Here is a 248,931-nt window from a genome sequence, read left to right as displayed (position 1 = left end):
TCATTGTTTGGAGTGTTTTGAAATGAAATGAAATGAAATCTGAGTTTTACGTCCCGCGGTTATGCCGGCTAGGCTAAAGGAGACGGTGATGATGAGTAATGAATGAAATGGTGGAATGAAGAAAGTGGGACGAAACGGGAGAACCCCGAGAAAACCCACGCACACGGTATTTATCCACCATAAAGTTCACTTGGCGGGGGCTGGGATCGAACACAGGACCCCAAGCACCGGAGGTGAACGCTCTGCCACTGAGCCACCGCGGCGTGAGGAGTATCTGAAAAGAGGAGTTCTGATAAAAAGATAAAAGAGGAGTTTCTGAAACCGGTAGCATTGGCGTCTGCTTACTTTCAATGACAAGTTTATATTCCGATTTTTATCTTTTCTAACTTGAGATGCTCGTACGACACTCTATCTTTGGAATTTTAATCAAAATGGAGTGACTACTAAAACGTAGTTCCAGCTAGGTATTAACTGTATTGAAAATTTTATTTCAGATGGTTTAGCCGTTTTCCTGCCATGCAGCCAGAAACAAAAACACTCTCATTTTTATTTGTAAAACTAGTAATAATAGAAAAAAAATCATTCACGAATGACATACTCTATATACACTGTAATTGGCAGTTTACAGAACAACTCTGCCAATAATGTTGCCAACTTTCAGAAATTAAATCAGCAGCACCTCCTGACATATTTCGTCTTCAATTTAGACCCATAGATACAGAATATTTGAAATATTAAAACAAAAAGCATTGTAAAGTCACTAATAAGGATAAGTACAGAGCAAGAATTAGAAACTGTACTTCTTATTCAAGATGTTAACACGTTGGCTGCCGTATTGGGCCGATGGGCCCAACAGTGAACTTTCCTACTGCGCTGCGTTGGGACCAACATTATAATATTGAGTTTATGACTCTATTCCCAGCTGTTGGCTCACAACTAAAGCTACTTATTCGTGCTGTTGGACCAATACGGCGCACAAAAGTATACCGGAACTAATGTCCTGTGAAAAAGTTTTTTGCTTACTAACTTTATGGGAGGAGGATTATAGCAACCAGTGGGTATTTCAGTGAGAGTTACATAATACTGCATCAATGGCGCCTGGGGCCCAACCAGCTAATTTTTGGCCGGCGGTTAACGTGTTAATAAACTGCTAGATCTCAGGAATGGCAGGTGTTAAAGAAAATATGTATTGCAATGAAATCTTTTAGTTCAACACCCAACAATTATGCCTGTTAGACTAAGTAAAACGGACGAATAAGGCAAATGGATCATGGAAAAACTGGTAGAATGAAAATGGGGAAGGAAGCTGGAGTACCCCGAGAAAGCACAATGTTGTCCATCACAAACTTATTTGGTCAGGTGTCGAACCAGGTACCCCACGCACCAGAGGTAAGTGTTGAGCCACAGTGCCCCACAGAAAATCACATAGTATCAAATAAAAATTAAAATACTGGTCATATGACAGGTAAAAAATCTGTTCCGGCCACCTCTCAAATTCAGAAAAGTAACATTATTTCCTGCTCTATTGGTAAAATATTCGTCACTGGCAATCATAGCTATCACTGGGAGACAGTATACTGGGGTACGATAGTAAAATTAAAACTTTGAAGGAGATACATACTTTTGCTTGTAACTGTACCTGAAACTTTGTCCTTCATTTTTATTAATTTTAGATATTTTTGCACATGTCACAAACACTGTTTCTTCTCACATTGAATTTGTAAGGCTATTTTTCTTTTAGTTCCTTGTTTGTGTTATGTGTACTTTTTAACGCTTAGGATATAGAAGCACGTACATTATTCGATTGCGCAGCATAAAAAGTTACGTATTATACAAGATATTTATACACTTAGGTTCGAAACGTTTCCATTCTGCGTTACGTGCTTTGGGATTTACGGAAGGAGTTTGTTATGTTAGCCTTCGCCAAGGCCGCATCTGTTACCTGAAAGAAGTGAAACAAAACGTAATGGATTGAATACTTAAGCATTCCTCACTGCTTTGTAACATTGACACACACTCGATTTCATTGCCACATTCACACCTTGGCGTCTGCTTTTGTTTTTCAATTTCATGTTTTACAAACAGATGAATGCAGTTCCGACTCTAATTCTTTGACGTCACGCCTCAAACTTTTTTTTTTTTTAAATACAGATCTCTAAATATCTGGAAAACGATCAAACAGTCGGAATGAATACTCTTTTCTGTGTTTAACTGCGTTTATTAACTTCTCTCTCCATGATAAGGGAAAAGCTAAGGTGAGATGCAAATATTTGTGTTTTGTTAAATACATGTATAAGTTTACCAGTAAACAGTCACAGTGGGCCTTATTCAGGGTCGTTTTCACGTATGATTAGTGCAGGAAACATATGTTAGTCAAATTCTTTAGTATGGCACTAATCATGAGTCAGAACGACTCTGCATAAGGCCCATTATCTTTATTTCTTAGCCGATGGTTTATATGGAGAACTGCTCTTCTGTTTAGTTTTGCATTAACTAAAGTTTCATTCGTTTAATTCTACTGATTTCTGCTTCAAAATACGTTTAATATGTCTTCTAATCTTCAAAATTTAATTTTCTTTTACATCCTGTAATTTTCACATTTGATGATAAAATTCAATTGAAGTGATATTAAATTTATGTAATTGATATTGATTGCAATGCAACACGAGACATTGAACTCGAGTCAAACAACAAATAATTAAAATTTCATCTGAAAGTCCTCTTCATTTCAAACAAAATAAAAATACGGGTATTTCTCCATTTAAATCATCCATGTGCAAGTTGGAACAGGGGTTGGGCCAATCACAGAAGAGTTAATTGCGTCAAGGGCTGTACGTATTCAAAATCGAGAAACTCATTCATTGTACACTAATATCACAGGAACACAAAATCTGTTATAACAGTAACCAAAATATTTAGTTGGTAAAAAAAGCAGAAAAATCTATTTATGGGAATTTTAATGGGAAACATGACCCTTTATGTTCTGAACTATTCTCTCAATGTTCAATGATACATCGGATGTTCGAGTGAGGAGAATATTTTCAAGGTGACGCAGGATTGCAGGTTTCCTGCAATAGTTATGCAGGAAAATATTCAGTTCATTTTAAGAGATTACATAACAAATACCCATTCAATCACTGGTCAGGCGGGCCGGTTGAAAGGGTTAAATGGGCCAACTTTTACGCTTCTTTTACATTGAGGCGGCGATTTGCCGCGTGAGAAGTGTACCCTTTTATATTACGCGGCGTTTTGCCGCGAATGAAAAATATGCGAGCAGGGTTGCTGTGCAACTGAAGAAACAAAACTTTGTGACTCTTGTCGTGTTGTGGTGGTTGCAATGGAGAGACGCAAAAAGTGCCTTCTACTCGCCTTGTTAAGACAGAAAGAAAGAAAGAAAGAAAAAAAAACACGTTTACCCTTTTTCAGAGAAGTGGTATCTTGAAGGAGATTTTTCTATACTGTTTTCACAATTGATAAACTTGAGCAAAATAGCGGCCAGGTCTGGATATTTAAAATATTCAACTATTGTGACTGGGAAAACCAGGATAAAGTCTAAGAACAGTCGGTGATTTAGATCTATCCCAGAATCCCAAGTCAACACTCAACCACTGAACCCAAGGCTGGTCTGTAGGTATTATTATTATTATTATTATTATTATTATTATTATTATTATTATTATTATTATTATTATTATTAAGTTATAGTATTTCGGGTTTATTCGTTTGTTTTAAGCGTTCCGATTATTGACTCGAGTCTCTTTAAAGCACTGCTCTAGTCGAATTCAAGGGACTATTCAAGGAATTACATTCATAGAAGTGCTAAAGAGTTATAAAATATATAAAATACGGTATATTTATCAAATATCACAAAATCAAGGTGATGCTAAGGTACAGTATTATTACTAAAATCCGGATTACGAATTTTTATGTAACAAAATATATATAGCAAAATAGTACATAAATATATAGCAAAATACTGTAAAATATGCAATATTGTTGAAATATTTGATAATATATATTTCAATTTTGGAGCACAAGAAATTTATAGAATTACAAGCTCATTTGCCCAGCGCTGCCCGCACATATGTCCCAATCTTCTATTAAATAAAAAATAATAATTTGTATTGATTTGGACTCTCTTTAATCAACGACCAATGGATTCGACACTTCGGTAATATCGGTCGTTTTCGATAATTTTTATATGTGATCTTTTCCCATATATTGTATGTAACAAGTTTGGTTAAAAGCACTTCAGGTGTTCTAAGCTAGAACATAACCACATACACAAACACACTCCACACACACACACACACACACACACACATATATATATATATATATATATATATATATATATATATATATATATATATATATATATATATATATACGTAAAACACACACATCCATATTATCGCAACCACCCTCTACTCTCTCCTGGCAACACTTGCTACCTCCCCCAACACCAAAGCGGCAGATCGCCGCCTATATGTAAAGAGCTCCATTGCTTGCAATGTCTCGCTTCGCTATACGCGGCAATCTGCCGCGCCTCTTTCTAGCAGGGAGAGGCGGCTGTTTTATCGCGCCGCGAAAATTTGCGGCGACCGCCGCGCATATACATATGAAAAGCTCTTGCAATGTCTTTCTACCCTGCGCGGCAACTCGCCGCCGCCGCTCGCGTCAGTTCGCCACCAACTGAGAAAGGGCTGTTACATATGGCTGATTTAAATCGACCGGCTAAGAAATAAAAGTGGCATAGGTACTCAATTTATTTATTTATACATATTTCTCTGGCATTGTTGGCATCCATGAGGGATGACTTCCCTCGGAGAGCACTTTATCGGAGGAAGGAAGGATCTGGCCTGAGATCAACATGTTGAGTACCATTCCAGAATTTAAAAAGCTGTTACATCTTTTCGACTGAGTGTGTAGGCATAAAATTATTTTTAATAGAATTACAGTTGTTCCATGAATATACCAATATTGTTCCGTGGTATATTTCACGCTTTTTTAAGGCACAAGCCTGAAATGATACCTCGCATGGCGTTATTTCGAACACGAGGAACCGAAGAGCTAGCGCTTCCTAACACTTCTCAGATTTCATTTGATGCGTTCCGCATTCACGGTTCTCAAGGCTTACTTACTACTCACTTGGGAACCCCAATTAAGTGAGAGCATATCGGAGAATTTTATTGGGAGCATGTCTGGGAATTATGCCCTGGGAAGAATCACTTGCACACAAATTGAACATTGCTGAAATATGCATTTTTAGATAGCATAAGTGTGACTGCCTTTACACTCATATGGACCACCACTCCACATTTTCTCGTGTTCAAAATAATGTTTCAGGAGGGGACACACTGAGTAGTCGGAGGGGCATTTCTGGTGGGACCTGGCCCCCAAAAACATGTCTGGAAGAAACACTGGTTGTAATATTGATTTTCCACTCCTTTGGGCAGCCCTAGTTCTGAAATGAAACACTTTTCCCCATAGGTCCGTATGAACTTATTTATTTACCTTGTCTTGATGTCAGGAATCACTTATCAAACTCTATTTGTATTGTTTGAAACACCCTGTATATACGATTAAATCAACCAGGGTATTTAGCGTTAGATCAACATACAATAGAAGAAAAGCATACTTTTTTTTTCAAAGTACGTCAGTGTAGATCTACTCATGGATATTAAAAATTATTAACAGAAATGATAGAATTAAAATTAAAATTACGTGATAACACATTGAATAGAGAAGATGGTTTGAAATTATGTATTCTGCCATTATTGGTAGAAATTTCCCGCATCGAATACAAAATAATAAGAGTTAAAACATAAAATTATAACAATGTAAAACTAAAATTATACCACAATAATTGTGCACTAAAGACAAACGCAGTTATACAATTCCAATAAAATAAAATAAACACAAGTAGAGTACGAAAAGTCTTATTATTTGAAAAAATCACAATGGTAAATCCTTTTAAAATGTTTCAGGTATCACTCATAGCGTTCTCATTTGAAAATTTAGACCCGGGTTTGATTCCCGGCGGCTCATGTGGTTCGGATTCCACGTTAATCATTAGGTCCACGTCCCATATAACCTCGCTGCCGAAAGGGACGTTAAACTCAAAATCATCTCAACTCAACTCATTGGAAATTTTGATTTCAGGTGGGTCAATGAGCCACCATACGCTGGTCCCTAGTTGTTATTGCTTCTAACATAAGTTTAATCATGTTATGTAACATTCTTTCGCTTTTTAAGTGAAAAAGATCTAGACTGCTAACGGAGGAGGGAGATCTCCCCTTCCGGCCCTTCATCTTGATGTCCTTGGATGAAATCTATAGAAAGTTACCTTTTGGCTTCACCTATGACGTTTCTTGCACTCTGTCCAACTCTTCCAGCTTCTAGTACCGTCCATATTTCCAGAGACTCTCCATTTGATCGACTCGGACTGGTTGAGGTAAAACCGTGGAATGCTGTATCTGATGGTGTTGAGATGCCTCTTTACACGAATGACAGACAGTGAGTTTGTGTTAACACTCCAGTGGTAACATTGGGTATGCCATGGACGCCTTCTCACTGAGGAGTTCCTTCCATCAGCAGATTAGCTGTGGTGATCCAATTACTCTTTTTGGAAGGGCATTAGCAACTCATTTGGTGAGATATTTGCACGAACAACGTCAGTGAGCCACAGAAAAGCATTCGAGCTGGTGATAAACTGGCGGGACAGCACTCCGAACGAGGCATATCCTGTCTCTGCACTTCATTCTCGCTTGGGTAGGTTTCGGAAGGCTCAGAAATTATAATGACCCACAGTCCTGTAGCTTAAGGATGGTCACTACGGGCTCAGCTTTTCCCTTTAATCTTTCTGACCCCCTTGAAACTTTCAGTTGTTTGTAAGTATGTAAGGTAATCTCAAGTAAGCCCTTCTCAAAAAATAATATCTTGGCTTCCGTGTTAGTCTTCTGGCTACAAGTTGGGGGCGCGGTGGTTCAGTGGTAGAGCGTTCACCTCCGGTGCTTGAGGTCCCTGGTTCGATCCGAGCTCACACCGTGTGGACTTTGTGGTGGACAAACACCGTGCTCGTGGGTTTTCTCGGGGTTCTTCCGTTTCCTTCCACTTTCTTTATTCCACAATTTCATTCATTTCTCATAATCATCGTTTTCTTTAGCCTAACTGTCATAACGTGAGACGTAAAACTCAAAGATTTCATTTCATTTTTTCTTCTGGCTACGAGCCTGATATTTATCATAATAAATTTTAGGACCAATCCGAGGAAAGTTTTCTTATTTTTTTTTCAACATATGACACTTGCAATTTATATTTCCACCTCCACTCAGTGATGGTTTCAGGGGTTGAGTCCGGAACTACAAAATCTTCCCCGGAGCCATGTCTCTTATCGTGTTCAGTATTTACACTATGTTACTTTTCATCCCCGGTATGCTGAAATTCCTCCAGGGTGAATCTTCTGAAATCAACACTTCTTGCACTCCTCCAATGTCCCAGATGGGATATAGCCTCCCAAATGAAACGTACACTGCTAAGCAAAATATTAGCAACCATCTCTTTCGAAAGTTGATATAATTTAATAGGCTTTGTTTGCACCTACAAGCCATAAGAAGAATGTGTAAAAGCAAGTATTTTACATTACTGTCTCTGTATTATATTGAATTTCATTGTGGATAAGCGCCTTTGGCATGGGAGACCTCGTTTTTATTCCCAGTGGGAGCTCACGTGATTAGGATCCTACATTAAGTTGTAGATCTACGTCTAATATAGCCTCGCTGCTGAAAGGGACGATAAACTAAAAATAAATTAAATCTAATCTTTATTATATTAACTCTTTTGTCGTGTGTTATACACTTCCATTTATATAGTCTTATCTCCTTCTGTTATGTATGGAAGGACATCTAAGATCTTAAATAAAGTAAATGTTAAATTGCGTGCAGAAATTTGATGGACAATATATTCGATAATAGTTTATCTCCAGAACGTGACAGATATCACATTCGTGGTTGCTTCATACTTTTGTTGATGCATTGGCGAAACACATGTATTCATGCGATAAATAAACCTCTTTTATTATCTGCAGTTAGCGTTGTGCAAGTAAACTATCTATTTGTATAAGCGAACAGATGTGTCTTTTATTCATAAACAGTTGTTACGGTGGTCGTTGCAAAGAACACAATCGGAATGATTATGTATCCAGTGCTCTTCAACAACCGGGCCGTACACTCTCCTTCAAGAGGGTAGGATACTTTTTACTACATACACTTTTTCCATATGTTGTAATTTTAAAGTTAGTACAAAAGAGTTTGAAATGTACTCATTGCATTGGAGTATATTTAATAATCTTTTAATTTACATTTTATTCTTTTTCCTTTTCCAAGCAACGAAAGCATTCTATTTGCTTTAATTACTTCTATTATACATACTCACTACGCCATTTATATTTATTTAAAAAAAAAACTAATTAAACGATAATGGAAAAATAAGTGGATGAATTCAACCAGAGTTCAACGTCATTTGAGATTTTTCTTTCAGAGGGGGAGGGCAAGATTTCTCCACCGCTATACGTGTAATTATAAGAAATGCAGAGATCTTATTAAACGCTTGCAGGGACATGGGTTTAGAAGTAAATGCAGATAAAACTAACTACATGGAAGTGCGTCGGGACCGTAATACGACAAATTATGGATGCGTTAAAATATTAAATAATACTTTTGATAAAGTGGATAGTTTCAAATATCTAGGATCAATATTAACAGAGGAAAATCATATTCGCGGAGAAATTAAATGTCGACTAAAAGCGGGGAATTCGTGTTACTATTCGGTTCAAAATCTCTTGTCGTCGCGAATTCTGTCGAGAAATTTGAAGCTTAAAATATACAAAACGATAATCATGCCTGTTGTTTTGTATGGCTGCGAAACATGGTCACTTACTCTGAGGGAAGAACATAGACTGAAAGTATTTGAGAACAAGATCCTGAGACGAATATTCGGACCCAAGAGGAACGGGAATGGGGAATTGCGGAAACTTCATAACGAGGGACTACATAATTTATATGGTTCTTGACTGGAAGACCAATCGGAAAACGACCATTAGGAAGACCTAGGCGCAGATGGGAGGACAATATTAAGATGGATCTTGCAGAGATAGGAATACAAAGTAGAAACTGGATGCAGTTAGCTAAGGATAGAAGTCAATGGGGAGCTTTTGTGAACGCAGCATTGAACCTCCGGGTTCCATAGGCCATAGAGTTAGTTAGTTAGTTAGTTAGTTAGTTTAGTTATACGTGTAATTATATGTTGTTCATTTATATGTTACTATAATATTAATTTTTTTTTTAAAATATAAATTTCAAACTTAAGGAATGGCAATTAGGAGTGATCAAAAAGTAAGTGAAACGTGTATTTATTATTTCATACAACCAATACAGTCAGGTCCGGAATGGCCCAGGTGGCTAGGCGGCGATCGCTGTCCAGTCAGGGGCCAAATCAAAAGCGGGCCAAATGAACATATTAATAAAGAGAGAAGGTCACATAAATTTGGAATATTATAAAATTACCTAAATCGAAATGAAAATTCATTACACCAATTTCTGGTACCAATATTAAGAATTACTATCGATAATTTCTTTCCTGATCTTTTATCACGTCGCAACCATAGTAGATAATTCCATTACGACTACCTTGTAGGCCTATATGTGCACACGATTTGCATAAATACAATCTAGGTACTTGACAGTTCGAGGACCACATCTGCTTACTGATATTAATGTCCTTACCAGAAGATTTTGTTGTCCTTGTTCCGGAAGGTATATTCCTCCAGGAAAAATATTTCGGGCTACGTGCAGTGGGCGTTCCTTTTCAGCTTACCGTACCCCTTGTTCACGAATACTGAAACCGTCAGTGCTGACTTTACATTAATTTGCCCGTAGTTCTTTGTTAACAAATTATAAATTTCAGCCATCCCAAGGCGAGATGAGAAAGTGTTCTAATGATTACTGCCTGTGTTATTCTTATAGATTTTCTTACATAACATATACCCTAATTTTATATTATGATCTTTATAGTATAATATAGGGTATGGCTACTAAAGAATAGTGTGCTTTATCTAAGGTAACGTCGTGCTTTAATCATGGGAAAACAGTGGGTGATTGTCGTTGGGGGAATTGAGAATTTGGGGCCAACACAATATGAAAGCCGCGGGGACCAATTAGTAGCCAGTTCGGCCCTGAGTACACTCAACAATTAGTGCATGCATTAGGTTATTTTTCGATATATTCTACGTATCGGTTGAACCACTTGTGAGTCTGGGATGTGTTTGAAGATTCCCTCCTGCTCTAAATCCTGTCCTTGGGTGTTCAGCCACGTTGTCACCAAGTGTTTCACTTCCTCATCTGAAGCTAAGCAACGACATTCTAGATGTTCCTTCAAGTGCGGGAACAGATGAAAGTTGCTTGGAACAAGGTCCAGACTGTAGGGAGAAGATCGATGATGTCCCAGCGAAACTACTTCAACAGCATGGTGGTCTTCTGGGCTGTATGTGGGCGCGCGTTGTTGTGAAGGAAGATGACGCCCCCGATGAGAAATCCTAACCGTTTCCTCCTGATTTCTTCCCGCAGACATATCAAAGACTCACTCTTTTGAGGGCTGCTTACCGCTGCGGGTGTAATGATGGATCCATGTTTCGTCATCTGTGACAATGTGATTAAGAAAACAGTTCCCTTCCCTGGAGAATCGATCCAAAAGTAGCAGACTTGATTCCATGCGTTTCTTCCTTGTGTTGGTTGGACAGATTTCGTGGAACAAATTGGAACAAACTTTGCTATACTGGAGAATATCTTGCACAATGTGACGAACGCTTCCGCTCCTGTTACTTTCACCTAGTGGAACTGAGATCCACCGAGAAATGTCAGTAGAAATAGCTGACCCACAGAGATGTCCACACCCCCAGCGTAATATAAACAAATTTACCATCTCATCCTGAAAGTAATAAAGGAATTCGGAGTTGGTTGAGACAAAACCAAGATAGCTTGCTTTGTAAAGTAAATTTTATTGGATTTCGAAACTTTACCATTCATAAAAATCATTATAATATAACTAAAATTCAATTGTGATATTTCAAATGAAAAATTGTCTCCTTCAAATAATGTTTTATGAGTGTAATCTGCCCCATAAAACACGCTTGCAAATGTCCCTGTTAAGCACCTAATTTGGACCCGGAAATTCCCGATTTCGAAGCAAGCTGGTAATCTGGCTGGCAATTCGATAATCTATATCATCCGCTTGATGGTTACGTATTATTTACGAGAACGAGACAAACATTATTTACACTTTACATTCTACAATCTATTTACACAGAGATAAGAGGTTCAACATGTACATCATTATTCTATATATTCATCTCCTTGTCAATGTACTTGGTCCAGTGGTCCGTAAACTTGCGTAAAGCCATTTTTGGACTGCGTCCTACACGTCTAAGTTTTGGGCAGAACCTAATGTTCAGAAAAGACGGTATCTCATGTATAGTAAGTCGCCTATTTTCCAAAAACATGTCTCCTACTTTCTGAACATTCTCGTCTGTGGTGGAAGTTGACGGACGTCCTGCATCTTCTTAGTATACTTCACATTTCGCCGGCGACTTTCAAACTTTTCGATCAATGGAAAAATACGTTTATATGACAAAGTACTCTCTCTATATTATGATAAAAGTCCAAGATAAATTTCAGCGCCTTTCACACTCTCAGGCAAGGGAGATCGGACCACTGTTCGTTATTCCTCCAGGGTCCGAACCCCAGCAGAGAGGATATATTTACATTGTAAATTTAATAGCCGTAAAGCAAATGACGCAACCAGGATCAAATTTCGCACACGTGACTGCAGTCGTACTAACTTTAAGTACATATGTGCAGAAAGCAATATGACATCCTTGACAGAATGCTGTGGTGAGATTGTAGATAATTGTTGACTCACCCTCGTATTTATAACATATTTATTGGATAATATGCAATTACTATGACTGATAGCCAGTGATGTAATTAAAGAGAACGAAACTGAAACGTGTCCACTTAATAACAAACGTTACTACTGCAGTGCTTCCCAGTGAAATAATCATCTGAGGGACGAATTTTTCATGGAAACGTCTTATTCAAACTATTTCGTGAGTGTAATTAACACTTCCAATTTGTAATTGCCATTACTAGCTTAAATACATAAAATGATCTACAATATACCACAGGGCAGTAGAATTGATGCATGGCGTGAACCAATGAGTTCCCGATGCGTTGTTGCCAAACTTTCGGTGACAAATTTCATTTCAGCGAGCGAATATGGTGTTAAGGTTCTCGGCACCTTAAGAACAAACAGCATGTCGGACGAATCCTATTTGTATATGAGAGTGACAACGGCGCAGGAAGAGAGTTGTTCTACGTAAGAGTAGAGTTCAAGGTCAAACGTCATTTCCGCTTCCGTGCACAGAATAGTGATGTAGTGCACAGAGGAAGCGAGACTAATGTGTTCTTTATTTTTTGACCTTCAAATTATGCTACGTATAAAGATGGGAAGGCGTATGGAACGACTGTTCCTCTGTCAACAGGTATCAGAGCAAACTGTCAACAGGTATCAGAGCAAACACCGTAAGAAATGTGAAGAAACCGATTGTTTCATTTCTAGATTCCATGTCATCCATGAACCATCTATTCAAAACCGGAAGTCGTAGAAATTAACTATTCCCGTTTTCAACGTTCATCGCCAAATCCCAAATATCGTTTTGATCACTAAGCATCTTGTGAAGTACCTCCAAGTATCTTCATATATATACTTAGTCTAGTGATTTGCACTTTTTCTGTGCTATCGAATAACCAATTGTCTTTGATTTTTGAGATTTTTCAGAATTTTGTCGTCAGAATGTGCAGCAACTAAATGTTTTTAGGTACATAATAATGAGAAAACTAAGGTACAACTATCAATTAAACTTGAAATACTGTTAAAAGCCCAGAATTTCCCAAGTAAAAATCTTTTTCTTTTCGAGCTTTTGCACCCCTATCCAGCAGAGAAACTGAAATCTTGGTTTCGATGAAATGATAAGACGTGTTCTTGGGCCCTGAATTTATATCAGAAAACCAATTCCCTCTATCTCTGACCGTTTCTGGTCTAATGCTATTGACAGAAGGACAGAGCAGAGTCGCCCTATAAAATGTCTCATACAGTCCCGTAGCCAGCCCAAAAATTTAGGGGGGGCCTGGTAGAAGTTAGGGGGGGCCCGACCCAATCATATTATACTTTATCACCATATTATAGTTCATTTGCAAGCCTACCGTGAAATTTTATGGGAGCCAGCCAAAGTTATGGGGGGGCTGGGCCCCCTTGATCTCCCGTGAATACGGGCCTGCAAAGCAGAGGTTTTGGTCACACGAGATTTTAGCTAGACTACATTTTGGCCCTCAATTTTTTGGCAGCGAGGTTTCGTCTCCGCAAAGTTTCGAAGTCTATGATTTTGGGTGGCGATCTTTGCTCGTTATATTCTATGATTTCTTTCGATGTAAGAGCTTCAGTGTCTAATTCACTTTGGCCATCATTTGATTCATTTACAATTGATTCGATTCTGGTCATGACTGGATTCTGTGAAACGTTACGAAAAATACTTGTATGCCTAAGGTAGCACGTAAGTTAAAAGTACCAACAAAACATATGTGTGAGCTTCTAAAAGTAAAGGGAAATGTAATAATGCACTCCAGTAAATCTGTACACTATCATGTCATACTCGCATGAAAGTAAACAATATTTCAAAGAAAAAAAAAACATATGTCCGTTGTCATTGACACATTAAGATTTTATTTATATCTACACGCCTAGGTTTATTATATTTTATCTTGTATAAAATATGCCTATGGAAAGCGTAAGGTTTCTTAAAAGCAAGACTTGCAAGACTCTTGCAAGGAAAACAAACAGCAACACCAAGACAAAAAGCATCTGGGTCTTGCTATTTCTGTATTACAGTATTATTAGTTATTATTACTCCTGGCTAATGTTATTTATCAGTTAATAGAGTCAGTCGTATCTAGCAACACTTTCCATTGTCATGTGCTGAATCTAAGAACAAGATCATAATAGACGTTGTTCTCAGTTCAAATTAAATCACAGATCAACGTCTGGTATGAAATGATAGCATTTGTTACGAAATTATAATTATCTAATTCCAGTCTACTCAGTTTTACAATTCATCAAAAATAAATAAATAAATAAATAAAAATAAAAGAAATAGGAAACATTTTGTTTTATTTGCGGCTGAAACGGTGGCATGAAAACAGAAAATATGCCTTTTCAGAATTACAATGCTATTTCTATTAAGTGGCTACGGAGACCACCCTCGAGCTTTAGGAATACCCTCGAAAGTTATGAAGCTTGATCCACGTAGAGCTTATTTCTTATTTCTTCGCGGAGGAGATAAAAGAGTAAGGTTGCCTGCAAGTTCTAATGTGATTCCAAGAATTAACCATATTATTAAGAATAAATTTACTAAAATACAAGTTGCAGATCTTAATGTTTAAAAATGGAAGTAATTACTTTAAAATTTGAACTGACTCTTTGGCTTAATGGTTATAGCGGTGTTTACCTGTTTACCTAATTCCTGTTCTGTCTAATGACCCTCCAGCACTTTGAAACATATTTTTTATCTAATCTTATCTTTAGGCAGAACATGAATTCCTGTTCTGCCTAATTCCCATTCTGCATCATTTGTATAAAAAGGGATATTTAGATTTAAGAGAAATTTAATACTGATTATTTTCACGACTATTTCAGTTGCTGTCAGGACCTCTTGACTTTCTTATATCATTTCAGCTTCTCTGAAATTAAATTAGCAAATATAAATCACCATTATTTCACTACGAGTATATCTACTCAATAACTTTTCACAACTTTACCGAGGAAATCTTATCCTGGTTGCGAGCGTCTCTCTAACTGAACACTAACATAGTTAGATATATAACGATCTCTTACGAAAACTTGGATTGATTCTTTCCCATGACATAGAAATTTATTAAAATTAATAAAGGAAAATTTATATATATATATATATATATTTAAAAAAGTGGCTTGATATTAAGGTAATTCAATCAATATTCCCTCATACAGAAGTTGAAATATTAAGAATATTGGTAACATAAATATATAAATTGGAACAATAAGACCTAACATATTAGATTGCAAATTATATAAGCAATTACGGACAACCATTTTTTTACTGTATGGTTAATTTAACGATCTCTCATTACTATAAGCACAGTACGGTGCTGTATACAAAAACTCTTCAGTTGTGTGGAATTTAAGTGTTATAATATATAGTATTTTGCCAATGGTAAAAAGAATTATCTATCTGAAAAATGTAATGAAATGCTTGTTTTTGATTTCTAAAATTGGGAAATGTAAATAAATCCTTATCTCTGATTGGGGGAATGCCTGTTCACGATATTTAAATGGAACTTGTAGAAATATTTATATTTTTTTTTTATTTGATATAGGTTTGTATTCTTAACAGTTTTCCAATAACTGTTTGTGAAATTATTGAGAGTTGAAATATAGCATCTTTCTTTCTTCGTTAGTAACGCATTGAGACATGCCCTCAAAGGATAACTTGTTGGTTACATCTCTGAATGAATACGTTTCTCCATACGTTGTGTATTGTATATCACATTATTAGTCTAGCGATATATGTTGATTTTATTTTATTTTGTTTATATGTTATTATTATTATTATTATTGCTTATACATGTCGATTGTATTACAATAAACTCTAAGTGGCTCTAGGACATTTTGGAGTAGAACGTTTCGGTGTGAGAACGCTTGGTTGCAAGGGATATTTTAGTGTAGACAAAGAAATATTTGAGAGCATTAATTACATACACATAATGAAGAAAAAGGGAGAATTAGTTCACGTAGAAGAAATAAAATAAAACTTTTTATTTTTTTAAAAAAAGAAGGTACTATGAATTTTGTGATCTTACACTCGAAGTGCCGTAGTATAGTTACGGTGCCATAGCGTAAACTGGTTAAAATATTATTGAGACAATTACATAAAGATATTGCAGTGCGTTCATGATACAATGAGATATATTGGTAATAATATATTCAACTCACAACACAATTAACATGAACAATAATACTTCAATTTAGTTCAAATTTATTTCAAATTATTCAGCGTTAACAAAGAAGTCTATTGCATAACCTTCCTGAGGAATCCACTTACTGAACCACACGAGGGAAAGGTCCTCGGTGTGCTCCCTCTCTGAAATCCTGACTTTTGTGTAAATTTAGGCTAATTTTAAGGACGATTTTACACATTTTAATATAATTTTTCCTGATATTGAATTTGGGCCCTTCCAAAATGCATTTCTGCGTATGTGCTTGCCTCTGTTGAAGGAAATTCTGTTGAAGAAAATCTGAACAACTTCAGTTTCCTCAGGATCAGCAAATTTAGAATTTACAATTGTATGCGACTCCCTCTAACAAGTAATTATATCATTGAGTTTGTATTTGTACAAATGTTGCTCAGCTTTGCAACCGGCATATTTTTTCGTTTATTGGTTCTGACTTCATGTCCGCCAGTAATTCGTTTCATTTGAATCGCATGTAGAGAAAAGCATTTAAGAATTTCCATAATGAGGTGTGAGGCATCTACATTCGACTCGAATTCCTGATGGGGTTTCCTCGTCCTTCTCTCCCAAATGTCAACAAAGTCTTGCTTCTTACTTTTGATTTGACACTTCCACTAATACATGCTATAAATAAGGATATTTGTATTAAGTTTCTAGTAAAATATCCAGCTTCCATTGGTATCACCATTAAGAAAGTATTAACCACATGCTTTTAGTTCATATTTGTAAAATGAGTAAAGAAATATTATTATTACTATTATTTCACACAGATTAATAACATTTCATGACAACATTTAATTTTTATTTAAAATCTTTTATTTTTTCATGAATTTAATTTTTCCTAATCAATAACTTGTGTTACGTTTATTTCTTCCAAGGGAGCGTGGTGGCTCATTGGTAGAGCGTTCACCTCCGGTGCTTGGGGTCTCTGGTTCGATCCCAGCACGGTGGTGGACAAACATCGTGCTCGTTGTTTCTCTCGGGTTCTCCCGTTTCCTACCACTTTCTTCATTCCATCATTTCATTCATTTCTCATTATCACCGTCTCCTTTAGCCTAACCGGCATAAACGTTGGACGTAAAACTTAAAGATTTCATTTCATTTTTTAAAACATTTTTTCCTATTGAAAAACTTTCGTTAGAAAACAAGACGTTTCGGTGTAAAGATTGGAGACTTTACACTGAACTAGCCTCACATCTAAACGTCCTTATAGCGAAACGTCCTATATCGTATCCCACTCCAAATTACTGAGTATGATTGACATGACTACGTGATGGATAACATACTTTCTTCAGAATCTATTTCAGTATTAGAGGTCTATGTTCAATGTCTATTTTGACAATCAGTTTCCTTTTTCCGTTTGCCATTTTTTTCTCGTTTACTGCTGACGCGCCTTTCTTAGTGTACGGTTAAGCATAATTTGCGGACATGGAGAAAATCCCTGTTCAAGTGCGTCAGATGCGGCTATTTATGGTTATGTCCAAAAGTTCTTTAGATAGACACGTTATTTGCAACCACGTGGAACTGTTAGGTTTGATTCAATTCCATTCGATTAATTCTCAATTACACAAGTTGAATGTACTTGTTTGTAATAAGGATGGTATGTACATATATACAGATGGTGATCAGAAAAATGGAAACACCTGTAGTTGGCAACATGTAAGATGTATGGGTTGGCAGTGGTGTCGTGGCGCCTGCAGCGCCGGGCCGCTGGTGGTGGTGTGTTAGGTCGGTCCCCATACTACGTCATTCGCAGTGGAACAGCAGTGTCCAGTGGCTACAACAGACGGAGGTAGTGTAAAATGGGAGACCTCTCAGATTTTCAAAGAGGGCAAATTGTTGGTGCGCGGTTATGTGGAGTGAGTGTGACGGCAGTGGCTACTGTGTTAGGTGTGTCGCGTGGGGCAGTGTCGAAGGTGATGACGGCCTACACAGCACACGGAAAAACCACATCGGGGAAGCGGAACAGTGGGCGGAAGAAAATCATGAGTGACAGATCACGCCGGGTATTAAAGCACATTGTCACGCAGAACCGTCGTGCCACTGCGGAGCAAGCGACGGAGGAACTCAATCAGCACCTTCCCCACCCTGTTTCGACAATCACAGGTCGCCGCGAATTACATGACATGAACTTACGGGGTCGTGTTGCACGGGCCAAACTGCTCATTAGGGACCATAACGCTTTCGCACGCCGCAAATGGTGCCGCGACCATGCAACTTGGACCGTTGAGGACTGGAAACGTGTGATATGGTCGGATGAGTCATCCTTCACCCTATTCCCAACCACAGGCCGTGTTTATGTGTGGAGAACGCCCAAAGAAGCTTATGATCTGCAGTGTCTCCGCCCAACTGTGAAACATGGCGGCGGCTTGGTGATGCTGTGGGCCGCCATATCATGGTTTCAATTGGGTCCTGTGGTCACACTTAGCGGACGAATCACTGCCAACGATTATGTCGCAATTTTAGGAGACCACTTGCATCCTATGATCCGGATGTTGTTCCCGGACAATGACGCCATCTTCCAGGATGATAATGCACCCATTCATACAGCTGGCGTTGTTGCAGCGTGGTTTGAGGAACACTCGGTATGAAGTTTAACACTTCCCCTGGCCCGCCCAATCCCCAGATCTCTGTGGTCTGTCTTGGAAACACGACTCCGGCGACGATTTCCACCTCCATCCTCTCTCACAGAACTGGCCAATGCCCTGCACGAGGAATGGTGTAAAATTCCACTTGCTACCATTCACGACCTCTATGCCTCCATCCCACGTCGCATCAAGGCTGTTCTGAAGGCGAAAGGTGGCCCGACACCATATTAATCTGGTAAGTTGCAATTTTGTTCAGGTGTTTCCATTTTTCTGATCACCATCTGTATATATATATATATATATATATATATATATATATATATATATATATATATATATATATATATATATATATATATATATATATATATATATATATATATATATATTTCAGAGAAATTAATTTAAAGGGTTCTAGAATGGCATTCGAAAACCAAGAGAAAATGGGTACTAATAAATCTCCCTCAAATTAACATATTCCCATTTGCGAGAATTAGGTAGAACAGGAAGGAACCGGCATAGCCGCGGAAATGAAGCTTCTTCATTAGCACCAACCTAGTACACTGTCCAAACGGTATTCAGGTTTATTAAAATTTAGATTTAGAAGAAGGTAATTAAACACTATGTTATTACAAATATTGTTTAGGCTAAGGGAGACAGATGATTAAGACAAGTGAATGATGATGCAAGGATCGGTGGACTGAAAATGTGGGAGGAAATGGGAGAATCCCAAGAAAACCTACGGACACGATGTTGTTCACCACAAACTAACTTGGCCAAGGTTCGAAGCCATGCGCCAAAGGAAGCATTCCTCCACTGAGCCACCGTACTCCCCCCCCATGTTATTACGAAACAATAACTGTATCGCATATGTCAGCATTTCTGTTTGACATGAGCGCCTCCATCTTCACTTCATGCAGCAATTTATTGCAACTGGTAATTAACATATCTCGATATCTGGTACTATAAACAATTGGGAATATGTAAGTGTTAAATCAAATATTTATAGCATCTTTGAAATGGGAATACCTATGTTTTTCTATTGAATATAAAATATCTGACACATTGAGAAAAAAATTGTAGGTGACGTACTTAAAATGATAGGTTACATGCGTAATACCTGTAGTTTCTGGACAACGTACAGCAGACGTATAACTGAAAACGCTTGTTTTATAATACTTTCTGTATGAATGTTCCATCTATACGTACTTTCTGTATTAAACAATGTAGGCGGTCAGGATCTCACATATAAATGGACGTATATAACATATAGTCGACGAAGGTAACATAAGTATATGTATGTGATATACGGGAAAACTGTTAGATGTCAGACATCCTGGAACGGCATGATGTAACATCTAAGGGTAGTGCCTATGTAGCATACGGATAACGAATGCTCCGTACTGATTTCTATAGTAAGCAAGGGGATACCGTATATTTATACAAATATATCTCTGTCCGGAGCACGGACTTTTTTCTGTGCAATAGTATCGAAAGCTGACCAGGACTGGATGATTCTTGACCTCCTCCCCTCAGTCAATTAATGTGAGTAGACTTAACCCAGACACGGGTCTGGCTGGGACTACAAATATTTAAGGAAGCAACTGCTTAAAACAACCAAAAGTTCCGACTTCCGACCGTCATTATGGATTCAGTCAATAAACTTATTAACCTCTGTACTCAAGGCCATCTTCTACGCTTAAATTAAAGGCATAGACCCTTCGACACGCTGTCCACGCATAAATGCAGTGCGCGTGAGAAAAATTATATTTGCATTTCGTGAATCATATGCAGGAAGCGTAGGGAATGCATGATATCAGAAGTTAAAAGTGAAAAACACAATTGATGCGACGTCAGCGCCTTCTATGCGTCAAGCCGGTGAACTAACAAATCAATATTATTGGTAGATGGAGAAATGTGAAAATCTCAGTTAGTTTGTAGTTATGTGATATGAACGACGGGTAGAGCGACTTCTAATTATCTCATTACTCCATATAAAGGTAAGCCATTGTCCAACACATCTTAACACTATTTCATTGCAAGGGTTTCAGCGCTACGATCCATATTTGGAACCTTCACACAGTTTGTCTATTCGCACTTTTTAATATTGTACTTTCCGAACAGGATTCTAGGTTTTAGAATTATGGCGTGAAACATTTATTTTAGAAGAAAAGTCGAAAAATGTTGATTGTGAGGTTATTCTCTTAGAATTTGTAGTGTTATTACGTAATGTTGCAACAATTGTGTCAGTGTGTCTTCCCTCGCTCATTGTTATCGATTGTGTCAGCCGGTTTCTGTTGGTCTTATGCTTGGCGCCGAAAGTTATGAGTTGTAGTCACTAACAATATTTGGATTGAGACATAAAGAGAGATAATTCGGTAATGCAACGCAGGTGGTCTCATGATTGAACGCATCTCAAAGTCCGAATTATTGTTTCTGCAAACATTAGTTTGTAGGAGCTTTAAAAATGTAGGTCCTTACTTTTTCATGCACTTCAGAAAGGGAAACTGTTTCCCTAATGCGTTCAATATAATCCTTATAAGAGCAAACCAAGCATTAACAAGTGAGAATTGCACTTCGGTTCTTTGTCCTTTCATAAGGGTTCGACTCATGTTAACCAGGGGTATAAGTGGATCTGAAAAGGTAGCTATACGGGGAAGAATGACGTCACACATACTCCCGTACCTATCTTTGCCTATTCTAATTTCTTAGGAAGTGGGGGGATGCCATAGATATTTTTGGAAGTTGAGGAACGGCGTATAACGCGTACCCCCTCACTTTTATCCCCTGATCTTAACCAAATTTTGCATAATCACCGACACACCGCGCGTAGAGAACAACAGAATTGACCCACTATCCATTGATGATAATTGTTACTAACGTTATTCCAGTGGTTTAGTTGGACTAGAGCGCACCGAAACGCTGTTCCAGAAAATATTGGCTTTACACATTGTAAAAAATTTCATAGATAAATTTACAAAAAACGGTGCCAATTTGTTTGCCAAGTCTCTATGTAAATCAATTTACACCTATAAATTAAAATTACTATGCTGTAAAATTATATTTTTTTAATCAATAAAATCATATAAAATGTTATTTTCTTACAAATTTACTGGAAATTTGTAAAAGAGACAGCAAATTTTGTAATTTAATGTAAATAAATGTATATCAACTTAGAAAATGAAGGGTCAATGATTTTACATTGATATTTGGTAATTTAAACTACAGATTTTTTCCCCAGTGTACAGGGATGAACAGATTCTGACAACCAAAATATAGGACCCAACTGTAACAGTATATGATAGCTTACTGTATCGGCAATACACCTGTCCTTATTTCATTTAACGTTAAGTTAATCATTCATTTTTGTTTTAAGAAAAGTACTCAATGAAAATATTGAAGGGATTCAATACAACTCGAAATACTTTCATTAATGACAAATACAAATTTGATTAAACAGTTTAAAACAAGCCATTTTAATGAAAAAGAAAACTTAAGTATGTTGAAGCATAAAATTTTAAGGAAAGATGAAAATATACTTGGTCATAATGATTATTTATCTATTATCTTGGAAACTTTTCCTAAAAATTTTAACAACTATTTTCATTAATATATGACATCTGTTTACACACTAAACAGAAATACAGTAAATGGTGACATATTTTTCCTTCGAATGTACAGCGCGCAGTAACTTACTGTTTTGCAAAATAATGTCATGGAATTCACTACAGATAAAATTAAAATAATATTTGGGTATTACTAGCTGTTTGAAAATTTCCGGTTTTAGCTGAGATTTCTCATCAGTCCACAAATTATTCATTATAGGTAATACCCTCTCAGTGTGAGCATTTGTGTCAGGCAAGTATATACTGAACTCCACAATATCATACTTGTGAATATGGAGCGAGATCTTCTTGAGAATGTTTGAATAATAATTCACTCCATCTTAAATGTCCCTCATTTAAGAAGTGTTCTATTCTTTACGTCTTCAGAAGTAGCATCCTTGTTTACTTTTGTAATTTCATCAAACAGGTAGGAATTGTTTTGTTTCTTTTCCTGACAATTTAATAATGTACTTGAAGCTGGACACTATGCATTCAATTACTCAATTAAATCTTGTCCAAATCAAAATGTTAATGTTTTACTAAGGCTATGTATTACTGTTTAGTGTACTTAATACAAGTGGAACAAATTGAACATACATATTTCTCAAATTTCGGTATACATACGAACCAAGTTTGTTCATATCTTTTTACTTTTGACTGAACTATACACTGAAAAAGAAAGTAATTAAATTGTCACACATCAATGTAAAATCAGTTACCTTTCATTTTGAAAGTTGATATACATTTCCTTAGATTAAATTACAAAATTTGCTGTTTTTTTTAACAAATTTACAATAAATTTGTAAGAAAGTATGATATCTTTATTGATAAAATGTAATTTTACACCATTTCGTATTAGTAATTTTACTTTATAGGTGTGAATTGATTTACCTTGAGGAGTGGAAAACAGATTGCCACTGTTTTTAAAAATTTACCCATGAAATTGTTTACAGTGTAACAGAAAGAAGAACACAGTTATATCTGTCGATCAATCAATTTTGCTTTGAGTTCAGTGACCTATGCTGAACCTTCAACCATTGAAAAATACTGACTCTCAACAAAATGAACAAGATTACTAAATACTGATGCCCTGTCTGTGCATAAAATCGAGTCATATTTCAGAAAAGGATCCGTGAAAAACATTTCAATAATTGTGGAACATTTATTCTGTGGTAGAAAATGCGAATTTAAGATTGGATAAAGTTTAAGGTCTATAGCTAGCAACCAAGAAAGCCTTCTAGTTTTACTAAAATCAAGGAGTTTCAAGTATTCGACTTTTACGAAGTCACAAAATTCACGCAATGCAGCTTTACGTACGGTGTATATGTAAAAGTATGAATATATTTTCTGAACCGTATGTAAACTAGTAAACATTATATTCAGCATGAGTACAGCAAAATCAACATCCACAATTAGTTTGTTTAACAAATTCTATGAAACATTATGAACATTCTTGTCTTTCCTTGCTACACCTCTAAAGCTGCAATTGGTATTATCAGCACATAAACCTAAAACTTTCCTTTCAATTTTGTACTCTTGTAATGTCCAAAGAATGTCTGACCACCACTTTAACTTGCACTCCACTTGCAGAAACTAGCAAACCAAAAATAAAAACAGCTTCATAGGTTTATGATTTGAAGAATGTGTATATACTGTAAAACAGGGTTTCTCAACCTGGGGGTCACGATCCCTAGGGAGATCGCGAGAGGATTTCATGGGGGTCGCGAAGATAAGCGGCAGAGATAAATATAATTAGGATCTAATGCCATAAGATATTTTTAAATATTATTTTGTATTTTGTTCTGATGGACATATTTTTAATTTTATACACGCTGTTAAGAGCGACACAAAAAGGTATGTAATAAATATTTTCAACAGGTACAAAGTTGTTTAAAAATCAGATAAATGAAAGACGTGCTATATGAAATTAATGAAAACTGTATAATGAAATACCACAATACAAATGCAACAAAACCTGCATATTGAAATACATTTAAAACTAAAAAAAACTAATCTTCAATAGACGTGTTGCGTTTGTTGATAAATCAGCAATGGACAAATTATTCTGTCAGCAATAAAAGGGATTGCGTTTGTTTATGATCCTTTGTTGCTCTTTGCAGAATTATACATGTGTGGGTGTGGAATGGAATATTCTTTTTCCCAGCAAGGTGGCCACAATGACGGTAGATTCTTGGTGTGGGATTTTATGTGTTTACTAAATTTTAAAAGTAAACAAGTTGGTTTTAAGAGTTTTTGGTGATACTGAACACATACACAAGAATGTACAAAATTCACAACAATATGAGTTAACTCAAAGTGGCGGTCTCTCGAAAATTAAAGTACTGAATAGCTTTTTTAACAACCGTTCAAGATTTTAACCAAAACTAGAAATCATTTTTTAAAATAATATGACCCAAAATAAAAGGAGTTATGAAGTTTCAAAAATTTCAAACGGCCTCCATTTTGAAACAGTATGACGAATCGGATTCGACATTTGTAATATGAATGAAGTGACCAAATTTAGTTTTAATCCATTGCTTTTTAGAAAAGTTACTGTATCCACTATATAAAAGAAAGTGGTTCTACTATCATAGAAATAGATGGATATCGTGAGATCTCCGCAATAGATAAATTTATACTAAGAATCCCACACAAGCTAATTACAAACCAGAAATTATAAGGGGGGAGGGGCTGTGGCAAGAAGATGTGATAAAATGTGGGTCGTGATAGAAATTAAGTTGAGAACCACTGCTGTAAAATAATTTACTCGATCCAACTATTTTTCCGTTTCTAAAATCGCGTAAGGGCTAATCACATTCATTATAGCTTCAGATTATATTCTTGCGCACGAATACTGAGGTTCGAAGCATATTTTTGATGAGCTTAGAACCACAGTATGTTGAACGAAATGACTAATTATGCATCGTTGTGTGAAACGCAAAACACGCTTTTGCTTACTGACGACATCTCAAGAAGGCCTTGTTAGTAAAAACAATCCATTCCATGCGATGGTTATTGCTTGTTTTTCTTTGCTAACAATAATCTTTTCAATGAGTGTTTAAAAACAAAGCGGTATATCATTCAGAGAAAGAATGTCTGTGATTCGAAACGTTGTGAATAACGAATAAAACATTAAAGTATTGCAAATAAGTTAAATCAAGATGTTTTCAAAAAGGACATTCGTAATGTTGTAGATGTCTTCGAAACACACAGGACAGCTGTTTGAGAAACAGCACTGCACTGTGAAAATCAGTACGTTTGGTGGCTCTAATCCTACATATTCTGCCGTTCAGTAACAAATGGACTCGTGAGCCGTGTGCATTATAGCTGTTCAGGTAAATATTTTTTCCAACTAAATCACTGCGTTATTCTTATTCACTGTTACCGTATATACATAGACAAAAAATCGTATGTGGCGCACATAAAAACGTAGGTTACATTCGTAAATCCTGTAATTTTTGATTTAACATACAACTATAGCAAACACGTAACTGAAAACGTATGTTTTATAATACTTTCTGTATAAGTGTTCCATCTATACGTACTTTCCGTATGACAGTATACAGGTGGGAAGGATCTCACATACAGATGGGCGTATGTAACATATGACTGACGTATGTAACATACGTATACGTGTGTAATATATGAAACACTGTTAGATATAATCCATCCTGTAGCCAAGGGCGCCCATGTGGTTTCCAGGGGGGCAAGAAAAACCGATATTTCAAATATAGTTTCAAATTTTGCTGTAAGTATTTTAAAAATTCTATTGGGTTTTCGATATTCCGAAGTACATTTTCCTCTAGGGGGGCGAGCGCCCCACCTTGCCCTCCTGATGGTGGCCTTGCCTGTAGCCGTTTGATGTAACATCTAAGCGTTAAAAAAGCAGTATGTATGTAGCATATGGATAACGTGTGCTCCGTACAGATTTCCGTAGTAAACATATGGAAATCGTATATTTGTACAATATACTGCTGTCAGGATAACGGATTTTCTCATTGTCAGTGTGCGAATACATACGCTACGAATTGTTCTTTTGCTTCATCTTTGATTTATTATCATAGTCCTAAATTCATATAATTTTCACTATATATCATCATCTTTCTCTTTACATCTATTTCTTACATCAACCGCTTACCTTACCATATCCCCGCGTATTTACCACATAACGTATGTTTACTATCCTGTAACTGGGGATGTATGAACAAGAAAATTGATAATCTTTCTCTCCTTCATTTCTAATTACAAGGTCATATCTATCCGGCCCTAAGCATTTTGCCGCCCCGTACAATCGTATCATTTACCGCCCTCCTTTTCTCCACAAAGAACAAATCTAATAAGCCTAGGTAGGCGCCCGAAGCGGGGGGCAGGGTGGAGCCCAACCCCCCTCCCCTTCTGGCTTACGAAAATGTATTATATTTCTTAAGATTTTCTTAATACAAATAAAAATATCAAACGTAATATAGCAACCATTGATTTGAGGCCCCCTAGAACATTTTTTTCGGGCGCCCATGATTTTAAGTACACTACCCCATAATTAAGAACAAAGTGGAAAGATCATTCGCACTAAGAAAGTCAGAAAGACCTAAACACTACAAATACAATCTCGTTGTACCTGCTTTTTTTCTTTAAATGATAATCTATTACGTTAGTGAAAGAAAAAAACACAGCTGCAGAGGAAAGATGGTAATCCTTTTTATAAATTCAATACCAAGCTTCAATCTCAATATATCAGTTTGCAATTCCAGTCCAACCAGATTTTTTATCTTTATTTCTTGATTTGCTTTCTAGATCTGTTAAAAAATTCTTTAAAAAACTTTGTTTCTACTTTCAATGATAAGGAACTTGTTTGTGACAAAGACAAGGCTAGTTTTCGTATCAAAACCGTGATAACTAACTAAATGAAACAGGTGTTTATTACTCTTCGTGAATTGAGTTCTTGTCTTTGCCAACAATCAAGCATCTAATGGTTGGATTTGTTTGACCATTTGCTTTAGCGACCTTCAAATAATGTTACCTAAACTTGATTTATGAATATACAACGTTGTAGTATTCAAATAGAAGGTCAGCTTAGTAAATTTAAGTATCCTGAACATGAAGTCTGTTTCCAACCAGAAATATTTATTTTAAATAATATAATTATGACAGATTTTGCCGGGCCTCGAAACTTGTACACCTGTGCAAATGCACTAGAACATATGGCAGAAACTGCTTTGCCTATAAGTACCTAATTGCCAGCCTTGATTTCTGCTTAGTACCCCAACATACAGTGACGACGCCAAGTTTAATTTCTTGCGGAACAAGTGTAGGGACAGCTAGTTTTTTTTTTTTTTTTTTTTTTTTGTATAGTTCTATATTGTAATGTTTTGGTAGAGTCAAATGATAGACCGGGTGTCTTTTCTCCTTCATCAATTTTTATTACAAAATAAATACAAGTGTCTCTAATTCAATGTCTCTTCCTCAATGACCAAGTGAAGGGATACTAAATGTTTTGCCGGGTGCCCCTTCCACTCATGGCAGTTTCCAGAACACATTGGCAGGTTGTATGTTAGACTTGGATTATAAGTTTAAGATGGATCCCTAACCCAGTGCGACATAGGGTAAGGAAGAGGTGCTCCTAGTCCACAGCGACATAGGAAGGTAAAGGTTAGACGATCAGCTGGTCGACTGATGCTGGGTCTCTCGGTGATCCTCCTTTTATTTGTCCTCCTCGGGTCCTTCCGTGAGGTCCGTCTGCTTTTGCTGTTCTTCGGTGTCTTCCGTGTTGGCCTGTTCTCTGCTAGGTTGTTTGTAATCATTAGCACGTGTTGAGCTGACACGTGCGTCTGTTGTGATGTGAGGATCCTTCCACCCCTCACACTAGAAAAAAATAATCTGGAAGATTATTTTGAGAAAATACACAATTGTAATTAGTAAAAGGTAACTACACCAACACTGACACACTTGAGATACTGTTTAGACACAAGAAAACTCTATAAACACTATGATACACCAATATCACTATGAAAAACTTGTGACATATACACATAATGCTAATAACACTGTAGTTCTATCCCAACTAAGCAGGATCAAAAACAGTTTATCATTTCCCTCAAAGTGGGCAGAAGTGTCATCACTGTTATTAATAAATATATCAGTTTATTAAGGATCGGTCACATCCGTTATGGGTAGTCTATATCAGTGGAGTCTGTTTCGTAGTATTAGTAGGCGCCAGTGAATTGAGTGTTCCTAATGGTGAAGGTATGCTTAGCCAATTGGTTAAATTTTGTTTTGTAACGGGGCTCAGGAAAGGCGAGGCACAAATGAATTATTATTAGAACGAATGAAAAGAGAATAATCGGTTTTGGAATTAGTAAACTTTTTATTCAAAAACAATAATAGAGAATGTGAATTTGTGGTCACTCTGTATAATGTTATCAAGAGCCTGATTTTTTGAACATCCTGTATAAGGAGAAGTGACGTAATAAGCATTCATGTACGTCCGTATTGAAGAGACGATGCTAGAAGCAAGAAAGCATTGTATTTCGACCTTACAAGGATTAATGACTTTTGAAACTAAAAAGAAAAAAGAAAAAGAAGAAACAAAAAAATGTTGATCTTGCATTTTGCGAGAACGGAAACACAAATTGTAACGAAGTTGAATAATAGAATGAGATATAGTTTATAGTTGAAATAAAGAAGTGCGAATTCATGTCAGTGCATCTCTCTCTCTCTCTCTCTCTCTTTTTTTTTTTCTGGCCTTAGTTCATCTTCTGTTCCTGGTAAGTACTAGGAATTTTGTTCAATTCTTCTTTTTAGATTTGTGCCTCTTTCTCCTTAATTTTGTCATCCCTCTGTTTGGTCTTCGTAAAATGGTTTTAAGCGGTCAATCGCAATTTCTTGAATTCTGTCCTTGAATTTAGACGGTAATTCTACTCGATATAAATTTGAATTAATCTTCTCCAGGATGCGTGATGGGCCGTCGTAGTGAACTGTGAAATGTTCTGGTAACCCTACTTTCCTTGTGGGATAACATATCAAAACAAGGTCCCCTGGATTATAAGTTGTTTGTTTATGGCGCTTATCGTAAAACTGCTTTTGTCTGTTATGCGCCTGTTCCAGGCTATTTAGTACTTTCCTCTGTACTTTTTCTGCGAGTCCATGCAGTCCCTTTTCATCTACTGGATTCTTACATGCCTGACATTTATGAGGTTCACAAATATTTGCTCTCAAGCGTAACGCAACTGCTATTCGAAAACTCTCATTACTGAGATGAAGGCATAGAGGGAACGAAAGCAAAGCTTTAAGCCAAGGTCTTCTAGGCTGTCCGAAGACTGTAGTAAGAAGGAGAAGTTTGATTCGAAAATAGGTTTTTCCCATGTGGATTGCTTCGCTCTGGTCCTAAATTTGGGTATTTCAGAGCCAACTAACAATGACCAAGTGGGCGAGTAATCTTTAAATTGAGAATCGATGTGGAAGCTTATATCCTGTTGGAGAAGTGATTATGATAGTCATCGAGAACCATAGAATGATGCCAAGAAGGCAGGAATAGCCAAATCTATGACTCGTCGGATGCCTAATCCACAAAACTCACTGGCAGAGAAGCTTGAAGCCATGTATTATATCCTCAAGGAAGCAATTTAGAATAGATTCCAAACGAGATTTTACGATTACTAATAAAACTCCAACTGGCCAAAGCAGTATATATATTTTAAGATTATATATTTGTGTTACACTTTCGGCTATGTAACATAGCCTTCCTCAGACACATTATCATAATGACATTGTCTGAGGAATCTTAAAATATATATACTGCTTTGGTCAGTTGAAGTTTTGGTAGTAATCTTGAATTTTCCAAAGATACAATGAATAATTTACAAATTTTAAGGTGTTATCGAAGCCTTCTACTAAACCTTCTTCCTTCCATGAAGGTGAACTTAGCACAAAATATAGTAATCTTGCAATAGCAAATGACGTTCTTAATACATAAAAGGCAGAATGTGCTGAGATTAGTGAGAGACGTGAGAAATACGTGTTCAGTTTAGCTATCTTCTCAATTAATAACGTTTCCCTTGATTTTGTTGAGAAGGCAGTTCCTAGGAAATAAACGTTTGAAAAAGACATTAATTGAATGCCCAGAGATATCTCATTGTATGATGCGAAGAATATATGTATTTGCTCTTCCGTTGTATGAAGAAAGCTAACAGTTCGAAAAATTAAGATGTAAACCAACTGTAATTGCCTGTGTGTAGATCATTTGTAATGTATTTAATACGGTATCCGGATCTCCAGTTATGGTCCCATCATCTAAGTACCAAACATTCAAATCTGTGTTGAGTTATTGACTATGGGCTATTAAAGTTATTTCGAATATTGCTGGACCTAAAGGACCTCCCTACTGTACTGCTCCATGTGAAAAAAAATATGTGTTTACCATAATATAAGTTGCTGGACTGAACATAACTTTGGTGTACATAAGGATAGATCAAAGGGAAATGTTCTTTTACTTGTGATAGCATTGCGTTTCTGTTTATATCATTAAAAGCATTCCTGAAATCAGTTTTTAAGAAAGCTTTAGGTTTCTGGTGTGTATTTAGTTATTTTCTACTACCGAGATAATCCATGGAAATACTCAAAATACATTTTCAAATCCTTGAAAGCTTAGTTGATGTAGGTGACAAATACTTTGTTCTGTACCTAATGATTTCAAACATAAGAAAAACTTTTTCGAATCGAAATCGATAAACAAACAAATTATTGATTTTAAAAGGTTGACTTGAAGGCAAATTGTAATAAATTTCTTCGATTCCAGCAGAATATAACCTGCTATATGTTATTTAAAGTAAGAAAAACCGAAACAGGTAACATGTAAAATATATTTAAGTGTTGTTTTGTGGCAGAATAGTGATAAATAAACTATGGATTACTAATTTCAGATCTTAGGTCGCGAGAGACTTTCTCTGTCTCTCCCCAAACTATCTTCCACCGTAGAATATGGAATCTCAAAAATAAAATATATGATTAAACTCTTGAAAATTTTTATGTCTATATCAGACTCTAAACTTTTAGACTCCTTAATCTCCTTACCAAACGCTTAGGCCTACGTCACTGGACATCCCACAGAAAGGTTGTTAAAGCTTTCGCAACAATTGAATATAATTAAGGTACAGCACGAACACTTGAAAATTGAATGCATGTCAAACAGTTCGAATTGAAAGTATCGCAGTTCTGTTGACAAATCAATAATCCACATGCAAGCAACTCCTTAAATGGCTGGAGGCGTGGAGCATGCATTCGTGGCTGGAAAGTCATTAAAATCTCATTAGCCGCTTGCACCTACGTACTAACACAGAAGGCACACTAAAATCGTTGATGCTCATAATGATTTCAACTACACCACCACCAAAGTCTCATTATTGGATAAAAGAAACCACTGTTCACACCAAGATTTTAAAAGCAACTTTCGTAAAGTTAAGGTCTGAAAGCTAAGAAATATAACGAGTGAAATACATGTAGTCGTAAAAAAATCGTGCTTCTTTTCGTTTTTGTTCTTTCTTTCTGTTCAAGATAGATTTTTAATTGCAATTTTACTTGAATTAATTTAGAATATAACTCATAACTCAACAAGCAGAACCCTGCAAACCATAATGTTTCAGGATTTTAGTTTTTGTATGAATTTTTGTTTTTGAATACATGATTGGAAATTTCACCGCCCATAACTCACATAAAACCCAAAACAACTTTAGTATTCGAGGTTTCCTTAAGAAAATTTCCCTCGGCTTTCACAAAATTTTCACTTTTCTTATCAAAATTTCCCTAGTTTTTGAGTGTCCAATTTCTATGACAGAAATTATTTGATAAGATTAATTTAGCTATGCTAAAGGAAGTGTAAATCACATTTTTTGCTTCTACTTTTTACTTTTCCTTCACTATTTTTTACAAAAAAAAAGCCTAATACACCCAATTAATAAGGGTGCAAGTTGTGCTACTTTGAACACATACACTATTGCTAAAATATTAGTTTATTTCTGTAAAACAAAGAAAAATTTAAGCATTTATGTTGGTTAATCAGTCACCACGAGAATTTCCCTGGATTTTCACGCTTGACAAAAAATCCCTTTTTTCTTTTTCGCTATACCTACCTGCGAAATTTCTCTCAAACTACGGACACTGCACAACATTTCACACGCATATATGCAAGGTCAACATCTATCACCTTCGGTCTCGATCGGATGACTTCGGTTGAACTCGTAAGATGTGTAACTGTCAATGATTTTTCGTGAAAAATCAAATGGCGAGCGAAAATAGGGGAAAATGTTGAGTAAAATTTTGTATACACACACATACAAAACTTGGTATAGCAGTGTATTACTACTGTATCTTTGGATCGTGCTAAATACAGTGAAACCTGTCTTTAGCGGAATCGAGCGGACTTGCAAAAGTTTCCGTTAAAGTCAGGTTTCCGCTTAGTGGAGGAAGACCTTTCCATTCTTTTTTTTAATACATGCTTATAAAGGGGCATACTGAGGAAATATATTGCTGTACATACATTGTTCGGTTACAGTACTTCTTTCATCTACAAATAAATACACACACACACACACACACACACATACACATACACACAAATGAATACAAAATATGCTATGCACACGTTTTCTCTATTTTTCTAATAGCCAAGCAGGGTTTTTTGTGTACATTGCTGCTTCGCTGCTTGACTTTCCGCATAAACTTTAGCCTGAGAAAGTATACTAAGTGAATGAGAATCATTTTTTTGTAAGGCATATTTTTGCAGTTCTTTTAAACTTCTGAGAGAATCTTGATATGTATTTATTCTACACTCTTCTTGGAACTCGGTATCGTATTCCTCTTCTTCCTCTATCTCGTTTTCTTCTTTCCGACATTCCGTATGATTCTTGATTAAGTTGCGGGGATTAAGGACAATTTGTGGGGGTGAATATGAGTAGTGGTTGGGGAAGGTCAACACTGTCCAGAAATATTTAACAAAAGAACGAACATTTTATCACAGACAGTGTAATGTATATGTCTCACATAATGTCTAAACATCTTCTAAACGCTGTAGTCCGGAACTCACAATTTTCCGTTAAATGTTTATTTTTCTTTCCGTTGTCCGCGTAACACAGTTTCCGCTTAATGAAGGGAGTTTTACACGTTTTTTTCTCCAAAATTCATGGGACCGTGAAATATTATCCTTTAAGACAGTTTTCCGTTTAATAAAGGGTCCGTTGAAGACAGGTTTTACTGTATAATGTTAATACGAAAGCATGCAAAAAATTATAGTGTATGAACTGCTATGGCTGTGATTGAAATAGATGATAGAAGAGGCAAAGCACTAGGTCATAACAGACATTGACTTAAAGTGCTTTCAAAACTAGAAAAAAATTATCAGCTCAAAATCACGTGCAGATTTGTTTTGAAGAAGGGAATCTACGTCACATAGTTATTGCGGTCACTCAGCGAGGATCGAATCACAAACGTCATTTTATAAGCAGTGGGTGGAGGTTTTCCTTGGCAAGATGTTGCATCGTTTGGCCTAATCCTCGTTTCGCCTAACCAATTATCTGATACTTTTATGACAGATAAAAGATAAGATTTATGTCCGCCATTTTAGGCGAAATAATGATACTCGTTTGACCTTATCGTCGTTTTGCCTAAAATGGCGGACTATAAAAAGGTCATGAAGATAAAACTGGAGGGAAATGTTTCGAAAAAAATATCCATTTTGAGAATATGAATGCCCTCACAGAATGTATAGTGGCTATATTTGACATGAAAAAAAAAAGTCACACCTGTTATTAATTTTGTTTAAAGGTGAGTGCTGTTCAAAAGTAACTTTTAGTTTGCAGTTTGTTTCCGAATATCTGATATTGTCAAATGGTACTCCTAATCGGTATGTTTAAGTAAATATAGTTTGTGTTTCTTCTTATGTGGATTCAAAAGTTATTTTATTGTAGGTTTTACTGATCTTTCAGAGGATTTCATTCTAGTTTCAATGCTTTTTTTGCAACTGTTAATGCATTATAAGGGATCGTATTGTGACTCTATTGTAATTATAATTCGTATGAAATTTGTAAATATTTCGAGCTACATCTGACAAAAGATCCCTAAATTTGCTCATAACTTAGCAATGGACAACTGATTGAAATGAGTGATGTGTGACAAATCGCTCCGCTGACAAATTGCTCTTTGAATAATTCTACAATCCAAACATCTCAATGTGTTACTAACGAAGAAAGAAGAAAAATATATTTCGATTCTTATTATTACTTTTGAAATTACAACATTTGAGTTGAATTTCAACTCGTTTCACTTACCACCGGGAATGTCCATAACACAAGTCTGAGATGTACAATGAGATTGAAAATTCGGGCTTCTCGTTGGTTGTTTCAGAAGGAAGAAGTGGAATGCTCCTCCAAACAGATGGTGGCCAACTGGGATCTATTACGAGGGTGGTTGTTTTGCTGGTACACTCCATTTCCACTAAGACAGAAATAAAGATATAGTTGTCTCTGGAGATCTTCGCACTTCGATACAATACGGCTGAATAGTAGGTACCAAAGGTCCAAAACATTGCTCACAGGAAAACACTCTAAAGCAACATGGAGTCTCCATTATGTTGTACGGTTCCAACCTGACATGATTTCGTTGGGCTGGCACCAAATTATAGATCACTATCGGCGTGATGAGATTGAAATCGAGACTCATCGCACCATACTACTCGTTTTTATCGTTCAGTAACGGCATTTTGTTGCAAGTGTAAGACGTTAACCGCAGTGATGTATAATGACAAATGGTAATCTCGTGCGTTATCGGCTTCTGAAGTCCATACAATGAAGCGAATGTTGTCTACTACCTAGGCCTATCCGGCTGAACCCCTTATTCAGTTGGGTGGCCGTCTAGGCTAAAGTTTACTGGTGTTCGGTGCAGTAAGCAAAGTTATGAAAACATTTATACCTTGTTCTCTTATATGGGAGTTTCTTTTCACACTGTTAAATTACTGTAGATTTCCAGATTATGCAGATTCAATACTTGAAATATATCTATAACTTTCGGCAGCAATAGTGATAATGTGAGACATGCAACCTGTTTATCGGAAGCTGAATTCTCATCAAAAACGATTTCTAGTTGTCTCTTACGATTTTTAATATTTAGGAATCAATATCGAAACCGGAAGCTGTACTAATTCTTACCACCTCTGGCTTCAATAGAAGAATGAAGCTGAAATGAAATCTATTCTTAAGGTTTGGAATTCATACCATAAATCGTTTGGATCGATAGAGAACGTGTCGATATATATACATGGTCATAATAAATGCATAAAAGAGTTTTGGTAATCCTAACTCCTCGAAAATAGTTAATATCAATCTATATATATATATTTTGCATTTCTTAATTCTTCACAATAAGGAATTTTCTCTTATAATTTCACTCTGGTTTAATTTCCACGATTTTTTCTTATTGTTCGCCATTTTAGGCGCAACGAGGATCCTTTTTTTGCCTAAAATGGCAGACACAAATCTTATCATTTATCTATCATAAAAGTGTCAGATAATTGGTTAGGCCAAACCAGGATTAGGCCAAACGTGGAGACAAGCCTTGGCAACAGACCTTAATATTTCAATGTTGCCTGTAGCAAATGTGTTTTCAGAAGGAAAGAAGCTTTTGTTTGTTTATGCGTGGAAGTGATTTGAAAAAAACACACACACAGCCTCTCCCCCTTCCCAATATACAGAAACTGGGACGACAAACATATTCCTTCGTCCATCAAACAAATCAATATTTAGAGATTTTTTTTTCTTTACGTTAAGACTCAGTACAGTTTCAGCAGATGACTCACCGGGATGTGCAAGATGTGGCAACAGCGTACCACGTGCTTCTCCAAACGTCAATTTGTTTCAAGTTTTGAAAACACTATAGTAACATTAACCCCATTATTGAATATACCTACAAGATACGTATTATCAGTATGGACTTAGGCAAAAGGAATCAAGTATCGATCAGAGTTTTACCATTCATCAAATACTCGAGAAGAAATGTGAAAAGGACATTCTGACAGTATTCGTAGTTTAAGGAAAATTTCCCTAATCTTGGAAAATTTCGGAAGTAAATGTAGCAAAAACGTAAAAAGGTCTCCTAAAAGAGAAAAAAGGCAATATAATAACAATAGTTCATGTATGTGTGTGTGTATTTGTCTGTTCAAAGTTGTATAATTTTCACTGATTTTTGGTTGGTTTATTTTTTATGTATTTTTCTTAAAAACTGAAGGAAAACGTTGAAATATAACAGCAAAAAGCGAATGAATAAAACAAATGTGGTCTTTACTTCCTTTAATAGAGATAAATTAATTTTTTCATATAAATTCTGTCAAAGGAATTGAATATTCAACGAATTAGGGAAAATTTGATAAGAAATGGGACTTGAACCAATAATGATTTACAAGAAAGAATTGTTGAAATCGATCAAAGTGTTCCGCTCTCGCAACAACTGCCAGTTCTAAGAAATTCAGGCGCTCATTGTAACTCGCGCGGAGCTGAGTCTAGGGATGGTTTTATCAGAACGTCAGCTACGCGTAACTTCGCTCATCAATCAAATTTCAAAGTACCATCAGCTAACAAGGAGTAAACACGGAGATGTTCAATTGTCCAGATTTCGGCAAACTTTAGAGCACATGTGAGACCGGATACCGATTTTGTTTTTTTACATTTTTTTACTCTTTCTTAGTCTCCCCAATTCTCAACATTTTCTCAGTATCATTACTTGAAAATAATGCATTCTTTCGGTCCACCCTATTGTTAATATTTTGTTTCATTTTAGCTTAGTTTATATTTTATTCATTAGTAGTAATTAAGACATAATTGCAAGGAAAAGCAATAATGCGAAGAAAGGAGAGGAAAACTTTACAGAAAGAGTGGAATGAAAACTGAATCAAACCAATTGCAGGCAGAAATAAATAAGAGAAAAACTTGGATATTTTAAAGGCTCATCTACGTATTCAGTGTACAAGAAAATTAAGTCCACTTTTGATCATTTTGGACATTTAACAATTGCCAGATACAGCTCAAAGGCCATTTTGTACTGAATATCTAACAACAACAACAATGGAAAGGATTTGGGAAGGTATTGGTCAGGCCCTGTTTAGTAGGTACCATCCCAGCATTTGCCTGGTAGGACTGAGGAAAACCCTGACCTCCCGATTCCCCTTTAAGATCTGTATTTAAAACTTCTTTCAGAGATTCAAACTCTCTATGTCCAGATATTGTAAATAACTTGATAATATAAAAAATAGTGTTAAATTTTCCATGAACTTAAAGAGTACCGTACAAACTTTTGTATCTTTTTCTCACAAGTTTGGTGATTGGAGTCAATCCTCTTGTTCTCCGAATGCCTCATATATTTCAAATTCTTTACAATTTTGACGAAAAACCATTTACATTGGTTGGGTTATATTTATTACGAACAGGTATAATAGCATATGCTTCCACTCCCTTCATATACTGATCAATAACATTTCACTTAGTTTCAACGACAGGAAATCGATGAAGAAATTGACGCGGAGAGAAAGAACAATTTCTGTGAAGAATGGTAATTACTAGTGGCTGCAGTTATACATGTTTTTCTTCTTTTATATTTGAATTCAGTTGGGAAAACGTTTCATAAGAAATTTTGTTCTGGATACAATGTGTGAAATGTCATTTGTGGTTGGATGTATCATGTATAATAAACAATATGTCTTCTTCTTCTTTTTTTAGCAACAGAAGATGACGAGTCACGTGTTTCATTATCTGTTCTTCTTCATCGTCGTAGAATACGCTTACTGCTATCCTCATCAGAACTTCTATGTGGACCAACACCTTCAGAATCTCGTTAGGATAGGGGACGACGGTGAAGACTGCCATATCATCGCCGGAAGGTTCGTCGTTTCAGCTCTTGAAAATTAATTTGCACTAACTTCTAAACAATTTTATATCTTAACTTGATCGTAAGCGACGTAATTTACTGTTGCATTCCTCTCTGTTTTGGACTATACCCTTCTTGAGGTATTTACTACTTATTTGAGTGTGGTTGCAAATTTGCAAAATGAAAATAGAAGATAGCCTGCACTCCTGAAATTACCTCCATTTAAAGTCAGGGTTTCCTTACATTTAGCTGTTTTACAGTGTTATAAGCAGGGGCGGATCCAGGACCAACTTCTGGAGGGGGGGCGATGGGTTGTCATACTGCTACTTTTTAGGGCTCCAAACTTTAGGATGGGTTTTATTTATATATATAAAATAAGAAAGTTTCCTCTTCTGGGGGTTGGGGCGATAGCCCCGATCGCCCCCCGCCTGGATCCGCCCCTGGTTATAAGATAACCAGACCTTCTTGCAGAAAAGTTTGTTTGGGAAGGGAGGGGGAGGCAAAATGAAAATATGATGGGCAGCAAAGGGACACAATTTTTTTCATATTCCCAACAACTATTTATTTTTTCGTTGGTCCCCGGGTAAGAAGCACGGTTGATGAATTCCTTGAGCAATGTCTACCCGAAACTTTGGAAGAACCTGAAGATAACATACACGACGTGTACACTATTTACACGTTTCGCACCACTTTTTGAAAATGGCGTCAATGTTGAAACAATGATGTTTGTTCATTTATCCTTAAAATTGTTTTGTGCACACATTATACACGTATGTCTAAGAGTTAAAAAATATTGAAAAACGAATCGTAATGCATTTAGTTTTCTCCACATATTATCTACGAGTAATGGAATACAATTGTTATTATCATTTAGGGTGTTTAAAATAGTAATTAGCGTTGTTGCTTCCAATCTGGGGCTCTTGGCTGACTTCCTTCCCCTTTGTTTCTATGAACATTGATTCAAGCTTAAATTAGTCCTTGTGACGTAGGGTTGCTGTATTCTGAAATGCCAAAATGCGGCTACACTTCTATTTAGCTGACTCGTTAGTCGTCCAATTCTAAACTAGCTCTTGGGGGCCGCGGTGGCTCAGTGGTAGAGCGTTCGCCTCTGGTGCTAGGGGTCCCGGGTTCGATCCCAGCCCGCGCCAAGTGAACTTTGTGGTGGACAAACACCGTGTGCGTGGGTTTTCTCGGGGTTCTCCCGTTTCCTCCCACTTTCTTCATTCCACCATTTCATTCATTACTCATCATCACCGTCTCCTTTAGCCTAACCGGCATTACCGTGGGACGTAAAACTCAAAGATTTCATTTTCATTTTCTAAACTAGCTCTTGTCCATTTACAGAAAATCTCGGAAAATTGAGAAAAACTGTAGGACTGGAAATACTTGAGTGTGTTCATGTGAATCACTTGAACACCATCAAATATATCCAGTTCTACAAAGCATGTAGATTCTTCAAGTTTTTCGAGATTTTCTGTAAATGGGCAAGAGCCGATTTCGAAATGGACGACTCAGTTGTAATGAACATTAAATTTCCACACAAGAATGCTAAGTTTTAATTTTTGTTTCGTGTATGCTTTAAAAACACATACAAAATTTTGTGTATGCTGTGTATTTTAGAGAATATAAAGAACCAAGCATATACAGCAAAAAATGAGGTGCTGAAACAACACAAAATAACAACTACTTTAACGTGTTATTTGTGTGTTAATTTAACACCAAGGACATCTCCTTCCTAGCATATTAGAAATAATTAGTGATTGTCTGTAAGAATTTGAATTGGATTTTATTGCTTACAATGAACAAAGTTTTACGCAATATATTTGACATTTATGCCAACTAACGAATAACATAATATATTTTGCTGTAATCGGTCACGAAAATAGATTTATAAGCCTATGAATTGTCTGACAACAGTTACATGAGTAGCAATTTTGCCATCTTTTCTTATGTTTTTCTTGTGTGCTAGGATATAAGAATATCAGATCGGAGAACAATTACTCATGTAACTCTTGTCAGACAACTCATAGGCTTACAAACTATTTTAGTGACCGATTACAGCAAACCATTATATTATTCGTTACTTGGCATAAATATCAAATTCCTTTGCTCGCTGTAAGCAACAAAATCCAATTCAAATTCTTGCTGACAATTACTAGTTATTTCTGATATGCTAGGAAGGAGATGTCCTTGGTGTTAGATTAACACACAAATAACACCCTAAAGTGGTAGTCATTTTGTGTTGTTTCAGCACCTCATTTTTTGCTGTGTACTTTTACACGTGAAATCATCGTGTTGGAATAACCAATATCCAAAGACAGTTATCAACGAATCACCGTAAGAAGCTGTAAGAATCGTAGACGATGGAGGCTTCATTCGTGAGAAATTGTGCTAATGAGAAGGCGAAGCGATTGGTGGATGTCATAAAATCATTAAGGCCATAGGCGTTAACACAAATTCGTAAATTTCGAGATACGTTTATTGGTTATTTGAACGACTAAATGTCTGAAATGAAATTTGACATCCTTCAGCTAAGAAAATGCAGAGAAATAAAAGAGTTTTTGGAAAATATATGGGGACAGAAACTTTTACTCTGAAAACGCAAAGTTATTTGTTTAAATGTTCACATTTGATAGAACTACTTTGTTTTATGTATGAATTTGCTGAAATAAATAAGCCAAATTAATAATAATAATTTTAGACAATTGGTATGAACCTTAAAAACACTTTTGCCTAGCCATATAATATCTGGTAGCATGTGAAAATATTGGCTGTAACTAACCGAAAGTATACAGTATACCAACCGTTTTGTGCTTTGTTTCTTTAAGGGAAAGAGTACAACGAATTCTTGACGTCGTGGACTCAGATTCTGTGATATGGTTGACAGACGGGAAGATGCTGAATTTGATCTCGAAATGTCGCGGGCAGAGGACTGTCCCAGACATCATCTCCAACCAAGTTGGCTTCATATATCCAGGTAACTATTCCCATTGATCATTGTGTCGTTTACAATTGTTCATTTGAATAAAAATAATCGATTTTTATTCACAATGAAGGTATGCAAAGGTATAATATATGCTACACGCTGTTACGCATAATTGTTTAGGGCGTAATTGTTTAGTTTTCTGTTTATCTGCGTAATTAATAAGCACTTAAAAACTGCTAAGTGACAGTCACACTCTCATGTCCAGCGTTTCTTTCCAAAGAACAATAAACAGCGTTAAATGCAAACTTTCCAGATTTAAACTTGGAAGAGAAGTGTGATTGGCGATTGTCAATTAAGTCAATTGGCGATAAATGTTTATTTTTGTCTGAAGATAATTTCTTTGCGGAAGATCTTAGAAAACATCAAAAATCGCGAGACACACCTGATATGTATTCGCGACACACGAAGGGTCGCGACACCGTAGTTGACATACACTGCCTTAGCTAATGAGATACGTGCCTACAAAGTTTCGTTTTGATCCGATGAGTAATTTTTGTGAAATAGAGTACCACATAAGGCGCGCCGAACTTTCCCTTGTCCTTAGACGATAGATTACTTGTCCATCAAGTGTGCTTTAGATCTGGCCAGTAGTTAAAGAGAAATAAAATACCACATATGCATACATATATTACATAGATAGATTTCCACCCATATACCTGGAGTGAAACTATAATCTCTCGTGTATTTCCACCGCACGAGCTAATAAAATTAAAGAAATGATAAACATGCATGCATGGTAATTACACGAGTGATAACGAGATCAGTAGTAGTTGACGATAAGTAAGGGATGATTATATATAACTCTGATGATAGCATTGTAGTCTGCAATGACCTTGAAAAGCACGACCTATTACAGAAGGTCGATCCGCGTATATGTGTCCAATTTTGAAATAGCACTAACCTTATGAAAATCCATGGGACCACCATTGGTTGGCCTCAATGTGATGGCCATGTGTTCTGGCAATAGCACTGCACCGTAACTTCCACTGTAGAAGACTACAGTGAAGTACAGGAAGTGGAATCTTCTAGCATTCCTACCGGCAGTCTTTCCACAGGCCCCCGAGAGTAGTGACACGACGAGAAGAAAGTGCCCTTTTCAGTAGACTAAACCCGCAGAAGTCCATGGGACTGGCATCTGATGATTTCACTGGTATATCATGAAATGGAATAGCACGAATACCGGTGTCTGTCTCCATCTGCTTCAGAAAGTTCTGGGTAGAACGAGATATATGTGAGGAGGCCTTATCCATATGCACAGACAATTGCTTTATGGAATGCCCATATAAACGAGGCAGATCTTCTGTATAAATTGGGGTCAGTATATGTTGCTGAAAGAATGCAGAGTTGATTTTACAGTTTTTAGGGACCTGACGAATTGTTAACTTGCCCTGATAAGAGTAACCGGCGACAACCATAAATCCTTTCGAGAAAGTTGCTTTGCAATGACTGATGAACGCAGGACGGCTTTTTGAATCTCGCGAAGTGTAAGTTATGGAGCGAATTTTGCCACAATATGATAGATACACCCATGCTTCATCTAGTGTGGCCCAAACTTCTACTTTTCCCCAGATAGATGACGTTCATAGAGGCGCCTTCTGTTGGTCTTTCTCTCACGACGATGGGTCACACTTAGGTAATGTCCATGACTTTTAAAGACCCTCCGGAGGCTTAATTTCCCACTCAGGGCGCGGTTAACATTTGACTGTGGTATGTGGAGTCCAGCTGCCATCACACGTTGCGGAGGGGGATTTTCTTGTAAGGCCATTCGCCGCAACTTCTGAGCTACTTGTGGAGTCACTGTGTTACATGCTCGCTTCCTCGACCCCTTAGTGGGTGAATGCTTGCCTGGTATGTCTTCTTTTTTATGCTGCTTGATTATGTTCTTGATAGTTGTTGAACACAATGCACAACCATTTTCTTTGCACTGCTTTTGAATTTTAGAAACAGAATATTTGGTGTGGAAAAGTCCAATTACGTAGCCCTTCCAAAAACGGTTCACCTTTGGAGCCACGATGCACACGATACACACTTTCGCTTGACAGACGATAGAATGGACCTCCAGGTATAGCACACGCGTTTAACCACTTGGTTCGGTCACTTCTGTGGTCAGGAATACGGGTGTAAAATTGGACACATATACGCGGATCAACCTTCTGTATTATTATTGTTATTAAATATGAATATCTTATGCTATCACGTATTAGCTCCATTCGAAGAGAAAGAATACGTTGCAGAATCTTAATAACGCAAAATCTGTTTATTTTACAATATTAATATTAATGCCCAGGGACGTACGGAAAGAGTGGGTCCTGAGAGTCCCTGAAATCCCAACTTTCTGTAAATTTAGTCTAATTTAGGAGTCTCCAAAATCAAGCATAGTTTATCGTGTCAATTTTCTCGGTGTACTCCCGTTTTTTCCCACAACCTCATTCCACCAAATTCTTCCATAATCATTCAATTATCTTAATCTTCTGTCTCCCTTAATTTAAAGGGATGTTAAATTGAAAGATTCTTTTTGTTTCTTTTGGTGGGATTTAAAAACAATTAAGGTAAAAAATTACAAAAAATCAGAATTTATTAATACTTACATGCAAAACTTTCACACAATTTAGAGAAATGTATTTCGGACTGTTGTTGTGATCCCAGGGTAGACGATGCGAATCTCACAGGAGGGCATTATGTCACATTGTAGTTCGAAGCCATGGAAGATTTTATAGCTGTTACGCTCTAAAGTCAAAGAACTATTTTTCTATAACTTTCCAGTTTAACATTTCACTATGGCCCATGGCTTGCTATACAGTCATTGAAAGACCTTTACATACGTCAGTTTCCAAAATGAAATGAAATACAATCTTTCAATTTAACGTCCCGTTATCCTAAGGGAAGTGGATGATTAAGGATGATGGAAAAATTGGTGGAATGAGCATGTGGTAGGAAACGGAAGTAGCCACTCGAACCACGGACCTCACGCAACAGAAGTAAGGCTCTACCACTGGGCCTCCATGACCTCTACGTCTGTTTTTTTCAAAGTTTTTACATATCTTAATCCCATTTTTTTACGGGGTTTAGAATGGGTTAATTAATTTTTGGATTGGTATTTCCGTTGTTTTGTTATGAGATGATAATACTGTATTACGGCGAGTGCTATTAAATTAAACATTGTTTCAGAAGGGAGTACTCCGTTCCTAGAAACCTAACACCATTTTTAAAGTAAGAAGATCCATAGAGTGCCCTCCTCCATATGCATTCTTCCCTCAGCCTTTTCTTGTGTTCTTTGTTGATGTTTCCGTACAGAAGATTTTTTTGTTTTCAGAAGCTTTCTTCGACTGTACTTCTTGGTTTTTACATCTTGTTTTCAACTATTTTCGTTTCTTATGTTACTCCTTATGTAACAGAATTCCACCATCTCTTAGGCGACGATCTCTTTAGATTTCTATTCTCCTCATATTTTCTTTTGCTGTGCATCTTATAATTAAGAAATGGGTTTACCAAAAACTCCTGTAAATATTCACTATGTCTGTCCATGTATCCATCCAGCTACTCCCGAGATATGGACAATCAAAAGTTAGCTCCGCATGCAATGATATGGGAGTAATTATGGGCATCATCCTTACTTGATAGGCTACCCGCAGTACCGTTGAGATTAGCAGGTTAGTATAATGCTCAGATGGTAAAATACTAATCCGTGCATGCAATACAACTAAATGGCTTTCTACTTCACGAATCTAAAGACTGGAATATTTTCTATTTTCCAATGTTCATTTGTCTTAGAGTATTCATAACTATATTTAAAGTATTCATGACTATAGGTAAAATGCTATATTTAAGCAGTCTTTGTGAAATTTAGTTTCTTAAGAATTTTAGTTTATCAGAAACCAAAACAAAGTCCTATATATGTTGACACTGCTACGTGTTCTTATAGTTTTTTCAGTCCCACATCATAATTTTGTTCTTGTTGGATAAGTACCAAATGTTATACAAGCTTATAACACAATAAATTGGCAATTTAGGTAAGACAACCCGCTTAAGTCAAGATATAAGGTGTAGAAAGGGGAGTATTTTAGATCAAGAAGCACGAAATAAATTTAAAACTGTATATTTATTTTTGTTGGTGGTAAAGGATAAAATTTAAGCAGGAACGTATCACTGCTGTCAAAAGGAATACAGTATCTGCTGACGGTGCAAGTATCTAACTGAATATGTGAACGGGAGTTGTTTGTTGCAGGAACTAAATGGTGTGGGCCAGGGAACATAGCCGCTGGCTACAACGACCTCGGAGTGTTTAAGAGCGAAGACCTCTGCTGTCGAGAGCACGATCATTGCCAACAAACACTTCGTCCTGGAGAATGCAGACTAGGCCTCTGCAACAATTCTCCATACACAAGGTAAGAATGCGTTTCTTACTATAAGATATGGTGTAATATTGCCATTGAGATTTACTTTGGAAGTGCCGAAAGGCACTGAAACTTGGGACTGTCCAATCTCTTCTAAGAAATATACTCTTTTATGCCTCAGGGGAATCATTTCCAACTCAATGTTCTGTAACATCATTGTTGCTCCCCTTCTCATTAAACTATATGGAGAGATTTGATTTTTTATTTGATTTGAGTTTATTGTTCCTTTCAGCAGTGGAGATGAGGCGTGAAGCTACAGTTTAACGTTAGATTCGAAGCACACGGACTCCTGCTGGGAATCGAACCCGAGTCTTCCACGCCACACATGGAGAGGAGAAGAGGCCGGCAAGTAGCCTAACGTTGATAAAACACAGTGGTTAGGGTTCAACGCTAAAGTATAGCGTAGTCGATGGGTTTAGATGCATATTACTCGTCGGTACATTGCCAACGTCTGCTCTCCTACATCACTCCCTCTCCTTTTTTCCACATTGGGTTTATCTCTGATTTTTTTCTGTTTCATGCCATGCTTCGTCTAGTTTGAAATGACTACATTAAGGAGATATGTTTGATTAGTAAAACGTAATGTCTTGTTCAAAAAGTCTTGAACGCCCACCTTCCTTGATAACTCGATTTTCTAGCAACAATTCGTAAGAAATTCTAACACTTTGGCTTTAACGATCTCAATCAGCCAAAGAAAACCTATATTTGTTACATTTAATTTCCAAATGTGAATAAGAATTCAGGACCTTACGAAGGAAGTAGGTAGCTATAGACTGTACATGTAGTTTAGATTCACTGTACACATTCATACAAGAAAATAACTACAAAGGGTATTCCAGCCTGTCGCTGAAATATCACATCAGCTGTTCAACATTTTTTCGCTTTTTTTAACAGACGAAAGTAGCCGTTCTTTATTGATTTTTGGCTACAGAACGCGAAAATCGTACTTAAAATTTTCTGGCACAGGATTCTGAGTAATTTAGTGTTTTATATTTTGGATATAACGCTATGGGACATTATAAGTACAGGATTTGAAATTTTTGTTTTACATGGTACAAAGTGTCGTTCTTGACAAGTATTTGTTGCATATTCGACTTGGCAACGTTGTACGTTATCAACAGCTAGTGCGAGCATGTCTCATGAGTCACGTGAGGCAATTATTGCAAGTTGCAAGTAACTCCAGTTAACGTCTCTAATCGTATTCGTGGCGTGCTTCAAGCAGTAGTTTGGCAGACTGTTTGTGTTACTGGTGAACCAGCAGTTTGAAATAAGTGAGTGAGGTTATTATCGCTGTTGTACATATTGTTTTTATTGCGAAGTGTCAGTGATTCAAGAAAAATGTAGCAATGCCTAGAGTTCGGTGGACAGTGTGTGCTAAATATGTGCGGACGTGATTTGTGGTTCCAGGAAGCGACCATTGACTGCTGCAGTGCAAAGAGCATATTTACTATACTTTGGGCGCCGTGTTGAAGACCAGGATAAATCATGGGCTTCCCACATTTGTTGTACGAGTTGTTCATCTACTCTAAATGCCTGGATGCATGGGAAGAACGTTTCCATGCGCTTTGCTGTGCCCGCCATTTGGCGTGAACCAACAAACCATAGTACTGACTGCTGCTTTTGCATGCTACCCTGCTTGAAGAAAAGTATAAATACGAAGAAGAAGAGGAAGATCGAATACCCAGTGATACCATCTGTCATTCGTCCAGTGGTCCATGGAGAAGGATTGCCTCTTCCCGATACCCCGGCTAGCATTCCGACGCAAAGTGATACAGAGATTGAAAGTGAAGGTGAACCTTCAACATACCAGTGACACTGATCCTTCATTTGAGCCGAAAACCAACTATCCTGAACCATACCGACTCTCACAAGCGGAGCTTCATGACCTGATTAGCGATTTGGAACTGCCAAAGAATAAAGCTGAGCTCTTAGTATCTAGGTTACAGTAGTGGAACCTTCTAGTGGATAAAGTTACGGTATCACCTCTACGCGATCGTCAAAAAGATATTGCAAAATATTTCTGCTGCACCGATGAGCTCCACGTTTGATGCAGAAACTGAAGATTTCGTACCAAATAGAAGATTGGAGACTGTTTATAGACGCCTCTAAAACAAACCTTAAGGCTGTGCTCCTGTACAACAGCAAGGAGACTAAAGTGGTGATTTTAAGGTGATCGCAATTTTCTTGGTCTACAGGGTGGCTATACAAAGTACAGTTGTTACATATGTAAGTGGGATAGCCGTGTAAAGAATGTCCATTACACTTAAAAGGAATGGCAACGACGAACAGCTTTGTTGTGAGGCGAAAAAAATTTTCAAATGTACCTTTCGTGAAGACACAAAGCATTGCACACCGTTGCACAACAAACTTGGACTCATTCATGACCGTGGACAGGAATGAACGTGCATTGGCATACTTGTGCCAAAAGTTTCCGCGTCTAAGTACAGTAAAGATTAAGCAGGGAGTCTTTATTGGTTCGCAAATACGCAAGCTATTGCAAGACGAGGTTTTTGAATCTATTCTCAGTGCTGATGAGCTCCATGCGTGGCATTGTTTCCGCAATGATTGTACCAGATTCTTGGGCAACCATCGAGACGAAAATTACAAAGAATTAGTACAAGAATTGATATATGCCTACGAGAAACTTGGGTTCAATATGTCACTGAAAATGCACTTCCGACATTCCCACCTTGATGTCTTTTCAGTGGATTGTGGATCTTTGAGTGACGTGCAAGGAGAGCGATTTCACTAAGACATTTCTGAGATGGAACAACAGAAAGAAAAGTGGTCAGTTTCAATGTAAGCGGATTTTTGCTTTATCATTCCAAGGGATGCTCCAGATGTTCACCACAAGAAACAAAGAGACGGCGTGTTTAAAACAGATACTTTGGGTAACTTTTACCAATACAGTCCTTGTCCTGTAGCGCTATTTGCAAAATGCTAAGAGTGCTATTACACCGATAGTGTACCAGGAGGACGTTATATTTTTTATCTTCATATTCAGTGTCCAAATATTTATAAGAGACTGCTATCTTTATTTCCATAATTATGTTAATGTTTGTTACTTTTACCTTGTCAGTTTCATTATCATAGCGTTATATGCAAAATGTAAATTGTGTAATTAGTTCTAAATCTGAATTCAGAACACGTATTTATTGTGTTTTTCGTGTTCAGCGCCCCCCCAAAAAATATATATATATAAGGGACAGGTATTTCTATTTACGTAATCATTTCAAAGTTTTGTGACTTTTACCTTTACAATTTCATTATTATAGTGTTATATGTAACATGTAAATTGTGTAATTACAAGTAAATCTTAGTCAGGAGCACATTTTTATTGTCAGTTTCGTGTTCAGTGCCCAAAAATCAATAAAGGATGACCATTTACAATTCTGTAAAAAAAAACTTCACTGTTGCAAAGTCATTGATAATAATCTGTTCTTGGTATATAGTGCCATCTATGGAAGAAATAACATGTCAGTTATAACATCTACTCTGAAACTCCATCAGTTTGTTGGAGGCAGTCATTGAAATCAGTCGCTGTGATTTGAGCTCGCATACTGTATGGCAATGCTCCAGTTCACGCGCCTTTACTGGTATGACTGCAGTGCATTATCGTGGCATCGAAGAGATTCAGTACCCACACTAAAACCTACATTTAGCACTGCAACCTTGACAAAAGCAACCGCGTGAACTGGAGCAATGTCATGCAGTATGCGAGCTGAAACCACAGCGACTGATTCCAATGACTGTTTCCAACAAACTAACACGACTTAACAGTTCAAACTGATAAATTATTTGATCGATAGACGGCACTCTATGCCATCAAATAGCTTATAATCAGTGGCGCGACATTTCAGTATTAGGCTCAAAATTTTGGAAATACTCTGGTATAAATATATTCCACCTTTGATTCAAAGTCCTCTTTGCCTTAAATTATGCAAATTAAGTTTACGTTAGTTAAATTTTGATTATGTTAACTGCCCTTTGGTAAATAACCTTTGGCTTACTCTGCTTCAGTTAGATTCACAAACATAAGCTCAGTTTGTTTCGATAAGTGTATTTTAGTTATGTTACGATGCATAAATAAACAGCTACCGTTATAAAGTTATCATGTAAAGGGAATGCCACCATTGAGAACTCGGCCGAAAAAATAGTTGTATCTCTCAATTGCGAGAAACAGAACTTAAGAATTCGGTTCCATTCAAGGGTTATCGTGTGGAATAACTGACTTATAGACCTCCTAACATTGATCTTAAGTCGCACTTGCGGGATCCCAATAACATAATTCCCTATGCATTATGTACCAACACTCTAATTTTATCTATTACAAAATAACAGACTTGAATATTGTTTATAACAGTATAAGTTTATATTGACGTACTTTACATATCTGTTTATTATCTTCTTACAGATCTCATTGTGACTGCGACGAAAGGTTTAAGTCCTGCCTGCAGCACTTGAATTCTGATGTCGCCAACACAATTGGGTCCTTGTACTTCAACCTGGCACGAGTCGAGTGCTTCCGAGAGGAATATCCAATCGTTGGATGCCTCCGATGGGGAGGGTGAGTATACATATACTGTATTCTGCTTGAACCAACTTTTACATACACCCTTGAAATACATTGTAATAAGTAACATTGAATAGTAATAAAAACGACAATGAAGAAGAGACTGGATGGAATATGGCCAGGGCATAATAAGAAAGGTACCATCCCGGCATTCGCCAGATGAAATACTATGGGGAAAATATCAGAATAGGCAGCCATCCAATTTGAATCCAAAGCTTGCTATTTGTGAAAGTTGAACACTGACCATGTTGTTGTCCCCGCCTGGTAAACGTTGTGTTGACTCAATTAGTTTCCATTGCTTATAATGTATTTCATTTAGTTTTGTTTTGTTAAACTTAAGACGAGTCATTCCTCTTCCATCCCACAATTTGAAGCAGCGAAGATATTAAACACTCTTGCAACTATTAAACAAGCTAATGGCTTTGCATATAGTGGAGTCTCATTGTGTCACAAACTCCTTCCATATATTTTGGACTTCGAGCTAACAAAAGCATCACAATGAAGGTCGTGGCGAAACAAAATTGAATCCTCGACAAAAAATTCGTGTTTCTTTTAAAATTTCTTTTTCTGGAGCTATTGGAAATGACCAGATCTTCCCTCTGAGCCTTCGGTCTTCTGCCGGTACTATGGAAAAAGATGGTAGAGTGAGCGAAGGAACGGATCAGAAGTCAATACACACTCTTTTCTCAAAGTCAATACTCTCTTCTAATAAAGAAACACTGAGCTAAGATGTAAACTTTAGTGTACTTCAAATACCTGAAAGCAATTGAACAGAACGGAAAGCCCCCAATCCAAGCAAAGATAATTGTATGTTGATCCACTCTATAACTGGAGGATATCTTGCTAAGAAAACATGGCAGTGATAGAGAAAGAAAAAAGTAACTATTTGGATTGGAAGACCATACCTACATATGACTAGAGACTATTATTTCTGTCTTTGCGCCATTGACCACTGCAGACAATCACCATCGCCAAGCAACTCTCAAACTCTTTCCAGTATTAGTCCAGCGGTTAAGGGGTTCACCTCTGCGTTTTATGACTAAAAGGTCACACTTCACACGGACATTCTTTGGGCTCTAGTCAACAATTTAAGAAGGGGAGCCAAACTGAAGGTATCATCAGTTGTATCATATTTCTTTGATGCTTCTATTTCTATTAACATATTTTTTATTTTTCAAAAGAAAATCATAGAATTAACAACATGAATAATCTTTAAAATTATACTGCACACATGCAATATTTTAAATTATTTCTCTGGATAATCTATTCCTTTCCTTTGTCCACTGATTATTAATAAAGTAAAAAATTATTTCAACTATTTATGACTAACCAATGAGAAAAAATATCAATTTTCAGCAACTCTGAGATATATTCTTCATTTCTTAATTCAGAAAAGTATTTAACCCAAATATTGCTAGATACCTGTTCACCATCTGCTAAATTACCGGCATTTAAAAAGATTGGAATTTTGTTATTATTGTCAAAAATCAGGAAAAATACATTTCTTTAACATGCTAATTTGTATGAATATTAGCCCCTATGGTTCATAAAGGAACCCGAAAAAAGAGGACATTTGATTATTTTCTACAAAATACTCCCGGACGCCTTCTTAGAGTCTGACAAAGAGGACATGTCCGAGTAAAATAGGGCGTCTGGTCACAGTAAGCCCAAATCATATTTTGATAAGATGCTCTGTGAACATTTTGAATCAGCGCGTCTTGTGTAGGTGGGATTGATTCAATCTTTCTTTTTTTTTGTAAATAAACGCTTCCTTACTTCATTTACAGAATCTATAATCCATGACTTATCATATAGTAGTACAACATAGTTTTCTAACGATGGAATCGCCATCAGGTATCGTCACTTCTGGTACTGCGTTTCCTTGCCTCCCGCGTAAAATGATGTGATATCACATCCCGTAAATGCATGGAACATCGCAAGTGTTTCCGTCTTTGATGGTCCCAATGACTGTGACATTTCTCACAGGTTTAAGTGTCTACAATACAGAAATAGCACATACCTTAGGCGTTTGCAATGGTTAAGTAAGCACAACGTACAGTGTCACTCGATTAGCAGTAAATAAAAAGATATTTTACGAAGGTGTATGTGAGTGCATTTAAGGAAACACTTTCTTTCGCTGAGGGAAATGCTGGCTCGCCGGGAACAACAGCATGAGTGGTCCCATTTATAAATATTATGCATATTTGCTTGGAAGGCCAAGCGATTATTCATGGATAGTCTATATTTGTAGCAGTTATGGTACTCAATACCTAATCTTAATTATACGGTAAATAACAAATTATCCCCATGGATATTGTGAAATGTGTATCCCAACAGCTAATACCGAGTTTAATACTAACTGAATAGGGTTTCACCTATTCCACCATTCTCGAAACAATCTTTATAACATCAATATCCTTTTAAATGACATTGAGTACTTACCGAAAGCTTTGTCCAAGTCCAAAGGCAAGGAAAATGTCCTCCATTGCCAGTTTTTCGAAAACGCTGATAGCCAAAACCACAACATCTATGTCCACAGTTCGAAGGAGCAACTTTCCATATCAACAAGGGACAGCGTCTGTAAGATGAAGCATCATTCATGTGTCCGCTTCCTTGTGGTTGTAGGGGTTTAAAGAATTAGTGTTCGATCTGGTAGTCGTAGTCAGTGCAAACTCCTTTATAGTTTTATAAACTTCTTTGTTCATTTATCCGGTCTCCATCAACTTTGGGATGATTAAAAGTTGTCGCTTATTGTCATTTGATTGCAGCAACTGAAGAATTGGAGCCGTAGGCGAATCGCGAAATTTCCAACTAGTTCGAGGAATCATATAAAAATAGCTGCTCCATCAACAATCTTCACGTCTACTTCAGGTTCTTTAAAAATTTCTTCATTTTGGAGAGGTTCATGGCATATGAGCAAATTAGATTTGTGGCTCAGCTGTATAGTCGCCTACTGTCAGTGATGGAGAGTGTAACACATTTTCATGCTTAAAGAATTCGTCCAAATCGCCTGATCTATATTGGCATGCAATGTAGAGACGATTAAACAACACACAGTTATTTGTAAGGCTGGTGCACTTTTCAGCAAGACGTGTTCGTCTCTTCTGGTGGTTCTTGAATATGGAAAACCTCTCGCATTTCAACGGATCAGTAACCTTCTTAATTTTGTTCTTCAGCCTCTCTACAACAAATCTTGTGAATTGCGATTGTCCTTCTTTTTCCATCATTTCGAGGTTGTAAGCTGCTTCAGATTGTGCTATTATTTTGTTGTCGATCCGGTAATGCTCTCCTCTTGTTTCCAGAAAAGGATTATCAGCATACTCGAAAGTCATTATTAACGAATGAACACGTTTCTGAAATTTTTCAGTAAATGTTTCATGATGTGTAGTATCATCACCTTCGCATTTAAAAGTGAATTCCATGTGTTCAATATATTGATATATATCTGGGAATGCTAAAAGAAATCTCTGTAATGTTTCCGGACTTTTCGTCAGTCCAATAATTCGCCCATCACCTTTGAGCGTGTCATTAAGTTGCTCGTGCACTTGGTCGAGAGTCATCGCTGAAAAAGTTCTTCGCCTTTTTCGTGCCACAGAGACACCTTGTTTGAAAGTTGCCGTTATTTCGGGATCCAAGGTAACAAGTGAGAGCAGGTCACAAATAGGTAACCATGGCAGGGGCATAATATAGAAGGTTTAGGGGTACTTGCCTCCTGATTTTGAGAAACACATCTTCTTTCATCGCTTGTGTACTGATATACTATTAAAAACATGAAACTTATGTCGGTAGGGGTTTTCACCACAACGAAATTTGAAATAATGACGACCCTGAACCACGCATTTGAGAAACACCAAACAAGAATTTCAGCTTTGCGTCTTTCACAAATGAGAGGGTGTAATATGGAGAGAAATGTGAGAAGTATAACATTTTACCAACAAAATGAGAATTCATCAAAATTTTCATTTTCCTTATCCTTGTGCTATTTTTAAACACATTCTTTTGCTACAATTAAACAACACTAGAAATGTAACAATAATAACATTATTTTAGTTTAATTGATTTCTGATTACCTACTTATAATTCGACAAAACATGTGATGGATCAAACACTTTTAGGACAAATTTGAAGAGCCATCCTCCAATGTAGGCAATCCGCCATATAGATTGTGATCTTTAAACCGAACAATTCCGATATTGTTTGTACATCCAGTTAATGACTAACTTGTACGATTTTTACACACTTTATCCTAGCGGATACGTGGGAATGTCAAATACCGAATCAAATGCAGCAAATAGTAATCTACACCTATAGGTATGCAACCATGCCACCCACCAATAATTTCAGCTTGGCTTCTCTTCGCAAATGGTTCGGTATAGTCTGAAGTACATTTGGGCGAAGTGTAACCTTTCAGTCAGAAAATGCAGAGTTCACTAAAAATTTGGCTCTTAACCACCGGAATGTATGTGTTATAATGGTTATTGAGTGAGCTTCGCTTAACATCAAACTGTGAGTATGTGCAATTCTCCATGGAATATCTGGACAACGAAGTACCATCATAATCAAAACATACACATGAGTAATTCAGATTATAATAAATTAATAAATTTCCTCTTTGTTGAAAACTAAATTCTTTGGAGTCTCAAAATGCATAGTTCCTCAAGAATAATCTTACGTAATTAATTTGCTCTAATTTTTAGTCATTTTCATGAATGTGATTAGGTTAAGGATCAACCTGTTCCACTCAGTCAAGATCAAGGAATGGCGCTTTTGTGCTTATTCAAAATTAATATTTCTACTTTTTTGGAGTCATTTGAGTGCAACTTAACCTTTTAAATTTATCTTAATCATAAAACTTCACTTCTCCAATTTTTTGAAGTTTAGACATGAATATTGAGTCATTAGTCAGGTTCTCTCCTATTTAGAGAAAGAGAAAGTGAATCTGATTATAATATTGTTTTAAAATTTGGATATAATATTTCAAAATACTTTGATTACGTGTTCCTAATATTATTTCAATTAATTTCAGTGTTCTTGTATAATTTTTAAAAATATACATTTTAAATATAAAATTTTCGGAAATCTTAAAATGATGCAAATTTTTATCGTAAATTAGAAATGTAATAATATTTTATTATCTTTTATTATTTAGGTTTCCTATTTGTACAAATAGATATTTTTAATTATTACACTGTTCAACAAAGAAAATGTAAATTAAACAATACCACCTAATTCTTGTTGATTCTGTGGTGCTGATTACGAATGTGAAAGCGGAAGTCGAATATTAGCTCTGGTTTTGTTTTACTCTCATATCTAAAAGTAACGTAATAGTGAATGCATGCGCTTTATTTGGGGTGAAAATGTCCCTGATATGACAACACTGGAGGAACCATACAAACGCTTTGTTTCTTTCTATTCCTTGTCACAGTTGTGTTCTGCTATTGTTCGAAACAACAACGCATTTGCGATTAATCAAGAGTTGTTGTGATTTTCTTGTAGTGTTGCATATACAAAGACAGTTTTACAGGCATTTTTTGAACAGTTTCTTTGAGTTGCTTGAAATTACATGTTTGAATAGACGAAAATTCCGCGACACTGTGTGAATACAGCGGACAATTTCTGTTACATGTGTAGAGAAGTAACATTTTCTTCACAAAAGCAGCATATAACACCATTAATAAGAAAAGGTTATGAACTTTGTTATGGTTGTAAAATTGGAGACCAGGATTACACCACCAGGAGACCAGGAAATTGGAGACCAGGAGACTTGGGCACACAACATTATTTGCAACATTTGTGTAAGCAATCGGAGAAACTGGATTAATGGAAAGAGACTTTCAATACCTTTTGCAGTGAGTATGACTTGCAGGGAGCCAAGCGACCACATCAAAAATTGTTACTTTTGTATCTTTCTTTCTGTCCAGAAGGGAATTTCCAGGAAGAAGAAGCACACCTTGGTATATATTAATATTCCTTCTGCAATGCGCCCAGTTCCACATGGAAAAGGACTACCTGTTCCTGACCCACTCAAAGAATACGACCTATCTTCCGATGATCAAGAAGTTGTAGTTCGTGAACCAAGTACTTTGAATGACCATGATTTTGTGGTAAACGACCCCCAAGTGAACCACCAAGACTCACTCAAGAAGAGCTAAGTAATCAGGGATTTAGACCTACCAAAAACCAAAGCAGAAAATTTAGCATCACGGTTGCAACAATGGAATGTATTGCAGGAAGAAGTAAATAGGAATAGGGGAAAGGAGTTCAGCTCATTTTTTACTATGCAAGACACACTTGTGGCATGTATACGTATAAGTGGTCTCATCAAGGCTCTCAAAATTAATTACGATCCTACAGAGTGTAGGCTATGCACTTCATTTGAAAGAATATTATGAAAATTTGAAACGTTTACTTCAAGCCATTAAATATTATGATTTTCAGTGGCTCGTTTGTGGTGACCTCAAAGTGATACCAGTGCTGTTAGTTATGCAGTTAGGATATGCAAAATATTGTTGATTTATTTGCGACTGGGGGGGCGGTGGCTCAGTGGTAGAGCGTTCACCTCCGGTGCTTGGGGTCCCTGGTTCGATCCCAGCTCGCGCCATGTGTACTTTGTGGTGGATAAACACCTTGCTCGTGGGTTTTCTCGGGCTTCTCCCGTTTCCTCCCACTTTCTTCATTCCACCATTTCACTCATCTCTCATCATCACCGTCTCCTTTAGCCTAACCGGCATAATTGTGGGACGTAAAACTTAAAGATTTCATTTCATTTTTATTTGTGAGTGTGACTGTAGAGATCGTGCATCTCACTACAGCAAAAGTGACTGGAGTACAAGAGAAACTCTTCAGCCAGGGGTAAAAAATGAGCAACATGAACCACTTGTAGATCGTAAGTGAATTTTGTATCCCATGCTTCATATTAAATTAGGTCTCATGAAAAGTTTTGTTAAGACCATGAATCAAAAAGTGAGGCCTATAAGTATTTAACTGGAAAATTCCCTTGCTTAAGTGACACTAAAGTTAAAGAAGGCGTCTTTATAGGACCTCAGATTCGACAGCTATCCAGAGATCATCAATTTGATGGAATTCTACAAGGTGAGGAAAAAGCTGCATGGGAAACCTTGAAAAGTGTTTGTTCACAGTTCTTGGGAGGACACCGAGCAACAAATTACAGAGAAATAGTGGCTGAGTTGTTGTTATGCTACGAGAAACTTGGTTCCAATATATCTCTGAAATTCCACTTTTTTCATTCCTATCTCGACTTTTTTCCTGAGGATTGTGGAACAGTAAGTGCCGAACATGGTGAGCGTTTCCATCAATATATTGTAGCCATAAAGAATAGATATGAGGGCAAGTAGCGTTCTAACATGTTAGCAGACTACTGTTGGACTATTGCAAGGGACGCTCCAGATGTACTGTATAAAAGACAGGCCAAGCGAAGACGCTCAAAATGAATTGAACAGAAATCTATTTTGTACAAAGGATCTGACGAAATTTTGCCTAGATTGTAGCGTAGTTATTGGTTTGAAAATTTATTTTGTATTTTACTTTGCTTCTTTTGAAAGTGTTGGATTTTGTCTATACTAATTGTGAATTCTCATTCAGCTATAAAGAAGTTAGGACTACTTCGTGCTGATTTTACTTGATGTAGCAAAAACTTATTTGTACAAATTTCTTCTACCACAATTTGAAGCTCTTTATATAACATTGATTTGCGCATTTTAAAGTATGGATGTAGAAGGCTATAAAATTTATGTGCCAGTGTATGTCTTAATTATGTCCTAACCTATCACATTATGGTTAAATGAATGTACAAATAACTTAACCTCGGTATTTACAACTACTTTGGTTAACTGTTATCATAAATTTTAACCAATTTCAGATATATAGATACTGTTGTACAAGGGTATTTTTTTCATGACCAGAGCTAAGAATAGTGCACTATTATATTTTCTCATATTATGGTTAAATGAATGCAAAAATCATAAATTGTAACAATTTACATACTTTGGATCAAAATTTGTTGAACAGTGTTTTCTTTATTCGTTTCATGAGCATTAAATTAAAACTATATGTAATAATTATTCAATCCTCTTTAATGCTTGAAAATAATACTTAAGATAATAGCAAAGGAAGGCAATAAAATAATATCTAATAATGTACTTATATTTTTAAATTAATTACTTCTACTTAAAGCTTAAGGATTTTAAAATCACTTCTTAAAAGGACTAATCGAAAATACTTTCTACGCTAGCATGTTAAAATGCTTTTTGTAAAAATGAAATACTAACCCATTGTTTCTGAATCTACCATTGTTGCATTGTATAATTATTGTGTTCATCGTCTGTCGTTTAGGGTATTCGGACAAAAATGGTGGTGAGTGCCTTTTTTTCTTCCTTAACTCAAGTTAAATAGTCCTTGCTTTGTGAATATACATTTGCAATACACTCCTACATATACATTTAATATTCCTAAAATAAATATAAAACAACGTAGAATAACATTTAATTTTCAAGAGCTAAAAGACACTTGTAGTTATGAAAAATAAATCAGAAAATAATTTTCTATACAATTAATGACTTAAAGAAACAAAAATTACACAGATTTCCTACATTCTAAACTCGAGGTTCTGGTTGAAGAAATATTTAACAATGTATTCAACATTTCACAGAGAAACTTCGGTCAAATGACTCTCTTCTAAATAAAACGATGAACTATTATGTAGGTCTTGAACCATGGTTTCATCATCTGATGGGCAAATAACACTGCATTACCACATATTATGGGTGCCTTAAAATATCAAAACTTTCGATAAACTGGATTCTTTCAAATATCTAGGATCAATATTAATAGAACTAAACCATATTCACAAAGTAATTCAATATCTACTGAAAGCAAGGAATTCGTGTTATTATTCAGTTCAAACTCTTTTGTCGTCGCGAGTTCTGTCGACGAATTTCGAGCTTAAAATATATAAAATGATAATCATGTCTGTTGTTCTATATGGTTGCGAAACATGGTCACTTACTCTAAGGAACGTAGACTGAAAGCATTTGAGAACTAGATCCTAAGACGAATATTCGGACCCAATAGCAACGGGAATGAGGAATGGCGGAAATTTCATAACAAGAAACTGAATAATTTACAGTGTTTACCAAACATTGGTAGAGTCATCAATTCTAGGAGGCTTAGGTGGGCAGGTCATGTAGCCAGAATGGAAGAAAATAGGAACGCTTTCAAAGTTCTAAGTGGAATTTCAATCGAAAAAGACCGTTAGGAAGACATAGGTGGAGATAGGAGGACAATTAAGATGGATCTCGCAGCAATAGAAACAGGATCCAGTTGGCTAAGCATAGAAGTCAATGGAGGGCTTTTGTAAATGTGGCATTGCACATCCGGGTTCCACAAACCATAGATTTAGTTAGATGGTCCAAAGACATCGTCCATGGATCTCTTTCTCCTTTGTAAATGCATGTATTTCCTACGTTCTATCAACAATTGATTTATTTCTAGTATCATTTGTTCCTGATTCCGTGGTTTATAAAACTATTCGATACTATCTTATACTTAGATTAGGTTAGGCAATGCAAGGTTACTTTAATAACCTCATTATTTACTTAATCTTTGTTTTGAGAGAGTGAAGCAATTGCGCTTAACCTTACGGCTATTCATCAATAAGTTAATTAGAGAATCATAATAGTTCATCCATTATAACTCAGACTAGAGTTAGTTGCACTGCACGTGGAGTGTCATACTTAATTCGACTTTGACATATACAATATAATATCTTATATATAGAAATTTGCAAGGAATATGATTTTTAATGAAGAAGCCATAAGTATATAACATTTAATCATTGTCTTTAAAATGTTTTGAATTTCAAAGAAGAGAGTATACCATATAGTATAATTGCTCTAATAAATGTTTTCTAAAAAAATAAAAGAAGAAAAAACAGAGTAGATGGAATGACCTCATCGCAAATATTTTAGACACGCTCAACCCTAGTCACACTAGCTAAACACATGCTTGTGATTGGTTGGAGTTATCCGTTTCTAGCCACGTAGCACAAATCAAACGCCAGTTGTTGTCGGTCCTTGTGGACGAGCGGGCTGATAAGGAAAATAGCTTTTGGCGTGGCTTCAAACCAGGTCTAAGGAAAGGCCTGGCTTAAGTTTCCATGTCAAGATGGATGTGCTCTGAATTAACATATTACAGAGGAATTTTTCACATAATGCTTATATATTTCCCAACCAAGATCATGAGTTACCTTGTTTATCAGACCAATCAACATAAATGTATATTGATATTTGTCCTAGATGCTTTAAAGAGCAGGGAACGAAGAGGTAGCTGCGTGAAAAATCTGGACATAGGACCATAACCACTAAAATATGACCGTACATTCCGGAATTCGAGAACCAATCAATTGTATCTATGAACCATCAATGATTTTCTCATGTAGTCATGAAGCAATATATCCGTTCAATAATTGTGTTTCTCTTCCAAATATGTCTTACAAGTAAGGTATGTTGGACATAATTTAGCAGATTTAGAAATAAGTTGTTTTAGATAGAATGAGAAACGATCTTCGCTTCAGTCTTCTAGAAACCTGTATGTTTTCGTTCAGTTCTGTTATATGATAAATATTTATAATGGTATTTTCGTGGCTTGGGGGACGATAATTATCGAAACGTGTTTGCATTTTTTCTCCTGAGTACATTCGAATTACAAAATACACTTATACACAAGAGACCAAAATCCATATGCAATGCAATCGAGTTGTATATGCTCAATTACTAATTGAATATACCTTTTTCATTAATATTAAATTCTTCTATCGATTCTGTCTCACATTAGGAATCTCGTGGCATTGTCAATATTAGACAGGTCCCTCTCAGCATGTTAGCTGTACCTGATTAACTAGTTTCTTCCATGATATTCTTTATTAAGCATGAACAATGATCATAATTAAACAGGATACCATATGTAACACTAATACAAGTGAATAAACTTCCTTACAGTTTCTGTCAATCTTATCCAGCAATATGTGAGTAACATCGATCAAGCTTGAAGAAGATGAAAATATTGTCTCTGATTTATTCCTTCTTAAAATATGAAGTTTCTCTCAATTTACATCTGTATATTCTTATATGTTGCGCATTAATGAATTTTCTTTTTAAATTGAATCTGAAAATGGTTTAGGAGAAAATATAGTGTCAGAAGTAATAAAGACATACTTAGATCTTCCTGCTACGGTCCAATTAATTTAATTTCCATCTAACATCCTTGTCTTTAAGAAGCTCTTCATTAAATTATTCTTGGTGGTTTGTTTCTCTTTTCCTGTCTTCAGCAAGAAACAAGCTTTTAATGAATGTATATGCGTCGGAGCTTGTCTTGGATAATTCACTTTTTCTTCACCCATTTTCTTGCAAGGAGTTAATTACATTTGTTTCTCAAATCGTTATGATTGGCTTGTGTATGTTTCAGCAACAATCATTCAAGGAAATTTGGCTGCCATCGAGGAAGATCTTTACGTTATTTCAATTCCCAGTACAACCGACAGAGCCCAGCGTCCGCAGGAAGGAGCTATAGGGCGAGGAACTCATTTTCTTCCATCAAAAGCCAAGTGCTCAATACATTGCTGTCAGGTCTGATTAGGAGGTAGCCACCACTCGCATGGTTAACAACAGGAAAGTACAAATTACCACCGAGCAATCCAAATTATTTAAATTAGCTACACAATTTCACCGAAAGAGCTGATTTCTTTGATTAACTCTTAAATTGTTTTTGTGGCACCGGTTTCCTAGAACAGATAGAAGAGAATGTCCATATTCCGTATTACATTTGATAGGTTTAGTTAAGAACATTTGCTTAAACAACGATCAAAATGGGCAGAGGAGAATACTAAACACCAGACACGACGATTAGGAGATGAATGTAGCATCATCCTCTTTCTAGTCGTTTTTTAATGTATTTTTTGTTAAAACTTTATAATCAAAATGATAAGTCCAAAGGTTTTTCCTGGCTTAACTCTTTGCTGCACGGATAAATATTTTCTTCATGCTCCCATGTTGCACGCGAAAAATAATTCTTTAGTAAATATAAACCACATATATTTTTGAATATATTAGACCCTATAAATTACAGCGATAATATATTTTATCATAGTTTATAATTATTGGCGCCAAACTGGGGTGATGCATTTATTGCATCACTGTGCAACAACACTAATGCCTTTCCATAAATATGATGCACTTTATCTAAAACTAAATTATCTATTATGTATTATGAAATTATCTATTATGTAATATTATGTATTATGAAATAAATAGAACGCATATGAGTCACACCGTTCCCCTGGGTTATCTTTGTTCATTATAATTTCTTTTTGGCAGTGGAAGGACGCCAAAGTTAATTTTATGAAGTGGGAGGACGCCATTTCTCCGCGATTACCCTCATTTTACCGCTGTACCAATGTATGAAATACATGTAAAAATATTTTCTCTGAAAACTTAAGACTTTTGTTAGAAACGAAATTTTCTAAGGTAGGATTGCGCCCTCGGAGCTCCTCCAGGATTCCGTTATTGGTGTTATTGTATTGTATCATTTTCTTAATACCATCAATGAATATATTACACGTAACTTGCGACGTATGAGAAACACACGTTCAAATAAACAAGATCGTTTTTATCGGCTTGTTGCACAGTGATGCAACTTTTGTATCACAACAAATAACATAAAAAATAACGAGTTTAACTCGGATGACATCTGTATCATCTGCACTACATCCCAAGAATCTAAAATACAAGAACTCATAGACAAAATACATAAATTAGCATGATTACCAATAACGTTACCAAATTAATTATCACCGCATTCACTGCGTGCAAACAGAACCATAACAGAACCACAAAACGCGAGAATATGACAATTGACTGAAAATGACATGACGAGCCACCTAGTAACAAACATCGTAACTACATCGAATAAGTGAATCAAAATCTGCAGCACTGTGCAAGTATCAGCTGAGCGTTGACTAAAGTGAAGCAATAACTGCATCAATATGCGACATCGTTTAATAAATCGGTGATGCAAAAAATGCATCACTATGCCGCAAAGAGTTAAGTACTTGGTCTGCTTATAAAGTAGATAAAATGAAGTGATACAGAGAACAATTAACTTATCAAGTAATATCGTTATTGTGATTTTCCCCTTAAAAGGTATAATCAGGGTAGTTGTTTATTGTTTTACTATCTCTGATCCTTGAGAATCCGAATATAGTCATGCATTTCTTGGTTCGTTAGAAACTCAGTTGCTGTATTCAGTTTACTTTTCACTTAGTCTTACTAAGAAGTAAGTATGCACCTTCTTGGCAGCAATATTCAGCTAGATTGATAAATACTTATAAAATAAACAGAACTGAATGACAGATTAATAACATCGAATGTAAAATGCCTAAAGTCTGCCAGTTATTAGAAACTTAAGGTTAAAGGTTGCAGTTGTGGTATGTCATTGTCGACCTTTCTCGATGTTTTGCGGCTGTGCAATAAAGAAAGTAAAGAATACTCTACAAATACATCGAATTGCAACAATGTCTAAAGGTTGATTGCTTCGCTTATGAGTTTATCCCAGTATTATTTGTTATCTGCAATATGGTCGTTATTTGAAGTTAAATCAGGAACTAAAACAGTGTCGTAAAACTATCATAACTTCGAGTTGGATACTGTTTTCATAGTTGTGGGTAGCTTGAACTAACACTACTATCTTACAAGACAGACGTAATTTCTAGATAAAAGAAATATCTAATTACATGAATAAAAAACTTTTAATTTAAATACAATGCTATATATGAAATGTATCTGACAAATTAAATGTGATTATAATTTAACCATAGAGGAACATTTAAGAGATATCAAACATGCAAACCAAAAACCTATTTTTTCATTAACATAATTATAAGAACATTTTTTTAAATATTGAGTTCACTGCAATGTTTGATGTGTTTTATGGTCTAGACGATAATCATATCCAGATACAATTTATAAGAGACCATCAGGGAAATATATTCATTCAAACATTAAATAATGATCAAGTTGTGCGTGAAGACATACACAACATAGTCATAAACCGGCTAAATTAAGAACATTTCCCTATTTTTGAAGTAGGTTAAAAACATTTAAGTAAGCGGGACCAAAACTTTCACAAATATTTCATCTATTTTTTCTTAAAGAGATAGTTAATTTTAACAATTCACGTGATTTGTTAGAGAATTCAACATTAGCATGTATTGATCCAAATATCATGGAACATGTACAAAAGAGTTGATTCAATTCATTTCGTTTGTTTGTTTGTATTCGTTTTGAAATTAACCACTTACACCATCTCCACATAATCTTTGTACAGTAAATACTATAATATTCTTTCACTCTGAAGCTCTTACAGAAAGTAATTTTTTCTTTGTTACTTTTTATTAGATGTGATTTTATGTTTTGTTATTGAGTTTTTTCCTGAGTACTGGATTTTTTTTACAAGGTTTTTAGCTGAATCTTGACGCCGAAACTTTTATCTTGTTTTGATACATCCCATATTTCTGAATAATGAAATTTTATAGAAAAACAACTTCATTTCTAAAACCAGAAATCAGAATTAAACAGCTTCTCTTGTTTTAACAAACAATAAAATATAGTCACATGCTTCTCAATAGCTTTATGTTGGAAGATAGCAAAATCATCAATCTAATATTTTGTATATAAATAGGTGTTGCGTGTTAGGTTAAGAAGCTGTTATTAGACATAAATATATGTGTAACATTTTCAATAGTATTTAATTGAACAATACAAGCTTCATTCCTGAAAGTGCAATAAGAGGTGCAATGTATATGTTGTATGTCGTTTAAATTGTGGTATGTTTCGATAACAGAGACACAATGGACTAAAGAGTTTATCAGCCAACTAGTGCTAAATATTTACCACTTAGTACAATTAGATTATAGACACTTACATTGTTTATTATCAATGAACATAAATAAAGTTTAAAATGTGTAAAAGTTCCTTAATATTACAAAAAAATTATAATTTAGTATATATATTTATTTTCCGTATGTCTGTTGTAACTTTATATTGATTTTATAATTTCTGATTTCTTTTATGATTAAAGAATAAATTTTATATTAAAACTGTTAAATACTTATTTATTTTATTTTTATTTCCTATAATAAAACAATAGTATTGTTTTTATTATAATAAAAACAGTTAAATTTATTTTTATTTTACTACTAGAAAAACGACTCGGCTATGGGAGTGTGTTGTAGAGGAATACAAATAAACATATAAATAATTAACTTAACATGAGGAACAGTATATATATAGCGCATACACAAGTGTTATAAAATACGATTTATGTAGGTAATACATACAATGAAGCTATATGGGGTATATGGGTAATACTCAAACACACATGCAAATATTGTAATTATTCCTTCTCACATTACGGGTACTTTCTCTTTACTTAGGCAAGTTAGGAAAAATTGGTATCACAGTAGCTACTGAGACAAGAAGGTTGATTTATTGCAATATTCATGCTTTAAATAAAAAATAATGTTAAATGAATGAGGCACAATTGTGTGTCTTTTATATCGTCATTCTTATCTTCAGGTGGGACATGCACATTTAAAACAATAATATCACACCACTGACCCTTGAGAGTAATAAAAGAAAGTCTGTCAGGAACAAATTCAACCTGCTTAATTGCTGGTAATATTCGTTTGTGAACGAAAAGCCCTGTTCCTAATTGGTGATTTTTATTTCCTTCTCCGTAAAAGAACGTTTCCACCTAACTTCCTGAACTCCTAATACGTCCGTCCTGTATTTCTCTAACTCACTCGTTACGGAATTTAACGCGTCTGCCCTATAAAGATGTATATAATATTCCATGTTCCAAATCTCATGTCCATTTCCTTCTGCTGAGATCGTGCCAATTTAGGAGTCCTTGCCCGAGGCTTCTGTGAATGTTTCTGAACGAGTGCTTTTTTTTTTTTTTTTTTTTTTTTTTTTTTACAGGATGAGGCTGTTAGCTTTACCGAAACCTCCAAGCTGGAGAACCACTCCTTGTCGTCTATTCGCGACTGCTTATTGAGCATATTCACAGCTAACCTCTATATCTTAGTACTTTCGCCTCCATCTGCTGAGGACGCGCGTGCTGACAGGAACCTATGATACACGGATTAGCATAGAACACATAGAAGCTTTTTCTGCGCAGCTTCAGCAGGTATTCACAATAACATGCTGCTGACATTTTTTTTCACATATAACTCTGTCCTTTATGGTAATGCCTTGTGACCGTAAAAGAAAATCATTTGCTTAACCTTTGATTGAGATCGGAGAGATTTTTGGTCTTGGACAAGATGGACTTCTCCACTCGTTGAATTGTTATTTTAATTCTACGCTTCAAAGTTAGTAATCCACGTTTCATCAATAGCACTAATGCGACTCAGAAAGTCGTCACCTTCAATGTTGAATCTTTGTTTAAGCACCGTTGCATTGTACAGACGCGCCTGTTTGTGTTCAGTAGTCAACAAGGGGGGGAATCATCCAGCAGAACTTTTCTGCAAATCATTTATCAGAATTCGATATACTGACGCAGATGGAATCCCTGTGATATCAGAAAGTTTCCCACTTGTCACACGGCGATCTTGTTCAAGTGCATCTGCAACAAGTGCTTTTTTCATTGGCTCAGGATTTCGCCTTTCTGTCTTGCATCATCCTTTGTGCTCACACAACCACTACAGAAAAGAGTAGCCCAACGAGAAACTATTAGGTCCAGTGTTGTCTCACCACAAACTTCAAGTAAGGCACTGTGGATTTCTGTGAGGTTATTACAACGTAAAATTTCAATCTTTATGTAAGACCTCTGATCTTCAATAGGCACGTTACCCGAGACAGATACCGCCTCTATTTCCAACACTGGTCACAGCCACACTGTGTTCATTAGAAAGCGTACAAACACACGTCTTGTTACCTCAAGACCTCCGCAGTATTCGCATAGTGTGTATTATCTGTGAAATTACCCTCGTACTTAGGAACCTTAAAGAAAATACTGCATTTGTAAGGTCGTATCAATACGATTTTAGAAGGTGAATTATATGTCATTGCAGGATGAAAATCTTGCTGAATCTATCTACTGTAAGCATAGTTATAAAGTGCCACTAGAGACACAATTGGCACCAGTATCTGTGTGATTCCCGGTGCAAGTGCGTTTTCAATTAAACAGTCATTTGCTTTCCATTTGTATGTCAAAGAGCAGTCACCTGTTACTTGTTTCAATGTGTAAGCGATGTTTTCAAATGAAGATCCAAAGTTTCTGACTAGAACTCCGTTAAAACATTTCAATTATTTAAAAAACATACAATATTACTGTGGATTAAAAAGAGAATCATGTTTCCGAAGCGTGAAATAATGAAATGTTTTTATAAATTCATTCGGCTACATATCTAAAAGTGAAGTAAGAAAGCCTGTGCACATAAACACAGTGTACAAATGATATAAAACCATAATAATGTAAATATTTCATGCTTCTGTACACCTCATACGATACACGTTGCTACCTGCATATTAAAAGAAGCTATTTCGATTTGATTTGAGTTGCGCGGTTAATGTTGATAAAACGAAGAAATAATGAGTAATATTTAATTGTGCCTGAGCGAAATATGTAGCATCTACATGGAATATATTAATCTACAAATTAATTAAATAAAAGACGTACTTCTACTAATTAAAGAAATATCCATTGAAAGTCTATCATTTAACGTACGTATGGTTCATCTGTCACTAATATTTTAATCTTAATGTGCAAATTATCTGAAGGATGAGGAGTAATTTCTCTTTATAATAAATAATAATGATTTCTATTATTCAGTATAATTTCGTAAAAAGTTCTACAAACTAACAATCTTTGCTCTCAAAACAGAAATTATATTTTGTTTAGAAAATGAATTACGTCGTTAAAATGAGAGCAAGAAATACATTTAAAATGTAATGCACTTATTCGTAACCGAATTATTACAAACACCGAGAAAAATATCTTAATGCATGTTAACCAAACCAAATACGTATTTTAGCATACAGGATGTCGTCAGAAAATAAAGTAGGAACGGGAGTTCGTGAACAAAGGACTCTGCTAATGTGATTAATTGCAGAGATAAATGACAAGTTTAATTAGGAAACGTGGATGATCATTAGTTAAAAGTTTGATTAATGAAGGTATATGGTTTTGAAGAAACTATCAAGTGCATGATCATTTAGAGCACAAAAGTGCGACTTCTGATGTTTCATAAAACGTTAATTAGATTTTTTTAGTCAAATTCTTGATCGGAGGAGAATTATGAAATAAATTAGTTGATTTTTATTTCTTCCTTTTGCACAATGATTATTTCAAAAGATTTCAACCGAAGGTGAACTCGAAATAAACAGTGAATAAAACTAGCACTAATGTAAATATACTGGTGATCCTGGTTGAGTCCGAATAGAGAAGTATCCGAGGAATTTGTTTGCTCCGGGGAGCAAATTTCTTCTCAGGGCCACCCCCTGAAATCATCATCACAGTTTCGGATTCTTTCTTTGCACGATATAGCTCAAATCAATGAGTGAGTCTTAACTGTACACTTCTAAGGTTACATTTGCTCTTCAAAGAAAATCATTATTGATAACAGACATGAAACAAATCTATAAATAAAATTTTGACTCCAGTAACAGGTTACTTTAATAAAATAAAGAATTAATACATTGAAAACGTTTGATAAGATACAACATTAACGTTGTATTAATGCACTCATGGCAATTGGATATATTCAACTTTTTGGTTATCTGACTAAGGCATTTTGTTACGATGAATTTTGAGTTTAGTGTCCGTGTCAGAAGTAAGGCTATATTAAACGTGGGCCTAGAACTTAACGTGAAATCCTAACAACATGAGCTCTTACCAGAAATCAAACCCGGGTCTAACAGCCAAAGATACATATGCTTATTGTGTAGGCACCAGAGAGCGCTGAGTTTGTTTACAACTTTGATCCATAGTGGAGTTCTTTACATCAGTACAAATCCGGGTAGTGGTTCGTATTCCACTGTAACACGTGTTCCACCTCATATAGCCTCAGAGCTGAAAATTGTTGAAGTTCAGTCAATCAATTCAAAATGCAGATATCAAAGACGTTGATTGATGAATATTTTTAGTTTATATTATTTTATGCAACATGAGTAACGCGTAATCGTATTTTACCTAGGTCTACTTTTATCTAGATGAAGTGGAGTTAAATAGAAATTAGCAGCAAATCATAAACTGTAAAACATTGATGTGTCATATTATGGTTTCAATTACTTTGTGATGTCGTGCGAATAATAAAAAATGCATTAATTAATAAACAATGATCTCTGTAGAAAACATATCTATTCCCTTCCTCAAACATAAAATACATTCAACTTCTGGTCTTTCTTACACTTCATCTCATCTTAATGTGACTATTACAATCGGCGATGAACACAGGAATTTATTTCGGGACATCCTAAGCTCTTCGGAGATCATTTCAATATGAGGATAAATTACATAAAAATTTGTAAAATTAGTCCCAAAATTAGATTAAATTTACAGAAATGATGGGATTTCTGAGGTCTTTACCGCCAGGAGTCACCCTTGAATACATTCCTGACTGTCACTACTATTCCGTAGATAATTGTCAAGTGCTTTGAACTTTTGTAGAGGAGTATGAATCTCTCCTCATATATGATTAAAATAATACGAACTTTAACTTTTAAGGCAATTGAGCAAGGTCGCTGAAGTTCGAGGAGTCAGCAAGTGGACCACGAGAATACCCTTGATTTTGCAGATTAAAATACTTTTGCAGATAAATAACTTTCCAATGTTTAAAGATATGTGTAAGTTTAACATGAAAAGATGTGTCACTTTCTCTTGTAGATTTATCTATACAGCGATAAGCCGTACAAGAAATTGAGATTTTCTTTCTCCATTGAAGCGTAATTCATAACTCACAATGCCATGCATGCGTGCTGTCGGCATACACCAGTGCGGTTGAAAGGACAATTGTGCCTTTAGTATTTATTTTACTCCAATAGTACAGAGTTTGATGCTAGATATAAATACGTCAGTAACAAGACACACAAATTATATTGGAGTAATGGCAAAAATTTACATTTTAAAGATCAAGGCAACATCCTTTGTGAATACAGTCTTTGTCCAAACTTAATACCTAACATGAAAGGAAGCATTTCCATACCCACGTTGTCATGATTTATCTACATGTGACGAACATTATTATGGACTTTTGGAATGGCGCATGTGTTTGTATCTGGTATAGTAACACAGTCCTTTTATAAAACGGACAGTTAACATATGAGGATGATAATGGAAAACAACATAAAGTAAAGAAATATGATGTGTTCAGTGCACAAGGGAATCAAATACACTTTAGATCATTTTGGGCATCATCAAGATTTAAATTTGAAACTAATTTCAGAGCAAAAAGAAACTCATATCCGAATAATGTAAATAATTGTTATAATGTAAAAAACAGTGTTAACTTGTCCGTGTACGTAAAAGTATCGTACAAAAATGTATATCTCTTTCTACCACACTTTTGGACTTGATTCTCTTATGCCCTGAACTCCCCATATATATGATTCGGTTAGGCAAGCACATAGTTCAACATAATCAATTGATATGTAGGAACCTAGGATATTTTAAGATAAAATTGTCTTTAATGTTAGATGTTTCTTACTGTTCAAGTATTAATTACTTTTATATGATATTTTGTTCCTTTAATGCATGCAGTGAGGGAGACGATTGTCGTGAGTATAAGATCGACGAATCCAGGCCAAAAGAGTGGACATTCGTGTTCAGCGGAGAGTACAGACCCAAGAAAAAGTGAAGCCATAACTTCCAGTCCAACGGAAAGGATTCTGACCTTCTGTCTCTGAGGAGATGGAATGGATGCATTGTAATGCTAATTGATGTTAGCAATTAGAAAAATGTAAATTCCTGTGCGTTTCAGGCCACGTGTAGCCAGTCATGTTCACAGAAGAGAAAATAAAAACGTCAAAATAATCTGTAAGTCCACTGTGTGACGTCTAGTAGCTATGCTTTTTCGCTAAAATCTGTCGGTGTATCATAGCAGAGGTTCCTTTAGTTTAGTTTAGTTTAGTATTTGAGTAACAAACATATCTTTAGGGCAATCTCTAGTCATAAGAGAAGAAAGAGGAACAATTCAAAGCACAAACTTTTTTAGTCGATTCCTAACAAATGTTAGTCTAGGTAGTTTCGTTGTTCTGATTGGCCAAGGTACGCAATTGAAGTGCTCTTGTATGTATAATGAAAAGAAGTATCGTTATTTCTTATAATAACAGCGACGATTACTTAATATGCTACAATGGCTTGAATTTGAAATCAAGTTATGATTCAATTATTCGCTTTTAGCATAACACTTACTAATACATTCAGTTGAATTATGGAAAAAAATATTCTAAATTTGAGTTGTGTTTCAGCGAACAAAACCTTAAATAATATTAAAATTATCGCATTTCGATCCATTTTACCATACAGTAAATTACATCAAATCATAATGTGTGTTTAGTTAACATTTGCTAATAAAAATAAAATTAAAGAAAACAATTTATGAAATATTTGAAAACTATCGAAACGTTTTAAAAAATTCATATCAAAGTAAAAGAAAATAATAATATAATGCATATCAATATTGATCTGTAGAGTTCATTCAGGAACACTATTTCTATTTTAAAAATCTGAGCTAAAGTTCTAAATTTTATAACGGTAAAACATTTAAAAGTCTATCTTTGCTTATTTACGAACTTAAAACAGCACAAGCTTGTAAGATAGCAAATTCTACTTCTTACGGTACAAAATATGATGACATTTTCATGATTACTCCAGATCCCTTGCAATTTTATTTCTTGAAAACATTTATATTTGGAGTCTAATAATCCCTACTGAAGTCCTAAAATATCTTAAGAAACTTTTGCTTTTATTATTTTGATACACAAAGAAATATTGTTCAATTAGACAAGTATGATAGCTGAATGTGATAAACAAATCTGAGTAATGTTGTAGCGAAGAACACTGGTTACAGAATGGAATATTTTTGGCACAATTGAGCCACTACTATTGATCTACTTAGTATAGGATGCAATAATCATATCTAAAAGCATTATTGTTCATAATTGCTCATTAGTTTAACTGCTTTTCCGTAATAGACTTAGTTGGCTGAAAAATGCACAATCTAGTATGGCGTGAGAAGAAAGCGTACAGAGCTCCACCTATTATTATCATAACACTAAGTAAGATACATCCACCATTATAAATATACGTAAATTTGTGAAATTTCTTTCTTTCAGTTGTTTTGTGGGAACATACTTTCTGAAATTGAATCAAAAGCTTCTGCTATGTCAACACGGTTTAAGTAACGAGCAGTGATTGAATTTTAAGAAGCGGTAAAAATGATTCCTGTTAAATTTGTCATCATTTACATGCTGTTTGTAATGAGAAAACGTTAATCGAATAACTATGAGTAAGTGGGAAGCAATCTTTCATGTATCTGTAGAGCGAACATAGAAAATGCACCATGTGCGTATCCAATAATCAGATTCAATATTGAGCTACATTTTATACTAAATAATAATGGCCTATATTCAGAAACGACTTTACCTGTGATTAGCATCATACTAAAAATTTGACTAACGCACGATTATAATTTCCATATAGAGGAACGCTTTGACTGTTATCCTCAGTTGATGTCTTTATCGATAGAAAGCCACCAAGTCGTGGATAATAACATAATTCTTTTTTCTTCTGATAAAAAAATGTGTATGGCGCTAATTACACGTAACATTCTGGATATGACCCAATATGTTTATTGAGTGAATAAGAAACTAATTGTTTCCCGTTAAGAAGTATTTCCTTATCCGCGCCACGCAGAAGAAATGTAATGTTCGCACGATTCAGAGAACAATTTATTTATTGATTTTATTGGTGATATAATATTTATGTTACAAAAGCATATGTCAGAGATAGAGCTACATGATAAATTGTTTCCCGAAGCTACTACCAAGTATGAGTTCCAATAATGTAGTTTTATTTGTCATTATTTTACCTTTTATACAAAAGTAGTTTAACAAAGAAAGGCTATGTGAAATAATATTACATGTTATTTTTGTAAATTCCTAATATGGAATTGTGTAAAATTACAAGTTGTCTTTGAAAATACCAGAATTTCTTGAAAATTGAATATAAATTTCAAGGGAAAGAAAATTTCATAAATTATCTTAGAAACTGTATATGAAGTTACAAACTAAAAGGTAAAACGTTTTTACATGGAAGTTTTTCATTTTCAAATATATTTTATAGACCCTTTGTTGTTAAAAAGTTTGTTAAGATTCAACCAGTAGGCGTTGGCATAGTAGATTCACTTGACTCCATTTCACAAACTACTTACAAAAAAGAAGTGAATCTCACGAACTTTGTCTTGTTTGTAGTGAAACATTGGTATTAAATGATAAATTGGGGATACTTTGTACGTTGTTTTGTTTTCACGTCATGTGGGATTGCGCAATTTTACAACCGCTCCACACACATAATATACGTCGTTAAAACGTAGTTTTTAAAACTTGATTTATAATTACATTCGTCAGTTGCTGTTTGAATGAAGATTTTACAGCTGTTTTTAAATGTTCACAAACTTTTTTTCACTATAGGTAGTATAAGTAGAAAATCCAAATTGTTAGATCAGATTTTAATCACTTTTTGGAAATTATTATTATTATTATAAAACCTGTGACACAATGCTGAATTGTGTGTCATATTTACATTATAACACATATTTTAATGTTGATGAAGAAAATACCAAGTTTTGGACGTGAAACGAAAATCAACTCAAGAGAAAATGTGGATAGGCATATCAAAGGTAATTCTTACATATCAACAATTGACGCACGATGTGATCAAAAAATCATTCTGTCACTTTAACATGTCTCCGGAATACAACATAAGATTTTTCTTAATGTAAGTCTATATGTAGATAAACCAAATGAAGTCAATGAAGTGTAATGTAAAGCACAACGTCATTCTGTAGTCTCCATGATATGATTCAGTAATAGCCAAGTGGAGACACGCCGGCTCCGTCCCAGGAGTATATTTCTTTCAGCCAATGAAAAATGTACTATTCTTCTTTCGAACTCTTGTGAATATTTTGACAATCTGAATTGATCCAATGAATACCAATGTTTAATCATCTATTGTGCATTAACAATTTTGTTTAATATTTGAGTTATAAGAATTACTTTTTAAATTGCCATCATGATATATATATATATAATTTGCCTGTGACGCAAGAGTGGTTGTTATTTTGTCTTGACACTCAATTGAATACAAATTGGTAGTCAATGAAACAAATTAGCAACGTACTTGTATTTCGGTAAAGGGAATTTAGTCGATCAATTATATTTTGCCAAACTATGACTACAATGATCAATTTGAGTAACTTTTTTTTTAGATTTAGAAACAGTGTAATCTTTTGTATGTTTCCGAAGCTTTTATTCAAATTGTACTATTTTCTACAGAGCTAACATTAAAAGAAAATCTAAGAAGTTTTCTTTATTCTCGAGTGTACAACTATAGTTACAATGATTTATTTTAGGAAATGTTGAATTCGTAAATCAGTGACATGGTAAATACAAATATGAGGCATTGGATAGTAAAGTGGTGTAACTCATTATTTTAAAAAATGAGATTAAGTCATTTCCGTGAACTTGAAACCATCACCTGTTGGAGGGCAAAGCTGCGTATCTCACAGTTAAAAGTCTAGGTCATAGGGCAAAAGATGGCAGCACAAAGAACCGATTTTTTGCTCTTTTTATATCGATTCTAATAAATGTTTCAACATCTCACAATGTCTCAAAACTGAGTTACGCCACTTAGCCATTCAACGCCTTATATATACAATTTGTACTGCATCTTAGTTCGTCTGTTAAAATGGTTGGCTCTTTCGTCATAAATACGGTGCCATTTGAAACAGATCCACTGCCCCTCCTGTCAGTATCATATGAAGTATCTTTCTGCATTTATGACTTGCTCATTGGAATGATAGACGAGCTGTCGTCGCGCGAAGTAAGTGTGTAAATCATATAATGACCAGAACCAATCTCAAAAGTCGTATGTTCATTCTCTGAGATTTATGTATTCAAAGTGTTAGGTGGAAATAAACCTTTTTAATGATTTTTTTGGGAAATGTTCATGCAGTGAAGGATATTTGAATATGATTTATATGCTTGCAGTAGGATATTTAAATCTGACTGTAGTAAGTGTAAAGACAAAACATAAGATACAATGTATAAGCTGATTGGCAATCAAGGGCAAAAATAATATATATGGATTTAATCTTTTGGAATCTACCAGACATTTGTTTCGCTTCTAGTTTGGCAGCGTAAACAACCTAAGGAACCTAACTTTTCAGACAACAGGCCCAACAAGGAAGCCATAGACGAGATAACCCCCAGCGTTGCTCAGCGATGTAATAAATTGTACTACTAATTATATCAACGTAACTTATACTCTTAGATATTATTGTAATGTACTGAACAACTTTACTGGAAGAGTTTTTCGGTTACGTGGAAAATACGTTAATGTAAAATTATCCTAAATTGCATGAAATATGGGTATCTATGGACAGTTCTCAATACAAATAGTTTGTAAATTGAGATGGATAAAATCAGGAGAAGATAATACTAGGATCTGTTGCATGCAATGTTCCCATTTGCATAAATTATTTTTAACGGGGGAAAATGAATTATTAAAGCTATCTTTATATGGAATTGATGTATGACACTTCTGTACTATGATAGTGTGTTAGTTGACTTCAATTGGTTTATCTCCATGTGCGGCCATTCTGGACAGAAACGCCTCTCTTTGGTCTTTTAACTCTGATTATATGAAGAAAATGAATTATTTTCATATAGCATTTCAATTTTGTAACATTATGTATGGAATTTAATGCAATTCTGAGATTATAGTGTCTAACATTTAAAATTGTAAAATACGAAATAACTATGGTGTGAAAAATTACATTGTCTTGTCTTAATATTCGGTAAGTTCCTCTATGAAATAGAACAAATCCAATTTTGGACAAACTTTGAAGCTTCCACCGTAAAGTTCAGATTTACAACAATATGTATTAATATTTTTTAAGTGAAACTTCCATAGAATTTAACTGTAACAAAAAAAGAAAATTAAAAATGTTTACAGATATTTCAGAAGTATCAAAGATGAATTTTGTCACTTAACTTCACATTGGGTGTTCTCTCAAGTTTTCTGTATGATTTCCTTTCTAGCTAAATACTAGTTCGCGATTGGAAGACTGAGATCCAATTCGTGTAGATGCATATACCATTTGCGTGCAGTTTTACATGTCGTTAACTTAAAAAATAAATACTTTTTATTAATTTATACCATGCCTTGATGTATTCTACAGTACCATTTGCTCCAAAATAATTGCGTACATACCAAAATAATTCCGTACGGAATGATAATATATGTATAAACTGATACTTCGTAAAAGCAATTCAGTATATGGAATGCCTTCACTAACCTGTACTAGGAGCATATATTTTAATCACTTTCGACTCTAGTTACAAGAACTAAATATACGGTTCTGTTGGTTGGAGTTATCCGTTTCTCGCCATGTGTATACATATAGCAGAAAGCAAAAGGCCAGAAGATGTAGCCTCTCGTAGCCGAACATACTAGCTAGCGGGCTAGTGATGAAAATATTTTTTGACGTCGGTTCAAACCCGGTCCAAGCTAAGATCTTTTTATATATTTTTTTAAATTTTCATAACACATTTTGAATTAAAATAAGATGAAAATAAAACTCATTTTCGCTTGTACGTAATATGTAATTCATAAATTTTGCGCACACAACTTTATTGAAAAAAAAAGTGATTTATTTATGTCATGAAACATAGCTGAACGAGCGTTAGCGACAGAAGGGTGTTAGAAGCCCCGCAGGGCTAGTTTTGTTCCACCTTGACCCCCATGATAATACGTCTCACTCGGGTGGTTCAACTTTGATGTAAATCTAACCTCATCTACTTCGTTGTGATCAACTTAAAGCAGGTGGCTAGGGTCGAATGAGAAAAAAGGTGTACACTACAAGTAAGAATTGTATCTATTCCGGTTAAGAACAGAGCGCAGCTGCTAGGCCTGCTCAGGAGCAGGCGCGAAACGACGGGCAATATGCACAACAATGAGTATTGATGATAAAAGTACACATCACGTTGTGCTAGGTTGTCACTACATAGAAGAATTGTCTGTTTTTATTGTGGAGCCTTCTAGTTGAATTAAAGCTTTTTTCTTCGAAAAGTAAGGTATTAAACTATTCCAAGATTCTGAGATGTTTACGGGTAATTTTGATACTGTGCATTGTGCAAGATTGTTGTAAAGATGGCGTTTGACGCACTGCTTAGTGGAATATTAGTAATTGATTCATACTGGGTTACCATTCTACTTCTTAGAATAAATACAACTTTCTTACATTGTGCAGAAATACAGCACAGGTGGACGGTAGTATCTTATATATATATATATTTGATGTGTACACCCTTGTTTTAATCGTTAAATGATGATTTCTTTCCGCCACAATTTGCATGATTTTTATTTTTATTTCCTCACTTTCATTCCTTTATTTTCTCCTGCTTTTGGATATTGTTATTGCAATCATTTCTATCTTTATTTTCTTGATTTTTAACTCTATCTTTCAGTAGGAATACCTAATCTGACTGAGAGGTGGGTATTTCTTTCAGTCTAAGTCTTCAACATCCACGTCTTTTTGCAAAACTTATATTCTTTACATAAATCCATAGAGTCTTGTACGGGAGTTAGACATGAAGAAATTGTGATTCTTTGATATATTTTTCCCCAAGAAAGTGAAATATACTACATAAGCTCTGGCACATTTGAAGTAAGAGAATACGTAAAACGGAGTAAGAAATTGTGATATTTTCTTTGCACGAAAATATATTCAAAATCCTACGTCACGCTAACTTCTTCTGTGTTTTTACATATGTCACGTGCAAAAATATCGAAATAAGCGAAAGTTTTATGTTTACAATAACTGGGTTAATACGTAATTACACTTTCTTATGTCAAGTTGGAAATCTAACTTTCCAAAAATTTCTTCTTTGCTAACAACACTATGAGGATAAGATTTTGAAAATGTTTCCAGGCAGAAAAGAGTTGTCATAGTTCTTCCTTATATGTAAGCCATTATTTCCTTTCTCTCGTGTATCTTTATTTATGTATGTTATATCACTTAGTCGGAGACACATGTCAAAGTATCATGCTTTCTTCTTACGGAAGTTGAATTTTTATCACATGTTTCGTTCCGAAGTTACAAAAGTTCACGGAAAATGACTGTGGACACTCTATACGCTATTTTTTCTTCCACCTTCTGTGAAGTTAAGTGGTGCTTGTTTATGACTAGCAGTTTTGAACGTATTTTTATTTGATTGGTAAAGTTGCTGCTGGTTATAATGTTGTATCTTAAGTCTTTCAATATGTTACAATAACAACTACACGAAACTTAAAGTATATCCAATAACCAAACAACGAAAATTTATGACGTGACCATACATTAGTGTACTTATATAAAAACATATGACGTAAATTGTATCCAAATATATTATATTTATCGAACACATCTTGAAATAGAGCAAGGATAAACAGTTTTGAAAAAGTCAAAATAAAACAGCATTAAATGTAAATATGTAAATATCCGCCATGATGCTTGTTATTTTTTTGATTCGTTGACCATGAATTGTTGGAAGAGTTTGAAACGCCATGTTCTTTCCTTTATTCTTGGTTAGCCACTTGCACATACAATGCTCAATTTGATTGGTAAGAAATTTGTGTTGCTGTACTCAACATTAACAGTGTTGACTATCATCTCGCCTATTGGCGGTAATTGCACGATAACCACTGAGTACACTTGTCTTATTTAGAATGAATTTGTAAAAATGTTTGAAGAGCTTTGAATCAAAACATTAGAAGATCGATTTAAAATTGACAATACAAATAACATGGTTGTGCTTTTGTGACAAAAATTCACATTAATTAAGCTAACAAATATTGTTATTGGTTAACTTATAAATAAGTACGTTAGATTTAAGTAACAATGTTCTGCACTTTAATGTATAATTCAAATTATTTGATTTAGTCTCGTTTTGATAGCTTCATTCAATAAAATTAGATATAAAAATGAAGCTATCATTTGCGTAAGTGGCATCTCTCAGATAAAGAAAACAATGACTTTGCTACTTATGCCTGACAAAATAAACGATTTGGTTACGTATCTTTGTCTTATGTTACATAATTGTATCTTCAATGCACAGTGAATCCTGCTGGTATTAGTGTGTCACGGAGATGTATTACTAAACGAAATCATAAGAGAAATATTCACTATTGAACATGATGTAGCTAGGGTTGCCAACTGACTGGTTTCTTACCGGCCTGGCCGGAAATATTGCTGTTTTCTTGATTAAAGCCAATGACGGGTACAAACTTCTTATCAGCCCCTTTATGACTTTTTTTAAATTTGTATCTATTTCGGAGCAATTTCATCTAGTTCGAAGTATAGATTTAAAAAGTAACTTTCATTCTGTAAATACAAACTCTCACTTCACCATCTATCAACGATTAATATATTTTGTTCATGTGTTTAGAAGTTACCAAAGTTACCAAAATTTTGTGTCTGTTACTACACGGACGTAACGTATTTGGTCAGAAAAAGACACAAATGACTTTTTAGTTGATGGTATGTTTATAATAAATATGAACACAACACATGATCCATTGTTAGTTGATTCGGGCAGTAATAATTTTTTGGGAGCAGAACAACTAGGAAAACAAATACCAAGGTAAACGGAGGATTACGAACAACTACCGTCATTTTTAATTACATAATTTTTGTAATGATATTTTAAACTTCACATTAGTCTCGAACTACAAAGGTAAAATTAAGTTGTTTGTAGAACCATCGAATGTTATCCATAACACAATGTCCTTCGTTTCGATCACTTTCGACTAACGTAACTTTAATATATCTTGAGTAGGTCTACATATCACTATCTCAAACTTCCCAAGGTGGGTACATTTGTGATCTTTCTTTCGCTGCTGAGGCAATAAATTTTAGTAAATCATTTGTTATTACAATCCAAGTCAATTAAGGCAAAAAAACTTGCATTTTATCAGCAAATTGTAATTTTGACAACGTTTGGTATCCTTATCCGCCTTGGATTTATTTTATGCAACTAATGCAACAGGGATATTTACTTCACTAAGAAGATTACGATTAGACATTATTGTCGATAAATTCAATAGTTTTGAAATTAGGAATTGATCCTATATAATTGTAGCTGTCATTGGCTTTATTAATGTCGTAAATGGAAGAATATCATATTTGGAAAATCTCATAGGTCAGTAATTCCTCAGCACGTTACCTTCCTTGCTTTCGTCTAGTGAGATTTTCATTTTGTTCATGCTCTTCTCTGCATCTTCTATTTTTTGGTCTCTCTCGACGTTCCTCTGATCTTTTCTTCATGTTTGGCTTCCTCCGTATCTCATTATATTCTCCCTTTTTTTCCAGTATATTCTTGTTTTTCCCTACTATTTCCAACACTCTTCTATCCCATATCCTATCCACTCATCTTTCTTCACTGTTCTGTAGCATTACATACCAAACCTTCCATGCTTTCGTTTACCTCTTCTCTTAGAGTCTATGCTGCATATCCATACAACATCAAACTCTATCACTCTACAACAAACAAATTCTCATAAATATGGAAAAATGCTATCTTGAAGAAATTGATTTTCATAATGTGGGGAATCTCTACCAAAACCTTGGGTCATGAAAATCTGGATCACTATAGAAATATTTTCGTTTAAAGTATGTGAATCCACTCGTTTTCTGATGTCTGACGTTAGAATATAACACAATGAGCGAATGTAACAGGTCATCCTGAAAAGGATTTAATTTCAATTGAATGTTCCTTTTTTTTTGCATTTGCATGAATTGCATTACTATTTGTGAAGGGCTAATAATATTAAAGCCCATTGGGTGAGACAAATACTTATCTGACCACTTTAAGCTTTTATTTACTAATTTATTTTTCAATAGATACCTTTTTAATACATATCGGAATTTCGTTTATCAACTCATATAAAAAACTTCTTGCTGTGCCAGTGTTGACCAACATTCAAAGAAAGTTACCTCGACCAAATTGCATTTATCAGTACCTACATATTAAACGATCATGTTGCTATATAGCAAATATAATCATTTTCATATTACAAATACGAAAAGAAGTGTAATTATTGTGTGCATTCTAAATTATTTGGCAAAGGGAAATTACTGTTCATACTTTTTGACTTTACACCTTCTAAAAAGATGTTAAGTATAATTGAATAACACATAAATACACAGTACATGTATATGAACCTAAAATACAGTTTTTCTCTTCTACATATCATTCATGTGATACTAATTATAAAATTATGTCATATCAAGAATTGGAAATTTATATATTGTAAAATTTTCTCATAAATTCTGTATATAAATTTAAATGTCTATAATTATATCTTTCAGTGCGTACGTTATTTTGCTTCTTTAGTCCATTGACTTCAATAACGTGGAATTTTAATAGTTTCAATTTTCTTTGTTTTTTGTTTTTCATTTTCAATGTCTCTTGCACTGTAGAAATTAAATTTTATTGTTTGTAATCATAATAGAATATTTAACACTAAAATTTAATTTAAGTAATATTGAACTTAGGTACAGGATCCAAAATTATTTTGAAAAACCTAAGTATTTGAAAAAGAAATCTGTGAAATTTCTCTTCATTTCAACTACAATAGGAAACAAAATGTAAAACAACGGGATAAGAAAATTAAATATAGCGTACATACTCTACAACGTTAAGTATAACCTATATAACAATGTAAAGTCGAGATAAGGGACAAATATGTTTGTGATATACCATGGAAATATGTATTTTCAATCGGAAATGTAACACTCAGATTTTAATGAATATATTTACATGGAAATAAAAAGTAAATAAATAGATAGTGATAATAAAATATTTGAGGCCCACTACAATTACTGGAAATTGTCTGAACATTTTTATTTCATATATTGAAGTTGGCTACCTTCAAAGTGTAGCTTTCTTTTATGAACGTAAGATCTTAATATAAAACCTCTACACAAAAGTAATCTTAAAAAAATATATTCATTGCTACAAGAGTAACATGTTTATGCAAAAACAGAAACAAACATCTAAATGTTGATCAAGAGAGTTAACGAACATGCGTCTCAGGAATTTATAATTAACTTTATTTGATATACGAGAATACTTCGATTATTGCAGTTATCGCAGGGTTAAAAGTGGATCTGAAAAGGTAGTGTAAAATCTGATGATACTAGGATATTTCAAGTATGTCAGTTAAATTTTATATATGAGGAATGTGGTAAGCGTGATATGTAAAAAATATATATTCATACAGGTATACACTCCATTTATACTGTATATACTCCATTTAATAGAGGACAGTTAGACTAACCGCATATTGACCAGAGGGGAGGACAGTCAATTCTGGCTACGTATGTAGTGTGGCTACATCTCGCGGTCGGAATAATTCGAATTTAATGTAAATATAATTGAGTTTTTGGTTTCGATTTATAAACCGCGATAATCGAAGTATACTTGTAGAAAACATTTTTTTTTAATTTTGTGTGTTAAAGTTCTTGCATGTCAAAGCAACATATGTAAAGAGTTTGTCAAACCGATACAAGGGCAATATTGTACAAGACGAGTGCGAAATTGCAATACATTCTTTCAGTAAAACATATTGCTTTCTATTTACCTGTTCACTCAACCAGATTTGACATTACACACTTTGAGTGTGTCATTATCTCGCTACGACAGTAATTGTCGTACCGATTCGTCACACATTACATTATGAGTCTCATTCTAGTGTGGTCCATGTAGCAAGTTATGCTGTGATAAAATCCGTACCACTGATGTGATTGAACACAATTACTCCTTACACAATAATTATTAGCACTTTAACTGTGACAACTGCAAATAATGATCAAACTAAAACTGAATAGACAATTAAACACTGAAGAACTATATTTCAAAGTACAAGGTTAATTTTTACTACTAATATTGTCACTATATATACCTGCACAACAATAATATAAGTTGTAATTACTTATTAAGGGATTAAAGATGATACTAAAAATTAACTTTGTATTGATCAATACGCTTGGAATTTGTATTAAAGAGAAAGAATAACTGTTCCGCAGCAATAGGATGGATCGGAGTTCTTTGTAATTAAGAGTGTGGAGTTCAGATTCATTTTTGTTAGATAATGGCACAAACGAATTAAGTCAATCACTAGACGGTGAATACTTCACATTACAACTATATCTGTTATTAGAATATGTCATGAATTGCTTATTTAAAGGTTCTCACAGTGCGTGTTTAATTTCTTTCTTCACGGACGTAAACCTGTTCTATTGGAATTAGTTCACATATCCAATATCAGTCTTATCTTGCAAAAAATGGATTTGGACTTCACAACTATTTTGTATGTAATGAAGTTTAGCTTCTATTGTAGAGTTTAGATCATGTTACTGTTTAACCACTGTTACGCATATCACCTGAACTAAATGTGCAAAGAATGATATACAGATATATTTTGTATTGTTTAACTTACTGTCTAAAATAATAGTTGATATTTTGTGGTCAGAGACAATTATTGTTTAATGTTTCAATTTAAGTAAATGTAATCAATGTAAATATACCCTTGTACAATTATATGTTGTGTATTTGATGTAAACAGAGGTAAAACAGCTTATTATTGTTACAACGCACAAAGACATGAAGACAAATATAGACCAATATATCTAATTATTCATTTGAAGTGCATTATTTCAGAGAACCTTTCCTATCTTCATGTTCGATGCTTTGAGAGCGTTGCTGGCGTACTTCATAATGTGTTTCTTTATGAAATGGGTCTCATTATTGCTTCGTCCACTATTTGCAATACTTCCTACTACTTCATTTCCTCTTGTTTTACGTATTACATTATCGCAAGTTCCATTTTCTTCTCCAGGTTTTCTTTTTAATAAAAATCACCTTAAATGTTTTCTTTTTTACGTAAATGGAAACGAAGCAAGAAGTTCTGAAATATGCAAAGGGGAGGATATATACACACACACAGAGAAAAAATCCAAGGTACAGCATATATATAAATGTTACGTGTACAGATTGCTGCGTATATCATGGACCGAAAGGAAATGGATTGAAGACGTACTAAAGGAAGCTAATGAAGGACTTCAGATCATGAAGAAATAGGAAATAAGAAGAAACAGCATGCTTGGCCATTGTAGTCGGCATTCTGATTGGATCGCTGTGTTGATAGAGGGAAAGGCAGAAGGAAAACCAGGAAGAGGAAGACCAAGGATAGAATATCTAGATGCAGTTATGAAGAACTGACCTTATTAAAGTATAAAAACGGAAGTTTTTGAGTCATGAGCTGTTAAGTGAAAAATAGATTGTTTTGGACAATGGAAGTGTAATATAAGTTGAGAAGTTGAGCTTTAAAGTGATAAACGCTGAGCAGTAACTTCATCATCATCTTTATTTATTTAACGTTCCATGATTATGCTATAAGTCCAAGTGAGACGGGTAGCGATGGTATTAAGTGAAATGGTAAAACAAGGAAACTGGGAAAAAAGGAGAATACTGAGAAAAATTGCGCACACGGCGTTTATAGTTGACTGGAGCAGGGATCGAATCAGGGTCCTCAACAGAAGTACTTACTTGATCGTGCTTTCAGTATGGAATAAAGGTCTTCAACCAATTTTTTGTGCACAACTTCACAAAATCAGCTCCGCAAATATATATCTTAATATAAACTGCTTACAGGCACGATACGCTATTTGCAACAAGCACAGTTAAGCGACCCAGGCACTTTCGTGAGAGCGGCCAATCCTTGGAGAATGAAGAGAGAACCAGATATCTAAGCACACGAAGGAAACATAAAACTGTGTACTTCGTGAGTAATCTTCTTGCTGATGACAAACATCTGAGCACCTGCGAAATCAGCAGTAACAGAGAGACAGCGAGTAACCAGTGACAACTGCAACATTATCAGATGGTTTCTGGCAATAAAACGGACCACTACATCTATCATATTGGCCTGATTTGGCTCTTGCCAAATGATTCCTCTTAAAAAAGTTGAAACTCCATCTGAAGAGGAACATGTTTGAGGATGTGGAACCCTTGAAGACGGTCGTGAAATGAAGGATGTTCAAGAAGATAATTTCTGCAACAGGTTCCGATCTCTGCAGCAGTGATAGGTCATTACTTTACCTTCACAGTATAAATTGATCTCGTTTCCAGAAAAGTAGGATTACAAGATCATAGTAAAAGTCTATCGGACTTTAGTCCTTACATCTGGCTATTCGTTTTAATCTTTTCCATATTGAAAACATATTTTACTACTCGACTAAAAACGAGTGGAAATTGTAAACTTTCTGCTAGATAGAGCTCATTACCGTTTAAAAGTTGAAACTCAGTTGTGTGAAATTTGAATTAACAATATTTAAGCAAATAACTCTGACGGCAGAGTAGAACACACAAAAGATAAATAGCAACAAACGATGTACAATATTTTCTCAAGATAAAACTATTTGCTAGTGGTTCCTTATCTTTTTATTTTGCGACTGATGACATAACGAACGAAAGAGTCTGGCAATGCTAATTTGCAGGCAGGGGTAACGTTATAACAAACTTGCACTAATTTGAACTGAAAGTAAATTGTAGTAAAATTTACTGGTTCTAGTGTTTGCCAGGTTTACTTTGTGTTATCTTTATGTACGTAATATATTTCCAGCACTGATAAAAAATACGTTAGTTTGCAGGAAGTGTCGTTAAGTATGAGTATCAAGAAATATTAATAATTTTATTGTTTTATTAAAGAAATGGTAGCAAATCAGAACTGAGTGTGGAAACACGCGCTGTTATTGTTGCACTACATAAGGAACGCTATTCGACTCGACAAATCACGTCTAAAGCTAAAGTATCTCAGGCGGCTTTTGTAACAACTTTAAAACAACAGAAACACACTGTGCATAATAAAAGCCGACAGCGATCTAGGAGACCTGTCCGAAAGCGAGGACAAGTTCATTTGTGTTCAAAGTAAGCGTCAGAGAACTCGTACAGCTGCTGAAGTTTGCGAGGAAGTAAATGCTATTAGGCAGGAGCCTGTGTCTGTGAGTACTGCGTATTACCGACTTCGTGAATCCGAGTTAAAAAGTCGAGTAGCTGCTAAAAACCTACAAATGAAACAAAACAAAGTGAAACGATTCCAATGGGCGAAAAAAACTGTTCTCTGGAACAATGGTCCAAAGTATTGTTCAGTGACGAATCAAAATTCAAATTGTAGGGGAATAAACGTCGTATGTTCGTCGTTTGGTTGGTGAACGCATGTCACCGCATGCGTTATACCCACTGTGAGGCTTCCGTTATGGTTTGGGGTTGGTTCGCCTGTGATACATTTGGAGATTTCGTACGAATTGAGGGAGTGTTGGATACAAAACGTTATCACAGCATTTTCAGCGTCAAACTATTTCATGTGGGAAGCAAATTGTGGATCCTGGATTTGTTTTCCAGCATGATAGTGATCCAAAACATGCATCGAAATTGCGTAGATACTATTTTGCGACAAAAGAAAGGCAAAACCTATTGCAATTTGTAAGAAAATATATTTTTATTGATAAAAATGTAAATTTACACCATTTCATATTAGTAATTTTACTTTATAGGTGTGAATTGATTTACCTAGAGGAGTGGAAAACACATTGCCACCGTTTTTTAAAATTTACCTATGATTTTTTTTACAGTGTGAGAGAAAGAAGAACACAGTTATATCTGTCGATCAATCAATTTTGTTTTGAGTTCACTGATCTATGCTGAACCAGCAACCATTGAAAAATACTAACTCTCAACAAAATGAACAAGATTACTAAAAACTGATGCAATGTCTCTCCATAAAAGAACCATATTTAACAAAAGGATCAGTGAGAAACATTTCAATAATTGTGGAACATTTATCCTGTGGTGGAAAATGCGATTTTAAGGTTGGATAAAGCTTAAGTTCCATAGCTAGCAACAAAGAAAGCCTTCTAGTTTTACTAAAGTCAAGGAGTTTCAAGTATTCAACTTTCACGAAGTCACAAATTTCACGAATTGGTTTGTTTAACAAATTCTGTGGAACATTATGAACATTCTTACCTTTCCTTGCTGAACCTCAAAAGCTGCAGTTGGTATAATCAGCACATAAACGTACAACTTTTCTTTCAATTTTTACTCCTGTAATGTCCAAAGAATATATTTGGGCACAATGTCATGTTTCATTACTTTAACTTGCACTCCACTTGCAGAAACTAGCGAACCAAAAATAAAAACAGTTTTATAGACTTATGATTTGAAGAATATGTGTATACTGTAAAACAGGGTTTCTCAACCTGGGGGTCACGTCCCCTAGGGAGATCGCGAGAGGATTTCATGGGGGTCCCGAAGATAAGCGGAAGAGATAAATATAATTAGAATCTAATGTCAGAAGATATTTTAAAATATTATTTTCTATTTTGTTCTGATAGACATATTTTTAATTTTATACACGCTGTTAAGAGCAACAAAAATAGGTGGGTGATAAATATTTTCAACAGATGCAAAGTTGTTTAAAAATCAATTTAAATGAAAGAGGTGCTATATGAAATTAATGAGAACTGTATAATGAAATACCACAACAATACAAATGCAACAAAACCACCATATTGAAATACATTCAAAACTAAAAAAAAAAAATAAAAAAAAACACTAATCTTCAATGGATGTGTTACCTTTGTTGATAAATCATCAATGGACAAATTATCTGTCGGCAATAAAAGGGATTGCGTTTGTTTCTGATTCTTTGTTGATGTTTGCAGAATTATACGTGTATAGGTGTGGAATGGAAAATTCTTTTTCCCAGCGAGCTGGCCACAATGACGGTAGATTTTTGGTGTGGGATTTTATGTGTTTACTAAATTTCAAAATTAACAAGTTGCTTTTAACAGTTTTTGCTGATATTGATCACATACACACCAATGTACCAAATTCACAACAATATGAGTTAACTCAAAGTGCCGGCCTCTCGAGAATTAAAGTACTGAATAGCTTTTTTAACAACTGTTCAAGATTTTAACTAAAACTAAAAATCATGTTTTTTTATCATATGACCCAAAATAAAAAGAGTTAAAAAGTTTTAAAAATTTCAACGGCCTTCATTTTGAAACAGTATGACGAATCGGATTCGATATTTGCAATATGAATGAAGTGACCAAATTTAGTTTTAATCCATTGCTTTTTAGAAAAGTTACTGTATCCACTATACACAAGAAATTGATTCTACTATTATAGAAATAGATTGATTTCGTGAGATCTCCGCAATAGATACATTTATACTAAGAATCCCACACAAGCTAATTACAAACCAGAAATTATAAGAAGGGGGGGTATCTGGCAATAGGATGTGATAAAATGTAGGTCGTGATAGGAATTAAGTTTAGAACCACTTCTGTAAAATAATTTACTCGATCTAAGTATTTCTCCGTTTCTAAAATCGCTTAAGAGCTAATCACATTTATTATAGCTTCAGATTATATTCTTGCGCACGAATATTGGGGTTCGAAGTTTTTTCCTCATAAGCTTACAACTCCAGTATGTTGAACGAAATGACTTATTATGCATTATTGTGTGAAACGCAAAACACATTTTTGCACCAAAAGCACTTGTTCCTTCTTGCGAAATCTCTACTTCGAAAAAAATGTAGAAATTGTTGCTAAGGAAGCAGCTACACTGACTGTCGATTTATGTTTTTCAGTGACGTTCTGTTTCAAATTTTTCATTATTGGCCATGAAAAACGGAGCGGAACATTTTTTACAATGTACTTCACTATCTATCTTCTCTCTCTTAATAAATGGGTCGAGAGAATGTAGACCCTACTTCTGAATTTAGGACACATTTCTGTTTTGGGGTCACCTAAAAGAAGTCACAAACTATAAAGAATTCTCGCAGGCTGTAATTCGCTCTCTCTGTCTATTCACACCAATATAATTTGACAAATAATACTATTGAAGGAAGCGAAAATATTCCACAATGCAAGTTACAAATGGGCAGATCAAATTCATTTATATTATAACAAAATAATTTCATTTGTATTATATTTAATTAGACGCGTAATTAATATTTAATTTTATGAATGTGATTTATTCTTTATGAATGTACAGTCAAACTTCGTTTAGAGCTAAATGCGTTTCTAAATCGATTTTCGGAGCTTGGCATTATTTTAAGGAATGAGGAAAAATTTAGACCGGCATTAGGGAACTTCTACTGAACTTGTTTGGCATCACTGTCGCAACTTAAAATAAGAAACTTTTCCTGCCTTACCGACGACGTCTCAAGAATGCCTTTTTAGTAAAAACAATGTATTGCATACAATGGTTATTGCTTGTTTTCCTTTGCTAACAATAATCTTTTCAATGACTGTTTAAAAACACAGCGGTATATCATTCAGAGAAAGAGTCTGTGATTCGAAATGTTGTGAATAACTAATCAAACATTAAAGTATTGCAAATAAGTTAAATCAAGACATTTTCGAAAAGAACATTCTCAATTTTGTAGGTGTCTGCGAAACACACAGGACAGCTGTTTGAGAAGCAGCACTGCACTGTGTAAATCAGTAAGTGTAGTTGCTATAATCTTACATATTCTGCCGTTCAGTAACGAATGAACTCGTGAGCCGTGTGCATTATAGCCGTTCAGGTAAATATTTTTTCCAACTAAATCAGCGTTATTCTTATTCACTGCTATCGTATATACATAGACAAAAAATCGTATGTGGCGCACATAAAAACGTAGGTTACATTCGTAAATCCTGTAATTTTTGATTTAACATAAAACAATAGGTGACATCCGGCAGCAAACATATAACTGAAAACATATGTTTTATAATACTTTTTGTATAAGTGTTCCATCTATACGTAGTTTTCGTATGAAAGCAGGAACTGTATGTAGGTAGTAAGGATATCACATACAGATGGGCGTATGTAACATATGACTGACGTATACGTGTGTTATATATGAAACACTGTTAGAAATCAGGCATCCTGTAGCCAAGGGCGCCCATGTTGTGGTTTCCAAGGGGGGGCAAGAAAAACCGACATTTTAAATATAGTTTACAAATTTTGCTTTAAATATATTAAAAATTCTATTGGGTTTTTCGATATTCCGAAGTACAATTTCTTCTAGGGGGGCAAGCGCTCCACCTTGCCCCCCTGATGGTCGCCCTTGCCTGTAGTCGTTTGATGTAATATCTAAGCGGGAAAAAGCAGTATGTATATAGCATATGGATAACGTATGCTTCGTACAGATTTCCGTAGTAAACGTATATAAATCTTATATTTGTACAATATACTGCTGTCAGGATAACGGATTTTCTCAGTGTGCGAATACATACGCTAAGAATCGTTCTTTTCCTTCATCTTTGATTTATTATCATAGTCCTAAAATTCATATCATAATTTTCATTATATATCATCATCTTTCTATTTACATCTATTTCTCACATCAACCTCTTGGCTTACCATATCACCACGTATTTACTACATACCGTATGTTTACTATTCTGTAACTGGGAATGTATGAACAAGGAAAATTGATAATCTTTCTCTCCTTCATTTCTAATTATAAGGTCCTACCTATCCGGCCCTAAGCATTTTGCCGCCTCGTGCAATTAAATCATAGGCAGCCTTCCCTTTCTCCACGAAGATCAAATTTAAAAAGCCTGGATTTTAAGCATGGGCGTCCGAAGCGGGACCAGGGTAGAGCCCAAGCCCCCCTCTGGCTCACGAAAATGTATTAAATTTCTTAAGAGGGTCAACATAAGCAGTGATCAAGGAAAAAGAAAAAATGCCGCTAGACGTTTCAAAAAAATGTAATTTTTTTCGTGAATGTTCATCCTATATCAGGGTACTTCAAAACCACAATTAATTATTTTTTACATGTCACGAAGAAGCAGCGGCTGCCGCCATTTTGCGCTTTTTTGATTTGAGGCATTTACATTCTTTTGAATATCTCAGCATGTATTTGTCCTACCAAATTGAAAATTGCTGGAAGTCTCCAACTCATGCAGAGCTAAGACTTTGATCTCTTAACATTTTGCCTAAAACCACTTGAAAGGGGTTAAATCAGGGTCTACAGTTGCAACATTTTTCGACATTTAAGACATGTTTTTGAAGGAGAAACAACTGACGCAGTGGTCTGAATTTTCATTTGCGTATAGTTCGGGGTCAAAAGTTATTACACAAAAATTTAGAGATCTGTAGCTGCTCCCAAAGGACTGAAAAAAAAAATCGAGGGAATTCGGTCAGTTTGGCATGTTTCACTGTCCTATATCTCCAATGGACCTGGATTTAAAAAAAATCTGATATTTTGAGAATAGTTAGTCGTTTAGTATACCATAACACACAAGAAAGCGTGTTTTGTGTTTTTGAGCACAAGGGGGTCAAAATATAAAGTAATGACGTCCTTTCGTAATCACCGTCTCCTTTACCCTAACTGGCATAAGCATGAGACGTAAAACTCAAAAATTTCATTTCATTTTTTCTAAGAGGTGTTTTGTTCACAAATTCAACTGGAAATTTGTTGTTGTAAAGTAAAATAAAGTAGGATGAATGGTTAATCCAGTCAAGGCTCTCAAGCTCGTTTCTTTCCTCTAGTTGTAACATTGTATTATCACGCCCACAGCAGCACTGATGAAGAGTGCCGCTATTAGCAGAAGGCGAGAAAAGTCAAAATGCAAACTTGACAAAAGTCAGTAAATACTAGGGATGGCCAATTCCGGAATTTTTACTTTCCGGAATCCGGAAAGTAAAATCGGAAAATTCCGGATTTCGGAAAAATTCCGGATTTCGGGATAATTCCGGAATCAGAAAAATTCCGGATTTCGGAAAAATTCCGAAATTCAGAAAAATTCCGGAATTCGGAAAAATTCCGGATTTCGGAAAAATTCCGGAATTCAGAAAAATTCCGGAATTCAGAAAAATTCCGGAATTCGGAAAAATTCCGGATTTCGGAAAAAAATCCGGATTTCGGAAAAAATCCGGATTTCGGAAAAAATCCGGAATTCGGAAAAATTCCGGATTTCAGAAAAAGTCCGGAATTCGGAAAAATTATTTTTTCTTTTTGTAATCCTAAGAATTTTGTTCAAATGCAAACGAACAAATTTTCTTTTTGTAATCCTAAGAATGTATGATGCAAGTTAAGCTGAAACTTACATCCTAAAGTATACACTACTCAATCTTCCCATGGTTAATGAGATGTAGTCCAAAAGTACGATGTACTCCTAATATTTAATTTTTGTTTTACTGTGATATTGTCCAGAGGTAATACATATATCACACTGAGATAAACAACTTGACATAATGAAGATGTTATCATACGTAGTTTTCCAGAAAATCGTGAGAAACGAATTTTTATGAAGTTAAAATACGCGTCGCTTGTTGCCAGTGTGATGCAATTGATAACTTTTATGCTGGAATAGTCTTATTATTTTTATTATTATTATTATTATTATTATTATTATTATTATTATTATTATTATTATTATTATTATTATTATTATTATTATTATTATTATTAATCGTTTATGTACTGTAAAAGAAAAATATGAACCGTTAAGTAGTAGATTTTATCTGTTGTTTTTTGATATCTTCTAACAGTAATAACAAACTGCTTGTAAATACGCAATGATTATCAAGGACAATGGCATATTAATGTAAGGACTACTCTGCAGACTAGCAATAAACAATAAACAATAACAGATAAACAATAGTTGCAAAAAAAAAATAAAAAGTAACTAACTTGGGCACGTCAGAATGTTCGCGAGAATATAAGGACGCATTGAGACTCAAGCAAAGATACTCAAAGGGCCGTACGATGGAGGTATTAACGCTAATGTTAATGGCACTAATGAGCACTTACTTGCTCTAACGGTTAACCTCATTTTTGAGATGATTCTTAGAAGCGGGCGTGTTGGCATGCAGTTAGAAGACATATCCATTATTTAAAAAGCACACGTTATCTGTGGAGTACTAACGATTTGTCGCTATCGAACACTAACATCACTATCGAACACTAACATAGCACTAGCGACGTTTAAAGTCGAAATTGGAGTCTGACATAAGTGGCTTGTCAACTTCACGGACATTATATTTTCCTTGAATGCGAGAATTTTGCGCCCGGGAAATTTGCGCCCTACCAAAAAAATAGTAAAAAATGCGCTCGCAATATATTTGCACTGGGATGATTGCGCCCTACCGCAAAAAGAGGGGACAATGCGCCGGCTATATATTTGCACTGGGATGTTAGCGCCCTACAATTCAACTTATTTTTGTATTGTGTAAAGTAACTTCCACTCACACTTGAACTAAGCTTGCCTCTCATCGTCTCAGTGAGTTACTCCATCCGTTATAATATTCCGAACAAATGAAAAAAATACAATTTTAGTTCACTAAAGGGCAATCCATATAAATACAATTTTCCATTATACTACAAAATTTACAATAAAAGTATAAATGACTGATATGTAATTATTTATTAATATAATCAAAGAGTATAATTTAATTTACAAAAGGCTGTTTGGCTCTACCCAGATATCTCTGTTCACAATCCTTGCGAGTTGTTTGGCTTTTTAGGACACAAAATATAGAAAAGAAAATGTAAAGTGAATATAAAATCAGTTCAGTAATATTATCAAGAAAACTATGTACAGTGTGTTTACTTGCTGGAATTACACTTCAAACACACAATTGCGTTCAGTCGTTCTTTCAGAAAAAATGTTCCGGGGGGCACACTTAGTATTCCGGAGGGGGTCACTGCTGGTGCTATTCTATTTATTATTATATTATAGACGTATTATTTTGGTCTCCTCCGAGGGGGCACTTTGAGAGCTCTGGGGAGGCCAGTGTTCCTCCAAAATCATCTCTGGAAGAAGCAGTGATTGCGTTGATCCGTTGTGTTCTTTTGGCTTATATTGAAGCTTATTCTCCCCTTATATAGCCACAATGAAAATAAATCACAAATGGCATGGTTGTGGGGGGAGGATTGTTTATGCTATAATGTCAGCCCCTCCGAGCAAATGCGTAAGCTCCAATAGGTTCTTTTATTTCGCAGGGCTCAAACTTCCCGGTGGAGGTACATCGCAGGCGCAATTTTCCCTGTTCTTGAGGTAGGGCGCAAATTTCCCAGACGCAAAATTCTCGACACCGTTCGAATAACCTCGGAAGACTATATATTTTTCAATACTTTTTTATATTTTTTTTACTCGAGATTTCTTCATAGCTTCTTATTAAAATACTTACTAATATATCCTTATTTTATTGTCCTAACCAATCAATATGGGTATGTTGTCAGTAAAATATTTAGATTGATCGAGCCTCTGGTGTGTAACCACAGTATTTCATATCATCCCTCCATTAGAAATCTTGGCTAAACGAAACAATATATGTTGCCAATAAAATAGTTTAGAATGATTGAGCCCCTGGAAATAACCACAGTATTTCGTGACAGACCCCCCTTCCTATTACCATATTCTAGCTACGTGCCTGACTCAGCTAATTCTCTACATTCTTTACCAAGCACACATTTTCTAAAGCGGAAAATGATCTCTAAATACCAAAGCTCATTATTTTCAGCAGATGCACAAATTGGGTAACATTCTATCTACATGAATGTTATATATGTCGATTACTGGAAACCGCTTCTCGCTATCTATTACCATATTTACTATATAATGATTAACGTTAAAACCGGAAATGGTTGATTTGTACCGCTTCCGGTTTGAATATTACATTCATCAGGGAACTCGATTCTTAACTATTGACTCTGTCTGTACATCGTGGCCAAAATTGATGGTAATCCATCAGATAGTTCTTGAGACTGTTTGTTTCACTGACGGACAGAATGAATATATGGCTATAGAGTTTTGATAAACTAAATTCGTTAATGAGTGATGATGGAACAAATATAAGAAAGTGAACCAAGAGTAGGCCTACCACCGGAAAAATTTTCGAACACAAAATTAGCCACCAAAAACCCACATGTCTTGGGTTAGAATACCATAGATGAAAACTCTACCCCTGAGTCATCAATCACCCGCTTATTAGTTTTATTAATTATTATATTAATATATATTAATGAATGCCTGCTTATGTTAATTATTGAACAATTACATTGTATACTTCGTAAAGTCAAAAATTGTAAAGGACCCCGCACTTTTCTTATGGAAAGTGGCTTTCGGCTAATGTTGTTGAAACTTCGCTGGTTGATAGTTCTTAACATGTGGATCAAAAGTCTCAATGGGCACAAAGACCGAAATCCACTCCTTCCCCCCCAAAAAACCGCCTCCAAGTAGCTGGGGGGATTGAACTGATTTCAGCATGTAAAACAATTTGTTGTTTTAATCAACTCAACAAGGACCCCAAACAACCACATGTTAGACTATCAAACTACCCCACTTGACACCGCCCTTTTCCCCCCATATATCCCCCCCGCGAATTACCTTACGGATGTTCCATATTACTGTAGTTTATAGTTGCGCGTATCTGTTGAAATACCTACAGTTTTGGTCTGACCGACGATATAATGGGTTTCACGTATCGCTGATTACGAATCTGAGGTGAGAGTTCTAGAATTCAAGATGGAGGATCAATATGGCGGATCAAAAACACAAAACTCCTGAATGTAGCCACAAATAGCTGTTTACTAGGGTATTTTGGGTCGTTGATTACGAATCTGAGGTCAAAATTCTTGAATTCAAGATTGCAGATCCAATATGGTGGATAAAAACGTAGAAGCTACAAATCGTAGTAGACTAGAGTGTTTTTAGATCGCTGTTTAAGTACGCAACATTCCTTGATACTTCAGCCACCATGTAGAATTATTCTGCACCCTTGCCCTTTACCAAACCCACCAGAGATATCTTAATGCTGAACGGTGTTAAAATAATTCATCAATTATCTGTTCATTATTTTCATCATTTCGGTTTGCAGCATCTAATGTGGTACTTAGCAATGAGTCATCGGGATATCTAATATTCTGTAAATGTCGTGCATGGCCTAAATACCACAAGACACTTGCAGCGTGCGCACATGTACCTAATGTACGAGCACCGCTTTGACATGTACAGTAGTAACCTTGAATAACATTTTGATCATAATCCTGGTCATTGTGTTAGTAGACAGAGGATACCGCGATGCAATTCCTTTACTGGAATATTTAGGAATTGATCATAGAATGCCCGCACTCCTACTACCACGTGAAAGACAACTATCAACAGAAGATGCGAGTACGTCTCGACTAGTTACTAAAAGTCGATGGATAGTCGAGGCAAGAAACGGGCATCTAAGATCTGTTTTTAAGTTTCTAGCACAAACATTGAATCTGCAACATGCAAGAAACTGAATAGTTTCTATCGCATAGCTGGAGCTATTTTGAACAGATACCATCCCGTTATTTTCATGCAAGATGCAACCATTGAATTAGCTAGAGAAATAGAAATAGGTCAATTATGCCGAACGTTGTTAAAGCAAGAGTGGAGGTAGATAATCTTATTAGAAGTAACGGTCAATGGGTACCGCTGAATGATCAAAGCCTAATTGATTTCTCTGTACTTAACTTAAACTACTTACGAGATTTGACTGTAGGCACATATCAAGTAGATCTCTCATCCTCTTACGTCCAAGATAAACTAATACGAGATAAGGATGAGCAATTCCAGCTTGACGAAAACGTAACTGAACCGGGATTCCTGCGCATACGTCTCTACTCAAGGTTCCGCAATGCAACTAAGCATCAAGTTTTCATAGCATATGTAGCCAATGATGAAGATGACCAGGATTATGATCAAAATGTTATTCAAGGTTACTACTGTACATGTCAAAGCGGTGCTCGTACGTTAGGTACATGTGCGCACGTTGCAAGTGTCTTGTGGTATTTAGGCCATGCACGACATTTACAGAATATTAGATATCCCGATGACTCATTGCTAAGTACCACATTAGATGCTGCAAACCGAAATGATGAAAATAATGAACAGATAATTGATGAATTATTTTAACACCGTTCAGCATTAAGATATCTGTGGTGGGTTTTTGGTAAAGGACAAGGGTGCAGAATAATTCTACATGGTGGCTGAAGTATCAAGGAATGTTGCGTACTTAAACAGCAATCTAAAAACACTCTAGTCTACTACGATTTGTGGCTTCTACGTTTTTATCCACCATATTGGATCTGCAATCTTGAATTCAAGAATTTTGACCTCAGATTCGTAATCAACGACCCAAAATACCCTAGTAAACAGCTATTTGTGGCTACATTCAGGAGTTTCGTGTTTTTGATCCGCCATATTGATCCTCCATCTTGAATTCTAGAACTCTCACCTCAGATTCGTAATCAGCGATACGTGAAACCCATTATATCGTCGGTCAGACCAAAACTGTAGGTATTTCAACAGATACGCGCAACTATAAACTACAGTAATATGGAACATCCGTAAGGTAATTCGCGAGGGGGGGGATATGTGGGGGAAAAAGGGCGGTGTCAAGTGGGGTAGTTTGATAGTCTAACATGTGGTTGTTTGGGGTCCTTGGTGAGTTGATTAAAACAACAAATTGTTTTACATGCTGAAATCAGTTCAATCCCCCCAGCTACTTGGAGGCGGTTTTGGGGGGGGGGGAGGAGTGGATTTCGGTCTTTGTGCCCATTGAGACTTTTGATCCACATGTTAAGAACTATCAACCAGCGAAGTTTCAACAACATTAGCCGAAAGCCACTTTCCATAAGAAAAGTGCGGGGTCCTTTGTATTTACTGTACATACAGTGAGCGCAGAAAGTGTTCGTACACCTATGTTATTGAAACGAGAATGCCTGCGAAAAAGAAACAGAAAATTTAAGAAGTGTAATAACACACACAATATGAATAATGAAAACTAAGCTTTATGAATATATCAATAAAGAACCACAAAGACAAGTTTAATGGTCAGAAAGTAAATAAATTCCGTAGAAAGTGTATAGAGTAGACGCAAAAAGAGATCGTACACCTGACGTACGAATACGAAACAAAGATACCACAACTGGGATTCACTAGTAGACCTATTCACCGGAGTATACACCTCTGTATAGCATGACGAATAACAGAATGAGTTAGGTTGTGAATAGGAGTGAAAAAACTGCACGGTGGGCTGTCAAAATGGGAAGCAACCGAACAGAAACAAATGAGGAGACAAGAAAAGTAATTATTAAATTGCATAAGAAAGGTAAGTCTTTGAGAAAGATAGCAAACCTTGCAGACAGGCCTCGTTCAACAGCAAACAATAATTGCGATGTATAATGTTTATATCACTGTGCGGGAAAAAAAAAAAACCCTGGAAGACCAAGAGTGTTGAGTGAACAAGATAAACGTTACATTATTAGGGAAATAAAAAAGGTTCCGAAAAGTAGTGCTGTGCAATTGGCAATGGATCTGGAAACACGCGGTGTTAAAGTATCAGCCAGTACAGTGCGGAATATTTGCAGGGTATCATGGTCGGATAGCCAGGAAAATGTTCTGGGTGAACAAGACAAATCGTATGAAGAGACTAAAGTTTGAAAAAGAGTATAAAGATAAGGGATCAGGCTTCTTTCTGGAATAGGGTCATATTTTTGGACGAAAGTAAATTTAATCTTATCGAATCCAATGGGAGGCGTATGGTATGGCGCAAGGTGAATACATAGATGAATCCTCAAAATCTCGTCCCTAAAGTAAGACACGGAGGAGGGTCCGTGCTCGCCTGGGGTTGTATGAGTGCCTCAGGAGTGGGTCGTCTCCACTTTATCGATGGAGTGATGATCCACAAAGTGTATATTAACATATTAAAGGAAAATCTCCATACTAGTGCGCAGAAAACAATTTATTGTTCAGCAAGGTAACAACTCCAAACATACAGCGGAAAATACTCGATTGTGGCTACTCTATAATACCTTGAAACAGCTTCGCACACTTCCCCAATCCCCAGACATGAACCCCATATAACCTCTATGGTCTGTTCTGGAGACAAGAATCAGAAGGCACAGCTTCTCTACCGAAGAAGGCCTAAGAAAAGCTATTTAAGAAGAATGGGACATAATCAGTCCCGAAGCTACAGAACTACGAACTACTACAGGTGAAATCAATGCCACGAAGACTACAGACAATCATTAACGCACAGGGTAATCCCACAAAATATTAAATAACGTAATATACTTTATAACCATTAATTCAATCATAAGTGTACGGTGACTTTTTGCGTTTACAAAAAAGGAATTCTCTCTTTTCTTCTGAACAAAACAGTGATTGTCTTTGTTTGGCCTTTCTCTTGCATATAGAAATAAAATGTATAAATGTGTAGTCTTAATTCTGGTTATATATATATTTTCCACCTCCCGTTCTCATGCTAGCTGTTTCCAATATAAAGTATGCACGGTGTACGAACACTTTCTGCGTTCACTGTAGGTATGTTGACAATAAGCGAATGTTATTAGAATATTTGTTGAGATTTATTTTCCTTCACTGCCTTTCGCCTGGTTAAAAAGTAGTTTGCAGTTCTTTGGGGCAGCTGCAGGTGGGAACGTGATAATGCTTGAGACACACCGGCGACTTTTTTGTGTGACCTTCCTCATAAAGCAGTAAATAACTGCAGTAGCAATTGTCTACGTAAGTGATAAAGACATATCCAACTACAAGAAACTAATACAGTATATATATTCATTATTGTGTTTCTCTTTTAACAGCTACTAGCTAGGGATGGCCAATTCCAGAATTTTTACTTTCCGGAATCCGGAAAGTAAAATCGGAAAAATTCCGATCTTTTCTAAATTCCGGATATTTTCCGAATGTCGGAATTTATCTGAATTCCGTATTTTTTCTGAATTCCGGATTTTTTCCGAATTCCGGAATTTTTCCGAATTCCGGATTTTTTCTGAATTCCGGATTTTTTCCGAAATCCGGAATTTTTCTGAATTCCGGATTTTTTCCGAAATCCGGAATTTTTCTGAATTCCGGAATTTTTCCGAATTCCGGATTTTTCCGAATTCCGGATTTTTTCCGAATTCCGGATTTTTTCCGAAATCCGGAATTTTTCCGAATTCCGGAATTTTTCCGAATTCCGGAATTTTCCGAATTCCGGAATTTTTCCGAATTCCGGAAAGTAAATTTTCCGATTCCGGAAAACAAAATTTCCGGAATCCGGATTCCGGAAAATTTTGGCCATCCCTAGTAAATACTCCTTGCTCTTGCTGTTTGCTATATCAATGATATTCAATCATGTTTATTCTTGTTTTAACTGTTAACTCATGTAGGAGACTGTTGTCCTTTCGTTTGATCTACATTCTCAAGTCAGTGATTACAGCGAATTATTGTTCTTAGCGCAGGACAACTAGTGCTAAAATATTCAAAATAACGTAAACGCATAAAAACGAAAAAACGCAAAATGGCGGCAGCCACTGCGTCGCCATGGAATGTTGTAAAACATAATTAGTTGTGGTTTTGAAGTACTCTGATATAGGATAAGCATTCATGAGATATCACATTTTTTGGAGGTGGTCGAACGGCACATCCTTGATCACTTAGAATGGATCAACTCAAGATTTTCTTAATGGAAATAAAAATACCAAACGTAATATTGCAACCATGGATTTGAGCCCCCTAGAAAATTTTCTTCGGGCGCCCATGATTTTAAGTACACTACCCCATAATGAACAACGAAGTGGGGAAAAGCATACTCGCACTCAGAAAGGCCTGAACACTACAAAAACAATCTCGTACCTGCTTTTTTCTTTAAATGATAATCTATTACGTTAGTGAAAGAAAAAAATCCCTTGCAGAGGAAAGATGGTAATCCTTTTTATAAATTCAATACCAAGCTTTAATCACAAAATATCAATTTGCAACTCCAGTCCAACCAGCTCTTTTATCTTTATTTCTTGATTTCCTTTCTACATCTGTTAGAAAATTCTTCAAAAAACCTTGTTTCCACCTTCAATGATAAGGAACTTGTTTGTGACAATGACAAGGCTAGTTTTCGTATCAAAACCGTGATAACTAACTAAATGAAACAGGTGTTTATTACTCTTCGTGAATTGAGTTCTTGTTTTTGACAACAATCAAGCATCTCATGGTGGGATTTGTTTGACCATTTGCTTTAGTATGCTCATGTGATCTTAAACTAATGTTACCTAAAATTGATTTATGAATATACAACGTTGTAGTATTCAAATAGAAGGTCAACTTAGTAAATTTAATTATCTGAACATGAAGTCTGTTTCCAACAAGAAATATTTATTTGAAATAGTTTTGACAGATTTTGCCGTCCCTCGAAACTTGTACACCTGTGCAAATGCACTAGCACATATGGTAGAAACTGCTTTGCCTATAAGTAACTAATTGCCAGTCTTGATTTCGGCTTAGTACCCCAACATACAGTGACGACGCCAAGCTTAATTTCTTGCGGAACAAGTGTAGGGACAGCTAGTTTTTTCTATAGTTCTATATTGTAATGTTTTGGTAGAGTCAAATGATATACCGGGTGTCTTTCCTCCTTTACCAATTTTTATTACAAAATAAATACAACTGTCTCTAATTCAATGTGTCTTCCTCAATGACAAAGTGAAGGGATACGGTACTAAATGTTTTGCCGGGTGCCCCTTTCACTCATGGCAGTTTCCAGAACACTTTGGCAGGTTGTAGGTTAGACTTGGATTATAAGTTTAAGATGGATCCCTAACCCAGTGTGACATAGGGTAAGGAAGAGGTGCTCCTAGTCCACAGCGACATAGGAAGGTAAAGCTTAGGTGATCAGTTGGTCGACTGATGCTGGGTCCCTCGGTGGTCCTCCTTTTATTTGTCCTCCTCGGGTCCTTCCGTGAGGACCGTCTGCTTTTGCTGTTCTTCGGTGTCTTCTGTGTTGGCCTGTTCTCTGCTAGGTTGTTTGTAATCATTAGCACGTGTTGAGCTGCCACGTGCGTCTGTTGTGATGTGGGGATCCTTGCAATATACTTAATCTACATTAGAATTCAACATGCCTAGGTGCAGTCCGGGGGGGGGGAGATGATGCCACTGAGAGCGCCCACCCCTTCTAGCATCAACATATCGATGACAAAGTCAGTGTTACCGACACATTAGCACATTCATGCTCCACCTCTCTCAGATATAAGACTTGAAAGCACCGAATACCATTAGAAAAGATTAAAAGCCACTAAAAATTCCACTGGATAGAAAAAATTACAAGCATATTTCTCACCCAAAATGCATTCTGGCTTATTGGAATTTCCTTTGCGGTAATTGTAATAGTATATATATTCCTTAGACTTCAATCACACATCAGCATGTTTATAACAACAAACGAAAGAATATGCAGTAAAGCTAACATATGCAGAAAAAAAATTAAAACTCAATGTATGTTTACGAACACAATTATGTAAAAAGTAAACGATAACGAAAATACAAATTCCTAGTGCAATGAACACTACGAAAAAAAAAAAAACATTGGACATGCATTGAAGTTAAGCTTAGCCTAGCAGCAAGTTTGTGATTACCTTCAATGATATGCATATATAAGAATAACTTTTGACAATGCTTAAACGAAGTAGGGTGCTTATGTTTCCTGGAAATTGTTCCAAGTTTTGGTAGGTAGAGAAATTTAATTTAATTATTTTTAAACTTAGCTGAACGTTTCACGGTTGCGCACTGTGGATTAAAGGAGACAAATAAATTATTATGTAAGAACTGGTAGAATGGAAATGTGGGAAGGAAAGGAAGGACCCCGAGAAAATTGACGCACATTATGTTGTCTATGACAAACTTACTTCGCCTGGGTCCGAAACACTGACTTCTCGGACATGAGTTATTTAAGAGAGAGAAAATGATTTGGAGAAGTCCTTTGATTTGTCAGTGTGTGTAGTGAACTTCAAATTGTGCTTCGAAAAGACTGATGGGTATTTTTAAAAATATGTTCCATAATATAATTTTCAATCGTTTATTTACTATAGATGTGCTTGTTTTAGTCTGACGTCCCACGATTATGCTCCGAATCTTAAGAAAGACAGTGGTGAAGAGACTAACCGCAATTGTGAAATGAATAAAGTGGGAAAACTTCGAGAAAACTCATGCATAGATGTTTACCACAGACTCCAATTGGCACGAATTGGAATCGAACCAGGGACACCACATACGAGAAATGAGCGATTCACCAATGACCCAAAACCGACTCATGTAAGCAGCGACCTTATATAGGACGAGACTTACAATTGTAAGTGGGATCTAAACGTGCTTATCGCGTTCTATGCTTTCCCACCGAGAATCGAACCACATATCTTTTGCACCAAAGGATCGCATTCTAGCCACAATACTAGGAAGGAAAATATCTGAAGCTTTGAAAAAAAAACTGCTTTATCTTCTGATATTGATACACTCCCAGAAAAAAAGAGAAGAAGCTTGGACCATTCATCGGGATTTTCCGCACCATCGGCATTTTCCTTTCCTACTCCGCATTTCTTACCTTCCTCGTCCACTGTAACACAATCTCGTCTGAAGAAGGATAAGTCATTTCAGCTCGATTTACCACAATCTTATAAAACAAGAAATAAAGTAGATTCAAATCTTACCTCTGTTAAAGCGTCGAATTTCACCTTGCTGGACTCTCAGAAACCTTGTGCTCCTCAAAACTCTCCTAAGACCTCAACCGACACTCGACCCTATTCCATTTCCAGTGACCATACTAATTTTACTTCTTCCACTCTTACATCTGATACGACTATTAACTATACACTTCTCAAACGTTCATCTTCCCCACCACAATTATCTCCTAAACATACCGAAGCATTGAAGAAACTGTTGGCTACTATATTATTTTCCCAAAATATAGAGGCTTCCCATACTTTCTTGGAGAATCTGGTTACACAAATATACAATACCTTAAATCTTTCATAGATACCCAGTATGGAAGTTAACGAATTTCGTTCACTCTTTATCATTCAATGGAATGCTTAAAGCGTCTATAACAAACTATACTTTTTATATAATCTTATCATTTTTTTTTTTTGATCCTGATATCATCATATTGCCGGAAACTTGGTTAAAACCGAACATACCTTTCCGTCTCAAGAATTATCATATTGTAAGACAAAACGGAAACAAATGGATATGGTGGCATTGCCTTCTGTATCAAAAATAATCTCTCTTACATCACCAATCAGCTTTCTATCCCATGTCCGGATCCTGATATACAACTTTTCTCTTTAAATATTCAAAATATAAACTTCCTGAATATCTACATACCTCCACATATTGTTCCTCATGCAGCTTTTTGGGAAGCTATTTTTCTTATACTCATCAGTTTGATTACATAACTAGAGATACTAATACCCAATGTCACTTATTTGGAAGTTCTAGAAATAATACTGCAGAAAACAATCTTCTCCAAGCATTACCTATTTCTCACTACATTGCAATGAATGATGGCACTCCCACACGCTTACCCAGCATGGGAAGAGTGTTTCGGATATATCTCTTGTGCAAAATTCGTATTATATTCATACAACCTGGTCTGTATATTTTGATCCGGGAGGATGTGATCATTATCCCATCTTATTCTCCAGTCATCCGGTAGCCATCGTATCTCCTTTTCATAATCCTATTGCAAAAGATTTCAAATAGAAATTACAATCCATTACCCTTCACCTCGATTGGGATACATTTCAACATGATATTGAAGATTCTTGTCACCTTATCAATAAAGAGTCTTTCTGTCAATACCATACATAATTTTATCAAACATGCTGTATCAGTCTCGAAGACAACATCCACTACTCTCCTATCTAGGAAACTGTCAAACCGTATCTCTACATCTCATCATCCACATTGGTGGAATATCAAATGTCAACAAGCAGCCAATAATTGTAAAAAATCTTTGAAATTATTTATTAATACCAAAACAAAAGGCAATTTTCTTCATTACCGCGAATGTAAAGCCATTGTTAAAAGGATCACTTTACATTACAAAAGGAAAAGCTGGGAACAATTTTGTAATAATTTCTTCTATCTCACTCCCAAATATAAGATTTGGAATTTCTTCAAGCTCGAAATTCATCGTTGTCGTAATTCACGACCTCGTCTGTGCATCATTTGGATGACCAGAAATGGATCACCGATTTTCATCAACAATTAGCTCCCTGCACAGTCAATAATTCTCGGCGTCATCTTTTACCTTTTATTCTGCCACAGGGATCTTCTGTTTCGGAAACTAGTTTTTCGGAAGTGAAACTCGACGTTGTATTTCAGCATCTTCGTAACAACACCTCTCCTGGCATCGATGGTATTTATTCTTTTACCATTCTTTCTGTTTGTGGGAAGGCTTTGTTATTACAAATATATAATACGTTTTTGGACACTGCTCGTATTCCATCTCAATGGAAACAAGTTCTTATTCTTCCTATTTTAAAAAAAACAAACAACATATTGGCAAAGCGGACAACTATAGACCAATTGCCTTACTTCCTTGCTCGCTCAAGATATTTCCGAATTTACTTTTATCCAGATTGCAGTGGTTTTTGGAACATAATCAATTTTTTCCTCCTACTATCACTGGCTTTCGAAAAGCCACCTCTACATATGAACCACTTGGCCACTCATCCTTGACATCTATCAAGCTTATCTTGAAAAACTATTTGTTATTGCAGTTAGCGTTGACTTGAGAAAAGCATACGACTCCATTATCTTAGATCTTCTCATTCAAAAGCTATACCTGTTGCAAATACCTTCCAAGTTTATATCTACCAAGATCATTCATAACTTGATCATAAACAGAAAGATTTTTATTAAACTTAACAAGCATTACAATAAACCTAGAACTACATCGGTTGGCTTACTCCAGGGACGTCAGTTAAGTCCTACTCTCTTTAATTTCTATATATTGGAGCTCATAACAGAACTTAATCATGAAGTACAACTGTATTCGTATGTTGATGACATTATTTTCGTACTAACTACAGATAATCTTCACCGAGGGACAATTCTTATTGAACAAGTCTTACAGAAACTCTTACGTTGGTCTATGAACAATGATATCGACATCAACTGGGAGAAAACTTTATACTAAGTCTTCATGCGAAGGCGTTGTTATACACTCCCTACCATTCATATCGAAGATCGTACGTTACGCTATGTTTGTCATCTCAAATACCTTGGGCTTTATTTGGACACAAAAATGACTTGGAAACTTCTCTTAGCTCTGTTGTTAACCGCATTGGATTCGTACTACAATATTGTCAAAAGCTTAATTGCAAAACGTTGGGGACTCAATCCAACTTGTCTATACAAAATTATTAGACATTGTATGGTGGCAAAAGTTCTTTATGGAAGTTTATTTTATGAGGAGAAAATGAACTATTTTTACCAGCGAGTAACCAAACTTTTATATGATGCACTTAAAATCATACTTTCCCAACCTAACTTCTGCCCGAGAAATACTGTCTTTGAGGAAACTGGTATGATTCCTATTGGCTTACAAATTTCCAAACTAGCAGAAAATTTTCTTCTGTCACGAATGGCGAAAAAAATAATCCTCTTGTAACACAGTTTCACCAGATTAAACACATATTGGAAAACAGACACCAGAAGGTGCCGTGTAGAAATAACTCACCATGGCTAGTCAGAGCATTTTTTAAAGTTCACATGTACGAAGGAATGATACTACAATCTCCATGATTGCCGCGTTTCATATTTCACTATACAACGAGTTTGGTACAAGTAAAGAAAATTCTTCCCCATTACGTTACTTCTTCGACTTCAGGACATTTACCAAATGTCAATAATTACATTTGTCACTCTTATGTGGATCAGCTATCTTCATATATATTTGTTTTTACAGATGCATCTAAATACATTCATCAGAATGTCGGCGCAGCAGTTGTTGTTCCTACTCTTCATATTATCAAAAAAAATTCAAACTTCCTCAATATTTTACCATTTTCGAAGGTGAGGCTTTTGCCATTCTGTAAACTCTGTTATTAATCCACAAATTACAACTTTCCTATGCCTGTATCTGCTCTGATGCTCTCAGTGTCCTTAACGCATTGAGACACGCCCATTGGAATGTTAAAACTACTTGGCTTCTTTTAAATATCAAATTTTTGTACCATCAACTTCAAGAACAAGGATATATTATACACTTTTTACATACGAAATCACATTCTAATATCAAATTCCATGATGATACAGATCTAGCTGTAAGTTTGCATGTACTGATGGCCAACCAGCCTTTATTAAGTTAGTCACTTAAACTTTATTCCTATCATCAGCGAAACCAAGTCCAGATGTTACATACTTGGAAATCTGAAAATAGGCTCGGACCAGGGCGACACTATTGGCAAATCATGTCTCTCTCTCAACCCAACCATGGCTTACTATACATAATTGGTCACGATACAAAGTAATTATATTACCGCCTTCTCTTTAACACCGCCATAACGCCTTATAAATTATATCAAATACATAAATCGACTACACCTTTATGTTGGTGTCAGCGTGATATTGGATGTTTAAATCTGTTAATATTTGTTTACGAACAATTTACTAAAGGCAAATCTTATATGATCAATAAACTCCACAGAGGACTTGGTTATGGACCTTTTTCTATGTGGATACAAATAAAAAAAGAAAAGGACAAGAATAACTTCAAGACATTTGATGATGTATTTAGCGAAAGTGCTTCTTGATATTGGCATAATAATAATAACACTGATTCAATACTTAGTGAAAACATACATGATACTGCCCCACAATCTTCATGATTTCTATATGTCCTGTTATGCATCACTCTCATCACCAGAGAACTGTCGGAAATCCATTTGAAATTTTCCATCTCAAAGCCAGGATAATTTTCAAGATCATTACTAACAGAGTTGTCTAAGATCAACTATTCTCTCGAGGATTCATCATCAGCTTACGCAACATCTATCTTCTTCAAGGATTTTTACTGGACGCAACGACAAATGTACATTAAGCAATGACTATAGTAGACATTTACATATTTTATATTTTTTTTAGCAATTCCAGGACCATAGTGGACTTAACTACTACGGTGCCGCATCTCCTCCTATGTACAACCTCTATGTGAGGTTACAATAACAATAACAAGAACAAGGTTGACTTGAAGTCAAAAGTGTATGTAAGTAAATTGTATTTTTTTTATTCCATTAAATATAACCTGCTATAAGTTCACTTCAAGTAAGATAAACCATAACAGGTAACATGTAAAATATATTTAAGTGTTGTTTTGTGTGAGAAAAGTGATAAATAAACTATGGAATATTAATTTCAGATCTTAGGTCGGGAAAGACCTTCTCCGTCTCTCCCCAAACCATCATCCACCGTAGAATATGGAATCTCAAATATAAAATGTATGATTAAACTCTTCAAAATTTTTATGTCTATATCAAACTCTAAACTTTTAGTTCATAGATGTGTGAATATATATTAAAACGACAATGATTTACTGACAGATTATAATGAATATCAAATCGAGATGTTATAATTGAGACTTCGTTATGTATATATTTTTATCAGTAAAAAATTACGATCTTATAAAGTAAGTCATACAAAAGTTTCGTTATTCACGTACGTCGTTTTTAACTGGAGATGCTCTTTTACCAACGTAGTGGAAGTCAACTTACCTGCAAATAAAATAAAATGGCTAAATTGCCATCGGCCTACATAGTTGCCCCGAATAAAACTCTCATGAATCTATTTTCAACGTTGTATTACCACTTACCTTACCTATAATTAACCTTGTTTAATTTCTGACCTTCATCATTCACTATTAATCACAAATATTTCATATTTTCACGCTTCTTTTGCTCTTTCCTACATCTGTAACGTATTACTGCGCAAAATTAGTATCTTGGAACTGTTAAGTGTTGCAAGCCACACACTACTTATTAATGACTAAAACAATGTGGCAGATTACATATGTATTTCCCAAAGGGTGAGGTTAAATTTACATTAAAGTTGCATCATCTGATTGTGACGTAACGTCACGTGGTATTTAGTCCACTTTGCACATACAACTCTATTGATAAAAGAGTGATTTACTTACGTTACGAAACAAAGTTGAGCGAACGAAGGGGGGTTAGAAGTCCCGCAGGGCTTGTTTTGTTGCACCTTGAAAGCCATGATAATATAGCAGTATACAGATCATAAGTTAGTTAATAATACAGTTTGTTTGAAACACTGTTAGATTACGCTCTACTGCCACTTCACCTCATATCGCATTAATCCACGAACACATACAATCCACAATTTAACTTCCACTGCACTTTTCTTCCCTTATTAGTCACCCTACAGTGATGAACTTTTCTGACGTTTGTTACTCTCATTATTACATTTAGTCTGATTCTGTTTATTTCTCCGTGAATTTTGTATTTCGAGGCCGCCATCTGCGGCAGTTAATCCAATAAAATAAAATATTTTCTTACTTGATAAAGAGAAATATATATATATATATATATATATATATATATATATATATATATATATATATATATATATATATATATATATATATATATATATATATATATATATATATATATTGAGAGAGAGAGGTAGGGAGGAGAAAGCCCTTGCGTTCCAGGTTTTATTTTCCTATGTGCATGCTGTAATATCGGTTTCATTTACTGTTAAAAGAGTGTCTAAATCGTTATATAGGGCATTGTTATTGTGCGCGCGTCGTGCGGAGAGCATTCACATTAGTGATAAAAGCAAATATTTGCATTGTGGAACATTTGGACTGAAAAAAGGGAAATTCTGACGTTCTGAAGGGATTTTATGCCGCTTCAGGTTGGGAACACTGAGCAGAAATTAAAGACAAAAGTTTTTCTTTTCTTATCTCGAAGTAAATCTTGAAGTTGCTAATTGTTTATTGTCAAAATAAACACATGTGAGTTGCAATTGAATGTCCCCTGCCATCTACAGAAATAACACTTTTTTCTTTTCTGTCAGTAAGGTGCTATCCCCTAAGTAGATATAGTAGAACTAAGTTTTGCCTAGCACCCACTAATAAATTTCATCATCTCCAGGGTTGATACCACCCTTAATAAAGGATATATTTTCATGACATACACATGCATGTCAATGGTACGCTATTGGTTAAAATGAATAAAAAAGGAAAATATATTATGTTTAGAATAAAGGAAAGTACATTAATTAAAAGTACGAAGTCATATATTTACCACATATATAACTGGGATCCTCGAAGGACATGTCGTGTGAAATCTTCACCGAACCTGAAAGAAAGAAGAAACATAAAAAATAAATAAATAAAATAATGCAAATGTTAGTAAATAAACCACTAATAATAAAATGATACTTATTAGATGATGATACTATGTTCCAATCATATTCTATGTTGAAATACACACAGAAAGTGAAATAGTGACCGTACAATATATCTTTTTTTTTTTAAAAAAAAAAAACTAATAATGATAAGAGTATAGTAATTCACTGCCACTTTGTTGCGAAATTTTATAATTTTAGAATACTTGATGCTAAGAATCATGAAGTATTTAAAAGTCAATATTCAGACTGTAACAGTCAACGGGTCTAGTGATAGCAACGATGGTTAATATTACAGAGCGACTACTTTATAGAAAATTATAGCCTTTATCATTTAAGTTGTTATTGATATGAAAAATAAGAAAGAACTGTGTCTTGATGTGTTGGGTGTTCAGAAAAGTGTGTGGTTAGTAAAAGGAGGGTTGGAAACACACCAAATAGTAGTGAGCACCTCTTGGCATAAATTAAACATTTCAACTGTAAGTTAACGATGTAAAGAATGGCGAAAAAAGTGTAAAGCTAAAAAAATGAATGTTAGAACGAGTAAATGAACAAAGAAGATTCATAAGTGTAGTGTAGGTGTGAAGAAAGTCCCACTTGACTCCCTTCCTCTTCACATCAGTATTAAACTCGATATGCACTCGAAAGCTATCACTGAGGAACTCGTACTCAAAAATATATTCTGATATTGATGTAATACTTAATTACAATATGAGCTGAAGCCTATTACATAAAACCTTTCCTGCACCATTTGCTTGTTGATATTGTTCCCACTTTACTTCCGTATATCTCAAATATTTTGTTTGCTTTATAGTCAAATTTTGTTCGTTACAATTTTAGAACCATCTTGACATTTTTTCCTACGCTTTGTGTATTTTTTGGCTACACTTTGAAGGCACCTGTTTGTATTCACTTTACTAGACATACCAAAATACAAACAAATTTCAATGTAGAAGAGGGCCCTTACTATATTGCAAACTTAAGAGCTTCCCGTCCACAGGGATGCGGCACAAATCAGTATCTTCTTAACAGCGTTTCCAACAACCTCTGAGAGCTCCTTTGTGGCTAAGCGGTTGTCATGCGCGCCTTTGGCGCGGGAGACCCGGATTCGATTCCCGGCGGGAGCTCATGTGGTTCGGATTCCACGTTAATCAGTAGGTCCACGTCTCATATAGCCTTGCTGCTAAACGGGACGTAAAACTCAAAAATCAATTAATCAATCAACCATCAACCTCTGAAGCAATTAGGTTATATGGCCTTCAGAAATAAGCTTTTTTTTTTTTTTTACGCAAATAAGGCAAGATTTGGAACTGCTAACCTATAACCCACATTGTAGAATTTAAACCTCTTTTTTGTGTCTAGGATTGTAAATGAGTTACAGTAAAATTTAAAATGTTGAATTTTATTTGCAGAAGACTAACAAGCAAGTACATGACTTTAAATAACAATAAAATCCGTCAACAACTCATCTGGTTTGTGAAAGTCAATGGCCATATTATCAGTTGAATTCTAATAAGTCATCATCGATGACGTCGTAGCTAGCCTAGGCGCTGGAACTGGATGCACCATCGTTGCATTGGGGATTGGTTGCGTTTGTGTGTGTTGCCGTTGTCCCAATTTTTTATAGTACTTATTCCTGCAGGTCATACGTAGTCCTTACAAACACTTCTTATTTTTCCGTACATCCACATAAATCATCATGATTGTATTGAGAATTTCCAAACTAATTAGATATCCTATTTCTTTGATATCTTAGTGGCATGAAGAATGAAAACCAGCAAACGGGGCCGTTACAGGAGCTACATTAAAATCCTTTCTGAGTCGATGAGTATTATTAAGTAATTGTAAATCTGTGAATGGAGAGAGAGAAGAAGAATGAAAAATAAGGTTTGTTGCGTAATAAAACACCCTCCGACTAGCGAAATCAGTTAATACGATAATATATAATGACAAATAGGCTAATTTATAAAAATTATACTTTATTTTGAAAGAGAAAATATTTTTCGAATTAATTTAACGGGTAATAAAAAAGCCAAAAATGGCAAAATAGTTTCATAAAATAAGCTATATTAAGGGCTATCAGCATTTGTTAGATTTGTATGGCTAAATACCTCAACAAATAGGCTAGATTTAACAAAGAAAGGCTAATTTGGCATCACTGCTCCTTAATCTCCTTACCAAACGCTTAGGCCTACGTCACTAGACATCCCACAGAAAGGTTGTTAAAGCTTTCGCAGCAATTGAATATAATTAAAATCTCATTAGCCGCTTGCACCTACGTACTAACACAGAAGGCACACTAAAATTGTTGATGCTGATAATGATTTAAACTACACCACCACCAAAGTCTCATTATTGGACAAAAGAAACCACTGTTCACACCAAGATTTTAAAATGAAGTTTGGTAAAGTAAGGTCAGAAACCTAACACGTGTAAGAAATATAACAAGTGAAATACATGTAGTCGTAAAAAAAAATCGTGGTTCTTTTCGTTTTTGTTCTTTCTTTCTATTCAAGATAGACTTTTAATTGCAATTCTACTTGTCATTATGCTCAATGAATTAATTTAGAATACAACTCATAACTCAACAACCATAATGTTTCAGGATTTTAGTTTTTGTATGAATTTTTGTTTTTGAATACATGATTGGAAATTTCACCGCCCATAACTCGCATAAAACCCAAAACAACTTTAGTATTCGAGGTTTCCTTAAGAAAATTTCCCTCGGCTTTCACAAAATTTTCACGTTTCTTATTAAAATTTCCCTAGTTTGTTCAGTGTCCAATTCCTATGACAGAAATTATTTGATAAGATTAATTTAGCTATGTTAAAGGAAGTGTGAATCACATTTTTTTCTTCTATTTTTTATACTTTTCCTTCAATTTTTTACGAAAATAAAAAAATAAATGAAAATAAAAATAAAAAAATGAAAAATGCGTAATACACCCAACCAGTAAGAGTACAAGTTATGCTACTTTGAACTAGAGATAGCCACAAAGTTCCGGTTCCGACGGAACCAGTTCTCGGAGATCCGATTTTCACAACCGGTTCTGGAACCGGTTCCAGACCTGGATCCTAAAACCCGGTTTCAGAACCGAATCTAAGGAATCGGTTCCATACCTGGATCTTTAAAACCAGGTTCCAGAACCAGATCTTAGGAACCGGTTCCAGACCTGCATCCGAAAGCTCCCAAAGACCCGTAAAGGATGCAAAAAGTTTACCTTCAAAACACTGCAAAGAGGACCATGCGCTTATGCCCTCCCCCCTCTGACCCACTTGTGTCCCCAGAAAAAATTTTGGTTCACCAGTGGGTGTTTAGCAAAATGAGTTTGCCAGTTACCCAGGTTGGTTAACCAAATGAGACAAGCGGCCACCGCCTGGGCGCCTGCCTGTCGCTTCCATCATTTCATCTAGCACACTGTTCATAGCTTGCCAGCAGCTCGGGTTTAGCATAGGGATGGCCACAAAGTTCTGGTTCCAGCGGAACCGGTTCCGCGAGGAACCGGCTCTTGGAGATCCGGTTTTCAGAACAGGTTCGAGACCTGGATCCAAAGAACTGGTTTCACGCCTGGATTCGAAAAACCGGCTCCGGAACCGGATCTTCCAGAACCGGATCCGTTCAAACACGAAAACCGGTTCCACCAGGAACCGGTTCTGGCCATCCCTACTTTGAACACACACACTACTGTTAAAGTATTAGCTTATTTCTGAAAAACAGAAAAAATTAAGCATTTATGTTGGTCAATCAGTCACCACGAGAATTTCCCTGGATATTCACGTTTGATCAAAAAATCCCTTTTTTCTTTTTCGCTATATTTACCTAAGAAATTTCCCTCGAATTACGAACGCTGCACAACATTTCACACGCTTATATGGAAGGTCAACATCTACCACTTTCGGTCTCGATCGGATGACTTCGGTTGAACTCGTGAGATGTGTAGTGTCCATGATTTTTCAGGAAAAATCAAATGGCGGGCGAAAATATGGGAAAATGTTGGGTAAAATTTTATATACACACTTATACAAAACTTGTTATTGCAGTGTATTAGTCGACCTAAATAAAATGTTAATACGAGAGCTTGCAACAAATTATAGTGTATGAACTGCTATGGCTGTGGTTGAAATAGATGGCAGAAGAGGCAAAGCACTAGGTCATAACAGACATTGACTTAGTAACATTGACCCCGTCATTAAATATATCAGATACAAGTTACAAGATAGTATTATCTGTGTGGATTTAGGCAAAATCAATCAAGTATCGATCAGAGTTTTACCGTTCATAAAATATTCGAGAAGAAATGTGAATACAACATTCTGACAGTGTTCGTAGTTTAAGGGAAAGTTCCCTAATCTTGGGAAATTTCGAAGGTAAATGTAGCGAAAAGCGAAAAAAAGGTTTTCTGAAAGGAAAGGAAAAACCAATATAATAACAATAATTCCTGTATATGTGTGTGTATTTGTCTGTTCAAAGTTGTATAATTTTCATCCACTTTTGGTTGTTTTATTTTTTATGTGTTTTTCTTAAAAAGTGAAGGAAAACGTTGAAATATAACAGCAAAAAGCGAATGAATAAAGCAAATGTGGTTGATACTTCCTTTAATACAGGTAAATTAATTTTTTCAAATAACTTCTGTCATAGGAATTGAACATTCAACGAATTATGGAAAAATTGATAAGAAATAGGACAATTTTGTACAGATGAGGGAAACTGTCTAACGAAACCTACTGCGGAATATCCAGAAAGTAATAGGGAGCTCCTAGCGCATATTCTCTCTCATCTTGGTTTTGACATTTCTGGAAACTAAAAGTATCATATCCTATAAAATTCACAACATCACGTGCTTTAGTGTCATTAGTTTTGAATTTTGGCGCCGGAAAGTTCATTTCTCCGATATTTCGGCGGCTCCTAACTCCAAAAGAACTCATTGTGCAGCATTTTTATACATAGGTTTGTGGCTTGTTATCATGACAAATTCGCGCTTCGAATGTTGTAAACGACGTTTTACAATGTATATATATATATATATGGTGAACGATCGTATCACAAATTTAATCCGCTCTCTAAAGGTGTTTGTGAACCGAAATGTTCATGAACTGAAATTATTTTTCCCATTAAAATTAATGTAAATACAATTGATCCATTCTATCAGCAGAAACATGATGCAAAATGTATTTTGTATAGTCTTAAATCTTTTTCTGTGATTACAATATACAATGAAAATTACATTTCATTCTTTTAAAAGAAAAATAGGTAACAAACACTTAATTTAGATATTCATATGTATTCATTTAACAATTTTGAGATCATTTTTCTCGCGACCTTGTGAATGTATATCTTTAAAAGCGGTTCCACTAGATTCAGTGTCCTTAAACTAGTATGCAAAACGTAGTTAGAAATGTATCGAAGCATGGCTATTTTACTGTTCACATGAGTAGTGGTTTACATGTAAAAAAAAATTACAGATTTACGTTAATTTTTATCTTGCTTAACTTATCAATATTTAAATGCAATCGCTCTAGTCAACTGTTACTTGAACCAATAATGATTTTTGCAGAAAGAATTGTTGAAATCGGTCAAAGTGTTCCGCTCTCGCAACTGCTGCCCGTTCTAACAAGTTCAGGCGCTCATTGTAACTCGCGCACAACTGAGTCTAGGGATGGTTTTATCAAAACGACGTTAACTTCGCGTAACTTCGCTCATCAATCAAATTTCAAGGTACAATCAGCTAACAATGAGTAAAAACTGAAGTGTTCAATTGTCCACATTTCTTCAAACTTTAGAGCACATGCAATACCGGAAGATATACGTAAACCGATTTTCATTTTTAAAATTTTTTTAAACTCCTTTATAGTCTCCCCAATTTTCAACATTTTCGCAGTATCATGATTTGAAAATAATGCATTCTTTTGGTCCACCCTATTGTTTATATTTCGTTTCATTTTAGATCCTTGCTGAGGTTAGCATTATTAGTAACTAGCATATATTACTCGTTTCGCTGGGTTGAAATGAAAATTTAAATGCACAACTCCGTATCTTATCGTAGTAATCGTGAAATATGCTGTTCTCGTTTTAAATGGCATCGATTTAACCAGTTACGAAAAGATCATTGATCATCTCGGCGACCCCGAAAACCATGTATTCAACACTAATATTGGTCATTTTCGATTATTACTATATATAGCTTGCACTCCCCTCCTCCGTGCTGCGGCACACGACACCAGAATTCTCACTGTTAACCTCAGCTACTCCTAAAACTATGGACTCGGCACTAAAATTAGTCATTTTTCATCATTTTAAATGTTTATCCCCTCCCCTCCGTTGAAGACCTACCCTCCTCCTCCCCAACTATCAGGCTGAAATTGAATTGAAAGAGCATCAGAAGTGTCACAGTTTCCCTCGTCGACCCCGAAAACTATGTATTCAACACAAATATCGGTCATTTTTAGATTTCTCTTCCCTCCCCTCCCCTTCGGTATATATAGCTCCCCCTCCCTCTCCTCCGTGCTGCGGCACACGGCATCAGAATTGTAACTGTTAATCTCAGCTACTCCTAAAACTATGGATTCGACACGAATATTTGTCATTTTCTATAATTTTTTAAATGTTTAATCCCCCTCTCCTATGTTGTACTCTCCCCCTCCTCAACTATCAAGCTTGAACTTGGATTCAAACAACATCAGAAGTTTCACTCTTTCTCTCATCGACCCCGAAAACTATGCATTCAACACTAATATCGGTCATTTTTGATCATTTTATAATTCCTCTCCCCCTCCCCCAACCCTACGTTGCATCGTCAAAGTGGATAGCCTAAAGCAATCCCTTTCCCTGAACTCATGTATGTTGAAAATTCGATTTAGGTAGGTCTAGTGGTTCAAGAGTGATGAATTCACAAAGACAGTCATTTTTATTTTAAGTTTTTTTTACATATCCCCCCTTCCCCCTCCCCTACGTTGGCTCGTCAAAGTGAAATTATAAAAAACACCCAAGACCCGACCTTCATATATGTTGGAAATTTGATCGAGATAGGTTGGGTGGTTCAAAAGTTATTAGGTTTTATTAGTTTTTATTTATACGTCCCCCTCCCCGTCCCCTATGATGAACTGTTAAAGTGAAATTACAAAAATGTTTCCAGATCCTAACCTCATATATCTTGAAAATTTGATTGAGATCGGTCAGATAGTTCAAGAGTTATTGATTTACAAAAATAGCCACTTTCAGTCTTATGTAAATTGATTTTTATATATCTCCCCCTCCTTTTCCTCCCCACGTTGCTACGTCAAATTTAAATCATAAAAACGATCCCAGGCCTGAACCTCATCTATGTAGAAAATTTTATCAAGATCGGTCAAGTGGTTCAGGAGTTATTATATTTTATTTATGTTTTACACTCTCCCCCCCCCGCTCAGTTCTAACATCAAAATGAATAGCCTAAAACCAGGCCAGCCTTGAAACTCATCCATGTTACAAATTTGATCGAGATCGGTGGGGCGGTTCACGAGATTTAGTTGAAACATAGTAATTTTCAATTTCATATACATACAGTAGATTAAGACATAATTGCAAGGAAAAGCAATAATGCGAAGAAAGGAGAGAAAAACTTTCAGAAAGCGTGGAATGAAAACTGAATCAAACCAAGTCCAAATATGATGTCAGGCAGAAATAAATAAGAGAAAAACTTGGATGTTTTTAAGGCTCATCTACCAAATCTCTATATGACCCATTCAGTGTACAAGGAAATTAAGTCCACTTTTGATGCTTTTGGACATTTAACAATTGCCAGATACAGCTCAAAGGCCATTTTGTACTGGATATCTAACAACAACAACAATTGAAAGGATTTGAGAAGGTATTACCAGGCCCTGCTTAGTAGGTACCATCCCGGCATTTGCCTGGTAGGACTGAGGAAAACCCTGACCTCCAGATTCCCCTTTAAGATCTGTATTTAAAACTTCTTTCAGAGATTCAAACACTCTATGTCCAGATATTGTAAATAACTTTATAATATAAAAAATAGTGTGAACTTATCCATGAACATAAGCGTACCATACACACTTTTGTATCTTTTTCTCACAAGTTTGATGATTGGAGTCGATCCTCTTGTACTCCGAATGCCTCATATATTTCAAATTCTTTACAATTTTGACGAAAAACTCTTTACATTGATTGGGTTATTTTTATTACGAACAAGCATAATAGCGCATCCTTCTACTCCCTTCATATACTGATCAATAACATTTCACTTAGTTTCAACGCCAGGAAATCGATGCAGAAATTGACGCGGAGAGAAAGAACAATTTCTGTGAAGAATGGTAATTACTAGTGGCTGTAGTTATACATGTTTTTCTTCTTTTATATTTGAATTCAGTTGGGAAAACGTTTCATAAGAAATTTTGTTCTGGATACAATGTGTGAAATGTCATTTGTGGTTGGATGTATCATGTATAATAAACAATATGTCTTCTTCTTCTTTTTCTAGCAACAGAAGATGACGAGTCACGTGTTTCATTATCTGTTCCTGTTCATCGTCGTAGAATACGCTTACTGCTATCCTGATCAGAACTTCTATGTGGACCAACACCTTCAGAGTCTAGTTAGCATAGGGGACGACGGTGAAGACTGCCATATCATCGGCGGAAGGTTTGTCGCTTCAGCTCTTGAAAATGGATTTCCAACAACATGTAAACAATTTTATATCTTAACTTGATCGTAAGCGACGTGATTCCCTGTTACATGCCTCTCTGCTTTGGATTATGTAAATTAGAAAACACCGTTCTTGAGGCATTTACTAGTTATTTTAGTTTATCGTTACAAATGTTCAAAATGAAAATAGGAGATAGCCAGCACTCCTGAAATTACGTGCATTTAAAGTCAGGGTTTCCTTACATTTAGCTGTTCTACAGTGTTATAAGATATCCAGGTCTTCTTGCAGAAAATTTTGCTTGGGAAGGGAGGGGAAGGCAAAATCAAAATGTGAGGGGCAGCAAATGGACACTATTTTTTTCATATTCCCAACAACAATATATTTTTCCGATGGTCCCCGGTAGTGCTCTCAAACGGGTCGGGTCGGGTCACGTCAACTCGGTTCGGGTCAGTCGGATCAGCTCGGGTCGGGTTGTCGGGTCAGGCTACTCGGGTAGGGTTGTCGGGTCGGGTCAGCTCGGGTCGGGTTATTCGGGTCGTGTTGTCGGGTCGGGTCAATCGCTCAGCTCGGTTCGGGTAAGTCGGGTCAGTTTACTTTGGTCAACTGAGTTTAGGTTGAGTTTAAACTCGGCTGGAGTCGAAAGTAGAGTGGCGGCACCTGACACCCGGTAGCTGAAAAATCGCCCTTTTTTCCAGGGTCTCCTGAGAGCAAGGACTCAATTTTCCAGTGTCTCAGGATACGCTATGACCCACACACCATCAGCCCACGATCTTTTACGACCTCCATATTAGGGGTGTATTCATTCTCTTTTATGAGCACTTTTTACGGGGTGTATTCGTTCTCTTTTATGAGCACATTTTGAGGGATGAACTCGTTCCCTTTTATGAGCACTTTTTCCACCCCCTACAAACACACAGAAGAGCAGATAACACATAAGACTACGTAACACACAGCAGAGCAAATAACACGTAACATAACAAGGGTTTACTCCATCTCTTTTATGACCACTTTTTCCACCCCTTATTTTACCATAGCACAAATTACGAACACACAGCAGAGCAGAGAATACACAAGATTCATTCCCTTTTATAAGCACTTTTTAAGGGGTGTACTCGTTCTCTTTTATGATCACTTTTCCAAACCCAATTTTACCATAGCAGAAATTACACGAGATTCATTTTTTTCAACCCTTATTTTAGCAGACAATGAAAACCTATGTAACATAGCAAAGGGGGTGTACATAAGACTACGAACACACATAGTAGGGCTGTATTCATTCCACCCCTATTTAAACATAGCATAACTAGTAAAAGAGTATGGCTTATTTTCCAACCCCTATTTTAACATAGCAGAAACTACGAACACAAAGCAGAAACATTTACATTTCCGATTCGATACGCCCCTTTGAACCGATTTGGATAAAACTAGGTATATGGAAGTTTTCGGACATGCTGATTACGAATACCATTTCTATTTTTACCTGGGTCTTATAGTTCATGTGGGATACGCCCTTTCTATGACAATTTTAATCGATTTGGATGAAACTCAGTGTATGGGGGTTTTCGAACATGCTGATTACGAATATCATATTTATTTTTACCTGGGTCTTATAGTTTGTGGGATACGCCCTTTGTATGACACTTAAAACCCAATCACTCGTAAACGAAGCAACATATCGAGGTGGTATTTCCACATTTAGCAATTGGTCATCAACTACTACAAGTTTCAAAATAATGACCATCGAGGTCAAAGTTCAAAATACTTAAAACCTAATAACTCGGAAACGGATCCACATATTGAGGTGGTGTTTCCACATTTAGTAATTGGTCATCAGATACCACAAGTTCCAAAATAATGACCATCGAGGTCAAAGGTCAAAATACTTAAAACCTAATAACTCGAAAATGGATCCACATATTGAGGGAAAATGGATCCACATATTGAGGTGGTGTTTCCACATTTAGTAATTGGTCATCAACTACTACAAGTTCCAAAATAATGACCATCGAGGTCAAAGGTCAAAATACTTAAAACCTAATAACTAAAAACGGAGCCACATATTGAGATGGTGTTTCCACATTTAGTAATTGGTCATCAACTACTACAAGTTCCAAAATAATGACCATCGAGGTCAAAGGTCAAAATACTTAAAACCTAATAATTCGAAAATGGATCCACATAAAGAGGTGGTGTTTCCACATTTAGTAATTGGTCATCAACTACTACAAGTTCCAAAATAATGACCATCGAGGTCAAAGGTCAAAATACTTGAAACCTAATAACTCGAAAACGGAGCCACATATTGAGGTGGTGTTTTCACATTTAGTAATTGGTCATCAACTACTACAAGTTTCAAAATAATGAACATCGAGGTTAAAGGTCAAAATACTTAAAACCTAATAACTCGAAAACGGAGCCACATATTGAGGTGGTGTTTTTACATTTAGTAATTGGTCATCAGATACCACATGTCCCAAAATAATGACCACCGAGGTCAAAGCTCAAAATACTTAATACCTAATAACTCGAAAATGGATCCACATACTCAGGTGCTGTTTCCACATTTAGTAATTGGTCATCAGGTACCACAAGTTCCAAAATAATGACCATCGAGGTCAAAGGTCAAAATACTTAAAACCTAATAACTCGAAAACGGAGCCACATATTGAGGTGGTGTTTCCACATTTAGTAATTGGTCATCAACTACTGCAAGTTCAAAAATAATGACCATCGAGGTCAAAGGTCAAAATACTTAAAACCTAATAACTCGGAAACGGAGCCACATATTGAGGTGGTGTTTCCACATTTAGTAATTGGTCATCAGATACCACAAGTTCCAAAATAATGACCATCGAGGTCAAAGGTCAAAATACTTAAAACCTAATGACTCGAAAATGGATTCACATATTGAGGTGCGCTTTCCAAATCTAGTAATAGGTCATCAACTAGTACATGTTAAAAAAGTACTGACTTTCGAGGTCCAAGGTCAAATATTTAAGCCTTAATAACTCGTAAACGGAGCCAGCAAGAGATTTCTGTGACCTATTCATTTTTTTGTTCCAAGCAGAAAAAGTGAAGAATGAATAAATTTTAGTGACTTATTTGCTATTGTACTAACGAGAAAAAAATCAAAACAACGCCATTTTTTAACTAGCTCAGAATTTCTGTACATTTTTGGGTTATTCAAAATAAACGAAAAAATAATTTGGATGGACTAACGAAAAAGAAAGCAAAGATATACCATTTTAGCTAGCTGAGAATTTAAAGAAACAAAGGGAACCTACTCAATTTTTTATCAACGAGAAATGCCATTTCAACTACCTCAGAATTTATGTGCCTTTTTGTGCTAAGGTCTGTTTTAACTCTTCTTGACTAATTAAATGAACGAAGGAATATTGTACTAATGAGAAATGCCATTTTTTCTAGACCATGTTCTAATATTTAAACAAACGAAGGGGTGAATTTGAGTGACCTATTCAATTTTGCACCAATGAGAAATAACGGCGTATTTTAAATCATTTTGTACTATTTAAATAAACAAACAATCGGATAAATTAAATCGGCTCAGAAGTGTACTATTTAAACAAACGAAGGTCTCTTGAGTGAGATTTCCAATTTTGTAGCAAGAAGGACTATTTTCTAACTAACTCAGAATTTCATTTCATTTTGTAATACTCAAATTTGGATGGAATGTTTAGTTTTGTTCGAACCAGAAAAATTTGATTGGATTATTTCATTATGTACCAACTGGAAAAAGTGAAGGGCCATTAATCAAATAAATGAAGGAATAAATTTGGGTAGAATATTTAGTTTTGTACCTAGCAAAATAAGAAAAAGAAGTGAAGAACGAATAAAATTTCGATGGACTATTTTCTTATGTACCAACAAAAAAATGGAGCACCAGCGACAAAAAAGAAACCGAAGGAGGAATAAATTTGGGTGACCTAATGAGTTTTGTACTAAGCAGAAAGAAAAGCGAAGAAGGTAAAATTTAAATAGCTCAGTATTTATGTACATTTTTGTACTACTAAAATAAACGAAGGAATAAATTTGGGTGTTCTATAGAAGAAAACGGGGAAGGGCCATTTTAGTTAATTTTGTAGTACTCAAAATATACAAAGATATAAATTTGTGTGACCCATTCAGTTTTGTACTAACCAGAAAATTTGTTGGCTTTTTTAGAAAGACCATTTTATCTTTTGTATTCAGATTTTCCGACTACTTTTTGTGCTCTACAAATAAACGGAGGAAAAGCAAAGAGAGACCATTTTTAACTAGCTTAGAATTTATGTGCCTTTTGTAACGAAGAAACAAATTTGAAGGAGGTTCATTTTAACTAATCCTGCTGCGAGTAGATCAATTAGTACATAGTAAAAAAAATAAAACAATATGGCATTATTGCTACTTTCATTTTCGAATACATACGGATTAAGCCACTATGGCAAAAAAAATACTACTCTCTCCTTATGCTTATTTGGAGCAGACTTAAGATGACCAAGCATTAGAAACCCGCTAGTAGGGCCTTCGATTCAGTAAAGTTGTTATGCTTTAGAAAACAAAATCCATATTGGAGTATACCTTTTATACAACAAACAAGCTTCTTAGCCCCACTCCAGAAATTAGAAAACAAATTCTTTCTTCTACGGTCTTCGGCATGCATTTTAGACCAAGGGCAGCAAGATTAATATTAAATAACACTTCTGCTGGATAGAAATTCGATTCTCTCGATCTTCTGCTTTATCCGGGAACTCCAATAAGCATCTGTAAATATTCTTTGATGTGTAAAATTAGTTCTAAACAGTCTTGTATTGGATCCACTCATCAGTATAGTAGTTAAAGATAATTGCTTCCCATCTCGTAATACCCTGTAAACGCTTATCTGAACAATGAAGAAAATCAATTAGATAGTTGTAAATTTTAATGGAAGAATTACCTGTATTCTATCTAAGACAATCTACACCCACGGAATCATCGTTATTACAAATAGTGTTAATAGGCATGTTTTTACACCCCAAAATTAAAATAGAAGTTCTGAAATTTTTCTATTGGCACATCCTAGTACTTCTTAGTTATATCTCCGAAATACTGTACACCTCTTGCCCATTTAATTTAGCCTTAAATCTGAGAAATTGGATCGTATAAATGTGTTCGCAGAATGGCGGTGTAATTGGTTCGCAACTAGCAAATTGTTATCTTTACCTAATAACTCTATTAGAGATCATTATTGCTGGTAGACTACAATACACCTTTAAAACCTACTCTCATTCGAAAAATAAACTGCACTATTACAGACTATTATAAGTACAGTGCAATACCGCTATTAATTGGAAATTCTTACACACTGTATCGTTCTTGTTATCGAAGTCTACTCCAACTAAGCATAAGGAGAAAGTAGTATTTTTTTTTGCCATAATGGATTATTCTGTATGTATAGCCTTATTGTGAGAAAAACCATTTGTTATTCTTTTTCACCAAGTTTCCAAATACCGCGAGGTCCAACACATAGGTATCAGGAGATACCGCAAAAAGGCCAGTTTTACCACATCGTGTAAAGCAACCAAGTAAATCTGCAATCTGGATACTTGGCCTGAACTCGCACACATGATTCCAAAACTTTAATAACTCATCCAAAGTGTCCTGCGTTCCCCCATAGCGAAAGAAAGCTGTCACAGTATAACTATTACCCTTAGTTTTCATGGCAAAAAAGGTAGCTGATTGGAAAAGAGAACTGTGTGCGGTTAAACGAGTAACCAACGACAAAAAGTCTATCTTAATATCTACCTGCGATAAATGCTTAACAAATTCTACCATATACCATTTGTTATAGCGACTATTAAACAAATATCTATCCATCAAATAATTGTTTACCACATCGTTATAGTGGGCATTGTGCTCAACAAAACATGGCTATATACCATTATCCAACCGAAAATATCTAACTGTAGACCTAGAATAAGCGGGGTGACCATTACGTTGTACCACAGGGAAATGAAAAATTTCAGCCATTGTAATGCACACAACCAAGTATTTGTTAAAGGTTTCAGTCGTTAATACAAAATAAAGAAGCCAACAAATTTCTGCTTGGTACAAAACTAAATATTCCACACCTTCTAGGTAGTACTAAATAGTACAAAATACTTAAATTGATACAATGGTACAACACTAAATTCCCAGCTGGTACAAAATAAAATATTCCATTCAAATTTTATTAATTCTTTACTTCTTTTTTTTGCCCGGTACAAAAATAAATTCCGTACATATGCCACTCAAATTCATTTATTCTTCCTTTTGACCTCTAAAATAATAATAATAATGATTTAAAATTTAATTTTCCATTTTTTTCACTCTCTCCTTATCTCTACTTAATTAAAAACTATCGTTTCTACCCCCTTAATACACCCCCTTAAAAAGTGTTCATAAAAGAGAATGAATACACCCCTAAAATGGAGGTCGTAAAAGATCGTGAGTGGACGATGCGTGGGTCATAGTGTATCGTGAGACACTGGAAAATTGAGTCCTTTCTCTCCGGAGACCCTGGAAAAAAAGGCAATTTTCGGCTACCGGGGGTCAGGTGCCCCCACTCTACTGTCGAAAGCTGTTGTTTTTCACTAGCTGCCTAACTAAAAATAGCAATTTTCAATTGATTTTGTAAAAACCATAAATCTATTTTGAACACTTGCAGCTAGTGTTTTATGGTAAATGCTTATTTTTCTACTTGTGTGTACTTTCATTTTTAAATGTGGAAGATTGATTTTACCAATCGACTGTAACATCAATATCTACGCCGATATGGAGTCTGGATTTAGAACAAAACTAGAAGTTGTTTAAGCAACGCTAAAAGAGAGATTGGATATGGACGACCAAGCCCAAGCAGGGCCGCGGTGGCTCAGCGGTAGAGAATTCATCTCTGGTGGATGGTGTCCAGTAGCATAGCTAGAGTTTCTTTCAGGGGGGCAATGAAGGGCCCAAGAGGATTTTGAGGGGGTCATCTCCAATATATATATATATATATATATATATATATATTCAAGGTGAATGTTTCCATCTTTGTGTTTCATGATTTTACTCTTTGGAAAACAGTGAAAATATAAGAATTTAGTACCTCAAACAACTATGATTCATTAATGCAATTGATTTCTAATATAAGTAAATAGTTATTTAATCATGGCGTTTAAAATATGTGTAGCTGGTTGACTTAAGTGGAAGCAAACACACTTTTACGGGTAAAGAAAATAACTTATAGGTTCATGCCTCTACTTGAAGAGAATCTTTCTATTCGTGTGGGCAGCAGCAAACATATCCACAACTTGTTAAAGATCTAACGATTTAGCAATTTTCTTCTCAATATAAAGTAACACTAAGTTTTCCAACCTATCATGAGTCATTGAATTGCGTATACAAGTCTTTAATCTTTTCAAAGAAGAGAATGACCTTTTACATGTAGCACTAGAAACTGATATAATCACAGAGATGATACCTAGCTTGTAGGTTTCTAGGAATGCGTTTTTGTAGACACGAAGAAGATCAACGAAATTCATTAAGGAATCAGCTTTGGTTTTCTTCTCGTCTTCATACAATTTAATTGTTAGAGCAACCCCCATTATGTTTTATTTCTTGTTTAATTATGCTTCTTTTTTTAAATTATGCTTTATTGTTAATTTCAATGATTATTTTACATTAATCGTGTATAATGTATAATACTTATTATACATTAAATATTCTGAATATCTTGATCTATTTATTGATTTTTTTTGCAACTAGTCTCTCGCATATTTAATGAACTTTCTACTTAATTCATTGTAAAGAGATGTGCTTTGCTCGAATAAATTTTTTCTATCATTTGTGTGCGCCTTACAGATGCATATTATATACAGAAAGGGAAAAGTAAAAGATGCCACCAAAAAGTACAGAAAGTGCTTAAGTTCAAAAAGTAAACGTAACAATATAGTATGGAGTTCTTGCATACTATTCATTGTTGGCGGAAAAATTTCTTCTTTTACTTTTTTCTTTTCTCCACATCAAAGGATTACACCGAAAAGTTTACAGAAATGAAAATAAGCTTTTCATTGTTGCATTGTTATGTTCTCAATGATTTTGCAGTGTAAATATTGGTTTTAAAAAATATTAACACAGTATGTTAAACTTTCAGTTAAAGAGAATTTTCCAAGAATTGCGCTATATATTTTAAATTATGCTTTATGGTTTATTTTCTAAAATTATGCCTTTAAAACTAGTTTCTTCTGGACCCTTAGACAATCACAATCATGTTCAAGGTACCAACCATATGTGTAAATTGCTGTTATCCTTTATATGCTTTTTATGCTTTTGAGTTGCTCTATTAATTGTGTTTGGGAGAATTTTGAGTTCTCACTTTAATGTTTGCAGATCACTCCATAATGCTGGGTTATAGGCTCCACAATGATGTAATTTAAAAAAGTTTTTACTTTTTGGATGTAGAGTGATGATTGATCTGATGATTTTGCAACATGATACAAAGCGGTTTTCCATATCAGTGATTGGCTATCAATAGTAGGGAGAAAAATTTCTCTTGATAGATATATTATCTTTAGAAAATTCGTTTTCTGCATCCAATGAAGGAAAAGATTCATCCAAAATGAATTTGTGATATTTCGATGGCGGATGTCTAGTTCGTTTCCACGAGGAACCCCTATATTCTATTTGTTTCCGGCTCTGGAATTCGAGACCATTTTCTTTGCACATCTCCAAACATTCTTGATAAATTTGTTCGAATATTGTTCGTTGAGAGTCATATTTACCAGACCTCATCTGGGACAGCGTTTGAACTAGTGTATCTACAAGGATCTAACCTTCTGACATGTCTGCATGTACTTGAGATAAGGCGAAACTCAAAGTTATAGCATGGCGCCAGTTATCTTAATTTTAGCAGCCCGCAAACATTCCCTCGTGTACAGGACTATTTTTCCGGATGGAATGATAGAGGTAAATAAATATCAGAAGTTCCAGATTTGTTTTCATACCGCATGATAATATAATGTGTTGAAAACAGATAAATGGATATGATATTTGTAAAGAAAAAAAAAAGTGATAGTGCTTAAGTGAATTATAAGAAAAAGCCTTGAAAAGTGATCAAGAGGAACCATTAATATGTTTTACCTTTGTTATAATAACTTGTCCTAAGGGACAGCGGTGATAGAAACTAATACGACTTTATTGCAAAAAATTGCAAGACTTATAATTGCAAAAAAATCATAAAGCACTTAATTTGAAATTAAAGATTGATAACATTTGGTAATATAATGGGGATTCAGGCTGGCAGAGGGGGAGTGTGAAAACGGAGGCAACAGAGACGTTTTTTTAAGCCATGTGAAAAGAGATTAACCTTGGACTTCGGGTGAGAGGTTAACATATACTCATGTGAGTTTCAATTGCTACTACTTGTAAAAGTTAGCTAAGAAAGACAGTCTGAGCATAGTTTTAGTTTTTTAGCGTAATTAGTTTTTGTGACAAGTAACTCGTATATGCAAATAGCATCGTTAATATCATCTTGTATGTTAGAATTGTCTTTGTGTAAATAAAATTGTAATTAATCATTTCGAGTTAAAACAGGTTCTTTTACTTAACTTCTACAAAGAAAAGATTAGAACTTTCCTCTTATGCACAGATACGACAGCGTGGAATACTGTCGGTCAGTAAATAATATAATCTGAAGTCATCTACCATACGTAACTAAATATAATTGATTAATCATTTTTATTAATCAATAAATAGTTGTTTGGTAGATAAACACATAGTAATAATAATAATAATAATAATAATAATAATAATAATAATAATAATAATAATAATAATAATAATAATACCAAATTATTTAATGGATGCTATGCATTTGTTCTATGTCGCCATAATCAATGCAAATCAATTACTTAGTGTACGAAGACTTTTTTCGTCCAACACAAGTGTGTTTTACTGCAGTGCATGTTATTTGTATGTATGCATATCATATTTTAGTATGACTTTCAACATTGAAGCGAATGAGAGTGCCGACTGATTTTCTATTTTTCTGGTTGTTTGTCAAAAACAAAGGAGATAACTAGATCAGAGATGGAGTGGGTCAGTGGGTCAAGTGGGTCAAGTTTTCTGAGTGGGTCAGTGGGTCAACAGCATGTAACCCACTGTGACCTATCACCCACTGTGATCCACCACCCACTGTTTCCCACCTCCCACCGTGACCCACTGTGACCCACCACCCACCATTACCCACTGTGACCCACCACCCACCGTGACCCACTTCGACCCACCACCCACCATGATCCACTGCGACCCACCGACTCAGTATGATCTACCGACCCTCTCTGCTCACTGCATTGTAGACAGTATCTTCTGAGGACTGGTAAATTTGTCTCCGTTTTACTTTCAAGACCTTCATTTCCCTTTCTTTTCCACTTGTTTCTGTCTACTTACCTGAGGTGAGTATATCTAACCAAGTGAAAAAAGAACTTCCGGCACTTTTGGATATTGATATTTTTAATAGTAATAATAGCAATAGGACTTATACTACAACTTGGCTTTCGAGACCTGTGGGTTTCTAGAGCTAACTAGTGGAAAAAATACATTTTCGAAAAAATTGAATATGACTATGTGTGCCTGATCATCACGGCCAAATTGCAAAGTCAAATGAAATTACTTTTGGTATATAGTTAGGCCATAATCCAAATTGGGATGTTATATTGCCTTTATTATAATGCATAATATCCTAAGGAGGTAGTGAGGATCCGAATGTTTGTGAAAAAATGAATATCTCGCAAGCCGTTAAACTTACGGAGCTGAAATTCAGTGTATTAACTCTTTATTGAAAATAAACAGAATGTGTCCTAGCATTTTTTTTAAATTCTTCTTTATGTGGGGGGGGGGAAGCACTTTCTATATATGGAAAATTGGTAGTGAGTTGGTTTGTAAAAATGATCGAAAACGATCCATGTTATTTAAGAAAAAAAATCAAAAACAAAAATACAGTGCTTGGCTTCATATATCCATTGCTTTCTGCTATAATAATTGCTGAAGCTTACGTTTATTATATGGAGCGCTCACAGCACAGGGCAATCAACCCATAAAGGTGTGAGAAAAATAGGCATAAAATTTGTACTGTAAGCTTAATTACACGGAAATTTGAAGTTTGGATTGTACGCATAATTGTATGGAAAATTTTATACTTTTTTCCCTTTACGTTGGTCTACTTACTTTGATTTGGAACTTTGAAATTTCATCATTTTTTCCACTGAAAGGTATTGATAATTCAACAAGGAAATAATTATACTATGATAATTTAAATGAAATTCATCGTAATTTGGCTCATGGCAAACAGCAGTGTGGTAATTGAAGGGGGAGAAGGAGGGAAATTTCCACTCACCTCTGAACACTTTCCAGGAACCTCGTTCCCTTTCCCTTTCTAGACGGGGGAGGGAACTTGGTAATGGTATCAAATCATTCATGTGTAATTACAAAAATTAAATTTATAAACAAATAAGAAATCATCAGTTTATCAGGCTTTAATTGATAATTTATTCACAAGATTCCCTATTAAAGGCTTGGTAAGTGAAGTTTCTGTTCTACATGGGTCGACATTGCCAACTGACATGTTCGATATGGAAAAGATGTATGGTGACAGAGAAATGATACTTCTTGCTGATTACTTCAAACCTGACCAAGAAAAATCGTTATCAGACTTAAGTCTAACAAGTAGATTGTCGATGAGAAGTTGCAGAAATCGGGTAGAAGTATTATCAATTTCCACGACAGAGTGCGAACGGGGATTTCCCCTTATGAATTTACAGATGACTGATGTTAGAAATAGATTAAGTGCTCAAACATTGCCTAACTTGTTGCTCATCAATGTTACTGGCCCACTGCTAGACAAGCTCAAAGTAGACGAGCTAGTTATATTTCTTGGCTGAAGGATGGACATCATTCCACTGCGGATGATTTACCGCCAAAAAGTTACCAACAGGAAATAAATCCGATTTCAGATTTGTTTTAAGGTGGAAAATTACGAGTTACGGAAAATGTATACTTGTATTACTAATGGCTTATTTGTGTTATTCAACTTTGTACCTACTTTTTAGTAAGTCTCTTCTTTGCTTTAGGTAAACTACTTTGGAATAAATATTCATAATAATTGCAAATATGCATATTTGTAACTTAAATTTAACGTGGTGTTTTAGTGATTACAAAGTACAATTATGAGCATACTTTATGGAGATGCTCTCACATAGGGTATCCGAGCACCTTTATACCCTATGAACAAATGATTTTTCAAGTCTTTTGTGAGAAAAATACTGTGAACTGAGAAACCATAACCTTTTCCATTTTGTACAGGGGTATTTTCGTGCGAATGGAAGTTTGTTGTGGAATGCTTTCAGAAATTAACACTTGCAAGAATACTCTCTTAGTACAAGTATATTTTAGGCACACACTAATTTCCCCCCACCTCGAACTGTTTGAATTTCCTCACCGACAAACACTTTACCATTTTATATCGTAAAGGTCAGATCCACCGTTATTGTAACAGAGTGGTGCTTGAGCGACTGACTAGAAATTCAAACTCAGATTAGTGACAATTTCACAGTCTTTGTTTTATTACAAGTGTAAACTCTTTAGTGAGTTCAGAAGAGGCCGTGGATCGTGTTCAGAGTTGATGACGATGGATTTTGGTGAGTCAGATTAGGTCAAAGTGGATGAGAGTGGTTCATGGTGGGTGGTGGGTCACGGTGGGTCAGAGTAGGTTACGGTGGGTGGTGGGTCAGAGTGGGTCACCGTGGGTAGTGGGTCATGGTGGGTCACAGTGGTTCATGGTGGGTGGTGGGTCACAGTGGGTCATGGGTCATGGTGGGTCATGGGTCAGAGTGGGTCACGGTGGGTGGTGGGTCGTGGGTCACGGTCGGTGGTGGGTCAGTGGGTCATGGGTCAAGTTTTCATTGACCCACGCCAACTCTGAACTAGATAATGGACAGAGGTTAAAATGAATGTCCAGGTGGCGAGGTCAATGCAAGCATCCCACAGATTTCCGTGAATTAGATCTTCCCGTACTACAAACTAAAACGAGTGGAGCTATTCAAATTCTTGCTGATAATTGTTAGTTACTCTTGATATGTTCGGAAGGCAACGTCCTTGTGTTAAATTAACACACAAATAACACCGTAAAGTGGTAGTCATTTTGTGTTGTTTCAGCACCTCATTTTTTGTTCTGTATTTTTACACGTGAAATCGTCGCTTTAAAATAACCAATATCTAAAGATAGTTATCAACCAATCACCGTAAGAAGCTGTAAGAATCGTAGACGATGGAGGCTTCATTCGTGAGAAATTGTGCTAATGAGAAGGCGAAGCGATTGGTGGATATTATAAAACCATTAAGGCCATAGGCGTTAACATAAATTCGCAAATTTCGAGATACGTTTATTGGTTATTTGAACGACTAAATGTCTGAAATGAAATTTGACATCCTTAAGCTAAGAAAATGCAGAGAAATCAGAGAGTTTCGGAAAATATATGGGGACAGAAACTTTTACACTGAAAATGCAAAGTTATTTGTTTAAATGCTCACATTTGATACAACTACTTTGTTTTATGTATGAATTTGCTGAAATAAATAAGCCAAATTAATAATAATAATTTTAGACAATTGGTATGAACCTTAAAAGCACTTTTGCATAGCCATATAATACAGTATACCAACCGTTTTGTGCTTTGTTTCTTTAAGGGAAACAGTACAACAAATTCTTGACTTCATGGACTCAGATTCTGTGATATGGCTGACAGACGGGAAGATGCTGAATTTGATCTCGAAATGCTATGAGCAGACGACTATCCCAGACATTATCTCCAACAAAATTAGCTTAATATTTCCAGGTAACTATTCACATTCATCACTGTATCATATAAAAGTGTTCATTTGCAATAATTGATTTTTATTCAAAATGAATGTATGCAAAGATGTAATACACGCTGTTATGCAGCGTCACATAAATAGGCAATATTTGCGAAATTAGATCATTTGTGATAATGATGCGGTTAGGCATTCGGAAAGTGTACAGAAAGGAGTATTAGTTTAATTTTCTAATGTTTATCTGCGTAATTAATAATCACTTAAAAAATGCTAACTGAAATCTGTAAGTTTTACGTCCCACGGTTATGCCGGTTAGGCTAAAGGAGACGGTGATTATGAGAAATGAATGAAATGGTGGAATGAAGAAAGTGGGAGGAAACGGGAGAACCCCGAGAAAACCCACGCACGCGGTGTTTGTCCACCACAAAGTTCACTTGGCGGGAGCAGGGTTAGAACCCGCGACCCCATGCACCAGAGGTGAACGCTCTACCACTGAGCCACCGCGGCCCCATAAAATGCTAACTGACAAACACACTCTCATGTCCAGCGCTTCTTTCCAAAGAAGAATAAATAGCGTTAAAACAAAGTTTCGAGCTTTAAATTTGAAAGACAAGTGTGAAATCAAGTCGATTGGCAAAGAAGAATGTTTATTTTCGTCTGAAGATAATTTCTTAGCATAAGATCTTAGAAGACATTAAAAAATCTCGACACAAACCTAACATGTTTTCGCGACACACGAAGGTGTCTCGACACAGTGGTTGAGAAACGCTGCCAAGAAAATAAGATCGTGCCTACGAAATTTCGTTTAGATCCGATGAGTAGTTTCCGTAAAATAGAGTACCACATAAGGTGCTCCTAGCTCTCCTTGGTCCTTAGACGATAAACTACTTGCCCATCAAGGTGCTTTAGCTGCGGCCAGTAGAGGGGTATAGCCACGGGGGGGGGGGGGGGGGCAATCGGGGCCAGGCCCCCCAAATGACCAACTGTTAAAACATTATCATAAGATTACCTTGCATCATTCATTTAAAAACAGCAAAGTTTACATATAATTAATATACGGTAAAATAGTATGGAAAATATTATTTTACCATACCGATCAAAAAACAGTATGGTATCTCTTCCTTTTACAGATCGAAAAATAGTATGGTATACTTTTTGTGACAGCAGATTACACAATTTACTGCGATTTATATTTGACACTTTGAAGACAAACGTTTTAACAAGATACTACAAAAACTACCATAAAACAATGGTACTAAACTAATTAGTAAGTACATTATATTTATATATGCTGTAGTTAGTGTTTTAAGAAACATTTTTTATCAGTTAGAAAATTTAGTGAAAGATGTTTTTATTCAGTTTTTCCGTTTGCATTTCATTTGCTCTTTGTAATGCTATTTGGTGTAAAACAGGAAGTATAGCTGTTAATAAAATAACTATGTTTTAGTCACGAATACTTAATAAATATTTTTGTCAGGAAAGCTTAAAGAAATTAAGTACAATTTCAAAGAAAATCAGTCTTGTGTATGAAGGTAACCAAGAAAGTTCTGGGGCTTTTTTTTTTTTTTTGTGTGTGTGTGTAGAGATCTGTGTTCAATTGGCTCTCACACCATGAGTTGAATGTCAATGGAGATAAGGCAAAGGTCAGTTGTTGGTGTGGGTATATCCAACATATTGCCTGGTTGTGGCAGTTCAGTTACACCGCAAAACTTGCATAAGGACAGAGTGAACATCGAACCTCCATACAGCGTCATAAGGACGTGTATACCGTACGAGTTCAAACAGGGGTCAAACGCCAATGCAGCAGGGCAAAAGATATGCCAGGCCTTTGGTGAGGGTGTCGTGACTACACGGACAGTGCAGCGGTGGTTTAATAAGTTAAGGGACGGTGGCGAAACACTCGAAAACGCACCATGTGCCGGAAGACCAACACATGTACAAAATAAAGACCTGCAGGCAGAAATTGAGTCGAACAATGGAAAGACATGAGAAATTGGGACTATAATTCAGTGTGAGTGGAGAGACCATTCGGCAGCACCTTCATCGACTGGGGAAACGTAAGAAGTTGGAAAAATGAAATAAAATATTTAAGTTTTACATCCCACGCTTATGTCGGTTAGGATAAAGGAGACGGTGTTGATGAGAAATGAATGAAATGGTGGAATGAAGAAAGTGGGAGGAAACGGGAGACCACGAGAAAACCCTCGAGCACGGTGTTTATCCACCACAAAGTCCACACGGCGCGAGCTGGGATCGAACCAGGGACCCCAAGCCCCGGAGGTGAACGATCTACCACTGAGCCACCGCGCCCCCCACACTAGACGTTGGGTCGATGGGTCCCACATGATCTGACTCCAGGCCAGAAGGCAACGAGAGCTGACACCTGTGTTTCTGCGCTGTCTCGTCTGAGGAAGGAGTCATTTCTGGACAGGATGTTCACACCTAGTGAAAAGTGGATCCTGTACGAAGCTACACGGTGCCGTCATCACTGGTTAGCATCCCATGAACCTGTTCCAAAACAGCCGAAACCAACACTGCACCAGAAGAAAGTCTCCCTGTGTGTTTGGTGGACTGCTCGTGACATCATTCATCGGGAAATGCTACCAGTTGGTCAGAGCATCAATGCAACTGTGTACTATCAACAGTTGAGCCGTGATCAAGAAAAAACTCAAAACTCTGGAGTCAGAACTTCTGCATCGCAAAGAGATCCTCTTGTTACAGGACAACGCTAAGCCCCACATTTCTAGGGTGATCCGGGACACCATTTTATGCCTTGGATTGGAAACACTATTGCATCCGCCATACTACCCGGACATTGCACAGTCCGATTAACATCTGTTCCATTCCTTGGACAATCACCTTAGAGAACGGCAGTTCAAATCCTTAGTAGAGGTGCAAAATGTACTTGATACCTTCTTCTAGGGATGCGCACGAGTCGAGACATGTCTCGAATCTCGACTTGACTCGACTCGAATTGCAGTCAAAATTCGATTGGACACACCTTTTAAAATTCGAGACGAGTCCAGACAAACATATTTCTCGATTCAAATTTTTGACTACTCGTAAAAATCTCGACTCGACTCGAATGTCTCGAAATTCTTTCTATAAGTTTTAATATTATTTTGAAGAAAGTATTCACTGAGAAACATCCTTGAAAACAATTCCAGAATTTATTACTTTAGAAAGGTACAGAACGCATAAACTTAATAGTTAATCTATCGAGATAAAGATTTAATTTTCAACTCAATTCAGTTAATTAAAACTAATAATTAACGTCGTGATATTTGATTGTACTTCAAATAATAATAATAATAATAATAATAATAATAATAATAATAATAATAATAATAATAATAATAATAATAATAATAATAATAATAATAATAATAATAATAATTGATTATCTAGTTTGTATAAAAGTATTTTCTGTAGCCTATATCTAGTTTATGTAAAACTATTGCGATAAAGTGAACTTTATAAATTCTCTGTATGGCAATTGGCAGTCTATAGTAATTTAGCATAGTTATAATTATTTTGTTTTCGTTCCCATAAACGGAATAGGGCTACATAACTTCTGGATTATTCGCTTCCCTACTATTTTGAGGCTTTAATGTGTTGCAGCATATCACGAGTTTCGGATAAAATATAATGTAACATTTATTGTAGACTTATGTCCAAAATGATTGTCGCATATCTATAATTGTCTTCTTGTAAGAATATAATTTGATAATGATTTTGCAGGATACTTTTAATACTGATACTATGTGTATAATCGGGAAATGTATATTTGTGGTAAATTTCATAGGAAAAGAATTATAAATAAGAAAATTAGAATGAGTAAAACAAAAATTTGCTAAATAGACAAGAAAGTTTTATTTTCGTTTTATTGTTCTTATTTACAGCTCTTTCGACATGAAATTTGCCACATACATCTCTTTGCCACATACTTACATTATAAGAAATTCCGGACGAATTCGCTATCAAGTTATATTCCTACAAAAACATAACTATAGACATGCGACAATAATTTTGGACATGAGTGTAGATCACATATTATGATACGAGACCATTTTACATAGTATATTACAATAAATGCACTGCTTAGATGCCAAGAACTAGTACAGATAGGTACCTTTTACTTCTATAGATCGGTATTTTTTAAAAGGATTTTTATAAACATTAAATTATAAAATAATAAAGTACATACAGTAGTTATGGGTTTCGTTCCCAACACAAAAGAAGTATGGATTGTTCATGAGATATTGAACTTCAACTTTCACTTTAACGTACACCCCTTCATGACGATCATGTTTCCAACGGTAGTGGCATTTTAATGCACCATGTCACGAGACCAGGAGTGTGATGGAGTGGTTCGCGGAACACAGGGGCGAGTTGCAAGTGATGTGCTGGCCCCCAACTCGCCGGATCTGAACCCAATCGAACACATCTGGGATGTGAGTGAATGTGACGTGAGAGCGCATCGCCCCCTCCCCGGATTTATGGGAATTAGGTGACATATTAGGTGTATGTACATGTGGTGCCAACTCTCTCCACCGACCTACCAAGGATCATTGCGTCCATGCCCAGACGTGTCGCCATTGTTATCCGTGCAAAAGGTGATCATACTGACAAGTAGGTAGGTAGGGAGTCAATGTTCTGGTTGATATGTGGGTATATTTTAACTGGTAAATTTTGTTTTGACTTGAATTGCGAAACGTCCCATTTCGAATTCGAGTAGAGGAGAGAAAGAAACATATTTTCGAGTCGAGACAGGCTTAAATATCGACTCGTTCGCATCCCTACCTTCTTCGCCTCACGGCAGCCAAGTTCTACTGCAATGGAATCCATGGCCTCCCAGAACGTTGACAGAAGGTTGTCGATGCTGATGAGGACTATTTTTGGTCTTTCAGGTACGTCTTAGCCCCAGGTAACACATCGATGTTCGAAGGTGGTAGATGAGAAAGCGATAGAAATTTCTTGGTTACCTAGGGCTTAAATTGAAATAGTTATGCTCAAAGGTTGTTCTTGGGCAGTTAGGTACGGGGCAGTAGTTCTTGGTTAAACATAATAAAAATTAAGTTGAATATAATTTATGCAGAAAAAGCAAAAATAAATAAAATAAAATAAATAAAAAAATAAAAAAAACAATAATAATAATTATAAGCTTAATAAAAAATTTTTTAGTTTTCCGGAAGGAAACCAAAATTTTCCGTTCTTTTTCAGGCCTCGAAAACACTAGTTGCAACACATTTTTTTTTTGTTTTGTACGTTGTATTTGGCCCCTCTTCAAAAACGACGGGCCCCTCATACATAAATCTGCTGGCTACACCCTTGGGCCAGTAGTGCGGAGAAATAAAATACATACATACATAACGTACATACCATACATACATAGATTCCCACCCATATACCTGGAGTGAAACTATCAGCTCTCGTATATTTCCACCGCACGAGCTAATAAAATTAAAGAAATGATAAACATGCATACATGATAATTACACGAGAGATAACGAGATCGGTAGTAGTTGACGATAAGATATGAATGATTAAACATAACTCTGATGATAGCATTGTAGTCTGCAATGACCTTGAGGAGCACGACCTATTGTTATTATTGTTATTAAATATGAATATCTTATGCTATCACGTATTAGCTCCATTTGAAGAGAAAGAATAGGTTGCAGAACCTTTATAACGCAAAATCGGTTTATTTTGTAATATTAATATTAATGCCTAGGGACGTACGGAAAGGGTGGGTCCTGAGAGTCCCTGAAATCCCGACTTTCTGTAAATTTAGTCTAATTTAGGAGTCTCCAAATTCAAACATAATTTATCGTGCCGATTTTCTCGGGTACTCATGTTTCCTCCCCCATTCCCATTCCACCAAATTCTTCCATAATCATTCAATTATCTTAATCATCTGTCACCCTTAACTTAAAAGGACGTTAAATTGAAAGATTTGATTTGTTTCTTTTAGTGGGATTTATAAACAACTAAGGTAGAAAATTACAATTAATATTTACATGCAAAACTTGCACACAATTTAGAGCAGTGTATTTCGGATTGTTGTTGTGATCCCAGGGTAGACGATGCGAATCTCACAGGAGGGCATTATGTCACATTGTAGTTCGAAGCCATGGAAGATTTTTATAGCTGTTACGCTCTAAAGTCAAAGAACTATTTTTCTATAACTTTCCAGTTTAACATTTCACTATGGCCCATGGCTTGCTATACAGTCATTGAAAGACCTTTACATACGTCGGTTTCCAAAATGAAATGAAATACAATCTTTTAGTTTAACGTCCCGTTATCCTAAGGGAAGTGGATGATTAAGGATGGTGGAAGAATTGGTGGAATGAGAATGTAGTAGGAAACGGATGATTAAGGATGATTAAGGATGATGGAAGAATTGGTGGGATGAGAATGTAGTAGGAAACGGATCATTAAGGATGATTAAGGATGATGGAAGAATTGGTGGAATTAGAATGTAGTAGGAAACGGATGATTAAGGATGATTAAGGGTGATGGAAGAATTGGTGGAATGAGAATGTAGTAGGAAACGGATGATTAAGGATGATGGAAGAATGGGTGGAATGAGAATGTAGTAGGAAACGGATGATTAAGGATGATTAAGGATGATAGAAGAATTGGTGGAATGAGAATGTAGTAGGAAACGGATGATTAAGGATGATGGAAGAATTGGTGGAATGAGAATGTAGTAGGAAACGGATGATTAAGGATGATTAAGGATGATGGAAGAATTGGTGGAATGAGAATGTAGTAGGAAACGGATGATTAAGGATGATGGAAGAATTGGTGGAATGAGAATGTAGTAGGAAACGGATGATTAAGGATGATTAAGGGAGATGGAAGAATTGGTGGAATGAGAATGTAGTAGGAAACGGATGATTAAGGATGATTAAGGGTGATGGAAGAATTGGTGGAATGAGAATGTAGTAGGAAACGGATGATTAAGGATGATGGAAGAATTGGTGGAATGAGAATGTAGTAGGAAACGGATGATTAAGGATGATGGAAGAATTGGTGGAATGAGAATGTAGTAGGAAACGGATGATTAAGGATGATTAAGGGTGATGGAAGAATTGGTGGAATGAGAATGTAGTAGGAAACGGATGATTAAGGATGATTAAGGATGATGGAAGAATTGGTGGAATGAGAATGTAGTAGGAAACGGATGATTAAGGATGATGGAAGAATTGGTGGAATGAGAATGTAGTAGGAAACGGATGATTAAGGATGATTAAGGGAGATGGAAGAATTGGTGGAATGAGAATGTAGTAGGAAACGGATGATTAAGGATGATTAAGGATGATGGAAGAATTGGTGGAATGAGAATGTAGTAGGAAACGGATGATTAAGGATGATTAAGGATGATGGAAGAATTGGTGGAATGAGAATGTAGTAGGAAACGGATGATTAAGGATGATGGAAGAATTGGTGGAATGAGAATGTAGTAGGAAACGGATGATTAAGGATGATTAAGGATGATAGAAGAATTGGTGGAATGAGAATGTAGTAGGAAACGGATGATTAAGGATGATTAAGGGTGATGGAAGAATTGGTGGAATGAGAATGTAGTAGGAAACGGATGATTAAGGATGATGGAAGAATTGGTGGAATGAGAATGTAGTAGGAAACGGATGATTAAGGATGATTAAGGGAGATGGAAGAATTGGTGGAATGAGAATGTAGTAGGAAACGGATGATTAAGGATGATTAAGGATGATGGAAGAATTGGTGGAATGAGAATGTAGTAGGAAACGGATGATTAAGGATGATTAAGGATGATGGAAGAATTGGTGGAATGAGAATGTAGTAGGAAACGGATGATTAAGGATGATGGAAGAATTGGTGGAATGAGAATGTAGTAGGAAACGGATGATTAAGGATGATTAAGGATGATAGAAGAATTGGTGGAATGAGAATGTAGTAGGAAACGGATGATTAAGGATGATTAAGGGTGATGGAAGAATTGGTGGAATGAGAATGTAGTAGGAAACGGATGATTAAGGATGATGGAAGAATTGGTGGAATGAGAATGTAGTAGGAAACGGATGATTAAGGATGATGGAAGAATTGGTGGAATGAGAATGTAGTAGGAAACGGATGATTAAGGATGATTAAGGGTGATGGAAGAATTGGTGGAATGAGAATGTAGTAGGAAACGGATGATTAAGGATGATTAAGGATGATGGAAGAATTGGTGGAATGAGAATGTAGTAGGAAACGGATGATTAAGGATGATGGAAGAATTGGTGGAATGAGAATGTAGTAGGAAACGGATGATTAAGGATGATTAAGGATGATGGAAGAATTGGTGGAATGAGAATGTAGTAGGAAACGGATGATTAAGGATGATGGAAGAATTGGTGGAATGAGAATGTAGTAGGAAACGGATGATTAAGGATGATTAAGGGAGATGGAAGAATTGGTGGAATGAGAATGTAGTAGGAAACGGATGATTAAGGATGATTAAGGATGATGGAAAATTGGTGGGATGAGAATGTAGAAGGAAACAGAAGTAGCCATGAACACCATGTTGTTCCCCACAAACTTAATTGACCAGGGTTCGAACCACAGACCTCACGCAACAGAGGTAAGGCTCTACCACTGAGCCTCCATGACCTCTACGTCTGTTTTCAAAAAACTAAGCTATATGTATAATCTTCATAGTTTTTACATCTGTTAATCCCATTTTTTTACTGGGTTTAGAAATGGGTTAATTAATTTTTGAATTGGTACGGTTAATTAATTTCCGTTGTTTTGCTACGAGATGATAATATTATTTTTGCGAGTCCTATTAAAATAAACATTGTTTCAGAAGACAGTATTCCGTTCCTACAAACCTAACACCATTTTTAAAATAAGAACATCCATTGAATGTTCTCCTTTATGTGCATGCTTCCCTCAGCCTTTTCTTAAATTCTTTGGCGATGTTTCCGTACGAAAGATTTTTTTGTTTTGTTTTGTTTTCAGACGCTCTCTTCGATTGTACTTTCTGGTTTTCACATATTGTTTCCAACTATTTTCGTTTCTTATGTAACAGAATTCCAGCATCTCTTAGGCGGCGATCTCTTTAGATTTTATTTTTATTCATACTTTCTTTTGCTGTGCATTTTATGATTAAAAACTTGGTTTACCAAAAATTCCTATAAATATACAGTATGACTGTCAATGTGTCCATCCAGAGAACACAATGTCTTAGGAATCACCATCAATTGCCCAGAATATAGAGGGTCAAAGCATCAACCTTAGGGGGGGGGCAGAAGTAAGACCGTTTCTTTCTTTCTTTTTTTTTTTTTTGTTAAGTGATGTTCAAAATATTTGTTAAGTTGAAAACAATCCTGTGGAAGATCAGGAAGCAGTGTTGTCATCAACAACGGAAGGCGGGCAGATTTGAGGCTTATTCTGGGGGTGGGGGGGCATCAATTTCATACCACTTTCCTTTGTGGCAATCGGACAGAAATCACCATATTTTTCCCAAAAAACACATTTCATATCGGATTATTGGGGAACAGTCCTCCCAGTTCCAAGATTGGAAGGGACATGTCCCCCTCATCTTCGCCGGGATTTGCGCCAGTGGGTCATAGGTTAGAATATAGAGGGTTCGTTGATAGAGGTGGTCCATCCAGTTACTCCCGAGATATAGTAATTAAAAATCAGTTTCGCATGCATTGATATGGGGGTAATTATAGACATCCTTGCTTGATAGGCTACCCGTAGTGCCATTGAGACTAGCAGGTTAGTATAGTGCTCAGGTGGTAAAATACTATGCGTGCGTGCAGTACAACTAAATTCCTTTCTACTTCACGAATCTAAAGACTGGAACATTTTCTGTTTTCCAATGTTCATTTGTCTTAAAGTATTCATGACTTAATTTGAAGTAAAATGCTATATTTAAGCGTAGTCTTGGTGATATTTAGCTTCTTAAGAATTTTAATTTATCAGAAACCAAAACAAAGTCCTATATATGTTGACACTGCTACGTGTTCTTATAGTTTTTTTTTTTTTTAGTTTCACATCATCATTTTGTTCTTGTTGGACAAGTTTCAAATGTTATACAATCTTATAATAACACAATAAATTCGCAATTTAGGTAAGACAACACGCTTAAGTCAACATATAAGCTGTGGAGAGGAGGGAGTATTGCAGATCAAGAACTACGGAATAAATTTAAAACTGTATATTTATTTTTTGTTGGTGGTAAAGGATAGAATTTAAGCAAGAACGTACCACTGCTGTCAAAAGGAATACAGTATCTGATGGCGGTGCAAGTATATAACTGAATATGTGAACGTTAGTTGTTCGTTGCAGGAACTAAATGGTGTGGCCCTGGGAACATAGCCGCTGACTACAACGACCTCGGGCGTTTCAAGAACGAAGACCTCTGCTGTCGAGAGCACGATCATTGCCAACAATCACTTAATCCTGGTGAATGCAGACTAGGTCTCTGCAACGATTCTCCATTTACAAGGTAACAATGCGTCTCTTATTATAAGATATGTTATAATATTACTGTGCACGTTTATTTTAGAGAGACACAAAGACTATGGTGCCTCCTATCTCTTGTAAAAAAAAAAATGTACTTCTTATGCCTCAAGGCAGTTATTTCCTACTGAATGTGCCGTTACATCGTTCCTGCTGCCTTTCTATTAAACCACATACAGAGGATTTTGATTTTTAATTTGATTTGAGTCCAGCATCTCTGTCAGCAGCGAAGCAATATGAGACGTAAATGTACAGTTTAACGTTGATTTTGAACAACATGGACTCCCGCCGAGTCTCCCACGCCATATGTGGACATGAAAAAAATCCGGCAGGCAGACTGACGTTGATAAAACACAGTGGTTAGAGGCCAACGACAAAGTATAGTGTAGTCGATGGTTTGGTAGGCAGCCTTCTTGTGGATCCATGACTGTCTGTACACTGTCAACGCTTATTTGTTATTTCACCAACGGCCTTTCTTTCCCCATTGAATTTCTCTCTGCTATTTCTCTGATTGTGAAACCGCGCTCGTGCGTCATACACCGACCAGTTCCAAATGACTACAATGAGGAGATGTGTTTGATTAGGAGAACGTACAGTCTTTTTCAAAAAGTCTTGGGCGCCCCCGTTCCTTGATAAATTGATATTCTGATAAGAATTCGTAACAAATTGTAAGACTTCGGCTTTAACGTTCTCAATCAGCCAAACAAAATTACATTTAATTCCAACTGTGAATAAGATTTCAGAACCTTACAAAGGAAGTAGGTAGCTATAATCGTTTCCAATAAGACTGTTCACGTAGTTTAAATTCACTTTACATATTCGAAAAATAAATAACTACAAGGGTATTTCGAAAAGTTTGGAGGCTGACGCTGAAATATCACAGCACTGATAATAATATGTTCTTGGCGTATAGTGCCATCTATGGAAGAAATAATATATCATTTTCAACTGTCTTCCTAAGTCATTTTTTTGAGGCAGACATTTTTATCTGTTGCTATGATTTGACCTCGTATAGCACATGGCAATACTCCAGTTGACATGTTTCTTGTGGCATGGCTATGGTCAAATATTGTGGCTTCGAAGAGATTCAGTACCCACTCTACATCTTGGATTTAGCACTGCAACCTTGACAAAAGCAGCCGCGTGAACTGGAGCATAATCATGCAGTAGGCGAGCTCAAATCCCAGTGACTGATTTCCAATGACTGCCTCCAAGGAACTAACATGGCCTAACAGTCCATACTGATAAATTATTTGATCTATAGACGGCACTCTATGCCATCAAATAGCTTATAACCGGTGGCGCGACATTTTAGTATTATGCCTAAAATTTTGGAAATGCTCTGGTATAAATATATTCCACCTTTGAATCAAAGTCCTCTTTGCCTTAAATTTTGCAAATTAAGTTCACGTTAGTTAAATTTTGATTATGTTAACTGCCCTTTGGTAAATAACCTTTGGCTTACTCTGCTTCAGTTAGATTCACAAACTTAAGCTTCGTTTGTTTCGGTAAGTGTAGGCTAGTTATGTTACGATAGTATCTGATTATCAAGTTCGTGTTGTGTAAGTTAGATTTGTTTAGTTTCAGCTACGTTATCATAGATTAAGTTAACTTTGATAATAACAGCTTAGATTAACTTCGGAAATTTTAACTTAGATTATCATGGATTAGTTTCTGCTTTAGTCTAGCCCAGTGTTTCCAATCTGTGGTCTGCGGATGCCCAGGGGTCTACGGGATACTTAAAATTTATTCTAGCATATTCCTTATACGGAGGATATTTGTAATGCAATTTAACCTAGGGTTCAACTAATTGAGAAGAATAGAATATAAATGATAGAAGAAGGAATAGAAAAATATTAACCTATGCTATTTGCACCATTCATCACACTAGGTAATTATATCATAATATTGGCCAAATTGGTATGATGGTGTTTATTCGCATATTTCCATTGACAGCAAATGAAAATGAAATGAAATCTTTAAGTTTAAAGTTCCACGGTTATGCCGGTTAGGCTGAAGGAGACGCTGATAATGAGAAATCAGTGAAATGGTGGAATGAAGAAAGTGGGAGGAAACGGGAGAACCCCGAGAAAACCCATGAGCACGGTGTTTGTCCACCACAAAGTCCACATCCATTGACAGCAATATTGGATTATCATAAATGGTACATTTACTGGTAGTATTGTAAAAATGGTACATATCACTTCATTTTTATATCTAAAATATATTTTTAAAAGATCATTTTTCATTTCATGCAGGGCGAAGAAGAATTAATAGTTGGTACATCAGAAAGATTGGGAAATGCTGGTTTAGCTTTTAATACCTTTCGAAAAGCAATTGATTAATTATGACGTTACTCAATTATGAGCTTTGAAGGCACTAGAATAGATTGAAAATAAGCTTTCTACAGTCATTATATTAGGAGATTCCACTATAAGGAGTACAATCAAACCTACACCAATTAGATTCATAAGACAATTTGAACGACGAACAGGCAATTATCAGCATAAACAGGAATTGTGTAGGCGTTAGAACCAGTGGTGGATTTATAAGTTAAAAACTGGAGGGTTCAGCCAAAACCCAGACTATGAAATGTATATCATAAGTTTACCATGAACTTTCAAAAATATATAAATAATAATTTCAATTATTTTTAACACTCATAAAACTGGGGGTTAAGGGTCCCCGGCCCCGCCCTAGATCCGCCACTGGTTAGACCTGTAACCCAAAGAAATAAACTCTGCTGGATAGTAAAAAAGGATCAAGCACTAGAAGTTTCAATTTGGTCCGATATATGTCACCTGATGAAGGATATTTGCTGTCATCTAATGGCGAGATTATATGGTAAATAAACAACTACCTTTAAAGGTATCATATGAAGAGAATGCCTCGATTAAGAACTCGTCTGAGATATTAGTTGTATCTATCAATTGCGACAAATAGAATTTAAGAATTCGGTTCCATTCGAGAGTTATTGTGTGGAATAACTGACTTATAGATCTCCTAACATTGATCTTATTAGTCCCACTTGCGGGATCCTAATAACATAATTCCCTCTGCATTATGTATCAATACTCTAATTTTATCTATTACAATCTAACAGACTTCAATATTGTTTACAATAGCATAAGTTCATATTCACCCATTTTACATATCTGTTTATTATCTTCTTACAGATCTCATTGTGACTGCGATGAAAAGTTTAAATCCTGCCTGCAGCACGTGAAGTCTCATATCGCCAATACGATTGGGTACTTATTCTTCAACCTGGCGGAGGTCAAGTGCTTCCGAGAGGAATATCCAATTGTTGGATGCCTCCGATGGGGAGGGTGAGTATGCATATACTGTATTCTGCTTGAACCAACTTTCACATACACTCTTGAAATACATTGTAATAAGTAACACTGAATAATAATAACAACGACGATGAGGAAGACACTGGATGGAATATGACCAGGGCATATAAAGAAAGGTACCATCCCGGCATTCGCCAGACGAAATATTATGCGAAAAGTATCAGAATAGGCAGCCATCCAATTTGAATCCAAACCTGCTCTTTGTGAAAGTTGAACGTATGTAATCCGACATACAGACTGTTATCTTTAAACCGAACAATGCCGATATTGTTTGTACATCCAGTTAATGACTAACTCGTACCATTTTTACACACTTTATCCTAGCGGATACGTGGGAATGTCAAATACCGAATCAGATGCAGCAAATAGTAATCGACACCTATAGGTATGCAACCATGCCTGGCACAACCACCCACCAAGACTTTCAGCTTAGTTCCTTTTAGCAAATGTTTCGGTATAGTCTGAAGAACATTTGGGCGAAGTGTAACCTTTCAGTCAGAAACTGCAGAGTTCACTAAAAATTTTGGCTCTTAACCACCGGACTATATGTATTATAGTGGTTATTGAGCGAGCTTTATTTAACATCGAACTGTGAGTATGTGCAATTCTCCATAGGATATCTGGACAACGAAGTACCATCATAATCAAAACATACACATCAATAACTCAGATTATAATACATTAATAAATTTCCTCTTTGTTGAAAACTAAATTCATTGGATTCTCACAATGAATATTTCCTCAAGAATAAGGCATACGTATTTAATTTGCACTAATTTTGTCATTTTCAAGAATGTGATTAGGTTAAGGGTTAACCTGTTCCACTCAGTCAAGATCAGGAAATGGCGTTTGTTATGCATATTCAAAATTAATATTTCTACTTTTTTTTGAGTGATTTGAGTGTAACTTAACCTTTTAAATTTAACATAATCATAAAACTTCACTTCTCCAATTTTTTGAAGTTCAGTCGTGAATATTGAGTCATTAGTCGGCTTCTCTCCTATTTAGAGAAAGAGAAAGTGAGTTTTATTACAATGTTGTTTTAAAATTTAGATATAATATTTCAAAATACTTTGATTGCGTGTTCCTAATATTATCAGTTTATTTCACTGTTCTTCTATATTTTCTTTAAAAAATCTATACATTTTAAATATAAAATTTTAGGAAACTTTTAAATTATGTAATTTTTATCTTAGTTTAGAAATGTAATAATATTTTGTTACCATTTATGATTTAGGCTTACTATTTGTACAAATAGGTATTTTGATTATTACACTGTTCAACAACGAAAATGTAAATTGAACAATATCACTTAATTATGGTTGATTTTGTGGTGCTGATCACGAATGTGAAAGCGGAAATCGAATATTAGCTCTGGTTTTTGTTTTACACTAATATCCAAAAATAACATAATAGTGAATATATTCGATTTATTTGGAGTATAAATGTCCCTGATCTGACAACACTGGAGGAACCATAGACCCTACAGATTCTTTCTATTCTTTATCACAGTTGTGTTTTGCTATTGTGCAAAACAACAACGCTATTGCTTTTATCAGAGTTGTCAATGTGACTTTCTTGTAGTGCTGCTTATAAAAAGACACAGTTCTACAAGAGTATTTCTGAACAGTTCCTCTGAGTTGCTTGAAATCTCATTTTGAGTGAGTGTTTGAATAGACGGCCTCGGACAAGGACTGATAACTTGGCACGACCTCAGCAAAAGAAAATGGACATGAGATTTGGAACATGGAATACTAGGAGTATTTATAGAGCAGGCGCGTTAAAATCCGTAACGAGGGAGTTAGAGAAATACACGATGGACGTAGTAGGAGTTCAGAAAGTTAGGTGGGAAGGAAATGGATCTGTGAATTCCGGAAATTTTACGTTCTTTTACGGGGAAGGAAATAAAAATCACCAGTTAGGAACAGGGTTTTTTGTTCATAAACATATATTGCCAGCAATTAAACGGGTTGAATTTGTTACTGACAGACTTTCTTTTATTACTCCTAAGGGACGGTGGTGTGACATTATTGTTTTAAATGTATATGCTCCAACTGAAGATAAGGATGAGATATAAAAGACAGTTTTTACGAAGAAGTGGAACGGATATTTGACCAACTTCCGCGATACCATATGAAAATTCTATTAGGGGATTTCAATGCGAAGGTAGGACGAGAGGATATTTTCAAACCGATTATAGGGAACGAAAGTCTGCATAAGGAAAGTAATGACAATGGAATTAGACTCTTGAACTTTGCAACGTCTAAAAACCTAATCGTGAAGAGTACAAAATTCCCACATCGCGACATTCATAAATACACTTGGACATCACCAGACGGGAAAACACATAATGAAATTGATCACGTTTTAGTAGATAGAAGAAGGCAATCTAGCATAATTGATGTTCGGTCGTTTAGAGGGGCCGATTGTGACACTGACCACTACCTGGTAGCGGCGATAATACGAGAGAGGTTATCGTTGAATAAAGGTAATATTCATTGTCCGAAAACGGAGAGATTCAATTTAAAGAAATTAGAGGAGAGCCAGGTAAGAGAGGAATACCAGATTGAAGTTTCGAATAGATTCTCGGTTTTAGAAGATTCGGAGTGCACTAGTGTTTAGGATACCTGGATTGAAATTAGAGATAACATTAAAATTTCAGCAAAGGAAAAATTGGGACACGCGGAAATACGTAGGAGCAAACCACGGTTCGACCAGGAATGCATAAAACTAGCAGAGAAGAGAAAACATTCAAAATTACGCTGGCTACAAAATCCGAATGAAATAACTACATAAAATTTCGCAGATATCAGGAGGGAAACTTCCAAAACTTTTAGAACAAAGAAACTCGATTTTCTGAAAGCTAAAATTAAGGAACTTGAAGATAATAGTAAAAATAAAAACATCCGGGACATGTATATGGGAATCAAGGAATTTAAGAAAGGCTATCAACCTCGTGCTTATATATTAAAGAAATCTGACGGTACAGTTCTCACTGACACGGATAGCATCTTAAATAGATGGAAAGATTTCTTTGACGATTTGCTTAACACGCAACCAAAAACTAGTGTGCGTGGAGAAAAGGAGATACACACCGCAGAACCGTATATTCCAGAACCCAACCGAATAGAAGTAGAAACCGCTATAAAGAAATTAAAGAAACACAAATCTCCGGGTGTAGATGAAATTCCGGCTGAGTTAATTTTAGCTGGAGGCGAAAAATTGTGGAACAAGATACACAAGCTCATTCTCCTTATCTGGAACAAGGAAGAATTGTCACAAGAGTGGAAAGAATCAATCATTGTTCCAATTCATAAGCAAGGCGACAAAACTGAGTGTAATAATTATCGAGGCATTTCTCGTCTGTCAACATCCTATAAAATCCTTTCAAACAGTCTATTAGCAAGACTGGCCCCATACGCAGATGAAATTATTGGAGATTATCAATGCGGATTTAGACGAAATCGATCAACTATCGACCAAATATTTACCATTCGCCAAATACTCGAAAAAAAGTGGGAATACAATACCCCGGTACATCAACTATTTATTGATTTTAGAAAGGCGTACGACTCCGTTAGGAGAGAAACATTATACAACGTTCTCATAGAACTTGGAATACCGAAAAAGCTAATTAGATTAATTAAGATATGTTTAAATGAATCCCAAAGTAAAGTCCGAGTAGGAAAATTTTTGTCCACGAGCTTTCACGTCGAAAATGGCCTGAAACGAGGAGATGCATTGTCACCATTATTATTTAACTTCGTTCTGGAATACGCTATAAGGAAAATCAAAGATAGCAACCAGGGCCTACAATTGAACGGTATTCACCAGGTTGTGGCATATGCTGATTATGTAAATTTAATAGGTGATGATAGGAGAACAATAGAAAGAAATGCAGAGATCTTATTAAACGCTTGCAGGGACATGGGTTTAGAAGTAAATGCAGAGAAAACTAAATACATGGAAGTGCGTCGGAACCCTAATACGACAAATTATGGATGCGTTAAAATATTAAATAATACTTTTGATAAAGTGGATAGTTTCAAATATGTAGGATCAATATTAACAGAGGAAAATCATATTCACGAAGAAATTAAATGTCGACTAAAAGCAGGGAATTCATGTTACTAATTGGTTCAAAATCTCTCGTCGTCGCGAATTCTGTCGAGGAATTTGAAGCTTAAAATATATAAAACGATAATCATGCCTGTTGTTCTGTATGGCTTCGAAACATGGTCACTTACTCTGAGGGAAGACCATAGACTGAAAGTATATGAGAACAAGATACTGAGACGAATATTCGGACCCAAGAGGAACGGGGATGGGGAATGGCGGAAACTTCATAACGAGGAATTACATAATTTATACGGTTTACCCAACATTGTTAGGGTCGTCAAGTCTAGAAGGCTTAGGTGGGCGGGTCATGTAGCTAGAATGGAAGAAAGTAGAAACGCTTTCAAAGTCTGGACTGGAAAACGACCATTAGGAAGACCTAGGCGCAGATGGGAGGACAATATAAAGATGGATCACGCAGAGATTGGAATACAAAGTAGAAACTGGATCCAGTTAGCTAAGGCTAGAAGTCAGTGGAGAGTTTTGTGAATGCGGCATTGAACCTCCGGGTTCCATAGGCCATAGAGTTAGGTTAGGTTAGGTTTGAATAGACGAAAATGTCGCGACATTGTGTGAATAGATCGGACAATTTCTGTTACATGTATGGAGAAGTAACATTTTATTCACGAAAGAAGCATATACCACTATTAATAAGAAAAGCTTATGAACTTTATTATGGTAGTAAAATTCGAGGCCAGGACCCCACATTGTTTGTAACACTTGCGCAAGCAATTCGACAAACTGGTAAGAGACGTTCAATGCCTTTTTTAGTGCCTATGATTTGGAGGTAGCCAAGCGACCACATCAAAGATTGATACATTTCTATGGTTCTTTCTGTCCAGAAGGGAAAGGGTTCTTTTTCCCGATGATCAAGAAGTTGTACTTCGTGAACCAAGTACTTCGAACGACCATGACTTTGAGCTAAACGACTTCCCCCCAAGTGAACCACGTAGACTCACTCAAGAAGAGCTAAGTGATTTAATCAGGGATTTAGACCTACCAAAAAGCAAAGCAGAAAATTTAGAATCACGGTTGCAACAATGGAATTTATTGCATGAAGAAGTAAATGTTTCAGTGTATAAGAATTGGGGAAAAGAGTTCACCTCATTTTTACTGTGCAAGACACACTTGTGGCATGTATACGTATATGTGGTCTCATGAAGGCTCTCAAAATTAATTATGATCCTACGGAGTGTAGGTTATACAGTTCATTTGAAAGAATCTTATGAAAATTTGAAACGTTTGCTTCAAGCCATTAAATATTATGATTTTCAGTGGCTCTTTTATGGGGACCTCTAAGTAATACCGGTGTTGATAGGTATTAAGTTAGGGTATACAAAATATTGTTGCTATATTTGTGAGTGGGACTGTAGAGATCGTACATCTCACTACAGCAAAAGTGACTGGAGTACAAGAGAAACACTTTTGCCAGGGGTAAAAATGAGCAACATGAACCACTTGTAGATCGTAAGTGAATTTTGTATCCCATGCTTCATATTAAATTAGGTCTCGTGAAAAGTTTTCTTTAGAGCATGAACCAAGAGGGTGAGGCCTATAAGTACTTAACAGGAAAATTCCCTCGCTTAAGTGACGCCAAAGTTAAAGAAGACATCTTTATAGGACAACAAATTCGACAGCTATTCAGAGATCATCAATTTGACGAAATTCTACAAGGTGAGGAAAAAGCTGCATGGGAAAGCTTGAAAAGTGTTTGTTCGCAGTTCTTGGGAGGGCAGTGACCGAGTTGCTGTTATGCTACGAGAAACTTGGTTGCAATATGTCTCTGAAATTACACTTTCTTCATTCCCATCTCGACTTTTATCCTAAGGATTGTGGGACAGTAAGTGACGAGCATGGTGAGCGTTTCCATCAATATATTATAGCCATGATGAAGAGATTTGAGGGCAAGTGGAGTTCTACATGTTAGCAAACTACTATTGGACTATTGCAAAGGACATTCCAGATGTACTGTATAAAAGGCAGGCCAAGCGAAGACGCTCAAAATGAATTGAGCAGAAAGCTATTTTGTAGAAAGGATCTGACGAAACTTTGCCTATATTGTGGCGTAGTTGTTGCTTTGAAAATTTATTTTGATTTTACTTTGCTTCGTTTGAAACTGTTGGATTTTGTCTATACGAATTATGAACTCTTATTCAACTATAAAGAAATTAGGATTATTCGTGCTGATTTTACTTGATGTAGCAAAACTTATTCAAAATCTCTTGTCGTCGCGAATTCTGTCGAGGAATTTGAAGCTTAAAATATATAAAACGATAATCATGCCTGTTGTTCTATATGGTTGCGAAAAAAAGTCGCTTACTTTGAGGGAAGAACATAGACTGAAAGTATTTGAGAACAGGATCCTGAGAAGAATATTCGGACCCAAGAGGAACGAGAATGGGGAATGGCGGAAGCTTCATAACGAGGAACTACATAGTTTATACGGTTTACCCAACGTTGTTAGGGTCGTCAAGTCTAGGAGGCTTAGGTGGGCAGGTCATGTAGCTAGAATGGAAGAAAGTAGAAACGCTTTCAAAGTCTTGACTGGTAGACCCATAGGAAAACGACCATTAGGAAGACCTAGGCGCAGATGGGAGGATAATATTAAGATGGATCTCGCAGAGATAGGAATACAAAGTAGAAACTGGATCCAATTAGCTAAGGATAGAAGTCAGTGGAGAGCTTTTGTGAACGCGGCACTGAACCTCCGGGTTCCATAGGCCATAGAGTTAGTTAGTTAGTTAGCAAAACTTATTTGCACAAACTTGTTCTAGCACAATTTGAAGCTCGTTATACGACATTGATTTGCGCATTTTAAAGTATGGATATACAAGGGTTTACAAATTATGGGCTATTGTATGTCTTAATTATGTTCAAACTTATCACATTACCGCTAAATGAATATATAAAAATCTTACCCTTTGTATTTACAACTACTTTGGTTAATTTTTTTCATAACTTTTAATACATTTGAGATATATTGATAATGTTGTACAAGGGCATTTTTCAAAACCAGAGCTCAGAATACTGCACTACTATTATATTTTCTCATATTATACTTTAATGATTGCAAAATCATAAATTTTAACAATTTACATACTTTCGATTAAAATTTGTTGAACAGTGTTTTCTTTATTCGTTTAATGAGCGGTAAATTAAAACTATATGTAATAATTACTCAATCCTTTTTAATGCTTGAAAATAATACTTAAGATCATAACAAAGGAAGGCATTAAAATAAGATCTAAATAATGTTGTACTTACTTTAAAATCACTTCTTGAAATGACTAATCGAAAATACTTTCTACGCTAACATGTTGAAATACTTTTTATAAAAATAAAATATTAACTCATTCTCTCTGAATCTACCATTGTTGCATTGTATAATTATTCTGTTCTTCGTGTGTCTTTTAGGATAATCGGATCAAACTATTGGTGAGTGTGTCTTCCATATTTGCCTTTTAACCCATAGACTCAAATAGAAAGATATTTTCTATTTGAATTCAAATAAAGTGAAACACGATTTATTTCTTCCTCAACTCAAGTTAAATGCTCAAGTCCTTGCTTTCTCAATACACATTTGCAAGACACTCCTACATATACATTTAATATTTCTAAGTTAAATATACAACAACATAGAATAACATTTAATTTTCACGACATTTGTACAGTTATGAAAAGAAATCAGAAAAATTACCAGTTCACTTAAGGAAAACAGAAAATAATTTTCTATACAATTAATGACTTAAAGAAACAAAAATTACACAGATGTTCTACATTCTAAACTTCAGGTTCTTGTTGAAGAAATATTGAACAATCTATTGAACATTTCGGTCAAATGACTCCCTTCTAAATAAAACGATGAACTGTTATGTAGGTTTTGAACCATGGTTTCATCATCTGATGGACAAATGATACTGCAATACCACATATTATGGATGAGTTAAAATATCAATACTTTCGATAAACTGGATACTTTCAAATATCTAGGATCAGTATTAACAGACCTAAATCATATTCATAAAGAAATTAAATGTCGACTGAAAGCAATGAATTCGTGTTATTATTTAGTTGAAACGCTTTTGTCGTCGCGAATTCTGTCGACGAATTTGAAGCTTAAAATATATAAAACGATAATCATGTCTGTTATTCTGTGTGGTTGCGAAACATGGTCGCTTACTCTGAGGAATGTAGACTGAAAGTATTTGAGAATGAGATCCTAAGACGAATACTCCGACCCAATACGAACAGGAATCCGGAATGGCGGAAATTTCATAACAAGGAACTGAATATTTTATACGGTTTACCATACATTGTTAGGGTCATCAAGTCTAGGAGGTTTAGGTGGGCAGGTCATGTAGCCAGAATGGAAGAAAATAGGAACGCTTTCAAAGATCTAACTTGAATTCCAATCGGAAAAGACCGTTAGGAAGACCTAGGTGTAGATGGGAGTACAATTAAGATGGATGTCGCAGCAATAGGAATACAAAATAGAAACAGGATCCAGTTGGCTAAGCATAGAAGTCAATTTAGGGCTTTTATAAATGTGAGATTGAACTTCCGGGTTCCGTAAACCATAGATTTAGTTAGATGGACAAATGATATGTCGAAAGTCATCGTCCATGGACGTCTTTCTCCTTGGTAAATGCATGTATTTCCTACGTTCCATCAACAATTCGTTTGTTTCTATTATCATTAGTTTCTGATTCCGTTGTTTATAACACTATTCGATACCATCTTTTACTTAGATTAATAATGAGGTTACTTTAATAATCTTATTATTTCCATAATCTTTGTTTTGAAAGAGTGAAGGAATTGCGCTTAACGTTACGGCTATTCATCAATAAGTTAATTAGAGAATCATAATAGTTCATCCATTATAACTCAGACTAGAGTTAGTTGTACTGTACGTATAGTGTCATACGGAATTCGACTTTCGCATATAGAAAATAATATCTTATATATGGAAATTTGTAAGGAATATGATTTTTTAATGAAGAAGCCATAAGTATATAACATTTAATCACTGTCTTTAAAATGTTTTGAATTTCAAAGAATAGAGTATACCATATAGCATAATAGCTCCAGTAAATATTTTCTAAAAAGTAAAAGAAAAAGCAGAGTAGATGGAATGACCTCATCGCAAATATTTTAGTCACGTTCGACCCTAGTCATACTAGCTAAACACATGGTTGTGATTGGTTGCAGTTATCCATTTTTCGCCACGTAGCACAAATCAAACGCCAGTTGTTGTCGGTCCTTGTAGACAAGCGGGCTGATAAGGAAAATAGCTTTTGGCGTGGTTTCAAACCAGGTCTAAGGAAAGGCCTGGCTTAAGTTTCTATGTAAAGGTGGATGTGCTCTGAATTAACATATTACAGAGGAATTTTTCATATGATGCCAATAGATTTCCCAACCAAGATCATGAATTACCTTGTTTATCAAACCAATCAACATAAATGTATATTGATATTTGTCCTAGATGATTTACAGGGCAGGGAACGAAGAGGTAGCTGCGTGACAAACCTGGACATAGGAACATAACTACTAAAATAATACGGTACATTCCGGAATTCGAAAACCAATCAATTGTATCTATGAACCATCAATGATTTTCTCATGTAGTCATCAAGCAATATATACTTTCAATAATTGTGTTTCTCTTCCAAATATGTCTTACAAGTAAGGTGTGTTGGACATAATTTAGCAGATTTAGGAAGATGTTGTTTTAGATAGAATGAGAAACGATGTTGGCTTCAGTCCTCCAGAAGCCTGTATGTTTTCCTTCAATTCTGTTATATGGTAAATATTTAAAATGGTATTTTCGTGGCTTGGGGTACGATAATTGTCGAAACGTGTTTCCCTTTTCTCCTGAATACATTCGAATTACAAAATACACTTATACAAATAAGACCAAAATCCGTATGCAATGGAATCGAGTTGTATATGCTCGATTGCTAATTGAATATACTATTTTCATTAATATTAAATACCTCCAAATATTAAATACCTCCAACGATTCTGTCTCACATTATTAATCTCGTAGCATTGTCAATATTAGACAGGTCCCTCTCAGCATGTTAGCTGTAACTGATTAACTAGTTTCTTCCGTGATATTCTTTATTAAGCATGAACAATGATAATAATTAAAGACGATACCATATGTAACACTAATACAAGTAATTAAGCTTCCTTACAGTTTCTCTCAATCTTTTCCAGCAATATCTGAGTAACACTGATTGAAGCTTGACGAAGATCAAAATATTGTCTCTGGTGTACTCCTTCTTAAAATATGAAGTTTCTCTCTATTTACATTTGTATATTCTTATAGGTTGCGCACTAATGAATTTCCTTTTCAAATTGAATTTTAGAATGGTTTATGGGAAAATATAGTGTCAGAAACAATAAAGACATACTTAGATCTTCCTACTACGGTCGAATTAATTTAATTTCCATCTAACATCCTTGTCTTTAAGACGCTCTTCATTAATTTCTTCTTGGTGGTTGTTTCTCTTTTTCTGTCTTCAGTAACAAACAAGCTTTTAAAGAATGTATATGCGTCGGAGCTTGTCTTGGATAACTCACATTTTCTTCACCCATTTTCTTGCAAGGAGTTAATTATATTTGTTTTTCAAATCGTTATGATTGGCTTGTGTATGTTCCAGCAATAATCACTCAAGGAAATTTGGCTGCCATCGAGGAAGATCTTTAAGTTATTTCAGTTCCCAGTACAACCGACAGAGCGCAGCGTCCGCAGGAAGGAGCTATACGGCGAGGAACTCATTTTCTTCCATCAAAAGCCAAGTGCTCAATACACTGCTGTCAGGGCTGTTTAGGAGTTAGCCACCACTCGCAAGGTTGACAACAGGAAAGTACAAATCACCACCGAGCAATCCAAGTTACTTAAATTAGCTACATGATTTCACCGAAAGAGCTGATTTCTTTGATTAACTCCTGAATTATTTTTGTGGCACCGGTTTCCTAGAACAGATAGAAAAGAATGCCCATATTGTGTATTACATTTGATAGGTTTAGTTAAGAACATTTGCTTAAACAACGATCAAAATGGGCAGACGATAATACTAAACGTCACACACGACGATTATGAGATGAATGTAGCATCATCATCCTCTTTCTAATCGCTTTTTAAAGTATTTTTTGTTAAAACTTTATAATCAAAATGACAAGTCCAAAGGTTTTTCCTGGCTTAAGTGCTTCTGCTTATAAAGCAGATGAAGTGAAGTGATACAGAGGACAATTAACTTATCAAGTAACATCGTTATTGTGATTTTCCCCTGAAACGTATACTCAGGGTAGTTGCTTATTGTTTTACTAACTCTGATCCAGGGGCGGATCCAGGACGGACTTCTGGGGGGGGGGAATTGTTGTAATACTGCTACTTAGAGCTACTTTTAAGAGCTCCAAACTCTGGGATGGGTTTCATTCATATATAAAATAAGAAAGTGTTCTCTTCTAGGAGGGAGTTCGCCGCGATCGCCCCTGCTCTGATCCTTGAGAATCCGGTATTTCTTGGTTCGTTTAGAAAATCAGTTGCTGTATTTAGTTTACTTTTCATTTAGTCTTACTAAGAAGTAAGTATGCACCTTCTTATCGACAATATTCAGATAGATTGATAAATACCTTTAAAATAAACACAACTGAACGACAGATTAATAACATCAAATATAAAATTATATCAATAAACTCCGCCAGTCATTAGAAACTTAAGGTTAAAGGTTGCAATTGCGGTATGTCATTGTCGACATTTCTGGTGTTTTGCGGCTGTACAATAAATAAAGTAAAGAATAGTCTACAAAGACATTGAATTGCAACAATATCTAAAGGTTGATTGCTTCGCTTATGAATTTATCCCTGTATTATGTGTTATCTGCAATATCGACGTTATTGGATGTTAAATCAAGAACTAAAACAATGTCGGAAAACTGTATCACAACTTCGAGTTGGATACTTTTTCATAGTTGTGGGTAGTTTGATCTAACGCAACTGCCTTACAAGACAGACGTGATTTCTAGATAAAAGAATTATCGAATTACATGAATAATGAACTCTTAATTTGAATAGAATGCTATATATGAAATGTATCTGACAAATTAAATGTGATTATAATTAAACCATAGAGAGACATTTAAGAGATATCAAACATGCAAAGAAAAAAACCTATTTTATCATTAACATAATTATAAGAATATATATATTTTTTTAATATTTTAACTGCACTGTTCGTTGTGCTTTATGGTCTAGACGATAATCATATCCAGATGCAATTTATATGAGACCACCAGGGAAATATATTCATTCAAACAGGAAATAATGTTCAAAATTGGTGCACTAAATTCAAAGTTGTACGTGAAGACATACACAACATACTCGTAGACCGGTTAAATTAAGAACATTTTCATATTTTTCAAGAAGGTTAAAAACATTTAAATGAGTGGGACCAAAACTTCCACAAAATTTTCAGCTTTTTTTTTTTAAAAAAAATAGTTAATTGCAACAATTCACGTGACTTGTTAGAGAATTCAACATGAGCATGCATTGATCCAAATATCATGGAACATGTACAAAAAAGTTGATTCAGTTCATTTCGTTTGTTTGTTTGCATTCGCTTTGCAGTTACCCACTAAAACCATCTCTACATAATCTTCGTACAGTAAGTGCTATAATATTCTTTCACTCTAAAGCTCTTAGATAAAGTAATTCCTTCTTTGTTACTTTTTATTAGATGTGCTTTTATGTTTTGTTATTAAGTCTTTCTCTGAGTACTGGACTTTTTTACAAGATTTTTAGCTGAATTTGGACGCCGAAACTTTTATCTTGTTGCGATACATTACATATTTTTGAAAAATAAAATTTTACGGAAAAACAACTTGATATCTAAAACCAGAAATCAGAATTAAACACCTCTTCTTGTTTTAACAAACAATCAAATATTGTCACATGCTTTTCAATAGCCCTATGTTCGAAAGATAGCAAAATCATCAATCTAATATTTTGTATATTAATAGGTGTAGCGTGTTAGGTAAGAAGACGTTATTAGACTTAAATATACGCGTAGCATTTTAAATAGTATTTAATTGAACAATGTAAGCTTCATGCCTGAAAGTGCAATAAGAGGTGCAATGTATATGTTGTATGTCGCTTAAATTGTGGTATGTTTCGATAACAGAGACACAATGGACTAAAGAGTTTATCAGAAAACTAGTGTTAAATATTTACTACTTAGTACAATTAGATTATAGACACTTACATTGTTTATTATCAATGAACATAAATGAACTTTAAAATGTGTAAAAGTTCCTTAATATTACAAAAAATAAACAATTTAGTATTTATATTTATTTTCTGTATGTCTGTTGTAACTTTATATTGATTTTTATAATTTCTGATTTCTTTTATGATTAAAGAATAAATTTTATATTAAAACTGTTAAATATTTATTTATTTTATTTATATTTCCCATGATAAAAGAATAGCATTGTTTACACTATAAAAAACAAATTAATTTTTATTTTACTACTAAAAAAAACGACCGGCTATAGGACTGTGTTGTAGAGGAATACAAATAAACATATAAATATTTAACTTAACATGAAGAACACAAAAATAGCATACATATAGCGCATGCACAAGTCTTATAAGATACAATTTACGTAGGTAATACACACAATGAAGTTATATACATAATACTCAAACACACATTCAAATATTGTAACTGTTTCATCTCTCATTACGGGTACTTTCTGTTTACTTATAATAGTTGAAGGCAAGTTAGTAAAAGTTGGTATAACATTAGCTACTGACACGAGAAGGTTGATTTCGAACAAGACTGTTCACTTCTAGTGCAAGGATCTCAAATTATTTAAGTTTGTTGTGAACAATATTGTGTCCATTGGTGTGTTCAGGGTTCTTACATTTTCCCCGTATTCTCATTCCACCAGTTCTATTCATTCATTCATTTTCATTAACAATTTATCTTAGAAAACAACTAACTAACTAAGTCTATGTTCTATGGAGCCCGGAGGTTCAATGCCGCGTTCACAAAAGCTCTCCACTGACTTTTATCCTTAGCCAACTAGATCTAGTTCCTTCTTTGTATTCCTATCTCTGCAAGATCCATCTTAATATTGTCTTCCCATCTGCGCCTAGGTCTTCCTAATGATTGTTTTCCGATTGGTCTTCCAGTCGGACTTTGAAAGTGTTCCTACTTTATACCATCCTAGTTACATGACCTGCCCACCTGAGCCTCATAGAATTGATGACCCTAACAATGTTTAGTAAACCTTATAAATTATGTAGTTCCTCATTATGAAGTTTAGGCCATTCCCTATTCCCGTTCCTCTTGGGTCCGAATATTCGTCTCAGGATCTTGTTCTCTATTACTTTCAATCTATATTCTTCCCTCAGACTAAGTGACTATGTTTTGCAACCACACAGAACAACAGACATGATTATCGTTTTATATATTTTAAGCTTCAAATTCCTTGATAGAATTCGGGAGGACAAGAGATTTTGAACTGAATAATAACACGAATTCTCTGCGTTTAGTCGATATTTAATTTCTTCGTGAATGTGACTTTCGTGTGTGAATATTGATCCTAGATAATTGAAAGTATCCATTTTATCACAAGTGATATTTAATATTGTAACGTATGCAGAATTTGCGTATTACGCTCTCAACGAACTTCCATGTATTTAGATTTCTCTGCACTTAGTTCTAAAGCATTGTCCCTGCGACCGTTTTATAAGACATCTGCGTTTCTTTGTATTGTTCTCCTATCATCCACTATTAAATTTACATAATCAGCATACGTCATAACCTGGTGAACACCATTCAACTCTAGGCCCTAGTTGCTATGTTTGACTTTCCTTATAGCATATTCCAGGACAAAGTTGAGTAATAATGGGGTAACGAATCTCCTTGTTTCAGGCCATTCTCGACGTGGAAGATCGTGGACAAAAATTTTCCTACCCGCACTTTACTTTGGGATTCATTTAAACATACCTTAAATAATTCTAAAAAGCTCTTTCCGTATTCATAATTCCGTAAGAACGTTGTACAATGTTTCTGTCCTAACCGAGTCGTAAGCCTTTCTAAAATTAATAAATAGTTGATGTGTCGCTGTATTGTATTCCCATTTCTTTTCGAGTATTTGGCGGATGGTAAATATTTGGTCGATAGTTGATTGATTTCGTCTAAATCCGCACTGACAACCTATAATAATTTCATCTTCGTACGGGGTCAATCTTGGTAATGGAATCTTTGAAAGAATTTTATAGGATGTTGACAGAAGAGAAATGCTTCGATAATTATTAGAAACAGTTTTGTCGCCTTTTTTGTGAATTGGAGCAATGATTGATTCTTTCCACTCTTGTGGCAATCTTCCTTGTTCCAGACAAGGAGAAAGAGTTTATCTTGTTCCATAATTTTTTGTCTCCAGCTAAAATTAACTCAGCCGAAATTTCGTCTACACACGGAGATTTGTATTTCTTTAATTTCTTTATAGCGGTTTCTACTTTTATTCGGTTAAAATCTGGAATATACGGTTTTGCAGTGTGTATTTCCCTTTCTCCGCGAACATTAGTTTTCAGCTGCGTGTTAAGCAAATCGTCAAAGAAGTCTTTCTATTTATTTAGGATGTTATCTCTGTCAGTGAGAACTGTTCCATCAACTTTCTTTAATATATTAGCACGAGGTTGATAACCCCTCTTAAATTCATTGATCCCCTTATAATGTAACGAAAGTTTTTATTTTTAGTATTATCTTCAAGTTCCTTAATTTTAGCTTTTAAAACATTGTGTTTCTTTATTCTAAACGTTTTGGAAGGTTTCCGCCTGATGTCTACGAAATTTTATGTAGTTATTTCATTTGGATCTTGTAGCCAACGTAATTTTGTCTGTTTTCTCTTCTCTTCTAGTTTAATGCATCTCTGGTTTAACCGTGGTTTGTTCCTACGTATATCTGCGTGTCCTAATTTTTCTTTTGCTGAAATTTAAATGCTATCTCTAATTCCAATCCAAGTAACCTCAACACTAGTGCACTCTGAATCTTGTAAAGCCGATGGCTCTCTTCTAATTTTCTTTAAATTAAGTCTCTAAGTTTTCAGACATTGAATATTTCCTTTATTCAATGATAATATCTCTCTTATTATCGCTGCTAGCAGGTAATGATCAGTGTCACTATGAGCCCCTCTAAACGATCGGCCATAAATTATGCTAGATTTTCTTCTTTTATGTACTAAAACGCGATTAATTTGATCATGTGTTTTTCCGTCTGGTGGGGTCCAAGTGTATATGTGAACGTCGCGATGTGGAAATTTTGTACTCTTCAGGATGAGATTTTTGCATACTGAAAAATTAAAGAGTCTAACACAGTTGTCGTTACTTTCCTTATGCAGACTTTCGTTCCCTATAGTCTGTTTGAAAATATCCCCTTATCCTACCTTCTCATTGAAATCCCCTAATAGAATTTTCATGTTATCGCTTGATTTGGTCAAATATTGGTTCCACTTGTTCGTAAAAACTGTCTTTTATATCATTGTCCTTATCTTCCTTTGAGGCATGTACACTCATGTCCAAAATTATTGATGCATATCAATAACTGTCTTCTCGAAAGAATATAATTTGATAATGATTTTGCAGGGTACTTTTAATACTGATACTATGTGTAGAATCGGGAAAATGAATATTTGTTGTAAATTTCATAGGAAAAGAATTATAAATACGAAAATTATAATGAGTAAAATAAAATTTTGATAAATGGAAGGTAATTTTTCTCTTTTTATAGTTCTTATTTACTTCTCTTTTGACACGAAATTTGCCTTATTCATGTCTTTACCGATTATATACATACTAACATTATAAGTAATACCGGATGAATTCATTATGAAATTATGCACTCCTAGAACAACATATTTATAGACATTCGACAAAAAATTTGAACATGAGTGTACATTTAAAACAATAATATCATGTCACTGACCCTTAAGAGTAAGAAAATGAGATCTGTCAGTAACAAATTCAACCCGCTTATTGCTGATGTTATTCGTTTGTCTACGAAAAACCCTGTTCCTAAATGGTGGTTTTGATTTCCCCGTAGAAGAACGTAAAATTTCCAGAATTCACAGTTCTATTTCGTTCCCACCTAACTTCCTGAACTCCTACTAGGTTTTTCCTGTATTTCTCTAACTCAACTGTGACGGATTTTAACGTGCCTGCCCTATAAAGACTTCTAATATTCCATGTTACAAATCTCATGTCCATTTTCTTTCGTTGAGTTCGTGCCAAGTTATCAGTCCTTGTCCGATGCTTCTGTGAATATTTCTGAACGAGTGTTTTTTAAGCGTATGAGGTTGTTAGCCTTAAACAAAACTCCAAGCTGGAGGACCAGTGTTTGTCATCTGTCCGCGACTGCTTATTCAGTATATTCGCAGCTAACCTCTATATCTAAAGGCCTTGACGATACGCAACCTGAGGATGCGCAATGCCATGCTTACAGGAACCCACGCTACACGGATTAGCATACAACACATAGAACCTTTTTCTGCGCAGCTTCAGCAGGTATTGATAATAACATCCTGCTGACATTTTTTTCACATAGAACTCTGTACGTTATGGTAATGCCTTGTGATCGTAAACAAAAAAAAAATCAATTGCTTAACCTTTAATCGAGATAGGAGACACTTTTGGTCTTGGACAAGATGGACTTTTCCACTTGTTGGATTGTAATTTTAACTCTACGTTTTAAAGTTTCTAATCCATGTTTTATCAATAGCAATAATACGACGCTTAAAATCCTCAATTTTGATGTTGAATCTTTGTTTAAGCACCGTTGCATTGTCCGGACGTATATGCTTTTGTCCAACAGTCAACAAGTGGAGGACTCATCGACTCATCGAGGAGGCATTTTTGTTAAATCACTTTAAAAAATTTATATATTGACGCAGATGGAATCCCTGTGGTATTAGAGAGTTGTAGTGCTCCACATTACAGCTAGGCACTACAGTTTATAAAGCAATGAATACTTACCTCAGTTACCAAGCATTGTAGTGTATTGAAGGATGATTTAAAAAGAAAACAATATGATGAAAACCTACTCAGTATTTGATGTTATTAACTTGAATGTGCTGTACTTAATATGATTCGAAGTTGTTTTGTTCTGAATTATTTGTGTATGATCTAGTGTCATAATATAATGTTTTCAAACTTGTATTTCGCTGTTTACAGTGTTATTTCCACAATTGGTATATTAATTAGTCTATATTTTCTTAGCTACTGCTAATTTCGTTTCGGAAACCCTAACAACCCGTACGATGTGATTATTATATTGTCTTTGTGTACTCCTGTGCCCACAACGAAATTGGAAATTATGTTTTTCTTGTCTTGCGCGGCGAGTTGCTGCGGCGGCGACTTTCCTAAATTATACTGCGCCAAATTTTGTTTAGTTCTCGCGTGTTTTCCAGAAATGCGTTGGTGAGCTATGTATAATATGTTGCGCAATATGAAAGAGATAAAAGAAACCCGTAAGCATGGGATTGGCGAGCATTACAAAATGGCGACTCAGCCAGGATAAAGTTATCCAAACCAACTGTGGAATCAGCTGTACAGTAATATCATGATATAAAAGAAACATCTGACGCGCAAAAAGGAGAGTAGCTGCATTTTGGAAATTGCACAGGAAACACGTCGTATGAATACAAGAACCTTAGTGGAAATAGGAGTTGTATGGGGACGATAATTTGAATATCTATGAAATTATTGTTGGAAAAAAAGGAAAATGTAAATATTTGATTTTAAAAAAATAGCGTGTAAAAATAGATTTATTGTTTTAAGTGGCAAGTGGAAGGGGTTGAAATTTTCCTGAATCGTTGCTAAGGAAAAAAGGTTGAAAAATGATGCGGAAGAATGAAACTGTAATAACGTGTAAATGTTGTGATGAAGAAGAAGTTTTGTCCGGTAAAAAGACACGAAGGCGAGCAATGGGTACTAAAAAGAGTATCGTTTGTGATAAGTGCAGTGGTACTTTTCACGTGAAGTGTATTAACTTAACGGAAGAACAATTTGAACTACTGAGTGAACAGTCAGTGAAATGGATTTGTGACACATGTAAAAATGAAGAAATGGATGAAGAAAAAAATGAGAACGACCTTATTGCAGATAGCGCGAAAGAAAATGAAACTGGAAGTACCGCAAAAGTAAGGAAACAAATAGACAAAGAAAAGCAAAAGTTGATAGAGAATGAAGTTATTTCCCTCGAACCAAATGATCAAGTGGATGAAATGATTATGATGAAGGACAGCCTTGTTCATGACTCGACAGGCAATACAACGGATTTTCAAAATACGAAACCTACCGAAGTGTTTTCAAAAGAAGCTGATATAACTATACGAACAGAAGACGTAGTTGGGAAGGGAGAAAAGCAGAAAATGGAAGAAATGACATCTAATGATTTATTTCGGAGCCTGATTGGAGAAATTTCCAAACTGGAATTCGAACTGGATCAGAACACCCGAGAAATGGAGATGTTGAAAATGGAGGTGCGAAGAGATTTCAACGAAATTGTGAAAATTGTTGAGAAAAATGTACCGGAATTACAGGTAAAGGAAGACCAGACGGAGGAAAGAGTAGATAACTTGGAGAACTCTGTGGGAAAACTGATAAGGTCTTGCGATGATATAACTACTGTTATAGAAACCATGAAAAGCTAACAGTGTGAAGTTAGTAAAAATATTGAAACTAATAACACGCGAGTGAAGAAATTAGAAAAGATTCCAACGGTTAAAGGAAAAATCCAGAAACTAATGAAATCCACGAAGGCGAGTACTGAGATCGAAGTGATAGACGTCAGTAAATCAAATACTCGTATTATACCTACTTTACAAAGCTCTTCTATAACGTGTAATGCTACTGTCACAACGGTAATGTGCCAGTCGACAAACGGAAATGCGAGCAGACATGAAGAACATGTCACCCTGACGAATGTGGAAGGATATAATGGGAGTGACATTACTTCGGGGTATAAGATAAAACCGTCAGAAAGTTGTTCAAGGGAACCACAGATATTATATACTGTGCAGAAACCTGTATGTGCTATCAAAGATCTGACGCCTAAACAATATCGTCTCAATACTGGAATGCCTTGTCTTGTACAGCCAACCGAAACAAGAATAAGAGTAAGTGATCTAAGGGAATTTCCGAAATTCCATGGAGAATTGAACTGTTCTGCGAAAACGTTCCTTGAGGATTTAACGGAGACGTTCAAGTTATTCCATGCGATCGAATAGGAAAAGCTGTGTTTTGTACAAAGATGCTTGACCCGAGGTGCGAACACGTGGTTTCGAACGATTCTACCGGTATTGCGCTCCTGTGAAGATTTTGTGCTAAATTTCAGAAAACAATGTTTGTCTTCTCGTCTTGAGAGAGTACAAAAGCGTAATTTGTAAGAAATGAAATATGATAGCAGCAAATATCCTCCTAAGGTCAAACCCATGTCTTACCGTTCATGAGCTGTTCATGCGTATAATGAATATGGAGGACTACAATAGCAATACACCATTTAATAGCTATCATAGTCGACATCGTGACAACCGAAGGAATATTCACGAAGAAATGGATGAGAGAGACAAAATGTACTGTGATACTTTAACCGATCGCTTAGAGTTAACCATGTGAAGCGAACCAGAATAGACACGGCATCGTAAACGGAAGCACTAACACAACCTACAACATTGGTACCACAATGTAACCGGAACACGGGACTCGAATTGAGAAATAACGAAAATAGGAATTATGGACGAAATAACCCAACTTGGCAAAGACGATGGAGAAACCCGAATTACAACTTGCCAACTCCAGGAATGACTGGTTCTGCTCGTTCTTCGATGAATAGGTCCTGTTTCTGTCAAGGTTAATCAAATCTAAGAAGTGAACCTGCTAACGCCAGTTCTGAACACTCTGCAAGATTCTACAAAAATATAAATAATACGACGCCTGACATGCGCGCAGGAAATGAAATTCAGACGCCTACCGAACCTCAACCTGTACAGAATCAGGGAAACTGTCTCCGTAAACTGTCATAGATGGGGGCGGTGGTTCGATTTGGTATCTATAAAACCTCTTGACGAATCATCTAGCTTTGGAGAGCGTAACTAACCCTTTGAAATAAAATATCAAGTTTCTTTTGTTATTGAAGAAGAAACTTCTGAGCTATCAAGTGATAATTATTGTTATCCGTCACCGACGATACAAGGAAGTATAGATGATATATCCCTCACTTGTGTAACAGATTCAGGTGCCGAAATTAATCTTCTAAGCGAAAGAATTTAGATACAAATAGAAGCAAAATTTCCATCTGTAAAACTACGTCCTTACTCTCATCTCACTTTAAGAACTTTTGCGAGATCGGAACACTTCAATTTCAAGGGATTCCAAGTGATGAATTTAAAGCTGAAAGAAAATCTTTTTAAGACTCCTCTCTTTGTAGTTAAAAACATGAAGCCGGACATATTATTAGGAAGTCCGTTTACCAAGAAATTCCTCTGTGTTATCGATGTAGATAAACAGGAAATAAGACTAAGGGATAATTTGGATTTAGAAGTCATATAATTGATATATCATAACCTAACTTCTTACAACTGTCTCTTCCATTAGTTGATTTGGTAACTTTTGAAGATAATAATGAATATGAAAGAGTAAAGAGCCGTGAACCGAACATTACGGAAGAAGACATAATTAGCTTACTGTGCAACCGTCATGATTTAACTGAACATACTCGAGAAGGATTAAAGAACTTGCTACTTCATTTTAGACCGATGTTCACAGAATACTAAAGGAGAATAAAAACTGAACCATATAGGATACAACTGACGAATGATGAACATGTCGTTGAGAAGCTCTATAATGTTCCTTATGCTATGCGTTCCGAATTAGAAGCTGAGATAACAAAATGGATAGAACATGGAATTCCAGAGGAAATGTCCTCTCCATATCGAAACCCTATGCATTGTGTCAGAAAGAGTTCTGGCGGTGTAAGGCCTGTATTACATCTGCGTGGTCTCAACACAAAAGTCGTAGCACCTAAGGTTCAAGTGGAACCTATATTTGAAATTTTGTCAGGTTATCATGAGCCAAATAATTTCCTCATTCGATTGCACAGCAGGATTCTACGGATTGGCATTACATCCTAACTCATACAAGTGCACGAGTTTTGTATTTCTCGGAAGACAATAATAATCTTAAGGTCCTTCCAATGGGTCTTGGATCCTCGCCAGCAATCTTTAAAATATGATGAACAAATTCTTTCATATGTGGACTAGAAGTTTTGTTACGATTTATCTTGATGATGTATTATGTTTTCCCCTGATCAAAAAATACATCTTTTCCATCTTGGGAAAGTAATGAAAATCTTCGACGATGTAAACTTTTCACTGAATTAAAAAAATGTAAGTTTATAGTTAGTGAAATTAAATTCCTTGGCCATATCGTCAATGGCAAAGAAGTGAAAGTTGATCCTAAAATGTCGGAAGCTGTATGATGCTTTTCGATTCCACAGAATCGAAAACACTTGAAATCATTTTTAGGAATTCTAGGATGGTTACACAGACAAATTATGCTGAGTTGACAGCACCTCTTTATCAATTACTGAAGAAGGCTGTCCCTTTCAAGTTTACAGAAGAATTAACTCAAAAATTTGATGCATTAAGAAAACTGGCTAGTTCTCCACCAGCACTAGGACAGCCTAACTTTGATTTAGTCTTCCACATATAGAGTGCCGCATGTCAATTTTTAGCAGGATACTTATGCCAATAACCTGAGGAAGAAAAGAAGTAATTTGGCGTATGCCAGTCGACGAGTCAAAATGCATGAACTTTCAATGTCAATTTTCGAAATAGAACTTCTGTCGGTTCTTTTCCTATGTGAAAGATTTTCGAGTTATATCTTAGGACGAACAATCATAGTCCACTGCGACAAAAGAGCCGCAACGTATGTCTTTTCAATGAAGAACTGGGATGCTCGAAATAGGAAATCATATTGAAATTATAACGATATGACTTAAAATTTGATCATATTGCAAGAAAAGATAACTTCATAGCTGATGCATTCAGTCGTTATCCACCAGAAAACACCAGAACTCTGACATTCTTTACTACAATTGAACCATTATAATATGACGTATTCCATATTTATGGAAATTTTATTTTCAAAGAGGATCCAGAATTTTTTGATCCGAAGAAGTCATTGGAAGAACAACACGAAAACGATTATTGCAACAGTCTAAAGAAGAAACTTTTACTCAAACCCGAATACATTAAATTATATAATTCTTTATTATTTGTTAAAAATATGCGACAAGGTAGTTGGTTGCTTGTGATTCCTAAAAATATGACAATATCAATAGTTACTAGGATTTACAACCAAGGTCACTTTGAACATAAAAGAGTTTGATTTCTGTCGATCCATAATCTGTTGGCGTACTTTGAAAAGTGATATGATCAAATGTTTTCGAAATTCCTTAGATTGGGCCAGAAACAAATATTCTAACAGATACGGAAACAGACATACCATCTATGCAAATTATGCTCCTTGCTGTATGGATCTTGTATGGAATCTTGAAAGTAGTTAATATGATTCGAAGTTGTTTTGTTCGAAATTATTCGTGTATGATCTAGTATCATAATATGTTTTCAAACTTGTATTTCGCTGCTTTCAGTGTTATTTCAACAATTGATATATTAAATATTATATATTTTCTTTGCTGCTGCTAATTTCGTTTCGGAAACCCTAACAATCCGTACGATGTGATTTTTATATTGTCTTTCTATACTCCTGTACTTAGATATTGTGTTTTTCTTCTCTTCCGCGGCGAAGTGTTGCGGTGGCGACTTTCGTAAAATTTACTGCGCCAGACTTTGTTTAGTTCTCGCGTGTTTTCCAGAAATGCGTTGGTGATCTATGTATAAGATGTTGCGCAATATGAAAGAGGTAAAAAAAACCGTAAGCACGGTATGGGCTAATATTACAAAATTTCCCACTTGTCACATGGCGATCTTGTTCAAGTGCATCTGCAACAATTTACACAGTTTTTCATTAGGTCATGATTTTGCCTTCCTGTCTTGCATCATCCTTTATACTCACACAACCACTACAGGAACGAGTAGCCCAACGAGAATCTATTAGGTCCAGTATTGTCTCACCAGAAACTTCAAGTAAGGCACTGTGGACTTCTGTGAGGTTATTACCACGTAAAATTTCAATCTTTATATAAGACCTCTGATCTTCAATAGACACGTTACCCGAGACACCTACCATCTCCAATTCCAATACTGGTCACAGCCACACCGTGTTCATTAGAGAACGTACAAACACACGTCTTGGTACCTCAAGACCTACGCAGTATTTGCATAGTGTGCATTATCCGTGAAATTACCCTCGTACTTAAGAACCTTAAAGAAAATACTGCATTTGTAAAGTCATGTCAGTACGATTTTGGAAGGTGAGTTATGTCATTGCAGGATGAAAACCTTGCTGAATCTATCTAGTGAAAGCATAGTTATAAAATGTCACTAAAGGCACAATCTGCGCCAGTATCGGATTCCCAGTCCTTTTTTTCCCATTTGTATGGCAAAATGCAGTCACCTGCTACTTGTTTCAATATGTAAGCGATGGTTTCAAATGAAGATCCAAACAAAGTTTCTGACCAGAACTCACCTAAAACATTTCAATTATTTAAAAAAACACACAACACTAGTATGGATTAGAAAGATAGTCATATTTTCGAAGCGTGAAATAATGAAATGTTTAAATGAAATGAAATGTTTAAGTGAAATGAATAATGAAATTTATTCGGTCACCTATCTGAAAATGGAGTAAAAAAAACCTGTGCACATAAACACAGTGTACAAATGGTATAAAACCACAATAGATATTTCAGGATTCTGTACACCTCATACGATACACGTTGCTACCTTCATATTAAGAGAAACTATTCAGATTTGATTTCAGTTGCGCGGTTAATGTTGATAAAACGAAGAAATAATAAGTAATATTTAATTGTGCCTGAGCGAAATATGTTGCATCTGCATGGAATATGATAATCTACAAATTGATTAAATAAAAGATGTACTTCTACTAATTAAAGAAATATCCATTGAAAGTGTATCATTAAAGGTACGTATGGTTTATCTCTCAGTAATATGCAAGTTACCTGAAGGATGAGAGGTAATTTCTCTTTATAATTAATCATAATTATTTCTATTATTCAGTATACTTCCGTAAAGAGTTCTACAAATTAATAATTCTTCCTCTCAAAACAGAATTATATTTTCTTTAGAAAATGAATTACGTCGTTAAAATAAGAGCAAGAAATACATTAAAAATGTAATGCACTTATCCGTAATCGAATTATTACAAATACCAAGGAAAAATATCTTAATGCATGTTAAACAAACCAAAAAAGCATTTTAGCATACAGGGTGTCGTTAGAAAATAAAGTTGGGACAAGATTTCATGAACAAAGGACTCTGCTAATGTGATTGTTTGGAGGAATAAATGACAAGTTTAATTAGCAAACGTGAATAGTCATAAATTACAAGTTTGATTAATGAATGTACGTGGTTTTGAAGAAACTATCAAGTGCATGGCCATTTAGACCACAACAGTAGGACTGCTGATGTTTCTCAAAACGTTATTTAGAATTTTTTAGTCAAATTTTGGTGGGAGGAGAATTATGAAATAAATTGATTGATTTTTCTTTTTCTTCTTTTGCACATAGAATAAATGATTATTTCAAATGGTTTCAACCGAAGATGAATTCGAAATAAACAGTGAATAAAATCAGTAATAATCCAAAAATACTGGTGATCTTGGTTGAGTCCGAATAGAGCAGTACCGGCGAAATTTGTTTGCCCCGGGGGGCAAATTTCTTGTCAGGGCCACACCCTGAACTCATCATCACAGTTTAGGATTCTTCCTTTGCACGATATACCTCAAATCAATGAGTGATTCTTAACTGTACATTAGCTTCTAAGGTTACACTTGCACTTCAAAGAAAATCATTATTGTTAACAGACATGAAACAAATTTATAAATACACTTTTGACTCCAGTAACAGGTTACTTTAATAAAATAAAGAATTAATACATTGAAAACGTTTGATAAGATACATTATTAACGTTGTATTAATGCATTCATGGCAATTGGATATATTCAACTTTTTGGTTATCTGACTAAGGCATTTTGTTACGATTGAATTTTGAGTTTAGTGTCCGTGTCAGAAGTAAGGCTATATTAAACGTGGGCCTAGAACTTAACGTGAAATCCTAACAACATGAGCTCTTACCAGAAATCAAACCCGGGTCTAACAGCCAAAGATACATATGCTTATCGTGTAGGCACCAGAGAGCGCTGAGTTTGTTTACAACTTTGATCCAGAGTGAAATTCTTTACATCAGTACAAATCCGGGTAGTGGTTCGTATTCCACTGTAACACGTGTTCCACCTCATATAGCCTCGGAGCTGAAAATTGTTGAAGTTCAGTCAATCAATTCAAAATGCAGATATCAAAGACGGTGATTGACGAATATTTTTAATGTGTATTATTTTATGCAACATGAGTAACGCGTAATCGTTTTTTTTACCTAGGTCTACTTTTATCTAGATGAAGTGGAGTTAAATAGAAATTAGCAGCAAATCATAAACTGTAAAACATTGATGTGTCATATCATGGTTTCAATCACTTTGTGATGTCGTGCGAATATTAAAAAATACATTAATTAATAAACAATGATCTCTGTAGAAAACATATCTATTCCCTTCCTCAAACATAAAATACATTCAACTTCTGGTCTTTCTTACACTTCATCTCATCTTAATGTGACTATTACAATCGGCGATGAACACAGGAATTTATTTCGGGACATCCTAAGCTCTTCGGAGATCATTTCAATATGAGGATAAATTACATAAAAATTTGTAAAATTAGTCCCAAAATTAGATTAAATTTACAGAAATGATGGGATTTCTGAGGTCTTTACCGCCAGGAGTCACCCTTGAATACATTCCTGACTGTCACTACTATTCCGTAGATAGTTGTCAATTGCTTTGAACTTTTCTAGAGGAGTATGAACCTCTCCTAATATATGATTAAAACTTTAACTTTTAAGGCAAATGAGCAAGGTCGCTGCAGTTCGAGGAGTCAGCAAGTGGACCACAAGAATAACATTGATTTTGCACATTAAAATGCTTTTGCAGATAAATAACTTTCCAATGTCTAAAGATGTGTCTAAGTTAAACATGAAAGGATGTGTAACTTTCTCTTGTAGATTTATCTATACAGCGATAAACCGTACAAGATATTGAGATTTTCTTTCTCCAATCAAACGTAATTCATGACTCACAATGCCATGCAAGCATGCTGTCGGCATACACCAGTGCGTTTGAAAGGACAATTGTGCCTTTAGTATTTATTTTATAACTCCACGAGTAAAAGTTTGATGCTAGATATAAATACGTCAGTGACAAGAGATACAAATTATATTGGAGTAATGGCACAAATTTACATTTTAAAGATCAAGGCAACCCTCTTTGTGAATACAGTGTTTGTCCCATGAAAAGAAGCATTTTCATACCCACGTTGTCATGATTTATCTACATGTGACGAACACTATTATGAACTTTTGAGATGGCGCATGTGTTTCTATGTCGTGTAGGAACAGAGTTTTTTTTATCAGCCGGACATAGTTAACACATAAGGATGATAATGGTAAGGAACATAAAGTGAAGAAATATGGCGGATTCAGTGCACACGGGAATCAAATACTCTTGAAGTCATTTTGGGTATCATCAAGATCTTCATTTGAAACTCCTTTCAGAGCAAAAAGAAACTCATATCCGAATAATGTAAATAATTGTTATAATGTAAAAAAAACAGTGTTAACTTGTCCGTGTACGTAAAAGTATCGTACAAATTTTATATCTCTTCCTACCACACTTTTGGACTTGATTCCCTTATGCTCTGAACTCCCCATATATATGATTCGGTTAGGCAAGCACATAGTTCAACATAATCAATTGATATGTAGGAAAATACGATATTTTAAGATAAACTTGTCTTTTATGTTAGATGTTTCTTACTGTTTAAATATCAATTACTTTTATTTGATATTTTGTTCTTTTGATGCATGCAGTGAGGAAGACAATTGTCGTGAGTATAACATCGACGAATCTGGGCCTAAAGAATGGACATTCGTGAACAGCGGAAAGTACGAACCCAAGGAAAAGTGAAGCTATAACTTCCAGTCCTACGGAAAGGATTCTGATCTTTCTCTAAGGAAATGGAATGGATGCATTGTAATGCTAATTGATGTTAGCAATTAGAAAAATGTAAATTCCTGTGCGTTTCAGGCCACGTGTAGCCAGTCATGTTCACAGAAGAGAAAATAAAAACGTCAAAATAATCTGTAAGTCCACTGTGTGATGTCTAGTACTTATGCTTTTTCGCTAAACTCTGTCGGTGTATCATAGCAGAGGTTCCTTTAGTTTAGTTTAGTTTAGTATTTGAGTAACAAACATATCTTTAGGTCAATCTCTAGTCATAAGAGAAGAAAGAGGAACAATTCAAAGCACAAACTTTTTTAGTCGATTCCTAACAAATGTTAGTCTAGATAGTTTCGTTGTTCTGATTGGCCAAGGTCCGCAATTGAAGTGCTCTTGTATGTATAATAAAAAGAAGTATTGTTATTTCTTATAATAACAGCGACGATTACTTAATATGCTACAATGGCTTGAATTTGAAATCAAGTTATGATTCAATTATTCGCTGTTAGCATAACACTAACACTTTCAGTTGAATTATCTAGAAAATTTTCTAAATTAGAGTTGTGTTTCAGCAAAGACAACCTTAAATAATATTAAAAATATCGCATTTCGATCCATTTTACCATGCAGTAAATTACACCAAAACATAATGTGTGTTTATTTAACATTTGCTAATAAAAATAAAATTAAAGAATAACTTTTATGAAATATTTGAAAACTATCGAAACATTTTTAAAAATTCATATCAAAGTAAAATAAAATAGTAATATAAAGCATATCAATATTGATCTGTAGAATTCATTCAGGAACACTATTTTCATCTAAAAAATCTGAGCTAAAGTTCTAAATTTTATAACGGTAAAACATTTAAAAGTCTATCTTTGCTTATTTACGAACTTAAAACAGCACAAGCTTGTAAGATAGCAAATTCTACTTCTTACGGTACAAAATATGATAGCCTTTTCATGATTACCCCGGATCCCTTGCAATTTTATATTTTGAAAACATTTATATTTGGAGTCTAATTATCTCTACTGAAGTCCGTAAAATATCTTAAGAAACTTTTGCTTTTATTATTTTGATACACAATGAAATATTGTTCAATTAGGCAAGCATGATAGCTGAATATGATAAACAATCTGAGTAATGTTGTAGCGAATAACGCTGATTACAGAATGGAATATTTTTGGCACAATTAAGCCACTGCTATTGATCTACTTAGTATAGGATGCAATAATCATATCTAAAAGCATTATTGTTCATAATTGCTCATTAGATTAAATGCTTTTCCGTAATAGACTTAGTCGGCTGAAAATGCACAATCTAATATGGCGTGGGAAGAAAGCAGACAGAGCTCCACCTATTATTATTATAACACTAAGTAAGATACATCCACCATTAAAAACACATGGATTTGTGGAATTTCTATCTTTCACTTGTTTTGTAGGAACAGACTTTGTAAAATTGAATCAAAAGCTTCTGCTATGCAAACACGGTTTAAGTAAGGTGCAGTGATTGAATTTTAAGGAGCGGTAAAAGTGATTCCGAATAAAATTTGTATCATTCATATGCTGTTTGTAATAAGGAAAACGTTAATCGAATAACTATGAGTAAGTGGGAAGCAATCTTTCATGTACCTGTAGAGCGAGCATTGAAACTGCACCTCAGAATAATCAGCTAATTTCATTTGATAGATTAAAAAGATCTGCAGTTACTTTACGGATTGATTTCAAACGACAATGAATATCATTAGACTACAAAATAAGTCATAAGTAGATTTACTAAAAAACGTATTGCAGTTTGTTTGCTACCTTTTCTTGGCCTAGTAAAAAGTGTAAAACAAAATTCACGTTTCATAATAAACATACGTTACCGTGTGCGTATCCAGTAATCAGATTCACTATTTGAGATACATTTTATACTAAATAATAATGTCCTATATTGAGGAACGACTTTACCTCTGATTAGCATCATAGTAAAAATTTGGCTAAAGCACGATTATAATTTCCGTATAGAGGAACACTTTGACTGTTATCCTCAGTTGATGTCTATATTGATAGAGGAAAGCCACCAAGTCGTGGATTATACCATAAGCGTTCTTCTGTTACAAAATGTGTATAATGCTAATTACACATAACATTGGGTATAGGATCCAATATGTTTATTGAATGAATAAGAAACTAAATCTTTCCCGTTAAGAAGTATTTCCTTATGCGCGCCACGCAGAAGTAACGTAATATTCGCACGATTTAGAGAACAATTTATTTATTGATTTTATTGGTGATATAATATTTATGTTACAAAAGCATATGTCAGAGATAGCACTACAGGATTAAGTCTTTCCCGAAGCTACTACCAAGTATGAGTTCCAATAATTTAGTTTTATTTGTCATTATTTTACCTTTTATACAAAAATAGTTCAACAAAGAAAGGCTATGTGAAATAATATTACATGTTATTTTTGTAAATTCCTAATATTGAATTGTGTAAAATTACAAGTTGTCTTTGAAATACCAGAATTTCTTGAAAATTGAAAATTTCAAAAACTATCTTAAAAACTGTATATGAAGTTACAAAGTAAAAGGTGAAACGTTTTTACATAAAAGTTTTTAATTTTAAAATATATTTTATAGACCCTTTGTTGTTAAAAAGTTTGTTAAGATTCAACCAGTAGGCGTTGGCATAGTAGATATACTTGACTCCATTTTACAAACTACTTACACAAAAGAAGTGATTCTCATGAACTTTGTCTTGTTTGTAGTGAAACATTAGTATTAAATGATAAATTGGCGATACTTTGTAAGTTGTTTTGTTTTCACGTCATGTGGGATTGCGCAATTTTACAACCGCTCCACACACATAATATATAGTTTTTAAAACTTGATTTATAATTACATTTGTCAGTTGCTGTTTGAATGAAGATTTTACAGCTGTTTTTAAATGTTCACAAACTTCTTTTCAGTATATGTAGTATAAGTAGAAAATCCAAATTGTTAGATCAGATTTTAATCATTTTTTGGAAATTATTATTATCATAAAACCTCTGACACAATGCTGAATTGTGTGTCATATTTACATTATAACACATATTTTAATGTTGATGAAGAAAATACCAAGTTTTGGACGTGAAACGAAAATCAACTCAAGAAAAAATGTGGATAGGCATATCAAAGGTAATTCTTACATATCAACAATTGACGCACGATGTGATCAAAAAATCATTCTGTCACTTTAACATGTCTCTGGAATACAACATAAGATTTTTCTTAAATGTAAGTCTATATGCAGATAAACCAAATGAAGTCAATGAAGTGTAATGTAAAGCACAACGTCATTCTGCAGTCTCCATGATATGATTCAGTAATAGCCAAGTGGAAATACGCCGGCCCCGTCCTACGAGTATATTTCTTTCAGCCAACGAAAAATATGTAAATATTTTAACAATCTGAATTGATCCAATGAAAAGCAATGTTTAATCTTCCATTGCGCATTAAGCAGTTTTATTTAATATCTAAATTATAAGAATAATTTTTAAATTCTTATCATTATATATATATATATATATATATATATATATATATATATATATATATATATATATATATATATATATATATATATATATAAATAGTAGCCTGTCACGCAAGAGTGGCTGTTATTTTGTCTTGACCCTCAGTTCAATAGAAGTTGATCGTCATGAAACAACTTATAGATTATTTCTGTAAAATAAATTTAGTCGATCAATCATATGTCAAACTACGACTTGAGGATTAGGAATTCTCACAGTGCAACATAATCTGGAACATTCCAAAAGACTTAACAAAAAACGTTTGAAATATTGGCTTATATATATATATATATAATCTTCAAAAGAAATGTTTTTTTGTTCTTTGTATTCATAGTTTGTTGGAACGAAGTAAAGTAGTTGTTCTCATAGATAAGACAGCTACCATACTTGCATACACGAAAGAAGAGATGCTACTAAATATTCTTTTAACAGAATCTTTGAAATAAAAATGATCAATTTGAGTAAAGGTTTCTAGAATTTGAAACAATGCAACGTTTTGTATGATTCCGAAGCTTTTATTCAAATTGTAGTATTTTCTACAGAGCTAAGATTAAAAGAAAATCTAAGAAATTTGCTCAGCGATGTAATTAATTGTACTACTAATTATATCAACGTAATTTATACTCTTAGATATTATTGTAATGTACTGTACAACTTTACTGGAAGAGTTTTTCGGTTACGTGGAAAATACGTTAATGTAAAATTATCCTAAATTGCATGAAATATGGGCATCTATGGACAGTTCTCAATACAAATAGTTTGTAAATTGAGATGAATCAAATCAGGAGAAGATAATACTAGGATCTGTTGCATGCAATGTTTAAATTATTTTTAACGGGTGAAAATGAATTATTAAAGCTATCTTTATATGGAATTGATGTATGACACTTCTGTACTATGATAGTATCTTAGTTGACTTCAATTGGTTCATCTTCATGTGCGGCCATTCTAGACAGAAACGCCTTTCATTGGTCTTCTGTCTCTGATTATATTAAGAAAATGAATTATTTTGATATAGCATTTCAACTTTGTATCATTATGTATGGAATTTAATGTGATTCTGAGAATATAGTGTCTAATATTTAAAATTCTAAAATACGAAATGACTATGGTATGGAAAATTACATTGTCTTGTCTTAATATTTGGTAAGTTCCTCTATGAAATAGAACATATCCAATTTTGGGCAAACTTTGAAGCTTCTACCGTAAAGTTGAGATTTACAAGAATTTGTGTTAATATTCTTTAAAAAAGTGAAATTTCCATACAATTTAACGCTAATGTAAAAAAAATTAAAAATGTTTACAGACATTTCAGAAGTATCAAAGATGAATTTTGTCCCTTAAATTCACATAGGGTGTTCTCTCAAGTTTTCTGTATGATTTCCTTCCTAGCTAAATACTGGTTCGCAATTGGAACACTGAGATCCAATTTGTGTAGATGCATATACCATTTGCATGCAGTTTTACATGTTGTCAACTTAAAAAATAAATACTTTTTATTTCTTTAAACCATGCCTCAATGTATTCTACAGTACAATTTGCTCCAAAATAATTGCGTACATACCAAAATAATTCCGTACAAATTGATAATATATGTATAAACTGATACTCCGTAGAAGCGATTCTGTATGTGGAATGCCTTCACTAACCTGTACTAGGAGCATATATTTTAATCACTCTCGACTCTAGTCATAAGAACTAAATATACGGTTCTGTTGGTTGGAGTTATCCGTTTCTCGCCATGTGAATACATGTAGCAGAAAGCAAAAACCAGAAGATATAGCCTCTCGTAGCCGAGCTTACTAGCCAGCCGGCTAGTGATAAAAATCTCTTTTAGCGTGGGTTCAAACCTGGTCCAAGCGAAGTTCTTTTTATATTTCTTAAAAATTTTCATTACATTATTTTTCATTAAAACCAGATGAAAATAAAACTCATTTTCGCTTGTACGTAATATGTAAAGCATACATTTTGCACACACAACTTTATTGATAAAAACATGATTTATTTATGTCATGAAACATAGCTGAACGAGCGTTAGCGACAGAAGGGGGTTAGAAGCCCCGAAGGGCTAGTTTTGTTCCACCTTGAATCCATGATAATACGTGTCACTCAGGTGGACCAACTTTGATGTAAATCTAACCGCACCTACTTTCTTGTGATCAACTTAAAACAGATGGCTAGTGTCCAGCGACACTATAAGCAAGAATTGTATCTATTTCGGTTCAGAATAGGGCGCAGTTGCTAGGCCTGCTCAGGAGCAGGCGCGAAACGACGGGCAATATGCACAAAAATGAGTATTGATGATATAAGTACACATCACGCTGTGCTAGGTTGTCACTGCAAACAAGAATTTTGCCTGTTCTTATTGTACAGCCTTCTAGTTAAATTACAGCTTCTTTCGGGTAATTTTGATACTGTGCATTGTGCAAGATCATTGTAAAGATGGCGTTAGGCGCTTTGTTTGGTGGAATATTAGTAATTTATTAATACTAGTAACATTCCTCTTCTAAGAATAAATACAACTTTCTTACATTGTGCGGAAATACAGCACAGGTGGACGGTAGTATCTTATGTATATATTTGATGTGTGCTCCCTTGTTTTCATCGTTTAATGATTTCTTTCGTGACAATAATTAAAACTGGGCCACAATTTGCATGATTTTTATTTTTCTTTTCTCAATTTCATTCCTTCATTTTCTCCTGCTTTTGCATATTGTTACTGCAATCACTTCTATCATTATTTTCTTGATTTTTAAGTCTACCTTTCAGTGAGAATGCCTAATCTGATTGAGAGGTCGGTATACCTTTCAGTCTAAGTATTCAACACCCACCTCTTAAAACTTATATTCTTGACATAAATAAATACAAAGATCCATAGAGTCTTGTACGGGAGTTGGACATGAAGAAATTGTGATTCTTTGATATATTTTTCCCCAAGAAAGTGAAATATGCTACATAAGCTCTGGCACGTTTGAACTAAGAGAATGCGTTAAAGGGAGTAAGAAATTGTGAAAACATTTTCTTTGCAGGAAAACATATTCATAATCCTACGTCACGCTAAATTCTTCTGTCTTTTTACACGTCACGTGCAAAAATATCGAAATAAGCGAAAGTTTTATGTTTACAATAACTGGGTTAATACGTAATTACACTTTCTTACGTCAAGTTGGAAATCTAACTTTCCAAAAATTTCTTCTTTGCTAACAACACTATGAGGATAAGATTTTGAAAATGTTTCCAGGCAGAAAGGAGTTATCATATTTCTTCCTTATATGTAAGCCATTATTTCCTTTCTCTCGTGTATCTTTATTTATGTATGTTATTTCACTTAGTCGGAGACACATATCAAAGTATCATGCTTTCTTCTTACGGAACTTGAATTCGTATCATATATTTCGTCCCGAAGCTACAACAGTTCAGGAAAAATGACTTTGTGTACACTCTATACACTATTTTTTCTTCCACCTTCTGTGAAGTTAACTGGTGCTTGTTTATGACTAGCAGATTTGAATGTATTTTTATTTGATTGGTAAAGTTGCTGCTGGTTATAATTTTGTATCTTAAGTCTTTCAACATGTTACAATAATAACTGCACGAAATTTAAAGTACTGTATATCCAATAACCAAACAACGAAAATTTATGACGTAACCATACATTAGTGTACTTATATAAAAACATATGACGTAAATTGTGTCCAAATATATTATATTGTAATATCCCATGTGAAGTTGTTTACAAACAAATCCACGCATCGAGTGTTTGTAAACACTACCTCGTGCTTCATCAAGAGGAATTTCCACCAGTGAGACCTGCAATCACCTGCAGACGACATTTAGCTCCTCCCACGGAGCAGAAGACGAAATTGAAGCAGCAGTGCCACCGCCACCCAAGGGACGCTATAAATTGGACAGAAGAATCCAGCTCAGTACCAGTTTCCTGGTGACCCTCCTTTAGTCTGCTACGGGACTCTTGGAGTAACCTAACCCCAGGCCTCTAGTCTGCTACGGGACTACGCCTATCCTATCTCCTGGCTTAACCTGCTACGGGGCTCTGTCTGGGAATCCCAACCTCATCCGCTTAGCCTGCTACGGGGCTCTGTTGGCAACTTAACCTGCCTCTTCTTGCTACGGAGCATCGGTTCCTTAACTCCACTCCTCTTAGCCTGCTACGGGGCTCTGTTGGAGATCCTGTCTGCGACCACTCGGTCAAAGACTACCTTTTACTTACCTTTTGAAATAGAGATCAGATTGTATAGTATTTTGTACAAATACTTCATAGTGGATTTTATCATAAAACTGGTAGCGGGAGTCGATTCCGGACGTTATTTTTATTAACTGCTCTACCTCTTCCTTATATGTGAGACAAAATACACAAAGTTTTACATGGTAGAGACTTGACTGGCTCAGAATAAGCTGTGAATACTCCCCTACCTGACAGTATTTTTATTAACCGAAGTGGACTTTTTTCTTTGGAAGGTATGTGAATTTTTAAGTGTTAGTGCTTTTAGTGAACTGAATTTGTTTATGCCTCAAACTAGAACTGGTAGAAACACTTTTCCAGAAAACATTCTTAATATGGAGCAGAATTCGCGTCTTTCCTTTAATGTACCACACCTTACTAAATACTCGGATCATGTGATGGAGGATCCCGATAGGTTATTTATGCTCTTTGACCATCTGGCATTATTACCTTCGTGGAACGAACAGAAGAAGAAAGAGCTGTTACCTATGTATTTGCAAGATGTCACTCTGGATTTAATTTTGCAATTAAAAGCTCAGAATCAATTGGACACACTAAATTATGATCAATTAAAAGACAAATTAATAGATTTGAGCAGGCCGAAACTTCCAGCGTATAAGGCGGAATTTGAAATTTTCCAGGTTCAGCAAGGGAAAAATGAACCTATAGATGCTTACTTTCTTAGGAAATTAAGAGTAATTAGGGAAGTTTTACCTCAGGCCACCGAGGAACAGAAAATCAATTATTTACCATTAGGTTTGCAGAATTTTTTTTACAAGAATAGCATTAGAATCCTTTACAACCGTTCAGGCTCTACAGACTCACTTACATAATTTAGAAAAAGCGAATGACTTGATGAAGAAACGTTATTATGTTGAGCTACAACAGGCCATTTACTCGCTGTGAGAACAAAATACACCAGTCAGCAATTTACATTCGAGACCGATCGCTGGTGCTTTTTTTTTCCTGTTCACCAGCAACAACAACAAATCACATATCCGTTATATAATCCAGCGCATAATTGGAGTCAATATCAACAACCTTCTCCTATGTTTCCTGCACCTTCTGCACCACAATTACAAGCTACACCACAAAATCAAATACCTTCAAGTTCCTCCCAGCAAACCGCGAACCAGAATCCCCCGCCCGAACCCCCGGCGCCTAGCACTTCTAGTAATTCTAATACAACTAACTCGTTAGACTTTTCTAAATTAGCAAACCAGATGACCGAACTATCACTTTTAGTGGCCCAGAATGCTATGAAAGCCTCACAATTTAGAAAAGGCGGCCGTAATAATCATAAACCAAAAAACACAAATAATAATCAGAACCATGAGATAAATGGGAGAAAGAATGGTCCTAAAACAACAATAATAACAAAAATGATAGGCCTAGACCGGAAACTATCACTGTATGTGGGACGTGCTATAACAGAGGACATACCTCCAGCGTATGTTTTAAAAATACGCAACAACAGGGAAACGTATAGACGGGCCCCAGGACAGACCCTTACAAGAAAATGTTCTGGCAGCCGTAAACATAGATAAAAATGAATCAGATGATAGGAAACACATCGCTGTATGCAGTGGCTCTTTTGTCAGAAAGAAGAGAAAGTGTTAACATGTTAAACCAAGACCATAAATTATTAGTTAACGTATCGGTTAACAGAGAAAAATATTCAGCAATTATTGATACCGGAAGTTCGTTGTCTCTCTGGCCTAGATTAGCCATTCCTCCTAATACAAAATTAATCCCTTTTTACACTAACTTGAGAGGAATTGAGAATTCTATTATAAATCTACGATACTTAGCTTTAATTAAATTTACATTGGGCTCAACGACATTCTCACATTATTTCAGAATCTTAGAACATGGAGCCTTTCTACCTCTATTTGGCGAGGATATTTTAAACCGATTGAAAGCAAAGATCGATTTCCAAAATCATACACTGTAAGTGTATAAAAAACCTAGACCTCCACAGTATCCAAGGGAGATTAATACTCAGGAAAAACTATCGGCTAGTGCCATGAATACAATTAGGCAATGCAAGTCGGCTGATGTTTTCACAACCAGAAAAGTCACTATAACTGTCAGGACACATTTCTTTTTACCTATTAGTATTAAAAATTAGCAGAAAAAACGCAAACATTTTTTCATTTCTCCATTAGAGAATTTATTAGACAGGCATGGTCTGCAAACATTGCCTACCAAAGTACCTAAAAATAACCTCACTCTATTAATATCGAATCCTACAAATAAGCCGGTAACACTAACAAAGAACACACCTGTAGCATACGTAGAAGAGAACCTTCAAGAAATAGATTTACAGGGTAATTGTCCAGATAGTGGCCATGATGACGAAACTTTTTACAGATCAGAAAAAGAAATTCAGGATCAATTAGAAGAAACAAAATAATTTTTTGATATTAATTTGTTTGACATAAACCCGGATTTATCAGAAGAAAAAAAGAAAGCCGTACAAGATTTACTCTTTAAATACAGAGATGTTTTTTCTACACACCAACAGAAATTGGATATTTCCGAGGTTATATACATAAAATAAGGATAGACAAAGGAGCATCCTTTCATCAAAGATCTCCTCCGGTTCCATTGGCGGTAAGACCTCAAATTGACTTACAAATTAAGCAAGTCTTAGACGCTAATATTATCAAGGAAACTAGCGATAGTTCGTTTTCATCGCCATTGATCATTGTGAAGAAGGCCGGGACTCCGGAATTCCGGCTAATTTTGAACCTCCAAGCTTGCAATAAGTTCTCACACTACTTGAGTATTCCATTTCAAAATACGGAGGATATTCTACACGTTTTAAGAGGAATAGCCTGTATATCCACCATTGACATAAAATCCTCATATTTACAGCTATTGTTGCATCCCAAAAGCCAAAAATACATGACTTTTGAGGTCAACCATACTAGAAAGGCATATAAATTCCAGAGGTGTACCATGGTTCACTCCAGTTCCGCCGCCGGACTCAGTAGCTGTACGCATGCTTTTAGATGGCCTACCACCCCGTATAACTGCATTTGCTGATGATTTGGTCATAGGAAGTAAAAATTGGAAACAACAGTTATCGGATTTAGAATTACTTTTTAAACAATTAAGAAACCATGGTTTTCGTGTCTGTCCAAAGAAGACCCACATATTATACACAGAATTGGGCGTTTTAGGCTTCACAGTTAGTGGGAAAGAAATCAAGATTTCACCCAAAATCGTTAACAAGATTCAAAATTTTAAGAAACCAACTACTAAAAGAACTCTGAAAAGCTTTTTAGGATTATGCTCTTATTTAAGAGCACATATCAAAAATTTCTCGGAAAAATAGTACCATTTCAGTGCCTTTTAGACAAGAGTTCAAAATGTAAATGGACCTCTCAGCATGACGAATTATTTGAGAAACTTAAGACTTACATCATACACGCACCATCTTTGTTTCACTTCGATCCCTCACTGGAAATACGCGTGTATACTGACGCTTCCTCTATCTATTCAGGAGGCTTAATAGCATGCTATAACCATAAAACGAAACAAGAACGTGTTGTTGCCTATGCTAGTAGACGTTCTACACCAAGTGAAAGGAAAGCATCCACTTGGCAAAAAGAGCTGTACGCCTTAATTTACGTTTTGAGAAAATTTAGATACTTCCTGCTAAATAGAAGATTTAAATTATTTATAGACGCCAAATGCTTGACATCTCTCACAACACAGGCGGACAAAGTTGGAAAATTTAGTCGCTACCGAATATTCTTAACAGACTACAATTTCGAAATACAACACATTAAAAGTCATTACACCCAGCGGACATCTTTAGTCGTTTAGAGGATAAACAAGAAATTAAACCGGAAGAAAAACAAGAAGTTGACAACTTCTCAAACAGAGAAGATGCTAAAGTATTTGCATCCCATTCTTTAGACACTACTCTCCAAATTGAACAACCTATAATCCTACCAAATTTAGCAGAAGAACAAAGGAAAGATCCTTCATTCGCTGACATTATTACTGTTTTGGAAAAAAAGGAACCTAATAAGTTGTCTACTCTTCGGGCCGCAAAATATTTTTCTCTAAAAGACGGGATATTATACAGAACACAGAAGCATCCCCAATTAGGACTGCTATATTTACTTTGTGTGCCGAAATCTTTATTAAGTAAGTGGTTTAATGTCTTACACAATAACCCCATGGCACCACACTTTGGATATACCAAAACATATCATTCAGCGCTTACGAAATACTACTTTCTTAATATGAAAGCGTACATTGCCAACAGAATTAGGACATGCATTTTATGCTAGAAACTAAAGAAATTACCAGTTAAACCAGCGGGTCAATTACCCCATCACCCACCTATGCCGATCGCAACAGCTTGGCAATGTGATTCTATTGGAAAAATAACAGTGGGAAATGGACAATTTAAACACATATTAGTGGCCATAGAAATGTCCACAAGATATTGTGTGACCAAGGTTGTGGACAACATAACAGCGGAAGAAATTGAACAATTTCTTATAAATGACATCATACACAAATTTGGACCTTTTTCATATTTATATCTGGATAGACATCCAGTACATAGCGCTAAGAGCAGGGCCGCCCACAGGGGGGATGTATGGCGCAAACTGCGCCATTGAGAAAAAAATTGGGGGGGATTTTACTCTACTTTCGAACTAGCAATTTTACTGTCGGAATAGCATTAAAACACGATTTTGAGAAGCTAATTTTCAAAAATTTTCCGGGGTGAACCCCCGTTCCCCTGCTTCGATACTCGATGAATGAAGTAACGCGAAAGTAGCCGTATGAAAGGAAAGGTTGGTTCGTTTTAAGAGAGAAGGGCCGCCCACAGGAGGGATGAATGGCGCAAGTTGTGCCATCGAGAAAAAAATTGGGGAAGAATTTTACTCTAATGTCGAATAAGTAATTTTGCTGTCGTCAGAATAACATTGGAACACGATGCGATTTTTTTTTTAAATCGAGAATGAAGTCCTGGAGTTTTTGGACTTAACGTACAGCAGACGTATAACTGAAAACGCATGTTTTATAATACTTTCTGTATAAGTGTTCCATCTATACGTACTTTCCGTATGAAACAATGTAGGCGGTCAGGATCTGACATAAAAATGGAGGGTTCCCCCCACCCCCTGCTTAGAAACTCTATGAATGAAGTACCGCGCAAGTTGCTATATGAAAGGATGGCGCTAAGTTCTGGTGAACAACAGTTACAAACACTCAAGGAATCACTTTCAAATTTAGATTTGAAACTTGCCTATTTTGTCTGTTGAAAATTATAAAGTAGTTTGACATAATTGTGAGCTAGTGGTAACCATACAGACAACAGCCAAGTTTCAAATCTAAATTTGAAGTGAGCCAGTGAGTGTTTGTAATTGTTGTCCACCAGAACTTGGCGCCTATTTTTGTGATTTCAATTATTTTTAAGGCCATTCGTACTTGGCTCTTTTACAGGAATGTTTTTTGTTGGATATCACTTCTTGGGGCCGCGGTGGCTCAGTGGAGTTGCTGTTAAACTGTGCTAGCGGTAGGACGTGTTGTCCGGTGCAGTGTTTGTTCGCAGTTTGACGTGCTTAGCTTTACCACTACGTGTGGTTTATTTGTGTAAGTGACTATATATTGTAAAATATTACGATGTCTCAGCTCGTTAGAAAAAATACCATCAAATGTGTATTTGACAAGGAAAAACGTAATAATCGCCCGTCACCCATCGCTATTCATAAATGGATTGAAAGTTTATTTAAAGAGGACTGCCATGACATTATTGCGCTCCAACTTCACTCTGATGAATATGCTGTGTTTGTGACTTTTAATACTGATGCCATTTTTGAAAAAGTGTTAAGTAAGCTCGAACCTACGGTACCATTTAAACATAGTGACGGTAGTACCTCTTTTGTCCAACTTGTCAACGCAATGGAAAATATTACCAGGGTAAGAGTCTTTAATTTACCTATTCAACTAGATAATAATGTTATTGTGCAAATTCTGACTGAATATGGAACAGTGAAAAATATAACCAATGAGACATGGTCTCAAAATTATCCCCTTGCAGTGTCCAATGGAATACGAACTGTGAACATTGTCCTTAAAAAACCTATTCCTTCACGTTTACTCTTTAACGGCTTTCGTGGCTTCATATCATATGAAGGCCAGCCTGTAATGTGTTTTTTCTGTCGATCATTAACTCACCGACTTAGTGACTGTGATAAGAAAAGAAGACAAGAACTGAATGGCCCCCATACGTCTCAAACGTCTGACATTCGATTTACCGAGTTTTTCCCCCCACTCCGCCCCGCATCTAGCGCACCGCCACTGCCTTTACAAATGTCATCTCTCGGCACTATTCCAAAAAAACCTTGTGAACAACATGTGCAATTACAACCAAACAGTTCAGCATCAATAACTGACACCTCTACTACGATTGCTGCTCATACGGATGACAACTCTGATTCCCCATCTGGCCTTATCAACAATGCAGCTGAAGAAACACATACACCTAGTGTTAATGTTAATGACCTTGCAAGTGTAGATAATATCGATACTCCGTCTTGTCTCCCTGGTAAACAGCCTGTTGGTACTGAGAGCTCCCTCCAAGCTGTGAAACAAAAAACTGATATGGAATTCATTGCACCTACTTCAGATACAGAAGGTAGTGACCTTGACCTGGAAAGTGAAACAACAGACATTCCTGATACAAGGGAATTACGTTCACGAAAGAAACGAGGCTCACGTGGTTCCTATTCACAACCTGTGAATGTCATAACAACTCGAAAGAAGAAAAGGCGTGGTGCTTCAATAACTGAATGTTTACGTCACGACGATACTGCCTCAGGTGTGCTCACTGACCTTCAAGATTTGTAAACACTTTTTTCGCTTTTTTGTTGTCAGTGTGACTATATTGACGTTCTCGTCTTCTGTTTATAGTAATACGTCGATATGTTCCAATCTTGCATTTGCTTTTTTGTTTTCTTACTTATAACACTGTACATTACACGTATTGTTTCACTCAATGTAAACCGTATGCAAAATAGTGTTAAAAAAGAATTGTTTAAAAAATTTGTTTATGATTATGACGCAGATTTTATATGTCTTCAGGAAATAATCTCCGATGAACACTGTTCCATCTCTGGTTATAAGAGTCATGTTAATATTGGTGTACATGGTTTTGGAACTGCTATATTAGTGAAAGAAGGAATACAAATTGATTCCCTTAAAATGTTGGTGGATGGCAGAGGGATAGCGTTGTATTGGAAAAACACTGTAATTGTCAATATATATGGGAATTCGGGGCATCAAGGAAAGACGGGTAGAGAGATCTTATATTCTGAAGATTTGTTGTATTTGCTTTCTGAACCTTTTAATAACATTATGCTCATGGGCGATTTTAATTGTGTACTTCGAGCTAATGATTGTGTCGGGACACCATCATATAGTCCTGCACTGCAATTTTTTGTTTCTCAATATAGGCTGGTTGATACTGCTATCTACTGTAAAAAGGACCATATCTTTACTTACGTGCGCAGTAATGCGGCGTCCAGAATTGACCGTTGCTATTGTAATCCAGACTTGGTTAAATTGATTGTTAAATATGATGTCTGTTTAGCCCCGTTTACTGATCATTTAGGTCTAGTTCTAGAATTTAATATTGGTTCGCCGTACTGTGTCTGGGGACGATCCTACTGGAAAATGTCCCCCCTTGGTCTAAATGATCCTTATTTTCTTAACCAGTTTCATCGGCACTGGTCAGTCTGGCTTCACCACCGCCACAGGTATACCACACGCCTCAAATGGTGGGAGCAATATGTGAAACCTAAAATCAAATGGCTATATATCGATCACTTTCGAGATAGGAATGCCAATAGTAACCATATGATGGAATTTTATATGAAATGTTTACAATCTGTTAGTGGTTTATCGTCTACTTTCCCAATATCGTACCGAGATATGCAGTATTATAAAGGTAAAATTTTACATTTGCAGAGAGAATGTACTGAAAAATTTCGTTTCTATTGTAAAGATAACACTGTGGTAGAAAACGAGCGTATGACGTTATACCATCTAATTCATACAAAGAAACGTAAAAATCGAGCTTTAATTTCAAGATTAACCTCTAATACTCAGCAAGTACTAACTAATCCGAGTGAAATTAGAGCTCACATTCATAATACATACCAAGAGTTGTATAATGTATCACAGAACACGACTCCTGTTTGGCAATTTACGCCTCTGCCAGGTTATACAGTGACATCTGATTATAACGACATGTTAATGCAACCATATACCAAAAATGAGATCCATGATGTAATACTCAGTTTTCAGCGTTATAAAACTCCTGGAATTGATGGATTAGTAGCAGAATTTTATCAAAAGGTGTTTCCTATTATAGCAGATGAGTTTACTACTATTGTCAATGAAATATTGCATCATGGTGTAATTAGCGAATCCTTTGCTACAGGTGTCATTATATTAGTACCAAAGTTACCAAATCCTACTTGTCTTAAGCATTATAGAGCGTTAACTATGTTAAATGTTGACTATAAAATAGTAGCAAAATGCTTTTTCAATAGGTTAAAAACAGTGCTCTCAAGCATTCTCCACCCAATGCAAGCAGGATTTCTAGAAGGTAATAAACTTCTTGATGTATTGATGGATCTTCGCGATGCTGTGGCATATTTTGATTACACCAAATGTAAAGGTGGCCTTCTATCTATAGATTTAAGGACAGCATTTGATTTGGTTAACCATGGGTATTTATATCAAGTAATGGAAAAATTTGGATTTCATCCGGCTGTAATTAATCAAGTGAAAATTTTGTACATGTTTGCGAGATCTAAAATCCAGGTAAATGGTTATTTAACACCTTTTATAACAATCAATAGATCTATTAGACAGGGGTGTCCGATTTCAATGTCTCTTTTTAATATTTACATTTCACCATTGATTTGTGAATTACATGCTATGCAAAAAAAAAAAAGTGGTAGAGCGTTCACCTCTGGTGCTTGGGGTCCCGGGTTCGATCCCAGCTCCCGCCAAGTGAACTTTGTGGTGGACAAACACCGTGTGCGTGGGTTTTCTCGGGGTCCTCCCGTTTCCTCCCACTTTCTTCATTCCACCATTTCATTCATTATTCATCATCACCGTCTCCTTTAGCCTAACCGGCATAACCGTGGGACGTAAAACTCAAAGATTTCATTTCATTTCATTTTTTCACTTCTTTTTGTAGGCTAATTTCGAGGATAACATTTTCTTTTGGTATCAAACTCAATAACTTGGGTCTTACTTCTCATGTACAAGGAAATTATATCAATATTTTGTAAAGAAAAAAATAATACTACTAATTGTAGAAAAAGAATACCTGTGCCATACACAGTATGTAGAAGTTTTTATACCCTTCAATATCCTTATAGAACATATTTAGTATTGTACACTACCAAGACTACTAATAAAAGTAGTGCCATTTTTATAATTACTACTGCCCCTACAACTACTACAAGCATTCTATAATACTACTACAGGATATAAAAACAACAACAGAAATAACAATTACTAGTACTATAAAAACTACTACTACACTGGGCAATTGTTTTTAGAGGACTTGAGTTTTGAGGAGGGAAGAGATTATTAGTTTTGGGGGGGGGAGTGCGCCATCAGCTTTGGGGGGGATGGACACCCCTGGCTAAGAGGCTGCAAAATTTGGCAAAATGCTATAACTTCGAATTTAAATTTTGTCCCGCAAACGACCATAAAAACCTAGGCATAGTGGAAACATTCTATAAGACAATACATACAGAATGCACTTAAATTTTTCGTACAAGAAAACCAAAATCTTTGGCCGAAGCTGATACCATATATTACATTCGCAATTAATACATTCGTACAAGCCTGAACTAAATATTCAGCCTTTTTCCTCATGTATGGATATGAACCTAAGACCATCTCTGATATTGCGTTAGTGTCAACTCCAACATTATGTGTCAACAAGGAACATTTGAATAAAATACAGAATAACTTGATCGCTAGCTATAATAAGCAGAAAAAGTATTTCGACAGCAGACACCGACAAACTCAATTTGAAAAGGGGCAAAAAGTACTGGTCTACTTTCCTAATCGGCAAATAGGAGTGCCGGAAAGCTTTTCAGCTTCCTACGTGGGACCCGTTCAAATCCTGGATAGACTGAATCCTAACCTTTATAAGATAGAATTTCCAAATTCTTTTCGGTAGAAAATACAAGAAATCTTAATAGACCGAATTAAGCCATTTTATGAAGACAGAGATTATCTAGAACAAGAATAAATAACTTCTTCTTATTTTGTACACGAGCGAAAAAAATACAATACTCACCACTAGGAAGAAGGAGATACAGACACAAGATTTCAGCAAATAAAGACACTTTTCATAACGATACAAACATTCATTTCCTCTTTGTTTTATAAAAAGCTGAATCATTATTTTACAACTAAATGAAACAATGCTGAGATTTGCATTTCCGCACTTAAAAGGCAAATGATCTTTACAAGGACAGCTAACATAATTCTACATTTTCATCGATATTTTTTTCTTTTTCCATTATGAACTACATATTGTCACCGACATTATGCAACTTGAATATTATACAGGATGTTCCAAAAGTTATGACAACATTTATATTATACAGGATAACCAGGAATTCAGGACCATCATTATAATCAACATTGGCATTTAAAATTGGATTATTTTATTGAAATACACACCTTTAACGCAAATATTTTAGAAACTTTTGCACCTTATACAGAGTGACCAAGGAATCACGCCGTTCAAGGAATTATCTTTATATCACTGTGTTAATAGCAACCTTTTTAATACGTCTAACTCTTATAATTTTATATATATTATATATCCGTCTTCGCTCGTTACCAAACAAATCTAGAACGACCCGCATAGAAATTTCATCTCCTATTCCATTGGAAACATTTATTACCAATAATACAACTAAGGAGCAACCGCTAAGACAGACTCCAACTTTACTTCCTATAAGTGAATTAGTATATATTTATTGACGCCAAGCCAAAAACAGCCCTATCTTGAGGGAAATGAAGTATCATCTACCATGTACGGATCCTGCCTGTTTATAGGGACCACCTGTTTAGTGCTCTATTCCCCTACCACATTACTGCTACAAAAAGTGATTTTCATTTATTTCAGTGCCACAAGTGTTTAGTGCCCAGTGACTTTTTGCGTGTGATTCCTCAGTGTTGCCAACTATCGCATAAACAAAAATAACCCTTCGGCTTATTTTTAAACAAGCCAGGGGGTGTAATATCCCATGTGAAGTTGTTTACAAACAAATCCACGCATCAAGTGTTTATAAACACTACCTCGTGCTTCATCAAGAAGAATTTCCACCAGGGAGACCTGCAATCACCTGCAGACGACATTTAGCCCCTCCGACGGAGCAGAAGACGAAATTGAAGCAGCAGCGCCACCGCCACCCAAGGGACGCTATAAATTGGACAGAAGAATCCAGCTCAGTGCCAGTTTTCTGGTGACCCTCCTTTAGTCTGCTACGGGACTCTTGGAGTAACCTAACCCCAGGCCTCTAGTCTGCTACGGGACTACGCCTATCCTATCTTCTGGCTTAACCTGCTAAGGGGCTCTGTGTGCGATTTCCAATCTGAGCCGCTTAGCCTGCTACGGGGCTCTGTTGGCAACTTAACCTGCCTCTGCTTGCTACGGAGCATCGGTTCCTTAACTCCACTCCTCTTAGCCTGCTACGGGGCTCTGTTGGAGATCCTGTCTGCGACCACTCGGTCAAAGACTACCTTTTACTTACCTTTTGAAATAGAGATCAGATTGTATAGTATTTTTCACAAATACTTCATAGTGGATTTTATAATAAAACTGGTAGTGGGAGTCGATTCCGGACGTTATTTTTATTAACAGCTCTACCTCTTCCTTATATGAGATAAAATACACAAAGTTTTACAATATTTATCGAACACATCTTTAAATAGAGCAATGATAAACAGTTTTGAAAAAGCCAAAATACAACAGCATTAAATGTAAATATGTGAATATCCGTCATGATGCTTGTTAGTTTTTTGATTCGTTGAATATGATTTGTTGGAAGAGTTTGAAACACCATGTTCTTTCGTTTATTCTTGGTTAGCCACTTGCACATAGAATGCTCAATTTGATTGGTAACAAATTTTGTGTTGTTGTATTCAACATTACAGTGTTGACTATCATCTCGCCATCTTGATTATTCAACCAATAGATTTATACAGGGAAATATTGTTGTTTTAAGGAGAACTTTATGGAATAGTTGTATATTTGAATGTTCCTTATTTTGTGTAAGCCAAATTTCGGAACAAATAATTTTACGAAGGACAAATGCAGATTTTGTTTTTAAACGGGAAGCAAAAAGAAAAAGGAACAAAGAAAAGAAAAAGAAAGGTACACAATCAATGTCGCAATCATATCTTTTCTTCCACTAAAAATACTGTAATTTTTAAATTATTGAAATGAAAATTGTAATGTGTGAGTAAGCGAATGTAACGTGTTTTTGACATGTATTTCAAAGAACTGAAGTCATTTGATAAGTACAAGGGGAAACATTGGCCTTTTTGCCCTACATAAGAGTTACAGTTAGAAGAAAGCAAAATACCTGCATATTTAACAGTCAGTGGCATATCTAGGATTTTATTTGGAGATGAAGGTATGCACAACACATAAAGAGGCACTTATATTTTCCCTTTTGACTGCCAAGAAATTTCACTGAAGTCGTGCATATAACTAATTTATATTGGGGGGATTTGGGTTCGATAACACCCCTAAATGCGCCACTATTAACAGTGTATTTCTACATATGCTGTACATATATTAATAAATTATCTGTTTGACGACAAAGGACAAAGTTTCTAATCCAATAGAATTTTTTGTCGATGTGCTCAAAAACTAAGCATGTTGATTTAAACTTATCAAAATCATTTTGGTCAACTTGCCGAGATTTGTCAATATTAAGTTACGTGTGCCACCTGTGGACAATTTTTGGTCGTTATGTATTAATATTATTCTAGAAATATTTCCAAGTCAAATTTGGTTTTCTTGCTGGTCTATTGTGTAGTGAGTGATATTTGTTCCACGGGGTCCCGGACTCAATTCCGAATGCGAGAACGTTGAAATTTGAAGTTATTGTGGAGGTTCGTATTGCACCTGAAATTGTAGTTCTAAGTGTCATATTGCCTTGTCCCTGAAAAGGACCGCTAAACTCTAAAGCAACCAATAATAACTCAGAAGCGACAATAAATATATATTATAAAACTACTTTGACAAAGTTGAAGGTAGAGTAATTTACATACAGGAATCAGTTTTCTCTCACAATCTTTTATTACAGAAGTTATGTTATAACACATAATCACTAATAATACAAAATCTATTAAGTTGTTAGGCTAAATAGGTACCCCAGGGCCCAGATAGTCTAGGGAAGAATTCTCATCAAGCTCCATGCAAGCTGAGTGAGTGTGTGATAGGATTCTCAGTGCTCCACACGCAAACAAAGAGAGTTGGAATGCTGCAAAATTCCAAGAAAGCTTAGCGGGAACGAAAACCACGAAGCTTCACACAAAATGGGTGTTTGCGGTTAGAAATCTTTCAAAACTTCGGGCAAACTGGAAGGGTGGTTAAGTTCCAACAATTCTCAAGGGAATCTGAATGGTCAGGAGACATCAGAGCTCCAGGCAAGCTAAGAGGGTTGGTAGGTTAGGATCACTCAGAGCTCGAAGCAAGCAAAGAGAGGGGTGTTGATCAGTCGAGACTGATGTCAGTTCTGACGAGGACTGCCGTTTTACAACGGCGATGGTATTGATGTTCTTTTTTTCACATGACCAAGTGATAACGATGATTCCTTGCCGTCTGTTTCCCGTAGTAACTTGTAGTATAGCAGCACATGGGGATGTTTATAAATACAACCACCTGTAGGATATTCCTCCCTCCATACTCCTTTGCATTGACAGCAAATCGCCTGCATGCTAGCGAAACCTCTTACTGTCAAGTCGAAGGATGCGTAGCTACCGACAGTTACTAATGTGACTGTAAAACTACTAGCGATTAGCTTGATTGGCATATTGAGGAATCTTTCGCTCGCACCCGTAAGTGTTAACAGAATTATAAAAGAAATATCCACTATTGAACATGATGTAGGTAGGGTTGCCAACTGGCTGGTTTCTTATCGGTCTGACCGGAAATATTGCTATTTTCTTAATTAAAGCCAGTGACGGGTACAAACTTATTACCAGCCCCTTTATGACTCTTTTTTTAAAATTTGTATCTAGTTCGGAGTAATTTCATCTAGTTCGAAGTATAGATTTAAAAAGTAACTTTCACTCTGTAAATCCAAACTGTCACTTCACGATCTATCAACGATTAATATATTTTGTTCATCATTTTAAAGAGATGACAAACTATGTCAGGGAAAATTTGAAATTTACTTGTAAGGAATTTTATACATTTATTGAGAGTGAAAAAGGACTTCTTAAAGCAGTTTCTTGTAGTTGAGGTATAAGTTTAAAGAATAAATTTCATTTTCCGAATCCAAAATTGTCACCTAAAGATTAATATACTTTTCTTTGTTCATCTGTTTCGATAATTTTAAAAAAATGCTGGTTAATTGTAAATACAATAAAATGATTATTACAGACTTCAGTTCTAATTTTTAGCACAATGTATCTATTAATCTTATTAGTGAATGTAATAAAGATATGCAGGATACAGGTGCTAATGCACTTTTGTTTACGATAGTACATTTCCTTTCCATGGATGGGTCCGAACAAAGAAACTTCACACTTAGACGTAGATCATAGGGAATTTAGGGGGGTGCTGTATTTTTAGTTTCCAGAGTTGGTAACTCTAGATGTAGCAGACTCAAAAATAAAATCTGCCTTAAAAATAGTAGTTTATTTATATGATTCTGACAGAATATGAAAGCATATACAGACAATAGTCCGGAAGCGTTAAATCTAGAGTCGAAATCAAGATTAGAGTTAGTAAATGCGCATATATTCGGCAATGAGTCAACGTAAGGATACAACGACTAAGGTTGCTGAAAATGAACTAAACGAAGGATTTGCATCATAATATTTGAGCTGAATAGCTATAAACGACAAGGAGAGAAATTCGATAGAACTTGACGCAAATAGCAATCTGAAGCTGGAAATGAAATTTCGCAAATACTAGTATATAAGCTCCAGCAAAAGTAATGTCAGTGTTGTTTCAGACGGCAATATTATGAAGAAAAAGCTTGTGTTTAAAAAAATGAGTAAGATTTTAACGGTGATAAGTACCAATTTTACTCCATTGATTTAGTCTGGCAATCCTTTCTGTTTTCTTTGAAATTAACTAGGATTTTAATTATTTGATTTTACTGTTTTCATCTTTAAATCTATTTAGTGGAAATTAAATATTGTTACACACTGAGAAAAAATCGTAGTTGGCGTACGTGAAAGTTACATATGTAAATCCTGTAGTTTTTGGACTTAACGTACAGCAAACTTATAAATAAAAAAAAAAAGTATATTTTATACGTACTTTTCGTATAAGTTTTCTAAATAATTGTACTTAAATGAACCTTCTCACACAGGTACATATTCCATTATAAAAGACTGGAGGTTCGGTGTACTGATGAGAGACTCACAGAGTAAATAACAAGATTGCACCATTCGATGCATCATACAGAGAATAGGGATTGAGTATAGCCCGCTCCCCCCAGTGATTTTTAACGAATCATAGTGATTCTAATGATTCATACTAGTTCATAATGAATCGGAATCGCATGTTATAAAGATTTAAGATGTAAATCTTGTGGTAAGGAAGTTTTAGTATAAGTAGTAGTAGTAGCGGTAGTAGTAGTAGTAGTAGCAGTAGTAGTAGTAGTTAGTAGCAATAGTAGTAGTAGTAGTAGTGGGAGTTAGTAGCAATAGTAGTAGTAGTAGGAACGGGTTAGAAGCCCCGCAGGGGTTGGTTGGGTTCTGTTCTCGATATAAGTAGTAGTAGTGACTCTTCCAGTTCCGGTGACAAAGAACTGGGGGGAGCGGGCTATACACAAGCCGAGAATAGATTATCAACATGCTTTAAGTGAATCAATTATCAATGTGATCTGCAGTATAAGTGCATACGAAAAACAACATATGAATGTTTATTTCATTTTTACTCAAATTCCTTAGTGTTGAACAGATTTTCTATATTATATTTTAAACTAACAAATATTCATGAAGTATTATTATTATTATTATTATTATTATTATTATTATTATTATTATTATTATTATTATTATTATTATTATTATTATTATTATTATTTTTCAATATTCATTATACACCTATAATCGTAGAATATCTTTCATTACATTAAAATAATTGATCACATTATTTAACATTAGATTCCATTCAGCTGTAAATATAACATTAAACGTTCTAGATTGTCATAATTACAATATAAATTATTTTGTCTCACGTATCTCTTAAGCTGCATATCAGAGACGAAATATTAATACAATACAGTTTGAAGTCGCATTAAACATGTTGGTCCTAGATTTTGATTGATTTACAGTCGCTTACTGAATCTAAATTATTGACCACAAACACAAACCTATATATATATAATCAATTCGTTTATTTACTAAATTACCTGAGGTATTTATTTCCGTTTAAAGATTTTATAGATTAATATATTTTGTTTGTTTATCAAATTCGATTCGAAAATATTTTAATTAAGAATTTATCTTTTGATACGGACTAATGTCCACTTATTACATACGAAAACCTTTTATAACTGTAATGAGGTGGTGCTGCAAAATATCAAGGAATTACTGTACGTTCCGTACGAACGAAGGAACTGTATATAAGCGGTTAGGATCTCACATACAGATGGATGTATGTAACATATAGATGACGTATGTAATATGCGGAAGACTGTTAGATATCAGACATCCTGCAGGGGCATGATGTAACATCTAAGCGAGAAAACTGTAGTAAGTATGAAGCATATGGATAACGTATGCTCCATACTGATTTCAGTAGTAAACATAGGGATTCCGTATATTTGTACAATACAGTGCAGTCCGGATAACGGACTTTTCTCAGTATATAATATTTAATAGTCAACTTTAGTTTCAGAAGGACATTTTGTTCATTTAAAAAGAAAATCAAGAAAATCACATCATGAAAATTCCAGTTAACAAGGGTGCCGATCCTAGCCCCCCTCCCCAAAGCTCATGTGGGCTCCCATATTGTATTTATGAATACACAATATTTGCCATAATTTGAATGCAATTTGTCCTTAAATACTCATATATGCCCTCTGCATTTGAATGGGCCCCCAAATTTACAGAGAAATCGTCGCCTTTGCTCGAACTAAAACAATCAACTAACATTTTAAAATGGTGTGAATTTTTCAAACAAGAAGATAGCTCCATGCACATTAACTCTCCTTTTAATTTTTCCACAATAATTCATTCAAGTTTGAATATCTATTATTTTCTGTGCTTGGCTCATGTTGTTTTGTTTTCAAAAGTCACTTTCCTTCAACATAAATTGTAAGGATTTCATTGAAGCACTTAAGCCATCTCAACAGAAAAAAAAAAGAGGTAAAATTATTTATACGTCTTCTAATTCAGTAGTTTTCGTAAAGCACACACGAACTCTTACCCACTTGGATTTTCTCAGACATTTCCTTGAGTATATCCATGGTTTACAGGTACGTGCATCTATGCATGAAATTTCTTTCAATATGTACACTCATGTCCAAAATTATTGTCGCATGTCTTTAAATATCTTGCTGTAGGAATATTAAGTTGATAACGAATTCCCCGATATTCCCTATAATGTTACTATGTATGTAATCAGCAAAGACATGTATCTGGCAAATTTCATGTCAAAAGAGCAGTAAATAAGAACAAGAAAACGAAAATAAAACTTTCTTGTCCATTTAGCAACATTTTGTTTTATTTGTTCTAATTTCCGTATTTATAGTTCTTTTACTATGAAATTTACCACAAATATACATTTCCCGATTATACACATAGTATCAGTATTAAAAGTTCCATGCAAACTCATTATCAAATTATAGGTCTATTCTTACAAGAACGCAGTTATAGATATGCGACAATCATTTTGGACATGAGTGTACATAAATGTATTTAGTACTTTTCTTTTATTCTGTCTAATCCGTCTCCAACCTGCACCCAAGTTAGCAAAATTCTGCGTCTGTTACTACACGGACTGTTACTGCAAAACAAAGTGAAACGATTCCAATGGCCGAAAGAAATGCGAAATCTGGTCTCTGCAACAATGGTCCAAAGTGTTGTTCAGTGATGAATAAAATTCAAATTGTAGGGGAATAAACGTCTTATGTTCGTCATTTGCTTGGTGAACGCATGTCACCGCGTGCGTTATACCCACTGTGAAGCATGGAGGAGGCTGCCGTTATGGTTTGGGGTTGTTCACCGGCGATACAGTTGGAGATCTCGTACGAATTGAGGGAATGTTGAATACAAAACGTTGAGTGGAGTGGATTTTAGTTTAGCGTCCCGTTCAGCAGCGAGGCTATATGAGACGTGAACCTACTGATTAACGTGGAATCCGAACCACATGAGCTCCCGCCGGGAATCGAACCCGGATCTCCCACGCCAAAGGCGCGTACGCTAACCACTTAGCCACGAAGGAGCTCACAAAACGTTATCACAGCATTTTGAGTGTCAAGCTATTTCATGTGGGCAGCAAATTGTGGGTCCTGGATTTGTTTTACAGCATGATAAGTTCCAAAGCATGCATGGAAATTGCGTAGAAACTACATTGCGACAAAGGAAAAGCAAAACCTATTACAATAAATGGACTTCCCCAACTCAATCTCTTGACCTCAACTCTATGGAAATGTTATGGGATGAATTGGACCGAAATGTCCGAAAAGTGCAGTGTACTAATAAGGATCAACTGTGGGAAGTTTTACAAATTTGCTGGACTAACATTAAAGAACTTAACAACAAAGATGCGAAGAATATATGCTGTTGTGATGAAGACAAAAGGAAGAATATTTTGAAGAATCAAAAATTGGCAATGAAAGAGCATAACCTGTACATGTTACATCTGTTACGGTGGAAGTATACTTTTCTTTTTCAATATAACGCTGTTTTAATGCTATTTGCAACATAACACTTGGGTTATTTATTCATTTCTATCAAATACAAGAGTGAATTTAAACCTTTGGCCGGTATTGTTGGTTAATAAAATCTGGAATCCACTCCCATTACCGGTTTATTTATAAAATTTTCCCATAACAACAGTATTTATAGAAATACTATAGTACACTTTTCTCTGGTTGTAAGGTAGAAATTAGATAGACCGATACAGTGTGGTCGTGGATAGTTTCGGCGGGCGCGGCATCCTGTAGACTCTTGTGCGTGGGTATCCGGTGCCAATGTTTGTTACCAGCTGGTTGTCGTGGTGTGTTAGTTTGCTGTCCAATATATAGGCGTCCCAGAGCGGCAGTGGAGTTGCTGCTGTCCTGTCGTCATGTGACTTGTAGGAGGTGCTGGTGATTCGTTGTCTGCTGCTTGTAATAATCCCATGTGGTGTGTAGTACTTCGATGTAACAGGAATATTACATGTAGCGTAGCATGTAGTGATGTTTACAAACAGGAGCATATGACATTGTACACAGAAGCATATGATATATTACAATACATGGTATATTACATGGTGTATTTGTTAATACGTCAGTCACTATAAGAATTTTGAATGTTTTCTGTCTTCCAGGGTCTGTATGAATTCGGCTATTACTTAGTACTGAAAAATTATTTACGAATAAGAAAAGCACGTTGATTTATGACTAAATAACTCTATCCATACAGATTCCTTCAAAACAGTAAAGATGATAGTCGTTATAATATTGACTGACGTTGTTTAACACATACCAATTCTAATGATTTCTTTCAACTTAGACATCACGTTTAAGATACAAGTAACAAAAAGAAAGAGAAAAAAATCAAAATTCTAAATCCAGACTAGAATCTTATAACAATATATAAATAACATTCTTTTTTTCTTAGTCAAACGTCTTTACGAGGGAAAATGGTACGAAATTATGCATCAACTCAATGTCTATTAAACTTCTAGAAATTTAAGAATCTAGTTTTGTTTCAAGAATCCAAAAAAAGGCACTTAAAACAAGAAACATTTGCTACATAATAATAACCACCATTGTTAGTTGACAAATAAATTTTGACTTCGTCGTTTGTAAAGACGACGGTGATTGAAATGTAGAAATCACTTATCTTTTGTTGTGTATACACAAAAAATCCTCCATGAAATTTGTTTTCCAAACTCTGCAATTAACTATAACAACCATACAATCAAATGTGAAGAACTGAAACCACAACACTTGCTCAATTACTATTGTCTGCTACGATAATAGAGGCAATCAAGCAATTTAATAGCAGTTACAGGAAAAAAGAACCGTGGTCATCTCAATTGTATCCCTGTTTCTTTTCTGGTTTCTGGACTTTTGTGTTGCCGATTCTGTGTTTGTGACTTGCTGTGCTTGTCTTGTACACCAGAAAATTTAGACCATTTGCACTGCAAGGATCTTGTACAATGTGTCACACAGCAAGGCTTCTTCTATTGCTCTGCTTGGCTCCAGCTTTTAGAACTCAAGACGCCGGAGTACGTACTAAATTCTTTCCCGATTTCTGGTTTCAGCTAGGAAAGCAATAGGTTACACATTCCAACTTTAAAATTTACTGCAGACTTTGAATTTCAAACTTAAAATACAAAATTATTTGAAGTGTATTGTTATAAGTAGTATGTACGTGTCACTGTTAGGAGTATGTGTCTCATTGTTAGAAAACAATAAACGACGATAGATACAGTCTGCTAGTTAAGAGAATGTTTTAAATGAAAGTTGTAACAACCAAGGCAGATAAGCGAATGAGGACGTGGAAGGCGCTGCGAGGGCATTTTTTTTAAAATAAGTGTTACTTAAATGCAGCTTAGGATATGCATTGCGAGTATGGCAGTAGGACGCCTTTACAGTAAACATTTACTTAAAAGTACGTTGGGATGTATTTTAAGTCAGCAACGAGTTTACAGCATGTTGTGTATAAGGTCTCCGCCTTACGGTAGATTACATGATAAGTGTGCTTACATTAATTATGCTATTGCTGCGTTATTACTTTCCTTAGAGGAAGTAACAATACATAAATCAATTTTAATCTACATTTAACCACTAAATTTTCTTAATTATGTTCTCCACGATCGTAATCTGCATCGATAAAAATACAAATATTTCTCATATGACATCAGTATAGCCACAGTCTTAGCTCTGAAGTGGGCTGAAAAATAGTACCAAATACAAAAAGGGCTGAATTCATTATTTTGTGGCAGTGTATACATAGCTCTATAACACTAAACTAAAAGAGATAAAGTTCTAGACCCCCCTCTTTCAAGAGTCCAAATCAAGAAAGTGCTCTTTATAAAAACATCCAAATAGAAGGATCCGAACAACCGTGCAGGTAGATGTAACATTTCTTGCACGTAGGAAGTATAATAGAGGCCGCAAATTAAAAGGGAAAACAGCTATAATCTTATGTATTAAAGGGAAACCAAACGCGAATCTTTTTCAAAGTGACTAATAAACCAAAACGGTATTATGGTTATATATTAAAATATTTATAAAACGAAGAACAAACCAATCATCTCCGAGTTCGTGTGTAAAAGTACGTTCCAACAAAATATTAAAAATATAAATTATTGCACCTTATTCTCGCTTATTTTACGACCGAAGAAGAACAATAGACTGTAAGAAGAATATAATGTAAGTAAAGTGATATTTGTAAAAAATGTCAAACCATCCAGGGTCCTAGAGCCTTCCCTGAATGACACCACAGCACATTATTAATAATTTTAAGTCGCGACGGTATTTATGATTTTTAACCAGTGCAGCACATATACACATAATACACATTAGGGTGGAGTGAAAAGAGGCAAAATTTGTTTTTCGAAATTCGATTTAGGATAGGGGGCAAAAGTTGCGTCATATTATAGTACTTTACCCTAGAAAATTTCAATTCTCTAAAGTAATTTTTAGCCTGGGCGCAGTGGGCCTTAAGTTTGATAGATTATGTAAATAAGTAAAAAGAGGCCATTTTTTAAAAAAAGAATCTAAATTCGAATTTGGATATGGGGCAAAAGTTATATCATATCGTAGTAGTTTACCATGGAAATTCCAATTCTCTAAAAATATTTTAGCTGGGCTCAATGGACCTTAAGTTTCATAGATTTTGTCAACAAATACATGTTTGTTGTGTATTTTTGTAATTATTAGACAGTTCTTCGCTTGAAGTATACTGTAATTTGAGGGTGTTAAGATTCGTTCTCACGACGAGATGAATTTCTAAAGCTACCGAAGTTCATATTCTGAAGTAGACTGTAATTTGAGGGTGTTAAAATTCATTCTCACGATGAGATGAATTTCTAAAGCTACCGAAGTTCATATTCTGAAGTAGACTGTAATTTGAGGGTGTTCAGATTCATTCTCACGACGAGATGAATTTCTAAAGCTACCGAAGTTCATATTCTGAAGTATACTGTAATTTGAGGGTGTTAAGATTCGTTCTCACGACGAGATGAATTTCTAAAGCTACCGAAGTTCATATTCTGAAGTATACTGTAATTTGAGGGTGTTAAGATTCGTTCTCACGACGAGATGAATTTCTAAAGCTACCGAAGTTCATATTCTGACGTAGACTGTAATTTGAGGGTGTTACGATTCATTCTCACGATGAGATGAATTTCTAAAGCTACCGAAGTTCATATTCTGAAGTAGACTGTAATTTGAGGGTGTTCAGATTCATTTTCACGATGAGATGAATTTCTAAAGCTACCAAAGTTCATATTCTAAAGTAGACTGTAATTTGAGGGTGTTAAGATTCATTCTCACGATGAGATGAATTTCTAAAGCTACCGAAGTTCATATTCTGACGTAGACTGTAATTTGAGGGTGTTAAGATTCGTTCTCACGACGAGATGAATTTCTAAAGCTACCGAAGTTCATATTCTGAAGTAGACTGTAATTTGAGGGTGTTAAGATTCATTCTCACGATGAGATGAATTTCTAAAGCTACCGAAGTTCATATTCTGAAGTATACTGTAATTTGAGGGTGTTAGGATTCGTTCTCACGATGAGATGAATTTCTAAAGCTACTGAAGTTCATATTCTGAAGTAGACTGTAATTTGAGGGTGTTAAGATTCATTCTCACGATGAGATGAATTTCTAAACCTACCGAAGTTCATATTCTGAAGTAGACTGTAATTTGAGGGTGTTAAGATTCATTCTCACGATGAGATGAATTTCTAAAGCTACCGAAGTTCATATTCTGAAGTAGACTGTAATTTGAGGGTGTTAAGATTCATTCTCACGATGAGATGAATTTCTAAAGCTACCGAAGTTCATATTCTGAAGTAGACTGTAATTTGAGGGTGTTAAGATTCATTCTCACGATGAGATGAATTTCTAAAGCTACTGAAGTTCATATTCTGAAGTATACTGTAATTTGAGGGTGTTAAGATTCGTTCTCACGACGAGATGAATTTCTAAAGCTACCGAAGTTCATATTCTGAAGTAGACTGTAATTTGAGGGTGTTAAGATTCATTCTCATGATGAGATGAATTTCTAAAGCTACCGAAGTTCATATTCTATGTTACAGGCTACATCAACCCACTATGAGGTGGCTGCTGTCGAGTTCAATCCCACCCACCCGCCAACATTAGATTGAATGTTTCATAAGTTTCGTTCATATCTTCCTGCAAAATACTGCGACTTTGTCTCAAAAGTAGGCATGTAGTTTCTAGTCAATTTTGGAACGAATAAAGAAATCGCTCTCTCGTTCCCCACATACTGAAAGAAGTTTCACTAATTATTTTCACTAATCTTTCCACAAACTTGCGTATGACATTTGCACTCAGGGATATCAACACGTGTATTTTCTGAAGCGCGAATTTCTTGCCATTTTTCATCTGTCACATGAGTCAGTATTGGCGGTTCAGTTATGTTACACTCATTCCAGTTTATCATTTCTGTCTAACTATTAGCTTCGAAGTTTGATACTGGTACTTCGAAGGAACAAATTTCAAAAGATTTAAACTGCTATCTGGATTGGAATATTTGGTCAGCAACAAGGATTAGTGTAGCTGATCTCTCGTCATCAATCATGACAATGAGAATGTTTTAAGCATTCACATAGAATGCATTTCTGATGGAGTCTTGTATGGTTCTTGCAAACATCGCGAAAGTTTTATGGTGAAGAACAAATGTTTAGCTCCGTATTTGACAAAATATTTCAGTTTGATGTTGAACCACACTGGTGCATGTGTTTTACGACAAACTTCGCGAGAGTTTTGAGCTCCTGTGAAGGATTTGACATAGATATCAGTAAACCATTGTTAACCAGCGAACAAGCCCAAGTTTCCCAGGTTCTTTTATTACAGTCTCCTTTCACACAAGTATCTCTGATCATAACTGAGATCACGCACATTTAGGAGTGTAGGAGGTTCTGAAGAAATCTTTTCGAAGCCGTACACTGAATTTATTTCGCAATTCACAAATGATCTACCAATAGAGCCAGAGAAAGTGTAAGGGCCAGTACTTACACCAGTGATTTCTTTTAGTAAATGACGAAGTGGTAGTTCAAGGAAATGGAATAAGCATATGCACGACTGCTAGGGCCTTCCTAAATGGTTTTCGAGCACACTAATCACTTCTCCTTTTGAACCAACATTAATATTAGTGCCATGCAGCCGATAGCTACCACATCTGATAGGTCCACGTTATTTTCTTGTAATTCGCGGCAGATAAAACTAGCAATATTCTTTGCTGATGCTGATCCGGTCAAAGAGTCATGGCCGAGAAATTTGTTACTCGGTTCTACGCGGATACAATAATGTTCATCCATCTTCATATCTCTGACTTCCGGACATCACGAGCGTTTGGTCTTTCTTCCAATCAAAATAGATGGCACGAGGTTTCACTTTATTAACAGTCTCTTTAGTTCTTACACTTACACGATTTTTCGCAACCTCTCTTTGAATTTTACATTTGTCAATTATGTTTTGCTACTGCTCTAGACTCACATATTTAAAATCTCCCAAAACCGCAGTAGCAATTGCTGCAATTTTTCTTCTAGTCACGCTGGTTTTCTCCTTCACTTTTACTAATGTTGGAACAAATTTTCTCATTTGCGTGCATCCAATCTGTGATTGCTCTCTTGTCTTCTTCAAAGGATATTTTCAACTAAAATAGAATCTCCTCCAGCTTCAGTGTGTTCTTTATTGCCTTCCTATCTTGTTTCCGAAGATGACAAGTAGCCTGAAGATTCGATAATGTAACTAGTAGAGTATAATACTCTTTGGCTGAAAGCTTCACCGTAAGATGGCTTTTTGGCTTTCCTTCCTTCTGTTTTCGTGAATTTCTTTGTCCAAGTAATATCAATGATACCGAATATCATTTTTTACTCACCACCCAGCGGCACAACTAGGTTAGTTGGCAGCCGGGGCAAGAACTCACCTTAGCGCCCACCCCTCCCCCGACCAACCAAACTAAAACGGTCCACAGCTATACCTAATATTTGCATCAGACAGTAGTTCTTCTATTCCATTCTTTCTTCAAGTGGTAAAGCTTGATTTCAAAATTGTAGTACATACTTTAACTTTTAGTACAAGATAAAACACTAAACTAATTTGCAACTGATTGACAAATAATCTGAGAGTAGCATGATTGACACATTTTTACAGTCTTAACGAAATAACTGCAAATCGCAATGTTTTTCGAATCATATCGGGATGTGCATATGTGTAAATCAACAGTCTTTTGCTTTTGAATAGAATATTTAATTATGACAAACAATCAAGCTGTTGTCTCGAGTATACTCGGACATTTTACAAATATCTTAAATCGATGTAAGTAAAATGAAAACACCTCTTAAGTTTCTGTGGTATTTTTTATGATCTTTAGTTTCCTAAAACTCCTTCCCTTGCCTTATAGTGAAAATAAATAATTGCCCAGTTTTGCGCCCCTCAATTCGGCGCCCGGGGCACAAGCCTCGTTTCCCCCCTTAGTTACGTCACTGTCAGCACCAACCAAACTATTGTACTATTGACAATACTCCCAAAAGTTCATCATAGGATATCAGAAGACTTATTAAATAGCAAAAAGCTTCTTTATGACAAACTCGCAAAATGCTTATAGTTGATCACTTTTTGTCTTATTATTTCCAAGTTTCAGGACCCCGGCTAAAAATAACTTTAGAGAATTAAAAATTCATGTTTTTCTATTGACAAAGGATTCATTTTTCGCCCTCTATCCACAATACGAATTACAGTCTACTTTCAGCGAAGATTTGCTAAATAGTTACATAGTACACGGAAATTGATTCCCCGGTCAAAAATTATTTTAGAGAATTGAAATTTTCTATGGTAAAGTACTACGACATGATTCAATTTTTGCCCCCTATCCAAATTCGAATTTTGAAAAAAAGATTCGCTTCACTCTGATATACACACAAAAACAGAAACAGATTTTTTTTTAATATTTCAAGCTAAAATTAACATCACACTGCTTCTTTCTTGTCTCCTTCATGCACGGCGCGGATGCACCCACCTAGCGTCATTTGTTTCCCGGCATAGCTCTAATCATGAATTTTCCCCACAGAGTTCGTAGCGTAATGCGATGCAACGTCACAGTATGAGTAACGCAAGATATACGAAAAGTCTTATTGATACTTTTGAAAATGTGACAAGTATTTGTTAAATGGTGCTGAATTGGGAAGAATTGTAACAACTTATTTACAAATGGGGCTGAAAATGCCATAGTGGTCGATAAATGACGAAAAGGGCTAAATTTGGTACCATTGTACCAAGTGTGGCAGCAGTGTATGGCGTTCGAGACAGTATTTTTATAATTAGCATTGGCTTATTTATGAAGTTACTGAATTACATTGTTTAATCTTTTACCATCAATTTATTAAGTTTAGTTCCAAAAAAATAGCTTTTAGAAACTGGTTTAATAATATCCTTTGTCATTAAGCTGAAAATATTTGCATTACTAAATTTTTATGTAATATATAACAATCATATTTGTCTTATGCTGTGGATATTTGAGGCAATCAGTGCTTTGAAATTGAGCACTTGCACATTTGAATGCTATAGAGAAAAAGAAGAAAACAATGATTTTAAACGCTGTGATGTAAATAAAAGTTAAGCAAACGAAATAAACAGACAAGACCTGTAAACAAATGTATTTCATTAAGTATTTATCTTAGGAACGGCATTTAAGCCTACTACTTGATATCAGAATATTAATTTGAAGTTTCTGAAAATGAAAATGTTGATTTCTGGAAACATGCTCTAAACAATGAGGCATTCGGAGAGCTTTCGAGGGGGAAATGAGTTGTTCAGTCGTGAACGAGAACAGGAAGGAGCCGACGTGGAAGTCCCCAACGACAATGTGGTGCATGAAGGCACGATTTATGGTTGTATTGTTATGATTTGCAGTTTCCTCTGCAATGGAATTCTTCTCAGCATACTCAACAATTACACTGTTTTCTATCCATATATCCTGGAATATGTTGCAGAGAAGAATGTAGAGCACGCTGTGACAATTACGTCAAGCATCGGTTCCTTAGCAGGTGCGTTTTTCTTCTTCAGCTGCCTACCGGCAGGAATTATCACAGATAAAAAAGGGATACGGCAAACAGCATTGATTGGCGCTTGTGTTACTGTTACGTCTCTAGCAATCACAGCTGGTTGCATAGATTTGTATGAAATGTTGTTCTTTAGCCATGGACTGCTTTACGGGTTTGGTGCTTCACTTGTTTATGTTCCGTCCCTGGCCATTCTCACTCATTACTTCAAACGCTATTTAGGATTAGCAAATGGTTGCGTCTGTATTGGAAGTGCTGTATTCTCAATGGCCATTCCCTATGCATTCGATGCAGTTGCCATGGGCATCAGTATAAGAGTTGCGTTCGGGATGCTATGCTGTTTGGCTCTTTTGTTAATTGGCTGCGCCTTAATCTTTGTGCCAGTTCTTGATCCGCCAAATTTGAAGAAAAAGAAGGGAAAGAATTTTTGTTATACATGCATCGGCCAATGCGTCAACGTGCAAGTGTGGAAGCGAAAGAAGTACATCATCTGGGCCATTTGTATGCCAGTAGCCATGTTTGGATATTTTGTACCTTTTGTTCATATAAAACAGTTCTCAGCACATTACTTCCCAATGAATGACTCCAATCTTCTCATTGTGTGCATTCAAATTTCGTCGTTGGCCGGCCGGTTCATCATTGGGGCAATCAACGATATCCCAGGTATAAGTGGCCCAATGCTTCAGCAAGTAGCGTTCTCCATCTTGGGAGTTTCGATCATGGTTATGCCGCAAGTACCAAATTTCCAATCGCTCATGGCGATGTGCGCCATCTTCGGAATTTGTGACGGAGCCTTCGTGTCGTTGACCGGCCCAATCGCAACTGAGATATGCGGCAGGCGAGGGAGCACCCAGGCCATAGGCTCTCTCTATGGCATTTCGAGTATTCCCACTGGAATCGGTCCTGTGTTAGCCGCTGTACTCTACAACATGAAGAATTCTTACCAAATGGCGTTTCTTGTAGCAGGTATACCTTCGATTGCCGGTGCTCTTGGAATGTTCTTGATGAGATGTGTTCATGATCCACCGGAAAACAAAAATTCAATTATTCCAGAAGATGAACTAGAAGATGAAACAATTAACACGCATGAAAAAGTGGAAACAGCAGAACATAATGCCAACGAATAAACATATTGTGCAACTAAGTAAAGAAAATGTTTTTAAATAGTTTTTATCATCAATTTAAACAGAGTTGCATAAGATAGAATTGTTGCATTACCTCTTTCTCCCGTTAACGTACAGTCTTTGTGCTCCGAGGCAAAGAGGTAATGATAATAAATGAAATGGTAGAATGAAGAAAGTGGGAGGAAGCGGGAGAACTCCGACAAAATCTCTTACACGGTGTTTCAACCACCCCAAAGCTCACTTGGCATGAGCCGAATTCGAGCCAGGGACTTCACATACTAAAGAGGAACATTCTGGCACTAAGCCGACGTGCTCTCGCCTTAACCTTGAAAACACCAATTTCAAGATCATTAAAACGAAAGTGCTGGAGTCATTTAAAGTACATGATGTATGCTTAAGACTATCAATAAATTAACATAATCATCATCATTACACTTGGATCTTGTAAGTTTACATTGTCTTCAGAACATCTTATTTATTTTGTAATACAAAAGCTCATTTATCAATTGTTCCCACCTAATTTTTACGTGGCTAAGTTATGTTTTAAGCAACGGAGTGCTGCTTATTTTACATCTCAAGTAGAATTCAATAGAAGTTTTAAAGAATGTGCTTACATCATCTTAAACATCGGGTGCTCATTAATGAACTTCCTGTACACTTGTGACTTAAACCTAAATAGAATTCTTAAATTCAAAAGTCGACGGGCCATATTTCTGCTATCATAATGCACTGTCACAAGAAAAAAAATTTCTAGAACATTTGGTTGATTGATTGATTTTAGTTTAGCATCCCTTTCAGCAGCGAGGCTATATGAGACATGGACCTACTGATTAACGTGGAATCCGAACCACATGAGCTCCCGCCGGGAATCGAAGCCGGGTCTCCCACGCTAAAGGCGCGTACTTCTAGAACAGTTGGATATACAAGTAATCTAAAACCATACTTCTAAAAATATAGCACTTTTCACAACTTCCGAATGGGCAGAGATAGGAGTCAAATCACGCTCATTATAAATGTGGAGTACCAGGGGAATAGTCCATGTGTACATCTCTTGGCAATAACTTACAAACAAATTGACGCTTTGGGTACATCCCTGTTGGAGTAGAGAAAAGACCCACTCATACTTCTACAGTGTGTTCTCCACGTTATGGACAATATAGCTATAGGTGGAGTCATGTTTTGCGTCAAGGCCGGACTGGCTACTAGTTGGTCCAAGCGGCTTTCATATTGTGTTGACCCCAAATTCTCAATTCCCCCAACCACCATCACCCCATCTGCCCACTGTTTTTCCACGATTAAAGCACGCCATTATCTTAGATGAAGCACACTATTCTTTAGTAGCCATACCCTATATTATACTATAAAGATCATAATATAAAATCAGGGTATACATTATATAAAAATATTTATGAGAATAACAGATAGTAATCGTTAGCATACTTTTTTCATCTCGCGTTGGGATGGCTGATATTTATAATTTGTTAACAAAGAACTAGGGACAAATTAATGTAAAGTTAGCACTGGTGGTTTTAGGATTCGTGAAGAAGGGGTACGATAAGCTGCAAAGGAACGTCCACTGCACTTAATCTCAAATATTTTTCCAGAGGGGCGAAAGAAAATATATCTTTCGGAACAAGCACGATAAAATCTTCTCGTATGGACATTAATGTCAGTGAGCACTTGTGGTCCACGAACTATATCAAATACCCAGATTGTATGTATTTATGCAAATCGTATGCAAATATAGGCCTACAGGATGGTCGTAATGAAATTATCTACTATGCTTGCGGCGTAATAAAAGATCAGGAAAGAAATTATCGATAGTAAATCTTAATATTGCTACCAGAAATTGGTGTAATGAATTTTTATTTCGATTTAGGTAATTTAATTCCAAATTTATGTCACCTTCTCTCTTTATTACATTTTTCATTTGGCCCTTGTCTGGGCGACGATCTGGGCGTCTGGGTCTGTTTTACGTCCTTCTGAAATAACGAGGTTAGATAGGTTATGTCATCTAGTATTAACTAGTGGTGGGCACAAAAACCGGTGTTCGGTTTTTCACCGGATCCGGTTTCGGTTTTCTTCAAAACCGGATCCGTTTTTTTTCAAACTTTGTTCTATTTCTGACCAGAATAGTGTTTAGTTATTCTTCGGATACCGAATCCGTTTCCACAAAAATAGTGTTATGTGTTTTCCAAAAGTTTTCACGGAAACTAGTTTCGGTGAAAACCGAACCGGTTTGGAAGAAAACCGAACCGGTTTGGAAGAAAACCGAACCGGCTTTTGGAGAAAACCGAAATGTCGGTTTTTCGGGTTTTGATTTCTCTAGAAACCAGTTTCCGGTTTTTATAAAGAAAGGTTTTGCCTTCCCTACTATTAACACGAACTCCGAAGTACAACCGGAGCCTGAGTTCAATACAGTTGGTGTGTATTCAGATTAACACTCAGAGAATAGGCCGTACCCCACCACACTGTGTCGCCTTCAAGGGCCCTGGACTACAGGCCTGGGCTAACTAAAAAAAACGAAAGGAAATCTTAAAGTTTTACTTTCTTCAGTTATGGTCTGTAAGCTAAAAGAGATGGAAGAGCATTGAAAGTATGGTGGAATAAGAATGCGGGAGAAACAAGAGAACCCACGGAAACGATGTTGTCCACTGTAAACTAACATCACCCAGGATCAAACCAGGGACCTCTCGTTCTAGAGATGAGTACTGTACTACTGAGCCACCATGTCCTGTTGGGTAAGTGGAATCTGGTGATTAATAAAGTCTAGGCCCCTGCAAGACAATGATATTGAATTTTACTGTTCTTAACTAGGGGATAAAAACTTCGTTGTTAATTAGAAATTCGTACTTAAAAAGATTTTCGCAACGTAATTTTCTATAGTAAGACTATTCATGGTTTTGGATTGATTGTTTTAACAAAAGATACACTGACCAAAGCTTAAAACCCACTTTATTTAAACTTTTTTATAACAATGACTATATATATGACGGTTAAAGAATTTAAACTTTGTCATAACAAAACTTTGACATAACAATATTTATATATATGTCTGTATTTTCATTTACTTTCGATAGTGTCTGAAGAAGGATATGCTAGATATCCGAAACAGTTACAAATTATAATTTAAAATAAAGTGGGTTTTAAGCTTTGGTCAGTGTCTCTTTTGTTAAAGTAATTTTCTAATAAAATGATTTACAGATTGACAAACCTTATTCTATCAAGAGTCTGATACGTAAATAAACAGGTTGAAGAGGCTCCATATGTGTGAGGAAGCAGGACTTCGCTTCCATCTATAGGTTATAAGTTTCTTGGAAAGATCATTGGGACGAGGTAGCTCAGTGATAGAGCGCTCACTGTTGGATCCCTGGAATGATCCTGTCAAGCGCCTAGTGTTCTTTGTTGTGGACAAATACTATTCGGAGGATTTCCCCGTTACCCACTTGTTTCGTTTCACCATTATCATCCGTCTTATGAGCTCTGTCTTTCTTAACCTCGAGGAATAAGTCTGGAACGTTAAACTAAAAAATATATTTTTTTTAATATGAGGGTCATGCAATGAATCTTGCTGCAAGCAAAAAAGGAAAGCACTATGTGCATCTTAATAAGTGCGGAATGCATTCTAACTAACTCTTGAGACTCAGCGGCCTTAAATTGTGAATCTCAGTATAATTCAAAGCTATAGTAACGTCGGGAAAGGGTAAATAAACATAACATCTCCCTAAAAATATATTCTGTTCTCGAAAATAGAGTACGTCGATTGTCGATTATGCGTTTATTACATTTCTGTGATACTTGCAGCAAATTGAAAATGTTTATAATGATATATATATATTACGTAGAGTTGCCATAATTTTTTGATCCAAAATACGGACAAGCTTTGAAATGACCACTCATCAAAGATAGGGTCTACGGTGTCCAAACACAATAAATATTTTGAAATTTGTTACCTAAAAGTCACCTTTTTAGGTTATCACACAACTGTTTACTGTAATACTTAAAGCACTATTGGAAACTAACATGTTTTAATATTTTTTTTCATTAAGATGAATATAGTAAACCTGTCATTAGATTACGCATATCAAACCTAACCAAAAGAACCCTGGAATGAAAAAATGATACACTTTTTAAACACAACCTCTTAATAGTTACTAAAATATAAGTTACCGTATATAACGAAATAGCTATATTTTTCGCCCGAAATTTTAGCGATTCCCGACTCGGAAATTTTCAGGCAGCTCCAAAAACTGTCAAATACGGACATTTTCGTATTTCATGGTTTGTACGATGCGGACACGGACACTGATCCAAAAATACCAACAGTCCGTACAAAATACAGACATATGGCAACCCTAATATTACGTCAAAAAGTTAAAATAATTAAAACAACTGGAATTGTCAATTCTCCGTTGTTCCTCTGATTTGTGTACCTAGGAGCACACAGTTATGAATTTATTGGTGTAGTATTATTGTTTCGTCCATAAACAATTTTTGTTCCTTTGTAAATAGTTTATTGCTACATTTGTACAATGTCAAGCTGTTACTTCCATCACACATTGTCAAGACTCTATAGTTCAATAAAGAAGTCTTCGTAGATTTTCTTAAGAAAATTTCCCTCGACTCACACAAAATTTTCCCTTTTCACGTCAAATTTTCCCTAGTTTGTTAAATATTCAATTCCTATGACAGAGGTTATGTGATAAAATAGTTAAAGGAAGTATCAACTACCTTTGGTTTGTTTATTTACTTCTTTTTTCTTTTTTTTATTTTTTACTTCACTTTTTTTTTTTACCAATAACAAAAATACATACACACACCTACTCAACAATGGGCACAAGTTATGCTACTTTGAACACAGATACAGATGCACACACAAACTATTGTATTGGTTTATTTCTGAAGAAGAAAGAAAAAATGAAGCATTTCTATTGGTCTACCAGCAAACGCAAGAATTTCCCTAGATTTTCAAGTTTTATCGAAAAAATCCCTTTTTTCCCTTTTTGCTAAATTTACTTATGAAACTTTCCTAGATTAGGGAAATTTCTCTCAAACTACGAACACTGCAATAAAGTAACATACCTAAAATAATAATAATAATAATAATAATAATAATAATAATAATAATAATAATAATAATAATAATAATAATACATTTGCGTGTAATATCTATGTATGGATACTGAATTGTTGATGTTTTTATACTTTGAAATAACACTTTTTTTGTTTGCTTTTGGCATGTAAACAGTCCGACTCCCTGGAAAGTCGCTTTTCCCCCGAGAACAAATTGCTAGTTACATTGGTGTATATCTTACTGTAACGAAACTCTCTTAATCCCCTCTCTTTCCGGATGACTACTCCGGGGAAAAAATCCGTACTTAAAAAACAAAAGTACGACTCTAAAATTTCAAACACATACCTAACCTCCGGGGAAAACAATGCAGAAAAAGTAGGGAGAGGTTTCATCGGTACTGTAATGAAAGACCGCTTAGACCATCCAGATAATGAAGATGTTTCACTCTCACCTTTTAATTTATTAAACTTCATTCAAAATTATTTCAGTTGTTCAAGGATGTTACTTAGCAATGATAAATCTAATAATTCAAATAAGAAAGAATAAAATAATTATCATAAATATAAAAAAAGAAAAAGACTAACAGTACACAAAAAATTAATTTTAATACAACAATAAATAGTAAAAACATGTTCAACACTTTCCAAAGGAACAACCTAGAAAGCATTTTTCACAAAACGCCATTCTAGCATGGCCCACGGAAAATTCTAATTTCTCCATTCAAATTTAGGAAGTCATATTTCATGTACGAAGTTTTCACACTTGCTCCTCTCTATATATCTCAATCCTTAATAATCATTTTAATACATTGAGTGTAGTCACGGTTATCCGTTTTATAAATTCCACGACATATTACACAAAAAAGAAAGAAATTAAATCTAACAAATGTAAACAAACACACACTACGTACCCCGATATCCTGATCCATGGATTCCATTCCGAATTCCAAATCAACCAATCACAATCGAGAATTTAGATCATAAGGCTTTCGTCATTGTACATTACCAGCTGTTACCATACCTTTCAATATACGTAATTTTCTAATGCAAATGACACCTCAGTTTAAGGTAGGAAAGGTAATGAGAAAAGAGGAATGAGAAAATAATATTTTAAGTCCACATAGAGATCTACTTTCAGTTCAATACATAATAATAATTTACCTTGTTATATATATATATATATATACATGGTGTTAATGAACCATACCGACAAACTGCAAGAGGTGATTCCTTTCATCAAAATAAGAGAAAAAGTTCATATGAGCCTGTGGGGGAAAGTGCATAGTTACAGAGCTAGGGCTGTCCAAAATCGCGAAAAAGCCAAATTTCAACAGGCTCTGTTTCGAATTTCAGAAATTGTGGGTGGTGATCCTTATCAGCGTAAAGGAAGTTACGCATACACAATACAAAAATGCATATTTCATTAATGTTCAATGGGTGTACAGAGCATTCATACAAGGTGAAATTCCCAGACATGCCATCAACCGAATTTTGAGATATACTCTTGACTTTATGGTTGGTCTGAAGTAGATAAACGATAAGCCTTGATAGCAGTCAACACAGAATCCTTTGGCGAGATGTTGGAAGTGTTAAGGATCGTCACCAACACGGTTTTTTGTACTCGGGAAAAGGCATGCTGCAATGTTTGCTTTCACGCTTATAAGTGAAGAAAACGTGAAATATACCGTGACGAAAAATATCGCATTACATTTTATTCCGAACACAGACAAACATGGAGCTGCCGGTTCCTAACACTTCCGACTTCCCTTCGAAGCATTGGATGTCCACTGTTGTCAAGGCTTACCTTCTGCCTACTTTGAACCCTCCTTGAAATCAGGGTATATCTGAAAACCCTATTGAGAGCATATCTCAGAATTACACCTTATAGGGAATATCCTGTACACCTATTAAAAATTGACGACATATGAACTTTTGGATTGTTTATGCGTGACTTCCTTTACGCTGATAAGGACCACCATCTACAGTTTCTGGAATTTGAAAAAGTACCTTTTGAAATTTGGCTTTTTCGCAATTTTGGACAGCTCTAGCACTAGGGGTGCGCACGAGACAAGTTTTGAGGCTGTCTCGTCTCAAAAATGTGCTGTAGAAGCGATGTTTCGACTCGAAAAATGTATATTTCTCTATTGGAAGAGCTGTGTCTCTACTCGAATTTTGTCAATCTCGACTCGTCTCGAACGCATCCCTACCTAGCACAAACTATGCACTTTCGCAGTAGGTCCATATGAACTTTTTCTCTTATTTTGATGTGAGGAATCACCTCTTAACAGTTTGTCGGTATAGTTCATTAACAACCTTTAAAGTGTCCCAAAAATAATGGCGAAAAATGGAAACCACAGACTCCTGATACCAAAATAAGCAAAAAAAAGTTTATATGACATAGTCCGAAAGTAGGCAGGGGCGGAGCTAGACAACTTCGAATGTGGGGGGGGGGAAGGAACTTCACGCCTGCCTATCGGGATAATAATAGGAGTTAAAAATACATGAAACCGGACATAAGCACTTTTGCCCCTACGGTTGTATACGTGTAGCAAAAATTCCACCTTCCTGTCAATTAGTATATATTTAAGAGATATGTATCAGACAGTAGGAAAAAGGTAGACATACAAAATACACGGCAAATAAACATTATATCTTAACATGAATACAACGTTTCTTGATATTGTTAGATGGAATTGCTACAAGATTGCCCAGTTCGTCTTGGGCTTCGTTTGCTTGCATTAGTAAGTTTGCCTGGGTAAATGTTGGGCTTAAGATTGAAGGTATTAGCATGCTTCAATTGAAGATTACAACATGTTTTGAACTAAGACATAAGTTAGGCATATGTTCCTCTTCTGTCGCTCAGAAATTTTGTTATTTCACTTATTGCTGCTAAAAGAAGAAAGAAGGAAAAAACTCTTGCACAAACTATATTCTGTTTTAAAATAGAGATAATTAATTATCAAAAGTGTTATACAAGGGACATTCAAAAAGTATTGCCTCCAAGTCCACTACTTGGCCAATAGTAATGCGAACATTCTGATCTATTTATCGTTAATGCAGTGATGCTTAAGCTATAAAATGTTACTTGTTTCACCTTTCTATCTCTTCTTCCAGAGTAATGAAGCAATCCATGGCATCTAGAGGTGACGTCCGGTTGAAACAACGGGCTCTCATTGAATTTCTGACTGCGAAAGGTTGTGCGCACACGAACATTCATCGTTTCGCGACGTGTCGTGGATACCATCATTACGACCCAGTCACGTCCTCTCCTCCGCCAAAAAATTCAGAGTAGTCCCATTTGCTGATGAAGTGTTGACATTCTGCCTATAGTACGAATCTTCCGTCGTGCGACTTTTTTCACTATTCCTCAAACTTACGGATCACCTTAAGGACTAAGATTACAGTTGTGACGCAGAGGTGGAAGCAGCAGTTTGACAATGGTGTCTCCAGCAGTCACCATAATTCTTCGCCGACGCCATGAAAATCCTTGTTTCGCGTTCGCGCAAGTGTGTTGCCTGTAATGGGGACTATGTTGAAAAATAATGTCATTATTTGCAGCTGACATTGTAAGCTTTCCACTGATACCTGTATCGGTGCTATCTGTCAAACACAAATAAAGGAATCACTTTAGAGGCACTACATTCTGAACTTCTCTATAATACTTGAGTTAAACAAGAGTTAAACAAGAGGTAACTTGCCATGTATAATATAATCTGACTAGCTATGATCCGAGAAAAAAGTATTTAATAGTAAACGTACATCAGAGATAATTCCGGTACGTGCATAGTAAATATTGTGGTAAACAAACATGGTTCGGATACTTATCCGTGGAAACCCGTCTCCTCATTCTATTATCATTAATTTCTTTCATTCATCATTGCCTCTCATAGAAATCGACCATAATGGAGGAAAACTTAATTTTAATATAACTAAACGAATTTAATACCAAGAAATGCAGACAACTAATCTAGTGTACGATAACCAATGCCTGAGTTTTCTAAATTGAATGTAGACTGGTATTTATGAAATACAAATACATTTCTTTCATAATAATATCAATGCATAATTGACTTAATTAACGTATACTTGTAAAACTCGCTTCAACGACTTCAATATAAACTCGAAAAATTGATTAATATAACTTTTCGTTGTCACTTCGTTTCCACCTCTGAATACTTTACTCAGCATTTTGAAGTGTTAACAATTTATGAATCAGGGTTCTTATTCTGCCTTAATATTTGTTTCCAAGAAACAGTTCATCATGTTCATCGTAAACAAAATATTTCACATTGTGTAGCCATAGCCTAGCTTCTCTTTCAGCTGGGTTAATTCAAATATGTCACATATTTTCGATAAAGTACAATTTTATTTGACAGCCTGCAATGCTGCTTATTAGAGACAGCTCAGATAGCCAGCAGCGAATTACCATTCCTCTTTTTTCTACTATCAGCTAAGAATGCAGCAGATGTCTCTCTTTTATGAATGGTCTAAAGATTGAAAGAAAATGAAATCTGTCAGTTCAACGGTCCAAGGATATGCCTTTTAAACTAAGGAGAAGGATGGTTACTGTCAGTGAATGGGGAGAAAACGGTAATGGGATTGGTGTAATGAGATTGTGGGAGAAAACGGGAGAACCCCAAGAAAACCCACACAATACTGTCCGCTACAAACTTACTTGGCTGGGATCGAACCAGAGTTCTCACAGATTAGCCCTTTTAGAATTTCCTCTTTTTGAGGTAAATTTTAGACTTTCGCTCAAACAGCTACTGCTTCCTTACTATTTATCGTAGGATCATGGTTCATACCTAGGATCATGGTTTCTTTAGGATAGAGTATCCTTTCCAACGGTACCACTCCCTTGTCCGTATAATACACCAGAAACGGGAAAATTGGGAAAACCGAGAGTTTTTTTTTAAATCAAAATTTTTGCGCCCCTCTACCCTGACCTAGGTACACTTATGGAACTGATTTTTTTTAAAAAAAAACTTAGTTAGGTACACAATAGATGTGAAAAATTTTAATCTTGTGCCTTGAATACTAAGGTCAGAAGAAATTTTTGAATGTCCGAAGGTGACCCTTTTTTAAACCTATACATATGATTTGAAAATTTACTGCGTCATTACTATTTGACCTAGAGTCATAGTTCAAACGCCATTTTCTTCACTATAACGATCCCTTTCCAATAGTACTATTCATATATCCGTATCATACACTTAAATTGGAAAAATCGGGAAAAAACGAAATTTTTATCTGAAAAATCACCCTCTCGGAATAGTTGCGCCCCTCGGGCTCGGGCCCGGGTTCACGTACGGATCTAAAAAAAAATTAGAAATACACAAAAGTGCACACAATCCGTATGCATAGTTTTAATTTGATATATTGTATCTTAGAAGAGTATATTTCCTTCAGATGCTAAACTGATTGAAAAAAGAGTAAAAAAAATAAAAAAATTAAATAAAAAAAACTCTTCTCACTATGACTTAGTGTTTGTGTTCTTCGGCTACGAATTTGAAAACAGGAAACGATTGATTTCTACCAGTTCCGGTTTCAATACTGCGTTGATGGTCGAAACTGAACCTATCCTTGGGAAGCTAAATCGATTCCAAAAATTGAACTGTCGATGTCTATTATAGTTTTTATTCTTTGAACTTAAATATTGAAATTGTACTAGACAATTTGTATTACTTTCACTTTTAGTAGCCTGTCATGGGAGGAGAGAGTATCTCTTCTTAAAAAAATTGAATCGATTCCAAGAAATGCTTTGTTGCTATCTATCACCGTTTTTAGATTTTTAACCTTGATGTTCAGAAATGTCGGAAGTCTTATGGAGTGGTTACGTCCGTCCGTCAGCCTGCCGTGTATCAAAGCGAGAACAACTAGAGGAATCGGGAGGCTTTTTCTTTCCTTTTCTTTTCTTTTTGCAATGGTTCTAATAAACCATTCCGGATTTAACAATTATCACCATAGAAGAAAAATGGTAATAGATAGGGACAAAATTTCTTTGCAATCGATTCACAGTCTCAAACAAACCAAAATACTCAACCCAAACCGGAACTAGTTGAAATTTACTACTAGGCCTACTTCCGGCTTTAATACTTATCTCTATAGACGAAATAATTAAAATGTATCGCGAACTGGTTTTCTGGAATCGATTCAACGTCACAAGAATAACTTCCATCCATTCCGATAACTCTTTATTCAAACAGAAAGTGATAGAAATGAACGATTTTTGGTTTCAAAGTTGATCCTCATAGAACATCGGTAATAGATAGAGACTAACGGTTGTCGTTCTAAAGTAAATGTTAATGTACCTAATATATATTTCGTCGTTCTATTGATATTATTGTTGGCTTTTCTTTGAAGGAAGATGCGTATAAGATGCTGGACACACTGCGGCTGATGAACGGTTGTATGGAGGAAAACAACGTCACAGAAATCGATGGTAGGTGCTTCTAAACATGTGTATGACTTTTAATGTATGACCTCCATATCTGTACAACCTTTGTTTCACGATTAAAAGTAATACGAAGGGAAGGCAAAATTAAGAATAGTTTTGAACCAGTTAACATTGAAAATGCAAAAATCAAACTTTAATCATACCAGATGTTCAATTATAATTATGTTACCAAAATACCAAAATTATTTTTAGATTGGAGGTGACTAACTTTATCCCAATGCGCCTGACACGTTTCTAACTAGATATTTCCACCATAAAGAATACATATTCTTTAAATGTAACATTAGAGTTATTTTATTATATATAAGAAAGTGTAATTTTGGTAACCCTTGTGTTATACCAATATTAGAACCTTTTGAATAATGATACTTTTAAGAATCTTCAATAAATAGAATAAACTCTAGAATATGAAGCAAACTATCTTGGTTTCATTTGAATCAACTTGGTATCGTGTACTACGCTTTTTTTTAAAGGCAGGTATAGTAAATTTGGGAGGACTGTGACCATGCACTTAGGAAGGATGAGGACCGCTGCATATATACACACACTGATTAGAATCACAACATTAAACTGTGTAGTTAGGATCCAAAACAGTTGAATAAATTCCTTTTAAAACTTGGAATTTTTTATTACCATTATAATGGAATTATTCAGTGCAGTCAGTAAAAGAAAATCATTTTGTTGTTTCTCTCTTTGACTTCATTTTTTTTAAATCACAAGGTCAATATACTGGGTGGTCGTGCATCGATGACCGAAAATTTGGGAGATGAATCGACAAGTAAAAACAAGAAAAAAATGTCATAATGAACATTGGGTGAATGCCGCTTCGTTTGGACGCTAGAGGCATCTGAAATATCATTTTCCGAGGCATCAGTTTGTAATATCGCGAGAACGGAGGAAAATATGAATGTCGGGTCAAAAGATATCGGAGGAAACCCTATCCGAAGAATCCAATTATGCACAAGTGATGACGAAACAGTGCCGGCACATGGGAGATACAAAGAAACTGTCAAACACTCTTAGTGATGGAACTTGCAGATCGTTCAAAACACGTATGGAAGATGAGACCCAGTGTACAGTAAAAACAAGAGGTATTGTACTTACCGTAGTCAACATAATGCCGTCTTCCAGCAGCTATTCAATATGCCCTTCTTGTTCTTCGTGACAAAGAGTTACATGATGGTGTAATGATTCTCTGACTGGTGGCAATATTGCTAGTGTTCGCCATAGTGTGCGAAATGTAGCACATATACGCTGACGAAGATCTTCAACGTTATGTTCGGGTAACGTGCTTACACGAGACTTTTCACGTAATCCCACAGAAAAAATCTAGGGGTTTCGGTTCGGGTGAACGTGGGGGCCATGCTCGTCTGCCACCACGACTTATCCACCTCCGTGAAAATGTTTCGTTTAGATACGCACGAATGGTGTGACATGAATGGGCAGGGGCACCATTATGCACAAACCACATACACTGTCCTGTCCTCAGTAGCACGTCTTCAAGCAGCATGGGTAGGTCCTGGATCAGAAATCGGAGATACTATATTGCGTTCAATCGCTGTCGTAAGAAGTATGTTCGCACAATGTTGTCGCCACTAATACCAGCCTACACATGCAACTGAAAAACATGTCGAGGCTAAGTCTCTATAATTGCATGCGGGTTGTTGGGTGCTCATCAATGATCATTGTGGAAATTTGTGATGCCATACTGTGTGGGGGACCTCATTGTCGCCTCGGAATGTTTCTGTTGGGGATGAATGACCCAGTGTGTCGCAATCGCTGATGAATGCGAATAAACATCCCCGGTCCTGGAATTTATCGATCTGGGTAGCGTTTCGCATACAATCTGCGTACTTCTTCCGCATTACCTTCCGCTAAGCCGTACATCAAATGTATATTCACCATTTCTTAGTCTATACTACCCTATTGATCGTGGTGCATTATACACATCACTTGTAGGTCAAGCGCTTGTCAGTATCAACACTGTTTCACACGACACAAAATAAATCACGTTGACATACACACGATTACTATCGTGCCTACAGAGTTCATGCCACATTCACTACGAAAGAAGTGTGCGCTGTCCTCTGCACCTTCAATGCGAACGCTTTCGTTACCCACGCTTTTACTGCTGCCTATGGCTAGCTCTACAATCTGACGCTCCTCACGCCCTCTTGTTCCACCTCTTGTAGCTATGCGCCCTCTGTCAAAGCACATGTACTATACAGTACACCTAGAGTTGTGTTCCTTGTCTCCTTATTGCTTGCAAGTAGTTGTGTTTTCACAAACTTCAACTTGTCTCCGCGTTTCATTCATTTTCTTTGTGTCACCTTGTGTCAGTGTTTCGCCATCACTTATGCATAATTGTATTCTTCAAATGGGGTTTCCCTTGATATCTTTTAGGCATACATTTCTATTTCTCTCCGTTGTCGTAATATTGTTAACTGCAGCCTTGGAACGTGACATTTCAGTTCCCTCTAGGGTCCAAACGAAGCCGCATTCACTCAATGACATTTTCTGCTTGTATTTACATGCACATTCACCTCCCAAATTTGAGATCATTGATGCACGACCACCCTGTATATCGAATGCCATGTACACGACTCATCCGATTTTGATTTTCTGCTAAATTGTCTGAGAAGTTCTGTCGCCTTAATCCAATTGAGGAGTACTTAATCGTACTTATTTATATTTATTAAAATAAACTGAATTGATTTTGAAGTTTTTACTATTATTATTTTTCAGACCTTTCTCTCTTGTACAACAAGCAGACGAACCTTCAGGATCCTTACAAATACAATTTGAAGGTAGGTTTAAGTTTCCTTCTTAATTATATGGCGCATATTTATCATATCAATTTAATGGAAACAGCTTAAAAGTGCAACTTACTAGAATAATATGGTGTTTGACCACCTTTCGCTCTCAGAAGAGCTCTGTTCCAGTGACGTGCAATATACGATTCCGCGTGTAGTGTATAACTGAATTCCGTGAGTGATAACAGATTCGGAAATCTATTTCGATGCGTGTTACTAAACCGAACTGCAGATGTTCAATTATCTTTAGGTCCTGGGATTAGGCCGCCCAGTGGAGGTGGTCAGCCTTAACTCAATTTTTCTCAGGCCATACCTGACATGTTTCCAAATCTGTTTTTGCCATTATATTGATAAATATGTGTATTAGTTAGATATAACATTATGGTTATTTTCATAATTGTAATTTTGGTAAGTCTGTTTCATGTTATCGCAATATTACAATGCTTTTCCACCTTTTCTCAAAGTTACATTTTAAGTAGGATAGCCACAAATGTTTTGATCAAAGAGAGTATCAAAAAGAGGCGTTGGATGTTAAAGTGGCCTAACTCTTTTCTTTTTTTTTTTTTTTTTTTTTCAAAAATGAGATTCAGTGATTTCCGTGAACTTGAAACCATAAGCTGTTGGGTGGCAAAGTTGCGTATCACAGACTTAAAAATGGATCCACAGATGGTAGCACAAAGAACGTCGTAAATTCGAAATCACGATGAAACTGCACAGCAAAGTGCCGTAAATCAGACAACATTCAACAAGAACAGCTTTAAAAAGGGACTCGAGCTATCAGCAAGCTAAAGAAGAAGGACGGAATTGATTTTTTGCTATTTATACCACCTATCCATTATCACTACTTGCCTTTAAAAAACAGTGACCAGTATGGAGATGATAATGATGACGTGTACTGTGACAGTAATGATGATGCATAATGTTCCAGTATGCCTTCCTTATTCATGTTTCTGTTCCACTTTGTTTTTTATGACTGATTTTTACCTTCATTTACTACGGTGCATTGTTTTTGTCAACATACTATTCTGTTAAAGAAGGGATTGGATGGCAAAGTGGCGTAAGTCAATATTATTCGTCATTTTAGATACTGATGTGTTTATTAGAGTAAATACAGGTAATTCTATAACTTTATGAACTTATACCTACATAACGAGTCTTCACAGATAAACGTCTAGTTATGTAGGGAAAAAAGTCTTGTACTTGTAGAATTTCTTGTATTTATTTTAATATGTATCTCAATATCTAGAAATGACAAGTACCATTTTTCTTTCCAGTCCCTCAATTATGTGCTGTTTCACTGAAAATACAAGAATTCATACACTCTGCACTTTCCGAGTTGGCCACATACCTTAGCAACATAAAGGATTCACAACAGAACTTTGTACTTTTTGTCCGATTTTTTTTTTTTTTTTTTTACATCTATTCTAATAAAAGTTTCCATATCTCAAAATGTCTCAAAAGTGACTTACGCCACTTGGCCATTCAACGTCTCATATTAACTTAAACAAATAGGAAAATGGCAACATTCGTATTTTCAATGGGAGTTGGTGTAGAGTTTATCGTCCCTTTTAGCAACGGATCCGAATCACCTGAACTCCTACCAGAATTGAACCATCTGAAGACGGGTACGCGAACCATTTAGTCAGAAGGAAGTAGAGATAAAGTGGATCAGTGGGTCGTGCATTAAGTTTGTCAACAGGACATGGTCCTCTACGACCCACAATCCCACCGTGACCTGCTCTGATCCACCAACCCACTCTGACCTACCGACTCACTACGACCCACCAACTCTGTTCAGTGCATTGTAGACAGCACATTCTGATCAATTTGTCTACGTTTTACTTTTAAGGCCTCCATTTTTCTTTCTTTCTAAATTTGTTTCTATTTACTTATATGAGATGAGTACACCTAAATAAAAAAAGAACTTCAGACACTTTTGGATATTAATATTTGTAATTGTAATAACAGCAATAGGACTTACTACTTGGCTTTCGAGAAAGAGCCAAATTTTACCCTTTTTCCCCTTGTCCATTTAGCAACATTTTGGTTTACTCATACTAATTTTCATATTTATAACTCTTTTCCTATGGAATTTACCACAAATATACATTTCCCGATTATACACATAGTATCAGTATTAAAAGTACCCTGTAAATCATCAAATTATATTGTTACAAGAAGACAGTTATGCGACAATTATTTTGGACATGATTGTAAATGAGGAGCCGTTCTCCTGTTTTTGATAAAGGTGTTCAGTGAAGTTGTTGTGCGCTTTAAAAATAATAGTATTCTGTGTTCGACCTTGTGCAAATTTTCTGAACAAACACAATTTGTGTGACAGTTTTAAGCAAACCATAGAACTTTTGGAAATTCTTCTAACTACCCCAACGACAATAACTGAAGCAGAACATTACTTCTCTAATTTAAAAATAGTTAAAACATTTTTGAGAAGCACAATAGCCACGAAAGTCTCATTCCTTTGGCTGCCTTATCAATCGAGTGTGATTTCATATCCATCATGCCGAACTTTAATCATAGAGTAATAGGACATTTTGTATAGCAGAAGACACGTCAGATGGACTTCATTTACAACTGGCTGTAGACATTACGTAAATCCGAAATTGTTATGGTATCTGAAACAGTATGTTTCTTACGATATTGTATTTTTAAAGTTCGTTACACACAACAGTGGCGTAGGGGAGAGCTATCGGACTCAAACTCCCCCGAAATTCATTAAAACTAGTAGGCATTCAAAAGGAAAAATTAAATACTTATTCATATGCTGTGTATAGCTCCTCCCGAAACAAAATCCTAAATACGCCACTGACATCCAATAATTAAATCAATAGGTCTAGTGTTTTAGTTGCTTGATACAATAAAGTTGTATATATACTTGTTAATTTCAATTATAATTGTCATTTATAACGATCAGGACGCTAAAAAATTATGCTGGTTGGTGTACATTTTATAATTACTGAAAATGGGAAATTTAATATAGAAAAAAAAAAACTGTGCAGAACTACCTCAGATTATGGTATGGAGCCGCTACTGTGGAAATGTGAAAATTCTGCAAGATATTTCATTTACTTTAATATACAGTAGTAATAACTTAAATATAGTTTTAAGATTTCACAATTCAAAGTTCATTAGATGCCCCCGCAGCAAACGCGAACTCCCAAAGCACATTTACATTTAGGTCATGCTTCTATTACCAGATGGCAGTAGCAGCTGTCTTCGCAGAAAGTGACGTCTTACTGCAGAACTCTAGCGGTGGATTTGGGAACTATGCCCTGTAACTAAAATATGATATTTTTTAAAGATCTTGACGCTTTTTACCACTCCAGTTGCGATTAATACGCTGATGCAGAATACGCCATTTCCGCTTCCGGTTTACTTAGCTGGTTACAAACAAAGTACATTTCGGCAACTTATAAAATGTGATATTTCTGATTTTATATTTGTTAATTAAAAATTAAAATTTACGTTATGAGATATATATAAGAAACATTAAAGACAGTTACCTGGGTATAACAGAAAGGTATAAGCAAACTATGAAAATTATTAATATCTGTAATAATAAATGTTTTCTGCTATCAGTGCACAACCTCGAAACTGTGAAAATCATTTGTTTGACATTTTATGTCATCATAATAGCTCTAATTTATGACAAACATACAAACCCAACTTCTTTCCACAAGCTCCTCATTGGCAAATTTACGTATTCTTTTTACACTCATTGAAGGAAAATACATAGTATACTGTACATATTTTTCAATTCTTTGTTTTAACAATGAAAACCTCCCAACAATTACTCAAATACATTTGTGCTCATTGAACCCCTACATGTTCGTTGTTCATTGAAGATTTGCATAGACAGTGCTACTACCTGTTGGTCAAACATTGAACTACTAATGTGATACTGTCTATACATGGTAAAAATGTGCTTTCCTCATGTTTTAACACGTTAGCTGCCAATGGTGAATTTTGTTGTTCACCGGTAAAGTGCCAAGCGTACTTACTTACATTATTCTTGTTTTGTTCCTATTTTTTAAACATAATATTAATATTGAAACATAATCTAAGGCAAGGTATTGAATCCGCGTGCATAAAAGTTGGGGGTCCATCGGACCTACGTGTGTATATTTTGTTTATGGGCAAGGGGATAAATTACAGTTAAACTGGCAACTCTGTTAGAAAGTTATTTGTTTATTACTACATGTGCAGAAGTAAGAAGTGTGGATATATTCATCTTGCTTTTAGTGCTAATAAGTAATATCTTTGTGCAATGAATGAGCTCCTTCGTGGCTAAGCGGTTAGCGTACGCGCCTTTGGCGCGGGAGACCCGGGTTCGATTCCCGGCGGGAGCTCATGTGGTTCGGATTCCACGTTAATCAGTAGGTCCACGTCTCATATAGCCTCGCTGCTGAACGGGACGTAAAACTCAAAATCAATCAAGCAATCTTTGTGCAATGAAAAACGAAGAAATATGCGCAGAACTCGATCTCATTAGTAATAGCAGTGTAGTGATCTGGACTTTTCTGAAAATTCAGCAAATGACAGGGACACTGACATCTTGTGAAAATAAATTAGAATAAATAATGAATCCATTGTTAAACATTTTAACGTATCACTGAAAAAGTAAAACATAGGTCCGATCGGGTCTACAAAAGCAACAAATGCTTGTTACTTGGTATTTAGCGCCCCTAGCGGCGTTAATAATCAATATCAAAGACCAAAACCTACATGTGTAATAAAAACACTACAGTTCAATAACAGTAGAGACAGGATTTAACAATACAAGTACTCTAACGTCAATTCGACGAATTAGAAATTGTGGATCCGATCGGACCTACAAGAACATTTTCTTAGATCACTCCAGTAGGTCCGATCGGACCCGCATGGCAGCTAACGTGTTAGTTTTTATTTAGTAAACTGGGGAGACCAAAATAAATAATTGCTCGTTTGTGTATTGCAGAAGATTAATTTTGGATGTTATATGACAAATTACGTGCATATTGTTGTTATTTGCGTTAAAGTGTATTTGAGAAAGTACCATGTACAGTATACTGTACATTCAGGGCCATAACTTATGGGGGGGCAGGGGGCATCTGCCCCAGGGAATCTCTCTGCTGTTCGAGGGTCCTACTTTAAGACACTTTTACATATACGATACGAACATGAAATTATAAATGAAGCATCAAACATGTGCATTACATTACATAAATAAAACAGCATACAAAAGGTAAATAAAACAAAAATGAGTCGTGGGCCCATTTCAGTTAAAAAAGAAAAAAGTTATTACGGGTCCTAGAAATAATATTTATTCGTATGGCTTTGAGATTTTTCAATCTTGTCTCTTAATTACTTTGTCATGTATGGAACGGAACCAGTGGTGTAACTAACAGCCCCGCAGACCTTGCCATGCGCCAGGGTCCATAGACTCCGGGGGCTTATAAAGAGTAAGAGAAAGATGGAAAGAGGGGGCCCAAGAATTAGAAAAATAACTTCTTCTAGGGAACCCAAATACGTGTGTTACTGACCCCCCCCCCCAGAAAAAATCCAAGTTATGGCGCTGGGTACATTTTACCTTAGTCCCGTGGAGAAGTTCTACTCCGTGCAGTGTATTTTTTGTGGGATTCTGGTTGCAATGCAGGTAAAAATGAGTAATAAAACTCTGTGAAGCGGATGTTCTTTCTTTCCTTAAAACTGTAAACCCATCAGACATTAAAAATTTAAATGACAACGACGATAATGTAGCAAACATAAATACAAATCAGAACAAAACAAAATGGCGTGTGTTTTAGTGACGAATGGTGCAAGAAGCTTTATCAGATAATGTTAAGGAATTATTTCCTGATTCCATGTTAGACTTTGAAGTAGAAGATCCTGTAACACCTGTTATAGGAGCAATGAACATTATTGTAACACCAAATACTGTTATGGAAGGTGTTTTGGAAGCGACCTTGTTCCGGATTCTGCTCTCGGAAGAAATGTTTCAGGCAATGGTGTAACAGATAGTGAAGAGACAAGAGTAGCAATTTCTTAAAGTATTTGAGAAAGACTAGTTACATCTTCTTAATTTCAGACTTCAGTTATCTGAAGAATTGATCAAGGTAGGAAAATCAGTGGTCATCTTTGTCCAGTTTTACACTTTCCAGGGGTCGGTCCTGACCATTCATGACGGTCGGGATGAACCAACCCGTTGCAAATATCAGACATGCGGAAGGTTCAGGTCTTATATTCTTCATCAAAAATGCCAAAAAATCTGTATCTAAACCAAAATGAAACTGTTTCTATGAATTCGACCAAAAGTAATCACAAAAGAAACCTTTCTATAGTACACCTCTACATACTTGAAAATTAAGTACGGTGTTCCGATATTGGTCATTTTATGTGTACTATGTATGATAGAAATGCTACAAGGAAAATGTCATTATAGTGTACATTTTGAAAAATACATGTAGATGTATATATTTTAAAAATGTTCATTATTAAACACCTTAAGGGTCCAAAATAAAAGTTAAGACGAATAATTATAACTTTATCTCAACTAAATCAATAAGTGTCCCCAGAGCATATCTAAGTTCTATATACAGTATACTGTACAAATCCACTCAGGAGGTAACCGACTTCCTAATCACTGATACTATGACTAACAATACAACCGAATTAGGTAATTAAACGATTTTAAATAAATTATTAATTACGAGCCAACAAATGTCAATTTTCTGTAAATCTATGAGATTGTCACTTACTTCAGCTGGACTGTTGTTCAGCAGCAGTTTTAAACGTTTACAGTAATTAACAGCTGCAGAAGAATATCGGATCATCTTCTTTTTTGGAAAATTTTAAGGTAACATTTATTGATTCACAAAGGAATAGTAATGTTTAATTAAATTATTTATCTTCACGTCTGTATCTTTGAACTCTTAGACTACGCTTACTTACAAACCATACAGGTTAAGAAGTAAATAGCGGACAGAAACAATGATTATTGAACATAGATAATAGGATTTGCAATTACAATGTGATCATCTGTTTATCTTTGCTCATTTCAGTGCCTCGCAGCGTGTATCCTCAAAGAATCGTCCAATGTAAGTATTCCTGGTTTGTTTTAATGGTCAGTGTGGTACTTTTTATTATTTCCTTAAGTATCCATTAAATTTAACATACTTCCTTATTGATCTGTCTTCTACCTGCTGGTTAAAGATCATACATTAACTCTTTTTGAGGAACAAGTTTGAAAATATATTCATTCTTTACAGCACAAAGAGAGCAAAAAGGTATGTGCGTGTTACAGTAGTAGTATGTGGGACATTATAGAAAACTGACCCCTGGATCAGAACCCATGACCTCTGTATTTAGGGCATACGATCCAGGGGTGTTTATCTGAACAAGTTGAACTATGGTATGAGTACGTTAGTCCAAATCGCTCAAATTTTGGCATGGGTGAATAGAATCTCCTACTAAATTTTGGAAATTGTCAAAACTAAAAGAAAATCATATAGGCTTGTATAGGACCCATATGTGTACGTGAAAGTATGGGTTGTCGATCTCGTTCTAATATATAACTAAAAAATTGTCAAATAATAAAACTTGTCATCAGAGCATCACTTGTCTCGTCGACGACGGAAATCTATACATAGGAACTATCTACTTCTCCTTTATTCATGGGCGGCGTTAGGGGGGGCAAAGGGAGCAGTTGCCCCCCACTTTTCGGAAATGACCTATTAATGTATATAGTTCCATTTGGAAAAGTAATTTTTTTTGTATGTATTTAGAAAAAAATGTTCCATAGTCTCTATAATATTTGCCGTTGCGCGAGTATGTATTGGTTGTCTTCCCGTGGAGTTAAGAAAGGTACAGGAATTGCGTTTTAATTGTCATGAAAATGGTCCAAGAATTAATCTATTGGAGCGCAACATGTCGAGCATACTTGCATTTCTTCTTACAAGGGCTCAATGTAAATCCAATATAAGTTAATCAGCCGGTTTGAAACTAATTGAGATAGCGTTTCGCAAATATATATATATATATATATATATATATATATATATATATATATCCGTTCAACAGCAAGGCTATACGAGACGTAGACCTACTGATTAACGTAGGATCCGATGAGCTCCTGCCGCAAATCAAACCCGGGTCTCCCACGCCAAAGGCGTGTACACTAACCGCTTAGCCACGAGGGAGCTCAGTAAGAAATATTAATTAAAAAGAGAGTAATAAGAAAGAGCTTCTACCTTTTCCATTCTTTTGCAGTGGTATGTTTAGGGGATGTACGAGAACGAACATATTTCGAGATTTCTTTAAATGTCATAGCATACGCTTGTAGTATTTACTTTCATTTTCTAAGAATAATAACATACATTTAATAGCATGTGTGGAACTAAAAATTAAGTTGTTCATTAATCCCCATCTTCTTCAAAACAAGCCTCATTATTCATTACTATGATTAAATTTAACATTATCCTTTGCATTTATTTGTTTTGCAAATTTGTTATTAAATAATCCGATGACATAATCTTCCAGACAATTTTAAGATATTCGTGAGCAAAGAATCAAATGTTACATCTTCGTTTAAGAATAAAGGACTAGTACCTACTTGCGTTGCTCTTATCAATTTACTTAATAAAATTTGAAATACGATATACGGTATTTTAACTGAAAAAGATAGTATCCTACTAGTTATACAACCTTTCGTCAACAAAACGTTAGAAGCAACCAGGGAAACTAATATTGATATACAAATATTTAGATGATGTCTTGCCCCCCCACTTTTAACGACCAATCGCCGCCACTGCCCTTATTGATTCTAAAACTTCTTTGTAGAAAACTGGAAGATATCCCTTGCGAAGTGTTGATTCTTCAGGATCTTTACGGCCGCAATATTTTCCAAGGAAAATCCTGGAACGTCGATCCTCGGAACCCCGTAACTCGAATTTTGTTCGAAGGGATGTTTGCTGCAATTATTCTTGACACATTTCCTTGTTAAACACACTGAATGAAGAATCCTCTTGCATTTGGGTTAGTAGAACTTGCTTCTTTTCACTTCATAATTATTGCTTTTTACATGAAGTGAAGTGAGAATATGCTGCTCTGAGACTTTTAGTATTCCCAACTTTTTCTTTATAGCATACTCGACAAGAAACTACTTTCCCACCGGTGGAAAATGCATGATCGACTCCTATCCAAAATGGTAAGTACGTTGACATAAAAAATGTGCACTTCTGGGAAACAAGGTGAAACTTTCAGCAATACTTGTTTACACCCGGCAGAAGAAATCTAGAGCTAGGGCCCAAAGTTTTTAACCGCCATATTGGAAAATGGCCGCCATCTTAAAAAATAGGGTTATTTTTCACAATATCCATTTTAAGTAGCTGCTGCTTCAACATTATTCATCCGAATTTCATGGTTGATACGTCATCGTCTTCAGAATAAAACAGGCTTTTAAATGCAACATAGCGCATGTCCGTGTGAAGTACATAAAAAGGAAAATTTGGAGGAAATCGGCATTTTTTAAAAAAAAAATATCATTTTTGGAAGTTTGAGGCCTCCCCCCCCCCAGAGCTGCCCCAGGTGAGAGTACGCGACCCTAATGTACCCTCAAATAATACAACGGGGTTATGGTATTTCTTTCCCAAATAACGTTGGAATGTTCTATATAATGACATGAAACAAATATTTCCTAACCTTTTTGAAAGTAGAAAATTTTCACTAACAGGGAAAATTACGATCTAAAATTTCTGAATAAATTAAAATGTCAACGAATTTCATGGCTAACACTTCATTAAAAAAAAAATGATACAATTTCACAATTACAATTTTGTCCATGTCGCTGTGAAGTATGGGAAAAGGGAAATTTGGGGGAAATCGGGAATATAACTTAAAATCTTTTTTTTAATGTTTCTTGCTCCTGAAAAGATACCGGGTGGAAGCACGTGACCTTAATGTATCCTGAAAAATACATTGGACTATTGGTAAGGTTTCTGCAAAGTACCATTTCGATATCATACATAGTAACTTTGTAAGAAATAATTTCCCAATCCTCTTAATTATACAATTGTACTTTAGAGTGGTTCTTTTGATATTCTTTACTTTGAATCCTGGAGATATGAAGGGAAATTATTTATAACATTTCATTTGTTTATGTTTCACTTAATTTTGCATTATTGTACTTCATTTTTTTTTATTTATTTATTTATTTTTTTTTTTACTTTGAAGCAACAAACACCTTTGCTCCTATCTGACATGTTAGAAAGAAAATGGAAAAAGTATTAGATATTAAAAGTCTTTAGAATAAAGGTGAAAGTAATATCATGTAACAAACCACATTAAATGTCAGTCTCAACGTCATCAAAATCATCACCGCTAGTGTCAACACAAGTAGAAAATTCAGAACATAAATTCGTAAATTCTTGACAGAATGCACAACACAATCGATACTAAAAGCTACCCGTAATAACAACTTTGTGACTAAAGCGGTTATGTTACAGTGTTGCCAGTCTTGAAATTTAATAGACACACTGTGTATGTATAAAGGAGTTTTTGTCGTTACAAGTAAAGCAAAACCCTTAAATATTAATACTTTAATAAACTATGTTTGATATTTTTACTAAAAAAGTCTTCTTTTCTGCCAAGGTAAACACAGAAGGTAAAATTAAGAAGGAAGAAATAACAAAAAAAGTGAGCCAACAACTGGAGAAAGCCAACGACGACAGCAAATCCACTTTTCAAAGGATTCTAAACGCCATTAACCAATGTAATGTTAATTTCGGTAAGAAATAGGCCCATACACAAGTCGTATAATTTAGTTGTTTATTATATTTTCCATATTCACATTTATACTAACTAGTCGTCTTTAGTAATGTAATTAAAATTATGTTTGTTATTTACCGTTCTAAACAATCTTAGACTCAATTGCGTGTCATGCTACTGAAGAATTCTTTAATTGTTATTAAATTTAGAGATACAGTTTTATTTTTGTTACAATGGGCCTCAGTAAATAGATACTTCTTAATGATTTTATAAAATACTAGCAGCGTTCACCCCGCTTCGCTGCGGTCACCCCGGAACGCAATAAACTTTGTTACTTAGATAATTTTTACTTTTTCGCTTTCAAGTGATTTATAGCGCCTGTTAGTTATGTTAACCCGCCGAGTCACAGGGTCATGCGGGTTGCATATAAATACGTTTATTTTTATACCTATGATGAACTAATAACAAAGGATTTCTACGTATGGACACCTGAATGATCAATTATCTCAAGACACTGGTAATTGAAAATTAAAGTGATATGATAAAAATCATCTAGGGTCCACATCCTAACAACCCCCCAAAAATGAAAGAAATCGGTTCAGCCGTATTAGCGTGATGAGCGGACAAAGGATTTTTTGTACGTATTGACACCTGATTGGTCAATTATCTCAAGACACTGGTAATTGAAAATTAAAGTGATATGATAAAAACCATCTAGGGTCCAAATCCTAACAACCCCCCAAAAATGAAAGAAATCGGTTCAGCCGTATTAGCGTGATGAGCGGACAAAGGATTTTGTGCGTTCTCTTTTATATATATAGAAGATGGACGCTACTCAGATATGTGTTAACTTGCTACTTTACTTTATATATTGATTTACTGCTATGTTAAGAACAGGATCAGCATATTGTTGCTATGGTAACGTAAACTATTGTTATTTAGCAGTGGCGTAGGGAAGGGGGGGGCCCGGAGGGGCCGGGCCCCCCCCCCAAAGAGGTCCGACAATGTACTTTAGTACTTTGATGTATGTAATTTTTTATATATTTTTATGTTTATATATTTTTTTGTTTGTAATTTTTCTATATGTACCTATAACAGCACTTGGGCCCCCCCCAAACACACATCCTGGCTACGCTACTGTTATTTAGTATAATATGCTAAATAGCTAGTTCCCAAGTCCATCTACAATAGCTTTGACTCACTTTTAACTGTAACAGATTGATTTTTCTTACATATAAAACATAATTATGATTAACTAGCAGCGTTCACCCCGCTTCGCTGCGGTCACCCCGGAACGCAATAAACTTTGTTACTTAGATAATTTTTACTTTTTCGCTTTCAAATTGCAGTAAATGTTAACATTATAGCGCCTGTCATTTATGTTAACCCGCCGAGTGACACGGTCATGCGGGTTGCATATAAATACGTTTATTTTTATACCTATGATGAACTAACAAAGGATTTGTACGTTATGGACACTTGAATGGTCAATTATCTCAAGACACTGGTAATTAAAAATTAAAGTGATATGATAAAAACCATCTAGGGTCCAAATCCTAATAACCCCCCAAAAATGAAAGAAATTGGTTCAGCCGTATTAGCGTGATGAGCTAACAAAGGATTTGTGCGTTCTCTTTTATATAATAGATGAATCAGAGATTTGATATGTCACTAACATCGAATAGCTTCATCCGATTTTTCCATATAATAATATTATTACTTATCTATATCTATATCTATCTATCTATCTATCTATCTATCCATCTATCTATATATATATATATATATATATATATATATATATATATATATATATATATATATATATATATATATATATAATTATTATTATTATTATTATTACTTACATATTATTATTATCTATTTTCAGCATCCGACTCGTGTGAAGAGACCTTTGAATTTTTATCGTGTGTATCCCAGCATTCAAGTAGCAAAGTAAGTTCATTTCTATCATAAATAGATTCTTTTAATTAGGTTATTATAGTTAGGTAATGGGAACACCTGAAGAAAAAAGTAATTTATCTGAATACCAATTCAGTTTGCGACCACTTATAACTTGTACTGTAGAACAGTTCTGATTTCGTCCTGAAATGAAGGTGCACGACTCCGTATGAATAGTTTTCGAGAAACGTACGATTCGTCCGAAACTGACCATAAGTCTACAATAATGTTGAAATTCGAGATTGGCCTGACTACAGTTCGCGTCACCTGAATTGGTGTATGGCGTTAGCCAATAAGCTCGCAGTGCGCTGATTCTAAACCTTCAGTGAGGAATTGAATCTTTCGTAATTGATTTTGTTCATATTCATGGTCATTTACGAATGATTAGATACCTCACTGAAGGTTGGCAACAGAGCACTGTAAGCTTATTGCTTGACGCCATACACCAATTCGAGTGACGCGGTCTATTGAGGAAATATTGTAAGACTAGTGTTAGAAGACGTTGGCGCAATTGATTCATAATTGGCTGAAACTGGCGGGAAATTAATCACGTGACGTGGCGGGTAATCGATTCTGTTTACGTAATATGACATTGTAGTGTAAGTTGACCTCTGGTCTTTGATTTCTATCATATAGAATAACGTCATAGTACAATACGACCTTCTTATTTCGGGGGGATACGTGTTGGGTGTTGCTCTAACAAGTATAGGTGTGCACTGGATAAACTATTCGTTAAGTTCATCCCCACTTCTTCTTCTTCTTTTTAAATAGTGAATAACATAAGTATTGTGTATAATACGAAAGGCGTAGAAAGTGAACCAAAAATTTGTACTAAATGTTATTACATGAACTGACAACTGTTTTCAAGACTTTTTTCTTGTGTGAAAGCCCAGCAATTATCACATAATCAAACTTCGCAACCGAATTTCTGATGTTTAAGAAAATGTTTGAAAACGGTTATTAGGTTATTTAACCGAGTTCCTTAGATGCTATTTGACTCATGTTATACATTTTTTATATTCTTCATTCTCTTAATAAGAATCATTAAGGTTTGAAGTTCATTCAAATAATTCATTAAAACACATTAAAGTTTGTTCACTGAAATTTAAAAAAGATGAACGAGGTGCCTTAAAAGAAGAAAAAAACATATTTTAGTCCTCGAGTCATTTACGTACCTGAATTTTTGAACAACATGTAAAAAAATTGACAAATTTTCAAGATCTCGAGGAGGAACGTTTAGTTTCGTTGACATGTTAGTATAAACCTATTTAAACGTTTCTTGAAAATGGTGAATGTAAGGGTAAGAATTAATTAATCCTGAGAAGGGCTAACTAAGGTAAAATCAAAATCTCACCTTAATCCCCTGAGATATTACATCATTGTTGCAACCTTTTGATTTCCATCAGAAGCCATTTAAAGATAACATGAGAGAGTTGTATCCAAATGGATCGAATGTGAGCATATTTGACATCACTTGGAGAGATAAGACACCCGTAAATTAAACAAATGTGCTCCTAGATAGTGAAGAAATGGGACACGAGTGCTTAATGAGAAATTATGAATTTTTGCCTACTAGAATTTACAACGTGCTGGACGGCTATGATGACAATGCATTGTGGGAGGTTAACGAAAATGTGGATGAATCAGATGAAGATTATGTTTCAGACTACTAAGTTTCAACCGAATAGATATCATTTTTCCACCGATTTACTTCTATTAGAAAATTATGTAAAATCGTTTCCTTGCATAAATCACGCACCTACTTTGTAGCGAAATTCTTCGTCAAAAGAGCTGTGTGAATTATGCGATGAAATACGGTACGTTAACAGTAAATAGGTTAAAACCAAAGATAGGTCACTAACTAAATTTCGGAATACAAGCTTTCACTGGTGTCTGCAACATATAAAAACATTCCCTTCGTACATGCATACATAGATACACACACTTTCGTTGTAACTTAATACGAAACATTTGATGAGCTCCTTCGTGGCAATATGGCTATCATACGCGCTTTTGATGCAAGAGATCCGGGGTCAATTCCTGGTGCGAGTCATGTGTTTCGGATCCCACGTTACAGCTATAGTTCTACGTCTCTTATATAGCCTCGGTGCTGAAACAGAGTTTAAACTACAATCCATCCAAGAAACTAGTTGATGATATTTATTGCTAATGTACTTTCCTTTTTTATGATACGCATACAATAAATAGTTTAGTTTATTAAATTGCATTGTTTGAAAGTTATTTATAACTGAGAGAGTAATATTTTCTGTGAATTATTTTCAGGAGGCAGATGACTTTCTTATTGCTTTACCATATTGGTCCATTTAAACAAGTAAGTACTGTATGGAGAATATTCAATTTTTTCTCACACTTCTCCAAGACTGAAAAATCTTAAAAGAATAGTAAACACGTAAATTTGATGAGTAACTATTACTTAGGTTTGGGGACTCGAATGACTGAAGTTCGAATTTTCATTCGCAGATGTTCGAATTCTTCTCAGCTGCATTTAACAATCTTCAATATCTGCGCCATCATTTTTTTTTTTTTTTAGCCGTGTTGGATTTCTTATTAGGAAAATATTGAAAATCAATGTATTAGAGATAGATAGATATGTAATCGGGTAAGAAAGCCTGTGATGCGTATATATATCAAAGGTGCTCCAAAACTTTCTTCTGACTTAGACGCCGGTTCCGGAAACCGACAACACAATAATACAAATTAAATTTGATGACAAATCCCATATTTTTGTGCTTAATTTATCTAGTTGCCACATTCGTACTTTCAGTCGACCAGGAATTCTCGAATCGTATTCATGAAAATAGTGATTCTATGTATTACAAAATCTATTAAGAATAGACTGTCCTTTGGTTGGGGAGTCGCCCCTCCCCCTCGTGGATTCCTCCATTAGTTGAAATCAATCCAGGGTAAGGAGCAAAGGGGGAGTAAATTTTCCCTCAACTTCAAAAGTTTCTTATTTAAAAACCTACGAAATATAAGAAAATACTTCCGTTTGGTAATTTTTATTCAACTTGTTTGATTTTGATGCAATATGACGTATAGACGCTTTCGAATTATTCTATTCAGTAAGGCGTAGGTATGTCACAAATATGAAGTAACTTGAGTTCCCATATTTAAAACTACTATGCATTACATTTTCCAAAAAGAACTTGAAGCAATATGGTCTACATTTGAGTTTTCGAAATGACTCCACTGCATTCAGTTAAGATCATTGAACAATAAGATAGTGAATTATTTTCCCCAGGAATAAAAAAGGAGAATATATATTCCATAATACCTGTCGTAACGCAGAATTCGATTTTGGTGAAATATGGAATATTTATATCTGAGTCTTACCAATTATTCCTAATACTTCAGTTTAAAATTTGTTGTGAATTACAGATTGAATTTAATGCCCAGTCCCTTCGCGCAATTAAAAAATGTCACAAGGTAAATTTGGATTTTTTATTAATATTGCATATATATTCTACTGAATGAGGATTTCTCAAATCTGTAATCCGTAGGGTTGAAATCATTCTATAATGAAGGAGTGAATTCAATCCCTTTCCAGATTCCTCGAAAAAGGTAAACAATATGTTCCGAAAAATTTCTTTTAGAAATATCTCCGATTTTTGTAAAACAGTGAAATTGCTGAAGTATAAGGTAATGAAGTCTCAAATTAAAAGAAACTAATCTCTCACTTTATTATGCAGAGCGTCAATGTACTATATGGACAATATATCTTCAAAAAATTCACCGAAATAACAGCAGTCAAAGTCAATTATTCTACAATTCTACTCAAATTATTCTCATTTTGCAGTTGGTATGTGTTTAATAAAAATTACAAAAGTTTTGGAAATATTTTTAGAAAACCTTCTTCGAAACCTCCGCCAATGACGTCATGTCAAAGACAATGCTGCCTTCTCAGAAATGGTTTAGACGTTTGTTTCTCGCTACATTTCTATTTCCTCCTCTGTTCTCTCAAGGTAAGAAATTAAAGAAAATAATTTCTGAAGAAAGATAATATTACACGCATTGTTATTTTAATTAATAACAATCATTTATGAGTAAGCGAATGATACACCTAAGAAAGGTAGAGAGACTCGGGAGGGCAAGGATTTGAACCCAACGAACGGTGATGCTTAGGGGATAGAGTTTTTTTCTCTTGGTTTCACGAAATGGATAGATCTCTGAAACATTCCATGGAAGGACTCCTTAAACTTGTTTTCCTATTGTTGTTGGAATAATAATATTGTGCAGAGCAAAGAAGAAAGAAAGTGGGTTAGATTAGACATAATTTAATGTCAAGTATAGCAGCTCTACTATTGGAATGTAATTTCAAAGGTGTTGATGCCACGGAGGCTACTAGAATTGAATGGGTGAGTTGGAAAAGGAACACGTTCCAAAAACCTTAACTTTCAAACACTGGGTGGAAACATAAATACATTCGAAAAATATGTTCGATTGTTCATTCATACGTTCCCGTAGACTTCAGTAAAGAGGAGCTAAAATTAATGAATACATTCCTTGTTCCTCTCCAGCGGTGTAAGTACATACAAAATGAATATAACCATCCCAGTTTAGCTTCCCTATTTTCTGGAATGTGTACCGTTTTCAACTTCCTCATTCAATTATGAGTCCTTATTTCGACCCAGTAAAAAATAGCTTTCTTAATTTAATACAATGTGTGTATGTTAGAACCAGGGGCGTCATTTAGGGGAGCAGGGAGGGCCAATTGCCCCCCCCCCTGAGTTTGAGATTTATATAGATTTTATCAATAAAATAGTAGTAAATAAGTGAAAAGCGCGAAATTTTACTTATATCAAGGGGTATTGACCTTCCCCAAGCAAACTCTGAAGTGACGCTCCTGGTTAGGACAGTTTTGTTGAATTTTAACACATGTCTGGTGATACTTAAACTCCATCGAATTTTGGAGTAAATATTATTAAAAGGGTAGTGATTAAGTCAGATACTTGTCATAGCAATTGATAATATGGAGCCATTTTAGTAATACATCATTGATGTTTTGTGTATAGTTGCTTAACAATTACAAGTACAGAGCATTTAGTTTCTTATTAGACATGAGTTTGAAATGTGTCCAAATTATTTATGTGGTTATGAGGATCGAAATATAATCAGCGAAGAAGACGGACATAGTTCACTTTGATGTTATGATTTGACAAGCTTGCTTCCTGAATGAAAGTAAAACATCAGAAAATAACCAGGAAAGGAATCGAAGTCGATTTCAAATGTTCTTGGTTTAGCGACATTTTGTCTTTACGAGTTCAAATAATCCGGGAACATGTGTTAGAACATTGAAAGCAGACGATAGCAGCTCTGCATTTGTATATTTTGTCAGAATATTTATGCGATCACTTTAAGTATTTTCGTGAAGGATTACAGAACGCGCTGTTTGTTACTTGACATAAACATTAAACATATCACATAAAGCTTTATTCTTATCAAAAAGTTGAGGGTCGTCAAGAAAGTAAAAAACGTTTTGGTATCGTTAAATATAATCTCATGAATAGATGGCACCACTTGTTAATTTCTTCCGCTTATTTAGATTTTGGCGCTTGCCTTCGTCGCCAATCAGAACTCGTAGAATAATGTATTCATTCTTAGCATTGACATTTAAAAAAAAAAGAAGAAGAAGAAGAAGAAGAAGAGCACTGTTAATAATAAACGTTTGTGATTTCAGCATACAAACAGTATCGAACGACTTCCTCATTTCATAAAGATATTTTTAAAAAATGTTAGAAAGAGAAGAGTCCACAAATAAAAAAAAACACTTATTATTTATTGTTTTCTACCCAGAAACAAATCCTCTCTAAGTTTATACTGCAAAATTAATTCAATTAGTATTATGTTTAATCCCGTTTGCTACAAGAACGACATTCCATAGTTCCTGCGTTGACGTTTTTAGAAAATAAATAAATTTGAATAATCATAAACTGTTTATTTACAGATACATACAAATATACATACATGCTTGTATGCGCTGTTTTCTTTAAAAAAAATGTTTAATATATGAATCTGTGTACATTGGAAATTTAATACATTTTGAATCAGTTTATTTTTCTTCCATTAATTCTAAATTATTATATTACAGAAAACTACAAGCTGTGAATGGATGGAAGACACTTCTACTAACTCATGTCTTACACATGTTGTGAAGCTAGATAGGGAAATCTCATATTTAGGTGAATCATATCTAAAACTGTTAAATGTCTAACTTGACGAATAAATAGAACAAACAATGATCCAGAGTCATCATTTCTTTCCCACTAATCTCTATTTCTCTTAAACAATTGAATTAGAGTTGAGTTGAGTTGATTTTGAGTTTAACGTCCCGTTCAGCAGCGAGGCTATATGAGACGTGGACCTACCGATTTAAGTGTAATCAGAACCACATGAGCTCCCGCCGGGAATCGAACCCCGGACCTCCCACGCCAAAGGCGCGTACGCTAACCGCTTAGCCACGGAGGAGCTCTACAATTGAATTAGAGGTAAACGCTATAATCGCGTAGCACCATCTCTTTCTGCCTTGACGATGACACTGATACAGCATGGTATGGACTCCAGAAGACAACGGAAGCATTGGGGAGCCATATGGATCCATGATCGCTCCTCAGCATCTCATAATTCAGCAAGATTGGTCGGAGCAGAGTCCGGAGCATGCATACACTTCTCGACAGTATTTCAGATGTCCTCAAATAGCTTGAGACCTGGGTTCCTCAGGCGGTTAGCAAACATTAATACATTCCTTAAGTATTCATTGAAATAGTCAGATACGATATGGAGCGATGGGCTGCAGAATTGTTTTGTTGTAAGTACAGGTCACCTCTAGAATGCTGGAGATGAACAAAGGGAATACACCTGATCAGGAACCAGGTTCCGCTAACGTTCTCTGGTAAGAGACGTTGTCAAAATTTGCGAGAGACCCCATTAATCTCTAAGTAAACAATCCCATACGAGGATATGACCACCACCGGCCTGAACTGTACCCTGCTGGCAAGGGGAATCCATTATATCATGTACTTGATCGTACGCATCATACCGAAATTCCGGCTTGTAGCAATTGGGAGCTGCAGTCAGTTGCCCAAGTGTGTTCCGTTGGCCATGTTAGTCATTGTGGCTTGTGCCAGTTGTTGAACAGAGGTATCCTCGTGGAATATTTCTCTATCTCACGAAGATTCTATGGTTCGAGATAGTATGTCTGTTCAGATGCTGTTGTTGTTTAGCAATGAATTGATGTGTGATTTTTTGCACTGTGGCTTGTCTATTTGTCTCTTGTCATCCGAACTTCCCGACAGCGAAATCTGTCATCAATGTGTCGTACACAATACAGTTCACCTTGGCGGAGACGGTTTTGCACGAATTCACGGTCTCATAGAATACTCTTGATACTGTTTTCCTTGAAAAACCTAATGACTACACGACCCTCAGACATTAAGTGGATTCGACAAATCTCACATCTTGAGATCTCGCAACTTGGCTATTCAGTAGGCAACTATTACTTTATGAAGTTTGACGTCTCATTATAACTTGTACCGCTGTCCTATTATATTAGTCGAACCGAACGCAGCGCCATTTTCTAAGAACAGCAGCTATCTCTAATTATATTGCTCATAAGTGTATTGTAAAACCGTGAAACGAGCTAATTTTGATTTTGGCATATTACAGTGTACTCTGGAGAATGCGTAGCAATTTACTCCACATAAATCACATGCGAATAACACTATACAAATGCACTGACAAAAGCTCCAGGCAATTCCGTAATGTCATGGTGGGTAAATATACAGTTTAATCATTTTGGTGATGAAGTTACCTGGTTCAATAGGATAATTTCGTCATTTGTAATTAAATACCTATCAGTACAAAGTTACACCAAAGATTACGTAAGATCGTCTGGCAAAATTGGCAACAAAGCACATGGTACCTGCTACTACAAACTAAAATTTGCAAAACATGATACCTGTTCATGCCAACTTAATAGAATTGTATGTATCTATTCCTTGATTCATTTACACTTGAAAATATAAAACATATAACATATAATTATACCGTATGTAACAATACCATAGAGAAACAGGTTTAAGTATTTCAGTGCATTACATGAACAAAACAATTGATGCATCATCTTACATCTCAGACATGAAGTGTTGGTCCATTGTTGTCTTGTTCAAAGGCTAGAGAGGACAAACAGCTATAGCAGTCTGACTATAAAGTCCGTGCTAAGTGCTCAAATGAAAATGTTAAGTAAAAAACCGAAATTTTACTTTAGACATGGTGGCACATAGGCCCACGCGCATTCTTCTGGTGATTATTTGAACTACTTCCACAGTGAATACTAGATGGTTCGATTTTAACTGAGCAGTTACCTGGCACATAGACCACGTCTTGACATTAAACCGAAATTATCAATTTTTATAAGTTGGCACTTAACATAGATTTTATTTTCAGTCTACATTTCAGAAAGAAGTCACTAAGTTGCTAGGTGGCATCTTCTAATTAAAGACATCCACAGTCTAGGAATAAATGATCCTGCAGATAGAAGGAGAGAAGGAGAAATAACAATTCTAAAAGCACTGAGGTAAAGTAACTAGGTGGCACTGATTTTCTCTAACCTTCTAATTAAGAAAACAACAAAAGATTCAGACATCTGCATTGTAGGAATTAATGTTCATGAGCATACAATACAGATGATTAGATCCGCGGATGATAGAGCGCTATTGCCAGATACCTACATAAATAGAACTAGAAACATACCTAATGAAGTGCAAAGTGCATAGCAGCATATTCAACGTTCAGATCAGCCAAAAATGCGTGTAATAAAAGAAACAAAATGGATTCAAACAAAATGTAATATCGATGGTAAATATACTCTAGGAGTGAAAGCAAAAAGTAGAACGGAATTATTCGAAATATAGTGCTTTAGGAGAGTGTTGAAAATTATGTAGGTGATGGATAGGTATCAAATGCAAGTGTGATAGAAATGGTAGGGAAAAAAGGGAGTACATTGGAGACTATTTTGAAAACAAGAAATAGAGTGATTGAACATATTGTAAGACATCACGAAATTACTGATGAATTACATTATTGGCTATTGAGGGAGTAGCAGAAGGCATAATATTAAAAAAAATAAGGGTTACATCCCACGATTGTGCCGGCTAGGCTAATAAGGACAGGCATATTATTCAGTGTAACGGGAACGTCGTGAATAAAGTATAAGAACTAAATAGTACAAATGTAGGAACAAGAAATTGGATGGAAGGGAAGAGTGTAGCTAGGATATGAAAAAATTAAGGGTTCTATTATAACAGTCGATAAATTGCCGGCACAAGAAATTTCGGAAAAATACTGTAGTTTTGAATAGTTTGCGTAGTGAATACTGTGATTCTGTACTGAATATAATGGGTTTAGTGAGTATTCAATTGCGTAGGATAATGAGTGTGATTCAAGAGAATCTCCCACATTTTAAGTGTTAAGACTTACAAGTTGAAACTTATTTATTCAAAAGTATAAAATTGGTAT

General features: G+C 35.5%; 4 protein-coding genes and 1 non-coding gene across 12 annotated transcripts; 4 read left to right on the top strand and 1 right to left on the bottom strand.

Annotated features, from left to right (window-relative positions):
• The first annotated feature begins 20,628 nt into the window (after positions 1-20,628).
• On the top strand, positions 20,629-84,238 carry LOC145692623 (phospholipase A2-like). 5 transcript variants are annotated; one of them, XM_081767954.1, is made up of 7 exons: positions 20,629-20,745; positions 38,100-38,260; positions 41,076-41,224; positions 45,459-45,618; positions 50,042-50,194; positions 58,553-58,573; positions 71,033-84,238. In XM_081767954.1, exons 2-7 carry the CDS (start codon positions 38,109-38,111, stop codon positions 71,127-71,129), a joined length of 732 nt encoding a protein of 243 aa, XP_081624080.1. In that variant the 5' UTR covers positions 20,629-20,745; positions 38,100-38,108; the 3' UTR covers positions 71,130-84,238. The 5 variants fall into 5 exon arrangements, with proteins under 5 accessions (XP_081624080.1, XP_081624081.1, XP_081624077.1 ...); XM_081767955.1 differs by lacking the exon at positions 20,629-20,745 and adding an exon at positions 25,441-25,685; XM_081767951.1 differs by lacking the exon at positions 20,629-20,745 and adding an exon at positions 31,082-31,171.
• Positions 29,176-29,709, bottom strand: LOC145691509 (uncharacterized). Its single transcript, XM_081766918.1, has one exon. The coding sequence runs from the start codon at positions 29,707-29,709 to the stop codon at positions 29,176-29,178; it is 534 nt and encodes a 177-aa protein (XP_081623044.1).
• On the top strand, positions 39,323-39,395 carry TRNAQ-CUG (transfer RNA glutamine (anticodon CUG)). The gene has a single exon. It is a non-coding gene; the product is annotated as a tRNA-Gln (tRNA).
• A 5,718-nt stretch (positions 84,239-89,956) lies between the features above and the next one.
• LOC145692622 (phospholipase A2-like) lies at positions 89,957-199,198 on the top strand. Of its 4 annotated transcripts, none has more exons than XM_081767948.1 (8): positions 89,957-90,113; positions 108,552-108,672; positions 119,315-119,475; positions 133,217-133,365; positions 143,678-143,837; positions 147,028-147,180; positions 154,738-154,758; positions 175,524-179,134. In XM_081767948.1, the coding sequence occupies exons 3-8, from the start codon at positions 119,324-119,326 to the stop codon at positions 175,618-175,620; spliced, it is 732 nt and encodes a 243-aa protein (XP_081624074.1). In that variant the 5' UTR covers positions 89,957-90,113; positions 108,552-108,672; positions 119,315-119,323; the 3' UTR covers positions 175,621-179,134. The 4 variants fall into 4 exon arrangements, with proteins under 4 accessions (XP_081624074.1, XP_081624076.1, XP_081624073.1 ...); XM_081767950.1 differs by lacking the exon at positions 175,524-179,134 and adding an exon at positions 199,097-199,198 and having other exon boundaries at positions 89,979-90,196; XM_081767947.1 differs by having other exon boundaries at positions 89,981-90,196.
• A 4,790-nt stretch (positions 199,199-203,988) lies between these two features.
• LOC145691521 (uncharacterized) lies at positions 203,989-245,671 on the top strand. Its single transcript, XM_081766929.1, has 8 exons — positions 203,989-204,174; positions 223,768-223,846; positions 226,607-226,668; positions 233,733-233,768; positions 237,319-237,454; positions 239,327-239,391; positions 241,681-241,729; positions 245,507-245,671. Exons 1-7 carry the CDS (start codon positions 204,106-204,108, stop codon positions 241,723-241,725), a joined length of 492 nt encoding a protein of 163 aa, XP_081623055.1. The 5' UTR covers positions 203,989-204,105; the 3' UTR covers positions 241,726-241,729; positions 245,507-245,671.
• The last annotated feature ends 3,260 nt before the right edge of the window (positions 245,672-248,931 follow it).

The sequence above is a fragment of the Thermobia domestica genome, chromosome 8, assembly GCF_964235325.1.
Source record: "Thermobia domestica chromosome 8, izTheDome1.hap1.1, whole genome shotgun sequence".
Taxonomy (NCBI): domain Eukaryota; kingdom Metazoa; phylum Arthropoda; class Insecta; order Zygentoma; family Lepismatidae; genus Thermobia; species Thermobia domestica.
Note: the sequence above shows the minus strand (reverse complement) of the source record. Positions and strands in the feature narration are given on the sequence as shown.

Bases quoted from the DNA above. Each gene is read 5' to 3' on its own strand.
- LOC145691509 (XM_081766918.1), bottom strand. From the start codon at position 29,709: ATGGGAAAAACCTATTTTCGAATCAAACTTCTCCTTCTTACTACAGTC.
- LOC145692623 (XM_081767951.1), top strand. The intron at 41,225-45,458 runs GTAACTATTCCC...TGTTTGTTGCAG, and splicing joins AGTTGGCTTCATATATCCAG to GAACTAAATGGTGTGGGCCA. The intron at 58,574-71,032 runs GTGAGTGCCTTT...TAATGCATGCAG, and splicing joins GTATTCGGACAAAAATGGTG to TGAGGGAGACGATTGTCGTG.
- LOC145692622 (XM_081767948.1), top strand. From the start codon at position 119,324: ATGACGAGTCACGTGTTTCATTATCTGTTCCTGTTCATCGTCGTAGAA. The intron at 147,181-154,737 runs GTGAGTATGCAT...TGTGTCTTTTAG, and splicing joins GGATGCCTCCGATGGGGAGG to GATAATCGGATCAAACTATT. The intron at 154,759-175,523 runs GTGAGTGTGTCT...TGATGCATGCAG, and splicing joins ATAATCGGATCAAACTATTG to TGAGGAAGACAATTGTCGTG.
- LOC145691521 (XM_081766929.1), top strand. From the start codon at position 204,106: ATGTGTCACACAGCAAGGCTTCTTCTATTGCTCTGCTTGGCTCCAGCT. The intron at 233,769-237,318 runs GTAAGTATTCCT...TTTTCTGCCAAG, and splicing joins TCCTCAAAGAATCGTCCAAT to GTAAACACAGAAGGTAAAAT. The intron at 239,392-241,680 runs GTAAGTTCATTT...AATTATTTTCAG, and splicing joins CCCAGCATTCAAGTAGCAAA to GAGGCAGATGACTTTCTTAT.